This window comes from Syngnathoides biaculeatus, chromosome 6, assembly GCF_019802595.1.
Source record: "Syngnathoides biaculeatus isolate LvHL_M chromosome 6, ASM1980259v1, whole genome shotgun sequence".
Classification (NCBI taxonomy): Eukaryota; Metazoa; Chordata; class Actinopteri; order Syngnathiformes; family Syngnathidae; genus Syngnathoides; species Syngnathoides biaculeatus.
Window position 1 is genome coordinate 8083867 of NC_084645.1, and position 288358 is coordinate 8372224.

Genomic DNA, 288358 nt, shown 5'->3' on the forward strand with positions numbered 1-288358 from the left:
AAGAAACTTTTTGGGTTTTGCCTTCTGTGTGCTGTCAATACGATTTAAACAAAAAGCTTTGATTACTGTGATATGGTTGTTCATTTTCATCTATCCATCCAATCTACTGCTTTTCCAGGTCAGGTCGCAGGGGCAGTATCTTTTGGCAGGGATGCCCAGACTTCCCTTTCCCCAGCCTTTCCAGGGGGATCCTGAGGTCTCCCCAAGCCAGCCAAGAGATGTAGTCTCTCCAGCGCGTCCTGGGTTGTCCTCGGGGTCTTCTTCTGGTGGGACATGCCCAGAACACCCCACCAGGAAGGCATCTTCCATGTTTGACCAGCCTCTTCCCCCACCATTGGACCCAACTCATCACCAGGTGGGGATCAGTTGACATCCCTGTCCCTCTCTTCATCCGAGTGTCCAAGACATGCGGCTGAAAGTCCGATGACATGACCACAGAGTTGATCATCAAACTGTGACCTCTGGTGTTCTGGTGCCAAGTGCACATGTGGACACCCTTATGCCAGAGTATGCTGTTTGCTGTGGATAATCCGTGATGAGCGTATCAGAGCTCATGTGGTGTGTAGAGGCAAGTCTATTTAGTCGGAACTTCTCAACCTCACACACCTGTTCAGGCGGCTTCCTTGCCAGAGAGGTGACGTTGCAGGACCCTAGAGCAGGGGTTGTCAACCAATGGCTTGCGACCCATACCTGGTTCTTTTGATGGCTGCATATGGGTCACAGAACCCTCATATTGACATGCTGTACATGTGATTTCTGTCGTGCAGGCAATGCAAATGAAGCAGAGACGGTTTGTCCTAGTGGGGTCGCCGTAGTTTGGTGTGGCAGTCTGTGCGCAGGCGCAGTTGGGTCAAAATAATTAATTATGGAAACGCTTTAGACAAAGGTCGCTCAAAGAAAAAAAGACAAGTACTAAAGTTTTCAACAGAAATGGGCAGCCTTTGTGGAGAGACAGTTCTGCTGTCTAAATTTACAGAAGGGAAGTATGCCAAAGTATTTGTACTTGATGTTGCCAATAAGCATTTTGACAACTTTGCATAAAGACAACATAATTAAACGAATAAAAGACAAGCCTTTGTCAGCAAGAATTGTTCACCATTGTACCATCTTAATTGCAAATAAAATGGACCTTTCCGACCTGTCAATCACTTGTACAATAATAGCCAATCATATAGCCACATTGTCTTAACCCCTGGCTTGACCCGCCCCTCTTGTCTTCAAGTCCCACAAGCAATACTGGTTATCGGTCGCGTGCGGTTGGAAAAGTTAGTTTTGAAGAAAATGGTCCTCAGATGGGCTTGGAATGTGCAATTCTGATGCAAGATATACGCCTAGGTTAAAAGGGGCCAGGTTGATTTCATTTTTCAAAGCCTAAAACACAGTTGACAAAATGTCTACGATAGATTAAGTCTTGCAGAAGACTGCACGAACAACTAAATGTGGACAATATCGACAAACAAGGCTGTATGTTCGAAGGTAAGTGACCGAGAAGTATCTTCTCTGAGTTTGATTTCATTATTATCAGTGCTTTATTCATTGCAGGAGAACAACTTTCACTTTGTTTGTGTATCACTGACCTGCTGAATGAAGTGTGTAATGTTTTATGCCGACGAGTCGGGTTCGTGATACATACATGCGCGATGTCATACAAGAGAAATGTCTATTTGCCTATTTGTATCACATCGGACTTTTAAGACAGAGCACTGGGTTCCGTTACGAGCCAAGTCAAATTAATACACCCACTTACTTATAAAGACTACAATGATATTACTTGTGATCTTTCCAAGTAAAAAGTACTCACCCAGCATTACATGCGCAGTACAATTCCACTATTTTATACTGTTGGATTTCAATATGAAGTTTGTGAGGCGTCAAACCTTTTTGGATCGATTTGCCAATGTTTCGCTGTAACTCTGACATTGCGTCCTGCTTCGTCAAAACTCTTAATTCCATGTACATATGCTTGCGTGAAATAGTTGAGCACTCTCTGTAGAACTCTCTTGGACAAGTGTGACACATTTGGCAAAAAATATACCCCAATATTATCTGGAATACGCGATAGAGGATCCAGTTCAAACCCATTATGTTCAGTCGCCATTTTGGAAGATTGTGGGGCATGGAAATTGGAGCTAAGGGGTGCGGGGCTGAAGATTGCCAGTTGGAAAGGTCCATTGAATTACGGATTATGATTATCTGATGGAAGTCTCAATGCCTGCAAGAAGCTTAATCTAACGATGTATGAAATAAAGCCATCAGCAAAACCATGCAGCACCAGAAGTTGCATTAATGGTAAGTAATTTTGCCATCATTAGTCAGCAACAGCGTAACAATGTTATTTAAAATAATTCTGAGACTTATTGTACTTTAAAAGTGTTGGGCTTACATAAATGCGCAAATACACCTGTGCTAAATTTGTAAAATACTGGCTCGTTTGAAATTGCACTATAAAATATTTGGCATTTATGGCTCTCTCAGTCGAAAAGGTTCCCGACCCCTGCCCTAGAGTCAGTTTCAGATCGCCAAGGTCTCCACCTTCGGCCACTACCCAGCTCACATTGCATCTGACCCCTATGGCCTCTCTCACACATGGCGAGCCCATGGGAAGGGGGACCCATGTTACCCTTTCGAGGTGCAAGAGCGGCTACCAGGTACGTGCCGTCAAGCCCTACCTCAGGCCTTTCACCAGAGTGGAGCCCTAGTCTGGGCATGGGATACCTGATTCCATTTATGTATGCCATCATGGGGTTCTTTTGGCCACGCTTTGTCTGGTCCCTCACCTAGAACCTATTTGCAATGGGTGACACTGCCAGGGACGTGAACCCCCAGACAACTTAGCTCCTAGGTAGCACCATCGAGACACACAAACCCCTCCACCACAATAAGGTGACAGCTCAAGGAGGGGTGTTCATTTTCAGATAAAAGTAAAATTACTTTTGGCGACCTAAGTAGTGAAACTATGTGACATTGTGATGCCGATCGGAGATCATGTCCACTGTACTAATAACGAATTCCATTCATCCATTTTCTGAGCCCCAGGAGTGTTGGAGCCCATCCCAGCTATACATAATATCCACTGATGTCATAGTGTCGAGTGATCTTGCTAGCCAGCACCATTCTGTTGGTCAAACTTTCCATCCGTGCAGTGCGTTACTATTATCTTTTTGGACTTCAGTTTACATCATAAACAATATTGGTATCAAAGGGATATTGACATCCATATATACATTTGAAAATAGATGTCATGAAAACTACATATATTATTCACTTCAATGTCTATGGGGGGGGGGGGTGAGCGGAGAGCGTGTCATTCATGCGCAAAGTTGTGGAAGTCTCACTTGACATCACAGAGACAGCCATATTGCCTGCAACGTCATTCAGGGGTGCCCAGACAATGGTGGCCGATGGGAGGGAGAGGTCCTTTCTTCTCCCCCTCACCCCCCGTCACCGGTGTGACAGCACGGGCCAGCTAGCCTCCCGGTCCGACCCACCTCCGCGTCGGGTGAAACCGTGGCTAACTGCAGCGACCAGCAATATTACACAGATCTTTTGTCACGTTCTGAGAGAAGGGTTACGTCATTGGACACAGATGGAGCTTTTTATTATTGCTGCTTTCAGAGAAGTTGTTCGAGTTTGGTGACTATACATCTAGTTAGCTAGTGTTACACGCTACTGAACTGTCTTTCTACTTCTATTTTATTGTTTTGTATTGTATTGTATTGTATTGTATTGTGTGTGTGATTAAATTGTCTTGAATGCAATACAAGTGCTTTGTTATGTTTCCGGTTTGACCAAGGGGAATTATTCTAAATTCACACGTAACATCTGCTACTAACTGTGAGACAAATTAGTCCTTCACATGTTTTTTTAATTTTTTTTTTTAATAATAGCTCTATACACACCTACCTGTCATTTAGAACCCACAAAGCTCTCATCCTTTGCACCTGTGCCATCCATTTTTCACGAAGAATCGGGTGTTTTGGAAAACTGTGCCAAGTGAATCCATCCTCCCGAGTGTTTGAGCAAAATCCAGCAATGCGACATTTAGGCTAACACGGAAAAAACAAGTAACTTTCCGCTGGTACAATAGGTATAAACCAATATAAACACTCGGCACCGCTACTGCAAAAGACGTCACTTCCTTGTTCTTCTTCACACAAATGCCACAAGAGGATTTTCATGGTGGGAAATCCAAAAATCCATATACGACACCATCATGACGTGTGGTGGAAAAACGGATGGGTCCATTCCGGCGGATTTTTTTTTTATAAATTAAAAACATACATAAAATCAAGTTTTATATGTCAGTAGCCCTTTAAATATGTCAGACTCATCTACCAATAATGTTAGTTCTGTTAAGAGGACATATGCGGAAGGTTTGGAACAACAGTTTGTGGTGAGATGCTATGGAAGTAAATACATTATGTGCCACCAGGATTTGAATTAAAAATGCCACTGAAAATTTTATGTTGTAAAGTTCATATTTCAAAGTGATCACATTTCCAATAGCTGTATTTCAGTTTAACTTTCCGTTAACAAATTTTCCATATAAAAATAAAAAATAAATCAACCTTTAAAATTCAAACGCAATATTTTCAGTCTCCTGAGATTGAACTGGCTACAATTTGCGTTCGAAAATTCAACATCTGACACCCAGCCAATCCAGTTACGCTTTCTTAGTCACATGACATCACATACTAAGAAAGTGTAACTTCTTTGTCGTTTATCCTCACGAGCGTCACGGGGAGTGCTGGAGTCAATCCCAGCTGTCAACGGGCAGAAGGCGGGGTACACCTTCAACTGGTTGCCAGCCAATTGCAGGGCACATGGAGACAAACAGTTGCACTCACAATTACACCTAGGGGCCATTTAGAGTGTCCAATTAATGTTGGATGTTTTTGGGATGTGGGAGGAAACCGGAGTACCAAGAGGAAACCCACGCAGGCACGGGGAGAACATGCAAACTCCACATTAGGTGGGTCTGGGATTGAACCCGGGACCTCATTACTGTGAGGCCAACACTTTACCATCTGCTTCGCCGAGCCCCCACCGCTTTGGGTACTATTTCACGTGAAAGTTGACATCACATGAAAGTTGACATCCTTTGATATCCTTACAATTGTACATTGTGAAATGTAATATTGGAATACATTGGGTTTAGCTTTTTTGGTGTTAATATGGTTAATTCTTGTTGCGCTGTTAGCTGTCAAAACCGTGCATGCGGTCGCAAAGAAGTAACTTTTCACCGGTAACTGTGTTTCAGTTAAACCTTCATAATTAATTATAATAATTATGAATGTGGAAAATATATCATTACACTATTATGAAGGTCTGTACCTCATATTACATATGTGTCAATGTATCTTTTAAACCTTCATGAGCATGCTGCAAATGTTTAGATTATATTCATGTCTGTAGGGATCCAAAACATCCCAACTATATAGATTTATCGCATGGTTTTCCATAACAATGTATTGTTTACCATGCTTTTTGCCCTGACCGGAAGTCAGAGCCTGTTGACCATGCCGGAACCAACGTTGGATGCAGAGTGTGCATTCTAGTTTTTAATTCTACATCATTGGGTTCTGATTTGAAGTAACCCTGCCTTCTTAATCCAACCAATCCAGTTATGCTTTCTTAGTATGTGAGGTCACGTGAGTAAGAAAGCGTAACTGGATTGGCTGGGTGCTAGCCGGTGAATTACAGACAGTGAATCGATACTTTTTACGTGAGGTCAGGAGTCACATGACTTTTGTTTACGACGCCCACTGGAGGGCAAAACTACAGTACAACTCGCGTGTTTTCATTTTGCGAATATTGGCTCGTTTATAAGGGTTTTACGGCCTTTTCATCATGGTATTTCATTGTGTGGATTATGGTTGTAAGTACAGATAGAAAAAGGGGTCTGACACTTCAGACATCGTTTACCTTTTGCTGGGCATTCAGCTAATTTACTGTGGTATCCTCCACACTTGTTACATATCTTTATGGAGGTTTTGGGCTCTCAATATGCCTACTAACACCCGCAGTGAAACTTTGCTGTCCAGGTTTGCGGTGGATAACGTGAACCTCGTGGCTGTTGCTATCCAAAGCCTTTAGCTGCACTTTTGATAACTCGTGGCAGCGGGATATTCCGATCGCTTTTTTGAGCATGATTGAACCCGGGTCCTCAGAACTGTGAGGTCAACGCTTTACCATCTGAGCCACCGTGCCGCCCCTTGCTGAATATCATGTATCCCAATATTGTGAATTATGTAGTGAATACTGAAAGTGCCTACACATTAAAAGACATGAAACCTTACAAATCTCTTGAGTCCGAGAACTATTTCATGTGTCGATGGGTGAAAGATCCGCAACATCGCTCTGTCTGTCATGATCCTGCCGCTCCAGCCCGGGCTGTGCGGGTGCCCGCGCGGTTGCGCTAATTGGGAGGCACACACCTCCGCCTCATGCGGGCTGATTATCCCCTGTATATATAGGACCCCGTTGACGACTGGTCCTTGGCCAGATCGTTGAGGTTCATGCCCTGTTCCAGCACTCCCGTATGCCTGATCCTGTACCGACCTTCGCCTGTTCTCTGACTGACCCCGTAAGCCTGACTCCCTTGATACTCCTCCCTGCTTTGATCGTTCTCCCGTGTACCGACTCCTGCCTGCCTGCTGACCTGCTCTCTACGCCCGACGTCCCAACTACCGCTGCTATACCTGACTGCCTGCCTGATCCCCGACCTTGGATTCATAAACGTTTTTCCCGATTTACATCTGCGTCTCCCGTGTACTCCTGCATTTGGGTGCTACCTCCGTTCCAATGGGTCGTGACACTGTCAACGATCCAATTCTCATCGTGAAGGTAAGTAACTTAATTCCGTAGCCTGACAACAACATAATGATAATGTTCAAACAGTTTGATTTCTAAATCTTAATGCGAAGAAATGGACTCTATGTAAGGCTTGGTGCAATTTGCTTATTTTTTCAATTAATGTTATGTTCTACCAATCATGAAACCCCCCTTTTTAAAGATGGAAAATTTTCGATATAATCCTGATAGACAAGTTGATAAATTGGTGAACTATGATCATGAGGGGGCACGGTGAATTAGCTGGTCAAGCATTGGCCTCACAGTTCTGAGGACCTGGGTTCAATTACGGCCCCGCCTGTGTGGAGTTTGCATGTTCTTCCCGCGCCTGTGTGCATTTTCTTTGGGCACTCTGGTTTCCTCCCACATCCCTAAAATATGCATTAATTGGAGACTAAATTGTCTGTCTCCATGTGCCCTGCGATTGGCTGGCAACCAGTTCAGGGTGTATCCTGGCTCCTGCCTGTTCACAGCTGGGATAGGCTGCACCAGTCCTGCAACCCTCGTGAGGATAAGCAGCTCCAAAAATGGATGGATTAATTATGAACTGTCAATGGGTTTTGGCTATGCAACAACATCCGGCTCGGATAATGGAATGGGTTTGCCTCACTCGTGATAGTTCGCCGTTTTATTTATTTTTTATTTTTTGGGGAGGGTCTATTTAGTTAAACACAATAATAGCTCAAATTTACAGGGAAAAAAAAAAGTTCCTCCCCGTTGGGGAATCGAACCCCTGTCTTCCGCGTAACAGGGAGAGATACTGTCCACTATACTAACGCTTTAATGCTGGCATTGGGCGGTCCAAAAGTTGCCGACAAAACTTTCTAATATACACGGGGGTACCGGTAGAGCCAATTATCTTTGAATAATTCCTGTTGTCATAAGAGAGACAATTTATTACGGATTAATTGGTCACCTAAACGTTAAAGAGTCGTGAGTCGGTCAGGAGGGTCGAAACTCTATCGACTGGGAGACGTCTAACTACCTAATCCAGCCCAATCAGATCCAAAATTTAGAACATTTTGATATAGGTTTATGTTATAAAGACAAAAAAAGTCAGAAATTCAGGTTGCTATTATGACTTCGCCTCCACCCCTGACTTCCTATAGCTATTTTAATAAAGAACAAACGTTCCTCAATATGTGCTTACTGTGCTTTGCACCAAAATGGAAAAATGATAAGACTACACGAGTTTATTTTCGTTTCTTGACTATTTTTATTCGCTGATAAAACTAAAGGTAAATTTCTTTGGACAAATATGCCAACAAAAATAGTCATTTGGAATCAGTGATATTATCATGTCTGGGTAAGCAAATGCCACACAGCTTTGTTGGAAACCTCACAGGCAAGTGTCATTTAGTCTGATCTGGACAATAGCTTGCAATGCATTGTGTTTTTTCAGACTGGCTTGGTAGTTTATTCCGAACCCAAATAAAAATACAAAAATTAAAAAATAAAAATACAATCTTACCACAGTATCCCTCCTTGTCCATTGTTTTTCATACCTCGGCCTTACCATTTCCAAGAAAAGATCTCTCAAATTGCTGACCTACCTGTCCAGTAAGGAGTTTCTCATGTGTAGCTCTCTCAGTTAACCTGCATCTAATAATAACAATACTGATTTAAAACATCAGATCTGCAACTCCAGGAAATGTTTCGTTCGGGCCATTGCCGACTAAGGGTCAACCAGTTATTAAATCCAATTACTTTTGGCTCCTCTTTTGTGAATGCTAACAAGTTATGCTTGATTAAAGTATGAAAATTTACTATAATTTTTTGTATGGTATTTATTGTTGTGCTTTAGGAAAAAAAGTCAGATTACATGTTAAGACCACTTTATGCCGAATTGTAAGACAGTCCTCTCCCATTGTAGCTGTGAGCGGGACTTTGGTTATTTGAGTCTTTGCTCTTCAACCATCCTGGTATGCACGCTTTTGTAGCTCAGCAGTGGTGCCAAGTGGTTTCCTCAATTCATCACCTCCAACCTGCTTGTTGCTCAACATCCGTACGAAGACGAATGAAAGTCATCATTTTGCATAGTGCGGTGTTTTTCTATCAACACGTTCTGTACAATGTACACTTGTTCAATACAGCAATTAATGCATATTGTTAGTGCTTTCTGTTTATATGCGATGCCTGATAAACTGGGCAAAAGAGGATCTGCTGATGTCATCCCTTGTGACCTTGCTATTGGTTGGTAATGACTTCCTTTCCTCCCCCACTTTCCCGTCTGCCTTCTTTGAAGCATCCATTCTCATTCACCCATCCATTTACAACATCATCCATCCACTCTTTCTCTCTCCATCTCCCTTTTTATGGCTGGCGTTCTGTCTCTCCTCTCGGCTTTGCTCCTGCCAGGAAGATGATGGTGACGATGATGATGTGACAATGAGCCTGGCCAATGATCAAGCATAAAGGGAGCAGGATGGGTGTGTCCACAGTCTAATTTGGAGCTGATTCTGGAGTCAGAGGAGGAAAGAGGGAGTTCGGGGAGTCCAAGAACGTACACCGGTTTAAAAAGGGGGATCAGAGGGGAAGGAGGGAGGGTGGAGGCTGTCACCACTCCACGGGGGCTCAAAATCTGTGCTGTCATGGACAAAAATCGGCCAAAGAGACCCACAACCTTAGCTCTAATGCCACAGCGACCACAAGCCGGGACCCAGGTAGGGATTATAGTTCGTCCACCCTGGTGATTTGTATGTCATTGAAATGAGCTAAGGGAGTACGTGCCTGTATTTATTTGTTGTCTTCGAGAGAGTATAGATGGATAGTGTACTTAAAAGCATACATCATTAAACCATTCATTACATGTGTGAATGTGTGCGTGTCCTGGGATCCTTTCTTCAGCATGATACAGCAATGGGTGTGTGTTCGTGTCTGTCTTTGCAGTCAGGTGGCTGTGTGCACGTTTACTGAAAACAATTTCAAATTTACCAGCAGTGCCCGTTTAATAGGCCTTGGAGCTGTTTTGTGTCTGGTCGTGCTCACACAGATCTAAATTCATACACCGTCTTCTGTGTAGCAGATCAGCACACAATAGATGGTTGGTTTGACACTGAATATGCTGTTTTGATAGCTTCAACAGGAATGTATACAACACAGTACTGTACAAGATATATACATAAAAAAGCCAGATGAATAATTTATTTAATGAAAGCTATATAAACAAGCTCAGCATTTGTTAGTGTTCAGTAACTAGTCGTGTTCAGAGGCCAGACTTTGAAGGAGTGATATCGATAGGGATCCCTTTAAATGGGCTGCATCCTGTTTACGGCCGAGTCATCGCACAACAGCATCCCTTTAGCATCAACATTCAAGTCACTTTGCGCAAAAATAGCAATAATAGAATGACTTGTTTAAGTCATGTATTTACAAACATTTTTAGAGGGTGTATGGACACACACAAAAAATGTATAGGTTAACATCTTCATTTCAGATGTCAAAAAGTGTTTGTGGCTCCCAGTGTTGTCTTTTCCATGGAAACCAGGTCAAAGTGGCTCTTTGAATGTTAAAGGTTGCCGACCCCTGAGCTAGACATTTTCTTCTAGACTACTTTTACATCATTATTTGCATTGGAAGATATACATGGAAACAAACAAGTACAATGTGTAGGTGGTGTGATATGTTTGTTTCCTCAATTTGTAGATGGACAAATGGAGCTGTAAGTAAAAAAATTATACAACATTTGGAATGGTGGATGGAAACTATATTAAAAAAAAAAAAAAGTTCAACGGTCCCTCCCTCAACAAATACTCTAGGATGGAGACTGTAATTTGACTTCATTATTGCAGCGCTGTTGAGAAACTGAGATATATAGACTCCAAGGACATTAAGTGTTGTGCAAACTATTGATACAGTATTATCTGTCACAGAAAAAAAAAAAATACAGTAGTGACAAAATACTGTCGTACAACTCCACAACAATGGACTTTTAAAGGGAAAAGGTCAATGTGAACAATATGTGTGGACAATTGAGAGTGCAGCACAATACTTATTTTGACCCCCAGCTATTTCAAGATTCTTGGATTGAATGTCTTCAGTTGGGGTTTGTTTTTGCACTGCCATGCAATAATCACATTGTTTTTAAACCTTTGCTTGAAGAAAAAAAAAAAAGGAAAACCTGATTTACATATATTAAGTACAAATACTTGGATTTACATTTTAACAAATACATTTTTCACAACCTGCTTATTGTGAATGCCATTGCAGTTGTGTATAACTTCACTGCATTGTGGTGGCATGTGCTAATACCGCATTGTAATATACTACCCATTAATTTATTTTGTAATTTAATCATTGGTCTTTTTAAATGTAGAAATTCTTGACATCCATTAACAATTTTATTGCAGACATGTTTATGTGCAGCATTACAACCCAAGGGAATGGTATATTACAGTTACTTCAGCACTTTCTACTGTATAGAGTCCACTTTCAACTCGCTACTTGGCCAAAAGCTGACTGGCTGCTATCAACTTTTTCCTTTCTAACCAATCAGAATAGGTCACATCTGTTTTGATTTTTTTCTGGCCCCCATATTGGGAGATCTCATTTCGCTGGTTACGTTAGATTACATAAGACGCTTTTTGACTTCTGAGACGATGGTGCACACGTGTTGTTATTGGCTGCTATAACAAGCTCAGCAAAGAAGGGAACAGACGGTTTTTCCGATTTCCGAAAATAATTACGCACCAGGGACCCCAAACAGAAGAAATGTCGAGCAAATGGCAAGCGAAGTGGTTCAATAATATCTCGCGTGCAGATCTCACTTGTCCCACAGTTTCAAGTCGTGTGTGCAGCGATCACTTTATAAGTGGTAAGTTTAAGCCTAGTATTGCATTTTGACCATATCCTCCTACCGCTATTTTTACATGTATGTGTTGTTTGTTGTGTTTAATATTACAAGAGTAACGGTGTTTCATAGGTCCACATGTACATGTACATCCAACTCTGCCACCGATCGAAATCGGCCACCAGTGATAGGCTTTTCATCTACAGTTTAGGATACAAACGTATGAATATGTGTTGTGCGTTTGCTGTCTGTTTACTGTCTGTAAACGTCAAATTATTTTTAAGAAGGAAATATACCGTATATACATTAAAAACAACAAGGGTATGCATGTAGCACCTACCCACATAATAATCATGTTTTGTAGAACTGAGAACAATGGACTTTAGGTGAAATGCACTGTGCAGGTTACTATGCGTAAATAGTCCGACCAAATCTATCCGAGTCAGCCCATAAAATACCATTTTAGGTCTTTTTCCCTAATCGGTCCGATTTGTCGGACCTGAAAAGGCCATAATGGCTAAGCACAAACAACAACAGTGAGTTACGCACTCTGTCCCGGGTGATTACAAGTTACTTACTCGTGCAACAATTAAAACCTTTTCTTCAGACAACGTTTTGCAGAGGACACTCTGAATCTACCTGCTTACAAAGTAATTGTAAGCCTCCAAGGACTTGTAGGCCTTCATCTGTTGGTTAGTAAGGCTGTTGGTTGTAAGCACAAAGTAGTTCACAATGTCAGGGTATTCCACTCTCGGCCAACATTTTTCAGTTGCAAAATCAGCCTTCGTTAGACTATACAGGTCCAGATCCTCACATAAACTGATTTTATGCCTGTAGTAGGGTTTCAGATCAGCCGACAGATCCTCGAAATACTTGAAAAACGCCATAGAAAGTGCAGATACAATGAACGCGATGCTGGTATGTAGACAAACTTTAAGAACTGTTTACAACCTCCCAACATGGCCGACACACAAAAAATTCTTACCCACAATGCACTTGCTCTGCAGTTGTGCAAGTGACCTATTGCCTTTCTCTCTCTCTCTCTCTCTCTCTCTCTCTCTCTCTCTCCTTGTGTGTGTGTGTGGTGTGTGTGTGTGTGGTGTGTGTGTGTGGGCGGCTCGATGGATCAGCTTGAAAGTGTTGGTCTCATAGTTCTGAGGACCCAACTTCAATCCCAGCCCTCCCTCTGTGGAGTTTGCATGATGTTCTCCCTGTACCTGCGAGGGTTTTATATGGTCACTCCGGTTTTCTCCAACATCCCCAAAACATCCTATCTTAATTGGACGCTCTAAATTGCCCCTAGGTGTGATTGTGAGTCTATGTGCCCTGCGATTGGGTGGCAACCAGTTCAGGGTGTACCCCACCTTCTGCCCATTGACAGCTGGGATAGGCTCCAGCACTTCCTGCGACCCTTGTGAGGATAAGTGGCTAAGAAAATGGATGGATGCATGTATGTGTTTGTGTGTGCGTATATAGAGCTTGTGCACCTATGTCATAAAATCGCCATATTGCCGGTCAAACAAAGCATTGTTCAACGCTAAGTCCATTGAGACGAAACGAAAATGTCTTATAGCACGACGCTCAGAGTTTTGCCCGATACCGTTGGACTTTTAGAAGGTGATAATAAACGAAGGTACGTGGAAAAATGACAGACAGTTGGCATAGAGGACCCATATTTAATGCCGAAGTCGAGGTTTTTGGCGGTAAGAAAGATTGAGAAAAAAAAGACAACGGGAGACGGATCGTGAACGCGGAAGCGTATTCGGCCACACGTTAACCTTTACCGGAATTCATCGATCTTTTCAGCTAGTATTCAATACAAATACCAATATTTAAATAAATGATCCCTGATTTTAAACAAACCCCAATTCATTTACTATGATGGGGGGGGGGGGCGGAGTCATGTCCACTGAACGTACACAGAAGCGATTGCGGCCACACTTTAACCTCTCTTCTGCAACAGTTTTTTTTCTTTTCTTTTTAAATACACATTGTTCTCAATGAGCCAACTTGGCATTATAAATACGTTTTGGTAATTTGAGATTGAGAAGTATAATTCCTACCTGAAATGAAGCGATCGCTACACAGGTGTGTGTGTATTTTGGCTGGGCACCAGCCATCATGTTTAAAATCCAAAATCCAGTGATATTTTGTGCTCTTTTAAGATGGTGTTCCATAGAACAATCTCTTTGAATATCTGTCTCGACTGTTGTGACAACCAACAAGCACCTTGCAGCTTCTTTTTATTCAGTGAATCACATGATGATTACATCTGTTAGATTGATGACATCTGTTTCCAAGACAATGAGTTCAAAGGTAGAAGTTAGGTGGTGATGTGTAACCAACTACAGTATGTACAAAATGAGAACATATGAATGATTTCTTTAACATTTCCCTCCTGTTTATTATTTAAAAAATACGAGTGGGGACATCAGAAGGCTGCGTTTTCAGAAAGTTCTGTAGCTGCATATAATCATGGTCTACTTGTTGTAGAAGGGCATAGTTCATAAAAACATTTGACCTTGCTCGAACCATCATAGATTTCAAACGTGCAATTATACACATCATGAACAGGCAGAACAAACCCAGAACAGTAACTACAGATAAGAAACTTCATCATAACATTCAAAGGTCCAGAGGTAAACCAAGGACCAATAGTAATAATAATAATAACAACAATAATAATAATAATCATCATCATCATAAATAAATAAACAGTGGGTGAACATCGTTGCTCATTTCTGAACCCATTAAGTGCGGGTACACAGCAGCCCAAGCAAGTCTAGTGTAGATTTTCTTGGTACTGGAGTCGCAAAACATGTAAGGAGAAAGGCAACGGTTGATGTCGAGATAAACACATCCTCCACTGACAGTGGAAGCCGTGACTAGAGATGTAACTCTCGCTGGTGATTGGGACAGTCATGTAGTCTTTGGCGTCCCATGGCATATAAGGGCAAACACAGAAGAGATTCTTCAGCTCTGCTGGTGACAGTGCAGAGTCCTTGTCCATTTAAAGTCAGGCCATTGTCCTGCACTCCATCGCTCATATTTTTCTGAACAAGTCTTTACATTTTCATCACCATGCAAGTCAGGTTGCACACCCTCTCCAGGTCTTGGCAGAGGTGCGTGAATAGCTGCAGTCATCTCAGCAATACCTCGTGTTCACGTCTGGCCAGGGTGTCCTCCTCGTCCTTCTTAGGCATGAGCAGCAGCTGGTTGAAGTTAGCTTTGTGCTTCAGCTTCGAGTACTGGTACAGGAAGTCAACTGTCTTGGGTGTCATCTTGAGGTGACGCCCCACTTCCTTGGTCTCCACAAACTGGTAGAAGACCTCCTCCATCTCTTGCAATTTCATCTTGCGGACATTGACTCTCAATTTGCCCTTCTTCCTCCCAAAGCTTTCCTCATTTTCAACTTCAGTGGTGGAGTCCCACTCCTTCCTCCCCTTTACTCTCCTTTAAGGCGCACTGTGCTTGGGCCAGTAGTACTTGACCTTGACTTTGTCATTCTGAGTGATGATGGTCATCTCCAGGCCGGAGTGGAGGCTTTTGCTGGGAATGTGCGACACGTTGGTGACGTGCTCCATCTTCTCCAGGTTCCCATTACTCAACTTTGGGATCCACAAGGCACAGCTGACATGGACCCACTTGGTTCCACTGCGGGTGGGCTTCATAGCATTGCCCGTTTTCAGGCACAACTGGCACTTTGGGAGGATACTTCGTGGACGCTGATATTGCACTTGTTGCAAAACACCATCTCGTTGTCGTCCTCTCCGTTGGGGAATTGGCATGTCGCACACGACATTCTCATTGTACTCGATACCAAGGCCCTACTGTGTCTCGGTAGTGTGTGTCATGTTGTTATGACAACGGTGCTCAGCACTCTATGTCGAATTCATCCCGTGGCAGAAGGGCCAACCTTGCAAACTCCTCGTTGATGACCTGCAGCCAGGTGACGTCTTCCTCGTTGAGATTGTAGTGACACATGGCCTCCGCCAAAGTCCTGATGTCCACATAACTGAGGACCAGGGTGGCAGATGTGCAGATCATCTTTTTGGGCCTGATGAACATGACATCCTTGCTTTTGTCAGTTAGCACCCGGGCCACGGGCTCCGGGATGGACTGCGGGCTAACGGGCACATGGATACCCTTTTTCTCACTTCTGCTTCTATGCATCGGCCAGGACGTAGTAATCCTCTGCGTTGAGGTGGTACGAGCCATGCACCTTCATGGTGGTGATCAGGTCCGTCCTGAAGGCCTCAGATGGTTTCTGTCTGCATCCTCTCCTGGCCTGGCATGAAGTCTGGGACCAGCAGGTTGAATTTCTGGCATTGTCGGACTCGTCGCTGCTGCAGACGTCTTTTCATGGTGGGGCATCTGAGTAGTTCCAGCTTCACCACACTTGTTGATCTGTCACTGGTTGTCCACGGAGGGACACCATATTCACATAAGAGTACCAGGCGTTGGCGAGGATTGGAGAGGTGGGATTGTCCTTGCTCCATGATGATTCATGTCCATAGATCCAGTGATAAACACGTACAGTCCCAGACTGGCCAGTGCGGAGGAGCCATGGTCCGAACAGCACGAAGGCCAGTAGTCCCAATAGTGGCTCTCCTTTACCTAACATGCTCAAGCGCGGATCAGCTGAATTCTTCACCGGTTTGAGACCAGAGCAGCCTATTGCTACCCAACCCTTTGTAGCTGGACTTCCACCGCTACTCGTCGTTGAATGAAAAGGGAGCCACAGGCTTGCAGTGGGACAAGTGTATCCATGTGGGACGTTGTGCTATCTTTATCACTGTGGGAGTGGACCATCCCAGCGAGTTGAGGACCATTACTTCCTCCTGATAATTTTTCTCAGGACCCAATCACCAATGGACACCAACAGCACCTGTGAAGAAGGCATAGTAGGCGGCAGATCATTTGCTTCTTTTACAGTTTTATTTAGCAGCATCTCTTTCACCCAATCACTTAAAGTATTTTCTTCTGACTGCTGCACTGGCTGCTCTACCATGGGCAGTCTAATGTATCTAATCTACTAGATACTATTTCAAATTGGAACAATCCTTTATCCATTAGGGTTATTTTCATTTACAGTTTTACTAAATGTAGTTTTCCTTAATCAAGACTTCACTGTCCCATTGCTTCGTTCCACTAATTCTGCACAATGATTTTTTTTTTAATTATTTCTAGATTTGCAGATACTTGATTATTTTTTTTTTTATTAACAAAATGTGGCACATTGTTGCCATACAATTTTTCTGGGAGGCCATGAGAAGGAATAATATAGTTACACAAGAACTTTGCCACAATAATAGCATCAGCACTTGTACATGGAAAAATCTCCACCCATTTAGATAAGGGGAAGATCAATACTAAACTACATTTGTAATGCTGTTTAACTCAAATAAAATGAATGTGTAAAAACAGTTTTAAACAGATAATTTTTTTTTGTGGTAATACAGGTTTTCCCCTGATTGTGTATATCAGTGGTCTCAAAGGTCCATTCACCTCTGGGCCGCTGGAGGCACATTCTGGCTGAGGCTGGGACGCAGCCTCAGCGCACATGCACATAATTTGTCATAACATGTCATTATCCAAGCCCCTTATCCTCACAAGAGTTGCAGTAAAGCTGAAGCCGATTCCAGCTAAATTCGGGCGAAAGGTGGACTACACCCTGAATTTGTCGCCAGTCAGTCACAGGGCAGATATCGGCACCATCACTGAGCGGGAATCGATCCCACACTGCCCACACCAAAGGCAGACGTGTGTACCACTACCCCCTCAGAGATTCTAGTTGCACACAATTTAAAAGTCTTTTTTTTTTAAGCACAAAATAAGATAAGCAAGAAAGCTGGTGTAAACAGGTTGTGCGCAAAACAAATAAAACTCTCCATGGTAAAATCACTAACTTTCACTCAATGAAAAATGTTTCTCAGCTTGCATCAGGACTTGTCACTGTCACACCCCGAAAGCCACAAGCCCACCGTGATATGTAGGTTCACCAGCTCTGCACACATCACCGTAAAGTGCCATTCATATAAAACTTCAGGGCCACACCATCATTTGACTTTCATAGTAAGTAAGGTGGGGGCCACAAAACATCATCTTGGGGGGGGGGGGGCGGCACAAATGGCCCGCGGAACACCAGTTTGAGACCCCCTAATGTATATTATCTTCTAATTCAGTTTTTTCTGTAAGCCATCACTGAGTTTCACTTTGAGGAGAATGTTTTGCACATCTTTTAGAACTGTTAAATCAATAGGAGGCTTGGGGGCTTGTGATTGTGTTAATATGTGTGTGCCATATTTTCCTGTTGCTGCCTCCTTGTCGCTTTTATCAGCGAATGTATTTCCCAGGGAGACAGCATTTTTTTTTCTTTTTAATTTTTTTTCAAGATTTTCTTACAGCTCTCTTTCTGCCTTACTTTCTTTAGCCTGTTTTAAACTGTTGTAGCTGGTTTTAATATAGCCACTGCTTGCATTACTTCAGCTGACTCTCCTGCCTTTCTCTTTCTTGCCTATGCTAACCAACCTCTCGCCGTCCTAAGATGTAAGTCTTAATCTTGGCTTTTCCTTACTTCCCTGTAACACTTGCCGTCAATCTTTCTACCAACCTGCTGCATCCTTCAACTGTTAACTTGCCATTTAAGCCATGCTATTTTTCTCTTTTTTTTTTCCATTTCTTTAAGAAACATCATGCTGCCCGGTAAACATAATTTCATAAAGTTTAAGGCCAGACTTACTATTTCCGCTCACCATTATGCTTTTCTAAGTTTGTCCCTTAGAGACTACTTGTCCTTTTTAGGACCAAAGTCCTAGTCCACTACCTTGTGTACTTCACCGGAACACAGACTTCTGTTAGCAACATTAGGTTTCCATCCATGACCTATGATTCCACAAGTACGTAATGGCATTCACACTTGCATTCACCCACTCACACATTTATGGATCCTTATCAATACCCTCTTTAAAGGTGGAGTAACCCTGAAACCTCCTTCTAGCGGAGTAGCCTTGAAACCTCCTTCTGGCGGAGTAGCCTTCAACCTCCTCCTGGCGGAATAGCCTAAACTACTGGTTTACGCGTTGTCTGGACGCCACCTGTTCGTGATCCCGTCAACCTTCGTCGACCGAGGGGAGATTGGACTCTGGCACCGGTCTGGCCACAAATTCACGTCCCATCGGGGCTTTTCTTCAGGAACAGTTAAATGCTCCTGGCTGTCGACAGATTTCGGTGTGTCTTCTCCCTTCTCGATGGTCTATTGGGATTCGGCTCGAAGGACCAAATGTCAGGTTTAAAAAGCTTGACTCTCCATTAAAAGAAGGCAAACAGACAAGGCTTCACGTTTTACTTGCTGCAAGGGGAGCGACAGGACTTCTCCCTGCTTCCAACCAACTACAACTTGTGTCCCCTTGCAGCATCTTTTTATTCAGTGAGTCACATGATGAGTGTGTGTGTGAGTGTGTGTGACTGTTTGATTACATCTGTTAGATTGATGACATCTGTTTCCAAGACAATGAGTTCAAAGGTAGAAGTTAGGTGGTGATGTGTAACCAACTACAGTATGTACAAAATGAGAACATACGAATGATTTCATTAACAACTGCTTTGGTGAACCAGGGGTTGCGAGTTTGTATCTCACTGGAGCCTCTACTCCCCAAGAGGGGTTGCGTCAGGAAGGGCATCCAATATAAAAACTGTGCCAAACAAATATGAGCGTTAATCTGAGATGTCACACTGTGGCAACCCCTAACGGGACAAGACAAAAGAAACTTTACTGCTGTATTTGAACACCTGTGAAAATCAATATTATAATATATATATATATATATATATTATATATATATATATATATATATATATATATATATATATATATATATATTTGGAACACTAGCCTTTGTTTGTAATTACTGAGGTCACCAGTTTCCTGTAGTTTGTACACACAGCAGTAGGGATTTTGACCCATTCCTCCACACAGATCTTCTCGAGATCACCCAGGTTTCTGTGCTGTCGCTGAGAAACATGGAATTTGAGCTCCCTCCAAAGATTTTCATTCGGGTTTAGGTCTGGAGATTGGTTAGGCCACTCCAGAACCTTGATATGCTTCTTACGGAGTCAGTCCTTGGTAATCCTGGCTGTGTTTTAGGTCATTGTCATGTAAGAGGTTTTTGAAGGCAAGGAAATGAGAAGCAGGGATGCAAGGAGTCAGAATTCTAAAAAATGACATTTAATTCCAAATCAAGACATAGAAAGGATGATGGAAAAAACTAACTGAAGTCCCAATAGCGATAAAGAAAATCAAAGTAACAAACGCTTGAATTTTCCTGAAACTGGAAACATGCCTACTGAAACTACAGGACTCTATGACATGTGAGACTGACAGTTTCGACAAGGATTGAAAGAAAATACAGAACTAAATACACGCAAATTGATAAGAAAACGAGGAACAGGCGGACATAAAAATTTGATGACCACACAATACATGAAAAACATGGAACCTGGGGAAACATGCAACAAAACCACGACACAACCCAAACCACGACACAGACCTTGACAGGATTTCAGAAAAACAACATCATATCAACAGTAAAATAAGGTGGTGGGTATGTGAAGGTCTTAGGCTGCTTCTCTCATTCAGGGCTTGGACAACATGCTGTTATGACTGTAACAATAAATCTGCTCTTTAACAAAAGAAATTATGAAAGACGAAGTTTAGCCATCAGTTTCTGACTTCGATCTGAAATGCGCATTGGTTCTGCAGCAGGAAAACGAGCTAAAACACACCAGCAAGTCAACTTCTGAATGGTTTTGAAATACAAAATGAAGGTTTTGGTGTGGCCTATTAAATGTCCAGACTTGAATCCAATCAGTTTTTGCTGAATTCATTCAATTCTTCTTCTACTGATCCAAAATATCTCCACAGAGATAACGAGTATGGGGAGTCCTTGGGTTAGGACAGTCTCGACCAAAGATGTTTCGACTTTACAACGCCCGTCCCTCGTCCACCATTTTGTCTGGGGAATGATTGGCCGTGTTTGTGCTCCGGGAGTATCTTTGCATTTTTCGGCCTCCTTTTTAGACCCTATGGCCTCAAAGAAGATAGCTGTGTCTTTAGCAATGGTTCTGCAGCCAAAAGAAAATCCATTGCCATGGAAAGGAAGTTCAAGATCATATAAAGATTGGAGAAAGGAGAGACACCATCGCCACCAAGGCTTCAGTCGGTCAACCGTGGTGACAATTATTAAAGGTCAAGTGTCATTCCTATAAACATTCTAAAATAGATATTGTAATGAAAAATACATATAACATTATTCACTTCAATGTCTATACGAAAAAATACATGTGAGCGGAGAGCGCGTCATCCATGCGCAAAGTTGCAGAAATGTCTGTCTACGATATCCAAGTGGTCGGCATATTGGCTACATCCCCTGTCTGTGACGTCACCTGGACATTCGCCAATGAAAACACGTGGTGGACTCTACTATGGGAGAGGAACACGCCCCTTCTGACACGGAAGCTCTTTTCGAAGAAGAAAACATCACACAACTGAGTGAAGTTACAACATTACCCCATTGTTTCGAGCTATATTCAGATGATATGCATCACGGCCAAACTGCCTTCCTATTTGATCCACTTCCGCGGCGGAGATGAGCCATCGCGGCTCATTTTCGGCGCCGAGGTGGCTTATCAAGGAGCCGAGCCGTGCTTCTTTAGGGGGTTGTTCATAGCCGCCGCAGTACGCGATGAACAACTCCATCGAGCTGGGGTGCTTTACTGCGTTGTCTTTGCACACGGTTGAGTGAGGCATTGTCGACTGCGTTCTTCTGAGCTGCCGCCGCCCGCATGCCCGACGCACAGCCTTCGCCGAAGCCGTGACTGGCAAACGCGGCGCCTCAGCCAGTGTGGCTCATTTTCGGCACCCGCACAGCCTTCGCCGAAGCCGTGACCGGCAAACGCAGCGCCTCAGCCAGTGTGGCTCATTTTCGGCACCGAGGTGGCTTATCAAATAGCCGCACTGGGCTGCTTTAGGGCGTTGTTCATAGCCGCCGCCGTCCACGATGAACAACACGGTCAAGCTGGGGTGCTTTACGGCGTTGTCATCACACGCGGCTGAGTTCGGCATTGTCTGCAGCGTTGTTCAGAGCCGCCGCTGTCCGCGGCCCGACGCACAGCCTTCGCTGGCGAAGCAACGCAGCAGCCCGACGCCATCCAACGCGCACATCGACACAGTTAGCACACCTGTCTACGTACACGGATCTTTTGTTACGTTATGAGAGACCGATGAGTGGGGCGCCCCAAACTATTATTTTTTTTTAGTAGCTGTATACACACCTACCTGTCATTTGGAACCCACGAAGCTCTCGTCCTCTGCACCCGTGCAATCCATTTTTCACGACGAACCAGGTCTCTTGCAAACTTATGAAGGGTAAATCCATCCTCCCGAGTGTTCAAGCAATGTCCAGCAACGCAACGAGCCGCCATTTTGGCTAACACGAAGGAATAACGAGCTACCTTCCCGGAGGTAAAACTAATGGAAACAAACAAGTCCACTTGAGGGCGGTGCTGTCCTTTACGGCACTTCCTGCTTCTTCTCGAAAACAAATCCCTCGAGAGGATTTTCATGGCGGGAGTTACAAAAAGCTGTATACGTCAAAATCATGTTTCGTGGTGAAAAAACGCATGGGTCCATGTCGGCTGCCGTTTTTTCATTAATAACGTACTAAAAATCATGCATTTCATGACAGTGGCCCTTTAAAGACAAAGCCCACAATTTATCAAATGTGAAGGGTTCCTTTCCTATGTTGGATACAATGATCACAAAACAGGTTCTTTGATACTTGTCGAGATGGAGAAGATTGAGGACCAGGTTCCTTTGCAATAACTAAGCACAGACTCCCCTTCTTTATCTCCATCCACCTCTCAGCAGTAATGCAACGAACATCATTTTGTTTATTTAAATTTATTTGTTTTTATCACAAAGTATTTTTATGTAAATTCTGACTTTAATGGTGGAATCCCACTTAAGTCGAAATTTGAGTTAAGTCACTCCTGTAGGAACGGATCTCAGTCGTAGACCAAGGACTCCCTGAAATAGAAAATATTTTATTTCAGTTGTTGCTGCTCAGATTGCCCATCAATTTATTTTAAGTTAATTTAGGTTGTTTTTGTCTATTGACATTTGTATGATGATCTTAATAAATTGAGGAAAGTACATCATATTATAAGAATTTGAGAAAGGGCCAATACTTTTTCACTGAATTGTAAGCATCTTGGATTAGATGTATTTTTCATGTGGGAACACTAATTATCACTTCCTATATTACAGAATTTCCCTGACCTTATCCTTTTCTGACTGGAGTTTGGCAAAATGGTGGCAGTCTTTCACAGGCCACACAAAATCACAGGAATGGCTGTATTTGGCCCATGGGCCTTGAGTTTGACACATGCGCTTTAAAATTCCACAAACATTACAACAGTGTTGCTTTTGACAATGGGTCATTTACGCTTGATCTAGAGTGAAGAAAATAAATATTTGAACACCCTGCTATATTCCAAGTTCTCCCAGTTAGAAATTATGGAGGGGTCTGAAATTTTCATCGGAGGTGCATGTCAACTGTGAGAGATCATCTAAAAAGAAAAATCCAGCAATCACAATGTATGATTTTTTTTAACGATTTATTTGTGTGATACAGCTGCAAATAAGTATTTGAACACCTGTCTATCAGCTAGAATTCTGACTCTCCAAGACCTGTTAGTCCGCCTTTAAAAGTCCACCTCCACTCCATGTATTGTTCTGAATCAAATGCACGTGTGTGAGGTCGTTAGCTGCATAAAGACACCTGTCCACCCAATACAATGAGTAAGACTCAAACTTGGAACATGGCCAAGACCAAAGAGCTGTCCAAATACACCAGAGACAAAATTGAGCACGTGTGCGTATACTTATTGCCCCACCAGCTCGAGGTCTGTACATTGGGGTTTACTCCGGTGGATGAGAGGGTAGCCTCACTCCGCCTGCAGGTAGGGGGACAGGTCCTGACTGTTGTTTGTGCTTATGCACCAAACAGCAGTGCAGAGTACCCACCCTCTTGGTGTCCTTAGAGGGAGTGCTGGAGAGCAGCTTACGGCCATGCTTCCCTGAAACTGCCCGATCTCGTCAGATCTCTGAAGCTAAGCAGGTTTGGTTAGTACTTGGATGGGAGACCGCCTGGGAATACCAGGTGCTTTAAGCTTCTCTCTCCTGCTGAAAAGCAGAGGGGTTGCGTCAGGAAGGGTATCCGATGTAAAACTGGGCCAAACAAATGTGCGTTCATCTGAGATGACACACTGTGGCGACACCTATTGGAACAAGCCAAAAGGAAAAGAAGAAGGAGTGCTGGAGAGTGCCCCCTCTGGCGACCTCATCATTCTGCTGAGGGACTTCAATGCCCATGTGGGCAATGACAGTGAGACCTGGAAGGGGGTGATTGGGAAGAACGGGCCCCCACCGATCAGAACTCGAGTGGTGTTCTGTTACTGAACTTCTGTCCTCATCAAGGATTGACCATAACAAACACAATGTTCAGGCATAAGGGTGTTCACATGTCCACCTGGCACCAGGACACCCTAGGTCGCAGTTCAATGATCGACTTTGTGGTTGTGTCATCGGACTTGCGACCCCATGTCTTGGACACTCAGGTGAAGAGAGGGGCAGAACTGTAAACTGATCACCACCTGGTGGTGAGTTGGCACCAATTGTGGGGGAAGATGCCAGTCTGACGTGGCAGGCTCAAACATATTGTGAAGGTCTGCTGGGAACAGCTGGTAGATTCCCCTGTCAGAAGGAATTTCAACTCCCACCTCCGAAAAACTTTGCTCACGTTTTGGAAGAGGTGGGGGATATTGAGTCCGAGTGGACAATGTTCTGCGCCTCCATTGCTGAGGCGGCCGACTGGAGCTGAGGCTGTAATGTGGTCGGTGCCTGTCGTGGCGGCAACCCACGAACACGTTGGTGGACACCAACAGTGAAGGCTGCTGTCAAGCTAAGAAGGAGTCCTGTTGGGCATTTCTGGCCTGTGGGACTCCGGAGGCAGCTGATAGGTACTGGCTGGCCAAGTGGAATGCAGGTTCGGTGGTCGCTGAGGCAAAAACCTGGGTGTGGGAGGAGTTCAGTGAGGCCATGGAGAACGACTTCAGGACGGCTTCGAGGAAATTCTGGTCCAATGTCCGGTGTCTCAGGAGGGGGAAGCAGTGTACCATCAATGTATATGTATGTATAGTGGGGACAGGGCGCTGCTGACCTCAACTCTGGATGTTGTGAGTCGGTGGGGAGAATACGTCGAAGACCTCCTCAATTCCACCAACACGCCTTCCCACGAGGAAGCTGAGTCTGGGTGCTCTGAGGCGGGCTCTTCTATCTCTGGGGTTGAAGTCACCGAGGTGGTTAAACAGCTCCTTGGTGGCAGGGCTCCGGAGGTGAATAAGATCCGCCCGGAGTTCTTAGAGGCTCTGGATGTTGTGGGACTGTCCTGGTTGACATGCCTCTGCAATATCGCGTGGACATCGGGGACAGTGCCTCTGGATTGGCCGACGGGAGTGGTGGTCCCACTTTTTAACAAGGGTGACCGGAGGGTGTGTTCCAACTATAGAGGGATCACACTCCTCAGCCTCCCTGGTAAGGTTTACTCAGGGGTACTGGAGAGAGGGTCCGTCGGGAAGTCGAGTCTCGGATTCAGGAGGAGCAATGTGGTTTTCGTCCTGGCTGTGGATGGGAGTTCGCCTTACCAGTCTACATGTGTTTTGTGGACTTGGAGAACGCATTCCACCATGTGCCTTGGGGAGTACTGTGGGGGGTTCTTCGGGAATATGAGATACCGAACCCCGTGATACGAGCTGTTCGGTCCCTGTATGACCGCTGTCAGAGTTTGGTCCGCATTGCCAGCAATAAGTCGGACTCGTTTCTGGTGAGAGTTGGACTGCGCCAAGGCTGCCCTTTGTCACCGATTTTATTCATAATTTTTATGGACAGAATTTCCAGGCGCAGCTGAGGCATAGATTCTGTCCAGTTTGGTGGCCTCAGCATTGCATCTCTCCTCCTTGCAGATTATGTGGTTCGGTTGGCTTCATCAAGCCGTGATCTCCAGCTCTCACTGGAGCGATTCACAGCTGAGTGTGAAGTGGCTGGGATGATAATCAGCACCTCCAAATCTGAGACTATGGTCCTCAGTCGGAAAAGGGGTTGGCGTGCCCTCTCCAAGTAGGGGATGAGATCCTGCCCCAAGTGGAGGAGTTCAAGTATCTTGGGGTCTTGTTCAGGAGTGAGGGAAGAATGGAGCGGGAAATCGACAGACGGATCGGTGCAACGTCTGCAGTGATGCGGACTTTGTATCGGTCTGTTGTGGTGAAGAGGGAGCTAAGTCGAAAGGCAAAGCTCTCAATTTACCAGTCCATCTTCGTTCCTACCCTCACCTTTGGGCACGATCTGTGGGTCGTGACTGAAAGAACAAGATCCCGGATACAAGTGGCCGAAATGAGTTTCCTCCGCAGGGTGTCCGGGCTCTCCCTCCCTGTATCGGTCCATTTTGGTAAAGAGGGAGCTAAGTCAAAAGGTGACGTTCTCAATTTACCAGTCGATCTATGTTCCTACCCTCACCTACGGGCATGAGCTGAGGGTCGTGACTGAAAGAATAAGTTTCTGGATACAAGCGGACGAAATGAGTTTCCTCTGCAGGGTGACCCTTTGAGATAGGGTGAGAAGCTCGATCATCCGGGAGGGGCTCAGTGTCGAGCCGTTGCTCCTTCGCATTGAGAGGAGTCAGATGAGGTGGCTGGGCATCTTATTCGGTTGCCTCCGTGACGCCTCCCTAGTGAGGTGTTCCAGGCATGTCCCACCGGAAAGAGACCCTGAGGACGACCAAGGACACGCTGTTCATTTGACTGAAATTCGACCAGGCATTTAAGTTGTAGTTTTTTGCATTTTCCAGTTTGTTGCGTTGCATTTACTGCATGTTGGATTCTCCACTATTGTGCATAAGTCTATTATAGAGCAATCCTTGTCACAGCGAGTCTGTGCCCTTTTAGTTTGTCCACATCGCGTGTCTTAGTTTGTTGCACATTCATCGGACCTCGTTTCATGTTTTTGAATACTGCCTTTAATCGAGCGTTTTTGTGCCACTGCCTTGTCAGACTGCTACACCTTATTGACCTGTTTCTGGAATAAAGCCACTCTGATCATTATGTCTTTGTCCTGGAAGTCCTGCATTTTGGTCCGTCCTTTTGCTGCTGGTCTATGAGACTCTGCTGTTGCTCTAAATTGCTCATTTGTTAATGATGATGACATCATTCCGTAACTTGTGTGGCGTACACTACCAAGTCATGGGTAAGGTTAATCTAATGTTTTATTTTTTCTGTCAATGAGTTCTGTCCATTAGCTGAAAGTAACATAAAAATATTTTTTTCTAAGTTAGTGATTTTTTAAATCAAGTCGTTTTTCACAGTTAATTGTGACCAGAACCACCCGCGAAAAGTGAAAAATCGCAAAGAAACGGGGACTATGTTTATGTGGGTACCAGAACATTTAAAATATGTAAACAGTGGATGTACTTTTAAGATTTGCGACAAAAAGAGGCATTTTGTTAAATCTTTACTTAAATAAGCTTATAAATATAATATGTACAGTATTTATGTCCATCCATCCATTTTCTTAGCCGCTCATCCTCACGAGGGTCATGGGGAGTGATGGAGCCTATCCCAGCTCTCAATGGGCAGGAGGCGGGGTACACCCTGAACTGGTTGCCAGCTAATCCCAGGGCACACGGAGACAGACAACAGTCGCACACATAATCACAATAAGGGGCAATTCGGAGTGTCCAATTAATGTTGCATGTTTCTGGGATGTGGGAGGAAACCGGAGTGCCCAAAGAAAACCCACAAAGGTACGGGGAGAACATGCAAACTCCAAACGGGTATGGCCAGGAATGAACCATGGACCTCAGAACTGTGAGGCCAACGCTTTACAGCTGTGTCACCGTGCCGCCTCTAGTTAAACAATAACAATAAAACAATAAAATTTTTATTGCAGTACAAAAAGTGACAAAGCAAACACGTGATGTCTTCTCCTGTAGAGTGCAAACTGTTCTCAATGCACCGTTGTGACTTCCCCTCCGTCTCGCCGTTGTGACTTTCCCTCCGTCCCGCCAATGTGCCTTTCTTCGTTGCATCACATTGTTTTAGAGATAACTTTATGTACAATTAATCCAAGAGTGTTGACGGTATAACTGAGAAACCATGGTGTTGTCTGTGTTTTTCCTTCTTCTTCAAAATTCCCCTGTACAAGAACAAAACCCTATCAACACAATTGCTAAACTCGATAGCTCATACCATATTGTCGCACACAAATTTTTTCAAACCAACATTTGCTTGACGGAAAGCCCAGTCCTCGAGGGGGTGAATCCTTCATTGCAGCTTGAGGTTCATCGGCACTTTCTTCAGGCTCTTCATCATCACCACCAGGCCATTTTTCTACAATCCGCAGTCCACAAAGCAAACGCAGCTTTCATTTCCAACAATCCTCTTATTTCGTGAAGTCACCACGCTTGATGCTTCCTTATTAAAAGTTACTGAAGCGGTTTTATGGATGTTCACCACATCCCTCTTTATGTAGCATTCCGCAGATTCATTCACGCCATAATGGCCCCACAAAGCATAAATTCAGCCATCTTTGATCATATACAAAAGTTCAACTTTTTCGCTGATTGTCTTCTTGGGCGCTTTGGAAGAAGCTTTTGCATCAGCACAGCGCTTTGGGGCACTGTGGAATAGAGAGGTTATTGCGCACAGGCGCACACTGTCAACAGCGTAGAAAATAGCAGATGGGAAGGACAAAGGAGGGTGGAACGGAAGTTGCTGGGTGGGGCTTTGATGATGCGCAACCAATCAGCACACGAGATAAATCCACACATGCTCTCGTTGGTCGATGCTGCCCCGGGGACCAATCACTTGCCTTGTATCAATGGGTCTTCCCATTATACAGTACCTGTATGCCAATCTTTTTTTTTGGGGGGGGGGGTGAACACGATGCATTGAAGCCACCATACGTGAACCGGGAAGTAGTGAGGGATTACTGTAATTGCAAACCACTTTGTTTTCTATTTTTTTTTTGTTTGTTTAAAAGTGATCACAAACCTTGGAATTTGTCTCTCTCTAGCTGTCTATTCCAGTCGTGGTACCAAGTTCCCAGCTGGCTAGATTTGCCAGTGCGCTATATCTAGTTTTCGACTGATCTCACACACCTTCCGGTTAAAAGAACGGGCTCCATTTTGGATGGGTGAGTTCGAGTCAACAAACCGTAATTAAGCAGAAATCATTTCAGAAAGGCGCATGAATGGGCGGGTGCACTGCTATGTTTCTTTCGACTGCCAGCTGTGATCAAGAACCAGTGTGAAAAAAATTAGCAGTTATCAACGAAACGCCGACAACTGTGCCTGTCAAGCACTGAAGATGATATGTTGAAAATGTAGGGGGAGGGGGAGTAGTTAGGTCAGCAACCGTAACACATTCTGTGAGTACTTCACATGGAGGCTGGAATGTCACAAATGGATGAAAAATGGTAATTGGGACTGGAGAGATGATAGTCTCCTTCTTGAGCACTGACCTTAAGCAAGGCATTACTTCCCTTGAGTTAAAAGCGCTCTCTTAAAATCTTGCCTGTAGAAACTAAATTCTTTGTACATACAGTTTGTGGACTGGTTTTCCATGTGTTTAGTGGCGTTTCTACCTATCCTGGTCAGGGTCACAACCTGGGCTGGAACGTATTCCATCTTAATGAAAATGTGGCCTACACACTGGACTGGTCACCAATTAAGCACAGGGTGTTGGTGAAAAGTTGATTCAGTAGCATTTCACATATTGAGTTAGATTAGTGAGTAGAATGAATGCAGTGTAAAATGTAATTGTTCAAAATATTTCTCCGTATTTATTTTTACTAGTCAAACGACAACTGTCATTCCAGGGTAAAGTATCTGATCTTTTTGTCAGATTTTCCGGGAGAACTGTCATGAATCATTTTAGTTGAGAGGTGTGATGATATTAAGATTTTGTGAGGAAGACACACAAAAACTGTACAAAAATACTGTCCAGACACGACAGAATTGTAGTGCAAAAATAATCCCTTGCACTCTTGTGGTTTAGCACCTGCATATTCACCTATTCTCAGATTTTTTTTAATTTCTAATATTTCTGTTTTTTAAATAAAATTATTTTCATTTCTCATGAGGGTTGTGGGACTGCTATCAATGGGCAGGAGGCGGGATACATTTTGAACCAGTTGCCAGCCAATCACAGGGCACATAGGATCAAACAACTGTTGTAACTTTCTTCTTCTTCTTTTCCTTTCAGCTTGTCCCGGTAGAGCGTGTCATCTTTTTCCATCCAAGCCTATCTCATGTATCTTCCTCTTGAACACCCACTGTCATCATGTCATCCCTCACAACATCCATCAACCTTTTCTTTGGTCTTCCTCTCGCTCTTTTGCCTGGCAGCTCCATCCTCAGCACCCTTCCACCAATATACTCACTCTTTCGCCTCTGAACATGTCCAAACCATCGAAGTCTGCTCTCTCGAACCTTGTCTTCAAAGCATCCAACTTTGGCTTTCCCTCTAATGAGCTCATTTCCAAACCTATCCAACCTGTTCACACCAAGCAAGAACCTCAGCATCTTCATTTCTGCTAACTCCAGTTCTGCTTCCTGTTGTTTCTTCAGTGCCACCGTTTCTAATCCGTACATCATGGCCGGCCTCACCACTGTTTTATAAACTTTGCCCTTCATCTTAGCGGAGACTCTTCTGTCAGATAGAACACCAGACACCTTCCGCTATCTGTTCCACCCCGCTTGGACCCGTTTCTACACTTCCTTACCACACTCTCCATTGCTCTGGATTGTTGACCCAAAGTATTTGAAGTCATCCATCTTGACCTGATCTTCTCCCTGGAACTTCACTCTGCCTTTTCTGTCCCTTACATTCATGGACATATATTCTATTTTACTTCAGCTAATCTTCATCCCTCTCCTTTCCAGTGCGTGCCTCCATCTTTCTAATTGTTCCTCCGCCTGTTCCCTGCTTTCATTACAGAACACAATATCATCAGCAAACATGATAGTCCAAGGGGATTCCAGTCTAACCTCATCTGTCAGCCTATCCATTACTACGGCAAACTGGAAGGGTCTCAGCACGGATCCTTGATGCAGTCCCACCTGCACGTTAAATTCTTCTGACACACCTACGGCACATCTCACCGCTGTTCTGCTGCCTTCATACATGTCCTGTACTATTCTAACATATTTCTCCGCCACACCAGACTTATGTATGCAGTACCACAGTTCCTCTCTTGGTACTCTGTCATAGGCTTTCTCTATATCCACAAAGACACAATGCAGCTCCTTCTGACGTTCTCTGTACTTTCCCACTAGCATCCTCAAGGCAAATAATGCATCTGCCCTCTCTTTCTAGGCAAAAAAAAACCATACTGTTGCTTGCAGACACTTACTTCTGTCCTGAGTCTAGCCTCCACGACTCTTTCCCATAATTTCATTGTTTGGCTCATCATCTTGATTCCTCAATAGTTTCCACAAGCCTTTGTTCTTAAAAATGGGGACTAGCACACATTTCCTCCATTCTTCTGGCATCTTCTCTCCCGCTAGTATTCTATTGAATAAGTTGGTCAAAAACTTCACAGCCACCTCTCCAAATTGATTTCATACCTCCACTGGTATGTCATCAGGACCAACTGTCTTTCCATTTTTCATTCTGTTCAGTGCCTTTCTTACTTCACCCTTACTAATCATCGCCACTTCCTGGTCATTCATGCTTGCCTCTTCTACTCGACCTTCTCTCCCATTTTCTTCATCCATTAACTTCTCAAAGTACTCTTTCCATCTATTTAGCACACTACTGGCACCAGTCAACACATTTCCATCTCTATCCTTAATCACTCTTACCTGCTGCACACCCTTCCCATCTCTATCCCTCTGTCTGGCCAACTTGTAGAGATCCTTTTCTCCTTCTTTCATATCCAACCTGGTGTACATGTTGTCATATGCCTCTTGTTTAGCCTTTGCCACCTTTACTTGGGAGCTCTTCCTGTCCATCTAGAGCCTGTCTCACCTCTTTCCGGAAGGCCACACAACATTGTTCCTTTCTCAACGTCCACCACCTGATTCTCTGCTCTATCTTTGTCTTCTTAATCTTCCTATCCGCTACCAGAGTCATCCTACACACCACCATCCTATGGTATTGAGTTACACTCTCCCCCACCACTACCTTACAATCAGTAACCTCTTTCAGATTACATTGTCTGCACAAAATATAATCCACCTGCATGCTTCTACCTTCGCTCTTGTAGGTCACTCTATGTTCCTGTCTCGTCTGGAAATAATTGTTCACCACTGCCAATTCCATCCTTTTTGCGAAGTCCATCACCATCTGACCCTCAAAGTTCATTTGCTGAATACCGTACTTACCCATCACTTCTTCATCGCCCCTGTTTCCTTTGTCAACACGTCCTTTGAAATCTGCACCAATCACAACTCCCTCTCTGTGTGTGATGCTCAGAACAACTTTGTCTAGTTCCTTCCAGAATTTCTCTTTCAACTCGAGACTTGACAACAGCAGAGTGTCTTGTTCTTCTGCCTAGTAACCTGCTTTCCTCCTCTTTTTTGTCTTCAACCTACATTATCTGAATTTCTACCTATGCCTTGCAGATTAACAGTGCCGGGGGCGGGCGTAGTTAGCCCGGGCCACGACCTATCCGTTATGGAATTCGTTTGATGAATGCTCATATATGTTTGGCACAGTTTTACATTGAATGCCCTTCCTGCCGCAACCCTCTGCATTTATCTGGGCTTGGTACCGGCCTCCAGGACGCACAGGAATTGTGCCCCCCTTCAGGCTGCAGATAATAAAACAAGCAATCAAATAAACAAAGTCAGCACATAAGAAACACAATTGAAATATTACCTAATTTATGTTAAAGTTAAAGTCAAATAAAAGCAATGAAATAAACACAGCACATTAAGTACACAAATCAAATACTACCTGTGTGAAAATAGTAAGGATATGGTGATTTGAAGGATATGTGGATGGAAGTAATTCAAACCACAATGGCTCTCATTCTAGTAGTTGACGGTTGAGTCCATGTTCAATGTTTCTTCCACAGCAACGATTTGATCACAAAGACATCTCATTGTTATCAGGCTAAGCTAAGGTAGACTAGGCCGAGCAGCAAGTTTAAGTTGACGTTTCCACTTGCCCAACTTCTTATTAGTTCTCGTTGTATACGATACTTGGGTATTGCAGGTCATGTAGGTACTAGGTACGTTTGATGTTTTCCTCCTCACTCAATATTTGATTATATACGCGTCTTGTTGTTAGCAAGCTAGGCTAAATTGGGCTGAGCAGCTTCAACGCAAACGATACAGCTCCAATTTGGGTACTAAGATGTACTCAGAAAAGACTCGTTAAATTTCCTATAAGTCCTCACGGCCCTCGTTGTACAAGCTGTTTAGGTCGTCCAAGTTATGAAGTTAATCACGTTCGATGTTTCTTCAACACCACAAGATTATACAGATGATGTTTTAGTCCACTAAAGTCGTCACCAGGGGCGTCCCACGTCAAGTATTCACAACATTCGGTCCAAATTCAACAGGATTTATTTATTGTACGATCTTCGTGGTTGGAGCCTCCTCGAGTTGTTGTCACCAGTTCGGGAACCGGAAGCAGAGTCCCTTTATCTTTAACATACTGTATTTATTTATGTATTTATTTATTTATTTGGGGTGTGGGAGCAACCTTAAGAAACACTTATTCGCAGTTAATACCCACTTATTTAAAAAATGATGAGTTAGAAAATAAATAAACTATTCACTGTTATATTGCTGCTTATTTCTCGTCATCTCTCCCCAGGACACGATCAACAACAATTCTTTAGGGAAAAAGGACAGCTGGAAGGAATCACAATCTTCTTCTCCACACATTACAGGTATGGACACTACTTATGTGGAAAAATGGAAAGGGAATAGAAAGCAATAGTGCTTGATGTGTAACTCATTAATCATGGTGAGCAGAAAATTCTGTCTATTTCGTCAACTTTGAGACCATTATGAGTGTGATCCTTACATTACTTAATTATCCGTCCAATTATATATAAGTGATCATGAGGTTTCTTTAAAAAGTAAGCAAAAAATGTCGCGAGTTTCTCTATCTCAACATCAGGTGACCTAATTCATAATCTGACGTTTTTCTTTCTGTTTTTAGGGGATCAAACACAACCTGATATCCAACAAAAAGCAGAGGACAAAGTCCGACCCCTCACCCGCCGCCAAGCCCCTAAACCTCCAACTGCCAATGGGGCCAACAGCAGAGCTAGCACTCAAGCCTCTGTTGGCGACACCAGGGCTCGACCACGGGAACGACAGCTGCTCGGGGCCACGCACACTCAGTCCTTAAGCACGCCTAGGAGCCAACGGAGAGGGGTAGCGGTGCGAGGGGGAAGAGGAAGAGGGCGAGGCAGAGGAGCGGATGCGATGAGAGAGAGGCGATTGGGGGACAACAGAGTGAAGGATGGAGTGACATCAGCGAAGGAAGATCGAAGAGGTGGAAGATTGTGTGACGAGTCCAAGGGGAAGGAGAAAGAAAAAAACGTAAATCAAAGAGGAAAAGAAGCAAATGGATTTAAAAGCTTGGGCTCAGATGGGAGGGGAACACTGTGTACCAAAAAGGACAACCAGGGTGGAAGGGGGAAGCCCAGTTACTCACTTCCTAACCAGGTTTACCTGACAGCCATGGTGGTCCCACGCACACCTGTAGCACCCAGAAAAGAGGACAAGACCCAAGTCCAAGGTAATGAATCACTTTTGGCCTCAAATTGGAGATTGGCTCTACTCTTAAATCCTTATAGTGGGAGGGAAAGGTATGTGAACCCTTTGGGATTTTTTCCAATTTTTGCCTAAATTGGTCATTAACAAAACATGGAAAAGGGGTGATAAAATATGGACTCTGCTTCATCTAAATGACAATAAACAGGGTGTTTTAATTCTTCTTCTCCTTCTTTTCCTTTCGCGTTGTCCCGTTTGGGGTTGCCACAGCGTGTCATCTTTTCCATCTAAACTCATCTCCTGCATCTTCCTCTCTAACACTCACTGTCTTCATGTCTTCCCTCACAACATCCATCAACCTTTTCTTTGGCCTTCCTCTCGCTCATTTGCCTGGCAGCTCCATCCTGTGTAGACAGCAAGGACACCATCAGATGTTGCGACATTGTGCTGTATACAATGTCATACAATTATGACAAAGGAACCGGCAGCAATCTTTTCCCCCAAAATTTCGTGTTGATAGCACAATCTTTGGCATCGACAGAAATTAAACTTCATGAAAATCTGTTGACAAATAAACATGTTCCGAATTAATTTCGCTGTACATGCATTGCCTTTAATGGGAACATTGACCTCCCCAGCATGACTTACACAAGGGCACTTCGATGAAGTGAAACTACTACAGCATGCGGGCATATATAGTCTTCATATCCATGAATACTGCTGCCAAAGAAAAGTAAAGCCTTTATTAAGTCCAATGGTTCACTTGCTTTTTGTAAGGCATCAGTTTAAGCTGACTTGAAAAAATATTTAGATAAAAATCACACTACATTTGCTGACCAATTCATGCATAAATTTAAAACATTCCACAGGGTTCAAATACTTTTTCCATCCACTATATTCAAGAGGGGTGGCACAGTGGAACAGCTCTAGCGCGTTTCCTATTATTTTTATTTTTATGGGTAGAAAGAAAATAATCACACCATAAAAACTCATGTTAATGTCGATTCTATGATATCCCCATCACCTTGATCGGGGCTTATTGCCACCATAGCCACCTCCCACCTCAACAATGGAGTCATAGAACATGCCTCACTCGGACTCAGTGTCCACTGGGACGTGGTCCATGTTCTGGCAAGTACTCATATGGACACACTTGTGCTTGATATTGTGTTCTTTATGAACAATCTGTAAAAAGTGTAGAAGTCCAATAAGAAAGTACCACATATACTTGAACTAATTTTTGTTTGATTTCTTAGGCCAAAACCATGACAGGAAAAGTCAAAATTCCTCTGTTCGTTCCCAGTCTTGCCGTGAGGCAGCATCCAACAGAATGTCCCTCGGCTCAGACACTGAGGGACTGCCACCAGAACCTCGGCATCTTTCTGTGTCCCATTTGGCAAACCCTGACATCCATGAAGAAGAAGGAGATTGGACGTCTTCCATCCTGGAAGCCCATCCAAGTCAAGAATCCTGCCGTAAAAATAATGCAAAATCAGAGAAGACCAAGTCCAAAGTGAAAACAGTGCATGGAAAAGGTGATCATTTGACTGAAGATGAGAGCACCAAATCTGTCTCTCAGAGAGCTCTAGTTGGCACACAAACTGTCCCAAAGAGTAAAGCATCTGCAGGGATAAATCATGACTTCGTTAAAAAGACTCTGGAGGTTGATGAATACGCACAACTGGAACCAGTCAGCTTTAAGGACTGCTTGCACAGTAAGAGTGGACACAATGACGAGAGTGATGCAGAGACTGTCTATCAGTCAGCCAATGAAGAGGAAGACCCTGAGTATGAGGAGGAGAGGAAAAGGAAAGATGAAGAAGCAAGGAAGCAAGGTTTGACATTTTCAATTCAAACTCTCACGAAGGAGCGCTCATCAAGGAATTTTCATTCAACCTTCATGTTTTGGTTTAGGATGGTTGGGTTTGAATGATTTCTTGTGTGCCATCTCAGTTTTCTTGTGGTTCACACGACTGTCTTACGCTTTTGAAGTTTGGTGTTCATGTCTCTTTTCTAGCAAGTCTGTGTGGGATTTGCATGTTCTCGCTATGCTTTTCTTTGAGTATTATGGCTTCCTCACACATTCCAAAAATACATACGTGATAAGTTAATTGCCACCGTAGTGGTGAATGTTAGAGACATTCACACCGGAGGAAGTCAGCTGGGCTAGGTTCCAGCTCACTTTTAACACAAATAAAGACAAGCAGTAGAGAAAATGGTGGTTTTCATGCGATGTCAAAGCCAAATGTACCAACCAAGTTATTTCGAGTAGTACTGTCCTGGAGAATGTCGCATAAAGTCCAACTCAGTTCATCCAGATTCCCATTATGAGGATTTTTAAATCAACAGACAAAATGTGTTCAGTAGATCTGAAAAGTTATCTTTTGTGCTCCAAGGGGGAAGGAAAGAAGAAGAAATGAGAAGAAGGGAGGAGGAAAAAAGAAAGATGAGAGAAGAAGACTTGAGGCGGCGGCGGGAGGAGGAGGTGAAGAGGAGGAGGGAGGTCGTGGTGAGGGTTAGCAAGCAGCCTAAAATGATGTCAACCAAAACATTGGACCAAGAGGAATCTCATGGAGGGAGAGGAAGCGTTCCCAGAAGCAAGAAGTTCCTCAACCTGTTCTCTTCTGACCATGACTACAGTTCCACTGGTTTGTTCAGGCTTGTATTGTGCTATTTTTTTATCAGTAAATACAATATAGTAACCAGCCACGCAATTTGGGTATTAGGTCCATTAAGAAAGGTTACTTTACACATTAAGTGTAAAAAAAACAAAGTCACGGAGTGACCTGTTTGAATTAGGGACGGGCAACTTAAACGATGGCGAGGGCCAGTCTTTTCATCAGCCCTGTCAGGAGGCCATGTAGGACCAAATACAACATGATCTATGGCAAAAACACCATTTCAAATATGACAATGCAGAATGGTGGCTCTGTGTGCCTTATCAAGACCCCATTTGGTTTTTTTATAAAAAGTTAAATGGGGAGAAAGAGTGAGCATGGGTATGATACAGCTCCAAATTTTTCAGGCGCTGGCTCCTTTGGTGTGTTTTCATGTGTCATGGATGGAGTGGAGCAACAACAAAGCCACAGAGCTGTATACAGGTTAACACATTTAAATGTAGCTGTTGTAATTGCTGACTTGTGTCAATGAAGACATTGGACTGAAATGCATTGGCCTTTATTTGTGAATAGGTTTGTTCCCCGTCATTCTGATGAGCTGTACCTGGAGACAGATGACCCTGTTTTAATTCTCAACCAGTCCGAAGATCTGTGGTGTCAGGGTTACAACATGCGGACTGGAGCTACTGGAATCTTCCCTGCTTTCTATGCTGTCAGACTAACCAAAAATACAAACAAAGGTGAAAAATACAATAAAGATGCCAGTGCTGACATGAAAAAAGGATGACATTGCTGCAATCTGCAGTAATGTCCCCACCGGTTTGTACTGCAGCCTCAAAGCAAACAACTGGTTTGTTCAAAAAGTCAAAGTTCTGTGGGGAATTTATGTTCTCTCTATGCTGTTTGTGTTCTTCCTCCCACAGTGTAAAAATTTGCAGGCCTAATTTGGAACAGCCTTTACAGGGCCACAGGATATATTTTCGATTAAATAAATCTTAGTGTGGCAGCACGATGGAATAGCTGTGAAGCGTTGGCCTCACAGTTCTGAGGACTGGGGTTCAAATCCCGGCCCCTCCTGTGTGGAGTTTGCATGCTCTCCCCATGCCTGCGTGGGTTTTCTCTGGGCACTCAGGTTTCCTCCCACATCCCAAAAACACGCCACATTGATTGGACACTCTAAATTGCCCGTAGGTGTCACAGTGAGTGTCACTATTGTCTGGCTGTATGTGCCCTGCAATTGTCTGGCAACCAGGTCAGGGTGTACCCCGCCTTCTGCCCGAAGATAGCTGGGATAGGCGCCAGCATTCCAGCGACCCTTGTGAGCATAAGTGGCTAAGAAAATGGATGGATGGATAAATCTCAGAGCACCTCACTCAATCTTAATTAAAAGGTTGGAGATAGTACTCAAAGAAAGATGACCTCTACTCAGTATACTCAGAATTGTTCATACTCTTTGTGAAATTGAATTAAACTGTTTAGTTGAAGACAACGCTATTATTCTGTTTTATAAATGGAATGCTCAATGCCTAGTTCAATGACTTGAACCTTCAGCTATCTAGTGGAAAATTAATTAATTGTTCTACTAATAATACTGTACCCGTCACAGGAAAAGAAATCTGAAAAAGATACATTATTTGATGTAAATAATTAATAATTTTTGGACCAATAAAGTGAAATTCGATCATTTGCCCTGGCAGCCCTAATGATCTTTCACGGCATAGGGATCTCCTCCAGCACATTGCTTAGAAATCACTGTATTGGGAAAATAAAGTACATAGTTAATAGGTCTCAGAGATTCTTGCCACAGTTTTTTTCCCCCTAATTAAAATTTGCATTATATGTGTACGTAAATAGAGTGATGCAGAATGCCACACATGAAATGTAATTTTAAATTATACTGTGTTTTTTTTGACTCACTTCTACATTTCCAAACATGTCCATTAGAGGGACAAAAAGACTTAATACCAGACTGGTAGGAGATATCTTGTTAGTGGTCCATGGCAAGGGGTCACAAATGGCTGGGTGATGACAACTCACGCTTGATCATTGTTGTTCTCCTCAACTGACTAAAATGAATTGAGTTTATTCAACTCATCCTTGTGTTGAGCACCACCTTAACAATTTTATCTGCCTTCATCGATTGAATGACAGAATATGATTGTCTTTTTTCATCTGTCGCTTGCTCAGGACAAAAGGATGGTTTGATGGAACAGTTCTTGGTGCGATTCTTAGGTTCCGTTCAAGTCCCCATACACAAAGGCAGTGATGTGCTGTGTGCTGCCATGCGCAAGGTAAGCCAACACAAATATATTGCCACAAACTGTGTTAGTGTTGTGAATGTTGAGACTAAAGTAGAATTTCAAGCATGTATGAATACTCTATTTAAAATTAGGAGCAGCAGCATGAAAGGCACTATGCACATAATTGTTGATTTGTATTGACAAATTCGTCTTTAACCTGTTAAAAAGGCAGTCAAAACAGTGATTGTTTTCATACTTATTATTTAAGATAGGTGTCATGTAAAAAAAGAAATCCTCACCCTTTCATGACATTTTTTGATCTACACAGAAATTTCCATGAGGTTTGACATGTTCTTCTGGTTGTGTTCAATGATCACTGACAGTGATATGTGTAGGCTCTTCATTGGGAAAATTGTTTTAATTCAGCATGCAAGGAGCAGACAATTTGGGTCGTCTGCTGCAAATTTAAGGTATATTTGGACAGCAGTACTTGTACGCAAATCCTGAAAAAGGACATTGTGCAGCACTAGACACTTGGGGTTTTGTCCGCATCACATAATTAATTTTCCATTGTCTTGTGGCGATTTGGCTCCAGAGGAACAAGTGCACGCTCCCAGCATCTCTGCCAACGCTTCCACATTCCTGACATCTGCATTTTGTTGAAAAAAGAGAGAGTGGGTGCACAGGCGTTTTGTTGTTATAACTATTACTATTAGCCATTGTCTCCATTGTCTAAGAACAATCATAGAATGATATCGGTCATATATTCTGGTCAGATGAGACTAAACTTTAACTGTTGGGTTGCCATAGTCCTCACTACATTGTGAGGAGAAGTGGCACTACACATTACCCAAAGACACCGTCCCAACATTGAAGTTTTGAGGTGGGAAAATGGTACTGGTAAATTTCACATTCTTGAAGGAAATCTTTTGAGATTTTCCTGAAAAAATCTGCTCTCATATGGATAATGAAATTAAAACCATTGTGGGCATATCAGTGGGAAAATGAGACAAAATATACTGCCAAGGAAACTCCCTATTGGTCTTGAGAAAAATATAAAGCTGCTCGAATTGCCCAGTTAATCACCAGACTTGAATCCAATAGAAAATCTGTGGAAAGAACTGATACTCAAGGTCCATAAAAGAAGCCCACAGAACCTTCAAGACTTGAAGACTTCTTTTGTGAACGAACTGGGAAAAATCACAACACAGCAATGCAAGCGACGAGTTTCTCCATACAGGAGGCATAGTGAACCTTCCATCCATCCATTTTCTGAGCCGCTTATCCTCAAGAGGGTCGCGGGAGTACTTTAGCCTCTCCCAATTGCCATCGGGCAAGATGCAGGATACACCCTGAACTCTTTGCCAGCCAATTGCAGGGCACATGGAGACAGACAACAGTCGCACTCACAATCACACCTAGGGGCAATTTCGAGCCTAATTAATGTTGCATCTTTTTTGAGGGGATGTGGGAGGAAACCAGGATGCCCAGAGAAAACCCACATGTTGATCATTTCAACAAGTAATTAGAATAGGCTGTGCGGAATGGATATTGGGGGATTGTAGCATACTATTCTCAATAGTTATATCTAAATCCTACCCATCGATCAATTTTCTTTACTGGTTATCCTCTGCAGGAACATGGAAGCTGGAGTTTGTCTCTGCTGAGATTGGGTGAAAGGAGACTGGACATATGCCTAAATCCTGGAACACACAACTGCGTAATTCTTGTTGTCACTAAAAAGAGAGCATTGGCTCCACATAGTACCGGTACATTTAGCAGTAGTACGTTTAATGAGACTTATACTGTATTTCTCTCCCATACGGTACTTTAGTGAATGATCTGATCATTTTCTATATTTGATCTTTGAATGAATTTTGTTCCCATGAATCGAAGAAATTGTGGATCTGTTTGAAACTCAAACACTTAAACTCCTATATCGTAGCCGTGCACTTTACAAATTAGTGGGAATAAATGTTTCAGCGTGGATGAATCCTTTTATTTGTAAAGGGAAAATTTTAGTAGGTTGTGTTTTTGCAACATCACTAGTACTCCTCCTCAGATAAGTTCACTGACTGACCTCAGAACTTGTGTCGCAACAGGTTGCATATAACAGGCGATTAGCAGGGCAGCCTCCCTCGACCTGTGTGCTCGAAGTCAGTGTGAAGGGTGTGAAGATCAGCGTCCAGGACCAGTGTCAGTCTGCACACAGGGTACGTGTAGGACTACAACTACCCGCTCATGTTCACCGATTGTTGGTCTCAAGCCCACCGTTCGCCCAGGAGTATGAGGGCTGACAGATCTGATTTCATCACGTTGACAAATATGCTGGAACGATATATCTATAATTCCTGAGCCTTGGGGTACAAAAGTGTGTTGCGGGTGCATTGCCATCAGAAATTGTACTGTCAGAAAAATAGATGCCCTGTCCGACACAATGAAATTGCACACCAAATGTTCCGTCATTGGCCAGCTTTTCAGTCACTGTTCTTTCAATTGTTAATCACTACTCTACTGTACATGCCATTAAATTGTATGCAGCAGCACTGATTGGTCATTAAATCGCTTACATCAAAGATTACCCTTGACAAAGGATTAAGTGTTTACAGGTCAGGTTTTTAAGGAAACACATTGAATTGATTGATTGATTGAATTAATATTTGTATTGCTAACATTGGTCTGGATGAATTAATATTGGTTTTGGAGCCATTTGCACCCAAATCACAACGGAAAGGTTGCCAGGTGTAAGATGCATCTGCAGTAGGGCACAGAAATTACCAAGTGCACCACTACTTTGATAGGAGTTTCAATCGAAGGGCCGAAGTGCATTCACTTGCATCCTGTTTTTTTTGTTTTTTACATACTTTTCCTGCTCTCTCTTTAAGGGAGACCAGTGTTTCCATTTCTTCCAATTGAAGAACATCTCGTTCTGTGGCTGCCATCCAAAACATAGCAAGTAAGGAAACTAAGGAGTTACTTGTATGTGACAGAAGTCATCGATTTTAATGTTGTCTCCTCAGTGTTCAACGGTAGTGACTGTGATTATCACACCGCAGGTACTTCGGTTTCATCACCAAACATCCTGACCAACAGCGCTTTGCCTGTCATGTGATGATGGCAGATACAACTTTGCATCCTCTGGCCAAGTCAGTAGGGTAGGCTCTGTCTTGCACAAAATGCATTATCCACTTTCACATTTACATTAGCTCTCACAAAGTACTGACCATTTTCGGAGTACAATACAGCAGTCTATTTTTTTTTTAAAGAGTAAATAAAGGTAAGATGCTTATATAACTAAGAAAGCAAATGAAGTCTAATGTATTGCAATGCACTCCTTTTTTTTAAACCATGCTAATCCAAAATAACAGTGAATGCAACACTGACTGTAACATACTATTGACAAGCATATCATGATTTATAAAAATAGTAACTATTGGGTTTTTTTTGTCAGTTGTGTGTATATGCTTGTAAATTTTAGGCACGGGATCAGACTTTTCTTTAAATCTGTCATTGTCACATTTCTGAACTGTATTCCCTCATATTTCACAGGAAGGCCTTCCAACAATATTACAAGGAACACATTGGCTACTCTTGTCCCACTGAAGATATCTTCATTGAATAACACGTCACAGTATGTCCTAAATACTACTGATTACATTGCACATCTATTTTTGTAGCTTCTCAATCATCTACTGTAGCACAACCAGATACATGTTTTAGATAAAAGAGCCTCTAAAACTAATTCAAAGATTCATTTTTAAACACATTACACATGTTTGATAAGTGCTAAAAATGTGCAAAGACAGAGGACTATATAGTACTTACTTGTGGAAATATAGGATTCAACTTTTATTCTCCATCTCTTTTTCATGAATTTCTTGGATGTGGCTAAAAGAGGGGCCGGTGATGCACTTGGCCCTCAGCATAAGTGGCTCCTTCCCCAACATGTGGATCGGGGGTTTGGGCTAACATATCCACTTTAGACCCAGTTGTTGTCGTGGCTCGGAGAAGCCCTGCAACAGCCTGAAGGGATATATTCCAGTTGCCGGAGGTTTTTTTTATGGATATTTTCACAGCTCGTACATTTACTGTAGTTTGTGGGGGCATAAGAAATATATTAAGTGAAATAGCCACTATTTTTCCAGGGCATAGTGGTGGTATTTGACTGACAGTTGAACGGGGCATAATTACACTGCATTGGGCAGACACACCCATGATGTTTGAGAGTAAAGTGAAGCACTTGATTTTGCACAATTTAAAGCCTCATTTTATACGCCTGACATTTTTTAATCATTGAAATTTAGCAGGGTTATTAACACTTCACCATTGGGTCAAATTTAGAACATGGTCATTTTCACTTCACAGGGACTTTTAATTTTGCCATCAACAGTATGGTTTCATGCCTAGAAAGACTATCACAGAAGCATTATTTGCCTTAAGGACGCTAGTGGAAAAGTACAGAGAAGGTCAGAAGGAGCTACATTGTGTCTTTGTGGATCTAGAGAAAGCCCATGACAGAGTACCAAGGGAGGAACTGTGGTACTGCATACGTAAGTCTGGTGTGGCAGAGAAGTATGTTCAAATAGTACAGGACATGTATGATGGCAGCAGAACAATGGTGAGGTGTGGCTTAGGTGTGACAGAGGAATGTAAGGTGGAGGTGGGACTGCATCAGGGATCAGCTCTGAGCCCCTTCCTGTTTGCAGTGGTAATGGATAGGCTGATGGATGAGGTTAGACTGGAATCCCTTTGGACTATGATGTTCGCAGATGATATTGTGATATGCAGTGAAAGCAGGGATCATGCACAGGAATAATTAGAAAGATGGAGACATGCACTGGAAAGGAGAGGAATCAAGATTAGCCGAAGTAAAACAGAATATATGTGCGTGAATGAGAAAAGTGGAGGGGGAAGAGTGAGGCTACAGGGAGAAGAGATGGCGAGGGTGGACGACTTCAAATACTTGGGGTCAACAATACAGAGCAATGGAGAGTGTGGTCAGGAAGTGAAGAAGCGGGTCCAAGCAGGTTGGAACAGCTGGTGGAAGGTGACTGGTGTGTTATGTGACAGAAGAGTCTCTGCTAGGACGAAGGGCAAAGTTTACAAAACAGTGGTGAGGCCGGCCATGATGTACGGATTACAGACTGTGACACTGAAGAAACAACAGGAAGCAGAACTAGAGGTAGCAGAAATGAAGATGTTTAGGTTCTTGCTCGGAGTGAGCAGGTTGGATAGGATTAGAAATGAGCTCATTAGAGGGACAGCCAAAGTTGGATGTTTTGGAGACAAGATTCGAGAGAGCAGACTTCGATGGTTTGGACATGTTCAGATGCGAAAGAGTGAGTATATTGGTGGTAGGGTGCTGAGGATGGAGCTGCCAGGCAAAAGAGCGAGAGGAAGACCAAAGAGAAGGTTTATGGATGTGGTGAGGGAAGACATGAGGGCAGTTGGGGTTAGAGAGGAAGATGCAGGAGGAGGCTAAGATGGAAAAAGATGACACGCTGTGGCGACCCCTAACGGGGCAAGCCGAAAGGAAAAGAAGATTACATGCTAAAAACTGTGTCACCACTTGTCTGTCATCAGTTTACAAGTGTGTCTAAAGATATTTTCAATTTAGGGACTGCGAGACAGAGTGTGAACAGAAGAAGCCTTTAGGAAAACAGGGGAAGCGTCTTCAACCACAAAGAAGGAGTCCAGTTGCCTTTGAAGCAGTCTTCGCGAGGGGGCAGTGGGGGGTTATGCCACAAATTGGACCACCGCTACCACCTACGGTATTTGAGACTGCTTGCATGTTTGATTTGCTTTCTTGTCTGCATCCACATACAGACGACCACTCTCACCTGTAGCTGCGTTCAGAGGGGAAAGTTCTGCCAAATGCGAAGTATCTGTAACTGTAACATACAACTTATCTGCCCAGAACCACGAACACACTCCAAACAACTATAAGGTCAAAAAGACAACAAAATCATGTTTAGACGATCAATAGAGACAATTTAGCGACGAGAAATTAGAGCGAGATTCATCAACTTTAGGTCTATGCGTTCCTTCAGTCAGCCAGACAGATTTGACTCTTTAATCATGTATAAATAAGTATGACTAACAGTCACAATTAAAGCTCTATGAGCCACCTTATACTTGCCCATTTGTATACATATTAACACTTGTATGTCCTTGTCATGCAGTTGAACAAAACATATTCTATTTTTCTCACATAATATTTTTTTGCTTTTGACCAAAAATGTGTTTGCTTTTCGGTAATAGATTCTCGTAAGAACATAATCCCAATTGATCTTTGCTCAGAAAGTGGTCAAATTGCATTTCTATCCTCAGCAAAGTAAAGGCAGGTCAAAGGTAAAAGTTCCTCAAATCCTTGTGCCTCTCCTGTCATTAAATTGACTTCTTCGTGAACTCAGCACAGCAAACAAGGGCTTGTTATCAACAACCCCCATCCACCATTTAGCGCTTTAAAGTAGTGTATCATAAATTAATGGCCCTGCTTGTTTCTTTGCACACGCTTGTATGGAAAAGTGTAACTTTTTATCTTATAAGCTCAAGACAATCTACTGTTGTCCATCTGTTTCCAGAAGACTTAATTGTTCTTCCCCCCCAAACAACCACAAAAGTAATATTACTGACTAATGTGATGAAAGTCAGGTTGTCGTGGACTAGTGGTTGGTGACATCCTTGATATTTTTTTCAGTGCAGTTCTGTAATTTTAAAACAAAAATAACAGGAGTAGGGAATACTTTGCAATGTATATTCCCCAACAATGGATGGCTTCTGCGGCGTGCAGGGGTGGCTTTAAAAGTGGGGGGCATAGTAAATTTGGGGGCGGTGTTTACGATTGCGAGGGCATTTTTAGTCATTCGTACTACCCGGGGTGGGGAGTCAGGGCTAATTTAACATATTCATCCTGAGAGTCAATCAACAACTGTGGAGGATGCTGATGGCACATTTGCAGGCATAATCATGCCTTTCCACGCCACCGCACAACTCAAAACACTAAATTTATGCTAAAGACGTTTGTTACAACACAAAAACACTGAGGTGGGCTGGGCGAAGGGGCACCGTTGTCAGGTGGTGCCTTCAGGCAAAGAAAGAAAGAGAGAGAGTCCCTCTCTCATGGCCAGATACATTTTGCGCCACTTAGCCAAACGGGGAATTCTGTCCTTATTGTAGGCCCACTACAGCAGCAGGTTCTGCCTGGTGGGACTTTGGGGGTTTGCAAATAATGGCGGAGCTCTTTGTTTGATATGGAATCATTTCCCGCTCTTTTTCCAACTTAATAGTGGGAAAGAAAATCATTCAAAATCCTGTGTGAGCCTGTTTATCCCCCTTTTACCAGTTCTTACTGAGCAAAGCATATTAAAAAAATAATAATTTAAAACAACTAATTTTTGAATTCAGCATGCTCAACTCAAAGCAGCTCCGCCTCCTTCTCAAGCCAAAAATGCCATGAGCAAATAGTCGACGTCATGCCTCAAACGTCATTTGTGGAGTAGTTAAGTCAACAAATCAAGTAATCTGTACAAGCCCTACAAGACGTGTTATTTTCTTTCAACTCCGTGGAGTAACAAGGCCGAGGTGTTCTGTGCAATCTAATGTAAACATAAACTCTCCAGCCTGTTGTCTTATTATTACCTTCAACTCACATGATCTTAGTTTGTCGTTTCCTGCTGAAATCTGATCACATCAGTGTGGCACTGATTGAAGTAAATATGACAACATTTACCTCAACTGAATATATAAACCGATCTTTTTGAGCATTTCAGTGGATGGAAATCATCGGGCCTTCACACTGACCAGATCGGAACTGACCAATATGTAGTGCTGCCTTATCTACAGTGATGAAACCCACCACCACCACCACCACCCCCCAACCCATCAGAACATGAACTTTATCATCTCCTATCACTGAGAATACAAGCTGCTTTAATATCAGATTCAAGCAGGAAATGTACATTGATGTGTTTTATGCAAAAAGAGTGCCTATTTATTTTTTAGGACTATTTTAGTTCTATGTTTGAATTCACTGTTGTCTTCATATGATTATTTGTGCAGCTTTGTATTAATTCAATTCTATGGCTGACATGCCCGTGTCATGCGGAAAACATATAAATGGCTCACGAAGTCAGCAATCCTCAGGTCTTCAACTCAAGATGGAATTTTGGAGTCAAATGGAACAATTCAAATACCTAACAATAAAGTTACAGAACTGATGAATTCCAAACTTTTAAAAATCAATAATAATTGAGCTTTTTTAAAAAATCTTTTCCATGCTATGTCCGGCTGCTGTGAAGGTTGTTTTCTCTAACAGAAAGTCTTACTTCATCTCTTCAGTTAAACATATGAGGGATCGATTGTAAATAATTAACATTACACATAGAAGACTGTATGTTTGTATAGAAGTTATTATTCAATACCGGAAATTTTACTTTAACGGGGGAAAAAATGCATGATATTGATGTTGAATTATGCACAGACTGGTGCTGATGGTGGTTATTCTTGTCAATAAAATACATTCACAACTCCAAATTTGGGCTTGTAATTTTTATATGACATGCACCAAATGGACACAGCATTATGACCACTTGCACAAGCTAATTAGGTCCAATCCAAGAATTAGACCCCCCCCCCCCAAAAAAAAAACAACCTACAAAGATACAGACTGCGTTAGGAAGATTATAATTACAAGGAATGCAATCGTGGTGCAAGTATTTAATCAAGGGAGTGTCACAACTTACATGTTATTACATTTTGATTACTTTTCCTAATTTTGAATGCATCAACAGAACATGAGATATTTCCCCTAAAATAGTGGCTCAAAATCATGGATGGATCATTATTTTGGAATTAACCACATTTTTGTTCTTCACACAAATAAACTGATGGCAATGAATGTACATAATAAAAAAGGTTTGTTGCATGGGAAAAACCACCATACCATGTTGACCTAATGACAAATAATGCATGATTTAGACATAACCCAGATAAGTGAATATTCCATAAACAGTACAGTTATTAAAAATTCACTGATCAAATGTCAGTGTTCATTTATGTATTCAGCTTTTAAACAAAAAAAAAGCTAAAAATATGTAATGTTTGAGGCTACAGCAGAATGACCCAAGACTAGAGAGAGCCAATCACAAGCATCGACTTTAGGAGGAGGAAGTGATAGGAAAATAAAAATCTGAGTTTTCAAGCTATTTTTAAAATGTAACGGGAACTCTCTACTTCTTCTTCTTCTGCTTTCCCTTTCGGCTTGTCCCATTAGACACAGCGTGTCATCTTTTTCCATTTCTGCCACCTCCAGTTCTGCTTCCTGTTGTTTCGTCAGTGCCACCGTATGTAATCCATACATGTTGGCCGGCCTCACCACTGTTTTATGAACTTTGCCTTTCATCCTCACATAGACTCATCTGTCACATATCATACCGGACACCTTCCGGCAGCTGTTCCAACCTGCTTGGACCCATTTTTTCACTTCCTTACCACACTCACCATTGCTCCGTATTGTTGACCCCAAGTATTTGAAGTCATCCACCCTCGTTATCACTTCTCCCTGGAGCCTTACTCTTTCCCCTCCACCTTTCTCATTCACGCACATATATTCTGTTTTACTTCAGCTAATCTTCACTCCTCTCCTTTCCAGTGCATGTCTCCATCTTTCTAATTGTTCCTCTGCATGCTCCCTGCTTTCACTTCATATCACAATCTCATCTGCGAGCATCATAGTCCAAGGGGAATCCAGTCTAAACTCATCTGTCAGCCTATTCATTACCACAGCGAACAGGAAGCGGCTCGGAGCTTATCCCTGATGCAATCCCACCTTCACCTTAAATTCTTCTGTTACGCCTACGGCACACCTCACCACTTTTCTGCTATAGTTCTCCGCCACACCAGACTTCCGAATGCAGTACCACAGTTCCTCTCTTGGTACTCGGTCATGGGCTTTCTCTAGATCCACAAAAACACCATGAATCTCCTTCTGATCTTCTCTGTACTTTTCCACTAGCATCCTCAAGGCAAATAATGCATCTGTGGTACTCTTTGTAGGCATGAAACCGTACTGTTGCTTGCAGATACTGACTTCTGACCTGAGTCTACCCTCCACTACTCTTTCCCATAACTTCATTGTGTGGCGCATCAACTTTATTCCTCTATAATGTAATGATAATTATTATAATGATGGACTTTTCCAAAAGCAACTAGTTTAATTTGAAAGTTACTCCTTCCATCCATCCATTTCCCAAAACGCTTATCCTCACAATGGTCACAGCAGTGCTGGAACCTTTCTCAGCTATTCCTCACAGTATTATAATAGATTACAATTACATGCAATTTGTAATTAAAGTATATAATATTATTACATAAAGTTATTCCTCAACACTATTTCTAATACAATTTGGAGTGATAGCACCTGTTTTAGTGGTAAGAATTTATATTTTTTAATGTGTACTGAATTGAAATATTTGAAACAGCTTTGAGTATGACAGTGAAGTTCTACATCATTGCAAGGCACAACCACAATAATAAATACTGTAGACTAATTACCAAAAGTATTCCCTCAAGCTGTGTTGACTCCCACATGAATTCAAGTGACATCCCATTCTTAATCCGTAAGGTTCAAGATGTAGTTGGTCCACTCTTTTTAGCCATAACAGCTTCTGGGAAGATTGTCCACAAGGTTTATCGGGGTTTTTCCCCACTTTTCCAGAAACCCATGAGTGAGGTCACAATGTGATGTTGGACAAGAAGCCCTGGCTTTCAGTCTCCGTTCTTATTCATCCCAAAGGTGCTCTCGGGTTGAGCTCAGGACTCTGTGCAGACCAGTCCGGTTAATTCACGTTAGACTGTCATTCATGTCTTTATGGAACTTATTTGGTACGCAGGTGTAGTCATACTGGAAGATGGTTTTTATGCAGGTGGGAGCCTGGAGCTGTCCAAGAGCTTGTTAACATGACGCAGAGTTCCTTTCAGTGGATCTAAGGGGCCAAGCTCAGCTCCTGAAAAACAACGCCACACCATAATCCCCCCTCCAACGAACCTTTCACTTGGCACAATGCAATCAGACTAGTACCGCCAAAACGAGACTTGGCTATTACATTGCCAAATGGAGAAGCGTGATTCGTTACTCCTCTACAGTCCAGTGGCGACGCACTTTACCCCACTGCATCTGACGCTCTGCATTGCACTGTGTGATGTATGGCTTGGACGCAGCTCTTTGGCCATTGAAACGCATTGTGTGAAGCTCTCTGCGCACTGTTCTTCAATTGCACTGCAGGATACCTGAAGTTTGGTTTGTAGTGATGAACTTGGCAGAAAGTTGGCAACCTATGTACTTGAGTATCCGCTGACCCCACTCCATCAGATTTTGTTCTTCCGTGACATGACAGTCGACTGTGCAATATTTAGAAGCGAGGAATTTTCATGATTGGACTTTTTGCACAGGTGGCATCCCATCATAGTTCATCCATCAATCAATTTTCTTAGCCGCTTATCCTCACAAGGGTCGCAGGAATGCTGTAGCCTATTCCAGCTGTCAACGGGCATGAGGCGGGGTACACCCTGAACTGGTTGCCAGCAGGGCACAGAGACAAACAGCTGCACTCACAATCACACCTAGGGGCAATTTAGAGTGCCCACAACTGCGACCCTCGTAACTCGGCAAAAAACCCACGCAAGCATGGGGAGAACATGCAAACTCCACACAGGGAGGGCCGGGATTGAACCCATGTCCTCAGAACAGTGAGGCCTTTGCTTTCCAGCTGTCCCAACATCCCGCCCCTATCATATTTGTGCACTGGAATTCACTTGACCTACCCATTCTTTCACAAATGTTTGTAAAAACAGTTTGCATGCTGAGGTGCTCGATTTTATACTCAAGTGGCCATAAAAAATGATTGCAACACCTGTTTCTTATTGTTTGGATGGGTGAGTGAATACGTTTGGTTATATAATCCAACTGAGCCAGAATTGAACATTATCTGTGTCAACTACGAGACTGATTTGTGGCAAATGCGTTCTGCGCCATCTTAAAATCCACAAGCTTCTAACATTCCAAATTCTGTCTGATGAGAATAAAACAAACACGATAAGTGTAAATGTAGTTTATCAGCTTTCATGAGCTGGTTTTTATTTATTTTACATGAGCAAAGCATTGACTAAATGTTTTTTTTTTTTATTTTTCCATTTTCAGTACCATCTGTGAGAACTATTAAGTAAATAGACGAGAGAAGTTTTTTTTTCCTTCAACGTCAAGTGTCATCCAAGGATTGCGGAAGTCTCATTCGAAATCCAAGTGGTCGCCATATTGGCTGCATCTTCTGTCCGTGACGTCACACTGGGACATTCGCCATTAAAAACACCCTGTGCCACCTACTATGGGACATGGCCCTTCAGACACGGAAGCTCTTTTCAAAGAAGAGAACATCTCACAATCGAGTGAAATGTCCGGGGCAATATTACCCTACTGTTTCAAGTCATATTTAGATGATATCCAGATCACGGCCAAACCACCTCCTTGCCTGATCCACCTCCGCGTGGCGGTGATAAAAAAAAAAAAACCCGCCCGCGAGCAACGACGCCGCTGCGGCTAAACTGCCTCCCTGTCTGATCCACCTCCGAGCGGCGGAGATAAGCCATCGTGGCCCACCGCCACGACGAGTCATGAAGAAGATGTTGCTTGGATGACAGCATATGTTTCTCCAAAACCTGTACGTACATTTCAGCATTCGTGGTGCCTTCACAGATGTATACGTTCCCCTTTCCATTGGCACTAACACAGCCTCACACAATCACAGATGCTGGCTCTTGAATTTTGTGTCCATAACTGTCCAGATGGTTCTTCTCCTCTTTGGCCCAGAGGACACAACATCCACATTTCCAAAAACAATTTGAAATGTGGACTCGTCGGACCACAGAACACCTTTCCACTTTGCATGAGTCCACCTTAGATGAGTGTGAACCCAGAAAAGCCAGTGGTGTCTCTGGATTTTCTTGATAAATGGCTTTTGTATAGTAGAGATTAAAGTTGCACTTACAGATGTCGCAATGAGCTGCATTTACTGACATTGGTTTTCTGAAGTGTTCCTGAGCCCATGTGGTGATATCCTTTACACTGATGTCAGTTTTTGATGCAGTGCCGCCTGAGTAATCTAAAGTCATGGGCATTCAATGTTGGTTTTCGGTCTTGCCGATTGCATGCAGGGTTTCCTCCAGATTCTCTAAACCTTTTGATATTATGGACCGTAGATGGTGTGACCCCTAAATTTCTCGCAATTGTACATTGAGAGGTAGCATGTTGGTGTAGAGGGTTCAGAAAACACCTCTAGTTAAGTTTATAATAAACAGACACCTCACATTTTTTCAAGATTGTGAGAACTATTTACTGACAGTGACTGACACTTTTCATTGTGATTTTAGTTATTTGTCCAAAGTAGTCAATAGATGGCACTGCTGCGCCCCTTCTGAATTGAAGCGTGAGAAAACTGTAGCCTCTGCCCACGCATGCGCAGTTAATAAAACACTGCGAGAAGAGCAAGGCACACCAGTTAACGTGTCCGTTCCTCATCGTTCACAGATCCACAGTGTCTACAGTCTGTGTGTCGCTTGTGCCGACTCAGATTCACCTAGGTCTGAGGCTGGTAACAATTGGGGGCTCGTCCGGGATCCACCACTGCCATCTAGCGGAGAAAATGGAAATTGCTGTAGAGAGAACCTGTGCTCAAAGCTGCAGTGCTATCCGTCATCCAGAGAATAAGGACTAAAGGGGCTCAAGATGGCTACCACAACTCCACGAAGAATGCTGGTCTTCAAGATCCAAAAGAGACTCCTTGCATTGAGCATGAACAAGCTCCAGGCTGTTGCCAGTTTGACTAAAGATGAATCAGGAAAAGATGCTGAGAGCCTTGTGGCCCTGAGGCTGAGCGAACCAGAACTGTTTGATTTAATCATTGATTTCCTACAGAGTGGGAGGTTGACAGGCATGGAAGATGAAGGCATGTCTCAAATCCTTCACCTTGACAACATGCTCGATCAACTGAAAACGCCCCAGATGGAGAAGACGTCATGGGGGGAGCTGACCAGGGAGGAGTCCGCCAGGGAACAGTGAGAGAGACTGCTCCCCTTCAGGCAGAGGACACTAGAACTCGTCAACAGAGCACTTCCAGAAACCATGGACACCCAGCTGCAGTACCCACCCAGGGAAAGTGACATTCAACCTCAACCAGAAACAGAGACACTAATGCACCAGCCAGAACCATCACCAACAATGCCGTAGGTGCCCTTTCTGGCCGGGCCAACCAGTCTTCCAATGTTGGTGAACAGGTTGTAAAATTCACTGATGTAGCTCCTTTTTTTTCCATGCAGAGTTTAAAATTTATGGAGGTCAGATTTCTGACATCGGTTCTGAAATGTCATACAGTAGGCTTTGCAAGCAGATGGACCAAGGGATACTAAAAGCGTTTAGAGAATCAAAGGTTATTTGTACTGTTCTTAAAATAACTAAACCTGGTACATTTAGGAAGATGTTGACAAATAAAGATGAGCATACCGTGATTGAATTGAAAAGGTTTCTCCGCACCCACATTAAAGATAAAAACAGCTCTGAGTTCTTTCAAGAGCTTAGGACTGCCAGACAGCAAGACAAAGGGGGTCCACAGAAATTCTTTTACCGAATCATGGGTCTAAAACAGAGGGTTATTTTTGAGTCACAGCGACTGTGTGCAGAGTTTTGTTATGACAAAAGGCTTGTCCAAGGTACATTCCTCCACACTATTTACCAAGGGTTAAATGAGAAAAATAATCATGTAAGGTGTGATTTAAAACCTTTCCTGTCAGTCTTGCAGGTTAATGATGACCTTCTCCTAGAACAGAACAGCAAGTCAACTAATGAGGTGAATGACTGGTTGAAACGCTTCAGTACAGTGAGTAAAACAGTGTCCAGTGTCTGTAAATGCAGCTCAGACTAACCAAACTGAACACGTTTGGTCCAGTAACAAGCCTAGAGTACAGGTTAACTAACTCAGTCAAAGTAGTGAACCTTGTAAATCCAACTGGACCGTCCCAACCAACATCCAGAAAACGTGTAACACAAATAACTGGCAAGCGATGTATGGTCGCATGTACAATAAATGGGGGCAGCCTAACCAGATCCCAGGTAGAACACCGCAGTCAAATAAAAAGTCACAAAGTCTGCTCAACTCCAGCGTAATCCACCAGTCCAGTGGACTCCCGAACACAGTGTCGTCTGTTGCCTTGTAGACATGTTGACCATTCCACCCATTTTAGGCTTCCCAGATTTTAATTTGCCCTTAAATACTGATGCATCCAACAAAAGGTCTGGAGGCTCTGTTCTTTATCAACAGCACGAAGGTAATGTAAACGCCACATCATTACTTATGGGTCCAGAACACTCAGGCCTGCAGAAAATAATTATCATCTACATTCTGGCAAACATGTGTTTCTGGCATTGAAGTGGGCAATCTGCGAAACAATTTTGAGGTTTTCTTTACTATGCACCTCCGTTCACTGTATATACAGACAATAACCCCTTACATGTGTTTTAAGCACAGCCAAACTCAATGCTGTCGGACATTGCTTGGTAGGTAAGTTGGCAGATTTCCACTCCACTATAAAATATAGGCCAGGCAAGTTGAATGTTGATGCCGATACACTGTCATGTTGCCCTTGTCTAGCTGTAGGACCATATTTTGGAGTACACTGAAACTTTGACTCCAGAGACAATTTCCACTAAATGGTAAGGGAGCAAGGCAATGGCCGAGAATGATGTCCCATGGATTGCTGCACTCCCACCTCTCCTCCGGTGGTGATGACAATCCCCCTGTAACAGTTCAAATCATCACACCAGAAGACATCAGAGCTGCCCAGAAGGAGAATGAAGCAATTAACGAGGTAATACTGAAGATAAAGGGATGGAACCCTGATGACAAAGACAAAAGACAGATGAGTCAAGAGACAAGGAGACTTGTACATTCTATTGGCCATTCATGCAGAGTGAAATAGATTGTCATCCACCAGTGTTCCTGTGTTAAACAGAAAAAAAAAACACCATCCCTGAAAAAGCACCTATGATCGATCACAACCAGTGCCCCATTTGATCTTATTTCTATTGACCATCTTCACCTCGAGCCAAGTCAGGGAGGGTTTGTGTATATCTTAATTCTTGTATATCGCTTTCCTCGTTTTGCACAAGCCTACCCTATGACTAAGAACAAATCAGGCAAAACCGCAGCTGAGATAATCTTCAGTGACTTAATTCCGTGTTTCTTATGCCCCCAGATCTTCCACCATGACCAGGGCAGGGAATTTAAGAAAAATCTATTCCAGCAGCTGTCTGGCATTGCCCATTCTCAAACTCCCACAAAACACCTGCAGGGAAACCCTGTGGAACAGCTGAATAGAACACTGTTGCAGATGCTGCGGACTCTCCAGGAGGAAAGAAAAGATGAGTGGACTCCCAATTATGTTATTCTTATTTCCCACTTGTCCCAGCTTTTTGGAACATGTTGTAGCTATGAAATTCTAAAACAATGGTTATTTGCTAAAAACAGGTTTATAAGTTTGAACATGAAATATCTTTTCTTTGTAGTGTATTGAATTAAATATACATTGAACATGATTTGCAGATCATTGTATTCAGTTTTAATTTAACACAACATCCCAACTTTATTGGAATTGGGTGTGTATGTCAATACTGTAACCCTTTTTGTACGAATCAAAATCAGCCTCAGTTATTGTATATCTTTAATAGCTTGATCACCCCAATACCCCAAAATAAATAACATTATGTAATTCAGTGTATAGTTAAAGGACAGCAGGTTAGGGATAAAAACATTTCGGTCGCTGTCTTTAATACAAGCTGAACAAACATTGGTTCAGTGAGCTCTTCTTGTCATACTTCTTTCTTCAATAAGAGGTTCAAGTATTTGCATGCCACTACACTCCATCAACAAGAACTAAAACTAGAGTGTGAGTTCACATAGGAAGGGAAGCTTGTAGTGAATCATAACAGAACCATGATGGAAGGTGAATGCTCAGTTTTCAGAAGAGTCTGTCTCCTCTGTCGAGCCATCACTCTCAACCTCCATCTTCCTCCTGTGGTGGATGTTCCTTCTTGGGGAGGCCTTTCTCTGCACCTCCTTCAGCATCCCCACCGCACTGCTGCTGCTGTTGCTGCTGGGGCTGACAGAGATCTGGGCGATGCTGCAGGGAGAATTGGAAATTGTTTGGGGCATTTTAAGGAAACGGAGTAAGGAGAACAGAAGGGATAAGGCATGAGAGACAAATTCAAAAAGGAAAAGCAAGTTATGCGATAAAGTCATGACACAGAATATGGTCGATGTAGATCTCACAGTTTGTCCAGTTCCTGGTCCATCTCTGGATCATTCAGTACTTCTGTCTTACTGGGTAAGGCTCCTGTGACCAACAAGCAAAGACAAAAGATTTGAATTTTGAATGCTGTACGAATCCAACTAACTCCTTTTCAACCACCCATTGGAGTTACTGCTGTATGAAAGTGATGAATCTTATTCTGTTTGGTTAATTTCCATTTTTAGGATTTGTCACGAGACAGGATGAAATGACAGACTATCTGAATGATAATGAGTTAATTCTGGAGAGATAAAGAAATGAAAACTACAGCACTACTCTTCAATGATTGAGATTGAGGAGACTTTTTAATGATGGAAAAGCAAAAAGAGTTTTTGTTACAACGTTTTGTGGTTGTAATTTGCACTGCTGTAGAGATTAGGAGCAAACAACGGGCTGCATGCTAGTAGTGTGAAAGAGATGGAATTTAATACAATCTTTAATCTGTGGGAGTATAGTTTGGTGATGAATTTGTGAAATGCGTCAATGATCAGGCCGAGAATGTGTGCAATTTTTTATGAAAAACATAAGCAAGAGATTTACAGCAAACTGGAAAGCATTCTACGAGTCTCGCCAGGTGATCTGGTCCTCTGTCGGAATCAGTCTCATTTTATCTGTCTCACTCTGCCCAGAGTGTATGGAGGAATTTCCATGTCAAATGCATCAGACCTGATTTGCCCTCTTATAAAATGGTTCAAAATCTACTTGTGAGAAGATAGTTGAATCCTAAAATGAACATGCGGCATATACAACATTTGATCGTGCAAACTGTAACTATAAGTGCTCAAATGTTATATTTAATGAAGTCTCTGCACTATTTGCACAATGGTCACTGACCTCTACTACTACAATAAGACTACTGCTCTATTAGTAATTTGAAACTGCTCTAAATTGCTAGAAGACTACATCAATTTGCACAGTTGTCATGAAAAAACGTCTTGGCATTACCACATTACTAGTAATGTTTTACTACACAGTGACTCTGCATAGTGTTTTTTTGGTCTCAAATGTATTTTCTGTCAAATGGCTCAAATTCGTACTAGAGCGGCTCCAAGTATCAGAGACAAATTCCTCATGTGTTTTTGACATCCAAGGGAAATAAAGATGATTTTAATTGCTAAGCAATGCCTTTTCTTCTCAATGAGATATTTGGAATAAGTGTTGTGACATAAAGAGAATATTTACCAATAGTTTGGTTAATAAATTCATTTTTAGCCAGGGTCATCAGGAAGCTGTTATATGACACCTTGCAATTCTCTTCTAATGCTTCTTGTAAACAGGAGCTTGGCGGATGACTGCACAAAAGGAAAGCACAGAAATGAGCAGATTCTCTGAACACATCAACTATTTGCCTATTTGTATCGCATACGTCTTTTAAGACGAGGCACTGGGTTTCATTACGAGCGAAGTCAAATTAATACACCCACTCACTTACAAAGCCTACAATGATATTACTTGTGATCTTTCCAAGTAAAAAGTACTCATCCTGCTTTACATGTGAAGTACGATTACACTATTTTATCCTGTTGGATTTCAATATGAGGTTTGTGAGGCGCCAACCTTTTTAGCATCGATCGCCAACTGTATCTCTCACATTCCGTCCTGCTCCGTCCAAAATCTTAATTCTATGAACATATCCTTGCGTGAAATCGTTGAAACCTCTCTGTACAACCCTCTTGGACAAGTCTGGCGCGTTTGGCAAAAAACATACGATTCCACTATTTTATCCTGTTGGATTTCAATATGAAGTTTGTGAGGCCCCAACTTTTTTAGCATCAATCGCCAACTGTAACTCTCACATTGCGTCCTGCTCCATCCAAAATCTTAATTCTATAAACATATCCTTGCATGAAATAGCTGAAACCTCTTTGTAAAATCTTCTTGGACAAGTCTGGCGCGTATGGCAAAAAACATACTGCAATGTTACTGGGAATACGTGATAAAGAATCCGCTTCAAACATATACGGGGGCGGAGCTGAAGATCGCCAGTCGGAAAGGTCCATTATCAAAACAATTTTAATATCAGTCAAAGAATACTTAAGGAAATACAAAATGCAGTTTTCAAATGACAATTCAATTTAAAGTAAAAAGTAATTTTGAAGCCACAAAACCTTGGAAATGGCTTTGTAACCTTTTCCAGGCCCATGGATTTCAATCACTTTTTTTCTCTCATATCTTTTTTAATTTCTTTGGATTGTCTAAGGATGCATTGGTTCTGGAGATCCTGTAGCCTATTTCAAGTTCTCTGACAGATTATACTTAAGTGATTTGTTGATTCAACAAGAATGGTCATTATCATGTTTGGGTGTGGCTTGTGAAATGGAACTCACCTTTCCCAAATATATGGTTAGTCAAAGCGATTTTGTGATATAACAAAGGGGCAATTACTTTTTCACAGAGGGTCAGAAAGGTTTGGATTTTTTTGTGCCTTAAAAAGCCAAATTTTCTTTTAAAAATTGCATTTTGCATTTCCTTGGGTTGTTTCTGAGTGATAATAAAATTGGTTTGATGATTTGAAACCTTTGTGTGTGATAGATATGGAGAAAAAAAAACTGAATTCGGGAGGGGGCAAACAGGGCACTGTAATAGTTTGCCTTCAATAGGTTTGCTTGCTGTGACACAGTAAGTTGATGTTCTACAATTACAAACACTGCTCCTGGATACAAGAATTTCGTACCAAACCAATAAAGTATCTGCCTACCTCTCAAAATCCATGCTCATCAAGGTTTTTGTTTCACTATTGCACATTTCTGCGGATTTTTTGGGGTAACCTTGTAGCCTGTCTGTTTTAGTTCGATTCACTGGACTGCATGCCTTTACATGAACTAAGACTCTCATCTATAAGGACTTGCATAAACAAATGCATACTGCCAGGTACTTAACACACATATATGTGCAGGAGTGTCACAGCAATTGGTCTGAAGATTCCAAATTTTGGGTTGCTGATATATGCACAGAACAGTGAGGAAAATAAGTATTTGAACACTCCGATTTTGGAAGTTCTCCCAGTTTGAAATCATGGAGGGGTCTGAAATTTTCATCTTCGGTGCATGTCCACTGTGAAAGAGATAATCTAAATTTAAAAAACATCCATAAATCATAATGTATGTTTCTTTAATAATTGATTTGAATGTTACTGCTGCAAATAAGTATTTGAACACATACTAATCCACAAAATTCTGTTCCTTAAAGACCTCTTAGTCCACCTCTAAAAAGTCAACCTAGACTCCACTTCTACAGTGATTTGTGAAAGTATTCAGGCCCCTTGAACTTTTCTTCCTTTCGCCACATTTAAGGCTTCAAATGTAATGATATGAATGTTTCATTTTTTGTCTAGAATCAACAACAGGTGGGACACAATTGTGAAGTGGAACAAAATGTATTGGATATTTTAAACTTTAACAAATAAAAAACTGAAAAGTGGGACGTGGAATATTATTCTGCCCCTTTACTTTCAGTGCAGCAAACTCACTCCAGAAGCTCAGTGAGGATCTCTGAATGAACCAATGTTGCTGATGACGATGAATAGAATCTACCTGTGTGTAATCATGTATCTGTATAAATGCAACTGCTCTGTGATAGTCTCAGGGTTCTGTCTAAAGTCCAGAGACCACCATGAAGACCAAGGAACACACTTGGCAGGTCCGAGATACTGTTGTAGAGAGGTTTAAAGCTGGATTTGGATACAAAAAGATTTCCCAAGCTTTAAACATCTCAAGGAGCACAATCATATTGAAATGGAAGGAGTATCAGACTACTGCAAATCTACCAAGACCCAGCTGTCCCTCTAAACTTTCACTTCGAATAAGGAGAAGACTGATCACAGATGCAGCCAAGAAGCCCATGATCACTCTGGATGAACTGCAGAGGTCTACAGCTGAGGTGGGAGAGTCCGTCCATACGACAACAATCAGTCATACACTGCACAAATCTGGCCTTTATGGAAGAGTGGCAAGAAGAAAATCATTTGTCAAAGATATCCATAAAAAGTCTAATTTAGTTTGCCACAAGCCACGTGGGAGACACACCGAACGTGGAAGAAGGTGCTCTAGTCAGACGAAACCAAAATCAAACTTTTTGGCCGCAATGCAAAACAATATGTTTGGCGTAAAAACAACACAGCTCATCACCCTGAACACACGATCCCCCCTGTCAAACATGGCCATGAATGGAGCCAAATACAGGACCACTCTGGAAGAAAACCAGTCTCTCGATGTGCAAAACTGATAGAGACATACCCCAAGCGACTTGCAGCTGTAATTGCAGCAAAAGGTGGCGCTACAACGTATGAATGCGAGAGGGCCGAATAATATTGCACGCCCCACTTGTCAGGTTTTTATTTGTTAAAAAAGTTAAAAATATCCAATAAATTTTGTTCCACTTCACAATAGTGTCCCACTTGTTGATTCCTGATAAAAAAAAATGAAAATTTTATGTTTTTTATGTTTGAAGCCTGAAATGTGGCAAAAGGTTGAAAAGTTCAAAAAGGCTAAATACTTTCACAAGGCACTGTAAATTAGAAGTACCTGTTTGAGTTCCTTAGTTACATACAAAAAGCTGTCCAACCCACATAATCAGTGATACTCCAACTAGTAACAGGAGTTGTACAATGTTGTCTCTGGTGTCTTCGGACAGCTCTTTGGTATTGGCCACAGGTGTCTTTATGCAGCTAACGACCTCACAAAGATGCATCTGATTCAGGATAATACTTGGAGTGGAGGTGGACTTTTAAAGGCGGACTAACGGGTCTTCGAGGGTCAGAATTCTAGCTGATGGACAGGTGTTCAAATACAGATTTGCAGCTGTATCACACAAATCGTGAAAAAAAAAAAAAAAAATCATACATTGTGATTTCTGGATTTTTTTTTCAGATTATCCCTCTCACAGTGGCCATGCACCTATGATGACAAAATCAAAAATCCTTGTTGCAGTGCGTGCAATGCTGGTAAATAAAAAACAAAACAAAACAAAACACAGGAAACCTTTGATCAAAGTAATTGCAGACTAAGGATACTATACCGAATATTAACATAAATTTTCACAGGTGTCTAAATACTTATTTGCAGCCATAACATACAAATAAATTTTGAAAACATCATACATTGTGATTTCTGGATTTTTTTTTTTTTTTTCAAATTATGTCTCACAGTGGACATGGACCTATTATGAAAATTTCAAACCCCTCCATGATTTCAAAGTGGGAGAACTTGCAAAATTGCAGGGTGTTCAAATACTTATTTTCCTCACTGTTAATATAAAAGGCTACAACATAAACTAAAAATAAATGTAAAGAGAGGGTGAATAAATTGTTACCATAATGCATTTTCTAAGGTCTCTCGTAAGTACCCGTTTTTGGTGCAAAATGTTGGTGAATAGTCTAAAATGGGTCTACCTGTTTTTAATACGATCAATGAGTCCATCAATGCACTCAACCAGAGTGGAAGCTTCCACTTCTGTGTCTTGCTCCTTTTTATTTCCCTCTGTACCCAAGCAAGGAAGCTGCTCGACAGAATTTGATGTGGGCACAATGACTGTGTTTGGACCCTTTCCAGCTAACAGATCCTGGTAGATCACCAGCAGACTATCCAGAAATTCTACAAGCAAAATTGGAAGAAAGGCAATCGCTGTAAAATTGTGCTTGTGCTGGACACAGAGAAATGACATGCAGAGGAACAGGCCAGAGAGCAAAAATCTGGAAGTGACCCACATAATTTATAACTTGATTATAACTTTTTTTTAATAAATGGGGATAATCTTCTGATTTTCAGGGTTGGTTCTTCTGCTCCAAAAATTAAAAACGGAAAAGAAAACAAGAATCCAAACTTTCTTATGAGGATTGGCACCTCCAAATCTCATGACCTTCTGCCGGAAAAGAGTGACAAGCCCTCTCCAGGTCGTGGATAGGATCCTGCCCCAAGTAGAGGAGTTCAAGTATCTTTGGGTCTTGCTTCAAAAGTGAGGGAAGAATGGAACGGGAGATAGATGTGCAGATAGGTGTAGCATATGGAGTGATGCAGACTTTGTATCGATCTTTTGTGATGAAGGAGTGAGGCAAAAGGCGGAAGTCTCAATTTACCAATACACCTATATGTCCCTACCCTCAATTATTGTCACGACCTGTGGGTCGAGACCAAAAGAAAAAGGTACCGGATTCAATCATACGAAATTAATTTCCTGCCCAGGGTGTCTGGGCTCTCCCTTAGAGGTAGGCTGAGAAGTTCGGTCATCCGGGAGGGGCTCAGAGTAGCACCACTGCATCTCTGTATTGAGACAAGCCAGCTGAGGTGGCTTGGGCCTTGATAGGTACTGTCTATTTATCATTTATCACAGCAAAAAGGCCTAGTCTTGAGCCATCCAAACAACATGAAACGGTACCTTGGTAGTAGAATTGCAGCTGGAAGGCGTAAAGGAAGTCAGAGAAGGACATCAAAAAGTCTGAACCATCATCCATCAAAACAATTCTGTAGGGAAAAAAGAAGAGCAGTTTATCACCCTGTACTGTTAATGAGCCAAATGTACTGTCCATAAACTATGTTAAATGATTCATTCATTATCCATTATGTAGTAGGCTATCTTTAGGTGAGAGGTGGGTTACACAATGAACTGGTCGCAAGCCATTTGCAGGGCATATATAGACAAAACCATTCACCCTCACATGCACACCTAAGGGCAATTTAAAGTCTTCAATTGACCTACCATGCATGTTTCTGGGTTCTGGGAGGAAACTGGAGCACCTGGAGAAAACGAACACAGGCACGCAGAGAACATGCAAACTCCACACGCGTGAGTCCGGTATTGAACAAGGGTCCGCCAAATAGTGCATCCCAGTCACTCACCATGTTAAATAAAATTAGTATGAAAATACTGTAGTGTACACATTCCATATTCACAATAATCATGTTCTGTTAAAACCAGAGGTGTAACGATACACAAAGTGTAAAATTCTGCTTGATAATTTAGTGTCACAGTTGGATATTTTTTTGACACACAAAAAAAAAAAAAAAAGAGCATTTCATGAGTTTTGAGAATTTGGAAGTTTATTGACATTACCGAAATTTGGTTCAACTAAAAAGTGCAGTTTTTGATTTATATATATCTGGTGTAGCCAAGCCTGCCTCGTTTGCTGCACATTCTTACATGTTATAATCATATCAAACAAAATTGCTCTCCTTTTGTGGTGTATTGTCACAATTTGAGTAAATATATAAAAAATAAATTGTTCTCTAAAGATATTCTGAAACACCTACCCATGCATCTGTTTCCCATACCGTTTATCCTCACTGAGCAAATTCTAACACCACCAAATACAGACCAAATGCAGTACTATTTGGAGTTGTGAATTTTTTTAGATTGTTTGTAATTATTTTGCGAGCCTTGTGAGGATAAGTGGCTCAGAAAATGGATGGATGCATGTTTTATTTTGTAAGGTGTACACTTATTTGATGTAAAAAAAGATAACTGAAAAAATTGTTTTGGGTCCTGCTATTCGTCACACATTTTCTGTGCAGTTTATACTGTGAAGTGCACTGTTTTTTGTTTGCAGCAAGCATGTGTACCATCACTTTGGCATGAGATTTTGAAAATTTGTGGTCATGTTTAGCATTGTGATTCAATTTAACATACAGTTGTACATTTGTCATCAGGGTCATACTTACCACAAAAACTAAAGTAATTACAAAAGTCAAATCTTAAGGATGGTGGAAGAGCTTTGATTTCAGGTACATCTAAGACATTAGCCAGGTTGCAATGAGTACCTTACTACTCTCTGGAGCTAACCACCACTATAGTATGACTGTCAAATGAATGAATGAATGAATAAGAGTTTGTACTGTTGTAGAGCACCTTGAGCGCCTTGAAAAATGTTTTAACACCGGTAAGGGAAATAAATTATCCATCCATTTTCTCTACCGCTTATTCTCACAAGGAAAATAGATTGATACGGGCTAAGCAGTCAAGCAAGTTTTGACCACAGCTGGAGTCTCCCAAATACTGGTTCATGGTTATAAATGAGAATTGGCGTCTCACACTTCCAGTGTACATATCCAAAATGATGTTGATGATGAGGTTTCAAAATTCTGTGATTGTTAAAGATGCAATGAACAGACCTGGCTGCACTCTTTACTATCCCCATTGGGAAATCTGGACATAACAACTGGAGCAGAGAGCTGTACTCCGAAATTGACAGCAGATCTGGAAGCAACAAATGCAAGGAGACAATTGGCAAGAGAGCTGTCCAGTTCAGATGCTTGTTATGTCATGCATTTGCGTGTTTAGTATGATTGTTTAAAGTCCCACTGAAACAAAAAGCATGATTTTTAGTCTGTTTTTAGTAAAAAAAAAAAAAAAAAAAAAAAAAAAAAAAAAACAGCCAGCCAGATTGGACCCATCCGTTTTTTCACCACACAACATGATTTTGAGATATATGGCTTTTTGTAACCCCCGCCATGAAAATCCTCTCGGTGTGTATACAGCTATTAAAAAATACATATAGTGTGAGGGGGGGGCATTATCCATTTGTTGCCTCATTGCAGCCTGGCTGCGGTGGCTCATTGCGGCCCGGCCATGGCGTTGTCGTCACTCGCAGCTGAGTACGCTACATACTGTCAAACTGTCGGGGAGTCTGTTGTTAGTTAGAAGTGATCCGCATATCATCTAAATATGGCTCGAAACGATAGGGTAATATTGCCCCGGTCACTTCACTCGACTGTGAGATCTTCAAAAATGTTGTTCCTCTCCCATAGCAGGTGCCACTACGTGTTTTCAATGGCAAATGTCTTAGTGTGACGTCTGCTGATGACGTTGCAAGCAATATGGCTACCACTTGGATGTCGAGTGAGACTTACGCAACTTTGAGCATGGATGACACGCTCTCTGCTCATATTTATTTTTTCATATAGACATTGAAGTGAATAATGTTATATGTATTTTTCATTACAATATCTATTTTAGAATGTCTGTAGGCATGTCAGTGGGACTTTAAGTTTCAAATGTTTCTCTCACCTCCACTCTTGCCAATCTGTCGGTAGCATCTCCAGAAGACTCTGATGAATGAGGCTCTGTTATGAGGTGTTGCTTTGATGTAGTTAAACTCTCTGAAGAGGATGTGGTTACTATTCTTTACGCTGCTAAAACTATGGATACAATTAATCATTGAATGAAATTTCATATAGATACACCTTTCAATTCTGTCCTAGTGATATAAATTATATTAGATTTTAAGTGGAATACTAACAAATGTAACATACTATTCAGCGAAATACCGAATTATTCCAAAATTGGTGTATTCCTCTTTATGTTCCAACAGCTGGATCAGTGCATCACTCAGGTAGAACAACACGTTACTCTCAGCTGTGAAGCAAATAAAATACATTTAAATACAGGCCGAAACGGTGGTTGTATTTCCTTGCAGAAACTGCAATGTATGTTTGGCTGCCCGCAAATTTTCTAGCAATGGAAGCATGCAGTAGTCCCTACGAAACTGCTTACCGAGATATTCGTCGACCGTGAGAGTTCGGGAAAAGCGAACCTTTCCTGACGTCATATCAGCAGAGAAAGTCGAACATGACATGTAATCGTACTAAACGTACGCAGCAGCTATAGAACCAAAATTCTTTATGGGATGTTGTTTGGCAGAAGATAAACGTTTGCGGTCATCTAATTTTGCAAGGCCGTTTCTTCCTCTGGCAGGATGCATTAGCTTCCCGAATAAACCGGATGTTGTGTGTCACCGTGTAAATGGCGTTGAAAAACACGGCCAAAAAAATTCTTCCTCCCCTTTTTTTCTTGAGAAAAAAATAAGTAATTAGCATCGATACTGTTCTGAGGATTAATCATGAAGATAGGTTAGTGGTTAGTAAGGTATGAACCTGAAACTGTCATTTTTTTAAAAATACAAATCAAATGCGGTAATGATGAACTGTTGCTTGATGAAAATATGTATATATGAGCTCGTGTACTGCGGATGAGGGGGGAAACCGGAGTGCCCGGAGAAAATCCACGCAGAGTCAGGGAGAACATGCAAACTCCACATAGCGGGGGCTGGGATTTGAACCCCTATCCTCAGAATTGTGAGGTTAACACGTGCCACCAGGGATGGATAAATCAATGAAATATTGATTTCACAGGAAATGGGCTCCTATTATTACACTAATTAACGCATGTGGTTGCTCTACTTCTTCACCATCTGGCATTTTAGGAGAGGGATACAGTGCAAAGAGCTTGTACCCCTACGTCAAAAAATCACGTGATTTTTGTTTACGTCGCCATATTGCCGGTCAAACAGAGCATTGTTGCAAATTAATTCCATTGAGACGAAACAAAAATATGTTTTATAGCAAGATACACAGAGTTTTGTCCGATACCGTTAAACATTTAGAAGGCGATAATAAATGAAGGTACCTGGAAAAATTAGAGACACCTGGAACAGAGGATCCATATTGAATACAGAAGTTGATGTTTTCGCCAATAAGAAATATGACTAAATTATTAATTGATTATTAATTAATTAGTTAATTCGCTTCCGCTTGTTTTGGACAACTGGATCTACACCTGCATCTGGTGAATAAGTCGTTGAGATTTACACAGCACAGTTTGAAAGTGTATAAAAGTCTGGACACATACAAATACTTCGTTGCTGGATCTGTTCTCAATCAAGAATAAATCCCACTTACTGATGGACCCCCTCATATTTTTTTCAATACAAATACCCATATTTAAATAAATGACCCCTGGTTTTGCACAAACTTGCATTCATTAACTATGATTGGAAAAAAAATTAGGACAGATAGTCATCTCCTCCATACACGGAAGCATATTGCTGCCACACGCTTACATCCATAAACCTCTCTGTGACAGATGTTTTTTTTTTTTTTTTGAATACGCATTGTTCTCAAATGAGTCAACTTGGTGTTCTAAATACTTCCTAGTAATTTGAGATTGAGAAAAATAATTCCTACCTGAAATGGAATGATCGCTACACAGACGTGTGTATTTCGGTTGGGACGATTCATCCCGTTTAATTGCCGAAATCCATCGATCTTTCCTCGTCTTTTCTGCTGGTACTCCAGAGAATGATCTATTTAAAGAACTGTCTCATCTATTGTGACAACCAATAGCACAATAGGTCTCGGGCATTGTGAAAAATCCTGTACTGACGAGCAGCTTTGTTTGACTGGGAATTCATCGATCTTTTCTCATCCTTTCAGATGGTATTCTATAGAATCATATCTTTGAAGAACTCTCGTTTATTGTGAAAACCAACAGCACAACAGTTCTTGGCAATTTGAAAAATCTGATCTGGTTCAACGACTCGCACACTCCCGAGCAGCTAGGTTTGACCGGCAATATGGGACTATGCAAACTGTGACGTCACATGCACGAGCTCTATAGCAGGGCTCACCAACCTTGTTGAGGGCTACATCGTGACCACCGATCGTATGGAAGGGCTACATGACCTGTTTGCGGCAAACTTCAGTCAGAGTTCATTATATGTACATAAAATATCTATCTATCTATCTATCTATCTATCTATCTATCTATCTATCTATCTATCTATCTATCTATCTATCTATCTATCTATCTATCTATCTATCTATCTATCTATCTATCTATCTATCTATATCTATCTATCTATCTATCTATCTATCTATTTTCTGAGCCACTTATCCTCACGAGGGTCACAGGAGTGCTGGAGCCTATCCCAGCTGTCAATGGGCAGGAGGCAGGGTACATCTTGAACTGGTTGACAGCCACTCGCAGGGCACTAGAGACAAAAAGCCGCACTCACAATCATACCTAAGGTACAATTTAGAGTGTCCAATTAATGTTGCATGTTTTTGGGATGTGGGAGGAAACCGGAGTGCCCAGAGAAAACCCAGACAGGCATGATGAGAACATGGAACTTCCACACAGTCAGATGCGGGATCGAACCCGAGACCTCAGAACTGTGAGACCCACGCTTTCCAGCTGAACCCCCGTGCTGCTGTATATAAAATATTTTTGGTTTAATTTTTTATATTATACGCCATTACAAGTATTATAAAATGTAATTAATGTAAGCAAATCAGATTCAAAATTTAAAGCACAAATGTTAATTTGTGGCCTGTGGTATTTTTAGAAAATACCTCGTGGGCGCCTTAAATGGTCCTTGCGAGCTACCATGCGCCTGCGGGCACCGTGCTGGTGACACCTGGTGTATAGTAACTTCTATCCATCCATCCATTTTCTGAGCTGCTTATCCTCATGAGGGTCATGGGAGTGCTGGATCTATCCCAGCTATCATAAGACAGGAGGCATAGTACACTTTGGACTGGTTGGTAGCCGATCATAGGGCACAAAAAGACATACAACAGTAACGCTCCCAATCACAACAGAGGTAATTTAGACTCTCAAATTAATGCATGTTTTGGGGACATGGGATGAGACCAGATCAGTTTTCCTCGCCGACCAAGAGATGTGCTGTACTGTGTAACAAATCCCGAGAAAGCAGAAGATTTGTGCATGTCCGAGCACAGTGCCCCATCCTCCAAAGACAGGAAAGTTTACAAAACCTTGTCAAAAAATGTCAACATGTTTTTGAGAAAACCACCACCACCCCACAGCATTCCCCGTAGTCCTGAGTCTCTGTTGTCATGGCCAGAACATGAGGCTGAACCCAAAATGCACAACTCATAAGACCAGGTACAGTTCACCAAGAGTCTTTATTCAGTCCAAGGTTGAAACACATGCAGTCGATCCAAAGAAGCACCAGTACCAAGATCAGCAGGCGAGAAGGCAGGGTCGTTAACAAGGCAGGGTTCAGTACACAGAGTAGAAAGTACGTAGACAAAGGGTTGCAGGAACGTACCCCATGACACTACTCACCCCCGACAATGGCCGGCCCCGGACATCCCAGGAGCCTCAGCAAGTCCTAATTAGTACCATGAACCAGGAAGGGATCCACGACCGCTCCTTGGGACCATAGCCTTCCCAGTCCACCAGGTACTGCAACCCCCTCCCCCAACGGCGAGATGACAGGAGCCAGCGTACCGACCCCGTCCACCATACGGGCGGCAGAAGGAGGAGATCTGGCAAGTGGGACCAACAAGGACACTCGAGCAGGCTTGAGCAGGCTAACGTGAAAACCGGGTGGGGCTGCATAGACTTCGGGAGTTTTAACAGACTGACGAATTTGGGAGCGACCTTCCGCGATTCCACTCTGAGTGGGAGGCCTTTAGCAGACTGACAGATTCTCTGACCCACCCCGTAGATTGGAGCTGGCGCCCTCTGATGGTCCGCAGCGGCCTTATAGGAGCGTCCCTTGTGCAGAAGCATCTTACGGGCTCGCTCCCAGGTCCATTTACAGCGTGTCAACACGGCCAAAGCTTATGGCATGATGAGTCAGAAGCTATAGATGGGAAAAGAGAGGGGTGGATAGCCGTGGACAGCATGTAAGGGAGAGATACCGGTGGATGCGGAAGCAAGGAAGTTATGAGAGTATTCGACCCAACTTAACTGTTGACTCCACGAGGTTGGGTCACGAGAAGCCAGGAATCGGAGCCCTATTTCTAGGTCCTGGTTTACACGTTCAGTCTCGCCATTGAATTCTGGATGATGGCCCAAGGAAAGAGTCACGGTGGCCCCTATGAGTGAATAAAATTCTTTCCAGAAACGAGAGATGAAATGGGGGGCTCTGTCGGACACCATGTCGGTGGGCAAGCCATGAAACCTGAATATGTTGCTCATCATGAGCTCGGCCGTCTGCTTTGTGGAGGGGATTTTAGGTAGTGGAATGAAATTAACCATTTTGGAGAAGCGGTCAACCGCTGAAAGGACAGTGGTGTGACCTTGTGAAGCCGGAATCACCGTCACGAAGTCCAGAGAGATGTGTGATCACGGACATTGAGGAATGGGCAGAGGGTGTAGATCCCCTGAGGGGCATTGCCTGGAGGGTTTGTTTGTTGCGCGCATTAACATACTCCCTGATGTCCTTTTTTATATATACCAGAAATGTTGCACTCTTACAGAGGGCGTTTTGGCCATGCCTAGGTGACACAGTGCGATTGGTGTGGGCCCAGTGAATTACTCTTCCCCTTAGGGGGGGAACAACATATAACCTGTCATCGGGGCAGCCTTCAGGGCTGAGAGACTCAGTTAGTGCGTTTTTGACCTGGGTTTCAATTTCCCAGGTGAAGAATGAGACGAAACAAGCGTCAGGGAGGATAGGGGCGTGGTCGGACTCGGTTCTTTCCCCATCATGCACACGCAACAGCGCATCGGGTTTCCCGTTCTTTGTCCCCAGCTGATAGGTCATCACAAAGCGAAACCGCATAAAGTAGCGTGCCCACCTTACTTCCCTGGCGTTAAACCTTTTGGCTGACCAAATATATCCCATGTTTTTGTGGTCTGTTAATACCAAGAACGGGACCTGCTTCCCCTCTAATCAATGTCTCCATTCCAACATGGCTGTCTTGACTGCTAGCAGTTCACAGTCTCCGATATCATATCATATCATTTTCGGTCTGCCGGAGTTACTTTTTGGGATAAGAACATAACGTAATCTTCCGTCCTTGGGACTTCTCTGTAAGAGAACCCCCCCTACCCCTAAATCCCACGCATCAACCTCGACGACAAACTGCCTATCTGGTTCGGGCAGGATGAGGACCGGAGCTGAAGTAAAGCTGGCCTTGAGCTCACGGAAGGCTGCCTGGATTCCAAACAAAGGAACTTTGGGGTGAGGTTAGGGCATCAAATGGGGCTGCAACTGCACTTAAGTTTCGGATGAACTTGCGGTAGAAATTGGCAAACCCAATAAACCTCTGCACATCCTTTGAGGTAGTTGGAGTGGGCAAATGAAGAACGGCCTCAACCTTGCAGGGATCCATGCGTTTCTCCGCCTCCACCAAGACAAAGCCTAAGAATGACATGGAGGGTTGGTGGAACTCGCATTTTTCAGCCTTGACATACAGGTTGTGATGCAATAGCTGTTGTAACACCGCATGAACGTGCCTGACATGGGATTTTCATGGTGACATGGTGCGTTTTTGAGTCCGATGGCATCACCAAGTATTCATAACGTCCCGTAGGCATGTTGAAAGCAGTCTTCCAATCATCCCCTAATCTTCTCCGCACCAGGTGGTACGCATTCCTCAAGTCCAACTTGGTAAAAATCTTGACCCCCTTCAGAAGTTTGAAGGCCGTGGCAATGTGGGGGCTGGCTCGGTGATACAGAAGGCTCCTGTGGACATTGCCGGGTCCGGATTGGCGTTGGCTCCGCTGGGAATGGATGCGGGCTAGGAATCAAGCCAGGCCATTATCTACCGCAGCTGGCGAGCAATCGTTTGGAGAATGCCATCGTGTTCGGCGAGACACAGACCTTGAAACTGAAGGGCGTTGCGCACCAGATCAGAGTTGTCTGGGTCCATGTCTTGGCCATATCGTTCTGTCATGGCCAGAACACGAGGCTGAACCCAAAATGCACAATTCACGAGACCAGGTACAGTTCGAGAAGAGTCTTTATTCAGTCCAAGGTCAAAACACAGGCAGGCGGTCCAAAGAAGCAGCAGTACCAAAATCAGCAGCCAAGAAGGCAGGGTTGTTAACGAGGCAGGGTTCGGTACACAGAGTAGCAAGGACCTACACAAAGGGTTGTGGTAACGTGACATAGTAGCACAACGATCTGGCAGAGACCAGACCGCACGCGTGGCAATATAGATGTGAGCCGTAATCACTAAAATGAGACGCAGGTGCGTGCCGTATCGGGGACAGACACACCCATGACAGGTGTGCCCGAGAAACAGGTCGAGGAGCCAAGAAAGTGCAAGCAGGACAGAGGAAAGAGACAGTCAAGAAGGAGGGCAATGGAGTGTCTGGAAGGGGAAGCTGAAGAAATTGTACTGCTAAATAACAAGTTCATTAACATGCACACTTCTAAACAGCTGCCGGTATGACCGCTTTCAATTTAAAAGGCTCTTGTAAGCGCTTCTAAAACTTTTTACCCCAATAAAATAGACTTTCCCTTCTTACTTTACTCTCCAACTGCCACCACAATGAGCAACATTAAAATACAGAGGCATAAAATGAGGCACAAGTTTTATTGGTCATCCAGCCATTCATCATCTACCACTTTTCTAAGGTCGGGTTGCTGCACCAGCAGCTGAGGCAGGGAAGCCCAGACTTCCTTTTCCTAGCCACTTAGTCCAGCTATTCCTGGGGGATCCCTATGTCATGAGCACGGTTATTTCCCTGCCTCGTAAGCACCTGCTCCTGTGAACAGCCTCCCCACCTGTGCCTTGTCTGTGCTAATTACTCCATGGATATAAACCTTGTGTTTTGTTCTGTTTGTTGCCCATTCATTGTACCGTCCACCATTCCTTGTTCCATTTCCTTGACTCATAATAAGCTAGACCCTGCCTTGTTTTCTGACCTTGCCTTTTGAGTCACGATTTCAATACTGTTGCCTTTTCAGCTATCTGCCAGTCTACCGACCTCTGCCTGTTATTAAAATAGTCTTCTTGAACGGCACCTTGTCTCTGGAGTCATGCATTTGGGACCCATCCCGTTTTCTGCCCTTGACACCTTAAAACCTAGGGCCTAGGTGTTCCCAGGCCAGCCGGGAGACATAGTCTGTCCAGCCTGTTCTGCCGTCATTCCCAGGGTCTCCTCCCGGTGGGATGTGCCTGGTACACCTCCCCAGAGGCAACCAGGGGGCATCCTAACCATAAGCCAGAGTCACTTGATCTGACTACTCTCTATGTGGAGAAACAGCGGCTCAACTCTGAGCACCTTGTGGATGGGTGAGTTTTTCACCCTAGTTCTGAGGGAGAGCCATTCTTCAGAGGAAACTCATTTTGGGCGCTTGTATCTGCGATCTTGTTCTTTCGGTCACAACCGACAACTCGTGACCATAGGTGTGGGTAGGAATGTAGATGGACTGGTAAATTGAGAGCTTTACCATGACAGACCCATCCACTACTCATTCACTCGTTCCATTCTTCCCTCACTCATAAACATGACCCTGTTTCCTCTTGGAGCAGGATCTCTTCATCGACCCGGAGAGTATACTCAACCCTTTTCCTACTGAGGACCATGGTCTCAGATTTGAAGGTGAGGATGTTTATCCCAGCCACTTATCACTCGACTGCAAAGCACTCCATTAAAAGATCATTATCATGGCTTGACACAGTCATCAGAACCACATAATCTGTAAAAAGGAGAGACGCTAAACTGAAGTCACCAAACCAGACCCCTGAATTCCTTGGGTGCTAAAAATTCTGTCCATTAAGATAATGACCCGGATTGGTGACAAAGGGTAGCCTTGGCAGAGTCAACTAGAAATATGTTCAACTTAATGCTGGCAATGTGGACTGGAGGGATTTGTGTGTTTGGACCCTACGCGTGTTCATGAGTCGAGGAAGATATGACCAATGATTAGAAAAAGTTAACAGCAAATGGATTTATTACAAAGGAATGTGCAATACAGACGTCCGGGTCTTATCTACGTATCTGCCGCACACGAGACGTGTGTCTTCTGGCAGGACAGCCAAAGAAGAAGACAACAGCTGCCCGGTAACACAAGCTTTTTATATGTATGGGTCCATGGTAAAAGTGGCTAAAGTTACTAATGCACATCTGCCCGTACTGTTGTGCGGGAGGCGGTCGAAGAGACGGTACCCTCCGCACCACCACCACACATCAGCATGGCTGACAGGTTGGAAGAAAGGTGCTTCCTGGGTCTCGGCACACTGATCATCAGAGATATTGCCAATTGGGGCACCATTACCTTTAAGGAAAATACAGGTGAAGTTTTGGTGCACTCAATTAAACACAGGTTTGTTCTTTTGAGCCGGTGTTACCGGTTGGCAGTATCCCAAATTTTGCATTCATTTTTTGTGGGCACATAATTTTTCCCAAGATCTAGAACACAGGTGGAGTTGACAGAAGAGGAAACAACACGTAACAAAGGTCTAGGTCCCATGCATAGAACACAGTCACTCGGGGTTTTATTAGCCGCTTGTTCTCCCATTAGTAACCAATTATTGTTTACTGCGCTAATGCCTGTCAAAACCCTTAACCTCTCATCAACAGATAAGGCTTTGTTTATAATACAACTCTTCTCTGTGATAAATATTTTCCCGGTGGGTTGTGCTAACAGCTGGCACTGATGTGGGTGTGGGTATGGGGTATTTTTGAACCATTTCCCAGATCAAAATAACAAAGAACAACAATAACACCGATAGGAAAGCCAGAGATTCCTGCTCTCCCTCTCTTGGTCCGAAAAGCATCGGACTATCTGTAGGAATCAAGGTTAATGAAACAACAACAAACAATAAAATAAAAGTGCAATTAAGAGAATAGAATAATAAAAGAACTAATGACGTGACCAATGATTAGAAAAAGTTAACAGCAAATGGATTTATTACAAAGGAATGCGCAATACAGACGTCCGGGTCTTATCTCGGTATCTGCCGCACACAAGACGTGTCTTCTGGCAGGATAGCCAAAGAAGAAGACAAGAGCTGCCCAGTAACACAAGGTTTTTATATGTATGAGTCCATGGTAAAAGTGGCTGCCCCCCGCGCAATTTAGTCCTGGGCCGCGATGGTAACTTTCCGCTCCTTATCTGGTGTCGTTCGTCTCCACGGCAACGCCTGGGAGAGGAGGATCCCACCAGCCGATTTTCTGCGTACAAAGATCAAGGACAACCACCGGGTCCACAACACATCCGTGTCCGATTAGCAAATGGACAACACTTTATCTGTTGATTAAATGTATAAGGTCATATTTAAGCAAATAATGAAAGTGCAATAAAAGTAAAATAGTCTTCAGGACCAAATTCCTTTTTTTTTTGTCCAGAAATCAGGATTGGGGCAAATACTTTTTCATGGCACTCTATTTCCTGGGGTTGTAGCCCTACACCGTGTGAGGACAGGACCAGATCAGACAGGACAGGGACAGGAAAAGAAGCATGCAGGACAGGGGTCGTGAATGCAGCTACACAACAGAAATGTGTTAGGATGAAGTGAGTAAATTATAGAAGTCTATATAACTAAAGTAAAAGTGTGGGGATACACTAACAGTCCAGGTAATCAAGTCATTTGTTGTAACAAGTGAGTGGCTCCACACTTTGATTTATTCAAATTCATATGTTAATTCGTCCTCCAAACCTGGAGGGTGAGCAGGCGCATTAGCCATAAACAGAAGGCAGCGTAAGGGCAAGTTTTTCTCCTCCAAATACAGTAGGTCTTCACGGTCGGGGCAAACACCTCATGCACCCACTCTGTACAAAATTGTCGGGTCAGACAAGCCTTGGAGTTGGACCTCCACATAACAGGCATTGTATGCTTCATATTGTTGTTCTGCTTGAATGCAGGAGGATTCTCAGAATGGTACAACATTACCACATAAAAGAAGTTTGAACCTGACCTTCATAGGCTTGTGGCCTGGCATCGACTTTTCCTCCTCCGTGATATAGGTCCATTGTGGCATTTTGTTCCAGAATAAGCCTGTTTCCTTGGAGTTGAAAACTTACTGGGGAAGGTCTTGGTCTTGACAAAATGGGCAAACTCAACTTTGAACTTTTCCGGGGCAGCCTGGTCCGAACTTGCAGCCTCCCCATGGCGAACAATGGAGTATATCCCACTTCTTTTGCGGAATTTTTCAAACCATCCTCGACTTGTTTTGAATTTAAAGCCCTCGGAAACTAGACTAGGGTCTTTTCTTTTTAAATCTGTATAGAGATTTCTAGCTTTGGCGCAAATCCCTTCTTCGCCAACACTATCCCCAGTTAACCCCTGCTCGTTTACGAAAATAAGACGCAACTTTTTGACTTCCTCCAATATCTGTGGCCTCTGCTTGGTCAACACAATTGCTCCTTTAGCAACATCACTTGCTTTGAGGGCATCCTTGTGTTTTAGAATGGTGTTCATCGTCGATTTCGCCATGCCATAAGTCTTCGATAGCTCAGAAACACGCACACCCGATTCGTATTCGGCTAGCAAATCCTTCTTGAAGTCGACAGTTTTACACAGCACTTTCTTTTTTTCAGCACCAGCAGTTCCACTTGCCCTCTTTGGAGCCATGGTCAGGGGCTAATATTGCTCAATTGGAAGAAAAAAACCGGGACACGTCCACGTGGAGAAGAGTGTGTGGGTCAACTGGTTGCATCGCGTGTGGTCGTACGTGTTATGTCTTTTCCGTTTTTTTTCGGGGGTGCGTTCAAATTCACAAAAACAAATCGTCGTGGGTCATTTGGTCAGGGCGTTCGAATACCGATTTTCGTTCGAAACCCAAAGCAAAAAAATCTTGAAATTTTCGTTCGAAAAACGATTCGTATAAAAACAGAGACGTTCGAAAACGGAGGAATCACTGTACTGTTATGTACAGCACAATATACTTTACACATACATTGTGTTGTAGTTGTTCTTTGTTTTTAAACCCTTTTAATCATGTACACCACATTGATTTACCTTGTGTATGAAATCTCCAATATAAATAAATTTGCTTTCCTTTAAAACATCCATCCATCCATTTTCTGAGAGGAGATGAATTTATGAGTTGAAGTGTGAAATGCTTTTCACAACAGACAACAACATATTGTTGTGGTGTTGAGAAAGGTGACAGGCCCTGTCTGGCAGTGGAGTTTATGCCATGGCCAGAGGGAGCAGAAAGGTGTATGAGCGTTTGCGTGTGTGTGTGTGTGTGCGTGAGCAGTGGTCGGGCGTCATTTTGTGCTTTTTTTGTTGTTGTTTAGTGTGCTGTTCATAATGTGTGCGTCCCAGTCTCTTAGAAGCAGTGATGGGACATGCACACAGATTCATACATTTTCCAAGGTAAAAGTCGTAAATGAACTTCATTATCATGAATCTCGTTTGATGCATGACAACAGTTAAGGACAAATGAACCATATTGAATCTGCGTTTATAGACGCATGGTTTAAAACCTGCCAGCCTGTGTATGTTGGTGTCAAACTTCCATCCATCCATTTTCCTAGCCGCTTATCCTCACAAGGGTCACGGGAGTACTGAAGCCTATCCCACCTCTGATTGGGCAGGTGCCAGGATACACCCTGAACTGCCAATTGCAGGGCACATGGTGAGAGACAACAGTTGCACTCACAATCACACCTAGGGGCAATTTAGAGTTTCCAATTAATGTTGCATGTTTTTGTTTTGGGATATGGGAGGAAACTGGAGTTCCCAGAGAAAACCCACGCAGGCACAGGGAGAACAGGGGATGGCCAAGATTTGAACCCCAGTCCTCAGAACTGTGAGCCCAACGCTTTACAGCTGCCCCACCATGTCGATACAAAACATTTAGAATAAACCATCTATCCATCCATTTTCTACCGCTTCTTCATGTTGGATCACGGGAGAAGTAGCTTCAACAGGTATACCCAGACTTCCCTTTCCTCGGCCACTTCTTCCAGCTCTTCCGGAGGGATCCCAAGGCGTTCCCAGACCGAGAGACAGTCTCTCCAACGTGTCCTGGATCGTCCCTGGGGTCTCTTTTTGGTGAGACATGCCCGGAACACCTCACGAGGGAGGCATACGGAAGGCATACGGATCATATACCCCAGCCACCTCATCTGGCTCCTCTCAATGCGGAGGAGTAGCGGCTTGACACTGTGTCCCTCCCGGATGACCGAGCTTCTCACCCTTTCTTTAAGGGAGAGCCCGGACACCCTGCGGAGGAAACTCATTTCGGCCACTTGTATCCGGGATCTTGTTCTTTCAGTCACGACCCACAGATCGTGCCCAAAGGTGAGGGTAGGAACGAAGATGGACTGGTAAATTGAGAGCTTTGCCTTTCGACTTAGCTCCCTCTTCACCACAACAGACCGATACAAAGCCCGCATCACTGCAGATACTGCATCGATCCGTTTGTCAATATCCCCCTCCATTCTTCCCTCACTCGTGAACAAGACCCCAAGATACTTGAACTCCTCCACTTGGGGCAGGATCTCATCCCCGACCTGGAGAGGGCATGCCACCCTTTTCTGACTGAGGACCATGGTCTCTGATTTGCAGGTGCTGATTCTCATCCCAGCCGCTTCACACTCGGCTACGACCCACTTCAGTGAGTGTTGGAGATCACGGCTTGATGAAGTCAACAGAACCACATCATCTGCAAAGAGCAGTGATGCAATGCTGAGGCCACCAAACCAGACACCCTCTACGCCTCGGCTGCGCCTGGAAATTCTGTACATCAAAGTTGTGAAAAAAGGTGACAAAGGGCAGCCTTGGCGGAGTCCAACTCTCACCGGAAAGGAGTCTGACTTATTGCCGGCAATGCATACCAAACTCTGATAGCGGTTGTACAGGGACCGAACAGCCAGTATCAGGGGCCTCAGTACCCCATACTCCCGAAGACCCCCCTACAGGACTCCCCGACTGACACTCAAACTCCTTCTCCAAGTCCACAAAGCACATGTCGACTGGTTGGGTGAACTCCCACGCACCCTTGAGGATCCTGGTGTGGGTGTAAAGCTGGTCCACTGTTTCACGGCCAGGGCGAAAACCACATTGCTCCTCCTGGATCTGAGATTCGAATTCCCGATGGACCCTCCTCTCGAGCTCCTGAATAGACCTTACCTTGGAGGCTGAGGAGTGTGAGCCCCCTGTAGTTGGAACACACCCTATGGTCCCCCTTCTTCAAAAGGGGGGGCCACCACCCCAGTTTGCCAATCCAGAGGCGCTGTCCCTGATGTCCATGCGATGTTTCTGAGGCGTGTCAACCAGGACAGCCCCACAACATCCAGAGCCTTTAGGAACTCTAGGCGAATATCATCCACCCCCGGGGCCCTGCCACCAAGGAGATCTCACGCACCAACTCAGGCTCCTTCCCTGCCAAAGAGGTGACATTCCATGTCCCTAGAGCTAGTTTCTGTAGCCGGGGATCGGATCACCAAGGTCCCCCACCTTTGGCCACCACCCAGCTCACATTGCACCCGACCCCTATGGCCGCTCTTACAGGTGGTGAGCCCATGGGAAGTGAGACCCATGTTACCCTTTCGGGCTGTGCCCGGCCAGGCCCCATGCATGGGGCCCCAGCCACCAGGCACTTGACTTCGAGCCCCACCTTCAAGCCTTGCTCCAGAAGGGGCCCCAGTGACCCGCGCCCGGGCAAGGGAAAACAAGAGCCAATTTTTGGATTCATCATAGGGGTTTTGGAGTCATACTTTGTCTGGTCCCTCACCTAGGACCTTTTGCCATGGGTGACTCTACCAGGGGCATGAAGCCCCAGACAACTTAGCTCCTAGGATCATTGGGACACACAAACCCCTCCACAACGATAAGGTGATGGCTCAAGGAGGGGTAAAATATAACAGTGGATTAAAAATAAAATGTGCTTGTGGCCGAAATGTATGCAGGTACATATGTACCTCACTGGCTATTGAAATAAGCAAGTTTCTTTTAAAATACTGTATCACACTCACCAACTGGGCATTTACTTACTTATTACTGAATATACTGAAAAATACAAACTGATGTTAGTGTGTCACATCTCTCGTTGTGAGTTGGGTGAAAATGACTTTTTATCAACAAAAAATAGTTACAGTATATACTGCAGGTTTACATATTATATTATATTGTTGATAATAATGAAATCCAGTTAAGGGGTTAGGAATAGGAACAGATACTTATTCCTACTCCTGTTTGAACATTTAAATGATCAGGTATGTTCAAGCGAAAAATTCACGTTTTTTCTTGTTTTCTTTTTGCATTACTTCATCATATTTTTCAAGTATTGTACTACTTTATTGTCCATAGATGTTTAAAAAATACATTAAACCCCCTAACGTCATATAGCGACATGTCAACACATAAAGTTCTTCAATTCAAATTTGCACTTTCGGGTGGGGTTTCGGTTCAAATCCGACCAATCAGTGTTCGCTTCTGGTCACTTCAAAGAAACACGTCACTACACAAACATGGATAATATAATACTGTTATTAGGATAAGCGATAGCTTGTATCCCTTTGATTAAAACTTTGAAATAAACGTGAGTAAGTAATAATAATTATAATAAAAATAATAAAAACTCCGCCTCAGACTTTTTTTTCCCTCCGTCATTGGAACCGTTTCAAATTATTTGAACAAGTTTGATTTACTCAACAGTGACAAAGCGGAAGTTGTGCCCATTTTGACGCTAAATACAGTAATACGAAATCTCTTACCCCCCAAAATCCACATTATATTCGAAAATATTGTATAATATCGTAAGAAAAAAAAGGTACTCTACAAAGAACAGAACTTAGTTCACCAGCAGTGGCAGGTACTGTGTATAATTTTATTTTATACCGGATGTTGTATTTTGAGTATTGGCTGCACCAATGACTATTCAATAAAGCTTGTTAGAGGTGATTGCATTTTCACCTCCGCCTCTCCACCGGACATCTCGCATCATATTTTCTTCAAGAGCCCCGAATAGGTATTTTATCAACAGAATTGCCGTCTCATCTTGAATCTAATGTGTATTCGGTCTCCATCCCTCGTGATATGCTACCGTGTTTCAGTTAGAGGCCGATGTGCATTTTGTTGTAGGCCTGTTTGTGTTGGCGCCGATGGTTAGCTGGCAGAGCAGCTAAAGGCGGGGAGCCTCCGCCGTGAGCAAAAAAAGAGTTGACCGTGGCAGCCATCCGTTTGGCATACCAGTCAAGAGTTGTTGACTTTAGAACATACATTGGTAATCAAATGAAATGTACATACCACGTTCTTTGCCTCTGGAAATGTCTTTAACCTACACTAATGATGGAACGTGCTAGCTTGTCACTCTTGCTGCACAGCGTAAGCCGTCAACCCGCCTCACCATAATTTGTTCAGCTTTCTTACCAAAGAGCTTTTATCAATATCCAACCAGGATTAGTTATTTATAAAGGATTCAGACTGACCTTCGAGGTTCGACGGAATACACAATCTTAAATGTATTTCTCAGCGTGTTGTTTGGCGTCTGACTTCTACTAATAACAAGGTCCATCCATCCATTTTCCTTACCTGTGCTGAGCCTATCGTATTGCTCAAAGAGTTGTATTGTTTACGTCCATCCATCCATCCATTTTTTTAGCTGCTTATCCTCATAAGGGTCGCGGGAGTGCTGGGCCCTATTACAGCTGTCAACGGGCAGCAGGCAGGGTACACCCTGAACTGGTTGCCAGCCTATCACAGAGCACATAGAGACAAACAGCAGCTCTAACAATCACACTTAGGGGCAATTTAGACTGTCCAATTAATGGTGCATGATTTTGAGATGTGGGAGGAGACCGGAGTGCCCGTAGAAAACCCATGCAGGCATGGGGAGAACATGGAAACTCCACACATGGAGGGCCCGGATTGAACCCGGGTACTCAGAACTGTGAGGCCAACGCTTTCCAGTTGCCCCACCGTGCTGCCCTGTTTGCATTCATGTAGTGAAGTAGTGTCCTCCTGAATTTGTATAATGTAATCTATGACCTTACTCTTCTAACATGAAACACTTATATGATCCCATTCAGAGGTTTGTGCTGTCTTAAATGTGATGTTGTTTGGTTCTCTGTTCATAATTCCACAGACATCTGAAGATAGACGGGACCTGAAAAATCCGCTATGTATGTCTGTTTTGACATCCAAATGATGCACGACCAAAGTATTGGAACTGTAGTACACTGTATATTCAGTCTTCAGCACTCTTATTCTTCTACTGTTGAGACTGATCTTTATAATTCATTCCAAACTATTTTTTTACTGGCTGAACTAAGCTCCAAAATGGCATCTATGATGGCAGGCAAATAATTTTTCTATAAAGGTTGCAAAAGAGCCACAGGAGGCCAGGAAAAAGGTGAATGCATGTTCCAAAATAATCATTTGATATTGCTCTGCTAAATTCCTGTATGGTTTGCTGAGGTCTCACGTGATCAAACTTAGTTTTGTGTGATTTCTGAAGAAACTTACTTTTGAAATCCAAGCAAAATCTGGATATGTGCCAACTTTCACAGCCAGACCCGGAAGAAACATCCTTGACCCCGCCCCTGATGTTGCTGGTACTTAGCATTACAGACATTCGTTCTAGTTAAGCCAAGATGCCGATGTGTTGTTAACCAAACTGCAACAAAACTGAGAAAACATACGCTCCTATTACTTTGGATAAAGTGTTCCTTTATTGTCAGTGAATCTTTAGACTGGTAACAACATAAGAAAGTAAATTTCATTATGATTCTCTCATCTAGTAAAATTAAGCCATGAACAAGTTTGCATTCTGTACCTACTATCCAAATATTCTTAAAAGCGTTATTTTTAAGCCAAATCATGTGAGATCATTGATAGAAATAAAGCAACTATTAAAGCCATTAAAAAAAAAAAAAACTTTTGCAAAGGTAACGAATTTTGTGGTGTGTGAGTGGGGTCTTCTGAGTTTAAGAACACAAAATGGAGAGGTAATCTTGAAAGACAGCCAAAACCTATCCAAATGTAATATGCCTTCTTAAACAATAAATGTACATTGGAACCTTAATTTACAAAGTTAATTGGGTCTTCAACACTGTTTGTAAATTGAAAACTGGTTTATTTTAGGATGAAGATAATTTTCACCAAAAGAAATAATGTAAACATGTATTATTGGTGGGGGCACGGTGGATCAGCTGGTAAATTGTTGGCCTCACAGTTCTGAGCTCCCGGGTTTGATCCTGGCCCCGCCTGTGTGGAGTTTGCATGTTCTCCGCGTGCCTGTGTGGGTCTTCTCCGGGCACTCTGGTTTCGTCCCACAACCCAAAAACATGCAACATTAATTGGACACTCTAAATGGCCCCTAGGTGTAATTGTGAGTGCGACTGTTGTCTGTCTCCATGTGTCCTACGATTGGTTGATAACCAGTTCAGGGTGTACCCCGCCTCCTGCCGTTGACAGCTGGGATAGGCTCCAGCCCTCCCCGTGACCCTCGTGAGGATAAGCGGCAAAGAAAATGGATGTATAATTGGTTGCAGCCTCAACATGGGTGTCCATTTTAGTAAGGTATGTAGCCTTTGAATTAATGATGCACTGAATGAATTGCATTTTTGGTTTTAGACAAAGATTTTCCTCAACGAAATAAAACTGCTGTAACAGGAAAATTTTATGACTAAAGCAAAAACCTTTTTTATTTAATGTCCAGAGACAAAATACTGTAACCCACTAACACCAGAAATTAGTCACCAGATGTCACTTGAGTCAGGGACATTGTGAGTTCAAAAAGTAAATTTTTAAAAGTTTGACGTAGTATATCATTTATAAAATAAACCATTACTACCACAACAGGAACATTTTCGTCATATCAGCTACAATAGTAGATGTAGGAATTTCAAAACTAGCATGTAAGAATTGACATTTGGCTGTAGTTGCGGCCACCATTATAGGGTTGATGCCATTAATACATTAAAATAACATTGAAGCTATAATTTATTAACACGTTTAATTAGAGTAATTGATGTGCAATTTTTAGCAGGATTTGGAAAAAAAAATCCCATTGCATAATATACTGCAATAGTTGTCCCATGGTCATATTCTTGACAATTTTTTAAATACAGGGATTCAAACAAACAGTGATGCAGCCAAATTTTTACCACCTAAATGTTTCACCCCAAAATGGCCCATTAATGCATTTTTGGTTTTGGACAGAAAGACCATCATTGAAATAAAACTGCTGAAAGAGGATGTTATGAAGCAAACAATAATTGCACCTAATGTGCTTGTCTACACTAGATGTCAAATGTCTGTCTGTGAGGTTTCTTTTGCTTTTCAGGTCATGTTTTAGTTTATACAGAAACATGAATTCATATTTTGTGGATTTCTGTCTAAATTCTGTTTCCCCTTGCCATGAGGAATTTCTCAATCTTACCCATGTCAGTGAATACCTCCACCATCCCTTTTTGCTCCTGAGGTGGGGTGGTCTTAGCAAAATATGGACAAAGAAGATACAAAACTAGGTTGAACAGAATACTGTGGCTTTTCTGGACACTTATATAACAAAGTTCACACATTTATACTAAGTCTATGGGAGAGCGTCACTCTGTGAAGGTCTCATCAAACATCTGAAAAAGTTGCTCGCAGTCGGTTTGTTTTGCTTGCCACAGAGTCACATGGCTGAATCATGTCCGCGGCTTCTGGGATTTTTGTTTGCCATTGGTTGTTGCGGACAAACTTCTTATCCTTCCATGTATTATCTTAGCTGCTTATCCATACGAGGGTTGCGGGAGTACTGGAGCCTATTCTAGCTATCAACGGGCAGGAGGCAGGGTACACCCTGAACTTTTTGTCAGCCTGTCGCAAGGCATATAGAGACAAACGGCCACACTTACAATCACACCTAGGGGTAATTTAGAGTGTCCAATTGTTGCATGTTTTTGGAATGTGGGAGGAAACCGGATTCCCTGGAGAAAACCCATGCATGCATGGGGAGAACATGCAAACTTCACACTATTGGGTCTGAGATTGAACCTAGGACCTCAGAACTGTGAGGCCAACTCTTTCCAGGTGCTCCACCTTGCCGCCCAAACTTCTTATTCATAGTAAAATATTTTGCAAATATCATATCTGGAGACTATCTTAACATTATACTATTGTATGTCTTGGCCATGTTGGACCTAAAAATATAGTGCAACCAAATCATGTTTAGATGGTTGCACCAGCTACTAGTGCAAAAGTTAGTGTCGATCTCTGATTATTAACAAGGTAACCTTATCTGATGTCAGTTGGTTAATGCTATTTGTACAAATCCCTTTACACACATCTGCTGCTGCTTTGATCACCACAGAACCTCAAGTAAGATGTGGTAATCATATTAAGTCCCAAAAACTCTGTAAGAACTTCTTTATATTTGAGTTCTGTAAGTAGTTTTGAGTAGATAAAATTAAATTTTGTGTAATGTCATGATTTTAGCCACGTGCTTAAATTTAAGTCATTAATTTTTTGGGGGCCGAAACACCCCATTGACAGAATTTTAAATTTTGCTTTTGTCCACTTTTTTTGTACAAATATAACTGTGCTAAATATTAATTTCTTTTTATCTCCCCCCCAGTTGAGAACCTTTGGGGAACCTTGCCGCTGCAAGTGGCAAGATGGGGGACGATAGTGAGTGGATGAAGCTTCCCATCGACCAGAAATGTGAACATAAGGTACTTGTACTCTTGTAATAATCTGGTATCTTGATATGATTTAAAAAAAAAAAGAAGTGTACGGGTGATCAGACTTCAATGGTTGAAAATTGAGCTTTTAGCATTTAGATTCTGTGGACGTGCCACTAAAAGCTCTGAAAATCACGCTTCCCTTGTAGTTTTTTTTTTTTAGTTGTCAATCAAAGATGTGTGAAGTGGCAAATGAAGAACTGCGTAATTGCGTAGACAAGTTCACGGCCAGTAGAAAAATTCTGTGGCTGCCACTCCTTTGCTTCCTATGAAATTCTGTGGACCATATATTGACAGCGAAAAGGGGTTGGCAACCGAGAAACGTGGCGACCGTGGTGCAAAGGATTTAATATGACATCGAGTCAGAATCTTGTTAATAATAAGCTTAAACTCTTCTGGGAATGTTTCCCACAATGTTTCGGACTGTGTTTATTGGAATTTATGACCATTTTTCCAGAAATTCATTTGTGATGTTACACACAATAATGTCTGTGAGAGAAGAAGCCCTGGCTCTATGTTTGGCCTGCACAACCCTTACCTCAACCTATATAACTCTTTTGGGTGACTTATGCCACTCAAGTTTATCCATATCAAACACTCTCATCTGTCTTTTTTTCTTTTTTTAACCTTGATTTGTGTACTGATGTTCATTCATGCTGGAACAGGAAGCGGCCATCTCCAGAATGTTTCCACAAAGTAGGAACTTTCCAAAACTCCAGTGAAAGGATGACCTCTTCTGTTCCAACATTTCTGTGCACAAAGCAAGATCCATAAACACATGGTTGTGAGAAATTAGGGATCATATTTGTACATCAATATTTGGCCTCACAAAATATGCTACTTTGAATAATGGGTGGGGAAGTCCCATAAACTCACTCTTAAAGCTTGTTGAAAACCTTCCACAATTTGTTGGAGCTGCGAAGGGTAGATTAACATAGTCTTAAACCATTTATTTTACATTTATATATTTTAGAATGAGCTTTATTTTACTTTTATATATTTAAAAATGGGACATCACTTAAACATGCAAACAAAGGAGTTGACTGAATACTTTGGGCAGTCTAGTGTATACCTCAACGATTCAGTATGACAGTCACGAGCGTGTTGACGAGCGTGATCGTGCTCCCATGACTTTATGCTCGCAAATCTGCACAGTTGACCACGAAAAGTCACGCGTGTAAAATTTGTTACGAGTCGAAAAAATAGATATTGAAAGACGTTGCTTATTTTGTGTAGTCTTGACATTAATTTATGTTTATTTCATAAGCGTTGTTAACTAAACAAGCCTACTTCTAAACAATCAGTATTCACCCGGAAACAAGAAATGCAAGTTAACCGTACGGACCGTGTTAGGAAGTTACAGGGCCTTCGCCATATGTGAACACACACTGAGTCTGGTGAGTAATGTTTTTAAAAATGTCCCAAAAAAAATGGCTGGTTATCCTAGCATCCGATTCTATACTGTTATAGACTTATGTATATGACAAGAGTTCGTATTTGATTCCTGGCTTTAGCGTGACGAAAGTTTTGTCAGAAGCAATGCCGTAATTGAGCGAATTGGAGACAACTGCGTCCGGGTTCCTGTTTCATGCCATTGGTTCATGCTACCTGTGGATGCTATGAAAAATTTATAAATGTTTAGGATTATCTTCCAAAAAAACAAAGGATGGCAGTGTCTGTCTGCCTGTCAGCTGCCAACTTTGACGGATGCCCATTACGCAGAAATTTGCCCATCACAACTTTGTCTGCTATCGGAAAATACTCCCCGTGCAGGGCAGAGGCAAAAGATTCGCCAGGAATGGTTTTCTGAATTCAAGTGGCTCAAATTGAGGGATTCAATTTTTTTTCTGCCAATGGTGTATTGACAGTGGAATAAAAAAATATTTCTGACACGCTGAAAATCATCGGTGGTGCCAAAGTTGAATGACTTCGTGAAGCATCAGCAGACAGCTGATCACAAGTTTGCTGCCACTGCAAAGACGTAGTTCATGTAGAACGTAGATGATGATGATGTAGAACTTCAGCAGGCATAACATTGCAAAGACGTCCTTAAGGAACTATCTCAAAACAGAAAGTGTAAATGTAAATCCTTAAATTTGAAAGCCCTGAAGACGAATTGTTTGATTTTGATGCAAGTTTCTGTAAATGGGTGAGGAGTAAAATCTTTATTTGTAAGAATCTTTACGGTAGGAATCATGCAAAAACTTAGTGTTGAACAGTGATGTTATTTTCTACAGTCAGGACTATTGAAGAAGATTGAGAAACGTTTTTTATGACACATCTCTGTCATTCTTAATGTTTATTAGATTCAGATACATATAAAAATATAATTCCTTGTATCACATTTATGTCTGAAAGTTACTTGTATGCATTTAACCTGAAGAACAAGAAAGAGGATTAAGTCATGTTAGTAGACCGCAGTTTGACCGGCATGTAATTGGCTATGATTATAGAAAAGTGGCTAATGAAAATTTATTTTGGTCAAAAAGAAAAAGGTTAACGATGAAAAAAGGCGAGCCAGGGCCCGGAGTTATGCCGAAAGCGCATGTTCAGAGCTTGTTCACATGTGCCGAGAGCATTTGCATTGAAAGTCACCGACATCATGAGCCATGTCAAAGGAAATTCAGTTAAACTGAAAACATTTTTGTGATATAACACAGGTATTGTTTTAGTATCTAATGATAAGTATGAGATTGTGATTTACTTTGACTTGATCTAAGTTTCCCCGTGGTACGTGTTATCTTGAAATGGAAAACCTTTCCCCGCTACATGCTTTGGGAAGCTATAGATCATGTACTGCTAGCTTTCATCAATGGATTGACAATCGATAGTGCTGTAAATTACGTTAAATTATAACAATACATCACAATTTCTGACAGGAATGTTTGTTACAATATACCGCTAGCTTGTTGCCACCAACGGCGATTATGTTGAACTAAACTTTCACCATTTTCAAAACATTGAGGGTATAGACCGTTGATGGTTATTCCTTGACAGGCCAGTGCATTGAACTTTTCTTCAGATAAACTTTGTTAGATCAAGAATTTTTATTGATTACAAATTTTAAGTTGAAATCGAAAATGAACATTTCTGAGTTTGACATTTTTTTTCTATTTTAGTTATGCATTTGTTTATTTTATTTTTCATTTACAGTTATGTTATATTAATCCAGTAAATTATTTTAAGGTCTTGAGATTCCATCCCTAATAACGCCCGCAACTTTATTTACGGGCATGACTGGTGGACCACACGCGTAACTATAACTGCGAGCATGGCTGACCACACGCGTAATCAAATGTTAGGGACTGCAGTACGATAATGTTCTCAGTATTTTGTTTTCAGCACTGACAGTGAAGAAAATAAGTATTTGAACACCCTGGTATTTTGCAAGTTTCTCCCACTTAGAAATCATGGAGGGGTCTGAAATTTTCATCGTAGGTGCATGTCCACTGTGAGAGAGATAATCTGAAAAATAAAATCTAGAAATCATAATGTTTCATTTTTTTAATGATTTATTTGTGTGATACAGCTGCAAATAAGTATTTGAACACCTGAGAAATCCAGTGTTGATATTTGGTACAGTAGCCTTTGTTTCCAAAATAAGACTTGAGTCATCTCCAATATACACAAAAGCGTCTTGCGGTCACACGTTAAACTTCGGTAAACCTCTCTGTGGTAGACGACTTTTTTTTTTTTTTTTAAAATATGCATTATTCTCAAATGAGTCAAATGCGTATTTAAAAAAAGACAACAAACCCCTGGGATAGACTTGAGCTTCCGTACACGGAAGCGTGTTCCGGCCATACGTTAACCTATGTAAACCTCTCTGTGACAGACTTTTTTTTTTTTTTTTTTTTTTTTAAAACTCATTGTTCTCAAATGAGCCAACTTGGCATTATAAATACTTTTTGGGAATTTGAGATTGAGAAGAATAATTCCTACCTGAAATGAAGTGATCGCTACACAGTCATGTATATTAGGTTGGGCACCATCCATCACGTTTAATTCCCGAAATCCATCAATCTTGTCTTTTCAGATGGTATTCCATAGAATGACCTCTTTGAATATCTGTCTTGTCTGTTCTAAAAACAACAGCACAACAGGTCTCAGGCATTGTGAATATTCTGCTCTGGTTCAATGTCCCCCGCACTGTTGTGCGGCTCTTTTTGACGGGCAATATGGCACCATGAAAATGGTGACGTCACGTGCACAAGCTCTATTAGACTTGCCGACTAAGTGGGCCGGTTTCACATCCCTCGACTACTGCACAGCTTCACCCCTTACACTGCGTGTTGATTGAAACTAACAGTTTGTAACCTTCGCTGGCCTGTGAGCTTGCTTGACCACTACGGCGTCATCCCAAATGTCAGTGTCTCCCTCTTGTTGTTGTTGTTGTTGTTGTTGTTGGGAGTCCCCACATAAGACACTTAACCTTAACCCTCTGTTTTCCAGGTCTGGAAAGCCCGTTTGAATGGTTACGAAGAAGCTCTGCAATTGTTCCATAGGATAGATGATGAGAAGAGTCCAGAGTGGGGGAAGTACCTTGGACTGATTAAGAAATTTGTCACAGAATCAAATACGGTTGCTCAACTTAAAGGCCTCGAGGCAGCCTTGGCCTATGTTGAAAATGCTCACGTTGCTGTAAAGTAAGTCATGGAAATTTAAATCAATTATAAAAAAATGATTAGAATCATTGAATAAATTGACAAAAACAGTTGAAAAAAACTATTGCACTGACTAAATTGATTAATTTATCAACATTGAATAGAAATCTACGAAATTGTTTTACAATATATATACAAAGTCTCAAATATAATTATACCAACAGAACTCATCATACCTTTTTAGCTCTGTCGTTTGCAAATGAAGTGCCATTATTGTTCACATATAATCCATCTTTATTATTATTTTTTAAACTGCATATCCGAGGTTGGATTGCGGAGGCAGAAGCAGCTTTAACAGGGACGCCCAGACTTCCCTCTCTCCAGCAACTTCATCCATCTCTTCCGAAGAGTTCTCGAGCTGTTCCCAGCCCAGTTGAGCGATGTAGTCCCTCCAATGTGTCCTAGGTCATTCCTGGGGTCTCCTCCCAGTGGGAGATGCCTGGAACACTTCACCAAGGAGGCATCCAAATTAGATGCCACAGCCATATCTGGCTCCTCTTAATGTGGAGGAGCAGCGGCTCTCCTCTGTGCTCTTCCCAGATGAACGAACTTGCGAACTGTATAGCTAAGGGAGGGCCTGGAAAGCCTGTGGAGGAAACTCATCGACCACTTGTATCAGATTTCTAGTTCTTTTGGTCACGACCCACAGTTTGTAACCATAGGTCCTCACCTAGAAGGAGGGGAGGAAGATAGATTGACCCGGACACCCTCTATGCCTCGGCTGTGCCGAGAAATTCTCTCCGTATAAAAGATATGAACATAATCGGTGATAAACGGCAGTCTTGGTGGAGTCCAAACCTCACCGGAGAGGAGTCCAACTTACTGCCGGCAATGTGGATCAAACGCTGACACCGGTCGTACAGGGACCGAACATCCCATATCAGGCGGTTTGGCACCTCATACTCCCAAAGCAGCCCCCACAGGACTCCCTGAGGGAGATGGTTGAAAGCCTTTTCCAACTCCACATAACACATGTAGACTGGTTGTGCAAACTTCCATGCACCCTGGAGAACCTTCTGAGGGTGTAGAGCTGGTCCACTGTTACATGGCCAGGACGAAAACCACACCACTCGTCCTGAATCTAAGGTTTGACTTGAACGCTGTGGATAGTGAGGCTGGGGCGCCGCAGACCTCGACGAAGGAAGGCGTGAGTTGGTGGGTAGACTACTTCTTTGAAGACCTTCTCAGTTCCACTGACACTGCTTCCCATGGGCAAGCACAGTCTGGGTTACCTGAGGCGAGGTTTCCTATCTGTCAGAGATGTTCCTAGAAAAACAGCTAAGACAAGCCTGAAGACTGTAGAAAGTGAACTCAAACCAACCAAGATTGTCTTTCTCGCGAGGGACAAATGAAGCAAAACACTGTGTGAGTGCCCTCCCTCAGACTGCCAAAGTGGTAGTCCCTGTCTGCTCTTTTTATTGCATTCTCAGGTCAAAGGGTTACATGGTTACAGAGTGAAAATGCTGACACAGATGGCTACACCAACAGCACATAAATACTAAGGTACATGTTTCTTCAAGGCTGCAAGAGTGTCCTGATAAACCCACAAGAGAAAAAGCATGGCAATGTTTAAAGACATGTTTATGGCATTTGGGGGTATCCTCTTGCGGTAGAAGGGCATTATCTCATCCCAGTGTTGAGGAGTATCTGCTCAAGATCAGAAGCGAAACATGCTGAGGTCAGGATGGAGACATCGATTCCCAGTGTTCAGGAGTATCAGCTTGAGGTCGGCAGGGGGGCATCGCCTCCCAGGTGTCACTGGGTCACTCTTCAAGACACGCACACAGCTCACAAAGAGAACAATTCAGACTAAGACTAACAGAAACTGACACGATAAAACAATCCTAACAGCAACTATAGTAGTAATGATATACTTTTATCATGATAACTAACATAGTAATAAATTCCTTAACACTATCTCTGGGGCTGACGTCACCGAGGTGGTTAAAAATGTCCTTGGGAGCAAAGCCCTGATTTCGTCCAGATTTCCTAAAGGCTCAATACTGTATGTTGTGAGGCTGTCCTGGTTGACACTCCTCTGCAACATCGAGTGGACATCGGGGTCAGTACCTCTGAATTAGGAGACTGGGGTGGTGGTCCCCCTTAAGGATGTCTTCTAACTACAGGGGATTACACTACTCGGCCTCCCTATTCAGGGGTGCTGGAGTGGAGGGTCCGTCGGGGAGTCCAATCTCAGATTCAGGAGGAGCAATGTACATTTCGTTCTGGCCGTGGAACAGTGGACCAGTTCTAGTTCCAGCTTGTATGGTATAAAAAGGATACAGATCCTCCCTTCCGCTTGACCTAACAGCTGAACAGGACCCAAAAAAAGCTGCAGCACCATTCACCTTTCTGCTCAGTCTGAACCCACACTGTCTTTTGTCACATTTATCTTTTCTGACGTCGGCGCGGTCTTCTCTGAAGTTGCAATCTTCTCCTTTCACGCCAGTTTAAGTATTGCGTAGTTGCCTTTTTGCGCTCCTTGACCTAAATAAGTGTACGCTAATTCTGCTCGGTTGTGTTCATGATGTAACCACGTTACCATAGTCCTGCTTCTTTTTGCTGTCATTAATAGGCAGATACTCAGAATACCAATTGCATCAAACTGGGAGAACTAGCAGTGAATTAAATTGGATCCCATGTCAGGAAAAAAAATTAGTTTTTCTTTTTTTCTTTTTATTGTCCTTGAAATTCTCAAAACATTTGATTACTCCTCGCAGCCAATTATAGTGTAATGCGCTCTTTCAACTTTTGACGAATTTTGGGGAAACAATCCACAATATGGACAAGAAATTATGGTAATCATAAATTTGTATAAAAATGCTGTCATGTCAAAAAAAAAAAATCACTTTTTGCAGAATTATTCTATCTTTACTGTTCTCATATGGGACATTTACAGGGATGAGAATTTTCCGCCGATCGCCGGATTTCCGACTTTTTCAGACCAAAATGACCATTCTCGAGATAAGTGCAAATCCGTTGAGAAAATTTCAGGGGGGGTGGGGGAGTATCGTATCATATGCCGTTCTAACTTGCTCAGTCGTGTAAATATTTGCATTTTGCGACGTAAACATTAAAACTTGTTTGCGGCAGATTACTCGATTGGACAACAGAGTTATACAGTATAACGATCCAATCGTGTTAGTGGTTAATCGAGTTTCACCATTGCCATGTACATGTGTTCTCGGTTCTCAGAAATCGCAGTGTAACTTGTTAGTTAGCCAGATAATGGCGCGTGGGACTTAGCGCGAACTGAGCGACGGTGTGTTCAGTTTTACGATGGCGAAAGTGTTAGGGAAAAAAAAAAAGGATCAAGATTGAGCGAGGGCAATTGACAAGGATGCTGGAATCAAAAACTGTTTCAGACAGGCATGGCTTGAAAAAAGTGTAACCATGCCGATAGGACTGAAAACGGTATCAACATGTCTAACCGAACACATACAAAAAGTGGACGTTCCCGGCAAAGTGCTGTGCACTCTGTGTTCCGATAGGAGCAAAAAATATCCTGGAGGAAACCCCCCCCCCCCCCCCACCACACATCAACAGACATTTTCAATGTTTTTCAAAATTGGTCATTCTCATCCCTGCATTTGTTTTTTTTCCACAGAACAACAGGTGATGTTGTGTCTGGTGTGGTGACCAAAGTGTTTAACCAGCCAAAGGCTCGGGCCAAGGAGCTGGGAACAGACATCTGTCTGATGTACATTGAAATAGAAAAAGTCGAAGTGGTGCAGGATGAGCTTCTTAAGGGACTGGACAACAAGAACCCCAAAATAGTTGTGGCCTGTCTTGAGACTCTCAGGAGGGCTCTCAGGTCAGTGCTATTTTCTCCTAATAGAGAAAATTGCTTATGTAAATACATTTAATAAAATTCACAGACAATATTAATTTCATCATGGTCACTGCAAGAAAAAAAACAAGATACTCTGTAAATTAGATAAACTATCTACTAAGATTGACTTCTACAGTCATCTCTTTGAAACAAAAATCATAATTATCATAACTTGCATACATGAATCATTTTCATTTGTGGTCTGCAGTGAGTTTGGATCCAAGATCATAACATTGAAGCCAGTCGTGAAGATTCTGCCCAAGCAGTTTGAGTCCAGAGAGAAGGCAGTGAGAGATGAGGCCAAGATGCTTGCAATAGAAATCTATAAATGGATCAGAGATGCTCTGCGACCTTCACTGCAGAATATCAACTCTGTCCTGGTGGGACATGGTCATCTCTGGAAACATTTATACTTGTGGAACTACTTCTTTAACAAGTGCATTAATTGACAGAGTTTGTAATTCCTTTCAGCTAAAGGAACTTGAAGAGGAGTGGGTGAAGCTTCCTTCGTCACCACCTAAGCAAAGCAGGTTCTTGCGCTCTCAGCAAGACCTGAAAACAAAGTTTCAACAACAACAACAAGCACAAGGACAAGAGTCTGGTATTAAAACAACACAAACAAACACACATTGCTAAATTGTCCTGTACTGAAAGGGGAAATCCACTGCTTTGCATTAACAATGTATCCAATAGGTCATTGAATAACGTACTCTATTTTGACAATGTAATGCCACTGTCATGGAATGCATGATTTTTAGTACGTTATTAATGAAAAAACTGCACCCGGTATGGACCCATGCCTTTTTTCACCACTAAACATGATTTTGACATATGGCTTTTTGTTAATCACGCCATGAAAATCCTCTCAAGGGATTTGCTTTCGAGAAAAAGCAGGAAGTGACATACGGGGCAGGATTGCCCTCAAGCGGACTTGTTTGTTTCTATTTATTTTACCTGCATGAAGGTAGCTCGTAATCCATACGTTAGAGATGCAAAATGCATCGATGTGCCCATCGGAAGGCTTCCGTGCAACAGCCACTGTAGGACGGCCTCCGCAGGCCTTGTCAGCGGCCAGCCTTGCGAGCCGGTGTGGCTCGCCGCGGCGCCGGGCCGCGGTTGCTCATCTCCGCCGATGAAGTATGCGTTTTTCAGGTGGATCGGGCAGGGAGGTTTTTTGGCCATGATCCGCATATCTAAATATGGCTTGAAACAATAGGGTAATTTTACCCCGGTAACTTCCTCGGTAGTGAGATGTTCTCTTCGAAAAAAGCTTCCGTGTCAGAAGGGTCGTGTTCGTCTCTCACAGTAGGGGCCACAGCGTGGTTTCAGAGGCGAATATCCGGAATGACGTCACGGGCAGGAGATGCAATCAACATGGCGACCACTTGGATGTCGAATGACACTTCTGCAACTTTGCGCATGGATGACGCGCTCACCGCTCATATTTATTTCTTCGCATAGACATTGAAGTGAATGTTATATTTATTTTTCATTACAATGTCTATTTTAGAATGTTTATAGGATTACACTTGACATTTAAATCCTCTCATTTAATTGTGTTTTGAGAAGATTATCGACAATTACGAATTTTCAGGGGCGCTGCCATTTTCGTGAGTCACGTGACCTACATGCGCGGATGTGATGTGTTATGTGCCGCAACAAAGGCTCGATTACATGGGACACCATTTATGCCCAGCGCTGATTTCTCAGCTTTATCCTCATCTGATGAATAAATAGCAGTATCAATAGAGTATACTCAGCCGTGAGTAGCTCCACCGCTCGGTTGATCGGGAAGACGGAGGATTACTTCCATGCACAGCCGTGAGCCCGGCCGTGGCCGGCGAGCGAGCTCATTGCTCCCCGAGCCCTGCAGCTCACTCGCACGCCTCGGGGCGCGAGCTCACGGCTCTCCGGAGTCCCGGAGCTGTGCCACTAACGGTTGTGTATGGAAGTATTCCTCCGTCTTCCCAATTAACTGATACTGCTATTTATTCATCAGATGAGGATAAATTCAAGAAATCAGCGTTGGGAGTAAATGGTCTCCCATGTAATCGAGCCTTTGTTGTGGCACATAAAAAGTCACATCCGCGCACTTAGGTAATGTGACTCGCGAAAATGGCAGCGCCCCTGAAAATCCGTAATTGTCGATTATTTAAAAAAAAAAAAAAAAAAAAAATCTTCTGAAAACACTTAAATAACAGGGTTCGCACGCGGCCCTAAAAGTCCCTAAAAACCCCTAAATTTTTGAAGGTGCATTTAGGGGCTCCTAAAAGTCCTTAAAATACGCGAAAACTGGTCAAGCCCCTAAAAAAGCCTTACATTAAAAAAAATCATAGGGAGAACCTCTACCGCCAAAATTCTCCCTAAAAAATAAATTAATCTTTTATTAAAAAAAAAAAAAAAAAAAGCGATCCGTCTGGCATCCAAAACAGCTGGAAATTGTCAACGGTAGTCACTGTGTTGACAACTAGTCGCCATCTTGTCGATATTCCATTATTTATTCCCGTGAGTAGGCATTTCACTTCGTCTTCGTTACGACTTTGTGTAGTTCTTTCATCGATCCAACTTGTATCACGGGGAAGTGCATTTTTCAAGAAGCTTGGGTTGAAAGTAAGGAGTTTGGGAGCTGGGTTCGTCGAGATCCAAAAGATCGGCACATGTTTTACTCCCATCTGTGCAAGCAGAGTTACCAGCTTGAAAAGATGGGCGTCAAAGCGCAGGAGTCGCACCGGGAAAAATAGGAGACACGCTGATTTGGCGAAGACTCTCATCTTCTGTTGGTATGAATCTGTTTCTAAAATATCAAGATAATGAAGCATCAACTTCAGGCAGTGGTACTAGCAGTGCATGCGCACTAGGGATCGCAAGAAAACGCTTACTTTCATAACCGGTTTTAACACAACAGGTGTAGCAAAAAACGATTAACCGGTTTTAAAACCGGTACCATTGTGGTGTTTTACATAATTCACCCGCGGTACCTCGAGTTGCGATGCGCGGTTCCGCATGGAGTGTTTTTGTTGTTGCTCTTCCGGAGTGACGAGTTCAGAGTTCCCCCCGTTATGCGAGTAGTGTTTTGATGTCTGCCAATAAAACAAGTTTACTCCCATACTTTGGAGCGTTTCCTCGATGCCATGTTTGATGTTTCTATGATTTAACTGAATGTTCTTTTGAGTCCAACTTTACTCTAACGGCGAAACTTGAAAAAAGTGGAAATGATGTTGAAAAAATAGCGCAATGTGGAGTACCGGATCCGGAAGAAATGATTGGAAATTTCAACCGATTTCGAAAATCCGATTACGGTTTCGGTTTTAAAAAAAAAACGAAAACCGGTTATAACCGGTTATTTGTTGCCGGTTGCGATCCCTAATGCGCACCTACAGTTGTCCAGCCAGAAGTCAGGCTTTATGAACGTAGTTCAATACACGAAGACGGACTCGTTAAAGGCAGAGATTGTGTGGACTTTAAAAGTGATCTGCAGCCATTACAGTTACAAATCTTGTGAAAATAATTCAAAAGTGTTTGCAGTCATGTTCCCAGACAGTGACATTGCTAAAAACTACCACTGTGGGGAAAGGAAGACTCCGTACCTGGCTCCATTTGGCATAGCTGCCCACTTTTCATCTCTACTGCCTCAAAGCCAAAAAAGCCAGAATAGAGACTGACATATCAATGCTTATTGAGAAGGCTGACAGGCTGTGTGAGGAGGCAGAAGAAAAGAGGAATCTGAGGTTTATCACCGAGGCCAATGCACTCAGAGGCAGAGCAAAGGACAAGAGAGCCACTTTGGCACCTCTGCAGCAACAAATAGAGGAGGCACTGGGTAGGCTCAAGGAGCAAGAGTAGGGGTGCTGAAACAGACATCAGTAGAAGACATTTGTGTATATAGTTGCAATTGTAGTTAGAATCTGTTTTTCTGTATACTGTTATGTGAAGACGTTGACAATGGTCATATCAATGAGAACTACCACAAGGGGCGACAGGTGATCACTGTCACAGGTACTGAGGTACTGGAACATTTGATGAACCAAGAACGGTTGATGGCACCATTGGGTGAGTCTTTTTTCCTTACTCTTGATTTCCCATGATGGCCCTAAATTTTTCGTGTCTGCCCTGAATTTTTTCTGTGTCAGCCCTAAATTTTTCGTGTCAGCCCCTAAGAATGCTCCTAAAAAGCCCTTAAATTTTTTTGGTCAGACTGAGTATGAACCCTGTATGAGAAGATTTAACATCACAGTCAAAATAGATTACATATTACATGACCTATTGGATACATTGTTAATTCAAACTTTCCCCCTTAAATTCGTATTTCCTGATTTATTCATATGTTTTTTTTTTTTTTTTTTTAACTTATTAGTGTTAGATTTGTAAGGAATTTCATTTTTCTTTCTTTACACCGTTCATCGGCAGGGTGACAATCCTTTGCCTTATTGAGATAAAAGTCTCCTAACAGGCCACAATCAAGGAAATAACACTTCTTTTTTGTTTATGGTTAAGTTATATGATAACTTTACGAATTTATAATCTCGTCCCAAAATTCTAACTGCTAACTTTGACCAATGAGTTATCCTCTCCTGATACCAAATTATGGTTTCGGATTTAAAAACCTAAATATTTTGATATACTGCAGAATATAATGTGTGAAAATCATGATATCCCCAAAATGGGACGCTGCCCACTAATGGGTTAAAGACAAATATTCTATCAAGAAAACTTGTCCATCCTCCAAAAGTCTTTGCCTCACTATGCATGCACACACCTGCTTGCTGCCATTAATGAGCAAGCTCAGCACTGGTGGTGACCCGATCCTGCTGAATGAACTTAAGGAAATGGTCCTGTTGTTTGCTGGACTTTCTTAGGTGGCCTGAAGACTTCACAGAAATTGAACCTCTCACGAAGTTCTTGAGCATCCGACAAATGGTTGATTTAGGTGTAGTGTTACTAGCAGCAATATCTTTATCTGTGAAGCCCTTTTTGTGCATTGCAATGTTGACTGCTTGTTTCCTTGCCGGTAACAATCATTAACATAGGAAGAACAATGATTTCAAATACCACCCTCCCTTTAAAGCTGTTATTCTTACTCAATCAGCATGACAAAGTGATCTCAAGCCTTGTCCTCATTAACACTCTTAACTTGTTCATGAGATGATCACTCACTTGTCAGATGGCCCTTCTGTCTCAGGACTGAATTAGAGTTGAAGTGTGTGTGTGTGTGTGTGTGTGTGTGTGCATCAGTCTGTTTGGGAAGTAGATGTATGCGTGTGGGAGAGATGACGTTAATTTTCATGGCAAATAGAGACTTTGCAATTAAATTCAACTCATCTGATCACTTTTCATAACATTCTGAAGTACCTTTAATTTGCCGTCATAAAAAATGAGGCCATTTCGTGAAAATTAGTCATGTTATTTTCTTTCTCCGGCACTCTAGTTTCCTCCCACATCCCGAAAACATGCATTCATTGGAGACTCTAAATTCCCCCTCGGTGTGATTGTGAGTGCGACTGTTGTCTGTCTCCATGTGTCATGCGGTTGGCAGGCAACCCCTTCAGGGAGTACCCTGCCTTCTGCCCGATGACAGCTGGGATTGGCTCCAGCACTCATGCGACCGTTTTTAGGATAAACGGCTCAGGAAATGTATGGGTGGATTGCTAATTTGTCATGCTAAAAAACATTTGGCCATGGCAGCTAATGTAGCTAATGCTAAAAAAAAAAAAAAGGGTCAAACTTGGCATTTCCCCTTTTGACATCACAATCCAGCTACGCAAACAATGGCAATTTTTTTTATATATAAACCTGTAAGGGCTACTCAAAAGTTGTATCAGATTGTCATGTCAGGGGTGAGGTGGGCTGAATGTGTGGTAGAAAAGTTTATGCTGGAGGTGAGACTACATCAGAGCTCTGCCTTAAGATCCTTCCTGTCCACAGTGGTGATGGATAGGCTGACATATGAGGTTAAACTTAGTTCCTATGACCATGATATGCTTAGATGACATTGTGATCTGCAGTGAAAGTAGGAAGCAGGTAAACGAACAGTTAGAAAGATGGAGGTGTGGAGTTATAAGGAGAGTAATGAAGATTCACCAAAGACAATATATGTGCATGAATCAGGAGTGGAGAGGTTAGGATTCATGGAGAAGAGACAGCAAGGGAGGAGGGGTTTTAAATACTTGGAGTCAACAGTCCAAAGCAATGGTGAATGTGGTCAGGAAGTGAAGAAATTAGTCCTACGAGGTTGGATTTGGTAGTGAAAGGTGTCAGGTGTGTTATGTGACAGAAGAGTCTTTGGTAGGATGAATGGCAAAGTTTATGACAGCCGTGATTTGTAGATTAGAAACAGCGACACTGAAAACACAACGGGAATCAGAGCTGGAGGTGGCGGGAAATAATGATGAGGGTCTCTAGATGTGACGAAATTGGATCAAATTAGAAATGAGCTCATAAGAGGAACGGCTAAGGTTGGATGCTTTGGAGACAACATTTGAGAGAGCAGACAAATTCAGAGTTGAGAGACTCGGTATATTGATAGAAGGGTGACGAGGATGGCTCTGCCAGGCAAAAGAAGTACAGTAAGACCAAAGAGAACGTTGTTGATAGATATAGTGAGGAAAACATGAGGGCAGTTAGTGTGAAAGAGGGGGATCCAGGAGGTAGGGTTACATGGAGAAGGATGACTAGCTGCCATAACCCCTAACGGGACAAGCCGAAAGAAAGTTTGTCATTTGTCATGCTTGCATCGAAAGAGATCATGTAAGCCAAGTGTCATTGATAACTGAGTTCTTTTTAAACTAGTCCAATTCGGTTTCCTCTTTTACCTACATTTTGCAGGAGAGGAAGAGGAGGACACAGTGGAAGCAGTGGATCCTTATGAGCTCTTGGAAGCTGTGGATATTCTTACCAAGTTGCCCAAAGACTTTTATGATAAAATTGTGAGTGTAATAAGCTAGTGTGTCGGGTTGATACACTTACTGAAATGATCAAGATTGTAGTTTATTCTGTAACCAATTTTAATTTTGAGCCTTTTTTACAGGAAGCTAAAAAGTGGCAGGAGAGGAAAGAAGCTCTGGAAGCAGTTGAATCTCTATCTAAGAACCCAAAACTGGAGGGTGGGGACTATGGAGATCTTGTTAGAGCACTCAAGAAGGTACATCAATTTGCCAACTTCAATTTGTTTGTGTAATTCATTGAGTTATTTTATCAGTGTGTTCCTGGTGACCACTTGTGCAGTAAGCTGAAGGCTTGAGAGACCCTGATGGGTTCTAGTCACTTTAAATTATTACAATTTTTTTTTAAATTAGCTTTTCTTTGTTTTTTTTTTTCACTGAGGAAACATTCCATGCAGTTCCCTCCAACATTATTAGAACGGTAAGGTCACCCGCCACCGGGGCACAACGCAAAATGTCGCTGGGCCTGCCGGGGATCCATGTGCAGCGGGTTCGATACTTATGGTAGTTGACAATGGTCCAACAATCCCATAGCCAATCGGCATCCAACACACGCTGCGGGTTTCCTTTAGCGAATAAGGATACAGAACACAATGCGCGTACACTTTAAAAATAAAAAAGCCTCCTACAATTTAAAGAAACTAAACGCATACAAAATTCTGCGTAACAGCAAGGCAGCGTAAAGTGAACAGTGTTGAAGCGACGAACATGTCGAAATACAATTGATTTTCACATCTAGATGAATGAGACAAAAGTTTTGAATAAAAGCTTTTATTTCCTGTTTTTTTTCATCCACACTGCTGTGGAAATGTATTGGCCTCTTTTTTTTTTACATCTTTCACTCAGGTTTGAAATCATTAGACCAATTTTAATATCAGGAATAACCCAAAGAAGTGCAGTTTTGAAATGACAATTCAATTAGCGTGAAAAAAAAATCCAAACTTTTCTGACACTCTGTGAAAAAGTAGTCATTCCCCCCACTCCCCACCTTGTTAAATCAGTCACTGTGACTAACCACAAATTTGCGAAACGTGAGTTAAATTTTGCAAGCCACACCCAAACCATTACCACCATAGTTGTTGAATCATGAAATAGCTTAAATAGAATGCCAGCAAATATAAAGTATTCTACAAGATCCAAAGAAATTAAAGAAACAAAAATGAGGGGGGAAAAAAAGTGATACTCACCAGTCTGGAAAAACTTACAAAGCCATTTCCAAAGCCTTGGGGCTCCAGCAAACCACTGTCAGAGCCATTATCCACAAATGGAGAAAACTGGGAACAGTGGCAAACCTTCCCAGGCCGGGGTGATGGACCGACTAAAAATATTCAGTGTGTGACGGCTTATCTAGGAGGTCACAGAAGAACATCCAACAGCATCTAAAGACCTGCAGGCCTTGCTGGCCACAGTGTTCATGTCTTTACCATAAGAAAGACACTGGCCAAAAATGGTATCCATGAGTGAGTTCCCAGTCGAAAACCCCCATTGTCTGCAAACAGGAGAAATGCTCATCTCACATTTGCCAAAAAACGTCTTGATAATCCTCAATACTTTTCGAGAAACATTCTGTGGACTGACTAGTGAAAAATTTTACTTTTTCGAAGATGTGCGGCCATTTACACCCGGTGTAAAAATGGCACAGCGTTTGATAAGGCCATTATACCAACAGTAAAGCACGGTGGTGGCATTGTGATGGTCTGGGCTGCTTTACTGGCTCAGGACCAGGACAACTTGCTGAGATTGATGGAACAATGAATTCTGCTGTGTACCAGCAAATGTTGGAGAACGTCCAGCCATCAGTTCGTGCCCTCACACTCAAGCGCTCTTGGATCATGGAGAAGGACAAGGTTCCAAAATACACCAGCAAGCCACCTCTGAAAGACTCTTAAAAACAAAATTAAGGTTTTGGAGTGGCCAAGTCGAAGTCCAGATTTAAATCCCATTTGTGATGATGATGTGTGACCTTAAAAGGCCAGTTCATGCTAGAAAACACTCCAATATGGGAGCGTTTAAAAAATTCGGCAAAGAACAGTGGAACAAAATTATTCCAGAGCACTGTGAAAGGCTCCTCACCAATTATCGCAAACGGTTGATTTCACTTATTGCTGCACAACCCTTTATTAGGTTCAGGGGGCAATTTTCAGTGGGTCAGAAATGTTATGATTTTTTCTCTTTTGTGCCTTAAAACATTGAATTGTCATTTGAAAACTACATTTTGTATTTCCTTGGGTTGTCTCTTGAGTGATATTAAAATTGGTTTGATGCATTTGAAACCTGTGTGAGACAGATCTCCCCCCCAACAAACCAAAATCAAGAAGGGGGTGAATACTTTTTCACAGCACTATAAATTAGTTAAATAACTGTACGGATGACCTTTTCTTTAAAGTGACGCAACTTAGAGGGAGCAAAAGTATTGGAACAGGCATTAAATGAACTTTGTATGTAATACTCGTAATAACTATATCAAGCCAGTGCCCCATTGACTTCACTAGACATTTGCATTTGCACAGGACATTTTTACCAGAGCTTGGAGAGCTCATATTTTTTGGGTGTGAGCGCAACCACCAGTCTCTGCCTTTTATTTTAGATGTCTATCACATTTCACCGATTTAATTCTTCACTTGAGCTCACTATCCATATCCAAAAAGGACTGAACTTCCCTCACAATTGCGTCACGTTGGGGAAAAAAAAAAACAGACAGAAAAGCAGATGCAGTTTAAAAAAACAGCTTCCAGTGACAAATAATTTGCATCAAATCAAGTCATTGGAGCATTGGAAGGGCAGGGCAAAGGGCAAAAAGCCATTGAAAGGGTAATTTATTAAAAACAATACCTCAGTGATGTCGCTGAAATCTTGGTGTCCTGAAAACAAAAATCTTAAACAAATGGTATCAGACCTTCAACTGTCCCACCACATTGTTAAACAGAGAATATCAGACATTAGCATACCTACTGATTTATACAGTGAAGAAAATAAGTATTTGAACACCCTGCTATACTGCAAGTTCTCCCACTTAGAAATCACGGAAGGGTCTGAAAATTTCTGTGTGTGTGTGTGTGTGTGTGTGTGTGTGTGTGTGTGGTGTGTGTGTGTGGTGGTGTGTGTGTGTGTTGTGTGTGTGTGTGTGTGTGTGTGTGTGTGTGTGTGTGTGTGTGTGAGAGAGAGAGACTAAAAAGAAAAATCCAGAAATCACAGTGTATGACTTTTTTTTTTTAACGATTTATTTGCGTTACACCTGAAAATAAGTATTTGAACCCCTGTCTATCAGCCAGAATTCTGACCCTCAAAGACCCGTTAGTCTGCCTTTAAAAGTCCACCTCCACTCCATGTATATTATCCTGAATCAGATGCAGTCACACATTTGAAAAATGCACAGGTGTGGTCAGTTATCCTCGCAGATATAGTTACGGGTGTAGTCCACCAGTCATACCCGCAGATAAAGTTGAGGGTGTGATTAGGGATGGAGTCTCTAGACCTTAAAATAACTTGCTGGACTAATATAACATAAATGTAAATTAAAAATAAAATAAACAAATATATAACTAAAATAGAAAACAAAATTCAAACTCAGAAATGTTAATTTCCAATTTCAACTGATATTAATAGAACATGATGTAAAATGGTATTTAAAAATTTTCAGCAATAAAAATTCTTGATCTGACAAACTTTATCTGAAGAAAAGTTAAATGCAGTGACCTGTCAAGGAATAAACAACGGACTATACCCACAATGTTTTGAAAATGCTGAAAGTTTAGTTCAACATAATTGGCGTTAGTGGCAACAAGCTAGCGATACATTGGAACAAACATTCCTGTAGGCAATCGTGATTTATTGTGAAATCTAGCGTAATTTACAGTGGTATCTATTGTCGAAAAGCTAGCAATAGATGATCTATATGATCTAAAGCATGTAGAGGGGAAACGTTTTCAATTCCAAGGTAACGCGTACCACGGGGAAAATAACTTTGCGTTTGGATATATGGACAGACTAGTCTAACGTTAGAATTTAGATCAAGTCAAAGTAAATCACAATCTCATACTTATTATAGTTGGATACTAAAACATTACCTGTGTTATCCCAAAACTTTTTTCAGTGTAACTGAATTTCCTTTGACATGCCTCATGATGTTGATGACTTTCAATGCAAATGCACTCGCTGCATGTGAACAAGCTCTGAACATGCGCTTTTGGCAGAACTCAGGGCCCTGGCTCGCCTTTTTTCATCGTTAGCCATCTCTTTTTACCCAAAATAAATTTTCATTAGCCACTTTTCCATAATCATAGCCAAAAAATAGCCAATCACATGCCAGTCAAACTGCGCTCTACTAACATGACTAATACTCTTTCTTGTTCTTCAGGTTACATGCATACAAATAACTTTCAGACATAAATGTGATACAACGAATTGTATTTTTAAAAAACAGGGTTCGTACGGCTCAGGGAATATCTGGAATATATTGGAAAGATATCTGGAATATATTGGAAAGAAACGTTGCCTTTTCCAGGTCTTGGAACATCCGTTAAATAGAAAATATTTGGCTTGGGTCAGGGAATGTCATGGAATTTTCAGTCACTGTGACTTGACTGGCGCGATCACGTTCTCAAATCTGCGCAGTCGAGCACGAAGAATCACTCGCGTAAAATTTGTTACGAGTAGAAATACATAGGAGTGAACCACAGCGCGATTATTTATTTATTTTTTTTCTTCAACACAGAAGCACAGTCTCCTGATAGTTTACCTGACTCTCCCCACCTTCGGCTCTTAAAGGGATACACTCATAATTACAAACACCGTCCACCCACACAGTCTGGGCAGCGTAGAGCAAAGTTAGACGTGCTGCTTGTGTTTACCCTCGATAATAATGGTCAAAGTAAAAAAAAAAAAAAAGTGCTGTTGCTTTAATGAATGTCGGGTTATGTGAATAATAACTAAGCAATATTATAGTCTTTATAAGTGAGTGGGTGTATTCGTTCGACTTGGCTCGTAATGGAACCCAATTTTCCATCTTAAAAGTCCGATGTGATACAAATAGGCAAATAGACATTTCTCTTGCATGACATCGTGCATTTACGTATCACTCACCGACACTTCGGCATTAAACATTGCACACTTCATTCATCAGGTCAGTGATACACTAACAAAGTGAAAGTTGTTCTCCTGCAATGTGTAAAGCACTGACAATAATTCAATCAAACTCAGGGAAGATACTTCTCCCTCATTACCTTCGAACATACAAGCCTTGTGTTTGTTATTGTCCACACTTAGTTGTGCACACGCTCTTCTGCAAGCCTTAATCCATTGTAGACACGTCGTCAACTGTGTTTTAGCCTTTGGAAAATGAATCAAGTGGACCCCTTGTAACCTAGAAGGATTCATCAGAATTGCACGTTCAGCAAGTGCATCTGAGGACCATTTTGTTCCTAACATTAAGTTTTCTAAGCGCACACGACCGATAACCAGCATTGCTTGTGGGACATGATGACAAGAGGGACGGGTCAAGCTAGGGGTTAAGACAATGTGGCTATCTGATTGGCTATTATTATACGAGTCGAGTGATTGACAGGTCGGAAAGGTCCATTATACGGAGCTGGTCATGGCTTTGTGATGAAGGTGGTAGCCTTTTAGCCATAGGCCACATGAAGAGGGGGTTCAAACCCATTCTCTGACAAGTAGTGTATGTAATGTAAATTTTGGAGCACAAATGATATTATATAGATGAAAATATATGTTCAACATGTAATTATAGTTTATATTTTTAATAACCATAAATTTCACAGTCATTAGGATGCGGCGACTACATAGATACGCTTTGGCACTTATTATTTAAGCGAAAACACACAATCATATAGCTAAAATATTGCTGTCGAGCACAATCAGTCAATTCAATATTAGTCATGGACTTTCATATTTAATACTTGGAAAGTCATGGAAATTCATTGAATTTTGATTCTCTGGAAGTGTATGAAGCCTGAAAAAATTTCTCAATCCTCTTCTATACTCCTGGGGGTAGAAAATAACATCACTGTTCAACACTAAGTTTTGGCATGATTCCTGCCATAAAGATTCTCCTCTTTTTACTGCTCACCCATTTATAGAAACTTGTATCTTTAGGGCCTTCAATTTTAACGATTAAGAGTCCATTTACACTTTCTGTTTTGAGACATTTCCTTATGTATGCCTTTACAATGTTATACCTGCTGAAGCCACGTTCTACGTCAACTACGTCTTTACAGTTACAGCAAAATTGGGATCAGCTGTCTGCTGATGCTTCACAAAGCCATCCAACTTCTGCGCTACGGATGATCTTCAGTGTGTCAGAAGATTTTTCTTTTTCCACCGTCAACACACCATTGGCAGAAAAAATTTGAGTCCCTCATTTTGAGTCACTTGAATTTAGAAAACCATCCCGGACCCTGGCGAATCTTTTGCTCCAGCCTTGCACAAGATGTAGAATTTCCGACAGCAGACGAAGTTGTGTTGGGCATCCTTCAAAGTTGGCAGCTGACAAGCTGGACTTATACCATTGCCATCCTTTGTTTTTCGGAAGGAAATCCTAAAAATGTAGACATTTTCCATAGCATCCGATGGCGACAAAGCGTGGATTTGACCCGGAACCCGGATGCAGTTGTCTCCGATATAAACAATTATTCGCTCAACTTCCGGTATAGCTTCCGACGAAACTTTCGCCACGCTAAAGCCAGGATTCAAATATGAATTCTTGTAATAGACATAAGTCTAACAGTACAGAATCATTTGCTAGGATAAACAGCCATTTTTTTTTCGCCATTTTAATACTACTCGCCAGATTCAGTATGTGTTCGCACATGTGAAATGAGGGCCCTATAACTTCCTAACATGCTCCGTACGGTTAACTTGCATTTCCTGTTTCCGGGTGAATACTGATTGTTTGGGAGCAGACTGGTTTAGTTAACAATGCTTATAAAATAAACACGTAAATTAATGTCGAGACGACACAAAATATGTGACATCATTCAAGAGCTATTTTTTTCCACTTGTAACAAATTTTACGCGCGTGATTTTTCGTGTTCAACTGTGCAGAGTTACAAGCATGAGCGCGCAGAGTCGCGCTCGTCAAATGTGAATCACTGGAGACGGACCTGTGTGAGGTGGTCATTAGCTGCATAAAAACACCTGTTCACCCCATACAATCAGTAAGACTCAAACTTGTAACATGGGCAAGACCAAAGAACTCTCCAAAGACACCAGAAACAAAATTGTACAACTCCACATGGCAGGAAAGGGCTACGGAGAAATTGCCAAGCAGCTTGGTGAAAAATGGTCTGCTGTTGGAGCAATCATTAGAAAATGGAAGAAGCTAAATAGTCAGTCACATTTGAAAAGTGTTCGGGTGTGATCAGTCATGCCCGCAGATTTAAACTTATGGGTGTGGTCCACCAGTCATGCCCGCAGATATAAAGTTACGGGTGTGATTAGGGATGGAATCTCAACACCTTAAAATAACTTTGAGTTGTTATACCGGAGTATGTAGTTCTTACCTAATACCATAATCCTAATTTATTGACACTGCACAGACTGAGACAGACATTTTTAAAGAGGTCAATAGACATTCAGTTTCAAAACTAAATATTCATATAATTAAATAATTTTATTTCATCATGATGTATTGTTATAATCTCCCATAATTTGCGGCGCTATCTATTGTCAATCCATTGATGAAAGCTAGCACTAGATTATCTACAGATATAGCTTCCTAAAGCATGAAGAGGGGAAAGGTTTTCAACTTCAAGATAACGTGGTACCACAGTGCAAAATGACCGCATTTAGATATCTTGACGGACTAGTCTAACATTAGAACCAATGTTCCCTCTAATTTTTTACGTGTCTGAACAAACAGCCTGTCTCCTGGCCTCAACCCAATAGAAAATCTTTGGAGGGAGCTGAAAATCCGTGTTTCTCAGCAACAGCCCAGAAACCTGTCTGATCTAGAGATCTGTGTGGAGGAGTAGGCCAAAATCCCTCTTGCACTGTGTGCAAACCTGGTGAAAAACTACAGGAAACGTTTGACCTCTTTAATTGCAAACAAAAGCTACTGTAACAAATATTAACACTGCTTTTCTCAGGTGTTCAAATACTTATTTGCAGTAGCATCACCCAAATATTAAAAAAAAAATCATACATTGTGAATGCTGGATTATCTCTCTCACAGTGGACATGCACCTGCGATGAAAATTTCAGACCCCTCCATGATTTGTAAGTGGGAGAACTTGAAATGTAGCAGGGTCTTCAAATACTTATTTTCTTCACTGTAGTCGGACTCAGACCTCCAATCATGAGTATTTTAGTGCATTATATGAGAATTGTGCCATCCAAGACAAGACTTCGTTGAACTGGTAGTTTCTGTGAGAGAGAGCACACAATTTTTATTTTTAAAAATTACTCCGCTGTGTTCTTTACTCTGTAGGAGTCGATTTTTTGATCATGTTGGTGTGTAACATTTACAATAAATCTGGCTGAGTAAAGGTGTGTGTTTGGGGTGAATGATATCCATGTGTATGATATGGATCTTTGGATCTTTGTGTATGAGTTGGATCCTTGTCATAAAACAGTAAAAAATGTGGCTCATCTCCGACTGGTCGACCTCCTCTTGACTAGTCTATGTTCAACTATATTCCAATTGGTCCTTACAATTCTTTTTGGTATGGCGTGTTTTGGTCTTGTGGTATGGCCTTTCTGTTTTTATTTATTTTTTCCTTTCAAACAGTGGCTAGTGATATTTTTACCTGCCCTATGACCGTTGGCAGGGATGTCACTGACTGTTGTCTTTGGGTGTTTCTACACAACTCTCATGTTTCTGTCATCAACCAATAATAGTACTGGTTCCCAAACCTTTCTTGGTGTGCCTCCTTTTTTGGAGATAAAGTTTTCGGCCCCCATAGCTTGCAATTTTTTCTGCTGACACCCCCTCTTTTAAAACTGCTGTGCAATTGCTGTCTTTGGCTGACCATTTCTGTTGCTCAGTGGACTAATAGTTTCATTATTTTTCACAAGATTCCAAATTGTTGTATTGGCTTTGCCCCATACTTTGGTAATAGATGTGTTCGAATTTACCCCCCCCCCGCTCTCAGCTTCAAAATGGTTTACCTTCCTCCCATGACGGCTCTCTGTTCGTCGTTTGCTTAACAGCTGATGCCTTTTTTTCATAGGTGATACTCTAAAAAACCTCATCTAATCACTCCAAAAGGCAAGAAACACCCTTCAATCACATTCCACTTATTTTGCTCACTTGAAAAGTGGGTGGGTTCAAATAAAAGGTGCCCTGTCCTGAGTCTTTATGGCATCAAGTTGTATATACTATGAAATAAAAGATGAAGTACTGAACTTTGATGTTCTTGATATTTTATATATTCATATCAGTTATATTTTGATTGGATATGAAACTCAAATATCTTCAGTATACAACTAAAACAAAGGCTTTAGGAGGGGACTGTCAACCATAGATGCAAAATTAGGCCACATCCTCAAAAAAAGCCTTTTGTTAAAGGGTATAGGTGATTGTCATTCTCCTTGATATATTATTCATTGATTGTCATCCGTTGGGATGAAACTAGATTTCTCAAGAATAGGATTATTAATGTGTGGTTACTCGTGAAAAAGTAATAACCAGAAACAAATCTGAATAATTATCTTGGCCAGTTTCTGCCTAGCTTGGAGTATTGTGACACTGGAGTTTATAGGTTGACAACACACTACTTTCTTGCATGTGTCTTAGGTTGTCGGGAAAGATGCCAATGTCATGCTGGTTTCAATGGCAGCTAAATGTCTGGCCGGACTGGCCTTCGGTCTCAGGAAGAAGTTTGGATCATATGCAGGACTGGTAAGTTGTAAGAATATATTAATTGAATGTAACTTTTTGGGGACCCTTTTCAGCACACACACTTTTATATTGTTGACATTCAAAGGCCACTGGATTTTTCTTTTTCTTTTTTTTTTTTTATTGGGACATTTTCGAGCTTAGTTTGCATTTCTTTGGAGTGTCACTGTACTGCCATATTTATTTTATTTAAAATGTGAAACCGGAGTCTCTTGACAGACATACAGGGTTCGCACGCAGCCGTAAAAGTCCCTAAAAACCCCTAAATTTTTGAAGGTGCATTTAGGGGCTCCTAAAAGTCCTTAAAATCCGCGAAAACCGGTCAAGCCCCTAAAAAAGCCTTAAATTAAAAAAAATCAAAGGGAGAACCTCTACCGCCAAAATTCTCCCTAAAAAATAAATTAATCTTATGTAAAAAAAAAAAAAAAATAGCGATCCATCTGGCCTCCAAATCAGCCAGAAATTGTCAACGGAAGTCACCGTGTTGACAACTAGTCGCCATCTTGTCGATATTCCATTGTTTGTTTCCGCATTTCACTTCGTCTTCGTTACGACGTAGTGTAGTTCTTTCATCGATCCAACTTGTATCACAGGGAAGTTCATTTTTCAAGAAGCTTGGGTTGAAAGTAAGGAGTTTGGGAACTGGGTTTGTCGAGATCCAAAAGATCAGCACATGTTTTACTGCCATCTGTGCAAGCAGAGTTACCAGCTTGAAAAGATGGGCGTCAAAGCGCTGGAGTTGCACCGGAAAAAGAGGAGACACGCTGATTTGGCGAAGACTCTCTCATCTTCCGTTGGTATGAATCTGTTTCTAAAATATCAAGATAGTGAAGCATCAACTTCAGGCAGTGGTACGAGCAGTGCATGCGCACTAGGGATCGCAAAAAACCGCTTACTTTCATAACCGGTTTTAACCAAACATTTGTAGCAAAAAAACGATTAACCGGTTTTAAAACCATTACCATTGTGGTGTTTACAGAATTCACCCGCGGGACCTTGAGTTGGGGTGCGCGGTTCAGCATGGACTGTTTTTGTTGTTGCTCTTCCGGAGTGACGAGTTCACAGAGTTCCCCCCGTTATGCGAGTAGTGTTTTGATGTCTGCCAATAAAACAAGTTTTTTTCCCGTGTCCGACACTCCGCCTCCTTTTCTCCGGCGCTACGCCATCGATCGTTAATTTACTTCGCTGTCATGGGGTAGATTGTATACAATATTGACAAACAAGCTTGTTGAATGTTGCTTTCAAGAATGCACTCGTGTAAGTTAAATTTTTATTTTTTTTGTAAAAATGTTTTGTTTACATTCTTCTTTCGGACTTTCAGAAAGGGCATGAAAGTATACCGAGCGTTTCCTCGATGCCATGTTTGATGTTTCTTTGATTTAACTGAATGTACTTTTGAGTCCAACTTTACTCTTAACAGCGAAACTTGAAAAAAGTGGAAAAGATGTTGAAAAAATAGCGCAATGTGGAGTACCGGAACCGGAAGAAATGATTGGAAATTTTAACCGATTTCGAAAGTCCGATTACGGTTTCGGTTTTTAAAAAAACCCGAAAACCGGTTATAACCGGTTATTTGTAGCCGGTTGCGATCCCTAATGCGCACATACAGTTGTCCAGCCATCGACTTCAACCAGCCAGAAGTCACGCTTTATGAACGTAGTTCAATACACAAAGACAGACTCGTTAAAGGCAGAGATCGTGTGGACTTTAAAAGTGATCTGCAGCCATTACAGTTACAAATCTTGTAAAAATCGAAATTTTTTGCAGTCATGTTCCCAGACAGTGACATTGCTAAAAACTACCACTGTGGGGAAAGAAAGACTTCGTACCTGGCTACATTTGGCATCGCTGCCCACTTTTCATCTCTACTGCCTCAAAGCCAAAAAAGCCAGAATAGAGACTGACATATCAATGCTTATTGAGAAGGCTGACAGGCTGTGTGAGGAGGCAGAAGAAAAGAGGAATCTGAGGTTTATCACCGAGGCCAATGCACTCAGAGGCAGAGCAAAGGACAAGAGAGCCACTTTGGCACCTCTGCAGCAACAAATAGAGGAGGCACTGGGTAGGCTCAAGGAGCTAGAGTAGGGGTGCTGAGACAGACATCAGTAGAAGACATTTGTGTATATAGTTGCAATCAGTTTTTAGAATCAGTTTTTCTGTATACTGTTATGTGAAGACATTGACAATAGTCATATCAATGAGAACTACCACAAGGGGCGACAGGTGATCACTCTCACAGGTACTGAGATACTGGAACATTTGATAAACCAAGAACGGTTGATGGCACCATTGGGTGAGTCTTTTTTCCTTACTCTTGATTTCCCACGATGGCCCTAAATTTTTTTTGTCTGCCCTAAATTTTTTTCGTGTCAGCCCTAAATTTTTCGTGTCATCCCCTAAGAATGCCCCTAAAAAGCCCTTAATTTTTTTGGGTCAGACTGAGTATGAACCCTGACATACCATTTTACTAATTTAGGTTTGGAACAAAATCTATTTTAAAGTCAACTATCTAAATTAATTAGCACTGCATCAAAATATCTGAATCATTAAACATTACAGTTTTTAGTTGTGACTGAATTATATTACATTTGATATTTGTTGACTCTGCTATGGAATCAGAAAATAAACCAGCAAAAATCAGGTGGATTTTCTTCTTTCGGCTTGTCCCTTTTGGGTTCGCCGCATCGTGTGTCATCTCAGATGAACGCATATATGTTTGGCACAATTTTTACTAACTGGTGGAAAATTCCTCGCTCCCCAGGTTGTTCCAACTATTCTGGAAAAGTTCAAAGAGAAGAAGCCTCAGGTTGTCCAAGCCCTGCAAGAGGCTATTGATGCTATTTTTCTGACTGTAAGTATTCTAAGCATAGAATTTCTCATTTAATCGCCAGAGGAAAAATAAGTATAAGTAAAGGTACGAAAAAAATGCTTAGTACAATAGAGACTTCTCTTTTTTTGACCTGTATTGAATTCCTCTGGCAGTTTTTTTTTTTTTTTTTTTAAATAAAGGAGACACACTATGGTCAAATGCTTCTGATTTATTTAAAAAAAAAATCTGATCAGATATTTGTCTACCTAATTCAAATGAAAGCATTTCCTCACTATATTAAACTTATGCAGTACTATTTATGTAAGTGCTGACCAGTTTCACTCATTTCCTCAAGGTGTGGCTCAAAGGGGAGTACTTGGTGGCTAAGCCAACACTGATGTGGCCCAGCTGGGCAAAGCCCAAAGGGGCAGCATGGGTGCCCTTTCCCATGGACTCCCCACCTGTGGGAGTGGCCAAGATAGACGGTGAAGCAATGAGTTGGGTGGTGGTTAAAGCCACCAACCTCGGCAGTCTGATCCGCAGTTAAAAAAGATAGCTCTTTGTGTTTTCTTTTTTTTTGGCTTGTCCCGTTAGGGGTCGCCACAGTGCATTATCTTTTTCCATCCAAGCCTATCTCATGCATCCTCTCTAACTCCCACGGTCCTCATGTCCTCCCTCACAACATACATCAACCCTTTCTTTGGTCTTCCTCTCACTCTTTTGCAGAGCAGCTCCATCCTCAGGACCCTTCTATGAATATACTCACTCTCTCGCCTCTGAACATGTCCAAACCATCTAAGTCTGCTCTCTCTAACCTTGTCTCTGTAACATCTAACTTTGGATGTCCCTCGAATGAACTCATTTCTCATCCTATCCAACCCGTTTGCTCCGAGCGAGAACCTCAGCATCTTCATTTCTGCTACCTCCAGTTCCGCTTCCTGTTGTTTCTTCAGAGCAACAGTCTCTAATCTGTACATCATGGCCGGCCTCACCACTGTTTTAGAAACTTTGCCCTTCATCTTTGCGGATACTCTTCTGTATTGTAGAACACCAGACATCTTCCACCAGCTGTTCCATCTCGCTTGGACCCGTTTCTTCACGTCCTTACTGCACTCACCATTGGTCTATATTGTTGACCCCAAGTATTTGAAGTTGTGCACCCTCGCTATCACTTCTGCGTGTAGCCTCACACTTCCCCCTCCACCTCTCTCATTCACGCACATGTATTCCGTTTTACTTTGGCCAATCCTCATTCCTCTCCTTTCCAGTGCGTACCTCCATCTTTCAAATTGTTCCTCAGCCTGCTCCCTCCTTTCACTGCAGATCACAATATCATCTGCGAACATCATGGTCCAAGGGGATTCCAGTCTAACCTCGTCTGTCAGTCTATCCATTACTACCGCAAATGGGAAGGGGCTTAGCACGGTACCCTGATGCAGTCCCACCTCCACCTTAAATTCTCCTGACACATCAACGGCACATCTCAGCGCTGTTCAGATGCCCTCAAATGTCCTGTACTGTTCTAACATATTTCTCCGCCACACCAGACTTGCGCATGCAGTAGTACCACAGTTCCTTTCTTGGAACTCTGTCATATGCTTTTTCTAGGTCTACAAATACACAATGTAGCTCCTTCTGACCTTCTCTGTACTTTTCCATGAGCATCCTCAAGGCAAATAATGCACCTGTGGTACTCTTTCTAGACATGAAACCATACTGTTTCTTGCAGATACTGGCTTCTGACCTGAGTCTACCCTCCACTACTCCTTCCCATAACTTCATTGTGTTGCTCATCAACTTTATTCCTCTTTATTTGGCACAGCTCTACAAGTCCCCTTTATTCTTAAAATGGGAACTAGCACACTTTTTCTCCATTCTTCAGGCATCTTCTTGCCTGCTAGTATTGTAACCTCTTTCTAGGCATGAAACCATACTGTTGGAGTCACTCACATTTAACGAGCGTAACTGTGCTCGCATATCTGCACAGTCAAGCATGAAAAATCACGCGCGTAAAATTTAAGAGTAGGCTAAAATAGCTATTGATTTATTTCATAAACGTTGTTAACTCAACAAGCCTGCTCCAAAACATCCAGTATTCACCCGGAAACAGGAAATGCAAGATTACTGTACTGAGCATGTGTGGAAGTTAGGCCGAAACCGCATGTCCAGAGCTGCTTTACGTACTGTGAGCGCATTTACGTCACAACAGACATACTGATCTACATAATGAGTCTTGTCAAAGGAAATTCAGTTACACCAGGGATGCTCATTGCGTCGATCGCGAGGCAGTGTGACTGCGAATATATCGAGCCCACGCACATCAAGGCGCGTTCTAGCAAGCTGGCCTAATATTTACGGCAGTCCCGCGATGCATGCTACCCCTCCCCCTCCCCCAGCCCACAACAATACTTCACGATTGCTGACAGGAATGTTTGTTACAATGTATCACAACCTTGTTGCCACAAAGGCCGATTATGTTGAACTAAAGTTTCAACATCTTCATCACATTGCGGTATAGACCGTTCATGTTTATTCCTTGACAGGACAGTGCATTGAACTTTTCTTCAGATAGTTTGTCCTATCAAGAATTTTTATTGATGAAAATTTTTAAATACCTCATATCATGTTTTACTAATCAGTTGAAATTGGAAATGATCATTTCATAGTTTTCATTTTTTTTCTATTTTTGTTTTGTATTTGTTTATTTTTAATTTACAGTTATGTTATATTAATCCAGTAAATTATTTTAAGGTCTTGAGATTCCATCCCTAAGCACACCCGCAACTTTATCTGTGAGCATGAATGACCATGCCCGTACATTTTTCAAATATGAGTGACTGCTGTTGGACGCAGATACTGACTTCTGTCCTGAGTCTAGCTTCCACTACTCTTTCCCATTACTTCGTGCGGCTCATCATCTTTACAGGGATAAGAATATTCCGCCGATTGGCGGATTTCCGACATTTTCAGAACAAAATGACCATTCTCGAGATAAGTGCAAATCCATTGAGAAAATTTCAGGGGTAGGGTATCGTGCGCCTGCCTCTCGGTGGTGGGCTCCGAGCTTTAAGTTCAGCTTAGTGCTAGCACAATCACTACTAACATAAGTATACCAACAGCTGTTTGTCACCACTCACTGTGGGTAACTCCAGAGTAGAAGAGTGCAATCCCTCTCAAAACTATGAGTACCAGAACCCAAGATGTGCGTGGAAGTCAGCTCAGTGACAGAGCTCGTGCACCTAAGTCATCGAAATCACTTGATTGGCCATATTGCTGGTAAAGCTCAGTATTGTTCAATGCTAAGGCGGTTGGAGACGACACGAAAACATGTAACTTCTCACTTGCTCGGTAGTGTAAATATTTGCATTTTACGACATAAACATGAAAACTTGTTTGCAGCAGATTATTCGATTGGACAACAGAGTTATACATATAACAATCTAATCGTGTTAGTGGTTAATTGAGTTTCACCATTGCCATGTACATGTTCTCGGTTCTCAGAAATCGTAGTGTAACTTGTTAGTTAGGCAAGTAATGGCGCGTGGGACTGAGCGACAGTGTGTTCAAAGTTTTATGATGGTGAAAGTGTTAGAAAAAAAAAAGGATGAAGATTGAGTGAAGGCAATTGACAAGGATGCTGGAATCAAAAACTGTTTTAGATGGGCATGGCTGGAAAGATCAGTGACTGTGGAGATCGACATTCAAACCGTCAAGACGAATGTGGGCGACCACAGGAAAGTAGACGTCGCGGAAAAAGTTTTTTGCACTTTATGTTCTGATATGATAAATGATATGATAAAGAGAGACTGACTGTGCGAGAGATGCTGGTGGAAAAAAAGGAAGAAAAGTGATTGAATATATTTTGCCTGATAAAGCAGCCTACAGCACATATGTGGTAAGGTAATTTTTATTCATATTGTTCTAAAAACTTTCGCTTCATCTCTACACTATACTAATTCTATAAATAACTGCATATCAAAAAGAAAATATAATGGTGTATCCATTAAATGGTGAAAGAGATTGAAAATTCATTCTGAAGTTTGGCAAATGGTGAATCTCTTATATGTAATGTGCGTCAAATAAGTACAATAATTCAAGCATTGAAGAAATGAAACTGATATTTCAAATTTTGCTGTACTGGTAGAGCACCAAACAAGGGACATTTTTTTCCACAAATAGTTAAATTCAGTGTTGAAATTAATTTTTTGTTCTAACAAATTGCTAAAATTGCCTAGCTTCCGGGAGCTTCGCGGCCCCCAGATACCTGGCTAATTTTCAGACTTTATTCTCATTTGGCATTCTCATCCCTGTCTTTATTCCTTTTGTAGTTTCCACAGTTCTGAACATCGCCTTTGTTCTTAAAAATGGGGACTAGCACACTTTTCCTCCATTCTTCTGGCATCTTCTCTCCCGCTAGTATTCTGTTGAATAAGTTGGTCAAAAATTCCACACCCACCTCTCTGCATTGCGTCCATACCTCGACTGGTATGTAATCGGGACCAACTGCCTTTCCATTTTTCATCCTTTGTAGTGCCTTTTGAACATTCTTCTTGCCACAATCATGCCACAATCATTGCCACTTCCCGGTCATTCGCGCTTGCCTCTTCTACTGTTCCTTCTCTCCCATTTTCCTCTTTCATTAACTTCTCAAAGTACTCTTTCCATCTACTTAGATCACTACTGGCACCAGTCAGCACATTTCCATTGCTATCCTTAATCACCTTTTACTTGGTGCACATCCTTCCCATCTCTATCCCTCTGTCTGGCCAGCCTGTAGGGATCCTTTTCTCCCTACCAGCTGAAAAGACCAAAAAAGATTGGATTTCGGCAGTTAAACGTGATGGATGGTGCCCAACCAAATACGTGACTGTGTAGTGATCACTTTATTTCAGGTTGGAATTATTCTTCTCAATCTCAAATTCTCAAGAAGTATTTATAATGCCAAGTTGGCTCTTGTGAAAGCAATGCGTTAAAAAAAAAAAAAACGACAGGGCGTCGTCTCTGACGGACATGGAAGCATGTGGCGGCCACACGTTAAAGTTCGGTAAACCTCTTCCCAACAGACTTTTTTTTTTTTTTTTTTAAATATCCATTGTTCTCAAATGAGTCCAATGTGTATTTAAAAAAAAAAAAAGAAAAACAGTTGGTCACAGAGAGGTTTACTTAGGTTAACGTATGGCCGCGACCCATTTCCGTGTACGGGAGCTGAAGCCTATCCCAGCGTTTTTTGTTTTTTTTTTCTCTTTTTATAAATACACATTGGTCTCATTTGAGGACAATGCATATTTAAAAAATAAAATAAAAAAAAAAAAGTCTGTCACAGAGAAGTTTCCCAAAGTTTAACATGTGGCTATAACTGTAATAACCTTGGGGGAATCACACTCCTCAGCCTCCCTAGTAATGTTTATAGAGCTCATGCACCTACGTCATAAAATCACGTGACTTGGCACAAACAAAGCATTATTGCAAGTTAATTCTGCTGTGACGAAATGAAAATATGTCTTATAGCATGATGTCTGATACTGTTAATCATTTAGGTAATAATAAATGAAGATACGTGTAAAAATTAGAGACACTGTCATAGAGGACCCTGAAGTTGATGTTTTCACTAATAAGAAAGTGGACTGTTAATTCGCTTCCGCTTGTCTTGGACAACAGGATCTACATATGTATCTGGTGAGTAAATCATCGAGATTTACACAGAAGAGTTTGAAACCGTAGAAAAGTTTGGACACATGCAAATACTTCATTGCTGGATCTGTTCTCAATCAGGAATAAATCCCACATAGTGATGGACCCACTCAGATTTTTTTCAATACAAATAGCAATATTTAAATAATTGACCCCTGATTTTACACCAACTCCCATTCATTAACTATGATTGGGGGGAAAAAAAGAAGACGGCTCCTCCGTACATGAAACATGCCATACGTAAACCTCTCTGCGACAGACGGTGAATTTTCTTTTTATAAATATGCATGGTTCTCAAATGAGTCAATTTGACATTATAGATACTTCTTTGTAATTTGAGATTAAGAATAATTCATACCTGAAATGAAGTGATCGCGACAGCTGTGTATTTCATTGGGCACCATCCATCACGTTTAATTGCCGCAATCCATCGAACTTTTTTGGTCTTTACAGTTGGTATTCCATAGAATGATCTCTTTGAATGTCAGTCTCGTCTGTCGTGACAACCAACAGCACAACAGGTCCGGATTTTGTAAATATTCTCCTCGGGTCGAGCAGCTCTGTTTGACCGGCAGTATGGTGCCGTGAAAAATGTGATGTCATGTGCACGAGCTCTATTTAGGGGTTCTGGAAAGGTGGGTCCATCGGGAAGTCTAATCTCAGATTCAGGAGTAGCATATTGGGTTGCTGTGGAACACTGGACCAGCTAAACATGCTTGACAAGGTCCTTGGGAGTCATCATAGTTCGCCCAATTAGTATACAGCTTTTGTAGATTCTGAGGGTTTTGACTGTCCCTCAAGGACTCCTGTGTAGGATGCTCCATGAATAAGGGGAACAGGACCGTGTGGTCCAGGCTGTTCTGGCTACACTCCCATGCAACACCAATATTTGTTTCATTGCTTTAGATATAGAGATTTACTTTTCTCATCTTGTTAACAATTAGTGCTTTGTCTTTTCTTTGTTTTCCTCTCTTCTCTAGAAAGTTTAGTCTGTTCGACCGATTGACTCATTTTCCTTTTATTTTAATACTAAGAAACCACATCAGAAGCTTAAAAACCCCTGTGATGCACAAACTATTTTGGCATTAAGGGAATACAGATCATTCTCCTTGATGTAAAAGCGGAACAGGACAAAAAAAATGGAGTCTTCGGGGATTCATGGTAGTTCATGAGTCTTCATGTCCTTTGTGGACTTAATGAACACGTGGTCCTGATGGCTTCATCAAGAGATGATCTTTAACTCTCACTGGTGTGCCATACAGTGGAATGTGAAGCACCAGGTCTGAAAATCAGCACCTCCAAATCTGAGGCCACAGCGTTCTGTTGGAAAAGGCTTGAGTGACCTCTCCAGGTCTGCACATGAGCTCCTGCCCCAGATGAAGGAATTCAAGTACCTCAGGGTTCATGAGTTGAGGAAAAGAATGGAGAAGGGAGATCAACAGGCAGATTGATGCAGCACCTGCAGTAATGAGCATGTTGTATCTGATCTGTTATCGCTAAGTCCGAAAGGCAAAGCTGTTGATCTACTAGTCCATTTATGTTCCAACTCACCCATTTTCACAAGTTGTGGGTCATGATACAAAAACGTTTGTTTACAAGTGGGCTAAATGAGTTTCATCCACAGGGCTAGATGCTTGTTTAACCGGGACTGACTTAGCCGATCTGCTGCTCCTCTGCATAGAGAGGAGCCAGACAAGGTAGCTCAGGCATCTGGTTAGAAAGCCCCGCTAGATGCCTCCCTGGTGAAGTCACACTGAGAGCAGGCCCTGGGGACAACCCAGGACATGGAGGAGAGACTGTCTCTTGGCTGGTCTGCAAACGCCTAGGGATCCCCCTGGAAGAGCTGAACGAAGTGACAAGGGAGAGGGAAGTCTATGCTTGGCAGACTATGCCTGGCATATCAGTTCACCAGAATTATGCAGAAACCTGCAATGTCTATTGCGCACATGTACATTGCGATAATCTAACGATAAAATGTTGAGTCCTAATCCAAGTTCAAATGAGTTCATGAGAATTATTGGTGCATTGCTTATGTTTTTAGTGCAATACTCTATTTAATAATTTTATTTTTTTGCGCCCAGTTTAATGTAATATGTAACTGTCGTCTAGACTACTCTGCAAAATTTGTCGGAGGACATCCTCGCTGTGATGGATAATAAAAACCCTTCCATAAAGCAGCAAGCCTCTCTGTTTTTGGCCCGCTCCTTCAGACACTGCACACAGGCTACGCTGCCCAAGAGTGTTCTCAAACCCTTCTGTGCTGCCCTAGTAAAGGTACACGTGTGCACATTGCATGATGAAAGAAAACAAGTCTGAACTACTCATCATCTGTACGTGTTGTACTCAATCAGCAAGTGAATGACTCTGCTCCAGAAGTGCGTGATGCTGCCTTTGAAGCTGTGGCAACATCTATGAAAGTGGTGGGGGAGAAAGCTGTGAACCCTTACCTTGCTGATTTGGATAAACTAAAAGTTGACAAGGTGAAATATGATCAGTGAGATTGTTCGAAAGCTCCCTGTTCAGTTGTCTGAGCCCATAGTTTGTCACTTACTGCTGTTCTGGATTTTTTTGTGAATAGATAAAAGAGTGTGCTGATAAAGTTGAACTCCCAGGAGGGAAGAAGGGTGCAGGAGGGGGAGGAGCTGTAGAGAAGAAACCAGCAGCTAAAGGACCTTCTGCTGCTGAATCTCAATCTAAATCCCATGGCCCACCCAAGAAAACCCCAAGTGCAGCCTCCAGCAAGGTAGGAGTTTAATGGTTTTATCATTAAATTAATTTCTGGATCATGTAATATGGCTTCATCTTAAATCAATACGTTATTACTGACAAACTACATTTAACATTGTAGTTTGTTGATGGATAAATTACACCATAGTCTGAAAAGTGTTTGACATTTTATTAAAATTTTGGGTTTACATTTATATGATTTTAGCCATGAATGCATTTATTTTTCAAGTTATTTTTTTCTTCAATTTCAATTACTGTATTTTCCACACCAAAAAAAAAACGCACGGGATTGAGAAAATATGGGAACCAAATCAATCCAGATTATATCCCTGTTGATCTGAATGAAACATAGCTGTCTGTAAATTGTGAATATCTTTTTCTAGCCGTCTGTTGGTCCACCAAAGAGAAGCAAAACGGTCTCTTCTGCCAGTGGGAAACCCAAAAAGAACACAGACAAAGACATAACAGAAAGCGAACTGTCGGTAAGTTTACCAACGCTATTCGGGCATTATTAGAGTGCATGACCATAATAGCTTTTATTGTGTTTGTCAATTGTTTGAATTGTAATGTTTCTGTATTCTTGTGGCTAAATATCCCATGACAACATTGTCTTGCTATTATGGTACTCTTTGAAAACTGTCAAAACTGTTCAGTTAAACTATTTTGGTTCAAGATGGTGGTGTGTATGACTGTTGTGGTACACACACCCACAAGCTCCCCCAATTTTTAGGCATTACACAATCGGGATTTTAGTGACCGATCAGCGAGTTTGAATAACCGATTCGATCACAAGATAGTGCAATGAGTCTGAATGTAGGTACTTGCCTACTTAAATGTTCCAAAAATATATATTGACAATAAAAATCTTCCTGTCTGCCACTGAGGATGGCAGCAGACAGAACAAAGCAATGGTCTTCTACTAGATGACAGTAAATACATATACTAATCTCTTTATGTGACTTTTTTTTATGTTTGTGTTCCGTACGATTTTTCAATTATAAAATGGTTGCTACTCTGGTCAGATAAGCGGTTCAACACAGCACCATGTATATACAGAATCACGAGTGGTAGCAAAGGCTTGGTAGGCTATATAACGTTTTGTTGATTACTTGCAAGTCGTCTTAAAAGTATGTGAACATGCCTCAAGCAAGCCTTAAAACGAACGTCCTTCCGTCCTGAGCACTGGTGACTACCAAACCCCCCCCACCCATTTTTTTCTGATAATGCAGTCAGTGCGATCCACTTGCATTGTCGTCCCCACAGTAACAAGATTTTACAATTGCATTTGAGTTGACCAGACTAAAGCCCACCGATTGTTAAAAAAATAGGATGCGGTGATTTCTGACTACAAGAAGTAATCTGACATAGTGCACTCATGAGAGCAAATTTGTCTTGTCTGATCTGCATATTGTCTTGTCTCAGCCATCTTTTTTTAAATAACTGTATTGACTGTCAAATCTTTACAATTATACATCAAATGACACAAAAATATTTAAATACATCTGTGTAAAAATAAAGTAGCTTTTGGATTCACATACTGTGCACAACAGCGGCGTGGAGTAAATGTCTTTCTCAGAGCCGATCAATGACATCACTAATCGGATTGGTGAATTATGACATTATAACAAATCACCAGACATTTCCAATTATCAGTTGATCCAATCAGGACAATTAAAGCTACTCAGGAAAGGGTTGCATCGAGCACTCTGCCATAAAGTCTCATTTGGTGGAGGGCAGCAGTGATGGTTGACTTTATAGAACTTTCTCCCGTCTGGATCTCTGTTTGGGTAATTCTTTATATCCAATGCTCTTCTCCCCTGATTGCTCTGTTTGGCCAGACAGGCAGCTCTCAGAAGGGTTCTGGTTGTTCCAAATGTCCGTTTAAGGATTATGGAGGTCATTGTGTTAGGAATCTGAATTGCCGCAGATTTTTTTGTTGTTGTTGTTGTTATTTTGGAGTTCCATGTCTTGCCACAATTCTGTTTTTGAGTATGGCATTTCCTTTCATAACATGATTCTCATTTGCTGTGATGTGCACTGAGAGCCGTAAGGTCTTTTATAGACATGAGTGGGACTTTTGTAAACAAGTCCATCCATTTTCCAAGCTGCTTATCGTCACAAAGGTTTCGGGAGAACTGGAGCTTACGGAGCAAGAGTAACGCCCCTCCCCTCGCATTCTCTCAAGACGTCGCTTATTTTGTGTGGTCTTGACATTAATTTACGGGTTTATTTCATAAACGTTGTTAACCAAACAAGTCTGCTCCAACCGGTATTCATCCGGAAACAGGAAATGCAAGTGAACCGTACTGAGCACGTACTGTACGGAGCAAGTACGAAAGTGCATGTTCAGAACTGCTTCACGTAATGCCTAGCGCATTTACGTCGACAGTCATCAACATCATGAGGCATGCCAAAGGAAATTCAGGTACACCAAGGGTGCTCATTGTGTCCATCGCGAGGCATTATGACCGCAAAAAAAAAAAACAGACTATCATCCACCTCGTCACTTGATTCAGGTGTGGCCAATACGTCGAGCACATGCACATAAAGGCGCGTTCTAGCAAGCCGGCCTCCTATTTACGGCAGTCGCGTGGTGCGTGCCCCCCCCACCCCCCCCTCTCCCCAAACAATACGTCACTATGTTTGTTCCAATGTATCGTGATCTTGTTGCCACGAACGCCGATTGTGTTGAACTAAACTTTCAGCATTTTTTAAACATTCCGGGTATAGACCGTTCGTGTTTATTCCTTGACAGACCAGTGCATTTAACTTTTCTTCACATAGTTTGTCAGATCAAGAATTTTTATTGATGAAAAATTTTAAATACAGTTTTATATCATGTTCTACTAATAGTTGAAATTGGAAATTATCATTTCTGAATTTTATATTTTAATTTTCTATTTTAGTTATGTATTTGTTTATTTTGTTTTTAATTCACAGGTTATATTAATCTAGGAAGTTATTTTAAGGCCATCCCTAATCACACCCGCAACTTTATCTGTGAGCATGACTGACCACATCCGCACATTTTTCAAGTGTGTGTGTGTGTGTGTGTGTGTGTGTGTGTGTGTATATATATATATATATATATAAAAGGCAGCTGATTATACTATTAGTATGACTAGATCTATATCTAAGATGGTGAGCAATGTGGTCGAGTGTATCAATACAACGCGACGTCACAAGTTTAAGACTTAAACGTTAATAGTAATTACTACAGATCAACTTCTTGAACATGTTTTGCTGTACGATGTAGAAATTAAAGGATATTTTCGTGTATATTCTATATCGATAGTATAATATGTTTAATTACTCAATAGTTCACTTAATTTATTTGTCTTGAGATAAGATGGCATATTTTAAGCATATTTTAATGCCAACTGTGATTTTGTGATATGCAATGATAGGGGCATGCGGGGCAAAAAAAATCTGGGCTTGGCCCTTGGGGAACTTCTGCCCAATTTTTTTTTAGGTCGGGACTTAGAAATTTTACTTTCAATTTTTGTCTGAATTTTGAATGCCCCACAGCGCGATCAAGAATTTTATTAATTGAAAATTTTAAATACCGTCTTATATCATATTCTACTATGATCAGTTGCATTTGGAAATGATCATTTCCGAGTTTTTAAATTTTTGTTTTCTATTTATCTAGCAGGACTTCACACCTTCAGTGCTCACATTTGTATTTTCAGGAATTTTCACTTTCATCTCTATCTGAAGAAATTGGACAGCACCTGAGTTAAATTTCACAGCAAAGGGTCTGAATAATGTTGTTGTTGTTTTTCTTTGATTTGCAAAAATTTCAACAATTCAATTCTTTCCTGTCAATAAGGGGTGCTAGGTACATTGATTCTGAGGCGCATTAAATGATTTTTGCAAATTGTTGTGATATCACAAAGTGAAAAGGTAAAGGGGCTCTGAATACTTTTCATACCCACTGTTTTTTTAAACAGCAGCGAGTTCATTTCAATGCTCCACGCAATTTTAGAGACAGTGTCACACAACAGGTGGGAATTCACAGAGTAGAGGGCTGGATGCCTCTGCTGCTGGGACGAGGATGGGCCAGCGGCATCTGTGGGAGGACGGCTGAGTTGGGATCTCTATTACTCTGGGGCGGGCTAGCTGAGGATTCGCGATTTCTGTTACACTCCTACAACTTTTCAAACTGATTTGGAGCAGGAAAAGGACAACTCTGTTCGCCTGTTGACATGAAATATGCACACAGCTGATCACTGAAATTGACAGGAAATGTATTTTTCATAATTTATAGGTCGTCATCAGTCAACTTTCAGGGGGGTGGTAAATATTGAAGAACCAGTGTACTGTTGTGCTAACCACAGGGTAATTAAGGATCCTACAGCAACATGATTCCGAGGGCAAATAACAGAGGCTTTTATCTTCAAAATCACTGCTTAATCTGTCATAAAATCGTAACTAGTGGTGTCACAAGAATTCTTGGAAGACATATTTTACAAATTAAGTTGTTTCATAAACACCTACACAAAATAAGGTCTGGTAAATCGCTAAAGAGTTATTGCTGAAGTGAACCCTCAATGGTTTGCACAGAAGAAATTGCCTAGTTCAGTTTTTCAAGGAAGGTTTTTTTCCTTATACATAATATGATGGCTTACAATATTCTGTTTTGACATTCTTGTACTTTGACCCTCATAAGTGGCATATTGCCTTTTGCATTTGTATTTCAGATTGAGATATGTGAAGAGCAAGCGGCCGATGTACTGCCTGCATCCTGTCTTCAACAGCTGGATTCTCCAAATTGGAAGGAGAGACTTGCCAGTATGGAGGAATTTCAGAGGGTAGTGTCTGTCTTTTTTTAAATTTAAGAATCCTCACATTTTTAAATTTAAAAATGATTTTTGATAGAATTTAAAACCATCTTCAAAGCATCATGTATTTATTTTTTTGAAGCCTTTTGTAGCATTTTGTTAAAAGGTGAAAAAACACAATAGTGGAAGAAATACTGATTTAGTAGATTCATATTTCCTTCTAGGCTGTTGAGACAATGGATAAAATGACGATTCCATGCCAGGCCTTAGTCAAGATGTTGGCCAAGAAACCAGGCTGGAAGGAGACAAACTTCCAGGTAATCTTTGAATCCATGATGCTGACTTTTGAATGCAAATTAAGTTTTTTTTTGTTCTTTCGGCTTGTCCCTTTTTTTGCGGTTGCCACAGCGTGTCATCTCAGATGAACGCACATATATGTTTGGCACAATTTTTACGCCGGATGCCCTTCCTGACGCAACACTTCTCAGGGAGTGGAGGCCCCAGTGGGATAACGAACCGACAACCCCTGGTTTACCAAGCCAGTGCTCGAACCACTGAGCTATGGGGCCTCCAATTGCAATTTGAATGCAAATTAATAAGTAACTTTTTAAAATGATTCACAATTTATATGATATTGTCTTTTGTGATTTGAATTCATCACAATGTTTTGCACTGTTCTTTCCTAAGGTCATGCAGATAAAGCTCCACATTGTGTCCCTTATCGCCCAGAGGGGGCAGTTTTCAAAGATGTCAGCCTCAGTGGTTTTGGATGGTTTGGTGGATAAGGTTGGCGACATCAAATGTGGTGGAAATGCCAAGGAGGGAATGACTGCTATTGGGGAGGCGTGCTCGCTACCATGGACTGCAGAGCAGGTTTTTACCTTTTAAGTTCTCTAATGGTCTTTTCTCATGTAGCGCTGTCCAGGTAAGGCAAGGCAAGGTTACCTCAGCAAAATATTTGCAGCAAAGAAGCACATGTACCTTAGCCCTTCTTCTTTTCCTTTCGGCTTGTCCCGTTACGGGTCGCCAGAGCATGTCATCTTTTTCCAGCTAAGCCCATCTTGTGCATCTTCCTCTTTTACACCCACTGTCCTCATGTCTTCCCTCAGAACATTCATCAACCTTTTCTTTGGTATTCCTCTCCCTCTTTTGCCTGGCAGCTCAATCCTCAGCACCCTATACCAATATACTCAATCTCTCGTCTCTGGACATGTCCAAACCATCAAAGTCTGCTCTCTTGAGCCTTGTCTCCAAAACAAAATTTCTTTGGCTGTGCATCTAATTAGCTCATTTCTAATCCTATCCACTCTCCTCACTCTGAGCGAGAACCTCAACATCTTTATTTCTGCCACCTCCAGTTCTGTTTCCTGTTCCTTCAGTGCCACAGTCTATAATCTGTACATCATGGCTGCCCTCACCACTGTTTGATAAACTTTGCCCTTCATCCTAGCGGATACTCTTCTGTATTATAGAAGACTAGACACCTTCCGTCAACTGTTCCATCTCGCTTAGACCCATTTCTTCACATCCTTACTGCACTCACCATTGCTCTGTATTGTGGACTCCAAGTATTTGAAGTTGTGCACCATCGCTATCACTTCTCCCTGTAGCCTCACACTTCCCCCTCCACCCCTCTCCTTCATGCACATATATTCATTTTTACTTTGACTAATCTTCATTCCTCTCCTTTCCAGTGCATGCCTCCATCTTTCTAATTGTTCCTCCACCTGCTCCGTGGTTTCACTGCATATCACAATATCATCTGCGAACATCATGGACCATGGGGATTCCAGTCTAACCTCATCTGTCAGCCTATCCATTACCACAGCAAACAGGAAATTCTTCTGTCACACCTACGGCACACCTCACCACTGTTTTGCTGCCCTCATATATGTCCTGTGCTATTCTAACATTTCTCCGCCACACCAGACTTCCGCATGCAGTACCACAGTTCCTCTCTTGATACTCTGTCATAGTCTTTCTCTAGAGCCACAAAGAGACAATGTAGCTCCTTCTGACCTTCTCTGTACTTTTCCATGAGCATCCTCAAGGCAAATAATGCATCTGTGGCACTCTTTCTTGGCATGAAACCATACTGTTTCTTGCAGATACTGGCTTCTGACCTGAGTCTACCCTCCACTACTCCTTCCCATAACGTCATTGTGTTGCTCATCAACTTTATTCCTCTATAGTGGCCACAGCTCTGCAAGTCCCCTTTGTTCTTAAAAATGGGAAGTAGCACACTTTTCCTCCATTCTTCAGGCATCTTTTCGCCTGCTAGTGTTCTGTTGAATAAGTTGGTCAAAAACTCCACAGCCACCTCTCCAAATTGCTTCCATATCTCCACCGGTATGTTATCAGGACCAACTGCCTTTCCATTTTTCATCCTTTGTAGTGCCTTTCTGACTTCCCCCTGACTAATCATTGCCACTTCCTGGTCCTTCACACTTGCCTCTTCTACTCTTCCTTCTCTCTCATTTCTTCATTCATCAACTTCTCAAATATTTTTTACATCTATTCAGCACACTACTGGCACCAGTTAACACATTTCCATCTCTATCTTTAATCACCCTTACCTGTTGCACATCTTTCCCATCTCTATCCCTCTGTCTGACCAACCTATAGAGATCCTTTTCGCTTTTTCGTGTCCAATCTGGTGTAAGTCATCATATGCCTCTTGTGTACCCTTCGCCACCTCTACTTTTGCCCTACGACGCATCTAAATGTATTTCTTTTGCCTCTCCTCAGTCAGCTCCGTGTCCCACTTCTTCTTTGCTAATCTCCTTCTTTGGATGACTTCCTGTATTTTGGGGTTCCACCACCAAGTCTCCTTCTCCTCTTTCCTACGAGAAAACACCAAGTACTCTCCTGCCTACCTCTCTGAATACCTTCGCAATAGTATTCCAGTCTTCTGGGAGCTCTTCCTGTCCATCTAGAGAGCCTGTCTCTTTCTGAAAGGCTACACAACATTCTTCCTTTCTCAACTTTCATCACCCGATTCTCTGCTCTACCTTTGTATTCTATGTATTGCACTTGCGTCAAATACTTATCTGATTTATATCCACATCCACATATGAAAGAGGCCTGGGTTGGCTATTAAAAAAAAAAACAAAAAAAAAACTGAATTGTACTGTTCACTTAAACATTTTAGGAGAAAAATCTGAATTGACCTGCAATGTGTACATAGCCTTAATTTAGTGGACTTTGGAAAAGTCACTAAATCTATCAACCAAATTGCTAAATTGGATTAAAAAAAAAACTTTATGAAATAGCTTCTATTTATTTTCAGCCTTTGTTAGTATAAGCATGGTGGTATTAATCTGTATTTTGTATTTTTGTTTGTGTTTCATCTTGGGTGATTTGTTCTTCTTTTCAGATATCCATTATTAAAAGAGTTAGGGTAAAAAAAAAAAGCTGAATTTTTGTCTTAGAAAATCATTACAAGGGCACTGTTTTTTTGGATTGAAACATACGATTTTAACAATCAAAGCTGTTTTTTTTTTTTTTTTTACATGTTTAAGATAAAAATGTCCATCTCTTTTTCTAAAACAGGACATTTTAAATTGGCAGTGCAGCCAAGTGCTCAAAATGGTTGCTTCATCCCACAAACATAACATACATACAAACAAACATTCCAACAGCTCAAATAATTTTCCATTATATTGAGCTGCATATCCTCACAATGGTTGCTGAAGCCTATCCCAGCTATCATTAAAAAAAACCCAACTAAATATTGAGGTCAAATAGTTTTACAATAGTCCATGGTCCTACCACACAAAAACATACAAATATATGGTGTACAGTATCTGTGTAATTTATGGGGTCATCCTCTGTCAGTGCAGTGTCTGTCTCCTTGGTGTCAAATACCACAAGATTTTTCACACATGACTCTAACCTCACCACTGTACTTCTATGAATCTAGCAGCAAAACAATAACATTTTCTTGAGTGCTTACACATTCTATTCCGATCTAAAAAGTAAAAACAATTTCAAGTAGACCCCTTATGGTGTCGTTTTTTATTTTATTTTATTTTATTATTTTTTTTTTTTTTACTTAGTCAAGTCCAGATAACTCTCCCTTAACCAAATGTTTTCAGAAGTATTTAAATTTTATTCACAAGAACATTAAGTACAGACCTTACAATTTTAGAATTGTGAGCAAATAAATGGTGAGATCATGCTTTTGAAAAATTCTTTTATACACTCAGAATAAAGAGAATAAACTGAGTACTGTTACCCTACCTTTCCATGGATGCAACTTTGCGTGGGGGGGTGTTGGCTCTAAGTTTTGTGTTTTCAAAATAAATTTAAATGGAACTTGTCAGACTCAAATTCATACAGAGAGAAGTTAATTTGGTTAACATGGGCATAAATGTTTTTTATGAAAAATGAGCACTTACATTAACTTGGAATACAAGACACCATTGTCTTTCCAGTCTGCCTCTGCTCCATTTAAAGTCTCAGGACGTCATTGTAATTGATTACTCCTGATCAAATCATGACTCAGAGATGCAAATACCGGTATATGACTTGGCACTTTGAGTCCCTTGCTCTGTGCAACAGAGTGGGTGACTTAAAGTGGGACTGTCATCCCTATAGATATTGTAATGAAAAATACATATAACCGTATTCACTTCAATGTCTATACGAAAAAATAAATGTGAGCGGATCGTGCGTCATCCATGCGCAAAGTTGCGCAATTAAGTGTCCCTCGATATTCAAGTGGTCGCCATATTGGTCGTGTCCTCTGTCCTTGACGTCATTGTCACTTCTGCTGTTGAAAATGCTCAGTGCCTGCGACTACGGAAGCCAAACAACAGAGATATTCGGATTTTTCCGACGCCCCTTCTGAGACCGAAGCTCTTTTCGAAAAGGACATCACCACACAACCGAGTGAAGTTACCGGGGCAATATTACACTATTGTTTCGAGCCCTCAGGGCAATATTACACTATTACTTCGAGCCATATTCAGATGATAGGCGATCACGGCCAAACCGCATCCCCGTCCAATCCACTTCCGCGGCGGAGATGAGCCGTTGCGGCTCATCGTAGCCGGCCGGTGTGGCTTATGACAGAGCCGAGCGGTGCTGCTATAGAGGGGTGTTCACAGACGCCGCAGTGATGAGCAACACGGTCGAGCCGGGGGGCTTTATGCCTGCACGCAACTGAATAACGCATTCTCGGCTGGGTTCTTCAGAGCCGCCCCCGTTGTAAAGCCCGACGCGCAGCCTTTGCAGAAGCTGTGACCGCATCAGCCGGTGTGGCTGATTTTCGGCGCCATGGTGGCATATAATTGAACCGAGGCGTACTGCTTTTAGAGGTTTGTTCACAGCCACCGTAGTACGCGATGAACATCATTGAGACGAGGCTGAGTGAGACATTGTTGGCTGGGCGACGCGCACATCGACACATTTCATACACGGATCTTTTGTTACGTTATAAGAGACCGATTACGTGGTCCGCCCCAAACTATTATTTTTTTTTTAGTAGCTGTATACACACCTATATATTTGGAACCCACGAAGCTCTCGTCCTCTGCACCCGTGCAATCCATTTTTTCCAACGAACAGGGTCTCTTTCAAACTTATGAAGGGTAAATCCATTCTCCCGAGTGTTCAAGCAATGTCCAGCATTGCAACGAGTCGGCATTTTGGCTAACGCGAAGGAACAACGAGCTACCTTCCCGGAGGTAAAACTAATGGAAACAAACGAGTCCACTAGGGGGCGCCGGTATCCTTTACGTCACTTCCTGCTTCTTCTCGAAAACAAATCCCTCGAGAGGATTTTCATGGCGGGAGTTCCAAAAAGCCGTATACGTCAAAATCATGTTTTGTGGTGAAAAACACATGGGACCATATTGGCTGTGGGTTTTCATGAATAACATACCAAAATTCATCCATTTCATGACAGTCGCACTTTAACTTCACAAGGGCGCAATGTAGTCGGTGTCTGGCGTCATAATCACGTGATAGAATGAATCAACAATAAAATTTGTTGCCATCACTCTTAATGATCGACTTCTTGATTAATCACTAGCTTTCGGGGATATGGGTAGAGTGAGATATTTAATTCTTTTCTTTTCGGCTAGTCCCGTTAGGAATCGCCACAGTGCGTTATCTCTGATGAATGCACATTTGTTTGGCACAGTTTTTTTTAACGCCGGATGCCCTTCCTGACATAACCCCTCTGCATTTTAGCCGGGGAGAGAAACTTACACCACCTGGTATTCCCAGGTGGTCTCCCATCCAAGTATGAACCAGGGCCAAACCCACTTAGTTTGACGAGATCGGGCATTCTCAGAGTAGCGTGGCCGTAAAATGAGATATTTCGCTCTAATCCCAAGTAAATGCCATTGCAATAATGTTTAGATTCATTTTTATTTAAGGAGAAAGTGAAAGCCTTTGGTATAATAAATTCCCAGTAACCAGGACAAATTATACAGTTCGAGGGAATTCCAGCGCTCACTCCTGTTGTACTTAATATCCTTGTGTTGGGGGCTTTTGCTGAGGCGTTTGCAACTGTTGTCCTTTTAGATGGACCGAAATGAAAATTCTGGACCGAAATTGAAAATGGGGAAATTGTGGCTGAAAGTTGGAACTCAAGTTTATTTCTAAGTGCTTGTCGTACCAAAAAAAAAAAATGCAGCACGAAGCGCAATGGCGTTCTGATTGGTTGACCACCAATCTTGATTGGCCTTCCATTGCCAATTATATCATATAACACATAATTGGTGTTTCTAAACTCTGCCAACTCTCTCTCATACATTCATTCTACATATAAAGATTGCTTGCCGAAGTATCACTTATCCTCCCAAAAATTTCCAGGAAATTATTGTGCAACATAATGACATATAACGTATCAGAATGATATACAATTTACTCAAATGTCACAAATTTGATTTTTACTGAACTGTCTATAAATTCGGGTCTGGAAAGTATGAAATTTTGTCGGAGTTGTAGTGTAGTTAAATGCGAAGGAAGCCTGTGTTCAGGTTTTTGTTGAAAGGATTTTGGTAACATAAAACGTTTCCTCTCATATAGGTTCATGAATGCTGTGCTGCATTTACATTGGTTATTAATTTTAATTATGCATTTACTTTTTTTTTACAGGTTGTCTCTTTGGCATTTGCACAAAAGAACCCCAAGAACCAGGCAGAGACTCTCAACTGGCTGGCAAATGCCATGAAGGAGTTTGGCTTTGCTGGGTAATTAACATTTATCATTTTTGTATACCCAATTGTTGTAGTAAATAGCACCCTAGACCATTGAGTATAAAATTTACAGTACAATAAACACTGAAGAGGCCTTTCACAAGGTGAGTGAGGGGAAAAAAACTAATTACATTGAACCTCTCCTCAGTATCAACGTGAAGGGTTTTATCAACAACGTCAAGACGGCCCTTGGTGCTACTAACCCAGCTGTTAGGACAGCAGCAATTACTCTGCTAGGTGTTATGTATCTCTACATGGGAGCTCCTCTACGCACTTTCTTTGAGGATGAGAAACCAGCTCTCCTGTCACAAATAGATGCAACTTTTGAGAAGGTAATAGCTTTTTGTTATGCTCACAATGGTAACTATCCTTTTCTGTTCCTCTTAAAAAGCAAACCATGCAACCTATCATCATCATTTCTTTGTGCTTGTGCATTATAGATACAAGGTCGGTCACCTCCAGCTCCAACAAGATTTACCAAGAAGACCGGGAATGAGGATGAGTGTGACAACGGAGAGGACCAAGAAGAGGATGTAGTAGGACAGGACATAATGGACTTACTCCCCAGAATGGATATTAGGTGACTAGTACTGAAAGTTAAAACTTGAAGTAGCAAATGTTTGGCGATGCATAGTAAAGACATACATACACACATAGTATAGACACTCTAGATTTGAAATGCAGATTGAGGTTTTGAAATTAACCCATCCATCCTACATTTCCATATCCTCAATCGGTCTTTCCCCAGTTATTACAGTCCTGGTATTTGACAGAAGTCAATCTGCAAACTTGTATGTTTGTTTTCAGCTGCCAAAAGGATTTTGACTAGGCTGAAATATTTCTGAACAAAAGTCACTAGCTTGGGTTTTGGATTCCTTTATTTGTAGAGAAACATGGTTTATTTTGCCATCCAAAATTAATATTAGGAATGAGTAACGGATGTGTCCCCCCCCCCCCCCACCCCTTTTATTGATTCATTCTGCTATTTCTAGGCCTTCACTGTGCTACATTTACCTCCAAAAGTGTAGGAGTAGCAGTGAAACCATTTTGATTTACAATAGATGGAAAGCATTTAAGTTTAACGTAAAAAGATGACATAATGAGAAACTAGCATTTCAGGTTTAATCAAGAATTTACACAAGTGAAGAATATCGTGGGTACACTTCATTTAATGAATCGAAAAACCCAGTGGTCACAAATAATTTGAATATAACCGAAGAAAAAAGTAATGTTTTGAAGATTGCTATGAAAAAACAATCATTGCTTTTGAATTGTGTTTCAGCAAAATTAAAAAATACCAAAAAAAAACCTCATGAAACAGGCCTTGAAAAAAAATGGTGGCGATCACTGCAATCTTACGATGTCTGTAACTTTCTGAGACTTCTGCACTACTCCTCTGGTATTTTAGCCTGCTCTTCTTGTGCAAACAGCTCAAGTTGTCTGAGTTTGAAGGCTTATTTCTCCGATTTTCAGATCCTGAAACGTAACAAACACAGCAAACGTGATAAATAAAGCAACTGTGAGTCGATAAAGCAACCATAAGCAAATGCAAGTCAATGTAAACATATTGAGCACGGCAAAAGAGCATTAAAAGCGAAACATGAGACCAAATATGAGAACCTTATGGATAATTAATCCATTTAATCCACACCCTCTTCATGGACATAATCCCGTCAACACAATTGGTAAACTCGACAGCTCGTTTCATAGTCGCATGCTTTTGAAATTTTTCAAACCGTTTGCTTGCCGAAAAGCCTCATCCCCGAGGGGGTGAATTCCTCATTACCGCTTGAGGTTCATCATCACACATTACGCTTCATTATTAAAAGTTATTGAAGCGGTTTTACGGGTGTTTACCACGTCACTCTTTATGTAGCACGCCACTGATTCATTCACGCCACAATGGCACCACAAAAATGTAATTCCTGCCATCTTTGATCATGTTCATATTCACCGTGTTTGCGGGTTGCCACCATGACAGGCACCGACCACAGTACGGCCACTGCTCCGGTCCGCCTCCTCAGCAATGGAGGCACAGAACGTCGTCCACTCGGACACAATGACCCCCACGTCCTCTGGGACGTGAGCAAAGTTATTTCAGAGGTGGGAGTTGAAATTCCTTCTGGCAGGGGAATCTGCCTGCCATTCCCAGCAGACCCTCACACATGTTTGGGCCTGCCACGTCGAACCGGCATCTTCCCCCACCATCAAAGCCAACTCAACACCAGGTGGTGATCATTTGAGAGCTTCCACTCCTCTCTTCACCCCATTGTTGAAGACATGCAGTCGCAAGTTCGATGACACAACCACAAAGTTGATCATCGAACTGCGACCTAGGGCGTCCTGGTGCCAGGTGGACATATGGGCACCCTTATGCCTGAACATGGTGTTCGTAATGGACAATCCGTGATTAGCACAGGAGTCCAGGAACAGAACACCAATCAGGTTGGGATCAGTGGGGCCGTTCGTCCCAATCACGCCCTTCCAGGTCTCAATGTCATTGCTCACGTGGGCATTGAAGTCCTCCAGCAGAATGTAGTCCCCAGAGGGGGTGCTCTCCAGCACTCCCTGTAAGGACTCCAAAAAGTGTGTGTACTCTGAACTCCTGTTTGATACATAAGGACAAACAACAGTCAGGACCCATCCACCTACTTGAAGGCGGAAGGAGGCTACCCTCTCATCCACCGGGGTAAAGCCCAACGCACAGGATCGTCGCTGGGGGGCTATAAGTATACCCACACCTGCTCAGCGTCTCAACGTGGGCAACTCCAAAGTGGAACAGAGTCCAAGCCCTCTCAAGAGGAGTGGTGCTAGAGCCCAAGCGGTGCATAGAGGCGAGTCAGTCTTTATCTAGTCGGAACTTCTCAATCTCACACACCAGTTCGGGCTCCTTCCCTGCCAAAGAGGTGACATTCCGTGTCCCTAGGGCTAGTTTCTGTAGCCGGAGATCGGATTGCCAATGTCCTCGCCTTTGGCCACCGCCCAGCTCAGATCGCACCCGACCCCTATGACCTCTCTCACAGGTGGTGAGCCCATTGGAAGGGGTACCCATGTTCTCTTTTGGGCTGTGCCCAGCCAAGCCCCATGGATGCAGACCCGGCCACCAGGCGCTCTACTTTGAGCCCCACCTCCAGGCCTGGTTCCAGAGGGCGGCCACGATAACCCGCGTCCGGGCAAGGGAAACCAAGATCCAATTTTTGTACTTGTCATAGAGGTTTTGGATTCGTACTTTGTCTGGTCCCTCACCTAAGACCTTTTTGACATGGGTGACCCTACCAGGGACATGAAGCCCCAGATAACTTAGCTCCTAGGTTCATCAGGACACACAAACCCCTCCACTAAGATAAGGTGACTGCTCGAGGAGGGGGGAAACATGATCTCTTCAAGTATTTTGACATATGGAAACCGATCCATGATCCCTGTTATGTGATAAATAGGCCCAACACCATAGTAGGGGAAACATGCCAGTATCATGACGCTTGCACCTCCATGCTTCACTGGCTTCACTATGTATGATGCCTTTAATTCAGAGTTTGGCGCTCGTTTCACAAAGTCTGCGCCCCCTGTACCCAAAATGAGCAATTTTCCTTTTTATCACCTCTCATATCTCTTTATGATTGAGAGCATCAAGTAACATCATTCTGCAGATATATTGTGTGCCAATTTAAAGATAAATTCAAACTGATTGGAAGTTCATCACAGGAAAGAACTGAAATGTATTAGAACTGGCGAATCGGTCTCCAAACCTAAATGTGAAAGTACTTGCATTTAGCATGCTATTGAAGGACTTGAGAGCAAACCTCAAAACAAACCACTATCGACCAAAGCTGAGGTTATAGCCCGGATTCACAAAAAGTTGGTCATGTTAGTGGGTCAAATGCGTGATACAATTATTGTTACCCAAGAATTTGCATCTAAATTAGAAGTCTTGTTTACGTTTTAGTTTCTGTGGTATTACTTTTGCCACCTAAATATCTGATGGATTTTGAATAATTGTAATCGAAATCAAATATAAATGCCTAAAAAAGATGGATCATTGAGCTTTTTTTTTTATATATTTTGATGGCAAACCAAATTGGTCCAACCCTTGGCTCAAACTTTTTAAAGCCAGTGGCTGCACTAAGAAAACACTAATTCTGTCTTGTCCCACCTTTTAGTGACAAAGTCACTTCTGAATTAGTTTCTAAAATCGGAGATAAGAACTGGAAGATGAGAAAGGAAGGTCTGGATGAAGTTGCTGCCATCATCTCAGAAGCTAAATTCATCACGGCCAACATTGGGGAGCTTTCGTTGGCCTTGAAAGGACGACTCAGTGATTCTAACAAGATACTGGTAGGTCGATGGCTTTACAATGACAGTATTTTGTGTGTCAGACTACAGCTTTGACTTCCACATCAAAATCAAAAGCCTTTATTGTCACTATGACAGTGTGTACGAGATAATTAACACATCTCCACAAGGTGTTTGAACCAATAAAATACAAGATCTGAAAGATGAAGTTAAGTAACTCAGATAAAACATATTTACAAACAAAGCACACTTATTGCTAAAAACCTTTTGAATAAATAATTACTCTTTTTAAGTGGAAGAAGTTGCAAGATTGGATGACTAAATACTTTTTTCCCCTCCTGGAGATATCATACATGGAAATTAGTCACCTTTTTCCTAAACTCTGTTTTTAACTATCCATCCATCCATTTTCTGAGTCCCTTATCCTCACCACGGTTGTGGGTGTGCTGGAGCCAATCCCAGCTGTCATTGGGCAGAAGGTGGGTTACACCCTGAACTGGTTGCTAGCCAATCAAAGGGCACATGGAGACAGACAGCAGTCGCACTCACAATCACACCGATGGGGCAATTTAGTGTCTCCAATTACGGCATGTTTTTGGGACATGAAGGAAACTGGAGTGCCTGGAAATAATAATAAATAATTTTCCTGGAATTCCGGATTTTTAAATTTTCATGAAAGTAGCTCCGGAATATTGACAAAAATTTGCCTATAATTAATCCGTATATTAGTTGACAGCATTGGACGAACATGAGTTTGAGTTCGTTGTTTTGCTTTTACGAGCGTAGCCATGTTGAGGCACTAACACTAGTAAGAGTAACACCCCCCCCCCCCCCCTTGCATTCTCTTTAGACGTCGTTTATTTTGTGTGGTCTTGACATTAATTTACGGGTTTATTTCATAAACGTTAACCAAAAAATTTTTTTTTTTTTGTAAAAATGTTTTAATGTTAACATTCTTCTTTCGGACTTTCAGAAAGGGCATGAAAGTATCCCGAGCGTTTCCTCAATGCCATGTTTGATGTTTCTTTGATTTAACTGAATGTTCTTTTGAGTCCAGCTTTACTCTAACAGCGAAACTTGAAAAAAAGTGGAAATGATGTTGAAAAAATAGCGCAATGTGGAGTACCGGAACCGGAAGAAATGACTGGAAATTTTAACCGATTTCGAAAGTCCGATGACGGTTTCGGTTTTAAAAAAATCGACCGGTTGTTTGTCACCGGTTGCGATCCCTAATGTGCACCTACAGTTGTCAGGCTTTATGAACGTAGTTCAATACACGAAGACGGACTCGTTAAAGGCAGAGATCATGTGGACTTTAAAAGTGATCTACAGCCATTACAAATCTTGTGAAAATAATTAGAAAGTGTTTGCAGTCATTTTCCCAGACAGTGACATTGCTAAAAACTACCACTGTGGGAAAAAGAAGACTTCGTACCTGGCTACATTTGGCATCGCTGCCCACTTTTCATCTCTACTGCCTCAAAGCCAAAAAAGCCAGAATAGAGACTGACATATCTACGCTTATTGAGAAAGCTGACAGGCTCTGTGAGGAGGCAGAAGAAAAGAGGAATCTTAGGTTTTTCACCGAGGCCACTGCACTCAAAGGACAAGAGAGCCACTTTGGCACCTCTGCAGGAACAAATAGAGGAGGCACTGGGTAGGCTCAAGGAGCTAGAGTAGGGGTGCTGAAGACATTTGTGTATATAGTCGCAATTGTAGTTAGAATCTGTTTTTCTGTATACTGTTATGTGAAGACGTTGACAATGGTCATATTAATGACAACTACCACAAGGGGCGACAGGTGATCACTGTCACAGGTACTCGGATACTGGAACATTTTTTCCGTGTCAGCCCTAAATTTTTCGTGTCAGCCCCTAAAAGTGCCCCTAAAAAGCCCTTAAATTTTTTTGGTCAGACTGAGTATGAACCCTGCCTTACAAATGTGTGTTGTCTGATTGTTTTAATTGAACATAAGCGTCTTTCTCCTTCATGGTCATTAACATGCATTCTGCATTACAGTTGTGTGACTACATGGCTGGATATGAATTAGTTTTTCCTTAGTATTGATCATTTGAATGTTGGAATTTAATTATTTTAAATTTCACTTGCATGTGTGTGTTCTAGGTCCAGCAAAGCTTGACTATTCTACAGCAGCTGGCCACAGCCATGGGGCCTGGACTCAAACAGCATGTTAAAACACTAGGATTCCCCATCATCACTGTGCTTGGCGACAGTAAGGTACATAAATTCAGGATGCCAAATATTTATGTGCATTGTCATAATGCATAAATCAAGCTTAACGGGCTTCTGCTTAAGATTGGACTAGGTCTCTGTGTGTGAACAATATTCTTCTGTAGCCCAATGTAAGGGCAGCTGCAATGGCCACTCTGCAGGCCTGGGTGGAACAGACTGGGATGAAGGAATGGCTGGAAGGAGAGGAGCTATCAGAGGAATTGAAGAAAGAGAATCCCTTTCTACGTCAAGAGGTACATAGATAGACACATGGCGGGCTAAACATTCATAAGAAACAATGGGGAAGGAAAAAAAAATCAGCTCATTGTAAAAATTCACTTCAGATCCTGGCCCAAGAGGATGTGTTTCAAGTATCTCCAGGTCTTGTTCACTCGTGAAGGAAAAATGCAATCAACGGGCGCATCTCTTCTGCAGGACCAAATTTGGCCCGCATTACCATATCAAATATCTTTTAGAGCTGGCATGTTGCATTTATATCACTCATACTACATATCCCAGAATGCTTTACAAGTATTTGCCAGTCAGTCTAGACCAGCAAGCGCCGCTTCCCTGTGTGTTGCAGTGTTTAGCCACTACGTCCCTAGTCTCCTTGGGCAAATTTACACTTCCTCTTCCCAAAAATGGCCAAACGAATGATGGAAAATGGTTAATGTCCAAGCTAGGGGGCCAGATTATCTTTTCACTAAAACAAAGTACAGACTTGTTCGTCGTGTGTGGAGCAACATGGCTGGCTGTAACAAAGAATATAACATAATTGAATTTTTTTAAATGCCTTTTATCAACTCCTAGGCAGGGACTGTCAGTAGTTTGAAGTTCAGATTTTTATTAGACATTCTTACATTTTTTTGGGGACTTTTGAAAAAAGATATAACTAAAACAGAGAGGTAGTTGGCAATAAATACATGTAAATACAAAACAAACAGGTACTACTAATGTTTTATGGCAAATTTGATTTCTCATTTATAGTATTGAAATCTGTTTATTCCAGATTCAATGTTTAAGCAAAATATTAAGTTTGTCATCTGCTAATCCTTAACACTACATCTCTACAAATAAGGGAAACATGCACATCGCCATGATTTTTCATGAAATATTGCGTATGGTCCGCAACATTTTCCCAATTTGAGTTTGATACCCCTTAGACATAGGGTTAGAGGGCAGGATGTTAGTGTTGATGCGCTCCTCCTCCACTTTGAGAGGACCCAGATGAGGTGGTTCAGGTATCTGGTTAGGATGCCTCTTGGACGCAGCTCGAGTGAGGTGTTTCCGGCATTTCCAATGGGAGGAGGTCCCGGGCATGACCCAGGAGACATTTCAGAGACTGTATCACAGTCTGCTTCGGATGTCCTCTTGGATATCCTGGAAAGTGCTGCCTGAAGCGGCTAGGGGAAGGGGATTCCCTGCTAAAGCTTACTGCCCCGCCACCCGACCTTGAATACGTGGTAGTTAAATGGATGGATAGATGTAAAACAAGGGTTATATAGTTTGTCAGACATTTTAGATGTTGAGTGATACACACGTTCAAAAACAATCCTCTCCTCTCTCAGTTGTTAGGCTGGCTATCAGAGAAGTTACCCACCCTAAGGACTGTGCCAGGGGATCTAACTGCTTGCGTCCCCAATCTCTACGCCTGCTTAGAAGACAGAAATGGTGATGTGAGGAAGAAAGCTCAGGATGCTCTACCCACATTCATGATGCACCTTGGCTATGACAAGATGAACAAGGCTGCTGGCAAACTGAAGGTACTGGAAAATGTTTGTGTGAATTAAATCGCTAAATTATAAAAATTGTTTTGAGTCTCTCAACAGTATTCATTACACTCTTTTCTATAATACTGCATTTGTTGATTCTTTTTTTCGATTAGCTGTCTTCTAAAGACCAGGTCATACCTATGTTGGAAAAGGCCAGAGCAGTGATGCCACCGAAACCCGCTGCTCCTCCCAAACCTGGAGGGGCAAAATGCCCCTCTGAGACAACCGGAGCAGGTTAGTATTCTTCTGTAACTATAAAATATATAAAATAATGAGGGATGGAAAGGTAGAAATCCTAAGTTCGTATCACATGCTAAGTTACCAAAATAATTTCTAAATGTACGTATACGTGATATTGCACTACTTCTTCTTTTCCTTTCAGCTTGTCCCGTCACAGCGTGTCATATTTTTCCATCTTAGCCTATCTCCTCCATCTTTCTCTCTTACACCCACTGTCCTCATGTTCTCCCTCACCACATCCATCAACCTCCTCTCGCTCTTTTGCCTGGCAGCTCCATCCTCAGCACCCTTCTACCAATATATTCACTCTCTCCTCTGGACATGTCCAAACCATCGAAGTCTGCTCTCTCGAACCTTGTCTCCAAAACATCCAACTTTGGCTGTCCCTCCAATAAGCTCATTTCTAATCCTATCCAACCTGCTCACTCCGAGCGAAAACCTCTACATATTTATTTCTGCTATCTCCAGTTCTGCTTCCTGTTGTTTCTTCAGTGCCACCGTCTCAAATCTGTACATCATGGCTGGCCTCACCCCTGTTTAATAAACTTTGCCCTTCATCCTAGCAGACTCTTCTGTCACTTGACACACCAGACACCTTCCGCCAGCTGTTCCAACCTGCTTGGACCCATTGCTTCACTTCCTTACCACACTCACCATTGCTCTTGATTGTTGACCCTAAATATTTGAAGTTGTCTACCGGTGCTCTCTCTTCTCCCTGTAGCCTCACGCTCCCCCCCGCCACCCCTCTCATTCACGCACATATATTCTGTTTTACTTCGGCCAATCTTCATCCCTCTCCTTTCCAGTGTGTGCCTCCATTTTTCTGATTTGTTCCTTTGCGTGCTCCCTGCTTTCACTGCATATGACAATATCATCTGCGAACATCATGGTCCAAGGGGATTCCAGTCTAACCTCATCTGTCAGCCTATCCATTACCACTGCAAACAGGAAGGGGCTCAGAGCTGATCCCTGATGCAGTCCCACCTCCACCTTAAATTCCTCTGTCACACCTAAGGCACACCTCACCATTGTTCTGCTGCCATCATACATGTCCTGTACTATTTTAACGTACTTCTCTGGCACACCAGACTTACGCATGCAGTACCACAGTTCTTCTCTTGGTACTCTGTCATAGGCTTTCTCTAGATCCACAAAGACACAATGTAGCTCCTTCTGACCTTCTCTGTACTTTTCCACGAGCATCCTCAAGGCAAATAATGCATCTGTGGTACTCTTTCTAGGTATGAAACCATACTGTTGCTCGCAGATACTTACTTCTGTCCTGAGTCTAGCCTCCACTACTCTTTCCCATAACTTCATTGTGTGGCTCATCAACTTTATTCCTCTATAGTTCCCACAGCTCTGAACATCCCCTTTGTTCTTAAAAATGGGAACTAGAACACTTTTCCTCCATTCTTCAGGCATCTTTTCGCCCGCTAGTATTCTGTTGAATAAGTTGGTCAAAAACTCCACAGCCATCTCTCCAAATTGCTTCCATACCTCTACCGGTATGTCAACAGGACCAACTGCCTTCCCATTTTTCATCCTTTGTAATGCCTTTCTGACTTCCCCCTTAGTAATCATTTCCACTTCCTGGTCCTTCACTCTTGCCTCTTCAACTCTTCCTTCTCTCTCATTTTCTTCATTCATCAACTTCTCAAAGTATTCTTTCCATCTATTTAGCACACTACCGGCACCAGTCAACACATTTCCATCTCTATCCTTAATCACCCTAACCTTCTGCACATCCTTCCCATCTCTATCCCTCTGTCTGGCCAACCTGTAGAGATCCTTTTCTCCTTCTTTCGTGTCCAACCTGGTGTACATGTCTTCATATGCCTCTTGTTTAGCCTTTGCCACCTCTACCTTTGCCCTACGTCGCATCTCGATGTACTCCTTTCGCCTCTCCTCAGTCCTCTCAGTATCCCACTTCTTCTTCGCTAATCTCTTTCCTTGTATGACTCCCTGTATTTTGGGGTTCCACCACCAAGTCTCCTTCTCCCCTTTCCTACCAGATGACACACCAAGTACTCTCCTGCCTATCTCTCTGATCACCTTGGCTGTCGTCGTCCAGTCTTCCGGGAGCTTTGGTTGTCCATCGAGAGCCTGTCTCACCTCTTTCCGGAAGGCCGCACAACATTCTTCCTTTCTCAGCTTCCACCACATGGTTCTCTGCTCTACCTTTGTCTTCTTAATCATCCTACCCACCACCAGAATCATCCTACATACTACCATCCTATGCTGTCGAGCTACACTCTCCCCTACCACTACTTTACAGTCAGTAACCTCCTTCAGATTACATCGTCTGCACAAAATATAATCCACCTCTGTGCTTCTACCTCCGCTCTTTTAGGTCACTATATGTTCCTCCCTCTTTTGAAAATAAGTGTTCACTACAGGCATCTACATCGTTTGTGCAAAGTCCACCACCATCTGTCCCTCAAAGTTGCTTTCCTGGATGCCGTACTTACCCATCAGTTCTTCATCGCCCCTGTTTCCTTCGCCATTATGTCCATTACAATCTGCACCAATCAAAACTCTCTCTCTGTCTGGGATGCTCAGAACTACTTCATCTAGTTTCTTCCAGAATTTCTCTTTCAACTCTAGGCCACATCCTACCTGTGGGGCATAGCTGCTGTGGTTACATTATACATAACACCCTCAATTTCAAATTTTAGTCTCATCACTCGTTCTGATACTCTCTTCACCTCCAAGACATTCTTGGCCAGCTCTTCCTTTAAAATAACCCCTACTCCATTTCTCTTCCCATTTACTCCATGGCTGAATAATTTAAACCCTGCTCCTAAACTTCTAAAATGCAAATAAAAAAAGTGAAAATACAGATGCAGGCACCTTAAGTGCTACCAAATGTTTTCATGACATTGAGGTAGTCTCTTATTGGTTACAGTAATTCATACCAGAAGTTACAAGTACTGCTTACACCAGTACAATTAATGTGAACAAAGCAGCACAAATAAGCTAAAAAAAAATGGGAAAACAGGTCTTTTTTTAAACAATACCTGCTATTTCTGTCTAGATGATCTAGAGCAGATGTCTCAGGTGTGTTTAGTCACAGGCCAAATTGTAGTTATGGATTACCTCAGAGGGCCATTATAAAACTGTATTGTACGAGTGCCTCATCATATTACATATCTAGTCGATAAAGTATTCAGTCTTAACCTTTTCAGTTATTTTACAAGCCATTTTTATTTTTTTTCTGTGTACGTAGAGCACCCCAAATTGACTAAAAAAACTGAATTGTTGAAATTTTTGCAGATTTATAGAACAAAAACAAATTTCACACAGCCACAAGTTTTCAGAACCTTTGCTCAGTATTTAGTACAAACACTTTTTTGAGCTGAAACAGCCATACGTCTTGCATAGAAGTATACTAGAATAGTACAGGACATGTATGAGGGCAGCAGAACAGTGGTGAGGTGTGATGTAGGTGTGACAGAAGAGTTCAAGATGGAGGTGAGACTGCATCAGGGATCCACTCTGAGCCACTTCCTGTTTGCTCTGGTAATGGATACAGACAGATGAGGTTAGACTGGACTCCCCTTGAACCATGATGTTCGCAGATGACATTGTGATCTACAGTGAAAGCAGGGAGCAGGTTGGCAAACAATTAGAAAGATGGAGGCATGCACTGGAAAAGAGAGGAATGAAGATTGGCCAAAGTAAAAATGAATATACACTGTATGTGCGTGAATGAGAGGGGTGGAGGGGGAAGTGTGAGGCTACAGGGAGAAGTGATAGCAAGGGTGGACGACTTCAAATACTTGGAGTCCACAATACAGAGCAATGGTGAGTGCAGTAAGGATGTGAAGAAATGGGTCTAAGCGAGATGGAACAGTTGACGGAAGGTGTCTAGTGTTCTATGATACAGAAGAGTATCTGCTAGGATGAAGTTTATAAAACAGTGGTGAGGGTGGCCATGATGTATGGATTAGAGACTGTGCTCTGAAGGAACTACAGGAAGCAGAGCTTGAGGTAGCGGAAATTAAGATGTTGAGGTTCTCGTTAGGAGTGAGCAGGTTGGATAGGATTAGAAATGAGCTCCTTAGAGGAACAGCCAAAGTTTGTTTTTGAGACAAGGTTAGAGAGAGCAGACTTTGATGGTTTGGACATGTCCAGAGGCGAGAGAATGAGTATATTGGCAGAAGGGTGCTGAGGATGGTGCTGCCAGGCAAAAGAGCGACAGGAAGACCAAAGTGAAGGTTGATGGATGTTGTGAGAGAAGACGTGAGGTGAGTGGATGCAGGATATAGGCTTACATGGAAAAAGATGACACGCTGTGGTGACCCCTCTTGGGACAAGCTATAAGGAAAAGAAGAAGAAAAAGAGATTGCACAGCATTCCAGCACATAAATGTCTATTGCACAGTGGTGTTCCAGAAGTGTCCTGTGAGATGGTCATGGGCAGTTGGTCTTAGCATTCTGCACACATTGGATCCTGCCTAATACAGCATGAAAGGGTAACGTAGGTCCTCATTCGCATGGTCTCAACACCTCTAGGAGGGGCCCATAGGGGTTAGGTGTAGTGCATGCAGGGTGGTGGCAAAGGCAGCGACCTTGGTGATCTAATCTCAAGCTGCAGAAACTGCCTCTATGGACGTGGAATGTCATCTCTCTGGCAGGGAAAGATTTAAGCTGGTGTATGAGGTTGAGAAGTTCTAGATATAGTTGGGCTCACTGCCACAAATGGGTTGAGTACTGGTACCATTCCTCTTGAGAGAGTTTGAACTCTCTTCCACTCTTGTTTTAATAAGACAGCCCAAAACTAAATGCAGTAGGCTACATTTTTATTTTACATTTCAGATATTTTTCTGTATGTCTTCTTGAAATATGTTGTCCGTAAGATTCAGAGTTAATAGCTTTGCCCAAGAGAGTGGCTGTTATAATTTGGTGCTGTAAGAGTCTCTTTGTGTAATTTACAAATGTTTTCAAATTTTCTCCAGCCTACAGGTCTCAGGCAGTTTATGAGGAAGTTGCCGATAAATCTGAAGCTAAAAAAGTCAGACCGGGAGTAGCTCCTAAGAAGGTATGTTTGCATCCACACCTGTTAAAAAACAATAGGAGTCTGTATTATTTTTATGGGATTGTTTTTGTAATAGGCATTTGTTTGCGATTAAAACATGAATATTTAATAAGTCTATTTGAGTCCAACCATATTTTCCAGTTCTATCAGTGTTGACGCTCAGGTAGTTATTGTAATACACTATTGTGTAGTTAAATGGGGAACAAATACGAGTACTTGTATTAGTGAAATTTGAAATCTCAATAATTACTTTGTCCACACTCTTGAAGAGTATTTAAATATTTTGCAATCAATAGTTTGTATCACAGCAAATCCAGTATTTTTGGTTGTCACACATATCCTGTCTGAATTTTTGTTCAGACATTTCCTAGTGTTGATGTAATATGTCACCCCTCAGTTCCTGACTGATTTGGCACTATTATTTGGTTTTTCTGTTCGCCCAGCAACCGTCTCCCCCTGAGGAACCAGACCTTACCCCTCCCTCAAAGGACAAGGACAGTAATGCTAATAAAAAGCCCCTCAACAAAGGGAAGACTGCTCCTGGCAGTCAACAGGTAGATGTGGAACAGATGTGCTCCTGATGAGACAATTGTTACACAACTACCACTAATCAAACACTGCTGTGTGCTCTAAAAGTCAAAAGATAAAGTCCAGCCAATGTAGACAAGTGCATGAAGCTTTAATGTTCTTCGTGACACATGGGCCTGGTGTTTATAGTAGACACTCCAATCCTCAGCCCATAATCCTTCACGGTGGTGTAACCATTTAAATGTATAATCAAAATAATGCACTCTTCTTTCTTAAGTAAAAGCTTACTAACCTATCCACGCAAGTTTTGATTAAATTATTTTCCTTTTGACAAAATATTCTTCAAATTGCTTGCATGCTTTTCACTGCATGAATTGAGTTGTTGCATGTGTAGGAACGTCAGCAGTTTCCAGCTGTTCTGTCTGCCACTTCCAAATTTCTTTTTCAGTGTGATATGTTTTGTTAAACAGTAAATGGATTTATAAAAATGTGTGACATTTAGACCTTGCCTCACTTTCAGAGTGCACCTAATAAGAAGCCTACAGCTAAAGGCATGAAAGATGACGAGGATAGGTCTGGACCCCTCTTCATCCTTATCCCCAATGCTAAGGAGCAGAGGATCAAAGAGGAAAAGCAACTGAAGGTACCTGACTGCAATGATATCTAAATAGAAAGTACTTAACTGTTAGCCCTTTTTATTCAGTATTCTGCAAGGTGTTAAGTGAATAAATGGCAAAAATATGCTCCTGCAGCAATGTTATATTCTTATTTCTTGTACAAAATCTCAAATAAAAGTATTGTGTAATGTGACCAGTATCACTGAATCATAATTTCTGCAACATTGTAATAGAACGAGACACAGGCATTTGGCATTGGACTTGCTTGTTCTGTCCTCATAGATTTTGAAGTGGAACTTCATCACTCCTCGAGATGAATATTTGGAACAGCTTAAAGCTCAGATGTCTCCCTGCTTTGCCAAGTGGCTCCAAGATGAACTATTCCATCCTGATTTCCAGAGACATGTAAAGGCCATTAGCATTATGATTGAGGTGAGGACTCATGTAAAGGTGCTGGTCATTTAACAATATGATTAAAATTTGATTTCAGTAATTTTATTCAAAAGGGAAACTTGTATATTATATTCAATCCAGAGAATTATATATTTCAAGGCTCTTTTAATTTTGATTATACAGTACAGTGAATGAACATTCTAAATTCTGACTCTCAGAAAATTTGAGTATTACCTCAGATACAAAAAAACATTTCTGTTGGCCAAATGAAAACCATAAACATGAAAAGTGTGAGCATGTACAACACTTACTTATTTGGGATCCTTTGGCCTGAATTACTGCAGCAATATGGCCTGGCATGGAGTTGATCAGTCTGTGGATGATTGGATGATTTTCATTGAATTTGTATCTTCATTACTTTGTCAATCAAGTTGTTTGTGTAACCACCTTTTCTCTCATTTATAGAAAGGTACAAACAATTTTGTCCATGTGTGTACTTGTGCATCTTTGTTATGGATGGACAAATTAAAGTGTGAATTATCAAAACAGTCACTGTACTTGTGTTGTCAGAGGCTGGAGAATGAGAGTGATGCCACCATCAGTTGTCTGGATTTAATTCTTAAATGGTTCACTCTGCGCTTCTTTGACACCAACACAACAGTCCTGATGAAGGTGCTGGAGTATTTGAAGCTGCTCTTTGCCATGCTTGATAGGGAGAACTATAATCTCACAGAGTATGAGGCAAACTCCTTTGTCCCTTACCTTCTACTCAAGGTCAGCACACACCACACTTTGCAAGACAAGCTTCTTCTCTGTGAATGAATTCTTGTTTTCTACATTCTCTAAGGTTGGAGAGTCAAAAGACGTGGTTCGCAAAGATGTTCGGGCAATACTAACCGTGCTATGTAAGGTTTACCCTGCATCTAAGGTCTTTCCTTACCTAATGGATGGTACCAAGTCTAAAAACTCGAAACAAAGAGCTGGTAGGTCACTATAATCTTCTAGTTTGCTATTGTTGGATGAAATTGCTCAAATTTTATTTCTGTTATGCGTGCATGTTTTCTTACAATGTTTCTTTGGTTTCATATGTTAAGAATGTCTGGAGGAGTTGGGATGTTTGATAGAAGGCTATGGAATGATTGTATGCCAACCAACTCCAGCCAAGTCTCTGAAAGAGATTGCTGTTCATATTGGTGATCGAGATACTTCTGTCCGAAATGCTGCCCTGAACACAGTAGTGGCTGTCTACAACGTCTGTGGAGACCAAGTCTATAAACTCATTGGAAATGTAAGTTTGAGGATTGGCGTAGTCTGGTCTTAAATAAAACTCAACTCCAAATTGAACCTTGCTCTCTGCCTTATATCTTGCCCAGTTGTCAGAGAAGGACATGAGCATGTTGGAGGAGAGGATAAAACGTTCTTCAGCGAAGAAAACAGCTGCCACTCCAGCCAGGCAGAGTGCAAATGAACGGTCTCAAAGAGATCACCCAGCTAACCCCAATGGCACATTCCTTCGCAAGTCTGCACAGGAAGACCCCAACAAACTCAAGTAGGTCACTATAGCGTGTGTGGAGAGGAACATTTGCACCATGAATAGTTGTTAAATGAAGCAAGGAATGGACATTTGAGAATATGGCTGGGTCTGATTTGGATTCTAATCTTTTTTGGGCTGTTTTTAAATGCTAATTTTAAAGTGTATGTAAATGAAAGTAAATCAGGAAAAAAAAAATTACCCAAAAAAAAAAAAAAATATATATATATATATATATATATATATATATATATATATATACACACACACACACACACATAATAAGATCAACAATTTGAATTTTTACTGACCTGTACAAAATATATAGGAAAATAAATAAATTGAACTAGACTGAGTGCTTTTGCATGTGTGCAAGACCCAAATTAAAAAAAAAAAATTGTCCCGCTCATGGAAGATTAAGAAGTTTTTAGTTGTGAATAATATAATTGTCAGGTTCTAATGCTACATACAGCATTAACATTTTTGCTACTTGCTTGCTTACTTATATCAAATATGCATGATTATAGCAAAAGTAGCAGTTATTTTCATAAATATTTTAATCATGATTATTAATTGATATTATTCATTATGTGAGGGGAAATTTTATTTTTATTGGACTACTTTTCGGTCCAGTCTCTAAGATATAATTATAAAAACAAAATGAAAAAAAAAAAACTTCAAGGCTAACCCTAACACTATTAAAATTGCTATCACAAATGGCAATTTCTTAAACAAATACGGTTTATCCATAAAAGGCAATAATATTAGGCTGCATCTACCGAATTCTCATTATGATTCCCCATCACTAAAGTGCATTCTCAGTTGCAGTTCAAGGCATAAATTTACATACACTGGAAAAACACTTTAGTTACACCACAAAAGCACAACTTCTGCCGTCTTTGCTCATCCAAAATGTTACCTTTTCGCTGATCGTAATTCTTCCTCTTCTTATTGGGCATTTCGGAAGAAGGTTTCGCATCAACACAGCGCTTTGGCGCTATTGTGAACACGAGAGGTTAGACAGTCAACAGCATAGCCGGAAAGGAAGGACAAGGGAAAGGGTGGAATGGAAGTTGCAAGGTGAGGCTTCGATGATCTGCAGTCAATCAGCTCATGAGATAAATCCACACATGCTCTCATTGGTTGAAATAATATAATAATCCACAGGTGTCTCTTGGATCGGATTACTAGATGTTTGGTTTTTAACAATTGCTCTTTGTTACTCTACTGCTGTAAAATCCCGCTCTATCTCGGTCACACAGTCGTAACAGTATGCGATGTATATTCCAAGACCACCGTATCATCTCCATTATGATTATTGGCTTTTATTTTGTCAAACACTATCGGCGACCAGAAAATATCCCAGCAACATTATGGAGCCTAGCAAACCAATGATAGCACAAATTTTTGTACGTAAATATCGCAGCGTTGTTGAATCATGTGCTAACGATTAGGTAAGCATTGGTTTGTGCACGTGGATAAATGTTGACAACGGGATACGATCATGCTGGTCACAATGTTTAATCGAATTGCTCGATGAGGTCTGCTGTTGGAGAGCTGTTTTTGTCACAGTAACATGGAAGATATTCCAAAACATCAAACATGCTAGACTTAATTTTTGCCCCATAAGGCTAACGGAAGACCAAATGGTTGGTTGGCCATGGATTGTCACACTACAAGAGGTTGTCATTTCTCATCTGAGAAATGCCTGCACTAGTTAATTGGGCAAATATGGGGGCTACAATCCCGGAGGCTGTTAATTGTTGTTAGTAAACATAAACTCATCAGAAACGTCCAATGAAATTACATATGGTTTTTCCAAAATGGTTTAAAATCATAATCTCACTGTATGTAAATGTTTGACTTTGAAGAACATTAAAAAAATCCCCAAATAATATTTTATGATTTTGGAATATATCAAACAATTTTAATAATGCATTTGACCTGAAACACAAGTTTAGTCTGATTTCATGAGGAGGGGGGGATATTTTTATTAAGTGTATGTAAAGGTGGTTTCAACTGTACAGCATATGGAATAAGTATTTTGAGACAATCACTTCATGATATTTACATTTTTTTCTTCCTTTTAAATGCTTTTCATCGTGTGACGCACATTGAGTTAGTGTATGAAATGTACAAAACAGATCTAATGTCTATCTTATGTGGACAATTTTGAATTTTCTTGTTGCCAAAAGAAATAGGTGGTTGAATGAAGTTAGAATTTAGAGCCCTGATTTTAACCAAGTCCAGAAACTTTAAGATATGAACTATTGTTGTATGGGAGTTGTGACTTATCCAATGCTGTTCTGAAAAAATAGACAAGATTTCTGTCACGCTTTCCAAAATCCTCTGTTGTCTTCTCAAAAGATTTAAATCTCCCAAGGGGAGACAGATATATTTTTCTGTTTGAATTCCTGTCTGTGTCTTGGCCCCTGTCAGTGTCTTAACCCCATAACTATATTTTTGTCCATATACTGCACTTACTTAGCAGACTCTGAGAGTGAAAAGCAAGCATTGTGTGCCTTTTGGCTGGAAGGTGGGTCTCCTGCCAGCATCCCTCTTAACTCATCTTTTTTTCCTGTGATTTCCTCCTTTTTCTTTTTGCCTTCCTTTCCGGAACAGAATTATGTATCGCACTTATAGAATGTGAGTACCTCTTCCTCCTCCTCTTGTGTCTGTGTCCTTAGAAAACAAGATAAAATACAATGTTATCATCTTAATGTAAATGGACCATCTTTCTGACTTGGATTTTCTTCATTCAATAGATGGTGCACTGTGTAGTATGATTCAATGTAACATTTGGAATTACAGTGTCAATTCAGTAATTCATTTTATTTGTACTACAAAGAAATAAATCAAAATTACCGTTTTGAACAGAAGTTCATTTTTGCTTTTGATACCTCATGTTTACACTTCTAATATCAAAGCTTATTCCCATTTGGTCACTGGCTATCAGGGGTCAGCGGTGTCCACATGGTGTCTTAAAAACTATGGTTCAGGAACCTCCAAGTACTTTAGTCCTTCATTGGCAGCATTTAACACGTGCACTGACCGGGCATGTATGGAAGCATCTAGGAGATGTGACTGTGGACTCTGGGACAAGGTTGTTAAACAGAATTGAAGCGGGGAAGAACATACCTAAGGAATGAAAGTGTGTTGTTGCAAATTTTTAACCCTAGAGAACCCAAGACATCCAAATACTCTGTTAAAATTTCATGTACTAACTAAATTATTCAATAAGCATCAAATGAATACAAAAACATCACATTTGGAAAAATTTACTAAATAACTTCCGGTTTAGATAATGGGTCAAATATGACCCAGTGGGCCTTAACTACCAACTACTGTACAGTACAGTAGTAACCACATGTAAGACGTTGGGCTTTAAGGGTAAAAAGAGTAACTGTGGTGCAAATTTTTAAGAACAAGGGTGATGTTCGGAGGTTTGGGAACTGTGGAGAAATAATTGATGAGCCAGGCAATTAAGGTAACCTCTGAGACTGTATTTTCAAAGAACGTATGTCTCGACGGTTGACAAAAGACAGTTGGACAGCGTGAGGGAGATTCTGCGGTGAAGAATGCCTCCTGAAGTCTACAATCAATTTCTACAGTCTTAACAGTGTTCAACGCCAGGTTGTGTTGGCCAGATCAAAGCTCCAGTCTCGCCACTTCCTGTCAATACGCAGACTCGTCACCGTCTTTGATGAGGCCGATGACTGGTGTCATCTGCGAACTTCAGTAGTTTGACAGTCGGGTGCCTTGTGGTGCAGTCGTTTGTGTAGAGTGAGAAGAGCAGAGTGTCTGGTGCCTTGTGGTGCAGTCGTTTGTGTAGAGCGAGAAGAGCAGAGGGGAGAGGACACAACTGTGGGGTTCCCTGGTGCTAATAGTGCACATGGATGAGGTGGTGTCCCCCCGCCTCATCTGCTGTATCCTGCCTGTCAAGAAGTTGTAGATCCACTGGCAGATGGCAGGCTCGATGTTGATCTGGAAAACCTGAAAGAGGAGTTCAGGGATGATAGTGTTCAACACAGAGCTTAAGTCCACGAACAGGATCCTAACATAGGTTCCCTCGCTGCCGAGATGTTCAAGAATAAAGTGCAGACCCATGTTAACGGGATAATCCGCAGACCTGTTAGCATGAGCTGCAAACTTCAGTGGTCCAGCTGGGGACCTTTGACGCTTTTGAGGTGGTCCAGCACAAGGCATACAAACGACTTCATGACCACAAGACACTTACCAACATCCAGTCAAATCAACCACGTAGTCGAAAAAGCCCAATTGGCATTGCTTGTTGATAGAAAATTCTTGTGTACAAGCTCGTGGGCAACTCTGTGACTTAGGTACAAAATGTATATATATTGTTATAATGTCCTAAGCCTAAAATGCACTTTTGGGCTTTTTCTTTTTATGCCAAAATTTCTGTGCATCACTACTATTTATCATAAAGCAATCTGTAGAGCTGGATGACTCAGCTGCTCCATATGACCTTTGTAATACGCCATCTCTTCTAGCTCTGTCATTTAGAGTTGTTAAGGCAACGTTGGCTAAATATTTCAAAGTGCATACCTCTGGTCAAAAGTTAAGAAAATGTTGCTAAATCCATGTTTTGCAATGTATAAATAGGCATGTCTTTGTCAGTGATCAGTGCCATTGACTCAGTGGTAGGCTGTATTATGCTACTGTGTTCTATTGTTGTTCATTAGGCCAAACAAAAAAAATGTTCAGATTTCTTATATTTCAGAACTAAGATCAGTAACTGTTTTTTTTTTTTTTTTTACAAAATATTTTTACTCAGTCTCCAGCACATGGTGCCGCCAATTTCTTGTCAATTCTTGTTAATTCGGTCTCTTTCCTGCATAACAAAATCAGACTTCATGATGATGTGGTCCAAAAAATATGAAACAAAAATCGGACATGGCAAAACGTGAAAATGTAACTTGACTTGATATGGCTCTGTCACGCTATGACAGGAAATTAGGCAGTTACACTAGCTGACGCTCGTGAACACACATGCTTATACACACACCAAACAATCTGGCAACAAGTGGCATGAAAAAACAGGCTTAAATGCACAATGTAATCAATGCGCACAAGGAAATGGCACATGGCCATGCCGCCACCTGCTGTGGCTCCTGTCAAACACCCAGCATAACTCAGTGCTTCCGTATATGCACGTGTGGCGTGGCCGTGGAGAACCATGCCCCTCCCATTTATTACACGGTGTAAAAATGTTGGTCAGCAGGAATTTTTAGACTCTGTCGGAAAATTGGAACCACAAGGTTTTTTTTTTTTTTTTTTTTAACTCCTTATGGTGATACTTAACAGCTAAGTATTTCTTGAGGTAGTACTTAGTGTAAACTTTGAGAACCACCTCAACACGGTGTTAGACATGACTCACGAATCTTAAAATTTTACTTAAATCATCCCTTGTACAGTTATATTTATGAGCCTGGAATGAATGACTTTATTACACGAGTTCCTAGTGTGTGTGTGTGTGTGTGTGTGGGGGGGGGGTGTTATAGAACAATATGGAATCAAAACATTCAATTTTTAGAGGTTCCACTGTCTCTACAGGAGAGCCACACAGCCTCATGTGCATCTTTTACAATCAGATGGTTGCTGGTATGTTAAGTCTGCTTCTTTTCATGCCATGAACAAAGGAACATGGTGGTCTGGGGTTATTTCCTATCTCACAAAAATGAGAATTATTCTGCTCGTTGTGCGTTTCTTAGCAGGAACTATAGCAGGTATGGAAAGTTTTTAGACCCCCTTTAATTTATATTTATATTGCAGCCATTTGTTCAAATCATTTTATTTTTTTCCTCATGTACATACGCTACTCCATATTTACAGAAAAAACGAATTGCTGAAATTTTTCCTGATTTAATAAGAAACTGAAATATCATGAAGCCATAACTATTTAAACCCTTTCTTGTGACTCATATATTAACTCAGGTGCTATCAATTTCTAATAATCATCCTTAAAAGGCTTTTACATCTTCACTGGAGTACAGCTGTTTGATCATACTAATAGGACTTGATTAGGAAAGCCACACCCCTGTCTATATAAGACCTGACAGCTCACATTGCATGTCAGCAAATGAGAATCATGACGTTAAAGGAACTGCCTGAACAGCTCAGACAAAATTGTGGCAAAGCACAGATCTGACCAAGTTTATAAAAAAAATTCTAATGCACTTAAGGCTCCTTACAGCACAGTGGCCTCTGTAATCCTTAAATGGAATATGTTTGGGACAAGTCGAACCCTTCTAAGAGCTGGATGTTTGGCCAAACAACAATTGGGGGAGAAGAGCCTTTGTGAGAGAGGTCAAAAAGAACTGAATGATCATTCTCTATGAACTCCAGCAATGCACTCGGGGGCTTGGCCAAAGTTCTCAAAAATCAACCATCACTGCAGCCCTCCACCAGTCGGGGCTTTATGGCTGAGAAGCTGGAAGATGGAAGCATCTCCTCAGTGACACATGAAAGCCCATATGGTGTTTGCGAACTCAACACCTGAAGGACTCCAAGATAATAAGAAATAAGATACTCTGGTCTAATGAGAACAAGAGAAATTTCTGGTCTTACTGTATTTTCATATTAAGGCACACTTAAAAATCTTATATCTTCTCAAATGGACGGGGCAGTGTATAATACTGCGCACCTTATGTATGTGCAGAGTTCCAAAATCTTTAAATGTTGATTGACTACGTCAATAAAGTACAACCAAACACACTGATCACATAACATTTATGGATCCATGATACAGCATGATGGCATTCACAAGGCAGTGATGAACAATTGCACTTTTATTTTTGTAAGTAGAAGAACAAGCTCACGCTACCCATACAATGACACATGGAGGCAAGTCATTTGTCAACATGTCGTTCGCACTCACAGTACCATATTGAATAGGATAATAGCAGAATAGCGTAACTAGCAGATAATAAAACAATGGGTGAAGAAATAATTGACTAAAAACATGCTTTAAACGCTATTTACATCCTTCGTGCTGCAAAGTATGCTGGTCATGCTGGAAGCATCCCCCGGCATGCTACTTTGTGGCACTAAGGATGTAAATAGTGTTTAGAGTGCATGTTTTGCCAATTTTTTTTTTTTATTTGCTAGTTATGCTATTCTGTTTGCTGTGGTGATCATTTTTAGTTTCAACGTGACTGTTTGAATGACACTGACTTACTTGACTTCACCTGTCATTTTGTAGGAAGTTGCACTTTGTTTACAAAAGTAAAAGTGCAATTGTTCCCCACTGCCTCCTAAATACCACTGTATGTAGCATGGTAGGTAGCATGTTTTACCGTGCCCTCGTCCAGTAACACAGTGCGCTTTTATGTGTTAAATACAAAAACTGTGAAAAACTACCTTTTATTATGGTGTACCTTATGGTCGCGAAAATACGTTAATCCAAAGTGGAACGTGTGGGCAAAACCAGGCAATACTCATCACATGACGAATGCAGTCCCAACAGCGAAGCATGGTGGTGGCAGGATCATGTTGTGAGGGGTTTTCAGCTGCAGGGAGAGGAAGACTGGTTGCAATTGAAGAAAAGATGATGAATTCAAGTCCAGGGTCATCCTGGACAAAAACCTTCTTCAGAGTACTCAGAACTTCAGACTGAGCCGAGGTTTCACCTTCAATCAAGAAAATGGCCCTAAACACAGAGCTAAAATATTGAAGGAGTGGCTGTTCTTGAATAACCCAGCCACAGCCATGATCTAAACCCAAATGAATATTTCTGGGAAGACTTGAAAATGGCTCTCCAATGTTCACCATCAAACCTGGCAGAACTGGAATGGATCTGCCAGGAAGAATGGCAGAGGATCCCCAAATCCAGGTGGAAAAACCTGTTTCAGCATTCCCCAAAAGATTCAAGGCTGCATTAGCACAAAAGGGTGCTTGTACTAAACATTGATCAAAGGGTCTGAATAGTTATGGCTGTGATATTTTAGTTTTTCTATTTTAATCAGCAAAAAATTCTGCTGTTTTTTTCTGTCAATACGGGGTACTTTGTAGACATTTATTCCCACCCACCCCTCAATATCGTTTTTGCAAATAGCTGCAATATAAAAGAGAAATTTAAGAGGGTCTTGAATACTTTGTGTACCCACTGTATAGTCACAACTCGCTAGTCTCTTTTATGGAGACTGTTTAAAACTACTAATGCTGCAAAAAATATGCATTAAAAGTTAAATGAAAAGTAGACCCATGTAATAAACTAATAAATTAAATTATTCACTCTGCTTTACTGATGAGTAACACAATTAACCTGACATAGCGTTCTCTTCCCAGCCAAGCCCGTCAGAATGCCCAGCAAAGCGAGTCCTCTCACATGCCCATTCCCAAGGAGTTCCAGTTAGATCTGGACATGATTGAGATGGACCGGAGCAGAGTAAATGAGCTGCCTGACCTTGTTCAGCACAAGCTTGATGAACTTTTGGAACCTATTGTAATCCCTGAGCCCAAGTAAGTCTGACTCACGTCCATTACAATATATCTGGAATAGGTCTTGAGCATGAACCTGATGTTGATTTCAATGCTGCTATGTTTTGTCACACAAGGATGTGTACAGTTTCCCCACAATTTGATGACCTCCATAACAGCACTGCGTCCACAATAAACTTTGTCATCTCTCAGGTGGCTAGTGGGGACATCAACACCAGCATACAGGCACTTGCACAGGTAATGATCACTGCTTGACCTTGATTTTATGGGATTTTTCAAGCGCTATGACTGCAAATGTTTCTTTTTAATAGGCTAATTTAATTCTGTGGAGATCCAATTTGCATCACCCATGGAAAGTGTTATTTACAGCATGCTTCCCATTGATCGTTTCTAAGTAAATGAAGAGCTACACGACAGTGGATGCTCAGACCCAGAAAACAATAATTCACAGAATTTTCCCAGAGCAGACTGCTGCATATAATCAGATGGTATATTAGTCTTAGTACATTTGGTAATAATTTATTTTGGGCCTAGTTAGAGCAGAAGTCAAGAAATTCTGGCAAGATTTCATGGATCACAAGTTTTACCCAAGAATACTATGCAAGGCTTGTTCCTACTAGCTGAATACATTTATGATAAGAAGGATGTTCTTTTTTTTTTTTTTTTAGTAAATGTCGGCCAGCACCTATCTCGCCAGAATAAAGATTGCCTTGTGGGTCTCCATTTTCTCCTCTTTTATCCTTGAAATAAACTAATATACTGTACGTTGGCCTTTTCTCCACTCCCTGAGAAGGGTTGCGTCAGGAAGGGCATCCGGCATAAAAATTGTGCCAAACATATGTGCGTTCATCTGAGATGACACGCTGTGGCGACCCCGAAAGGGACAAGCCGAAAGAAACTTACTTACTGTACGTTGGCCTTTTACCTGTAGTTACTGGTACATAGAAAATAATGCCATAAGTGTCCTTAGTTGTCATGCAAGCAGAAATAGAACAAACCAAACAAATGATAAAACTAAAAGAAACAAAATGTTGCTTTACTTTACTCTGACTTTTTAGTGCAAAGTTTCTGTTCAAGTCCTATCGTTACTATTTTTTCATTTGATTCATCATAATCATGGAAACCCAATGCTATCTGTTCATAAAAACACAGAGAACATCGGGAGACGTGAGAGTGAGAAAAATAAAATATTTTTTTTTTCTATCACCTTGTCTGTTTGAATATTTCGTTGAAATATTCTACATAAATTTGAATCGTTAGACGACTCCAGACCGTTCCATTTTTGCATTCTATTCTGTGATATCTTATAAAATTAGCAGCACGGCGGGATACAATGTCTCTCAGCTGAGAGAGCTTTAGTTTGCTTTTCGTAATGGTAATTTTTAGCAGCGTAATTCTAAATGCAAAGGTCCTGACTTGTGTACATAGTCTTTGTTTCAAAGCAAAAATACACACAAATACAACAACAATAGGAGGACAGCGTGTGCTGTGATGAGACTACCATTACACCAGTGGCAGTGGCATGGGGAATGATCGATACTATATGAAATCTCGATGCTTACCAGATACCAGAAGATTGACTAAAAATTAAATGCTGATACGCTTGATATTTCAAGTCATAAGAGGACTATATATCAGATGGAAATTCTATCGCTTACGAGCAGGAATACTGAAGAAGCATAATATCCATGCTGCAAAAGCCATACAAAGAAAATCACTCTGTCCCTTTCACTGGCCAGGAACTGAATTGAAACAAAACAGTCACATCAACCACCGGGTTGCGTCACCTTTACACCTATCAATCAATGACTCGTTGATGTACACATCTCGCTAACCGAAACGCAGCTACTGGCCACCAGTTCACGAGTGTCATGTGCCAGTAGAGAGCTGAATCTCTCGACACGGCTGCGAAGAGCTTTGTGTTCTCTCCATTGCGTTAGTGTTGCTCTCATTCTCGTATTCATATGCAGATGCCTGCTCCTCCTCCTAGCATAAAAAATAAATGGCCATTATTTCCATCCAGTTTTAGACTGAATGTTGTGTTGCTTGTTGTTCGCGCCCAATTTTCTAGCCATCACCTCAACGTGTGTCCTTCTTTGCAATAAAACTGAATTTTACTCTTACAAAACACTTCTTACTTTTCCCAATTTCCCTATTATTATATATACTAGCAGGCATATTTCAAATGGTTAAACCTCTCCCCAGAATCACCGTTATGGTTGACATGGCAAATTAGCAGCCAGCTAGGTGTTAGCTTTGAGCTAAAGACTTCACATTGTCCACTAGCAGGAGTTAGTTCAAGGCACCGGCAGCATTACATATACAGTGCATTTAATACATAAGGTCACTGAATGTGCTTACATGATTGAAAGTACATTTGCTGACAAATTCACACGATTAACACGAACAGGCACGTCTGCAGGGACTGTGAGGAAGCTGAGCTGCCATGCATTTATATTTTTATATTATATTGTATATTATTAAATGCGCATTATCGGCTGAGATTTTTAGATTTTTAAATTTATTTCATTTAAGAGGTAGGCACTGGTGGATATGACTAGTGCTTCATTTGCAACTTACCCAGCCTTCCACCAGGTGGCGAAGGTATGGTGACTGCTTCATGCAGGGCCAGCACTCCACTCTGTTGCCAACTTCAAAATAAAAGCTTAAAAAGGAATTGATGTCCAATGTAGTAATGTATGAAGCTTTGAATTTGAAGTTGGTCCTCTCAGCATGTTGGCGAGGAGGTACAATCCCTGTACCGGCTGGCTTGATTTCAACTTTGTCTGGCTTGGCTGCAGTCAGAAATGAATGAATGAATAAATAAAATAAAGCTAGTAGTGAGTAGAAATGGAATTCTCAACTGCTGAGTTCTTCAAAGTTTGTGATTGTGCATGACTGACCAATGTGAGTGGGATTTCTTCAGGGTTAGTTATCTTTTCACCAATAAAGCACTGTAATTCTGTATTCAAAGGGATTTTCAAATGAATAGTCAGTGCTTACAGCCAATTGCTAATGTTTTATGGAACTGGATTTGTTTCCATTAAGTTACAATTTCAAACTGTACTTTTTAATAGCATATTTATTTAGCCCGTGATAAAGTAGAATTTTTGGGAGTAAATTTTTTATGATGGTCCATTTGTTTTGTAAAGAGGGTTTAGCTTCTTTACATTTTAATTTTCACTAAGATTAATTTTGCACTTAAGCTGTTCCATATCGTTTGTTGGAAAGTAGTGCAGTAAAAATATTTTCCCAAACATGAATAGTCTGGATTATTAATTACAATATTGAATAAAATAATGAATAAAATATTCTATTTTGGCAATAATCATGCAACTCTACCGGAGAGAATTGTCATAGTGAGAGAGAGAGAGAGAGAGAGAGAGAGAGAGACTCACAGCAGGTCCATCATAGCCAAAATATCCATCCATCCATAGATCTATTTTCTTCGCCTGAGGCCAGGTCACAGGGGCACCAGCCAGTTTCTCCAGCCGTTCTGAGGGATCCGAAGGCGTTCCCAGGCAAGCCGAGAGACGTAATCTCACCTAAGACACCCGATGGTGTGCCAGAATTTCCTCAAAGCTGTCCATTTTCTCCATGGCCTCAACAAACTCCTCCCGTGTCTTGAGTTTTTTCCTCAATGACCAACAAAGCTGCATTTTGCTTGGGGAGAGGGTACCCATCAGCTCCCTCGGGAATTCCACTGGCCAAAAAGGCAAACTATGACTTCTGGTTAACAATGTCCATTTGTACTCAAACCATTTTTGTGATACAGCTGCAAATAAGTATTTGAACACCTGTCTATCAGCTAGAATTCTGACCCTCAAAGACCTGTTAGTCCGCCTTTAAGAGTCCAACTCCACTCCATCTATTATCCTGAATCAGATGCACCTGTGTGAGGTCGTTAGCTGCATAAAGACATCTGTCCACCCCATACAATCAGTAAGACTCAAACTTGTAACATGGCCAAGACCAAAAAGCTGTCCAAGGACACCAGAGACAAAATTGTACAAATCCACATGGCTGGAAAGGGCTACGGAGAATTTGCCAAGCAGCTTGGTGGGGAAAAAAGGTCTACTATTGGCGCAATCACTAGAAAGTAGAAGAAGCTAAACATGACGGTCAATCTCAGAGTGGAGCCCCATGCAAGATATCACCTCGCGGGGTCTCAATGATCCTTAGAAAGGGAAGGAACCATCCCAGGACTACATGGCAGGACTTGGTCAATGACCTGAAAAGAGCTGGGACCACCGTTTCCAAGGTGGCTGTTAGTAATACACTAAGACATCATGGTTTGAAATCATGCATGGCACGGAAGGTACCCCTGCTTAAACCAGTACATGTCAAGGCCCCTGTTAAGTTTGCCAAAGACCAATTGGATGATACACGGAAGTCATGGAAGAAGGTTTTATGGTCAGATGAGACCAAAATGGAATTTTTGGCTCATAATTCCACTAACACATGTTTGGAGGAAGACAAATGATGAGTTCCATCCCAAGAACACCATCACTACTGTGAAGCATGGGGGTGGTAGCATCATGCTTTGGGGTGTTTTTCTGCACATGGGATAGGATGACTGCACTGTATTAAGGAGAGGAAGACCGCGTATATATTGAGATTTTGGGGAACAACCTCTTTCCCTCAGTCAGAGCATTGAAGATGGGTCGTGGCTTGGTCTTTCAACATGACAATGACCCAAAGCACACAGCCAGGAAAACAAAGGAGTGGCTCCGTAAGAAGCATATCAAGGGTCTGGAGTGGCCTAGCCAGTCTCCAGACCTAAACCCAATAGAAAATCTTTGGAGGGCGCTGAAACTCCGTTTCTCAGTGACGGCCCAGAAACCTGTCAGATCTGTGTGGAGGAGTGGACCAAAATCACTCCTGCAGTGTATGCAAACCTGGTGAACAACTACAGGAAACGTTTGTCTTCTGTAATTGCAAGCAAAGGCTACTCTACAAAATATTGTTTTTCTCAGCTGTTCAAATACTTATTTGCAGCTGTCACAAATTCTTAAAAAATCATACATTTTGATTTCTGGATTTTTCTTTTGATTATCTCTCTCACAGAGGGCATGCACTTACGATAAAAAATTCAGACCTCTCCATGATTTCTAAGTTGGAGAACTTTCAATATAGCAGAGTGTTCAAATAGTTATTTTCTTCACTGTGTGTGGAGGCAAACCTGACTATATATCTAGTTGGAATTTCATAATTGAATTGGGCTCCTTCCCTGCCAGTGAGGTGACGTGCCTGGAGCCAGCTTCTGTAGCCGTGGATCAGGTCGGCAATGTCCCCTTTGGCCACCCTCCAGCTCATACTGCACCTGACCTGACCCCTGTGGGCCCCTCATACTGGTGGTTTGAACCTAATGTTACCCTTTCCGGGTGTGCCAGGCAGGATCCCATAAGTGCAGGCCTGAGTTCCAGGCGCTTGCCTTTGAGCCCTGGTGGCCTTGGTGACTCACGTCTATCCTTTTTGTTCATCACAGGGGTTATTGGAGTCAATCTTAGTCTTGTCCCTCCCTTCGGACTTATTTGCCATGGATGACCCAAATGGGCATGAAGCCTAAGGCAAGTTACCTCCTAGGATCATTCCCCTGCCATAATAATGTCACTGCTCAAGGTTGGGCCCGAAAATAACCCAGTACCAATTTCACTGGTGATTAAAAAAGACTTAATGTTAATAAGACAAAATGCCATTTATTGGCCCACATAATTAGCCCAGATGTTAACTGGTTAATCAGTACTCCTGCCTACGGGGGCTCTAGTCAGGTGAACATTTCACACAAATTCCGACTCATTAATTAAATGAAGTGTTACGTACGTAAGGTTCAGTAGCTTTACTTGTATTACTCAAAGTTGGCTGTTTTCAACTATGTACAGATTTGTAAAGGTGGCGACTTGTGTGTATTCATGTTTGTTGTAATTACATATTGTGGTTGGAGTATCTTTTGTCCGTTTTTGGGTTCCGGTTTACAGGGGAATTCAAAATGACCCCAGATCTCAGATTTATAAGTTGAAGTTCACTTGACACTTCTGCTTTTGCGGTCACTGTTTGATTGAAGTATCCATTGTGTTTGGCTCCTGTCTATAAAACGGGTACCACTTGCAAAGTCCCTGTGGCCAGGAGGTGAATAAATTTAGCAGGTATGTACAATTGATATTACATTTTGGAAAGAGAAAATGCAGTGCATTGCCGAATTGATATTTTTAGCCACCCTTAATAAAACTATAAATACTGAAAAAAAAAAAAAAAAAAAAATTTTGTCCTCACAGATTGATGAAGTATTATGGCAGGAGAACAAGGCAGAGGTCATGTCAGGACACATTGACCAGTTCCTCATTGCCACCTTCATGCAGCTGAGACTCATTTATAATACCCACATGGCTGATGACCGGCAGGACAAGAAGGAAATATTTAAACTCTACAGCTGCATCCTTGGCAACATGCTGTCTGTGAGTCCCTTCCTCATTAATATTAGAATATGAGGTGGATACAATGGATGCATTCACAACCTGCATTTTCTCATCCTCAGTTATTCTCTTTGGAGTCTTTGGCAAGAGAGGCATCTATGGGTGTGTTAAAGGACCTAATGCACGGCTTAATAACATTGATACTTGACAGCAGAGTGGAAGAAACCGAGGAGGGGCAGCAGGTCATCAGATCTGTAAACATGCTTGTTGTCAAAGTCCTGGAAAAGTCTGACCAGACCAACATAATAAGGTAAATGAGCTGTGGATGTTATTAAGCAGATGCATGTAAACATCAAGTTGAACCTGTCTTCTTCTCAACCTTTATTTAAATCTCATGATTTAAATATATACTTTTTTAGGTGAGCAAAAATAAAAAAAGGGGGAGGGGGGACTGGGACAATTGCAATGCAAAACATTTTATTTGTTGTAAAGAGTTTCAGGTTGATGCAGCAGAGAAACTAATAGCCATTTAGCCTTTGCTGGAAAGGGGAAGTAAATTCAGCCTAAAATTTATGCCCCCACTCATCTAAACATGCTATTGTGATTTATTTATTTATTTCAATTTAAAAAAAAAAAAAAAAAAACATAAATTGCCATGTTGGCCAATATTGCCCTCTTCTGTTAACAGAAATTAACATCACAAGTGCTTTTGTGGCCTTCATGTAACCAAAGTCGCATAGCAGGATATTGGGTCGCTACAGCTATTTTTTTTTTTTTTTTTTTTTTTTTTTTTTTGAGCACTATTCTATCACAATTGGGTCAAACCATCATGTATTCAACCTCTGCCTCCAGTCAAGAAGCCTACGTCAAGCCAGCCGCTGCACTTATTGTTCATAAGCATCACTACTCCTTCAAAATAAAAGCGGCATCTGTAGTAGTAGTGTGAAAATGTTTGCCCACCTGATTTTATTTATTTTTTTATTTTTTAAATATTTTTTTTTTTGGGAGTCACACTGAAATATTTCCTCTTCAAACTAAATCGAACAAAGACAACACAAGTAAACACAAACAAAGTTTTTTGAATTATTTTTATTACTTACGGGAAAAAATACAAATCTTTCGTGGCCCTGTGTGGGGGAAAAAGGAATTACCCTCCAAACCTAATGGACCTTTCCGACTGGCCATCTTCAGCTCCGCCCCCCTTAGTGACAGTTGCCATGCCCCACAATTTTCCGAAATGGCGACTGAACATAACAGGTTTGAACTGGATTCTCTATCGCGTATTCCAGATAATATTGGGGTATGTTTTTTACCAAATTCGTCGGAAGTCTCAACTATTTCACGCAAGGATATGTACACGGCATTAAGATTTTGGATGGAGCAGGATGCAAAGTCAGCGTTACAGCGAAACGATCGATGCAAAAAAAAAAAAAAAAAAGTTTGACGCCTCACAAACTTCACATTGAAATCCAACAGGATAAAATTGTGGAATCGTACTGCACATGTAAAGCAGGATGAGTACTTTTTACTTGGAAAGATCACGAGTAATATCATAGGTGTATTCATTTGACTTTGGTCAGAAAGGAACCCAGTTTTGTCATAAAAGTCCGATGTGCTATAAATAGGCAAATAGACATTTCTCTTGCATGACAACACGCATTTACTGTATGTACCACGAACCCGACTTGTCGTCATAAAACATTACAGACTTCATTCAGCAGATCAGTGATACACTAACAAAGTGAAAGTTGCTCTCCTGCAATGTACTGTATAAAGCACTGATAGTAATGAAATCAATCTCCGAGAAGATACTTCTCCCTCACTTACCTTCGAACATACAGTCTTGCATTTGCTGGTATTGTCCACACTTGGTTGTACGCGCGCTCTTCCACGAGCCTTAATCCATCGTAGACACTTGAACTGTGCTTTAGGCTTTGGTAAATGAATCAACTGGGCCCCTTGTAACCCAGCAGGATATCTTTCATCAGAATTGAGAGTTCCTCAAGCGCATCTGAGGAAAATTTTGTTTGTAACATTAACTTTTCCAAGCGCAAGCGACCGATAATCAGAATTGCTTGTGGGACATGATGACAAGAGAGGCGTGTCAAGCCAGGGGTTAAGAGAATGCGGCTATGTGATTGGCTATTATTGTACGAGTGATTGACAGGTTGGAAAGGTCCATTGGTCGGGCGTGCTAGATCGTACTGCAGCTGTCAACAGGCAAGAGGTGGTGGGGTACATCCTGAACTGGTTGCCAGCCAGTTGCAGGGCACATCGAGACACTCACAATCACACCTAGGGACATTTTAGAGTGTCCAATTAATGTTGGATGTTCTGGGGATGTGGGAGGTAACTGGAGTGCCCGGAGAAAACCCATGCAGGTACGGGGAGACCATCCAAACTCCACACGGCCGGGGCCGGGATTGAACCCGAGTCCTCAGAACTGGGATGCGAACGCTTTAGCAGCTGCTCCACCGTGCCGCTGAAATTTAACTAATTTATGATCAATCATGGGCAGTGGGTGGCAGTGTGTGCAATTACTTTTCCACACAGGACTATTTAGGGTTGAATGTTTTTTCTGCCTTAAAAAAAACATTTTAAAGTTGCATTTTGTGTTTCATTGTCTTTGACTAATATTTAAATTCACTTGATAATAGGACAACATGAATACAGTAAAAAATCAGGAAGGGGTCAAACACTTTTTGATATCGATCTTCATTGAACATCAAAGCTGTGTTAGGCTTTCATAAACACAAAAACTTTGGTACGCCTCTGTTAATGAGAGAAAAACCCACAATGGTCACGGAAATAACTTTAATTTGGCAAAAGTAATAATACAACTATCCAATGAATTTCAAACATTGCTTTTTAATTGAAAACAAACTAGACCCATTTTTAAAACAATTGTTTTAAAAACAAACTCAAACAGCCTTTGAAAAAAATTCCCTAATATTTTGTTGTGTAACCTATTAAGGCAATCTAATGATTTTTGTAGCTTTCGGTGAAACTTGTGCATCTGTCAGCAGGTACTTTTTTGCTCGTTGTCTAAGGTTTGAAGGACACTTTCTCTAGACGTCTGGTTTTAAATCATTCCACATATAATCATTAGGCTTTAGATTAGGGCTCATAGAAGGACTCTTCAGAATAGTCCAATGTTTTGCGCAGTTATTCTTTGGAATTTTTAGTGGTTTGTGGGTCATTATCCTATTGGAAGACCCATGGCCTGCAACTGAGGCAGTTTTTTTTTTTTTAAACACTTGGCGGAACATTTATCAATACAATATCTTGATAGCCTTCAGATTCCATTCTACCCTGCACAGGTTCAACACACCCTTTTCTAGATGCAGCAAAACAGTCCCTAACCCTAACACAACAGAGCCTCCTCAATTTTTTACAGTAGAGGGCAGTATTCCTTTCTTGGTATCCTTCATTTTTCAGTCTGTGAACATAGAGCTGATAAACATTGCAAAAAAAAAAAAAAAGGTCCAATTTTGTCTCGACTGTCCATAGGACATTCTCCCAAAGGCTTTTGGGTTCGTTGTCATCCAGTGTGCAAAATTTCAATGTCACTTTTTTCATTAATTTACTTTTAACAGAGATGGGCAGGACATTAAGAACCTCACGATTTGATTTTAATTTCTTTTGATTGTGATTTGATAGATTATTCAGGGTTGCAATTGAATCCAATAGCTTGGTCCTATTGAGTCAGTAAGAAGTAGAAAAATACTAATCGCTCAGTTTTAAATGAGTGTTAATGCCATGCAAACGTCACATGTAAACATTTCTCTTGAAGCCCTTACATGTGGAAAATATTTTATAGTGAATCAGTTTCCTCAAATGTTTTATGTCTGAACAAACGCAGGCAGCTTTGACCACTGTCAGCAACAGACGTGTCTCATCCATTTATATTACATGGCTTATTAAAAGAATCAGATTACAGCAGGGGACGACCTTTTCGACTGAAAGAGCCATAAAGGCAAAACATTTTAAAATGTAATTTCAAAAGAGCCATACAGTGTTTTAAAAACTAAGTACAAGTGTATTATTTGTGCATTTATGTAAGACCAACACTTTGAAGAGTATAATAAATTAACATTTTTTTAAATAACATTGTTACGCTGTTGCTCACCAATGATGACAAAAGTACTTTTTACCATTAATGCGACAGCTAGTGCTGCAGGGTTTTGCTGATGGCTTTGGAGTTCATACATCGTCTGATTAAGCTTCACGCAGGCGTTAAGACTTCCATCCGTTCGTGAACGTAATTCAATTTGATTTACCATCATGCTGGTACGATGATGAACAGTTCTTGCCGACAAAGGCGTGTCTTTTATTTGTTTGATTATCTTGTCTTTATGCGAAGTTGGCAAAATGTTTATAGCCAACGTCGAATACAAATGTTTTGGCATACTCCCCATCTGTGAATTTAAACACACAGCAGAACCCTCCATCTCCATAAAGGTTGTCCATTCTTGTTGAAAACTTCGGTACTCCACTTTTTTTTTTTTTTTTCTTTGAGCGACCTTTGTCAAAAGCCTTTCCATAGTTATTTGTTCTGACACGATCCATCTTCTGCATCTGTGGACTTCGACTAGCACGCAAAAACTAAGGCAACCCCATTAGGCCAAACTCTTTGCATCATTTGCGTTGCCGCCAATGTTTGCCTCCCACACCAAACTACAGCAATTCCACCAGGACAAACCTCTATCTGACATGTACCTGAAATCACATGTACAATATGTCGTTATGAGGGATCAGCGAGCCCTATGCAACCACCAAAAGAGGCAGGTATGGCTCGCGAGCCATAGGTTCCCGATATTACAGCATTTACATTCCATTCAGAACTCTGGAGAACAATTTCTTTTTTTTTTTTTTTTTTTTTTTTTGACAAATTAACATTTTTTTAACTCCACAAAATATACATTGTTAACCAAGCCAACTATCAGCTATAAATTTGAAAGCCCGCTTCCAAATTATTTTTAACCGTACAATGAAATCCCAATCTTTTTTTTTTATGTGCAAAACTTAATAATTGCTTGCATAATATTCTTTTACAGTGCATGCTGACAGCTGAATCATGCTCCTGATCAATTTTATGATTATTTTGCTCCCTGTATTTAAAATATAGAACTAGCTTTTTGTGCACCGTATTGTCTGTGCCTTCATCGTTGATGGTGTGCCAGTGTCAAATTTTAAGATTACACACCATCACATTGTGGACTATTTGATTGAATGAATTTTAAAAAAATTCACAGGTATAACTTTTGTATCATCTTTCTGGTGTACTCAGGAGCTTTGCCATGTGATTGGGAATTTGTTGAATTGATAGCAGAAATTAATTCCTGTTGATGGATAGAAGAATATTGTCGGCGGATTGGAACTTGCTTTGCATTCTATTTGTTTACCAATATCAGCGAACATCATGGTCCGGGGGGATTCCAGTCTAACATCATCTGTCAGCCTATCCATTACCACAGCAAACAGGAAGTGGCTCAGAGCTTATCCCTGATGCAGTCCCACTTACATCTTAAATTATTCTATCACACCTACGGCACACCTCACCTATGTTCTGCTGCCGTCATACATGTCCTGCAGTACTCTAACATATTTCTCCACCAGACTTATGCAAGGAGTACCCCAGTTCCTCTCTTGGTACTCTGTCATAGGCTTTCTCTAGATCCACAGAGACACAAAATAGCTTCATCTAACCTCATCCATAATTTTCCACTAGCATCCTCAAGGCAAATAATACATCTGTGGTACTCCTTCTAGGCATGAAACCATACTGTTGCTCGCTGATACTTCTGTCCTCAGTCTAGGCTCCACTACTCTTTCTTATAACTTCATTATGTGGCTCATCAAATTTATTCTTTGATAGTTCCCACAGCTCTGCACATCGCCTTTGTTCTTGAAAATGGGAACTAGTACACTTCTCCATTCTACGGGCATCTTCTCACCTGCCAGAATTCTGTTGAATAAGTTGGTCAAAAACTCCACAGCGACCTCTCCTAACTGCTTCCATCCATCATCCATCATTAGGACCAACTGCCTTTCCATTTTTCATCCTCTTTAGTGCCTTTCTAACTTCCCCTTACTAATCATTACCTCTTCCTGGTCCTTCACACTTGGCTCTTCAACTCTTCCTTCTCTCTCATTTTCTTCATCTATCAACTTCTCAAACTTCTCAATGTGCGTTCATCTGAGATGACACGCTGTGGCGACCCCGAAAGGGACAAGCCAAAAGAAACTTACTTACATCAACTTCTCAAAGTATTCTTTCCATCTATTTAGCACACTACTGGCACCAGTCAACACATTTCCATCTCTATCCTTAATCACCCATACCTTCTGCACATCCCTCCCATCTCTATCCCTCTGTCTCACCAACCTTTTCTCCTTCTTTCGTGTCCAACCTGGTGTGCATGTCATCATGTGCTTCTTGTGTAGCCTTGCCCACCTCAAACTTTGCCCTACGTCGCATCTCAACATATTCATTTTGCCTCTCCTCAGTTCTCCCAGTGTCCCACTTCTTCTTTGCTAATGTCTTTCCTAGTATGACTTCGTGTATTTTGGGGTACCACCACCAAGTCTCCTTCGCCCCTTTCCGGCCAGAAGACACACCAAGTACTCTCCTGCTTGTCTCTCAAATCACCTTGACTGTAGTAGTCCAGTCTTCAGGGAGCTCCTCCTGTCCATCGAGAGCCTGTCTTACCTCTTTCTGGAAGGCCGCACAACATTCATCCTTTCACAACTTCCACCACATGGTTCTCTGCTCTACCTTTGTCTTTATAATCCTCCTGCCCACCACCAGTCATCTGACACACCACCATCCTATGCTGTCGAGCAACACTCTCCCTTACCACTACCAGTCAGTAACCTCCTTCAGATTACATCGTCTGCAGAAAATATAATCCACCGGTGTGCTTCTACCGGTGCTCTTGTAGGTCACTCTATGTTCCTGCCTCTTTTGGAAATAGGTTTTCACTACTGCCATTTCCATACTTTTTCCAAAATCCACCACCATCTGTCCCTCAAAGTTCCTTTCCTGGATGCCGTACTTACCCATCACGTCTTCATCGCCGCAGTTTCCTTCACCAACATGTCCATTACAATCTGCACCAATCACAACTTTCTCTCTATCTGGAATGCTTCATCAAGTTCCTTCCAGAATTTCTCTTTCAACTCTTGGCCACATCCCATAGCTGCTAACCACATTATACATAACAACCTCAATTTCAAATTTTAGTCTCATCACTCGATCTGATACTCTCTTCACCTCCAAGACATTCTTGGCCAGCTCTTCCTTTAAAGTAACCCCTACTCCATTTCTCTTCCCATTTACTCCGTGGCTGAATAATTTAAACCCTGCTCCTAAACATCTAAAATGCAAATTAAAAAAAGTGAAAAAACAGATGCAGGCACCTTAAGTGCTACCAAATGTTTTCATGACATTAAGGTAGTCTCTTATTGGTTACAGTAGTTAATACCAGAAGTTACGAGTACTGCTTACACCGGTACAATTAATCTGAACAAAGCAGCACAAATAAGCTAAAAAAATTAGCAAAACAGGTCTTTGTTGAAATAATACCTGCTATTTCTGTCTGGATGATCTTGAGCAGAGGTCTCAGGTGTGTTTAGTCACAGGCCAAATTGTAGTTATGGATTAACTCATAGGGCCATTATAAAACTGTATTCAACTCTAGGTCACATCCTACCTGTGGGGCATAGCTGCTAATCACATTATTAATAGCACCCTCAATTTCCAATTTTCAGCCTCATCACTTGATCTGATGCTCTTTTCACCTCTAAGACGTTCTTAGCCAGCTCTTCCTTTAAAATAACCCCTCCTCAATTCTTCCCATCTACTCTACGATAAAATAATTTAAACCCTGATCCTAAACTTCTAACCGTATTACCTTTCTACCTGCTCTCTTTGCACAATATATCAACCTTTCTCCTAATCATTATGTGGCTCATCAAATTTATTTTTGTTTTAAAGGTCGTCATCCCTATAAACATTCTAAAATAGATATTGTAATGAAAAATCCATATAACATTATTCACTTCAATGTCTGTACGAAAAAATAAATGTGAGCGGAGAGCGCGTCATCCATGCGCAAAGTTGCAGAAGTGTCATTCTTCGATATCCAAGTGGTCGCCGTATTGGCTGCAATCACTGTCCGTGACATCACCCGGACATTCGGCAATGAAAACATGGTGCACCCTACTATGGGAGACGAACAGACTCCTTCTGACACTGAAGCTCTTTTCGAAAAGGAGAACACCACACAACCGAGTAAAGTTACCACAGCAATATTAAACTATTGTATCAAGCCATATTCAGATGATATGCATTCACGGCTAAACCACCTCCCCGTCTGATCCATCGCGACTCATCGCAGCCGGCCTGTGTGGCTCATTTTCGAGGTGGCTTATCACAGAGCTGAGCAGTGCTGTTTTAGTTGGTTGTTCATAGCTGCCGCAGTACACGATGAACAACACCGTCGAGCCAGGGCGCTTTACTGCGTTGTCGCTGCACGCGGCTGAGTGAGACACTGTCGGCTGCGTTCTTAAAAGCCGCCATCGTCCGCGAGCCCCACGCATAGCCTCTGCCGAAGCCGCACCGCCTCAGCTGGTGAGGCTCATTTTCGACGCCGTGGTGGCTTATCATGGAGCCAAGCCGTGCTGCCTTAGGGGGTGGTTCATCGACGTCGCAGTATGCGATGAACAACACCGTCGAGCCGAGGCGCTTTATTGCGTGCATGCAGCTGAGTGAGGCATTGTTGGCTGGGTTCTTCAGAGCCACCGCCATCCGCGAGCCTGAAGCGCAGCCTTCATTGGCGAAGCGACGCAGCCGTCCGACGCGCACATCGACATATTTCGTATGCAGATCTTTTGTTACTTTATGAGAGACCGATTACGTGGTCCGCCCAAACTTATTTTTTTTAGTAGCTGTATACACACCTACCTGTTATTTGGAACCCACGAAGCTCTCTTTCCTCTGCACCCTGTTTAGTGTTGGGACAGCCCCTCCTCAGATGAGGAACTTCTGTTCGAGAGGAGAATGCGGGCTGTGTCTGTCTCACTATCTACAATCCCTTCTGGCCACATCTCCACAAATCCTTTATTTATTTATTTATTTTTTAAATTTAAATTTCCTTAGGGTAGTCCAAACTTAAAGAGCGGTTCGTGCGACTAGTTTCTTCATACAGGATGCATCTTGATCCTGTCATTGCGAACAAAGGCTTTTTTTTTTTCTTTTTTCTTTTTTTTTTTACACAGTATTAAATACTAATTGGTGTGTTCAATACCTTTTCCTTGTCATTTCACATTGTTACACACAACCTAATTTGTAGCATTATTTTTGTGCATATAGATTACTTTGGTTGTTCCCAACATCTGGTGAAATTTTCATGTCAATAGCACCTTTGAAAGTATATTTAGTGAGAAAATGTTGAGGTGTTAAATACTTTTCATCTGCTATACAGTGAAGAAAGTAAGTATTTGACCACCCTGCTACATTGCAAGTCCTTCTGAGAAAACAATGGAGGGGTCTGAAATGTTCTTCGTCGGTGCATGTCCACTGAGAGAGAGATAATCTAAAAAGAAAAATCCAGAAATCACAATGTATGACTTTTTAGCGATTTGTGTGATATAGCTGCAATAAGTATTTAAACCAGCGCATGTCAAAGCCTGTCTTAAGTTTGCCAATGGCCATTTGGATGATACAGAGGAGTCATATGAGAGGGTTTTGTGGTCAGATGAGACCAAAATGGAACTTTTTGGTCATAATTCCAGCAACCATGTTTGGAGGAAGATGATGAGTTCCATCCCAAGAACACCATCCCTACTGTGAACTATGGTAGTGGCAGCATCATGCTTTGTTTTATTTTTTTTTCTGCATATGGGACAGGATGACTCCACTGTATTAAGGAGAGGATGATTGCAGCTGTGTATTGTAATTTTGGTGAACGACCTCTTTCCCTCAGTCAGAACATTGAAGATGGGTTGTGGCTGGGGCTTTCAACATGACATTGATCCGAAGCGCACAGCCAGGAAAACCGAGGAATGGCTCCGTACAAAGCATATCAAGGTTCTGCGTGGCCTAGCCAATCTCTAGACCTAAACCCAATAGAAAAGCTGAAGAGCTGAAACTCCACAAGATCTGTGTGGAGGATTCGGCCAAAATCCCTCCTGCAGTGTTTGCAAACCTGGTGAACAACTACAGGAAATGTTTGACCTCCGTAATTGCAAGCAAAGGCTACTGTACAATATATTAAAATTATTTTTCTCAGGTGTTCAAATATTTATTTGCAGCTGTATCACACAAATAAATGTTTAAAAAAATCATACATTGTGATTTCTGGATTTTTTTTTTTTGGGGGGGGGGGGATTATCTCTCACAGTGGACAAGCACCTATGATGAAAATTTCAGACCCCTCCATGATTTCTAAGTGGGAGAACTTCCAATACAGCAGGGTGTTCAAATGCCGTAGTTTCCGAACTATAAGGCGCACCAGATTATAAGGCCCACTGTCGTCTTTTGAGAAAATTAAAGGCTTTTAGGTGCGCCTATAGTGCGGAAAATACAGTACTTATTTTCTTCACTGTATGTTAGGCCATAGAACCAGACTATTCATGGATTTAACTCTTTCTACTGGTGTTGCTCTCTCAAATATTGTGGCCAGAAACAAATGCTACCACCTTTTTAATGACTTCTTCTCAACTGACTTAAAGGTGCAAATTGTCAATGCTGTGTATACAGTAAATGTGTGAGTGTGTGTTTGTGTGTATTTATGTATGTCTTAATTTATAATCATTTTAAGAATTTTGGTCTTTCATCATTCACGCACATGGCAGTTTTTGGTCTAATTCCATTTAAAGGCAGAAATCAAGTGTCATCAAAGCCACATCCACACTGGCTTCAAGGCACATTCATGGCATAGAGGGAAAACAGAAGAGCTTGATTTATTTGCCTGTCCTTTCAGACAGAATTCAACAAAGTAAACAGTGTCTGAAACGTACATTTATAGCAGATAATTAGATGTGTTCACATCAGTGTAACTGGGAAGATAACATTCAACTTAATGGCATCTGGGCAGTGAGTCTTTAATGTTGAACTTCAACTTCTCTATTTTATTTGCCTCTTTTAAAGCTCTAATACACCATAGTGCATACAGTACATTGGCAGTGTGAAAGTGCCTTAAAAAAGGATGGGAACATTCTCTCAATCTGACTTTTTGCAGTGCCTTGCTGGTGATGCTCCAAGACACTTTGGTCCCAGCAGCCGTGTCTCCCATGTTCTCTGAACTGGTCATGAAGGCAAGTCTCGTGATTTTACAAACCTGAAGTCTAATTGGAACTAATGAGACATGTCTATTTACTTAGTGCCTGTGGAGGCTGATCCGCCACCTACCGGAGAACATCAACACCATTAACCTTGATCGGATTTTATTCGATGTCCACAATATCATGAAGGTTTTCACCACAGAGAATCTTCAGCAGCTCAAGAGTGACATTCCATACAGGACCCTCAAGACTTTACTACACACCCTTTGCAAGCTTACTGGGGCTAAGGTAAAAAGCCTTTATCGCCTTGAATCAATGTTTTTTTTTTCTTCCAGACTCCTCTGTTTTAAGTAAAATTTATTTTAGCACTGAAGTGGACAAAGAATAAATATGAACCGCAGTAGCTAAGGGACATCGGCGAGAAAATGCCACAGTGAAGTACATAAGAGTTGTTCAGACTGGTTTCCAAACAAAAGACTGTTCCCATAACTTCTCATGTATAATACACTGAATGTAATGTGCACCTCCAAATCAACCCTAAAAATCAGGAAAACCCTTCTATGTATGAAGTTGTTTGCTTTTGCTAAATTGTTGAACTGTAATTTATTTTCAGGTCATCTTGGTATTGATTTGTTTTTGTAAATGGAGATCTTGATCTTTTGCTTAATCACCAGATCCTGGAGCACCTTTCAATGATCGAGAACCGTAATGAGTCTGAATTAGAGGCCTACTTAAGGCGGGTTGTCAAACACAGTAACCTGTTTGGTAGCAAGAGTGACCGAGGTAACGAAAAGGGTGGTCTGCTCATGGTGAGTAACACTAAACACAAATGATTTGCATGCATTAAGTGGTGCATTGTTTACAAGCAATAAATTCATTCAAAGAGAGTAGAGTTCAGTTGAACTATAAATGAAACTGATTTTATATATATATATATATATATATATATATATATATATATATTTTTTTTTTTTTTTTTTTTTTTTTTTGTGTGTGTGCTGTGTTTCTTGAGGTTCAGGGGAATATTTTCCAGATTTGAACTGAAAATAGGTCATCTACGTGAATTGTATAGCTGCATAAGGTGCAGGTGGATGTGGCTCAAGTTCTCGGCCAAAACAAAAATGCAAAGACATTTTTATCTTAAATTTGTACATGTACTTGAGCGGTCTGGTTTTTTTTTTTCTGCATGAATAAAATGTATTTTGCCTCTTTGTGCTCTTCAAAGTTTTCCATCTTATATAATTTGTTAAAAAAAATTATTTGCCTGGGGATCCCCCCACGCACTTTTTTTTTTGGTCACCTTTTTCATGATTTTAGTGTTTGCATGTCTGAGTAAAACATAGCAGTCAACAGTTCAATACACCACATTTTTCTCGTCTTTCGGTTTGCTACTGTTAAAAAAAATGTATAAAGATTGAGGTAGAAAAAAAAATGCTGGTTGATTTATGTTATTCTTCATAGACTTTCAGTTTCAGACATTTAAAACGTTATTTGTTCCTAGGAGGATGGGATGTCAAAGGCAAAGGTCCGTGACATTCTGGCTGAAATTTTTAAGAAGATTGGCTCCAAGGAAAACACTAAAGAGGTCAGTTTGATCATTTTAGCAAATCTTAAAAGTCTTTGGAATGTCTAATTTCTTAGGCATATTATCTTATCTAGACAAAAATATATGTTCAAGTGTACCATAAAATCCATATCCTCTTCAATGTTTTTACCAAAAAATGTTTATGAATTAAAGTCTGCAAACTTTGACCTAGTTTCCCTTACCTGGAAAAACTACTAATTCAGGGGGAGTAGCCTCTGACGTCACTGCAGGGATGAGGATTAGCATGGAGCCTCGCTGGTTTACACCTAAAAAAAAAAAAAAAACACTCATTTTGTGAATTCCCCGGTCAGCCTTCTGTCATATGCAGTGAACATTTCACCCCGGACTCTTTTACTGGTGGAGTTTTCAATGTTAAAACTCGGATCAGTGTCTACGATACAGCCAGTTGCGACACCTGAACAGATCTGTGTTGCTAAAATCACGAAATGGGAACTTGGATCAGGCGCTGAACTTGGACACGCTTCGACAAAATCAGCCCCTCTCCCATAGAAAGTAACAAAACTGCGAAGAGCTTTTGTTAAAAGACAAGTTGCAAAGGTATGTTTGTTTTATTTCCTGAAAACTTTGAACACTGTTGACATGGTTGAACGAAATATGCACGTCTAAGTGAAAAATATTTTATTACCACAAATTGTTTGACCATTCACAACTAGTAAAACAGGATAATATTGTGTACAAATGGTGACACGGTGGTGCTGGAAAATGTTAGCCTCACAGTGCTGAGGACCCATGTTCAATCCCAGCCCTCCCTATGTGGAGTTTGCATGTTCTCCCGTGCCTGCGTGGGTTTTCTCCGGGCATTCCGATTTCCTCCCACATCCCAAAAACATGCAACATTAATTGGACACTCTAAGTTGCCCCTAGGTGTGATTTGAGTGTGGCTGTTTGTCTCTGTGCCCTGTAATTGCCTGGCAACCAGTTCAGGGTGTACCCCGCCTCCTGCCCGTTGACAGCTGGGATAGGCTCCAGCACTTGCGACCCTTGTGTGGATAAGCGGCTTAGAAAATGGATGGATGTATACAAACCTTTTATTTGTTTGTGCAGGGTTTTTAATTTTCAGAAAATACTACATAGTATTATAACAAGCTGTATTACAAATGAGTCACTCACAGGAGACCTGTTTGCAATTTATCAAAAATAATTTGTGCACATGAAATGGATTGAAATGAAACTGCTTTTTCTACACATTTTTTTTTCTTTTATAAACTTTGAACGTTATTTTTCTAGATTAATTACAGATGTTGCAGGAAGCATCGTCTGCGCAAGAGGTTGACATCAAACCAGCAGATGCTGAATCTCCATCTTTGGTCCATTCCAAAAGTTGCCAGACTGATGAAGTACCTATTCGTGAAAATGGGAGACATCTTTCCGACAGTAGAAAGAATACTGCAACATGTATTTCTACCTCAGGTGTTCTCAAAAAAATCTTATTGAAGACCAAATAATAATTCTGTGCAAATTTTATGTAAAATATTATATAATATAAGCATACCGTTCAATAAAAACGCTGATTGTAGTTCTGTGGTGTAAGTTTACTTCATATACAAACATATACATCAGCATTTACACACAAAAAAAATCATTATGTAGACCAATTAAATCGCGTGTACTCTTGTCCCTTTGGATTAGGAAAGGTGTCACGACTCTTTGACACAGCAGGATGGAAGTGGCACGTGGTTATTTCTGCCAAAAATTCCCCAACACCATGTCACAAGCTATCTATAAGCAGTATGTCTCATTAACCTGAAAATATATAAACTTTCAGAATGGGACTTTGTTTGAACAAGCATTGATTGGACAAATGCTGCTTTTAGCAGGGCGACAGAGGCGCAGCTGCAAAGCGTTGGTCTCACAATTATGTGGACCCAGGTTCAATGCTGGCCCCACCTTTGTGGAGTTTGCATGTTCTCCCTTTGCATGTGAGTTTTCTCCACGATGTCCAGGTCCTTCTACATTATGACAGCTGGGATAGGCTCAGCACTCCCGTGACCCCTGTGAGGATAAGTGATGAAGAAAATGGATGGATGGATAAATGTACAGTGAAGAAAATAAGTATTTCAACACCCTGCTATATTGCAGTTTCTCCCACTAAGAAATCATGGAGGCGTCTGAAATTTTCATCGTTGGTGCATGTCCACTGTTAGAGGAAAAAGAAAAATCCAGAAATCACAATGAATTTTTTTTTTCACAATTTGTTTTATACAGTTGCAAATTAGTATTTGAACACCTATCAGCTAGAATTCTAACCCTCAAAGACCTGTTAGTCCGCCTTTAAAAGTCCACCTCCACTCCATGTGTTATACTGAATCAGATGCACCTGTGTCAGGTCGTTAGCTGCATTAAGACACCTGTCCACCCTATACAATCAGTAAGACTCAAACTTGTAACATGGCTAAGACCAAAGAGCTGTCCAAAGACACCAGAAACAAAATTGTACAACTCCACATGGCAGGAAAGGGTTTCGGAGATATTGCCAAGCAGCTTGGTGAAAAAAGGTCCACTGTTGGAGCAATCATTAGAAAATGGAAGAAGCTAAACATGACTCAATCTCAGAGTGGAGCCCCATGCAAGTTATCACCTCGTGGGGGTCTCAATGATCCTTAGGAAGGTGATGAATCAGCCCAGGACTACACGACAGGACTTGGTCAATGACCTGAAAAGAGCTGGGACCACCGTTTCCAAGGTGACTGTTGGTAATACACTTCAGACATGGTTTGAAATCATACATGGCACGGTAGGTTGCACTGCTTAAACCAGCACATGTCAAGGCCCCTCTTAAGTTTGCCAATGAGCATTTGGATGATACAGAGTCACGTGAGAGAGTTTTGTAGTCAGATGAGACCAAAATGGAACTTTTTGGTCATAATTCCACTAACCGTGTTTGGAGGAAGAGGAATGATGCGTTCCATCCCAAGAACACCATCCCTACTGTGAAGCATGGGGGTGGTAGCATCATGCTTTGGGGGTGTTTTTCTGCACATTGGACAGGACGACTGCTCTATATGAAGGAGAGGATGACCACAGCCATGTATTGTGAGATTTTGGGAAACAATCTTTCCCTCAGTCAGAGCATTAAAGATGGGTCTTGGCTGGCTCTTTCAACATGACATTGACCCAAAGCACACAGCCGGGAAAACAAAGGCGTGGCAGCCGTACGAAGCATATCAAGGTTCTTGCGTGGCCTTGCCAGTCTCCAGACTTAAACCCAAACGAAAATATTTGGAGGGAGCTGAAACTCCAAAATCCCTCCTGCTGTGTGCAAACCTGGTGAACAACTACAGGAAACGTTTGACCTCTGAAATTGCAAACAAAAGCTACTGTACCAAATATTTACATTGGTTTTCTCAGGTGTTCAAATACTTATTTGCAGCTATATCACACAAATTGTAAAAAAAAATCATACATTGTGATTTCCTGATTTTTGTTTTTAGATTATCTCTCTCACAGTGGACATGCTGTTCTTCTTCTTTGCCTTTCAGCTTGTCCCGTTAGGGGTCGCCACAGCGCGTCATCTTAGATGAATGCATATTTATTTGACAGTTTTACGCCAGATGCCCTTCCTAACGCAACCGCACTGCATTTAGCCGGGGAGAGAATCCTACAGCACCTGGTATTCCCAGGCAGACCCTTCCATAATTTCGAAGTGGGAGAACTTGCAATGTAGCAGTGTGTTCAAATACTTATTTTCTTCACTGTAAATGTCAAAAAGCTGGGCTGATTAGGAAAAATCACAATTTTTAAATGAGCTCTCACTCATGCTGTGGAAAATCCAGTCGCTGCCGATACTGTTGCCTGAGTTGTAAAAAGGCAACCTCCAGTACCCATGTGTTCAGACAGCTACCAATAAATCCTGGGTGCTCCGTCATGCACTGTAGATGGTCTGGATAATCACCCATTTTCTGTTCACATTTCCAAACTTCTACAGCTCAAAGACCCATATCAGTCCACTAAACAGAACCATGCACCCCTTTTATATTTGTATTTTAAGCATTTAGTGCCCAAACAAAACCACAAGATACTGGTTTACAGCTTTCAGTATAAAGTTTTGCGGTTTTGCTCATGACATCTTGGGAAAATTTTGATTAAAATGAGGTTTGGACGGCTCTGGGTACTGTCTGGTTATGGCATCAGTTTACAACAAATTATATTCACGGTGAAGCAAGGTATCACCGGCTATTGCTTTCAAATTAACGTGGCAACATTTTAAACGAATTTTGTTCATTAAAATCCTTGTGAAAATATACCAAATTAGACTGTGGACTACGTTAAATGTTTTTTGGTGCGATAATAAACGGGCCTTGTACACTCAAATTAGTGACCCACATCATACTCCAGATAGTTTGTCATACAAGCACAGGCAGATCCATCGGGCTGTACAATGAACGGCCGGGTGGTCGCAAACCTATTTGCGAAATACACAGTGTTTGCATAATTTTAAAACAAGACCGAAAACTTTATGTACATTCAGGATATCGAAGCCTTTACTATTTATCAGTTTATGACTAACTAAACCAAACAGAAACTTCACAAATGCTTACCAGTCTTTGTTTCCAACAAGAGGCATGTCCTGCTCCTTGCATGCTCAGCTCTTTCTTCATGGGCAGCCATTTTGTAAGCATTTGAACGTGTATGCTGTCTAACTGGCTCAAATTGCTAACCTTTAATGCCTTTATAAAGTTCGTATTCTTCACCGTCTCCGTGGGACCCTTCAGAATAGTGTTCATCACTCGAAACATTACAGTGCATTCCAATGCTCGCCATTGTTGTCATTGGTTCTGAAGTCACGTTCCTACTAGACTGTTTCCGCATCATTTCCATCCTTTCCAGATGTGCGATCATTTTTTACCAGTAATCGAAAAATAAAAATGTTTCCTTCGTAACTGATTTCAGATTTGAATTCCAGATGAAAAAATGTATAATACTAGCAAAAGCTGCATTGAGTACCTTCCATACACTTCAGTATTTCAGTTCAGAAATTCAAACTTGTATTCATTTCGCACAGATTTCACACTGACTGACATTTATGTTTCTTTTAATGTTGATTCTCACGGAATTTATGAAAAACCCAAATTGAGTATCTCAGAAAATTTGAGTATTGTGGAGGGGAACAATATTGAATTACACCTGGTGCCACACTCAAATCAGCTACTTAACTCAAAGCACCTGCAAAGGTCTTTAAAGTTCTGTAGGTTACACAATCACGGGGGAAGACTGCTGACCTGATAATTGTCCAAAAAACAATAATTGACATTATACACAAGGAGGGCAAGATACCTCAGGTTGTTGCACCATAGTCTGGCTGTTTACAGAGCTCTGTTTCAAGCACGTTAATAGGGAGGTGAAGGAAATAAAAAGATGTGGTGGGTAAAAAAAACTTTACAAGCAGTTTGGGTAGCTACACCCTGGAGAGAATTGCAAAACTAACTCATTCAAAAATGTGGGGGAAATTGACGAGAATGAACTGAAGCTGGTGTCAGTGCTTCAGAAACCACCATGCACGGACATGAAAGACTCGGCTTCAGCTGTAGCATTCCCTATGTCAAGCCACTCCTGAAGAAGACGACAGTGTGTGACGCGTCTCACCTGGGCTGCTGCTGAGAGGTCCAAAGTTCTGTTCTTTGAAACTAAATATTGCAAGTCTTTTGGAAATTAAGGTCCCACAGTAATCCCCGCAAATAAGGTAACACTGTATATGGAGAAACCACACGGATGTGGAGAGAACATGGAAAACTCCACACAGGTGGCCGATTTGAACCCCAGTCCTCAGAGTTGTAAGGCAGATGTGCTATCGTTTGCTGTGTTTGTGAATGGTTTTTAAATATCTTCTAAATATCCCTAGGGTTTAACAGAGCTGTATGAGTACAAACAGAAGTGTTCCGATGTGGACCTTGAGCCCTTCCTCAAGACCGCATCCCCATTCTTCCAGAGTTACGTGGAGCGAGGCCTTCGCATGATCGAATCGGAACGAGAAGGCAAACCTCGCATCCAAAACCCAACAGGTGGAAAGTGCAGACAAAAATTGTCACTGAGCTTTACGGGCAGATTGAAGTGTAAAGTAACGTGGTTTTTGCAGTGATTGCACAGCATGTTGCCGACAGGAGTCTGAGCAGTAATGACGACGATCTGAAGCCAGCGGTCTACTACGAGAGACTCAAGATCCTACGACAGAGACAAGGCCTGGAGAACACTCGGGTGAGTTTCTCCTCCCGTCACTCCTACCAATCTTCATTTTATAACTGTTTAACATGAGAGAAGTGCATTGTGAAATGTAAGTTTTCTGTCAGTTTATAATCGCCGATTTTTAAAAAATATGGTTGCAAAATGGGACTCAAATCTTTTCATCGTTTTTAAACAAAGTTCACTGTCATATTTTACATTTTTTTATTTTACATATTTTACACTCCTTGAACGCTGGCAGCTCGATCAATCGCACATAGCCACCATCAACATCCAGATGCATTTGGGAATCTTACTCTGCGGCAGACGAATAAGTGGCAGGACAGATACAGGTTGCAGGTTCCGCCTGTGTGCTCAAAGTCACAGGACTTGACGAAATGTCTTCCATTGGGCTTCCCTTCCTGGACAGATATTCACACTAGATATGCCTGCCCCACTAATTGTTCTGCATATATGGTGGCCATGTTGGGAAGGTCATCACTACCATGAAGGCAATGACACGCTACTCTTGATTACATATACAAGAAACAAAAATAACAGTATTGTAGTAGTTGTCTGGCACTCTCTGCCCTAATGTCGATGTTTCAGCTCACTTGTAACTTGAATACACTGTGCATATACACACAGCAACATCAGTGTACTTTTTTTTTTTTATATATATATATATAAATTGCTGCTCATGCTATGGTGGGGAAACAAATATCAGAAGTTACTCACTATTAAAGGGCTACTGTCATGAAATGGATGATTTTTAGTATGTTATTAATGAAAAAACGTCAGCTAATATGGGTCCTAGTGTTTTTTCACCACAAAACATGATTTTGACGTATACAGCTTTTTGTAACTCCCGCCATGAAAATCCTCTTGAGGGATTTGTTTTCGAGAAGAAGCAGGAAGTGACGTAAAGGATACCGGGGCCCCCTAGTGGACTCGTTTGTTTCCATTAGTTTTACCTCCGGGAAGGTAGCTCGTTGTTCCTTCGTGTTAGCCAAAATGCCGACTCGTTGCAATGCTGGACATTGCTTGAACACTCGGGAGAATGGATTTACCCTTCATAAGTTTGCAAGAGACCCGGTTCGTCGTGAAAAATGGATTGCACGGGTGCAGAGGACGAGAGCTTCGTGGGTTCCAAATAACAGGTAGGTGTGTATACAGCTACTAAAAAAAAAAATAATAGTTTGGGGCGGACCACGTAATCGGTCTCTCATAACGTAACAAAAGATCCGCGTACGAAATATGTCGATGTGCGCGTCGGGCTGCTATGCGGACGGCGGCGACTCTGAAGAACCCAGCCAAGAATGCCTCACTCAGCCGCGTGCGCGCAGTAATGTGGCTCGACTGTGTTCCTCCGACTACTGCGGCAGCTACGAACATCCCCCTAAAAGCAGCACGGCTCGGCTCCATTGTATGGCACCACGGCGCCGATTGGCTGAGGCGTCGCATTCGGAGTTCACGGCTTTTGCGAAGGCTGTGTGTTGGGCTTTGCGGACGGGGCCGGCTCTGAAGAACCCAGCCGAGAATGTTTCACTTAGCCGCGTGCGCGCAGTAAAGCGCCCCGGGGCGACTGTGTTGTTCATCGCGTACTGCGCCGTCTATGAACAACCCCCTAAAGCAGCACCGCTCGGCTCCATCATAAGCCACACTGGCCGGCTGCGAAGAGGCGCGATGGCTCATCTCCACCGCAGAAGTGGATCGGATGGCGATGCGGTTTGGCCGTGATCGCATATCATCTGAATATGGCTAGGAACAATAGTGTAATATTACCCCGAGGGCTCGAAGCAATACTATAATATTCACCCGGTAACTTCACTCGGTTGTGTGGTGTTCTCCTTTTCGAAAAGAGCTTCCTTGTCAGAAGGGGCGTGTTTTGTCCGGGTGACGTCACGGACGGAGCATGCACCCATTATGGTGACCACTTGGATATCGTAGAATGACACTTCTGCAACTTTGCGCATGGATGACGCGCTCTCCGCTCACATGTATTTTTTCGTATAGACATTGAAGTGAATGTTATATGGATTTTTCATTACAATATCTATTTTAGAATGTTTATAGGGATGACACCTGGGCTTTATGTATGTGAGTATTTTCAGTGTGGTATTTGTTGATTTTTTTTTTTTTTTTTTTTTTTTTTATTTTTGTGATAAATTACTGAGGGTCGTGGCCCTGGTTTTGGTCCTCAGTGGAACAGTGAAGCAACTGTAACATTGTTGACGAGTTAATACAGTAGTACACAGAATTAACTAACTTAAATTTCAGAAAGGGTCAATTAAAACAGAAAAAAATATATTGTACTAGATATTTTCCTGGTTTATGCATTGGGATTAGCCTTTGAAGTTAATCATGAAAAATGAAGTGTCACAGGCAATGATTTTAGTCTGGGTTTTTTTCCCAGAATGTGATTACTGAGAGGAAGATGTGATTCATGTAGCACAGCTTGAAGCAAGCATGAGATGCAGGTGGAGATGGGCCAGGCTCATTTATTGCCGTCACGTTTTAATGCCTTTGCTGTTTGCATGTCTGAATTTACTTGTACATGGAAGCCCACCTGAAGAATAGGCCATATAGTTCGTGTTTAGACTCAAACACTTGTCTTTTGCACATCTGTTGCAGAGTATGAGTGGGAGTGATGATGAACAACAGCGACCCCCAATCTCCTCTTTGCTCTCATCCAAGCCATCAGTGGCGTCCTCCACTGACATGCTCCATAGCAAGCTATCACAGCTCAAAGAATCCAGAGAGCTCTATCAGCAGGAACACAACGTTAAGCCCCGCTCATCGTCAAACGTACACACTCGGTCAACCTCTCCAGCGGCCAATCTGGGTGACCTGAAGAAACGTCTGGAGCGTATCAAGAATAACCGGGAATAGAAACGCGGCAATTCAATCATCTGTTGGTAGAAACCAGTTGCATCTTTGTTTTATGGCACATTGTGTTTCTCTTCCTACTCCAATAGATGGACGTAAGCATTTGGAACCTAAAAGCCACTCTTCTCATGTATAAAACGTCTTCTAAATTCAGTACATAATTCATTTTTTTTTTTTTTTTTAAATTCTCATCTGTCTGCTTAAAGCTACATTTACTTACGTTTTATGCAAATTGCACAGCTGTCTCAACTGAAGGGAGCCATTGTTTTTATCCAATTAAAAAGTTGATACTTTCTCTTGGCGTTTTCAGGCTGTTTTGACTGTGAATGACAAGTTGCACAGTCACCCCCTGGCCTTCGATTGTTGCCCTTCATGATGTGCCGAGCCATAATGGCATGTGTTGATGTCGACTGTGCTGTGTGTGGGCCAGAGGTGAAACAATATGAAAGCTCGTATCACAGTCTTTGGTATTATCATGAGATCCAACCATCCATCTGAGTGGGGTCACAAGTGAGCTGTCTCCTATACAGGCTGACTTTGGGCAAGAGGCAGACTACACTGAACTGGTTGACAGCATCATATTACTAAGAACACGATCACAAGTGCACACTCGGAAAACCTTGAAAAAGTTTAATTTTGGATACAAAGAAAAATAAATAAAAATACCAAATTGGCAACGTAATGTACTTTTGGTCAGTTATTGTAAACTGCAGCAACCAATGTAAATTACCATACGTGCAAAATCCTTGAGATTCTAGTGGTCTTTATTTGAGGTGGGACTCTAAACATTTCTGTAACAAATTAGCGGCTGTGTTCTCAAATTAAAATTTGTTTTACACTTCAATTAGCTTTTGGTCTATGAATACATATTAGTAAACAAATTGCAAAATTCAATTGAAGCATTTTCCATCCGGCTGCTACATTCTGATTTTGACAGCTATAGGAACAAGACCAATCTGAATTTTGACAATGCAGCAATTACAAGGCTACAACTCTATATTAGTCAAGCTAATATAATGGGTTTTGGTTAGCTCAAGACATTTTGTTCTTCAGTCTCCAAGACTGCGTTGTCTACTACCTGAGGGCTAAAGTCGCATATAGCTGCACTTGAGGGATTACAGTATCGATAGTTCTCCCTAAACTACACAAAGACTATTCTGGTTTTCTCCATGGATCCACATTTGCCGTTCATGTGAAATACGTAGCCCACTCGTTGCTCCTCACCCGTTCTCGCCATTGTAGCGGCCAAGCACATCTTGGCATATTAACTATGACAAGGATAATACAATTTTTACTGTTCATCTTTAGCGTGGACACTGTGAGTGCCTGTAAATAATGTTTGTATGTACTAATGTTTTCGTTTCACACTCGGTTCTTTGGAGCACGACTCCAAAGCTAATATTGGCGTCACAAAAAGTGCTTCAAAACAACTCTTATGTTCCGCTCTTCATCCCACTGAAGGAAATTCTCGCTGCCCGGGGTGGAAAGAGCATGGCATTACATGTGGTTGTTTTGATTTTTGTCATGTAAATAAAGTTTGCATTGCATAAACAAGATGCTGAATCAGACAATTTTTTTCCCTAGGGTTTTTTCAAGTATTTGTATTGTCTGATTTAGAACTTCTTACTGGTTTTTGGACAGGGAGTATGTGTTTCAAAATGGATTTCAATGTAATTTTAAATGAATGGATGCATAATGTGTGAGGAAAAAGTGGATCCTTTAATTTTAAGAGTTGGTTAAATGTCTTAACTAAATCACAAGAATGGGAACTACATAACTACCACAAATGTTTTTGTACATTTGAAAATAAAACTTTCACAGGAAATCAAGGACAAACATTTGAAAAGAGACAAAGTGAACCCTTGTTTTAGTAACTGGTTGACCTTCTGGCAGCATGAAGCTCAATCAAATGTTTTCTGTAGTTGCAGAGCCAATGTGCACAAATAAAATTTGGACTGTTCCGCTTTACAAAAATTGCAATTACCATAAAACTTCAAACATTCAACAAGAACGGGTTTCATGGCAAAACAATGAGGAAGCTGCTGTTGTCAAAACAAAAAATTAAAAATAATGTATGTTTTTACATTTGCTGAAGAGCAGTTAGATGTTCCACTGCACTACATTGAAAATGTTATGTGGACAGATGACACCCAAGTTGAATTGGGTGGGAGGAACACAATGCCATGTGAGGAGGAAAAAATGCACCACACATCCAACCAATCAATGTTTTACACTGCTTATTCTCATGAGTTGGGGGGCCTCCTGGAGCCTATCCTATCTGACTCGGGGTGAGAGGCTAAGTACACCCTGTGCTGGTCGTTGACTAATAGTGGGTATTGACCCACATTGCACCTACAGGCTTATTTTAAACTATGAGGACTGATTAGGGAATGTGGAATGAAACGAGTGCCAGAGTATTAGGAAAGCGTGAAGTAATGGGCAAATTTACTGTGCTAGTAAAAACCTGAGATGAAGTAATTCATGACATTTATTTTGAGTTTTTCCAGATTTTTTCGTTAAAATAAAGATTACAAATATATAGTCTGATGGAAAAATTGTACTGTATACGTTTGACTTGAAAAAATACAATATTCTACAAATAGTCAATCTAAAATTGTTCAGGATGTATTTTACATGTAGACAATATATTGTTCTAAATATAACATTACTAATACAAAATACTGTACAGAAATAGGAATTAGCTGCAGAGAGAATACATCCTTTCACAAGGCAAACAGAAGCCATTGTGGTCATTTTTAATCATCATCCCTCCTAATTGATATTGTAAATCAACTGTACTCCAAGGAATTCTTCTTTCTCAATTATGAAACCGTGATTTCCTCACTTTCTGATTCTGATTGTTTACTGCACTCTGAATTGGAGGAGCCATGATGGTGGTGATGACCATAAATGGGCAGATGTCCCTCCAACTGTCCTTGACTGGTGGCTGCAGTCCTCTCCAGCCCACTGTGGCAGTAGGTGCTGCCCACATCCGTAAGGTCTGGATGGGGGTTGGTTTTGGTGGGGAGGGTCTGCTGACGGCATCCACCCGTCGACAGCAGCTCCCTTTCTTTTGAGTTTCTCCATTTCATCCTGCGGTTCTGAAACCAAATCTTCACCTAGCAGAGAGAAAAATACAAGTCCAGATGATCATACTGCTTGCTCTACATATGACAGCAGGGGCTTTTTCATGACTGACTGCAAATCAGCTTGGTGTAACTCGTTGCTACTTTTGTGAAATGGAGTAGCCCAGCGCATTGAAAGTTGGACGTCGACACTGCTGTGGGTGTCATCGCAGTCAACTTCAATTCTATCAAATTTTAGCAGCTCCTCTAATTCCCTTTAAATGCAGCATTTGAGTAGCACATTGACAGTCTTCGACATGGCGGATGAAGATAATGATTTTCTCCAACCAGGAGGTTGAAGCGCGTGAGGTATATGCAAAGTATAAGGAATTCCAAGCAGACCTCCACAAGCGGAAGTTGCCTTGGGAGGAGGTCACAGACCTGAGCTGTGAAGTCCGCACTCGCACTCTTCATGTCCGAGTGACCCCCCCCCCAAGGTACTGTGGCTTAAGCTTTTGGCATTGTCTCATCTGCATTAACGTTTTACAGTTAAAATTTTTGTAGTTACTGCAGACACTTCAATGTCTGTCGCATTAGCTAATAATAATAATAATAATAACATTATGTCCTGAATCATTAAACTAATTGTTTAAAGGGCACTCCATAATTAGTCAAAATCCTTTCAACCTGAAATTAAATTTTAACCCCAGAAAATGATTATACTTTAGTACATTGTAAATATAATAATGAAATATAAAAAATAATGGGATTTAATTTTTTTTTTTTTTGCATTTTACTTCCATGTCCGTGACAGACGCTGTCCTCATTAGGAACACAGCTGAGCTTGGAGCCTATCCCAGCTGACTTTGGGCAAGATGACAGAACACAAGAGACAAACGTGGAACTGCTCACACTCTTAATCATACCTTTGGACAATTTAGAGTCTCGAATAACCTCATATGCATAGTTTGGATTACGGGAGGAAGCTGGAGTACCCACTGTAAACCCCGCACAAGAAAGGGGTAAAAGTGAATTCCACACAGGAAGAGGAAGAGCAGAGCCCAGATTTGAAATCGGAACTGCACAACTGTGAGATAGACGTGTTCACCACAGGTAAACTGTGCTGCCTTTCTTTTATTGTACTGTATATAATTACACATTTTCCCATTGCTTTCATTTTCTTTTCTTCCTTTGAACTCCCTGAAAGTTATGAGTAAGGCATCCATTTTGACTTCACATATTTGGTGTTTATGTGACCTAATAATACAATTGGTGTGAGTCACATGCTACGAATCATATTCTGAAGTGAGAAATTACCTTATTTAATTGACCAATGACAAAACCGATATGGAATATGTCTATTTGAGTTCATTTAGGAATGTTTTCATTCATCTACATTGAAAAAACTAAACAAAATACACAAGGTTGGCTTTGATACTGTATCTACTACCTGTGAGTCTTTGAGTCCCAGTTTACTGGCCAACTTCTTCCTGTCTGGCTTGCTGATGTACTTCTGCTTCTGGAAAGTTCTCTCTAGCGCCTTTCTCTGGAGGTCTGAGAAAACGGCTCGTCGCAGCATGCCCCGTCTAGGCTTCCCTCTGGGGGCCAATGGCCATGAAAAGGTTCCTGGGACAGGGACCACAGAGGAGGAGGAAGCTGCAGCGACAAAATGCAACATGTGATAAAAAAGAATTTTAGGAAAATTATGTAACATTAACATCTATGTATGCCCGTCAGTATGCATATGCCAATAATAATGATATACAACCCGTTGAGAGTTCATAAAACATCAGGAGCATTATTTCGTCAGACTAGTAGAATAATCCAAGCTATTTATGAACATTTTCGGACAAAAAGAAACACTTTGTCCCATTCAACCTTTGCAAATTACCATGACAAGCAACGCTTACAAAAAAATTTTGAAATCAAGAGTATAGACATTTTTTTAATTGATACATTAACATTGAGTCAAAAATAACCATTGCCTGCTAGCAATTATGCCAGTACACTAACTGTTTCTTAAACTGAGAGACTTGAGGAAAAAGGTTCATTTAGGTTAACAATGATTTTCATTATGAGTAATTAATCATCGTATTCCAAAGAGACTGTGACTTGGTTTATTGTTTGCTCATAGGTGACCAGTACAATCTATCACTGACAACGTTCTAAAAGAGAAAAAACAAAAACAAAAACCCAAACAAAAACAAACAAACCAAAAAATATTTTTTTTCCTCTTCCAAAACCATTTTGAGCTCAAGTCAGAAGTCATCTGGATTCAATCTGATCCAGATTTATCCTTTTGAAGCAGGGAAAATGTAATTTACACATGATAGTATCTCAGTTCATGTAATGTTGTGAGTACTCTTATTGTGATATAATTCACTCTAGAGCAGTGATTTTCAAAGTGTGGTATGAGTGCCACTCGTCAGTATGCCCGTCGGTATGTACCAAACTACAATGACTTGTAAATCCCGGTAAACATATATTTTATTGAATATACTACAAAGACAAGATATTTAATGTTCAAATGTATTTTTTTAGCAAATAATCATAAACTTAGAATTTTCTGGCTACAACACATTCCCAAAAAGCTGGGACAGATGGAAAAAACGTAAAACAAAAAAGGAAAGTTGAAGAATGCTCACCAAACACATGTTTGGAACATCCCACAGGTAAACAGGCTAATTGTGTCATGAGCAAGGCTGGACCACAGCCAAGACAGGCGTGGCCTGTCCACCGCTCCGAGCAGTTTCATGTCTGACACCTCTTGCCGATCACAACTGTGTCACATGAGGCACTGTGATTAGACAATGTATTTAAATTGGAGTTTTGTCACTGTTTTTTGCCAGTTCGTTGAGTATGCTTTCCTGCATCCAGGTTTACTCCACCACTGCGCCATTATAGCCCAGTCACGCTTTTGGTTCAGCTCTTTAGTTGACTCGTAGTTATTGGACATTGTTTCTTGTGTTTTGGATCCTGACTTCTTGGACTGTGTTGTCGTGCACAACTATTCGTTTTTAATAAAACCCACTGAATATCATGTCCTCGTTTTGGAGTCCTGCAATTGGTCCGCCCGTGCACCGTTGCCACGTGACAAATTGGGAAGAGGTCCCTAAATTGGGGCGAAGTTCACCATTTTGTGAACAAATGCATGAGCAAAATTGTCGAACAGTTAAACGACAATGTTCCTCAACATACAATTGCAACCAATTCAGGGATTTCCTAATCTACAATCCATGATATCATTAAAAGGTTCAGTGAATCTGGAGAAATCAGCGGCAAGGCCGAAAACTAACAAGGAATTCCCTTGACCTTGGATCCCTTCAGCAGGCATCAAAAACCGACATCAATGTGTAAAGGATACGATCATATGGCCTCAGGAACACTTCAGAAAACCAATTTCAGTAAATACTGATTGGTTGTATATCCCTAAGTGCAACTTAAAACTCAACTATGCAAAACAAAAGCCATTCATCAAAAACACCCAGAAACGTTGTTGGCTTCTCTGGACCCAAGCTCATCTAAGATGGACAGGTGCAAAGTTGAAAAGTGTTCAGTGGTTCGATGAGTCCATATTTCAAATTGTTTTTGGAAATTGTGGGCATTGCAACCTCTGGGCCAAAGAGGAAGGACTGTTATGGATGCAAAGCCAGCAAGCATGCAATGCTATGGTGGTGTGTTAGTGCCAAGGGCATGGGTAACTTACACATCTTTGAAGGCACCATTAATGCTGAAAGATACATTCAGGTTTTGGAGAAACACATTCTGCTATCTGAGAAAGGATGCCCCTTCTCATTTCAGCAAGACAATGCCAAGCACATTCTGGATGTGATACAACAGTGTGGCATCACAGTTAAGAGTGTGAATACTAAACTGCCCTGCCTGCTGTCCGGACCTGTCTCCCATTGAAAATCTGTGAGGCATGATGAAGCAAAAACGGAGACCCTGGACTGTTGAACAGCTGAAGCTGTCCGTCAATCAACAATGGAAAAGAATTCCACCGACAAAGTTTCAACAATTAGTGTCCTCAGTTCCCAAACCTTTATTGAATGATATTAAAAGATAAGGTGACGTAACACATGACCCTGTCCCATCTTTTTTTAAAACATATAGCAGCCATACAATTCTAATTTAAAGATTATTTGCTAAAAACAGCAAAGTTGATCAGTTTGTATATTAAATATCTTCTCTTTGTCAGGCATTCAATTAAATATAGGTTTAAAATCATTTGCAAATTATTGTACTGTATCATATTTATTTTTGTTTAACATAATGTTCCAACTTCATTGGAATTAAGTTTGTACATTGTAGGTGAATTATTATTTAAGTGCGGTTCCACCCTACCTAATATTTAAGCGCAGTATCAATGTCCAAGCTATTCATGGTGCTTGGAAAGTATTTTTTCTACTACTTGGTGTAAAAATTTTGAAAACCATTGCTCTTGAAGGTACATCACAGCACCTTAAGTGAAAATAGTACTTTTTTTTTTTTTTTTTACCCATTTGCTTTCAAAACTACTAAACCCAAAGTGATATTTTCCATTAAAATCACTTCACAGACTGTTAATTGTTTCTGTTTTTCCTTTGTGGCAGCTCAATCAGCGCTCCTGCTGTCAAGTAGTAGCAAGTCAGGACTTTCATCGTCTTGACTCTGCCTTAAATAGAATTGTCCTCCCTGAGATGTGATGTTTAAAACTCCAATTTGTCAAGTGGCGCAAACAGAGCCAATGCTAATGAGACCGGCTCTCCAAAGCTCAACTCACACTAGCTCTAATCAAGCATGAAGGGGGATTGTATAGGCTGCAAATACAGAGAGAAAGCTGATTGTGTTCCAAAGTATTGAGTGGAGAAAGTTTTCGACATGCCAGTATATTACAGGCCCATTAAAGGCAGCTCCGTATAATGTGCTACTGTTATTCTGTTATCCTTTAGCTGCTGGGATGTTGCCAGTTATGGTATGTACCTGGCTTCAGGAGCGAATACAGATGTGATATGTGTTGTGTCACGTCATCCAGTCATTTTGAGCGTTTGTTTTTAAAGAGCTGAAGCCATACTAGGTAAAGTGAAGCCTATATGCGGAGCATCTATGTGAAACTAGTAGTGTGACACGTACTGTAGCTTTAGATCTATCTACAAAGTGCATGGGTTAGCGTGCGTGGGTGTTTTGGCTCTTATTGGTCACGGTACTACCAGTTTTGTGAGCAGGAAGAAGAGCTTGGTGGGAAAACGACAGCGCGTGAACAGGCCCCTGAGTTCTCGAGCTGGGAAGATACCCGCCTCACATTTAAACCATGACAAATGGCACTAATATATATGGAGCGTGACAAACTAGACTAATTTCTAGATGACGACAACTGGTCCTAATGTCAGCAGTCAGTCCCCTAAATGGCTCTTCAAATTGGTGGAGCTGTTCAGGGGGAAATTTCTATGCTAAAAGCCTAACAATCTCTTGGGAAAAAAGAGGACTCACCATTGAAGGTATTTGACCAAGTGTGTGAGTTTTTTTTTTTAAACTCCTATAACTATAAACTTTGAGCCTTAAGGTGTATAAAAATGTTTTTATTAATGTTATTATTGTAAACTTTCCTTGAGTTTCATCAAAATTATTGTCTTGGGTAGCCTGCACACATGTTAATCGGTTCCAGTCCAAATGCTCCCTTTCCAAAGACAATAATCATCATTTCGAATTGACACTTTCAGAAAAAAAGGACTTCATGTTTTAGTTACACATGATTAAAATTTGCTACACTGATATAATTGTCCTCTCTTTCTTACAAAAAAAAAAAAATCAAGGAAATATGTCGAATTTTCTGGAAAGGATTCGAAATTGTGTAAAACTGCATTGCATCATACTGAAGGATTTTAAAAAATATTTTGGTTACCTCTTTAGCTAAATGACCAAACTATTTGACATATCCATTACGGTTAGGGTGTCAAAGGGAGTGCCAGTAGCAACAGTGGTATGCGAAAAACTAAAGATCACCACCTAAATGCATTTCAGTTGAATTTAACATTCTAGCACAATACACAGTATACCTTTAATTTTTAGCAGCTGTTTGTTTTTCAAAATTTTATGCAGGCACAATTTGTATTGTATGTGCAATACATTTTAATTAAATCATTATCTATTTTAATGTAGGTCCTGACTCTGGCACTTGGTAAGTAAAGTATTTTTTCAGAGACTTGGTGTATGAAAAGTTGGAGAAGTGTTTGTCTTATATACGTGGATGACACCATGCAATAAATCTACAATAATGAACAGTAGTAAACATGTAATTCTCTTCCACACTCTGGAACTGCCATTTAGATTGTGCGGGTGTACCTAAAATTGGTTATTAAAAAAAAAAAAAAAGTCAGTTGTGTGTATTGCTACACTATCATTGACTTCTCATCATAGTATGTCATAAACCATTGTCACTATTAATGGTATTGATTTCAGTGATTACTTTGTGCAGAGTCTTTTGAGTTTTAGCAGGGACAAAATGCCCAGTTTATGGCGAATTCACAAAATTCCATAACAATGATAATCATGTATTTAAAGAAAAAGTGAGAACGGAGACATTGGCTCAATCTAGCATTATAAATGTAATATCACAATAGTGCAGTTCTTAACTATTTGTGTCGGTTTGGAGGGATGGTTAAGTCCTACCTGTGAAATAAGATGCTCTGATGAAAGGATGGAGACTTGCATCCAAGAATGGTACAGGAAACGATTTAGTCTGCAAACCGTGGACTGGTGGAGAAGCGCAACCTGGAAAACATATTCAGAACTCTGCATGAAAACTACAGAAATAGTGATACCCAGGTTGTTGTGGTATAATTATACCACGGCCACTCCAGCCGATTTTTTTTCAAAAGTAATATATGCATTTGTTAATAAATATCAGTGATCATTATGCCAAATTAATTATATCAAATATCAATAGCACCAGAGACGCTAATAATTAGTAGGTCCTAATGAATAATTATGTATTTTTACTTGAATTCCTTTTCAAAAAGTTGACTGGGAGGAGATTTTGATAGTATTGTAAACATGAACAAATAAAGACGTAATTGTGTTGTATAACCTATTTTAAACAAATATGTTATATGACAAGTGGCTGCAGATATACTAGTAGATTGATACATTTTGCAAGTAAAAAATAAATACATAAAAAAAAAGAACACGTGTACAAAGATGTGTAGGTAAACAATATGCTGTACTGTACAGTTTGGAGCATTGCAAATCCATCAATCCAACAAGTTTCTCACCGCTCCTGGTGGACGGTGCCAGTATGGCACTGACGCCAAACTTGAGGCAATTGGAGGCCGGACATGCGGACTGCGGGGAGACGGAGCTGTGGTTCGGCTGCCCGGAGCGCACTGTGCAGGGTGCCGACGGCCGCGACGAGAGAACGTCCCCGGGGTTTGCGGCCGGGAATGTCCGCTCTATGTAGCTACACGCTGGTTGGCTGATTCGGAGGAGATCCTCCACACGGTAGCCCGACGGCAGGGACCGGGGGAGAGGGCTGCTCAGAGCGCCCGGAGGACGCAGCAGGTGCGGGTAGAGCGGATGCGGCAAAGCGCTGCACGGAAACATCATAGTTTGTCTCTGCTGACAACAAACCTCTTTGGACTCTTGTTGGCGTCGTTGCCACCTGGCGAGCACTTCTAGTAGCAACTTCTTGGGTGGGTGTTACCAAGTTTTATAGAAGCGACTTTGGTTCCCACGTTGAACGGCCAGCCCCTCATCCCAAATGGATGAGGCTGCCACGATGTCCATGAACAGGGATTGGTCAACACCTCTCTGCTCCTGGCCTGATTGGACTTGAGACCAACAAGTACAGGACTTTTTTCCCCTTTCCATATTTAAACTTCATGGACTCCACCAATAGTTTTCCCGAGTGGATTTTATATGCTCAATATGAAGATAGACATCCTTTCAGAAGTAACTGATTCTAGGACCAATATTTTTATTTATTTATTTGGGGGGGGGGAATCTTTTAACATGTTTTTTTTTTGTTTAAAAAAAAGAAAATGGTAATAAACCATCATTTTATATGACACAAGTTTAACCATCAATAATGCTTATGATGAGATGTGATACGGCATATCAAATATTGTGCTGTGTTTTGCCACAACTCTATTACAGATACCAAGGCACCTGAAAATAATAATAAAAAATTATTTTAAAAATATTTCTTTCAACCCTTCACCAAGCCACCTTGTATTTGAATACTAATAACATTTTACTCATTACATTACTCTGACTGTATTAAGAGGGTTGCAAATCAATGCCCATGTTAAATTTTTGCTGGAGAGTACAGGTAAATGCTATTGAACAACAAACTTAGCTATATAATTGAAAAAAGAACAACTTTATCCTAAAGGTGGGTTTGTGGTTGTCATATGTGGTTAAAACTGTTTATATGACCTGACAGTAGAATATTAAAGTTTTGGAACATTATTTTGGTAGATTGTTTAGTGCATTTGTTCTGCATTCTCATTTCAAAGTAACATTAAAAAATGAACTGCATACTTTTCAATGCAACAAACAAATAAACAAAAATTGTGATTGTCATTAGTTGTACTTGTCACACAATTTGAAAGTGACTGGTCTCGCCATTAAAAGAGCAATTAGCTTAGTAGTTTCTGGCAGGTCATGTACAAAAGCTGCCTTTTTTTCTCCGCTAAGTCTAGATGGCTAAAAAGGTTTTAGAACAGGCTTGTGTGTTAAGGCAAACAAATTCAGAGCATAGTTATTGCTATTAAAAACATCGATGATAAAATAAAATGTTTCACTCATTTATTTTATCTGTTAATAATGAACAACACGTTTGAAGTTTAAGAGGTGTTAGACAGGTGGACAAAGAGCTTTTTAAAAGAGTTGATGTGGGCTTTGAGGCCTGAGTCCCAGACAACACGCGTGACTAATGTTGTTTCACTTTGTCTAGAAATTCTATCATTGAAACACAATTGTGCATTTTCTATGCCCCTTATCCTCACAAGGGTTGTGGGCATGCTGGAGCCTGTCCCAGATAACTCTGGGTACGAGGGGGGGGGGTACACCCTGAACTGGTCGCCAGCCTATACATTTCACAAGCTGGAAATCTCAATTGTTCAAATTTTTGGTTTATGATTTAGATTACTGTTCACGCCAACTCGCCTGAATTCACAAACTCATGTTTTGGGTATTACTGAAGTAATCACAATAAATATACATTTTAGGACTATTTACTGTTAACGTCAGTCACTGATGTTGTAGTGGTACACACACCTGCCTTTGGTGCAGACAGCGTGGGATCGATTCCTTCTCACTGATGGTGTCGATATCTGCCCTGCCACTGGCTGGCGACCAGTTTGGGGTGCAGTCTGCCTTCATCCGAAGTTATCTGGAATAGGCTCCAGCTCGCTCCCCGGATAAATTGTGAGGAGTTGCGTCAGGAAGGGCATCCGGCGTAAAAACTGTGCCAAACAAATATGAGCGTTCGTCTGAGATGACACGCTGTGGCGACCCCTAACGCGACAAGCCGAACGAAATACATACTGGCAACTTCATGAACACTTGAAGCTTGTGCATCACATTATTTTTAAACAAATACTTTAGCTTACTGTTGGCTTTCAGTGCCTGCAATGAGTTTAACCTGGGAATGTTTTCTTCATTAATTTTTGATATTTAAAAAAAAAATCATACAAATACAAAATCATCCGAGTTTAAACAAATTGTGGGGCCTCCACTCCCTGAGAAGGGTTACGTCAGGAAGGGCATCCGGCGTAAAAAATTGTGCCAAACATATATGTGCGTTCATCTGAGATGACACGCTGTGGCGACCCCGAAAGGGACAAGCCGAAAGTTTAATTATATTAAAATCTGAAACAAGTAAGAGCAAAAAAAAAAAAGAATTGATGATCAATGATCATGTGCATTGTATCCTTAAAGTGCCACTGTCATGAAATACATGATTTTTAGTATGTTATTAATGGAAAAAAAAAGCAGCCGGAATGGACCCATCCGTTTTTTCACCACACTACATGATTTTGACGTATATGGCTTTTTGCCACTCCCGCCATGAAAATCCTCCCGAGGGATTTGTTTTCGAGAAGAAGCAGGAAGTGAAGTTAGTAGCAGATGCCTACTCAAGCGGTCTTGTGGGTTTCTACTAGTTTTACCTCCTGGAAGGTAACGCTTTGTTCCTTCATGTTAGCCAAAATGCTGGCTCGTTGTATTGGTGGATCTTGTTCGAACACTCGGGATTGGATTCATTCTTCATACTTTTCAAAAAGACCCGTACAGACAGGTACGTGTGTATACAGCTACTAAAAAATAATAATAGTTTGGGGAGGGGGGGCGTAATCCTCTCAGAATGTATCAAAAGATCCGTGCACCTAAGTCAGGGTGCTAAATGTGTCGATGTACCCGTCACCGCCGAGCACGGCTTCGTGGACGAGGCACGGCTTCGGCCGGGCTTTCTCATACATACAGTCTGGGAGTCTGTTGTTACTTAGAAGTGATGTGCCTATCATCTAAATATGGCTCAAAACAATAGGGTAATATTGCCCCGGTCACTTTACTCGATTGTGAGATGTTCTCTTGTTTGAAAGGAGCTTCCGTGTCCCATAGTAGGTGGCACAGCGTGTTTTCAATGGAGAATGTCCCGGTGTCACATAATGAACAGAGGATACAGGCAATATGGCTACCACTTTGATGTCGAATGAAACTTTACTTTAAAATACGGTTAAAAAGGATATTCTGATATTGTTGCAAATAGCTAAATAAACACAAGTAACAAAGCACAACACCAGGGTTACGTTACGGTTATGTGATAAAATATGTTTTAGAATACAGGGAAATTAGTGACCGAGAGAAATCCCTTTTAGTTTCTAAATTCAAGTGTAATGTAAGTTCTACACATTGCTCATGATGAGGGCATTATGATGAAAGGATTCATTCTTCAACAAAAGGAGGCGATCATTAAATGTGCAGCTGATTCGCTGAGCACCTGACCTGCTCGGAAATGCGACACTTTAACCAAAACTTTTTTCAAAGACAGAGAACAAGAAATTATTATGTTCAAAGCATTTTATTCCTTCACAAAATCCCTCTTTTGTATTGAAGTAGAGCAGATGGTTCTCTGGGAGGGAAAATGGACATTAGCAGAACTAATTTCTCCTCCTGGGTCGAAAAAACAGACCAGCCTGCTCCTGGATTCTTAACAAACGTAACAGCTGTGAGTGAATTAAACACCAGTCAAGAGTAATTTTAAAGCTCTTAGCTTGTAGTCATTCTCCAACGTTGACCCTCCCCAGAGACTCCTTTAATTGATAACGCATGCAAATGCGGTGACACAACTGAGGTTGCGTATGGGGAGGTCATTAATGGCTGGTTAAGACTCATGCCAAATACATTGCCACTTGTTTGCTGTTCACAGACAAATGCATTGAGTGCCACTGTTCCGGCGTAATGTCAAGGCAAGGCACACAATTCAGCAACAAGGTGATTCAAAGTGCTTTACAAAAACATCAAAACATAAATACAAACATAATTTAAGATTAACACAAAAAGAGATTAGAACAATAGATAAAAACACTAGTGAAAATATGATTACATTTAGAAAAGACTTGGATCTTTATCAAACAACAGCCAAAAACAGGTGTCTTCATCTGGATTATAATAGACTAAGTGTTTCAGAAGATCTAAAGCTTTCTGGGAGTTTCTTCCAGACTTCTGGGGCATAGAAGGTGAATGTAGCTTCTCCATGTCTGGTTCTGACTCCGGAAACTGATTTAAAAAAAATAAAATAAAATAAAAAAAAAGATCCAGATGACCCATGGAGTCTGAAGGGTTCATACTGGGTGAGGAGGTCATTGATGTATTTTCGTCCAAGACCATGCTACGCTTTATAGATCAGCATCAAAACTTTGAAGTGTATCCTCTGACAGATGGGCAGCCAGTGCAAAGACCTCAGAGCAGGACTGATGTGGTCCATTTGCTTGGTCTGAGTGTGGTGTCGAGCAGCAGAGTTCTGATTGAGCTGCAGTTTAATTGAATTTTTTAGGTAGATCTCTAAGAATTTTGTTACAGTAATTAAGCCTACTGAAAATGAATCCATGGACTAGTTTTTCCAGGTCCTGCTGAGACATCAAGCCTTTTAACCTTGATATGTTCTTAATGTGGTAGTAGGCTGACTTTATGATAGCTTTGATGTGTTTTTTTCAAATTTAGGTCTGGGCCTATCACTACACCCAGATTTCTGGGTGTTCTATTGTCGTGTATTTAGTTGTTCTTTATAATCTGTGCCAGTGGGAGCATGTAGATGTTAAACAGAAGAGGTCCCAGAATGCAACCTTGGTGAACTCCACACGCCATTCTTGTTTGCTCAGATGTGAAGTTACCTATTGTCACAAAGTACTTCCTCTTCCCATGTATGTTATGTACAAGTTTAGTACAGTTCCAGAAAGACCTGCCCAGTTCTCCAGTCGTTTGAGGAGTATGTTGTGGTCATCTGTATCAAATGCAGCCCTGGGATCTAGTAAAACCAAGACTGACAATTTCCCATCGTCTGTATTTAGACACATGTCATTGAACATTTTGGTCAAAGCACTCTCATTGCTGTGTTGCTCTCTAAAACCTGCCTGGAAGGGATCGTAACAGTCATTTTGGGTTAAAAAATAATTTGTTGAAAAATAACACTTTAATAATCTAACTTAAAAATGGGAGATTTCAGACTGGCCCGTAGTTGTTCATTTGCATCTTGTCAAGGTTGGTCTTTTTCAGCAGAGGTTTTATTACAGCTGTTTTTAATGGCTCTGGGAACACACCTGACATTAAGGACATGTTCATGATTGGTAACAAGTCTGACTAAAATCTTTGACGCGATTTTGAAAAAATCTGTCGACAGGATGTCGAGAGAGCAAGAGGAGGACTTCAATTGACATAAGGTGGGCTGAAAGTATGTCATGGCCTTTAAACACAGTAAATACTGTATGTATAAGCAGCTGCTGGTGTACCAACTGCTTGTCTAATATTTGGATTTTGTCTGTGAGGAATTTGGCAAAGTCATTGCAGGCCTTGGTGGAATGAAGTTCAATCGCCACTGACACACGAGGGTTTGTTAGCCTGTCAATTGTTGCAAATAAGGCTCGAGTGTTATGATTGTTTTTGGTGATGATATCAAAGAAGTAGGGCTTCCTTGCATTTCTCAGTTGTAATTTATAAGAGTGAAGTTATTCTTTATAGATATCATAATGAATCTGAAGATTTGTTTTCCTCCATCTGCTTTCAGCCTGGCGGAACAGTGGATCAGCTGGTAAAGCGTTAGCCTCACAGTTCTGAGCTCCCGGGTTCAATCCCGGACCCGCCTGTGTAGAGTTTGCATGTTCTCCCCATGCCTGTGTGGGTTTTCTCTGGGCACTCTGGTTTCCTCCCACATCCCAAAAACATTCAACATTAATTAGACACTCTAAATTGCCCCGAGATGTGATTGTGAGTGTGGCTGTTTGTCACTATGTGCCCTGCGATTGGCTGGCAACCAGTTCAGGGTGTACCCAGCCTCCTTCCCGTTGACAGCTGGGATAGGCTCCCGCACTCCTGTGACCCTCGTGTGGATAAGTGGCTATAAAAATGGATGGATGCTTTCAGCTTTCCTTTTTTCGCCAGTGTAGAATTTCGCCATGGAGACTTCTTCCTTCCAGAGATAATCTTCACCTTAATGGGAGCAATAGTGCCCATAATATTTAACATGCCAGTATTGACTGAACTCCTGTAGAGGGCAGGTGTTTAAGAGAAGATGTGAGAAAAGATCTCGCTAGTCTTTTCAGTTCAACACCATTTTATGATCACTTCTGTTGAGATGTTTGTGTGCGCTGACATTGTACTCTCAAATCAAACACAGGAGTGATCAGACAGGCCTACATCGGACACAGTAACATTTAAAATGCTTAGACCCTTAGCGATATAGTGTGTGATCCCTATTGTGCGTAGATCTTGAGTTCCTTTGTCATGAGGGTTGTTCACATGGATGTTAAAATCACAGACACGGACAAAATGGATGGATGGATTCTGGATGAGGCCTTCAAGATTCTTGATGAGGCCTTCTGTATAGCCACTTATTCAAAAGACTGAAAATTTCCAGGAGATAATTGGTCACATTGTAATGAGTCATTAAATAAGACTGTGACCCTGCCCCCTCTTTGGCTCACTCTGGTCTGACTCATAAAAGTATAACTAGGAGGAGCTCATCTATTTATTTGTCACATTGGATTTGTACAGTATAAAATGAAAGAGAGTGAGGTGAAAAAATGGTGAAATGAAAATCCAAAACAGCAATCTTTTAAAGACAGATTCAGAGCCGCATGCTGTACGCATTCCAACACAAAAGTGAAGTCATGATCCATCCATCCATCCATCCATCCATCCATCCATCCATTTTCTGAGTCACTTCTTTTCACAAGGGTCATGGTAGTGCTTTAGCCAATCCCAGCTGTCATCGGGCAGGATGGGGGGTACACCCTGAACTGGTTGCCAGACAATCACAGTGTACATGGAGACAGACAACCGTTACACTCACAATCACACCCAGGGGCAATTTAGAGTCTTCAATTAATGTTGCATGTATTTTGGATGTGGGAGGAAACCGGAGTGCCCATGGAGGCATGGGGAATACATGCAGAGTCCACACAGGCGAGACCATTATTTGAACCCCGGTCCTCAGAACTGTGAGGCCAACACTCTACAGATGTGGCGTCGTGGCACCTGATACTCTACAGTATTATTTAAAATTGCTATCATTATTAAAGCTATACAGTAAATCAAACCAAAATGAACTTGGGTCTCTTAAGGAGACAACAGCTCTTGATTTTTTTGTAAGCTGTGATTCTTTTTTAGTCCATACTCAAATGTTTTGGAATGTTTTACCTTGCCCAAAATTTCTGATTTTCAGATGTCCTGTCTGTTGTGCTTGCATTAATGGCGTCAAGTTATTGTTGTATGGGGGAAAAATTGTTAATTCAACTAGGGAAGACACCAACAGATTTTGTAAAACTTGAAATGACATGAGTATCATAACATCTTAATATTAAAGCAGCCAAAAAAAAGGTAAAAAAATAATGGACCTTAGAAAAGGCACACAATATGACAATGTTGATGGACAAAAGCACCAGTCAATTAGGCAATAAATATATTGAACTGAATAATACTGTATTATTATTTACTGTTCCACTTCACTAAGTAGACTTTCAAATTAATAAAAGCCCCTCTAATGAAAGGTTCTTCCTTGTACACTCTTGCGCTCTCTCTCTCTCTCTCTCTCTCTCTCTCTCTCTCTCTCTCGCCGCCACCAGAGCATCTGTTTCCAGGCGGTGTGGAACAGAGTGGATTAGTGGGGCCCTGGGTGTCGAAGTGCAGCGACAAGCATTAAAACCATATTAACTTTCCATTAAACATCACCTCACTGTGTAGTGGGTGAGAGAGACAAGCCTGTGAACAAAGCTGCTTAGAGAGCAAGAGACAGACAGACAGAAAGAGAGACAGAGCGAGAGATGGAGAGAATAGTCCTCCTCAGTGCACCTGTTCCCTCAATTTAATGTGCACTGAAAAAGAAAACCAAGTTCAATGCCTTTGTCAGACACTGGAATGTACATACTGTAAGAGTGGGCTTAGTTAAAAAGACTCATCATTTTACTGAATGGAAATTAATGTAATTTTTCCGCAGACCATAAATTTCCTTCAGACTTGGTGAGATTTAATGCATCATGCCACTAAATGATGTGAGGTAAATAGATTCAAGCTATGTTTCAGTGAAAAAAAGCCACCAAAGTCTCATTGTCCCTACAGTCATGGTATTACTCCATTTTTTAAAGCAATATTTTTGTCATCCATTGGTCTTGTCAATGTCACATCAATATATGTTTTTTTGTGTTGTTTTAAAAGTATTAAACCTAAAAATAATTAAAGGGCAGTAAATTGGAAAATAAAGATGGCCAGGTTTTATTTAAATAGTTTATCGCTACATGGTGAATTTCACTTATTGCGAGGGTGGTCTGGAACGTAACCCCAGCTATGGAGGGGTGAATAATGTGTACATTTTAAAATGGTAGACAGGGGGTGCACACACATGTGACACCCCGGCCCCTATTTTCATGACCAGAGTAAATCTGGCATCATGGGTGGCCCAACCGTGACTCTAGACCAGCACAGCTCGGCAGAGCTTCAGATGGATCGGCTGCATCACTGTGGGTTTGTTTACCGATGACTTAATTTGCTGCCAATCAAAGCGGGTCCTCTCATTCCCTTGACACAACGTATAGATGGTGACATCTCTGCGCAGAAGAGGGCAATGCATAATCACGATGATCTGTGTGTGGGTGGAGCATTGTCACTGCTATTGGCCAGTTAGGCAACAGACTGTGTGAGCTAGTACCATTATTGAATATAGAATTAGCTGGTGATAACTGATCCTGACTTAACATCTATTTGCTTGCAAATTCACCAAAGACCCGTAGGACCAGCTGTCCACTTTGTGCCAGCAATTAAACGTAGTCTGAGTAGGAATAGGCTTTAATTGACTTTATGCCACCAAATTGTCACTTCGTCAGGCCCTTGTACAAGGACACTTGTTCTCCCGCATAACTCCCAGCTTGGTGCAGACTGGTTTGCCACATTGGCAAACACAAGCAATGCGCTTTGCACTTGCACAAAAATGAGGATGCACCAGCATTTGTGCGCCACCTAACAATTATAAATATAGAGTCCCAAAAATTAGATTTCTTGATTGGTCGTAAGCCTTGCGCAAGGGTAAGTATACTTCCCTGGCCCCAGCACAGTTAGAAGCGGTGGGATCCAAAACCATGTGTGGACATGTTGTCATGTCGATTTCTAATGATAATCACGTTTGCAATGATAGAAATAAACAACTAAAAATCGTTGTCTAAGCCAAAGCCCACAGTATTGCGGCTTTCTCATGCATGAAAATATTCATCCCCAATGCAACATACAGCAGCTGCAATAAGTATTTAACATATCATCATTTTTCTTACATTCTGCGATCTTTATTTTGTTACTTGAAACTAATTGAGAGTTTCCTTGGAAATAGTTTTTGGATGACTATTCTGCTAAAACATCCACCCTTCTTTTACCTTCATCATCCTCAAAGATGGCAGCAGATTTTGTCAGGAATATCTCGGTAGATTTTCCAAATCATCATTCCTCCAGTAATGTGAGGTTTACGAGTACCATTTACTTCAAAGTAGCCCCACACCATCATGTTCCCACCTCTGAACTTCCCTGTTGGTATGGTGTTTTAAGGCTATGCCATTTCTCCTCCAAACGCAGTGTGCATTATGGCATCCAAAGAGTTACATTTTACTCTCAGCAGACCAGACTAATATTTAACTGGCTTGTCAAAATGGTCTTCAGCAAATTTTAAACGAGCTATGATGTGTTTTTTTTTTTTCAGCAATAGGGTCTTGCTTGCTGAATGCACAGTACATTTAGGCCATGGCACTGGAGTACACTTCTTACCGTTGTCCTTGTGACAACAGTACCTGCTAATTCCAGCTATTTTTAAGGTCTCCACAGGTGATCCTTGATGCCTCTAATCATTCTGCGCACTCCATCAGAAATCTTGGGAGGAACACCTGATCGAGGCAAATTTATGGTAGTTTTGTTGGCTTTCTCAAATCTTTCATCACAATAAAAATGGCAAGGAAGTGAGTGCAACCGCTGTGTACTGTAGTTTTCGACCTAACTGTAGGAAGGTAATCTGGATTAAAACTTTGCCAAAAATAGCTGTTCATTTAAATAATTTCATACTGGATTGGTCATTACTTGGATTAGCAATGTCTGCCATCTAGATGAAAGCGGGTTCTTAGGCAGAGCAAGAAGAGAAAAGCACCGATACTAGACCTGGATGACGGGACTTTCAATGTTAAGACCATGATAGGAAAAACTCTGGAGTTGGTTAACATGAAGGTTAGGAGAAATGTTGATGTAGTGTGTGTCCTGGACAACAGGTGGAACGGCAGTAAGGTTAGAAGTCCAGGGTAGCTTTAAAATTATTTGACCATGGTGAAGGTAGGAAGCTCTTACGGCTGGAGAACTCTGAGCATCCTAGCTAGAGAGAGAGAGAGAGAGAGAGAGGAGAGAGAGAGAGAGAGAGAGAGAGAGAGAGAGAGAAGAGAGAGAGAGAGAGAGAGAGAGAGAGATCGAGAGAGAGAGAGAGAGAGAGATAGAGAGAGAGAGATAGAGAGAGAGAGAGAGAGAGAGAGAGAGAAACAGGGGTGATGAAGAAGTGATGGATATGTTCAGCATCCAGGAAAGGAAACTGAAGTGACAGGTGGTGGTAGATCTGGCAAAAAGGGTGGAAATGGCTAAAGCGAACTCTTTCTTGCAGAAGACAGAGGAACATAGGATGACCAACAAGAGCGGAAGTGGAAGCGTGCAGGTGGATTACATCTTGTGCAGATGATGTCATCTACCAGGTGACTGACGATAATATAGTTGTAGGGGAGAGTGTGGATGAACAGCATAGGATAATCATGTGTATGATGACTCTCTGGTGGTGGGGAAGAAGATAAAGAAGACAAAGGTAGAGCAGAGAACCATGCGGCGTAAGCTGATAAAGGAGGAGTCTGGTGCAGCTTTTCAAGAAAGAGTTGAGACACTCTTTCAGTGGACTGGAGGAGCTTCCAGAAGCCTGGACCACTGACCTCCCAGGGTAATCAGAAAAACAGGGACAAGAGTAATTTATGTATCTTCTGATAGGAAAGGAGAGAGGAAGACTTGGTGGTGGAACATCACTGTACAGGAAACCATGCAAGCAAACAGGTTAGCTAAAAAGAAGTGGGAGATTGAGAGGACTGAGAAGAGGAGACAAGAATGCATGGAGATGTGACGTAGGGCAAAGGTATAGGTGACAAAGGCCAAACAAAAGCCATATAATGACATGCATGTCAGGTTGGACACTGAACAAGGAGAAAAGCACTGATACAGATTGGATGGACAGAGGAATAGAGATGGGAAGAATGCACAGCAGGTTACAGTGATTAAGGATAGAGATGGACATGTGTTGACTGGTCCCAGTAGTGTGCAGGATCGATGGAAAGAATAGTTTGAGGAGGTGATCGAGAAGGAAGAGTAGAAGAGACAAATGTCATGGACCAGAAAATGGGAATGATTTCTTCTTCTTCTTTTCCTTTCGGCTTGTCCCGTTTGGGGTCGCCACAGCGTGTCATCTTTTTCCATCTTAGCCTATCTCCTGCATCTTCCTCTCTAACCCCAACTGCCCTCATGTCTTCCTTCACCACATCCATCAACCTTCTCTTTGGTCTTCCTCTCATTCTTTTGCCTGGCAGCTCCATCCTCAGTGCCCTTCCACCAATATACTCGCTCTCTCGCCTCTGAACATTTCCAAACCATCGAAGTCTGCTCTCTCGAATCTTGTCTCCAAAACATAAAATTTTGGCTGTCCCTCTAATGAGCTCATTTCTAATCCTATCCAACCTGCTCACTCTGAGCGAGAACCTCAACATCTTCATTTCTGCTACCTCTAGTTCTGCTTCCTGTTGTTTCTTCAGTGTCACCGTCTGTAATCCGTACATCATGGCCGGCCTCACCACTGTTTTATAAACTTTGCCTTTCATCCTAGCAGAGACTCTTCTGTCACATAACACACCAGACACCTTTCGCCAGCTTTTCCAACCTGCATGGACCCGTTTCTTCACTTCCTGACCACACTCTCCATTGCTCTGTATTGTTGACCCCAAGTATTTGAAGTCGTCCACCCTCGCTATCTCTTCTCCCTGTAGCTTCACTCTTCCCCCTCCACCTTTCTCATTCACGCACATATATTCTGTTTTACTTCAGCTAATCTTCATTCCTCTCTTTTCCACTGCATGTCTCCATCCTTCTAATTGTTCCCCCACCTGCTTCCTGCTTTCACTGCATATCACAATATCATCTGCGAACATCATTGCCCAAGGAAATTTCAGTCTCACCTCATCTGTCAGCCTATCCATTACCACTGCAAACAGGAAGGGGCTCAGAGCTGATCCCTGGTGCAGTCCCACCTCCACCTTAAATTCTTCTGTCACACCTCACCATTGTTCTGCTGCCATCATACATGTCCTGTAGTATTCTAACATACTTCTCTGCCACACCAGACTTACGCATGCAGTACCATAGTTCCTCTCTTAGTACTCCGTCATAGGCTTTCTCTAGATTGACAAAGACACAATGTAGCTCCTTCTGACCTTCTCTGTACTTTTCCACAAGTATCCTCAAGGCAAATAATGAAACTGTGGTACTGTTTCTAGGCATGAAACCACGCTGTTGCTCGCAGATACTTAATTCTGTCCTGAGTCTAGCCTCCTCTACTCTTTCCGATAACTTCATTGTGTGGCTCATCAACTTTATTCCTCTATAATTCCCACAGCTCTGAACATTGCCTTTGTTCTTAAAAATGGGAACTAGTACACTTTTCCTCCGTTCTTCAGGCATCAAGTTGGTAAAAAACTCAAAAGCCACCTCTCCAAATTGCTTCAATACCTCCACAGGTATGTCATCAGGACCAACTGCCTTTCCATTTTTCATCCTTTGTAGTGCCTTTCTGACTTCCCCTTTACTAATCATTGCCACTTCTTGGTCCTTCACACTTGGCTCTTCAACTCTTCCTTCTCTCTCATTTTCTTCATTCATCAACTTCTCAAACTTCTCAATGTGCGTTCATCTGAGATGACACACTGTGGCGACCCCGAAAGGGACAAGCCAAAAGAAACTTACTTACATCAACTTCTCAAAGTATTCTTTCCATCTATTTAGCACACTACTGGCACCAGTCAACACATTTCCATCTCTATCCTTAATCACCCATACCTTCTGCACATCCCTCCCATCTCTATCCCTCTGTCTCACCAACCTGTAGAGATCCTTTTCTCCTTCTTTCGTGTCCAACCTGGTGTACATGTCTTCATATACCTCTTGTTTAGCCTTTGCCACCTCTACCTTTGCCCTACGTTGCGTCTCAATGTACTCCTTTCGCCTCTCCTCAGTCCTCTCAGTGTCCCACTTCTTCTTCGCTAATCTCTTTCCTGGTATGACTCCCTGTATTTTGGGGTTCCACAACCAAGTCTCCTTCTCCCCTTTCCTACCAGAAGACACACCAAGTACTCTCCTGCCTGTCTCTCTGATTACCTTGGCTGTCGTAGTCCAGTCTTCCGGGAGCTTCTGCTGTCCATCGAGAGCCTGTCTCACCTCTTTCTGAAAGGCCGCACAACATTCTTCCTTTCTCAGCTTCCACCACATGGTTCTCTGCTCTACCTTTGTCTTCTTAATCTTCCTACCCACCACCAGAGTCATCCTACACACCACCATCCTATGCTGTCGAGCTACACTCTCCCCTACCACTACTTTACAGTTAGTCATCTCCTTCAGATTACATCGTCTGCACAAAATATAATCCACCTCCGTGCTTCTACCTCTGCTCACTATATGTTCCCCCCTCTTCTGGAAATAAGTGTTCACTACAGCCATCTCCATCCTTTTTAAAAAGTCCACTACCATCTGTCCCTCAAAGTTCCTTTCCTGGATGCCGTACTTAACCATCACTTCTTCATCGCCCCTGTTTCCTTCACCAATATGTCCATTACAATCTACACCAATCACAACTCTCTCGCTGTCTGGGATGCTCAGAACTACTTCATCTAGTTCCTTCCAGAATTTATCTTTCAACTCTAGGTCACATCCTACCTGTGGGGCATAGCCGCTAACCACATTATACATCACTCGATCTGATACTCTTTTCACCTCCAAGACATTCTTATCCAGCTCTTCCTTTAAAATAACCCCTACTCCATTTCTCTTCCCATCTACTCCATGGTAAAATAATTTAAACTCTGCCCCTAAACTTCTAGCCTTACTACCTTTCCACCTGCTCTCTTGGATGCACAGAATATCAACCTTTCTCCTAATCATCATGTCAACCAACTCCTGAGCTTTTACTGTCATAGTCCCAACATTCAAAGTCCCTACACTCAGTTGTAGGCTCTGTGCATTCCTGTTTTTCTTCTGACGACAAATACAGTTTCCACCTCTTCTTTGTCTTTGACCCACAGTAGCTGAATTTCCACCGACACTCTCCAGGTTAGCAGTGCCGGGGGCGGGCGTTGTTAACCCGAGCCAGGACCGATCCCATATGGAATTCTTTAGATGAACGCTCATATTTGTTTAGCACAGTTTTTAATGCCGGATGCCCTTCCTGACGCAACCATCTGCATTTATCCGGGCTTGTGACCGGCCTACAGATTGCACTGGTTTGTGCCCCCATAGGGCTGCATTAAAAATGGGAATGATTTGTAAGGGGGAAAGTAAAAAGGCACAAAAGAGGATGAAAAATAGACAGGCAGTTGGTCCTGATGACATACCATCAAGGTATGGAAGCATCTCGGAGAGCTGGCTCTGGTGTTTTTGACCAACTTATTCAACAGAATACTAGCGGGTGAAAATATGCCTGAAGAATGGGGAAAAAGTGTGCTCGTGCTGATTGTTATGAACAAGAGTGATGTGCAGCCATGCCATGGGAAAGTGTAGTGAATGTGAGACTCAGGACAGATGTATTAGTGAGCAACAGTATGGTTTCATGCCTAGAAAGAGTACCACAGATGCATTATTTGCTTTGAGGATGTTAATGGAAAAGTCCGGAGAAGGTCAGAAGACGCTGCACTGTCTCTTCGTGGATTTAGAGAAACTCTGTGACACAGTACCAAATGAAGAACTGTAGCACTGGATGCATAGGTCCGGTGTGACAGAAGTATGTTAGAATACTAGGGGACAAGTATGAGGGCAGCAGATCAGTGGTGAGGTGTGCTGTAGGTGTGACAGAAGAGTTTAAGGTATAGGTGGGACTGCATAAGGGATCAGCCCTTTCTTCTTGCAGTTCTGATGACTGGGCTGACAGATGAGGTTAGACTGGAATCCCCACGGACAAAGATGTTCCCAGATGATATTGTGATCTGCAGTCAAAGCAGGGGGCAGTTAAAAGTTTGAAGGCTCTACAAAAGGAATGGAATGAAAATTATACAAAGTAAGACAAAATATATTGTGTGGGCTGTGTTGGAAGATGCTTTTTTCCTCCGGGTGTTTGTTTAATTTCGGGTAGTGAGAATGTAGGTTATCCAAAAAAAGGCTGGAGATGATGAACAGTTTCTTCGAAGAATTTACTTACAGAATATTACAGGCACTTATGAGTTACAGACAATGGCTGTCGAGAGCAGATCACAAGTGCGAAAGTACAGAGAAAGCACACATCCTTTATCTTGTCAGAAGGGCGGACCATAAGTGATATCAAACCTGTGGCATGACATCGGGGCTTTCCATTTAGACAAATGGTTTCTGTTTCAACCGGTTCTAGCTGGAAATGGATTATTACAAAGTGTCCAGTATGCTAGAATGGGCAGTATGGAAAATCGATTGTTGGATGGGTGTAAATTTCCAAAAGCAACTCTGACTTAGTTGTAACTCTCCCAGTCATATAGCAGATTACAATTATATACAGTTTAATTAAATCAATTACATTTCATTCCATGTAATTACAAATAAAATTCCAATGAAGTTGTGACATTGTGTCAAACAATTAATACCATACAATGATTTGCAAATCATGTTCAATCTATATTTAATCGAATACACTGAAAAGACAAGATATTGAATGTTCAAATTGTTTTTAGCAAATATTCATTAACTTTGAATTTTATGGCTGCACCATGTTCCAAAGAAGCTGGGACTTGGCCAGATTTACCACTCTGTTGATTCAGAATCAGAATCAGAATTAGCTTTGTTGGCCAAGTGTGTTAAAAACACACAATGAATTTTTCTTTGGCAGTCGGTGCTGCCCTGGTATGACATTCAGAACAGGGAACAACAAAGTAACATGAAAATGAAATGAGGTGAACCTCGCCCCATCATTGCTTGTGAACGAATTCCCAATTAGCCTGTGTGATGTTCAAACTAAGTGTTTCATGAGCATTCCTCAACTTTCTTTTTTTGCCACCTGTCTCAGCTTTTTTGGAACATTTTGCAGCCATAAAATTCCAAGGTATTGATTATTTGTGAAAAACTAAAAATTGTATTAGTTTGAACATTAAATGTCTGTAATGTGTTCAATTAAATATAAATTGAGCGTCTATATTCTGTAGTATTCTGTTCTTATTTATGTTTAACACAACCTCCCAACTTCATCAGTATTGAGTTAGTAGTTACAGTACTCATCCACATTGGTTTTGGTGAGTTGTGAGGTGTTGGCCATCTCTTATAAACCACACATCAGAGTGATAAGCACGTGTAGTGAAATGAGTGCTGTTGTGTTAAAAGTTCGTTTTTTCTTTTCATCTTTTATGTGAAGCTTAAGTATCGCAAAGTACAAGTTCTTTTTCCTGATCTTTATCATTTTCTGTTATGCCAAAGAGGTGGAAAGGAATGTTGTTTCTCGTTGATCGGCGAATCGGATGTCGATTGGTGTGACTGAGTACTCGATAATCGATTGGTGCTGTCTCAGTCCTAGACAGAGAGTTGCAAGCATGTTCTCTCCTCAGCGCTCATTGTGTCCTGAAGAGGAAGACACCGCGTTGTGAATGAATTTCTCTTCACTTTGCTCCTTCCGCAGAGGAGCGCTACATTTTCGGGGCTCGTCTGTAATCCGTGCAGCTTGGATGTACTTCTTCCTGTTAAAGAAGTCACCAGGTGTCACGTGTCTCTTTTAAACTCTACCATCGTCAGCAGGGTGGCGAACCAACAACAGTGGTGTCCTGACTTTCAATAAACATGGAGAAGCGAGTTCAGGTATTTCTACATACCAAGGTAGCTGCTCTCACATTATAAAGGTGAAAAGGCATCACACCGCACCATTAACCACCACACAACACAACTCCCATACATTCCACACCCGTCACAGCCCCAATACATCGCTCCACCACACGTCTCTCAACCTCAGTACACTCCTCAGCAATCACCAATGCAACAACTCCAAGATCAACAGATGCAGAACTTCCCCCAGAGATACTGGCCCTCACCTGGCCCGGGAAAGCAAGAAGGAGCCATCCAATATCACCAAAGGTTTGTCCCACAACGTAGCTTTCCACCACCAAATCATGGACGAATGAAGGAGTGTCTTAACTGCCAAAAATGAGGAACAGATGAATTCTGCACACACTGTTTCCGCTGTGGTAGCGATAAACACTACCTGGCAGGATGTCGCATGAGGGCACAGAAGAAACAGTTTGGAGGTGAATCGTTAAACGAAACGAGGCCACTTGCGCGGGACAGGGAATGACCAGTAATCAGGTAATGTCCCAACACTGTCTACACTGCCGAAAACAGACCCAAACATTGAAGCAATGAGCTAAATGTAAAATGCCTCTTTACTGTTCTAAATTTAAACCCCCAAGTAGCTCCCCTGGTTGGTAAGAAGTGCCTGATTTATTATCTATTCGGCAATTCAAGGTCAAGAGGTTCAAGCTTTGTGGGACTCTGGCTCGCAAGTGACAATTATTGATAAGGTATGGAAAGGAACGCACCTGCCAGACACAAAACTCAGAGACATTTCTGAAATTTTGGACAGAGTTTAGACTTCAGACATAGTAGCAGCCAATGGGGAGAACATGCCGTATGTGGGCTAGGTAGAAGCTCCCACGGCTTCAGTGAAAGTCCCTACTCTCGTAATGAAAGGTGACAAGCTTGGCCGACCAATCATTGGATCTAATGTTTTTGAGCTGATTATAGACAACGAACTAAAACAATCTAATGCCACAGACAGAGAATGCCCGGGACAAATGGTGAGAATAGCATTTCCCAAGCTTGAACCAGAGCAAGCAAAAGCCTTTGTGCAGCGAGTAAGTGTGGAAGAGAGAAACCAGTACACTTAGAAGAAAGAAAGAACATGTCTATCCATGTAGAGTGCCATGTTCAGATGAGGGAAGATACCACGCTAATCTTTGAGCCCGACGTGAACCCCCAGCGGACAGAGATACTCGAAATCTGTGACATTGTCGTTAAAGTAAATAAAGACACCAGGCCCTCTAATCCCACAGCTCACAGCATAGTGTTCACTGGAAGAACTGTCATTGGTAGCGTCCAAAACGTTCAAGCTCTGTATACTGCCTCCATATTAGAGGGTGCTCTACCTCCACCTCCTGTTTGCTTGAGCCACGTCCGAGTCGAAGAAAACAAAACAACTGACCAATGGGACCCACCAGTGAATTTGAGTTACCTCAGTAAGCCTGAGAGAGAGAGATTGTTCACCAGATGTTGAGAGAAGAATCTGCTTCATTTTAAAAAACAGATGACGATATTGGGTGCATTGAAAAGCTACAACTTAGCATTTCTTTGAAAGACACTGAACCTGTGGGAAAAATGTACCTGTCTGTACCTAAACCGCTGTACAGAGGAATGACCTCATTGCACAGGGCTGGGTCCAGAAGTCCAATTGACCATATGCCTCACCAGTTGTTTTTGGATGGAAAAAAGATGGGAGTCTACGATTGTGAATTGACTTTCGCGAAGTAAACAAGGAAACTCTCTCCGACAGGCAACCTATCCACCGTGTGCAAGATATAATGAATGGTCTTGGTGGAAACAGCTGCTTCTCACTGTTAGATAAGGGAAAGGCATACCATCAGGGCTTCATGGCCAAAGAGAGCAGACCGGTGACAGCTTTTGTTACACCTTGGGGTCAATATGAATGAATCCGAATCCCGTTTGGCCTGATGAATGCTCCAGCAGCTTTTCAGCGGTGCATGAAGGAATGCCTAGTAGGGCTGAGGGATGAAATTTGCATCCCATATTTTGATGACACCCTGGTCTTTAGTAGGTCAATCCCGGACTATGTGGAAGATGTGAGAGCTGTGCTGCAACGTCTGCGACAACACAGCATCAAGCTGAAGTCCAGTAAATGCGAAATATTTAAACGCGGAAGTTCGCTACATGGGTCGAATTGTCTCCGTTGATGGCAGTAAAAAGGACCCTGCTGATACAATGGCTGTGAGGGCCCTGAAGGAGAAGGAACCAAAAGCTGTGGGCGAGTGTAGAGCAGAAATGGGCCTTCTCAGTTATTACTGTCAATACATGGGAAATTTTTTCCGTATTGATGGGCCTCTGTATGCACTCCTCGAAGCTGAGCCTGTAACATAGGAAAGTACCAACACAAGGAGTGACAAAAAAAAAAAAAAAGGAAGCGCAGAGGAATTCCTTCAAACTAGCCGATCACTTGGACTGATCCTCACCAGCAAGTTTTGGAAAGATTGATTGACTGTCTGGTTGAGCCCCCTTTCCTCGGATTCCCAGACTTCAACAAACCATTTATCCTGCACACAGACGCTTCCAACCAGGGCCTTGGTTAAGTATTGTAGCAGGAAAAAGAGGGAAAGCTACATGTCATAGCCTATGCAACTCAAACGTTTACAAGCGCAGAAAAGAATTACCATCCTCACTCTGGAAAATTAGAGTTTCTGGCCTTGAAGTAGGCTGTGACTGAGCGATTCCGTGATTATTTAATGAATTCCACTTGCAGAGTATACGCCGATAACAACCCACTCACCTATGTATTATCCACAGCTAAGCTGAACGCCACACCGAGTAGGTGTGTTGCTGAGCTGGCAGACTTCCATCTGACTATTAAATATCGCCCAGGCAAAGAGAATGGTGATGCTGATGGTCTGTCAAGAATGCCTTGTAAGATAGAGGAAATGATGGAGGACTATACAGAGGAACTCCCTTCCCCTTTAGTCCAAGCTACTGTGCAAGCCGTAGAAAGAAAAGACTAAAACAATATGGTGCATGAGGGCTCTTGAATGTGTGAGAACAGATGAAGAACCACTTATGGCAGGCACAAAGGGAGGATCCAGAAATTGGCCCTGTACTAAACCACAAACAGTCAGATCAAAGACCTGCTGGACAACAGCTCAAGTCACTCAGCACAAAGAGCCAACGTTTACTCATAGAGTGGGACAAACTGAGTTTGGATGTAGGGGGCATACTGTACCGAAAGACTGTCACCAGGACTCAACTCGTCCTGCCAGTAAAATATATAATAACAGTTCTGAGACAACTTCATGACGACATGGGCCATCAAGGGGTGGAACGCACATCACTCATTCATAATCGTTTCTTCTGGCCATACATGCAGCAAGAGGTTGAGATCTATATGTCTCGATGCAATGCCTGCATTAAACAGAAAAAGCCCTGCAGAGAAACAAGAGCTCCCCTCACTCCCATTGTCATGACACATCCATTTGAACTAGTCTCCATTGACTTCATGCATCATGATAAGTGTGCAGGTTGCTATGAGTACATACTGGCGATAGTTGATCACTACACTCGCTTCTGCTTCTGTGTTGCGGATAAGATCGTCAATGATTATGCTTTGAAGTGGGGTTTTACCAATGCAAAAATCAGTTGTTTGCACAGTTACAGAAGATCTGTGGGTTGATGGGTTCAAGAACAACACCGTATCACCCCCAATGAAATGGGCAGAGTCCTTGTAAGAAATTTAACCCCCAGAGGAGGAACTGGGAAACTGCAAAACCAAAGGGAAGATTGTATATACAAAGTCATCCGCCAAGTAGGAGAGAACATGCTGATATATGAAGTACTGCCAGAGCAAGGTAAAGGGAGAACAAGTAGGGTTCTACACCGTAATCTTCTGTTGCCATGCGATAACTTACCCTTGGAAACCCAGTTAACCCCGACTAAACTGAATAGGAAAACTAAGGCTCAGGGCAGTAGTGATACGACTGTAGCAAATCAAGAGGATGAGGAGAGCGATGATGACAACTATGGATACCATTGTGTGTCAAAAGACCAGTTGCTTCGTGTGGTGCAACCTGTCGACCTAGACGAACAGAATGTCAATGATGCTGAACCTCAACAGCAATACCTACCTCAGCAGCAGGAGATGGAGGGTCGAGAACTGGTGCTCAATGGAGGCATGACACCAGATCAGGAGGAGATGCAACTTAAAGATGAGCCAGTCAACGAACAAAGAATGCCAGCAATGCCATCATCTATTTCAAGCGACCACAACGAAGCAGCACAGCACTACCAGCGACCAGTTAGAGAGAGACTGCCTACAAGGGTTTTCACATACGATAGGCTGTGCCACCCGACCTGTTATAACACTGGACCTCCAAGTAACATGTAGTTGTACCCTCCAGTGCCCCTTATGCCCTATGGAGTGATGCCAACAGCGAGTACGTGGATGCCTGCACAGCATTCCTTCAACTACTAGTCTGCCATCCCCGAGTCCTGAATGCAGAACACCCCAAACTCCTTGACACCAATGCCCTTATTCCCCTGTACAGATACACACTATTTACATACACACACTACACAAAACATTCATGGACTGTGGCTAATACATACACACACTCTCCACATACAGACACTTCCCACTCATGGACTCTATGATGAGCTGAGTACAAACCTACACTTCTGTACTCTTGGACTTTACATTGAGCTGAGTACGACACACAGCATTCATGGACTGTTATGATGCACGCATGCACAATACACAGACACTGCACGATGCTGGACTCCGTGATGAGTCCAATGCCACAACATGCTTCTGTACTCTGGGACTTTCTGTCAAGCTGAGGGACTATGCAGAACATGTATGGACTTTTCAACAAGTTGACTTGTTTCATACATAAACACCTTGCGTCTAATCTCCACTGTTAATGAAACAATTGAGTGCTTTAGCCTTGATTGTATGTTGTTATGGGCCGTATGATATATGTATATGTAAAAAAAAATTGTTAATGATTTAAGGATATATTTTAGTTCAATGTCGGGATGACATCTGTTTTGAAGGGGTGTGTGGAGTGAAATGAGTGTTTCTTTGTGTTAAAAGTTTTTCTGTGAAGCTTAAGTATTGCAAAGAACCTTTTCTTTTTCGTGATCTTTATTATTTTCTGTTATGCCAACGAAGTGGAAAGGAATGTTGTTTCGGCAAATCGGATGTTGATTGGTGTGACTGAGTACTCGATGATCGATTGGTGCTGCCTCAGTCCTAGACACAGAGTGCGCGAGTGTTCTCTCCTCAGCGCTCATTGTGTCCTGAAGAGGAAGACACCGCTTTGTGAATTAGAGCATTGCAAAATTTCAATGACGTTGTTATGAGCCACTTTAGGAAGGTGCTCAAAAGACGGCAGAAACAGTCTACATTAGATTCTTTCTTTGTTAAAAGGGGTGAGTCACCCCAACGAAGACATTTGAAACAGCTGTTTTCCCTTGTTTTTTCTTTTGTTCCACTAACCCTACCTCTAGTTGCAAGTAAAAGATTTTGTACGTTACGTACTTTCTGTGCAAATAAAAAAAAATTATGTTTCTTTTCCCCCATCGCACTTTTGTTAATAAAAAAAAAAGGTTTACAAGGCTGCCGAGTCGCTACAGATACGGCAATGCACTCCAAACCTAGCATACATTTGAAGCAAAAAATAAATATATTTCTTAAATGATTTAATTGTATAAAGTAAACTATACATGTATTTCTATTATGCAGTTTATTATCAGGAAAAGCTAAAAAAACACTTTAAAAACAATTTGTTAGGCTTGGAACGCATAATTTCATTTACCATTCACTATACATGGGAAAACGTGCTTCGGTTTTCGAACCGACCTATACGGAAGACACTGCTTTGTGAATTCATTTCTCTTCACTTTGCTCCTTCCGCAGAGGAGAGCTATACACATATATTTTTCATGTTTTGTGTAGCTTGTCTCACAGTGTGTCCCTTGCTTTAGCAAAAACAACAACAAACACTATTCTAAGACTGTTTTATTCGTTAACTAGGATAAGCCGGATTTTGCCAATTAAGTGTTCTTTCTAAAAAATAAGTACTGTAGACGTTGACTCAGAAGCAACTAAGACCATAATAGTGGTTTAACAAAATTGACAAACATCTTCACTCAAACCGTCAATGCATGAAATGATGAAAAATCTTTCACCCTGAATTCACCGTTTCACTGGCTGTCTTTAAGACATTCACACTACAACTAGAGTAATTGACAAAAAGAATAATAAATCATGCATTTTCTAGGTTTATTCACAGCAGCCAATTGGGTATTCATACTCAATGGTTCAATAATTCAGTCCCTTGTAAAACGCTCATTGGCCAACCCCATGAATTTATATCAGCGTCGGAGTGTGAGAACGTCCCCAGCCACATTTCACGCATTCAACAAAAAGTGAATGTTCACCAAAGCAACAAGACTGAGTTGCAGACAAATATGAGAAGTAGCGTGCCTCAGTGTCTCCATAATTGTGGTTCTTGTGACACATAGCATGCTCATTAGTTGCAGATTGGTCATGGGAGCTAAGAGCATCACATCACTGTTCCATCTTTGCCGTTATAAGAGCATCCATTCTTCAATTCAAAGCCCATTCTGCTCTAATCTCATTGGAGTCTCATAATGTTCTACGGCCTTTTAGTGAGGGGTTTAAAGCACCTGGCAGGTTGTTTAGAAGAGAGCTTGTAAATGTCTGTGGTTAAAATTGGCCCTCGGGTTCAAACACAAGCCAATTGCTGCCCAGGCAGAAGGAGGGGTACCAATGTGGTTGTCAAGTTTGCCTTTGGTTTCTCAATGGAACACACTTCTTGTAACAACTTGCTCCTTTACGTCTCTCAGTTGTGTTTCCTTCTGATGCTTTGGGAAAACCTGTGAATGTTTTGCACCACTGTAAGACAGCACATTTACTCCAATCCCCGAAAGCCCTTTTTCAGAAAACATTTGTCACTATGAAGCACGACAGCAAATTGTTACTGTTGTATTCTAAGTTTTATATTCTGATCGTGTCCAAGTAATTCTGCCAAACAACCAGTGACCTACTGTATGAACAATAAAATACGTTCGGAATGCTTTTTTTCCTTGAAAAAAATGTTGAAATAGAAAAAACATTAAGTCAGTGTGATCAATGGATAACCAATGTTATTAAAAAGAGACATAATTCAGGCTTAATATTAAATTTTGTGTGAAATCACTAGTTTATTAAAGGGGGGGGGGGGCGGTCACCGGTTCAACAGAGTTCAAAATCTCTTTATTTCTAGATTCCAAAAGACAGTTAAAGTCATCAGACCAATGACCCATTATTACAAAAAACATTTCTGAGGTTTGATACAGCGATTAGATATACTCACTGAGCACTTAATTGGGTCAACCTGCACAGCTCAAGCATTGTGGGCAACATAAGGTGTGTGGGCCCATCATGTAATTCTAAAAAGAAAAATCAAAAGCATTTCAGCAAACGATTCACCATAATACATAACATAAATGTTAATATAGCCATCAAATCATCCATCAATTTTCTTAGCTGCTTATCCTCACAAGGGTCATGGGGGTGCTGGAGCCAATCACAGCTATCATCAGGCAGGAGGTGGGGTACACCCTGAACTGGATAGCTGGCATAGGCTCCAGCACTCCCCATGACCATTGTGAGGAAAAGCGGCTAAGAAAATGGATGGATGGATAGTCTTAAGATGGGGAATTTAGGGGTTTCGTTATCGTTAAAGTTATTTAAAAAATACTTTGGATTAATCTCACTGTTTTGAGTGTAATTTTCAAGCCACACTGATCATGTTTCCAACAGATTTTGAAAGAAGCATCTCGCCAATGACAGCGCCCACATTCACGATCTCTGATGAGTCGGCATACTGAATTTTGGCCTCCCTGACTGACACATGCCAGTACAGTTTTCAGCAAGACATCAGCCATGCAGAAAGGAGCCATGCACCAAAGTTGAGAGCACTCAGGGTCACACAACAGAAATCAGAGAACAGATTTTGAGCGTAACTTTGAATTTCTAGACGTAGAGGTTTCCTTTCTCCTTTCCTTTATCTACTTTCTGTGCTCTGCACGTATTATTATGCCAATTGCTCTTTATTTTGAGGGCAGAGTAGCACTTTTGCTTACTTTAGAGAAGACTTTCTTTCACTTTTGGAGTTTGAGTGAGCCAGTGAAATCTACTGTCCCAAAAGGGTTTTATAAGGCTGAGTTGAGCTGAGAGTTGAGGGTAGAGACTGGGAGCGAGCTGAGGTGAAGAGACAGAAAGGTTAGCAAGAGGCTTGACGCTGAATGAAAAACGCAGTCTCATTTCTTCGGCTGAATACAAGGACGCCAGTGCAACTCTGCATGACTACCAGGTATTGAAGCAGACCACGCCACATAATTGGATTGAACACTGGCTACGGTATTTATGTCACTTCGTGTCTTGTCAATCCCATAACAGGCATGGCAACGGCGTGGGGATCTCCCATGGTGATGGAGCTTTGCCTTATTCACATAGAATGGGGAGAAAAGAGCCAAGCCTCATTTAATTCACGTTTAATTCTCACTCAAAACATTTTAAGGCCTGACGTTATTTGCATAACAGGGAGAAGGGACTCTGCCTTTTCAGTGTCCCTGTGTGCCTGTATGTGTGTGTATGTGGGGGGGGGGGGGGGGGGGGGGGAGAGTGCAGGAATAGTCTTGTAACTGAAAGTGTATAGCAGGCTTACATATGCATACGCTTTCTCACACAGCTCAGCAGACAGAGAGTTTCTGTTGCAATCATTGTTGTGATGGCATTTCAAGTAAGCGTTTCTTAGTTACTCTGACCAAATCACATCAAAGGTCTTGTTGAAATGTATTTATGCCAAATTGAACACCGGAGTAGCCACTGATGGTGTAGTGGTACACACAGCTGCCTTTGTGTACGGGCAGCATGGGATCGATTCCCGCCCAGTGATGGTGTCGATATCTGCCCTGCAACTGACTGGCGACCAGTTTAGGGTGTACTACAGTGATGTCATGTTGAAAGACCCAGCCACGACCCATCTTCAATGAGGGAAAGAGGTTGTTCCCCAAAATCTCACAATACATACGCGGTCATCCTCTCCTTAATACAGTGCAGTCATCCTATCCCATGTGGAGAAACCACCCCCCAAAGCATGATGCTACTACCCCCACAGTAGGGATGGTGTTCTTGGGATAGAACTCATCATTCGTCTTCCTCCAAACATGGTTAGTGGAATTATGACCCAAAAATTCCATGTTGGTCTCATCTGACCACAAAACATTCTCCCATGACTCCCGTGTATCATCCAATTGGTCATTGACAAACTTAAGAGGGGCCTTGACATGTACTGGTTTAAGCAGGGGTACCTTCCGTGCCATGCATGATTTCAAACCATGACGTCTTAGTGTATTACTAACAGTCACCTTGGAAACGGTGGTCCCAGCTCTTTTCAGGTCATTGACCAAGTCCTGCCATGTAGTCCTGGGCTGGTTCCTCCCCTTTCTAAGGATCATTGAGACCCCGCGAGGTGATATCTTGCATTGGGCTCCACTCCAATTGAGATTGACCGTCATGTTTAGCTTCTTCCATTTTCTAATGATTGCTCCAACAGTGGACCTTTTTTCACCAAGCTCCTTGGCAATTTCTCCGTAGCCCTTTCCAGCCGTGTGGAGTTTTTCAATTTTGTCTCTGGTGTCTTTGGATAGCTCTTTGGTCTTGGCCATGTTACAAGTTTGAGTCCGAGTGATTGTATGGGGTCGACAGGTGTCTTTATGCAGCTCACGACCTCACACAGGTGCATCTGATTCAGGATAATACATGGAGTGGAGGTGGACTTTAAAAGACGGACTAAAAGTTAACTTTGAGGGTCAGAATTCTAGCTGATAGACAGGTGTTGAAATACTTATTTGCAGCTGTATCACATAAATAAATCGTTAAAAAAAAATCATACTTTGTGATTTCTGGATTTTTCTTTTTAGATTCTCTCACACAGTGGACATGCACCTATGATGAAAATTTCAGACCCCTCTATAACTTCAACTACGCCTCTGAGTTCCATATTCTAACAGCCAAAACTCAGTGGAACAACAGAGCACGCCTACACGCCTTCTTTCAAGGGCTGTCTCCAACCATAGAGGATCATCTGATCCTTCTGGACTTGACCTGAACTTCCTCATTGCTCTCGCTCTGAAAATCGGCAAATGGCTCATGGAGTGTTAGTAGGACAACAACCGATGGAGGAATACGCTCTCACCCACCAGGGACACAGACACTGCCTCCATCTGCCACCCGAAGTACATCTCTGCCGGCAAAGAGAGGGGCTGTGCTTCTACTGCAGGCTTTTGGGGCACACCGTGGCCTACTGCCAGGTCAAACCAGCCTGTACATCACCGACTACTGTGAGTGTCAACCTCATTCAAGACAGGTCTGGGCCGGTGCCGCTTCTGGTCACCCTATGTTCAGGAGGCCAGTCACTCCAGACGACAGCTTTCATTGACTCAAGTTCGGATGACAATCTTTTAAACTCACTCCTTGTTAGGAGCATGGGTCTGAAGACTTTTGAGGTACAGAGCCCCCGCAATGCATTAGCAGCTGTTGGCAGTTTTCTTGGCAAAATAGCCCACCATATTCAGGCTCTCATGCTAATGTTCCCAGACTCACACTCAGAGTGCATTAGTTTTCATGTCTTTGATGCAATGAACCATACCATAATCTTAGGGGGTCCATGGCTGAGACTGCACAACCGTTATATAGACTGGTCAACTGGAAAAATCAGGTCTTTGGGCATGAACTGCGCCCTAATGTGCTTCGCATCAGAGAGTATGGGGCGGAAGATGCTGCTCAGGAAAACCCTTAGATCTCGCTTGACGATCCAGACTTGCCTTTAGTGCCCTCCTTTTACCATGATCTGAAGGAAGTATTCTCTAAACGCAAGGCCAAATCGCTACCTCCGCACAGACCATATAATTGCACAATTGATTTACTGCCCAGCTCCTTACCCCTTTGTGGGAGACTTTTTTTTTTAATCTTTCTTGTGCGGAACATGAAGTCATGAAAGAATACGTGAAGGAATGGCTGGCTGTCGGATTTATCCAGCTCTTGTCATCACCTCCAGGGGCGGGCTTCTTTTTTGTCTAAAAGAACTGTCAGACTGCAGCTCTGTATAGAGTATCAAGGACTGAACAGCATTACAGGAAAAAACAGGTACCTCTCCCTCATTGCCACAGCCTTTGAGCTCCTGAAGGGGGCCAATGTTTTTTCCAAGCTAGACTTCAAGAACGCATACCACCTCATCAGGATACGAGAGGGGGAAGAGTGGAAAACGTCATTAAACACACACATTGGTCATTAGGAATACAGTGGTACCTTGGTTTTCGAACATCTGTTTTCGTACAAATTGGGTTTCGAGCAAAAATTTCGAGATTTTTTGCTTTGGTTTTTGAACGAAAATCGGTATTCGAACGCCCCGACCAGCTGACCAACGACGATTTGTTATTGTGCTTTCAAACTCACCCCCGAAAAAAATGGAAAAGACATAATGCGCGCGACCGTGCGCGACGCAACCAGTTGACCACACACTCCTCTGTAAGCGGACGTGTCCAGTAGTGACTTTTTTCCTTCCAACTGAGCAGTATTAACCCCCAATCATGGCTCCAAAGAAGGGAAGTGGAACTGCTGGTGCTGAAGAAAGGAAAGTGGTGCGTAAAACTGGTGACTTCACGAAGGATTTGATAACCGAATACGAATCTTGTGTGTCTAGTCTGAGCTATCGAAGAAGTATGGCATGGCGAAATAGATGATCAGCACCATTCTGAAACACAAGGATGCCCTAAAAGCAAGTGATGTTGCTAAAGGAGCAACTGTGTTGACCAAGCAAAAGTCAGATCTTGGAGGAAGTGGAAAAGTTGCTTCTTATTTTCGTGAATGAACAGCAGTTAGCTGGGGATAGTGTTGGCGAGGAAGGGAGGAGATGGAGGCTGAAAGCAGGAAGGATGTCTCAAGTGCCGAAGTAAGAGCTATCTGCGCCAAATGGAATGACATCCATAATTTTGTAGAACTCCATCACCCTAACAAAGCAGAATGTTCCAGAGCACTGCAAAATTTCAATGACGCCGTTATGAGCCACTTCACAAAGGTGCTCAAAAGACGGCAGAAACAGTCTACATTAGATTCTTTCTTATTTAAAAGGGGTGAGTCACCACCAACGAAGATATTTGAAACAACTGTTTTGCATTGCTTTTTTCTTTTGTTCCATTAACCCTACCTCTAGTTGCAAGTAAAAGATTTTGTACGTTACATACTTTCTGTGGAAATAAAAAAAAAAAATCTGTTTCTTTTCCCCCATCGTTATTGCTTGTTTAATATCATAAACATATCTGTTTTCAACCGGCCTTCTGGAACATATTGTGTTTGAGAACGGAGGCCCCACTGCAATTGGTAAGGCCTTTTGGACTCACAAACGCCCCTGCGGTGTTTCGGAGCTTTGCCAGTGATGTTTTATGTGACATGCTCAATATAAGCGTCTTTATGTAGATGATATTCTGATTTTCTCCCCAGATGAAAAATCACGTGTCGGGCATGTTCGAGCAGTACTACAGTGGTTACTGCTTCATGACCGATACATTAAGGCGGAAAAGTGCCAGTCCCACCAGTAATCGGTATCATTGCTGGGCTTCTCTACATTGGCCCACTACTACTACTTGCAAGGAAGTGCAGGGGTCCTTTGGGTTTGTCAACCTCTACCGAAAATTCATCCGGAACTTTAGTGCAGTCGCAGCACCATTACATTAACTAACCTCACCACACAGTTCCTTCGATTTGAACACAGCATGTCACGTGGCCTTCAGGAAACTCAAGGCTAGCTTTAACTCCGCTCCAATTCTTGCCTTGCCGGATCCCGATCAGCAGTTTGTTGCAGAGGTAGATGCATCGGATTTGGGGATAGGGGGGGAGCCCTCTCACAGAGGAATCCCAAGGACGGAAGATTGCACCCCTGCATGTTTTTGCCCCCCCCCCTAAAAAAAAAAAAGGAAAAAAAAAAGAAAACTGAGCTCTGTGGAACAGAATTACAATATTGAGGACCGGGAGTGTTCAACAGTCAGAGCATTGTCTGAGTGGAGAACCTGGCTAGAAGGAGCTCAGGTTCTGTTCTTGGTGTTAACTGACCATAAGAACTTGGAATATCTTAAGTCAGCCAAAAGGCTAATTGCCAGACAAGCCAGATGGTCAATCTTCTTTACACGGTTCAACTTTCTGCTGTCCTATCGCCCGGGTACCAAAAATAGGAAACCCAATGTGCTGTCACGGATTCATGATATGGAAAAAAGAGAATCCAGCCCCGCGTTTATCCTCCCCAACGCTTGTTTTGTCTTGGTATTCACATGGGAAATTGAGACTCAGGTTAAGGACGCGACAAAGGATTCTCGCAGCCCTGAAGGGTGCCCACATGACAGGCTGTATGTTGTCCCCCCGCTGAGGGGTAGGGTAGTTAAATGGGCCCATACCAATCGAATAGTTTGCCACCCGGGGATGGCCAAAACGCAGTAAGTGGCCGAGCAACGCTTTTGGTGGCCAAAAAGGACATCAGGGAGAATGTCAACACATGTCCAGTTTGTTCGGCAAATAAACCCTCCCAGCAACGTCCCTCAGGAGAGTAACGACCTCTGTCCATCCCTTGACGGACGTGATCACATATTTCACTAGACTGTGTGACCAGGTTGCCGCTTCGTAGGGTCACACCACTGTTCTCACAGTGGTTGGCCATTCTTCCGAAATTGTACACTTCATTTAACTGCCTCAAGTCCCATCTGAAAAACAGATGGTGGAGCTTATGATGACTAATATGTCTTGGTTGGATGGACTCCCAATCGACATAGTTTATCACAGTTCTGGAAGGAGTTTTGTTTCCTAATAGAGACCACCATTAGTCTTTCCTCAAGGCGTCACCCGGAAACCAACAGCCAGACCCAACGTTTAAACCAAGACAGGGCTCCAGTGTCTCACATGATCCGCGCTCTTGGAGCACAGTGACGCAGCTCTAAAGTGTTCGCCTCACAGTTCTGAGGTCCCGGGTTCAATCCCAGACTCTGTGTGGAGTTTGGATGTTGTCCGCGTGCCTGCTTGGGATTTCTCCGGGCACTCCAGTTTCGGCCCACATCCCAAAAACATGTAACATTAATTGGACACTCTAAATTACCCCTAGGTGTGATTGTGAGTCCGACGGTTGTCTGTGTCCATGTGCTCTGCAATTGGCTGGCAATCAGGTCAGGGTGTCCCCGCCTCCTGATGTAAAAATACAACTGCCATGTTTTTGATGAGTACTTTAGCCTTGCACACGTCTATATTTTAATGGTGGTCACGGAGAGTAAGTATTTTTATGGGTGGTAATTGGTTTAAAATGTTTGGAAGCATTAAAATGAAATATTCGACTGACGTCATGCGATGGTTGAACTACAGAGTTCAAAGCATATACTTAAAAAATTGAGCACTAACGATGCCTTCAGATATGGATAGAAGAAGCTTGTGGCTTCTTGCGGCTGCTGGATTCAGTCTCACAGTGGTTTACATTACTTCCTTACCACTTTGTCGTTTGGTTCTTTGTCAGAACAAAATGGTCCTTGATTATGATGGAAATGTTTTGTCAATAAAATTAACATTGGTGGTAATAATGGGATGGGTGTTTCCAGACCCTTTAAAAAGTTAGAATACAGTAATGTTATTCACAATAACAGCTCAATTTCTGGGGTGCATATTTACATGATATCTGACGGATTGCTTTTAGATGTTTGGATGTATTTACCATTTCTTAATTTATTTGAGCTCCGTGACTCATCTTGGGGCATTTAAGATGCAGTGAAGGAGATACACTTTCTATTTATGCACAGTGATACAGTTTGTGGTTCCTTCAGTCCGATTTCAAGACAGCGAAACGGTGAATCCGACAGATAGACAATCTAATCTCGTTTTCACTGAAAGTCATCTCTTTGTGCCAATACGACTCTCTTTAAACCCGAACCTCCCTTCAGATACACCCACCCCCTCTCCACCCAAGGCTAAATCCCTGGTTTAGCCTTTGATTTTTAACTTCAACTTTCTCCCTTCATCCTACCGTCTGCTTTAGTATGGAGAGCCGGCTGGGATAGAGTGACTAGTCAGTTTCCTGCTGCTTCTCTTTTCTTGATCTTTGTTGCCTTTTGGCCCTTTTTAGCCTGCTTCTTTGCTCCTGGCCCGCACACACACACACAAATCCACGCAGGCACACGTTACGTATGCAGAGTCTTAATGTGTATATGAGTGTGTGTGGATTGATCTGGTTTCCTAGAGGACCCTTTTGTGTCTGGGCAGGAAACAGCTAATCCAGTCGGATCTAACCCAGTCAGAGGCCCGATGCTCTTATTATTATCAATGTCTTGGTTTTGCCACCGCTATTTTACCAAAGGAAAAAATACAAATCTAATTTCTACAGCCTTTCTGTATCTTGAGTAGAAAATTCCACTTGTGACCCAAATTGATGGAGTTTGAAAGGCTGTAAAATTTGCAACTTGGATTGAATACCGTCAACTGTTGGACTAAAGTACAGTAAGATCACTAATAAGTAATAGAGTAAAGATAGTAATATGGATTCCGTTTATTTAAATATTGCAATTCTGCTTCAAAGCACATGATAAAAGAGAAACAATTACAAGCAGAGGTGGGACCAAGTCACTGCTTTCCAAGTCACAAGCAGGAGGGCAAAAACCTCAAGTCCTACAGTTTTGAGCTCTTTTGAGTCATTTTAACAGCAAAGTGACGATATATTTTAATTTTCGACTAATATTTATATTTAATAGCATATTAGCATAGGTGGCGTGGTGGCGCATCTGGAAAACGTTGGCCTCATAGTTCTAAGGACCTGGGTTCAATCCCAGCCCTGCCTGTGTGGAGTTTGCATGTTCTCCCTGTGCCTGCATGGGTTTTCTCCGGTCACTCTGGTTTCCTCCCACATTCCATAAACATACATTAAGTGTAGACTCTAAATTGCCCCGATAGGTGTGATGGTGACTGTGACTGTTTGTCTCGATGTGCCCTCCGATTGGCTGGGAACCAGTTCAGGCTGCCCGTTGACAGCTGGGATAGACTCCTGTGACTCTCGTGAGGATAAGTGGCTAAGAAAATGGATGGATATTTAGCATATATTATTTTTAAAATTCATCAAAATAAATTTGCTAAACAACTTCACTGAACATTTATAAGAAAATGTGGGAGCTCATTAAGATTTTTGCACCTTTAAAGCCGATCATCAAGGGTTGGGTGGAAGCTTTGTTTTTGCCGCTTCGTACCAAATTATTAAAATTTCAGTTTTTCTATGAAAATCCTATGCTTTGACTTAATATTTCTCACTCCCCAATCACCCAAAGTGATATTAATCAAATTAGTCACAAGTGAGAATTTGCAACCAGTCGTGCCACAATTAGTGAGTATCCTGCTGACATTGTCAAAAATTCAAGTACACTGTATGAGGATTTTTTTTGGGAGGGGGGGGGCATGGGAGGCACATTTTTTTAAAATATAAATTCACGCTATGCAAACAGCCATAATCTATTATTTTTGTATACAAACCTTTCTGGTGAGGCAGTTTACTTCCATCCATGTTCTGAACTGGTTATCTTTACAAGGGTTGCAGGAGTGCTGGAACCAATCCCAGGTATCTTCAGGCAGGAAGCGGGGTACACCCTGAACTAGTTGCCAACCAATTACAGGGCACACATAAACAGCCATTTGCACTCACATTCACACCTCTGGCCAATTTAGTCTAGTCTTAGTTTTTTGGATGTGGGAGAAAACCCGAGTGCCTGAAGAAATCCCACGCAGGCTTGGGGAGAACATGCAAATCTAGGGCTCCTCTGCAGAAGGAGTAAAGTGACGAGACATGAAGTCATCACGCGATGTCTTCCTTTTCCGGACACAAAGTGCACTGACGAGAAGATACCCGCGAGCGCTCTCTCAAGGACTAAGACAGCAAGAATCGATCATCGAGCACTCACTCACAAGAGTCGACATCCGATTAGCCCTTCAAAGAGAAACAACATTCCTTTCCACATCTTTGGCATAACAGAAAATGACAAAGACCATCAAAAGGTAAAGGGTATTTTGTAATATGTAATCTTCACAGAAAAGATGACCAAAAAAAAAAAACCTCTTAACACAAAGAAACATTCTTTTCACTACACAAACTCCGCACAGGCGAGACTGGGATTTGAACCCCAGACCTCAAAACTGTGTGGCAGACTCTCTAACCCATTGTACATAGTGCTGCCTTTGTGAGGCAGTTCAACCCACAGAAAAAAAGACCAACACATACATCTCAGTTTAAACTTGGTATAGCGTAACAAGGCATTAATGAAAAAAGGAATAGAAGTATATCATCTTGTTGGAAAAGCATTTTTTCGCCCCTAAATTGTAGTACCTCAGCCAGGACACTAAGTAATCCATGCATTTTCTGAGCTGCTTATTCTCACAAAGGTTGCGAGACTGCTGCAACATATTCCATCTGTCATCAAGCAGGAGGTAGGGTACACCCTAAACTGGTTGCCAGGGAATCGAAGCAAACAGTTACACTCACAATCACACCTAGGGGCAATTTAGAGTCTCCAATTAATGTTGCATATTTTTGGGAAGTGGGAGGCACGGGGGGTACATGTAAACTCCACACACGCAGGGCTGGGAACCCCAGTCCTCAGAACTGTGAGGCCAACGCTCTAACCCAGTTGTGCTCAATGCGTCGATCGCAAGACGATGTGCCCCCCCCCCCAAAAAAAAAAAAAAAAGCCAGCCAATGTTCCCTCTAAACTTCGCGCGTGCGCCATTCTGCACCGCTGATGCAGTCTTATGGCAGAAATTCTGCATTGCACGCAAAAAAAAAAATCCAAAGCAAATTGAAAGTATAACGTACAGCTATGCAGTTTGTGGCATTTTGCAATGTTATTCAATGAGTGAGGGATGACTGGTTTTTACATCCAATGGCACAATTCACACACGTACTGTAAAAAATGAAAAGAGTATGCCACCGGTTTCTTTAGGCAGCACACTGAACTTTCTCTAACGACGACTGCTGCTCCGTCACAGTCGGTTTTCCACTTTACAGGACTTACGCAACCCATCAGCGAGCAAAGACGAGCTAGACATGCTGCTTATGTTTACTTTTGATATTAATGAGGAAAGTTAAAAAAGAAATGCTATTGTTTTAAGATGCAATGACTGTTGGAGTATGTGAATAATCGAAGAAAAAGTGGTTAAACTGGACGAGATTTTCTCTTTTCTGAGTGGGAAAGGTCTGGTCTGAAGCCAAAGTAGAAAGTGCAGGATGAGATGGTGTGCAATTTTAAAATTCCACCTATGCACAACTTTATCCAGGATGAAAGCACAGACAATATACTGCACAAAAAGCTAATTCTGTATTTTAAACATAGGAGGCAACATAAAATTAACCTTGAAACAGTTTGGGAGCATCGTCATCACCGTCGTCACCCCCGGTAGCTCGCGAGAGGCTGGGTGCTTGAAAAGAAGCTCTTGAGGTAATAAAGTCTGAGCACCCCTGCTCTAACCAGTTGCTCCACCGTGCCACATTAGGGAGTGTCAAAATGATATTTAATTTTCAAGAAAAACTTACCTACAACTGGAAACACAATATGACTAGTGATATAATTTCTGTAACACCGACACAACCAAACAATGGAGCAACAAGGAGTAAACGAAACCAGGGAGGTAAATACAGAGAGTGACGAGAAAACGAGGAACACTTGTACAAGACACGAGTGGCTGGAGGGAGCTGATTGATCAACACGAGGTCGGACGTTCACGAGAACAGGTGGACATTTAACAGAACGAGCACACAAGACATGGAAAACAAGGGGAAAAAAACTATACAGACCATGGCATGAAGAAGAAAAGGCCACAAAGAAGCAGAATACAGCTTCATGTCAAATTGATGCTACCTCTGTGTGATCGCTAAATCAAGTGAATTCAAAAATAAATCCAAGCACACTACAGTGACTAAACACTTGATTGATTAAACCAGACTGTAATGAACAGCAAACCGGGACAGCTGATATACAGTATCTCTGTCAATGGCCAACACGCTTCTTTGTGAATTCAAAGTAAATGGAGCAGTCCTTACCTTTCTGAGCTTTGCACTCTCTGAGTGCGGCGAGAGAATCCGATTGAATTTCAAAACGCACCATTACTAGTTGCGTGATTTTCTAACAACCTAGCTGCAAATGCAAACAAAAATTATACGTGAATGTGGATTTTTTGTTTGTTTGTAATTAGTTGTTGTATTCTTGTGGACTTGTGGAATGTGTAAGTTAATTAACTATCATTTATTATTGATTTATGTTCCACTGTTTTTTTTTTTTTAATGGGATTGGTGAATTCTTCCTTATGAATGTGCCCATCAGGGCATTAACTATTCAAGGAAAATAATCCTGAAGAAAGTAGTAGTGTTAATGTGACAACATAGAGAACCGCACCTCACTGTGTTCAGGGCAAAGCCTAATTGATATCACCTATAGCCAATCACAAGGTACAAAGGAAAAAATAGAGTGATCTCCCGCTTGCCCATTCTGTTTGTATTCATGACCACTGATTCCTTCACTGTGCCAGAAGCTTTCTTCATTAGGAGTGGCTGTACCCGATGCGATTAAGTTTTCACGGTTTGTGCTACCGGCTCCTTCTTCCTTCGCTCCTGCATGTGATATATGTCAGTGGTCCTATTTCTGGGCCATGTATAGTGTGTGTGTGGTCCTTTTCTTCCTGTCCAACATGCTTGGATAGGACCTGACTTCATCTGGTGGGATACGAGTAGCATCATGCGACGCTTACAAGACCACCCGTACAACACCCGTAGCACAGGAACCATCCATCCCTCCATTTTCTTTTGCCGCTTATCCTCAAAAGGGTCATGGGAGTGCTGAAGCCTATCTCAGCTGTCAACGCGCAGGTGGCAGGGTACACCCTGAACTGGTTGCCAGCCAATCGCAGGGCATATAGAGACAAACACCTGCACTCGCAATCACACCTAGGGGCAATTTATTGTGTCCAATTAATGTTGCATGTTTTTGGGATGTGGGATGAAACCGGAGTGAAAGAAGAAAACAAATAGATGGATTGGATGGATGAAATTCCTGGGTAGCGTTGTCAGGCAACTTGTCAGGCGCATTGTCCAGTATCCTGGTTTGCCACATTAACATTGTGGGAGATTTCAGAATCAGAATCAGAATCAGAATCAGAATTAGAATAGCTTTTTTGGCCAATTGTGTAAAAACACAAAGAATTTTTCTCTGGTAGTCGGTGCTGCCCTGGTACGACATTCATTCTGAACAAAGAATAATGAACAACATAGCAACAAGAACAAAGAACAAGAGAGATTTCTGTTTATAGCAAGTATTCCTTATAAAATGTAAAATCTTCTTCATTTAGAACAGGTAGAGCAGAGCTAAGTGTGTTAATGTCCCACATTGTGTTAAGCTTGTACAGAGTGCCTTACCCGTTTGTGATTCCCATTATAAACCGGTCCAATGTCAATGGTGTAAAGGGAGCAGTTTAAAGTGACGATCTACAAAATATTAAAAAGAAAAAAATAATAAAATAAAAAATACATATATCTCCATCCATCCATTCATTTTCTTTGTTGCGTATCCTCATGAGGGTCGCGGGGAGTGCTGGAGGCTATACCAGCTATTAATCGGCGGAGGCGGGGTACACCCTGAACTGGTGGCCAGCCAATTGCATAGAGACAAACAGTCGCACTCTTAATCACACCTAGTGGCAATTTAGAATGTCCAATTAATGTTGCATGTTTTTGGGATGTGGGAGGAAACTGGAGTGCCCAGAGAAAACTAACGCAGGCACGGGGAGAACATGTAAACTCCACACAGGGGAGGTGGGGGGGGGGGGTGGGATTGAACCACAGGTCCTTAGAACTGTGAGGCCAACGCTTTACCAACTGATCCACCTTGTTGCCATATGTTTCAGGGAAGGCTGAACCAACTTGGGAGACTCGTGCCGCGACTGGCTGAGAGGGACAAGGCTCTTTGGGACCTCCTGTCAAAAAGGAACTGCTGGGTGTGGGGCATCGACCAGATGCGCGCCTTTTAAGACTTGAAGGCGGCACTGACGTCTTCACCGGTGCTGGCCATGCATGATCCCAACAGAGTCCAAGGTCTTAGCAAATGTGTCGTCGTACGGACTGGGAGGAGTAGTGCTCCAAAAATGGGATGAGGGATGGAGGACAGTATCCTACATGTCTTGGGCTCTCACACCTACAGAGTAGAGTTTTACGCAAGTGGAGAAGGAAGCTCTGGGACTGATGTGGGCTTACAAAAGGTTCTGCAACTTCCTCATAAGGAAACATTTCCAGATGGAGACAGACCACAAAACCCTCCTGAGTCTCCTGGGTACACAGCCATTGGATGCTCTACCTCCTCGGATCAAACACTTCAGGATGCGACTCATGCGCTATTCTTACTCCATCTCTCACGTGCCAGGGAAGTGCCTGTGTACAGCTGATACACTGTCTCTAGCTCCTGTGTATAGGGACGAGATACCTACAGAGAAGGAGCTGTTTGAAGATACCAATATCTACGTGGACATGGTGATGAAGAGCCTGTCAGCCAGTGTTGACTAGGGCGAGGAGACAACAGTCAGTGTGGTGGCCCGGGCTGAGCCAGCAGCTGAATGAGTTGGTTCTGAATTGCCGAACATTCTGCAAGGAGAGGCAAAACCACTGAGAGCCATTGATGCCATCATCGTACCCAAGCCGACCATGGGAAAAGTTGGGAGCGGACTCCCGAGCATTTTTGCTCGGGAGTAAGACCTACCTGCTGGTTCGTGGACTACATGTCAAGGTATGTACGTTGTCATCTCACGCCCATGAGAGCCTCGCCGGAACAGAGTTGCCCCATTCCGGTGGAGCCTTCCCAGAGGGGCGGTTCAGATCAACTCACAGAGGAACCACCACCCCAGAACCTTCCAGACCCACCACCTACTCCAACTCTCAGAACAAGGTCCAGGAAGCCTGTTAGGATGCTAGCGAGGTTGGATTTAGGATTTTGTTTAGAGACAGAGACAATGCAGGAACTCCAAAAAAAAAAAAAAAAAAAAGAGAGAAATGTTGAGATGTGGCTCTTTCTAAAACAATTGTTTTGGAAGTAATACTGTTAGTGATAATACTAGCATTAGGGTTTGTATATAAAAATTTTAACCATTTAAGAAAATTATTGCCAAATCCAAACCGCGGTAGAACATTAAATAAAAATGACCATTCAATTCTGTCAAAGGCCTGACGTGCATCCAACGACAGCAGTTCTGTGTCTTTACACTCTGGCTTTTCATGTACTATATTAAAAACTCTTCGAATATTGTGAAATCCTTGATGTTTTTTAACAAAACCGTTTAGATCATTATGTATTAAACTAGGTATATAGTGATCCAATCGTATTGCCAGGGCTTTGCAAAGTATTTTTGTATCGTATCCCATCAGGCTTATTGGTCCTTATGAGGAACATTCTGTGGAAGGCTTATTAGGTTTGAGGATCAGAGTAATCAACGCAAGTCTCAATGTAGGAGGAAGAGTCTCCTTATTATATGATTCTTTATACATGTCCATCAATGGAGTCAATAATTGTTTTTGAAATGCTTTATAAATTTCTATAGTCAGTCCATCGGGCCCAGGAGCACGATTAGTGTTAATACTTTGAATGGCAGCAGAAATTTCTTCTTCTGTCAGATGGTTATCTAAGTTTTGCTTTGCCTCCTCTGAGAGGACTGGAAATACAAGTGAATCAAGAAATGCATCCCTCTCAAACGAAGTCTGTTGTATCTCGGATTTATACAATTGTTCATAGAAATCCCTGAAAGTACTATTAATTTCTTGACGGTCAACAGTCAAATCTCCGTTAGATGTCCTTATGCTATTAATTGCCCGTTCTGTTTGTAATTTCCGAATCCTCCAAGTCAAAAAATTACCCGCTTTTTCACCTTGATCGTAATAACGCTGGTTAAGCCCTAATAAACTTTTGCCGCTTTATCTGTAGATAATTTATTATATTTACTTCTTAAAAATAGCAATTCTTTATGTTTAAGTGGATCATCTACCTGATCTAAATCATTTTCTAACTCCTTTATTTGCTTCTCTAAATCACACATCTCTCCTTTTTGTTGTTTAGATTTAGAACTTGTATAACTAATAATTTCTCCTTGAATGTAAGCTTTGTACGCTTCCCATATTGTACAGGCTCCCGTTTGATCTGTATTAATTTCAAACAATAAATAAATTTTACTTTTGATGAAGGAAACAAAGTTCTCATTCTGCAGCCATATAGATTTAAATCGCCAATTGCAGGGGCAGTGATAAAGTTCGTCTATTTGAATATTCATAGATATTGGTGCATGGTCGCTAATCACTATACTGTCATACCAGCAGTTTTTAACCTTTCACAGAAGGTTTTGAGAGACAAACAAGTAATCAATGCACGATTGAGAATTCTGGGAGCCTGAATAACATGAAAATTCCATTTTAGAAGGATTAAAATATCTCTAAATTTCAACTAAATTTAGATCAACACTTGTTTTAAAATTTTCCTCGTTTTCACTTTACTTGGATCTAAACCTGTAGTACGATCCAACACAGGATTTAATGTGCAATTAAAGTCACCGCCAATTATAACTGACCCATGTAAAGCAGAGATTGTGAGAAAAACGTCTTCAAAAAATTTAGGATTGTCCTCATTTGGACCATATGCACATACCAAATTTAATGCGAGAGAGAAAATAGTACCCTGGACTATCACATACCGCCCTGCTGGATCCTGAATTATATTAGTGATTTGTAATGGTATAGTTTTGTTAATAAGAATTAAAACACCCCGTGCATAATTATTATATGATGCATATAGTACACTCCCAGGCCACCTGTTTCTAACGTTTTTGATTTCTGAATCAGTCAAATGACTCTCCTGAAGGAGTACTATTTTAGCTTTCAATAATTTAATTTTATTAATAACCTGTTTCAATGTATTAAGATTTTGAAGACGCCTGACATTCCAACTTGTAATCTTTAAATCAACAATTTTATGACTTGCACTTTCCATAAGCATACAAAATGCAATATTATCGAAACAGTGTCTTGGATTAATATAATCTCTGTGCAATTTAAACTAAACAGCACAACATGAACCTTTATAAACAAAAATCTATAAAACATCCCCATCACTTATTGTAAATAAAACAGATATGGGGACTAACCCCAATCCACCTTAAGGAGCAGTGGTAAAACTAATCAAGCAAATGAAAAACAGAAAGAAACATAAATGGTGGCATCCACCCAACCCGCCAATAAATAAAAAAATAAATAATACGATAGCAAATCTAGCATACCCGAAACTTATTACTCTTTTACCCCCTCCACAAAAATAAATAAATAATTATAATCAAAAGAAAAAGTAATAGGTCAAACTAAATAAAAATGACCAATTTTGACCAAGCACACATTGAGCAATAACTATATAAGCTAAACCAAAAACCGGTCGAGAGGCACAACTTATAAAGGTCTGACATAAGAGTGTATCATGAATCTCACCATAACGTTCAAGTGATTGTCTGATAAAAGTCCTCAGCTTCTCTAGGCGTGGCAAACAGCTGTATTCGTCCTTCATGTAGGACTCTCAATTTGCAGGGGTAAATCTCGAATCCACGGTAAAACCCTTTCTCCACAAACTTCTTTCTTACCACGTTGAACTCGTTGTGTTGGCGCATGGTTTCAACCAACAAATCTGGTGCAAATGTGAGCTTGTTTTCTTCATGGGTAATGTTGAGCTGCCTAGCAGTGCGTAGAACAAATTCTCTGTCTTGAAACTTCAGAAATCGAATGATCACAGCTCTACATTGCCCTGGTTTTGGCTGCGCCAGAGTCTCGTGTACACGCCCAAGAGTAAAGCTCCTGCCACGCCTAGTTCCAACCATGTTGGTAACTCGTGCTCCACAAACTCCAACAAGGACCGATTCATTTCAGCATTTTCACATAGGCCAAACAGACGAAGATTTTTGCGGCGCTCCCGGTTCTCTAAATCATCAGCCTTGGTTTCCAAAAGAGCGATACGTTTAGCAGCAGTAGCTAGCTCCGCTTTAGCCACCTCCAAATCATCTTCCAGGGATGATATACGCTCCTCAGCTTCAGTTACACGCGTTGTGTTGGGGGCTGTTCCTGACCTCAACCATGCTTTGCTCCAAAGCGTTGATAGAGTTGTTCATATCTTTCAAATGGCAGTTTGTGGTGTCCAACTTAGAAACAAAATCCGAGCGGAGGGCTTTTAGCTCTGTTAGCACAGCCACCATGTCTGCCACGCTTTAACAGGCCTCATCGTGCTCTTCTCCGTGCTGCTGATTAGATTTTAGCTTTTGCGTGCCACGAGTCTGGCCATCGCTTTTACCACTGGTCGTTGATGTGGTCTCAGACGTTTTTCAAAGTCACTCTTACACTTTTATTCGGGTAGTTAAATGTTTTTATGCGGAGTTGAGTGGAGCCTCAGTATTATGCTGCCCTCTTGTCTCGCTGCTCGACAGCGCCTCGGTTCACTTGTTATTTTTAGTCCAAGTTAATTTGTCTCACCTCTCCTCGTCTTTGACTGTGACCCCCATGTGTGTAAGCCGAAGTCCACTTCCTCCGACTTTATCTGGGGCACCCGTTTGGCCATTTATCCGGGCAGTGGTAGAGCTCAGTTTTTTGGGTCCCGCTTCACATGCCCAAGCCACGCCAAGGAAAATCTGCCCTTGAGTCAACTCGTTCTATAAAACCCATGTTTCCCAGTTCGCCTTCCCGAGTCCTTGTGCACTCTGCCCTCTCATATCCACTCCTATCAAGCCTCATTGGCAGCAGGTTGGGGAGGCCCCTGCAGACCCGAAGTTGCCTCTCACTCATGTTTCGGCGATGCCTGACCAGCCGACGCCTCTTACTCGTGTTTCGGCAGTGCCTGACCAGCAGCCCCCTCTCGTTCATGGCTCGGCAGTGCCTGACCCTGAGTCGCCTTCTGCTCATGTCTCGGAAGAGCCTGACCCCCAGCCACCTCTCACCCATGTCTCGGCGGAGCCTGACCTCCAGCCCACTCTTACCCATGTCTCGTCAGAGCTTGACCCCCCGCCACCTCTTGCTCCTGTCTCGGCAATGCATAACACCAAGCCACCTCTCGCTCCTCCCTTGGTTGTGCTTATGACTCCAAGGCGCCTCTCGCTCCTGCCTTGGTAATGCATGACCCCCAGCCGTCTCTCGACCATGCCTCGCTGATGCTCAACAAGTAGGAACAGCAGTTGCCGCTTCTCAACCATGCCTCGGCGGTGCTTGACTAGCAGCAGTGGCCACCACCTCTGGGCCACGCCTCAGTGGTTCTCGACCACCAGCATCTGCCACCTCTCGCTCCTGCCTTGTGGAGGATTGTCTGCAGTTGTAACCTGCTCCTGTTTTGTTCATGCTTTGCCACTGGGACCCTCATCGCGGATGTTTACCTGAGTGGCTTGTAGCGACCCTGGTGCTTGGCGTCCTAACTGACCTCCTGAATTGCTCAGCCAAGGTCCTTACTTTTGGTGGCCTGGATGGCCACCAGACAGGCTGGTTGGGGGTTTGTGCCCTCCTCCTGTGGCCACAACCCTATGCACGGCTGCTTCCAGCAGCAGATCCTTACCTGCGCCTCATTGTCGCTAACTATGCCATGTATTTAAGCCCTGTGTGTTGTTTTGCTGGTTGCCAGTTCCTTGTACAGGACTGCCCTAATCTGCGTGAGTATACAAACTACTTGTAGTGTATTTGACTCGTTGCCACGGCCTAGTGTTCCTGTGGCACCATAGCCAGGTATAGTGAAGTCTTGTTTTTGCCTAGTAGTTATCCAAACTCATTTTCAGGTTTTTGGATCTTGCGTTTTGCCACATGTTTTTGTGCCTTAGACATTTTTTGGGAGTGCTTTGGAGTCCTGCATTCGGGTCCAAACCCATATACCATATTCATGACAGTTGTCCCTACTAAAGCTACTGCCCCTGTGGCCTGACCTGCATAAGAGGTAGAAGATGGATGGATAACAATAATACATAAAGGTTATATCGCATTTTTCAAGACTCAAAGCCACTTTCAATTAATCAGTTTACAATAACAGTAAAGTGAGTGAGCAGCAATTCCAGGTGGCAGATGCTGGTGTCAATATTTCACTCTGTATTCTAAATTTACAACATACGAATGTCACATTGAATTACTGAAATCAATTTATTTTCCACAAAATTCAAATTGACTGAAAAGCACCTGCACAACTTTAGACATGGAAAGCTTGTCATGATGTCTTTGTTAACTTTCTCATTTGTATCAGTTCCTGATATACCATCACAAAATACAGCCAAAGAATGTTAGTGGCTCACAAGATACTGTACATTAAGACAAGTGATTTGTCACTTTTATCATGTGATGTCTTCTGGCTCTATTGAATTCCTTTTCTTTGATCTCATCTCATGAGCCATTTGAAAATCAGTATCCTGGATTTTAAATGTGGGCTCCCTTTTGTTACTGATCCAAGCCGATCCAATCCTTCAAAAGACGTGAAGTAGCACTTGAGGACCACACACCCTGCCCTCTGTTCACAGACACAATTGAAAATCTATAAACACCTCGCAAAGCCGCAGATTTTTTTTTTCAATTCTCCCATCAATTTTGTGTTTTCCAAATCTTCTAATCAAATGTGCTGAAGGCTTCGCCACGAATTACCAATGGTTGAAATTTAGCATCAAAAGAATGGGGTCATTAAGAGGCTCTGATTTGTAGTGGGCTGCATTATGGTAGAGTACTTGCACTGAATGGTCGTCAGTGAATGACTTCTCAAAGCGTTTGAAAAGATAAACACAATTCCAGAGCTTGTGGACAAGCGAAAGACTTCAAGTGTTATTACAAAAGATTAATGTAGGGCTTATGAAATGGAACTAAAGGAAGGGCCGTGCACTGTGTGCCACTGCTGGGAATTCACAGCAGTCCTTCCAACACTTCACGCTCCGACATATACATTCTGTAAATTTACACTAGTAACGACAACTGGGGACAGAGGTCTTAATTCTTTCATTTAATTGGATTCTTTTCATGCAACAACATACAAAAAATATATATATTTACAATTCCTTCAAAAATTGCATCTGAATAGTGAATAACGATACCTCTTGCCTTTGTGTGAAATGCTCAAGACAGGATGTGGCAGGTCGGGCATTTGGTACCTGGTTCCTCAATAGTTAAGCATGTACATTAACAATGGCCTCAGGCCACCACTTATGTATAGAACCTCACCTGCTCAGACCAATACAAATTTCTAAGTCACTGAAAAAAACAGCATTTTTGGTATTTGTCTGAAATTCTTTTATAACCAAAACACGACGTTGTGATGACACAGCAAGAAACCGGGACCGGCACCATCTGACTGGATAAATTGGCACTAATTAGCCTCAAGATGATTCCCCAAGTCAACGAAGTAACACCGCTAACCATAATACATTTATACAATTGGTAGAGGCACCATGGAATTGTGGAGAGGTATTAAGGGCTCTGACACAAAGTCAACCTTCTTCTCCAGATCATCATCTCCAAATATACAATTGTGTTCACGAGGACTTTATTCCCCAATCAACACCACGTCACTATACGGCACTGTCGTGGCACAATATGGCAAGCAAGCGGGCATGTGTGAAGCATGCAGCATTTTCATTCCCACAAATTTTCTAAGCAGGACACACCCCAGTGCAACATGATTGGCTCATGCGTCGCGGAAGGTCAGGCTACGCATATGTAACGAGATGACCATCCTAAACACGGATCAAATTTGCATGAAATATAAACAAAAATGTGGTTAGGTTTAATGTTGGGGTTGGGTTTAAGGTGCTTTATAAAAGTTTAAGGTTAGGATTGAGGTGGTTTAAGGTTAGTGCGAGACATTAAGTTCAAGTCACATACTTCTTTTCCTGTCTGGAAGCAGTAGGGCATGTTCTATGGGTATACAATTGCCAATTATAGTGTCTTGGAGCCAGTGATATTGGAGCACGGCATTTCTTGCCTAGAAACTATGTGGCAAGCCTTATAACGCGTGAAGAAGGCCTAAATATGGTAAAAAAGGGGTTATTTCTATTGTCATAAAGGTGTAAATATCCTCTGTCTCTGTCTTCCCATGAAAATGGTCAAAGGCGGTTAAATGTTTGGGGAACACTGCCTTCATATGAAAAAAAAAATATCTTGGTTATTATTTGTTTATGTACCATTATTTATCCATCCATATTTTTCTGTACCACTTCTTACTAGGGTCACGGGCTTGCTGGAGCTGTGCTGGTCACGTAAGAACTGAAACCTATACCAGCTCGCTTAGGGTGACCAGTTGCCAGATAATTCCAGCTTCAGCAGTTGTTTTTTCATTGTACAGGAGACCACTGAGTATCTCACACATTTAACAAGATTAGACGCGAAAATGTTCATGGGCCCTAAACCAGAAGTTACGTCATCGAATGAGACAATTCAATACAAACGCTTAGATTTGACTCATTATATGAACGGGATAACTGGCTTGGAAAATGGATGGATGAATATTTATCCTACTAATGTAACGATATAAGATGTATGATATGTAATATTTTTTCTTTAATATTTTGTTTTGTTTTTTCACTTTTGTTGTTTTCAAGGTGGGCTGCAAGATGGAGCAGCTGTAAAGCGTTGGCCTCACAGTTGGCCCTCCCTGTGTGGAGTTTCCATGTTCTCCCTGTGCCTGTGTGGGTTTTTCCCAGGCACTCCAGTTTCCTCCTACATGCCAAAAAGATGCATTAATTGGAGACTCAAAATTGCCTATAGGTGTGATTGTGCATGCGACTGTTGTCTGTCTCCATGTGCTCTGCGATTGGGTGGAAACCAGTTCAAGGTGTACCCTGCCTGATGACAGCTGGGATTGACTCAGAGACTGTTGTGAGGATAAGTGGCTCAGAAAATGGATAAATGTTTTTAAGATGACTCGGCAGCAATGGGGCATTACCCTAGCGCTCTTTACTAACCATACGACACTGCAACAAGGTTTGAGTTGCAGTATAGTAGGTAGAATCATCAGTCAAACACAGACAACCATTCACACTCAAATTTACTCCCACAATTGCAATTTAGGATAATATTCATTTATATTTGTGAACATGGAGTATCTGGTGAGTACCTATACATTGTCACGACCAGAAGGCGTGGTTGGACCCAAATGCACGACTCGGAGACGCAAAGGCAGTTCAAGAAAAGTGTTTATTTGGTCCAGTGTCAGGGATCAGGCAGGCAGTCAACGGGAGCAGCAGTAACAAGAACGCCAGCCGTAGGAGGCAGGTCAGTGGGGAGGCAGGAGTTACATGGGAGATCAGGAACGGGATTACGAGAGTGCGGGAACGAGGCATGAAGCAACGATCGTGCAAAAGCCAGACAAGTCAAGTCAGTTCTATATAATTGTGACATAATTACTAGAGATGAGGCGCAGGTGTGCGGCTCCGCCGATTGCAGCAGGTGCGTGCTGCCTCGGAGAATGGTACGGCCAGGACAGGGACTGGCAGAGCCATAACAGTACCCCCCCCCCATTCTCCGCCTTAACAGACAGCCCAGGCGCCTTGGGGTGAGAAGCGGGAAAGGCTCTGATGAGGGAGAGATCAACCACAAACAGGGAAGGGATCCATGATCGTTCTTCGGGACCGTAGCCCTCCCAGTCCACCAGGTACTGGACACCCCTTCCCTGATGGCAAGACGACAGGAGCCGGCGCACAGTGTAGACTGGACTCCCATAAACCGTGCGGGGGGGAGGAGGGTTCTTGGCAGGCGAGACCAGCAGAGACGACCGAGCTGGCTTGCCTCTCGCCGACAGCCAGACTCACTATCCAACTTTATAGGTTGGAGCCCCCAACCTCTTGTGGTCCGCTGCGGCCTTGTACGTGCGCCCCATACGTAGGAGCATTCGTCTGGCTCGCTCCCAGGTCTGCTTACAGTGCCTTACCATGGCCAATGCCGACGGAACCAGTGGGTCAGTGTCTAGAGACGGGAAAAGAGAGGGTAGCCGTGCACCACATGGAAGGGCAATATACCTGTCGAAGCCGAGGGAAGGGAGTTGTGGGAGTATTTCACCCAGCCGAGCTGCCGACTCCATGAGGCGTGGTCATGGGAGGACAGGCAACGGAGACCGGTTTCCATGTCCTGATTGACCCGTTTGGTCTGGCCATTGAACTCTGGGTGCTGACACGTGGACAGAATCGCCGTGGCTCCAATCAGCTAGCAAAACTCCCTCCAAAATCATGAAACACACTCGGGTCCCCTGTCCGACACCACGTCGGTAGGCAAGCCGTGGTACCGGAACACTTCATCCAAAAGAAGCTCAGCGGTCTGCTTGGTGTAGGGGATTTTCGGCAGTGGGATGAAGTGAACCATTTTTGAGAACCGATCCACTATTGAAAGCATGGTGGTGTGAGCTTGTGAAGGTGGAAGACCGGTCATGATATCTAGGGAGATGTGGGACCATGGACGTCGAGGAACGAGCAGCGGATGAAGCCGGGAGGGTTTGTTGGCAGCGCAATCTGAGCATGCATTGACATATTCTCGTACGTCTTTTTTGATGTTCGGCCATCAAAAGCGCTGTTAAACCACCGGCTCCGTCTTTGCCATGCCCAGGTGATACACGGTGCGGTTTGTGTGGGCCCAGTCAATCATCTTCCCTCTCAGAGGAGGCACCACATACAGTCTGTTGACAGGCCACCCTGCCGGACTGGAGGAGTCTTTAAGTGCTTCTTTCACTTGGACCTAGATCTCCCAAGTGAAGGATGACACGAAGCAGGTGTCCGGAAGAATCAGGGCGTGATCGGGTTCGCGCCTCTCCCCCTCGTGTATGTTTGACAGCGCATCAGGTTTCCCATTTCTGGACCCCAGCTGGTAGGACATAGTGAAGCTGGTAGGACAGTGAAAAAGAGGGAACAACTAGCTTGCCGGCTGTTCAGCCTCATGGCGGTTTTTAGATATTCAAGGTTTTTATGGTCTATCAGCACTAGGAAAGCAACCTGAGTCCCCTCCAAGCACTGTCTCCACTCCGCTATGGTTGTCTTGACGGCAAGAAACTCCTGGTCTCCGATATCACAGTTCCGTTCTGCCGGAGTCAGCCTATTGGAGAGGAAAGCGCAGGGGTGTAGTCTCCCATCCCTGGAACTCTTCTGAGAGAGGACCGCCCCTATTCCGGAATCTGATGTATCCACCTCGACAATAAACTGCCTATCAGGGTCAGGCAGGATGAGGACGGGGCTGACGTGAAGCCGGCCTTGAGCTTGCTGAAAGCCGCCTGGCAGGCCGGATCCCAGTCAAAGGCACTGTGGGGAGAGGTGAGTGCATGCAAGGGGGCAGCTATGGTGCTAAAATTCATAATAAACTTGCGATAAAAGTTTCAAGCCCAATGAATCTCTGTACATCTTTGCGATTCATGGGAGTGGGCCACTGAAGGACTGCCTCGACCTTGCTGGGATCCATATGGATTTCCCCCTCCGATAGGATAAAACCCAGGAACGAGACAGAGGGTTGGTGGAATTCGTACTTATCTGCCTTCACGTACAGATCCATGCTGCAGCAGCTATTGCAGCATGGACCGGACGTGCCTGATATGAGAATGTTCGTCCGGGGAAAAAATCAGTATGTCGTCAAGATACATGAAAACGTGCCTATTGAGCATCTCGCGCATTGACGAAGTTCTGGAACACCACTGGTGCATTCGTTAGTCCAAAAGTCATCACCAGGTGCTCATAATGCCCCGTGGGTGTGTTAAAGGCAGTTTTCTATTTGTCTCCCTCCCTAATGCGCCCCAGGTGGTACGCATCCCTCAGGTCCAGCTTAGTAAATATCCTGGCTCCCTTCAGCAGCTTGAAGGCCGTGGCGATGAGGGGAAGAGGGTACTTGTTTTTTTATGGTGATGTCATTCAGACCTTGGTAGTCAACGCAGGGACGCAGGGATTTAGCCTTTTTCGTTACGAAGAAGAAGCCCACTCCGGCAGGTGATAACAAGTGTCTGATGAGACCCACCGCCAGCGACTCCTCCACATAGTCCCTCATTGCTTGGTGTTCAGGGCTTGAAAGAGAGAAGAGTCTCCCCCGTGGGGGTGTGGTGCCGGGCAGTAAATTAACAGCACAGTCATGCGGCCGGTGAGGCGGAAGGGACTTAGCCTTAGCTTCAGAAAACACCTCCTCCAGATCAGAGTAGCAGTCAGGGACAAAGGTTAAATCTGGCTCCTGTGGAAAGTCCCACAGAGGTTCCGAAGCGACCTGTGAGCCCTCCTTATCAGGGAATGTGAAGCATGCGCCTCCGCATTTTGAACCCGACAACTTCATTTGTCCGGATGGCCAGTCACTGAGAGGGTTACGTTGCCTGAGCCAGGGACTTTCCAAGATGATGTCACTGCTTCGTGAATTGAACACGTGAAAACTCAAGCGTTTAGTGTGTGCGTCTGGGAACGTCATGTTTAAAGTCTGAGTTTGGTGAGTAATCTGGCACAAAAACTTGCCATTGGCTGCATAAGCACGTCGGAGACGCTGTGTTCTAAAAGTCTGTAAACCCAATAAATCAATAACTTGCAGGTTCAGGAGATTGGCGTCAGACCTGGAGTCAATGAATGCCGTAGCTGTGTATGAACGTTCTCCTGCACTTAAAGTCACTTGAAGCAAGGACCGTGTCGGGCAGTCCGCGGTGTACTTCAGACTCACCATCCCTGAGTGTGGGTTGTCCGGGTGTGACTGAGCAGCGAGCCACGGGGTGGCCCAGCCATCCACAGTAGTAACAGAGACCCTCTCGCCGGCATCGTTGTTTTTCCTCAGGGTAGGCGTGAACCCCCTCAACTTGCATGGGCTCCGTTTCAACAGCCTGAACTCGTTGATGCGCAGTCTGTGATGTGAAGCTCCGTTGGACATCCCCCTGTAGCGCATTGACCCGCACCTCCATTGCGAGCCTCTGGTCGACCCTCAGGGCAAGAGCGATGAGCGTGTCCAGGTCTGTTGGCAGTTCCACTGCGACAAAGTATTTTTGGATTCCGGGCGAGAGATGCTGAAAGAATGTGTCTAGGAGTGCTCCCTCCTTTCCCTTTCACCGGCTCTACGCCGCTCGGATGTTTCCCCTGCTGGAGCGAGATCAAGGAAGCCGCCGCCTCACATTCCGGAGAAGCGTATTTGAACACATGCGTCATTGCACACACAAAGGAGGCTAAGGAGTGGCAGATTTCAGAACCGCGGCTCTATTCGGCTGTGGCCCAGGCCTCTGCTCTCCCTATCAGGTGGGATATCATGAATGCTATCCGAGAGCGGTCAGTGGGGAAGGCAGAGGGCTGCAACTCAAAATGGAGATCACATTTGGTGAAGAAGGGTTTAATGTTACCCGTGTCTCAAGAGAACCGCTTGGGTCGGGAGAGTGGCGTACACACGGTCCGCTGGACTTCAGCAACCAGCAGGGGAGTGAACGCGGACAGAATTGGGCTTGGGGTGGCGGCGGCTGTCAACGGACTGGTGTCGGCTGCGCTGGACATGGACCCAAGCCACACGTCCAGCCGAGCACACATCTCCCGTAACTGGTTATAGGTTGCCTGGAGAGTGGCTTCCTGCTCTGCAATACGTCTGCCCTGGATGTGCAGGGACCAGCGGAATGCAGTTGAGTTGACTGGGTCCATGTTTTGGCCAGATCGTTCTGTCATGACCAGAACACACGGTTGGAACCAAATGCATGACTCGGGAGACACAGAGGCAGTTTGGGAAAAGTGTTTATCCAGTCCAGTGTCAGGGATCAGGCAGGCAGTCAACGGGAGCAGCAGTAACAAGAACGTCAGGCGTTGGAGGCAAGTCAGTGGGCAGGCAGCAGTCGGTCCACGGGAGATCAGGAACGGGATTAGGTGAGTGCGGGAATGAGGCATGAAGCAACGATCATGCAAAAGTCAGACCGTACGTGTGGTTCTATATAATTGGGACATAATTACTAGAGATGAGGCGCAGGTGTGCGCCTCCGCCGATTGCAACAGGTGCGTGCAGCCTCAGGGACCGGTACGGCCAGGACAGTGACCTGCAGGGCCATGTCATACATGTACATTCCACAGAAAAAACGCCCAAAACAACACTACCCTGCATGTTCACTTTAGATTAGATATATTAGAAATAAGATTTGTTTTGTTTATTTTTCATTAAACGATGATTGCTATCATGTGAATCTTTCATGCTTTGGAAATTGAGTAATCAGTGTTTACATGTGTGCATATGTAAATGTGAATGAGTGTGTGCGCAAGCGTGCAAGTGTGGCTCTGTGTCGGCTCGGGGTGACCCTTTTCCATTGTTGCCGGAGGTCGGTTTGATTGGCAGCTGGACACCCCCTCTGGCCAGCTACTGGAGCTGAATGTCCAGCACAATGTGGACGCCTTTATCCCTGCATGCTGGCCAGGATACACACTGCTGCTTCTGGACACTACACTTTAACCCATTTAACACACTTATACAAAGGCAGGGAATTCCCATGTATAAATGTTCCGGCCACAAAGAACAGTGTGGAATTCACTCAGCACCTGGTTTTATAAGTTAGGCCTGGTTAGCAACGACGTGAGAATGTCATGGTGCATTTGAAACACGGAAAAATGAGTGAGTTTATTGGTCTGAGATCCCACTCAGCAATGGTGTCAATGTGAGTGTCAGTGGTTGTCAATTTCTTTAAGTGCCCTATGATTGACTGGCAACCAGTCCAGGGTCTGCCTTTCACCAGAAGTCACTTGGGATTGGCGCCAGGTCCATGCAAGCGTCTATAGAGCTCGTGCACCTACGCCATCAAATCACGTCACTGGCCGGAAGTGCTGGTCAAACAAACCATTGTTCAATGCTAAGTCTGTTGGACACGACACGAAAATACGTCTTATAGCACGACAGCCAGTTTTGTCCGATACCGTTAAACATTTTGAAGGTGATAATAAACAAAGGTACGTGGAAAACTGACAGACACTTGGCATAGAGAAGTCGATGTTTTCGCTGATAAGAAAGTGAACTGTTCACCCGCTTCCGCTTGTCTTGGACAACTGGATCTACACATGTATCTGGTGAGTAAGTTGTCGAGATTTACATGGAAGAGTTTGAAAGCATAGAAAAGTCTGGACGCATAAAAATACTTCTTTGCTGGATCTGTTCTCAATCAAGAATAAATCCCACATAGTGATGGAGCCACTCAGATTTTTTCAATACAAATACCAATATTTTAATAAATGACCCCTGGTTTTACACAAACTTGCATTCATTAACTATTATTGGAAAAAAAATACATAACGAGTCGGCTCCTCGTTCACGGAAGCGCGTTGTGGCCACACGAACTTCGAAAAACCTCTCCATGACAGACTTTTTAAAAAAAATACCTATTGTCCTCAAATGCGTCCCATGCGTATTTAAAAAAAGAAAATAAACTGCTCGGCTAGGCTTCAGCACCCGTACACGGAAGTGTGTTACAGCCACATGTTAACCTACGCAAACATCACTGTGACTGATGGTTTATTTTCTTTTTTTTAAATATGCATTGGACTCATTTGAGAACAATACACATATAAAAAAAAAAACGTCTGTTGGTGAGTGGTTTACCGAAGTTTAACGTGTAGCCTCAACGCGCTTCTGAGCTCCTTGCGCTCCTTGTCGTTTGTTTGTTTTGTTTTTTTTAACGCATTGTTCTCAAATGAGCCAACTTGGCATTATAAATACTTCTTGGGAATTTGAGATTGAGAAGAATAATTCCTACCTGAAATGAAGTGATCGCTACATAGGCATTTGTGTATTTTGGTTGGGCACCATCCATCATGTTTAATTAATGAAATCCATTGATATTTTCTGGTCTTTTCAGCTGGTATTCTATAGAATGACCTCTTTGAATATCTGTCTTGTCTGTTGTAACAACCAACAGCACAACAAGTCTCAGGCATTGTGAATATTTTGCTCCAGTTCAATGTCTCCCACGCTCTCAAGCAGCTTTTTGACCGGCAATATGGCGCAGTGAAAATGGTGATGCCACGTGTACAAGCTCTATAAGTAATATAAGTATATAAGTAAAACTGTATAAGTAAGTGGGTTATAAAATGGATGAATGGATGGATTAAAGTGTTCCAAAGTCAAATTGTCTCCATCATATGAGTCAATTTAATATTATTTGAGCAATTAGAGTAAAGACATGGCCCACCGAATTTCCTTTTGAAAATGAATTAATTTTACTGATGTATTTGAATTAATGGTGAAAAAGGTCGCAATTGTTTCTCAGGGAAAAAAAACTCTAAAGCAATGTTTTTCAAACTTAAAACCCAAAATGCTTGTCTGTATGTATGTGCACAAAGTTAAGTTTTCTGCAACATATTTTCTGAAGATGCCAATTACATTTTGGGATACTATGTCGAATTTCTCTCCTATTGCCAGCGCCCAATTCAGGGTGTAAAATAAAAGGCATTTTTCCTGTGATATGGATGAATATTTCTAGATTTGTAAAATCATCTTAATTGTAATTACAATTGTGTAAAGACAAGAGGGGAATGAGTTAAATGAGTAGTTTCTAACATTAATGAAGGGAAACACATAACTTGTGCAACTCACCATTTATATGATGCTGTTTGTCTTCACCGTTTTGCAAAAAGTGTGTTCCAGTGGGGCACCCCAATTTGTTCTGTCGAAAAGGATGGCTTTTAATGATCGCTGAGAATTTCATGTCATCAATAACTTTTTGAAAGTAGGAGTTTAAGAGTGGCAGTTTCAATATGGGAGCAATTTAACCATATACAATAAAATCAAAGTGGCTTGAAAAAAATGCTGAATTAGATTTTTTTTTCCTTACATTTTGACTGTTATTGATCAAATGTTATGAAAGAGCTCTTAATTGATCCTTATACATTTCCACCTCTCCTTTCTTACCTTCCAATGTCATCTTTTCCCAGTTCCATTCCCTAACTCCTTGCTCTCCCTGTCAGCCGAGCTGAATAACCACTAAAGGTAAATCAGATCATAATGAGCCAGCAGTCGCCACACAAAACCTGATTTGACACGCAACTCTCTGCCTAATGAGCTGAAAAACTTGTCTCTCTCTGTGTATCTGTGTGTATGTGTGTGAAATTTCTGTATTTTGCTCCTTTCATCACAGCTCTGTGTGGTATCTCCTGACACACAAACACACGTGCGAACACCCACTTGCACGGATAACCATATGTGGGCATTATTCAGTTAATGTGTTGTCCCCCAAAGTTAATTGGATTCTGTGAAGAACCCTGCAATCTGAGGTACATTTAGCTTCCAATGCAGTAAAAGAACAGAAAACATGAGTAAAATGAAAAGTTTAAAAAACAATTGCTGAAAATGTAAAGTAGGAGTGTATAACTGCAAATAAACACCAAAACAATCAAGTATTCATGGCCGTCCTGTACCGGTGGAATGGTGGGTGGATGGTGAGCACATCTGTTTCACAATTCTGATGACTGGGGTTCAAATCCTGGCCTCACCTGGCCTTGTGGAGTTTACATGTTCTTATCTTGCCTGCATGGTGTCACGACCCATCGGAACGGAGGGTGGACAGGTCAGGAGGACGACCCGGATGGCAAGCACCAGGATCCCCATGGGGAGATTCGGGTGGACGACCTCGGTGAGGAACCAAACGGCGAAGCAGGAACCAGACCAAGGCAGGCAACTGCTCCGGACTAGGACCTCCCACGCTGTGGTTGCGAGACGACCAGGGATTGGTCGCCGCCGAGGCTTGTCCAGGATGCAGCTGTGGACTGGTCACCAATGAGGCCAGGTCATGAAGTGGCTGGGAGCCAACAGGAGCGAAGAGGATGACGGAGAGAAGGACGGGAACGTGAGAAGGCGGCGGTAGCGGCATCACCACCTCCTCCTGGACAGCAACGTGAGAAGTCGGCGGCAGCGGCATCACCACCTTCTCCTGCACAGCAATGTGAGAAGGTGGCGGCAGCGTCCTCGCCACCTCCTCCTGGACGGGAACGTGAGAAGGCGGCGTCGGCGTCCTCGCCACCTCCTCCTGGACGGGAACGTGAGAAGGCGGCGTCGGTGTCCTCGCCACCTCCTCCTGTACGGGAACGTGAGAAGGCGGCATCGGCGTCCTCGCCACCTCCTCCTGGACGGGAATGTATGGGCGTGCCAGTCACCGTCGGAGCAGGAACGGGGGGCGACCGCGGACCAGTCGCGGACGAAGCAGGAGCGTGGAGCGACCGTGGACCGGTCGCCACCGGTACTCCTGGGCACGGACAAGAAGCAGCTGCGGAGACGTCACGACCTCCTGGACTGCAAGGTGAGGCGGCGGCGGATCGGTCTCCACTGCCACGTAAGCTCTGCTCGGAACCGGCAAAACTACGACGTGGGAATGGCGAGGAGGCGGATCCATTCCCACAGCGACGTGCGCTTGGCTTGGTAGTTGCCACTGCCGCGTGAGCAAAAGTCCATAACGAGTCAGTTGAAACTGCAACGTGGGCGTGTCTCGGCAGCAGATACGTTGCGACAGCGACGTGAGCCTTGCTTGGTAGAGGATCCGTTGCCACTGCCACGCAAGCAAAAGTCAGTGACGAGTCTGTCGCATTTGCGACGTCAGCATAGCTCGGCTAGTTCGCCAATCCTTGCCGGACCTGGGCCGAGAGAGCCGCCAATTCGGTGCTCTGCCACACTATCTCTGCCCGCATTTCGTGGCAGAACACCTCGTGATTTGGCGGCCCCTCCTCCCCCTGGGCTAGGAGCTTCGCCACCAGCTGCGGGTCTGCTGGTTTCACCGTTGCCGGCGAAGAGTGGGAGCACGAAGACGGTGTCTTATTTGCTACGCAGTGGAAGGCACAAGAGAGCAATTGGGCGTCTCCTCTGGCCGCCGCGCGTAGGACCCGGATAGATGGCCAAGCGGGTTCCCTCAAACGGATTGTACTTGTACCCACTGGGCGAAGACGTTCGGGTGCTGGAAACGCGGGGAGGTGAAGCAAACTGACTGGGATTGAAGATCGGGTGAAGAGACTCATAGTCGAAGTAATCTGAGTTGTAGTCACGCAGCTGGTCATACAAATCAAGGTCCTCCTCATAGTCCGAAAAATCAGAGTCCAGAAGAATATGTGATGCTGGATGGGTCGTTGTCCCAGCACTATGGTTTCCTTGCACAACCCAAAAATGTGCGTGGTAGGTTGACTGAATCAGAATCAGGTTTATTAGCAAAGTGTGTCAAAACACACAAGGAATTTTTCTCCGGGAGTTGGTGCTGCCTTGGTACGACATTTAGAAAGAACAACAAAGCAACAAGAGGAAAGAACAAGAGACATTTCTGTTTATAGGAACTATTCCATATAAGAGTCGTGCAAGATGTAAAATTTTCTTCATTTAGAAAAGGTTAGAAATAAGTGTGTCAATGTCCCACATTGTGTTAAGCTGGTACAGAGTGCCTTTACCCGTTTGCAGTGAGTGGGAATAGTTCTTTGTTTGTATGTGCGATTGGCTGGCAAACAGTTCATGGTGTACCCCACCTCTTGCCTCAAGATAGCTGGGATCGGCTCCAGCACGCCCGTGACCCTTGTGAGAATAAGCGGTTAAGAAACTGGATGGATGGATGGATGGATGGAAGGCTCCTGTACCACTCGTGATCTGCAAGTGGCCAATACCCCACTTGATCATAATACCAGTAGACCAGGGGTGCCCAGACTTTTTCACCCCAAGATCTACTTTTCAAGCAGCCAGCCTCTCTTTATCTTCGGGGGGTGGTTGGGGGTGTGACGTCTTTTTGTTTTGTTTTGTTTTTTAAGAAAGACCAATGATTAAATAGAATAACCAAGTCACAAAGATCAACCCACTACAAAAATGCAAAACATATTTATTTTAAAGTATATTGAGGATTCTTTTTGTGTAAATGTAAGTTTGTTTGCCTTGCAAAACAGCATGAGCCAATATTGCACAACACAACATAATTAACTATAAACATTTTTTGTAACTATCTGAGTTCACCTTGTTGATCACTATACGCCATATGAATGAAAATGCACACCTGAGCTGTGTCACTCATGTCAGAGGATTGTTGGATATTATTTTTAGATCAATACAAAAGTCCGTTAATCATCTGACTCCAAATTGTGACCTTACCCGACCACCACTCATCCAACAATTTGCGCGCTCGTTCTGCAAAGAAAGGACCAGGAAGCCGGTGTTTTCACACACGAGTGGATTTATTCCTTCAACAAACACCTGGGTCTCGGGTCCCTCTCAATACAACCCTGTACGTCTCTGTTCCCTCCAGCCGACGTACTCCACATCCGAGTTGCCCAGGACAATTCAAAAGTACAATCTACTAATTCACTATTAGTTATGTGTCTCCTGCAGTTATCCTTAGCGCTCTCTCATTGGTCTTTCTTGGTCTGCAGGATGTTGGGCCGACTCCTCCCGCCTGCGGTTGTTGACGTTTTGTTGCTCCCGCCTCCCTCTAGGTCTGGGTCAAGCGTCGTCGCCTGGGTTAAGCGTCGCGTCGCATCACACCTGCTGATTGTGGTCATCACCACCCAACCGTCGAGAACATTCCGTTCTAGCACGCTATCTGCTGTAATCATTTTCTTGTCACATTCTCACACTGCTATTTTTCATCCACAGACTTTCACACATTAAGCAGTACTGCACATACATCGCCTTGTTGATTAACTTTTATACATTTCATTTCCTTTAGGATTCATCCAACTGGAGTGAGAAACACAATCTCCGATGTCCTTCCACACATCAGCCATGGCTTCACAGTGCCGTGTAAATGTACTCCTTTACAGCTGCAGAGATTTTATTGAGGATAATATTCCTGCCTTATTTTTAAAGATTGGAACGAGTCATCTATGCCTCTTTTACCATCTCTCCGTCTTGGATGGACTTCTTGTTATTAATGATGGTGTGACAAACCCAGAATGATGCTTCGGGGACGGCTTTCGGTGTTGAACTATGTGTAAAAAGTGACTGCTGTGCGGCCAATTGGATATTAGTTCGTTCACTTTTCTCATTCTCAGCTTGCTTTTCGGCGGAATGTCGGCATCGTATTTTCCATAAACAGTTCGAAAATGCTGCTACACATTTCACTCCACTGGCAGATGAGGCAAACGCACTTCAAAAATGACATCGGGAAAATAAGTCCGCCTCCCATCCTGTATGAAAGTGATATGTTTTTGTTTTCTTCTTTACGCCAGCATCCATACTCGTGTTTGATAAGATTTCTTAAGGGAGGGCTTAAAATAGGGGGGAACTCGACTGGTCAATCGCAATCGACGCATTGATCACCCCTTCAGTAGAGTGTAACTATGAAAAGTGAAACTAAATCATCATCTCTGCATCTTTATCCAAATGGTCACCAAAATGACATTGGTCCTTGCACGTCACATCTGGTAATTTCATTTGTTCCATTGGTTGTGTACTATACTTTTATTTGTGTGTGTGTGTTAAAATACAGTCATGCATACAGTGTAGAAATATACAGAAACACAACATTTTACATTTTTACAGTTATCATAATAAATTGAATAGAAATCAAATCTATCCATGCGACCAATTTCTATATGACTTGTTCTTATTAGGCTGAGGGGCATCCATCACTTTTCCTGTTCAAGATCATAAATAACTCTATCTCAGCTGGTAGGAGGAGTACATCTGGGACTGGTCGTCAGCCATTCACAGGGCACATAGACATAAACAAAGACAAACAGCCATTTGCAAACCTACAGACAATTTAGACTTCAGTTAACCCAACCTGCATGTTTTTAGATTGTTTGAGGAATAAGACATCAAAACAAAAACCATTGAGTCTGACTAAATAGGTAAGTTTCTTTCGGCTTGTCCCTTTCGGGGTCGCCACAGCGTGTCATCTCAGATGAACGCACATATGTTTGGCACAATTTTTACGCCGGATGCCCTTCCTGACGCAACCCTTCTCAGGGAGTGGAGGCCCCAGTGGGATACGAACCCACAACCCCTGGTTTATCAAACCAGTGCTCTAACCACTGAGAACTTGTCTAAACAAATGTGTTTGAGTATGAGTGGAATTTGAATAAATGCATTCAATTACATTGTTTCATTAGATCTGACAGCTTTTTGTCCATACAAAAAAATAAACATGAGTGGAGAGCATGTCATTCATGCGCAAAGTTGCGGAAGTCTCACTCAACATCCAAGTGGTAGCCATATTGCCTGCTAGGTCATTTACAGCTGTCACACTGGAACAGTCGCCTTTGAGAAGACGCTGTGCCACCTGCTATGGGAGACAAACAACAGAGATTTTTGGATTTTCCGACGCCCCTTCTAACACGGAAGCTCTTTTCGAAGAAGAGAACATCTCCCAATCGAGTGAAGTGACTGGGGCCTATCATTTCGAGCCATATTTAGATCCTATGCGGATCACTTCTAACTAACAGACTACCCGACAATATGTATGACAGTATGCAGCGTACTCAGGAGGACCCATGCCGGGCAAAACACCGTTGGCCGGTGAGCTCCTTTCTCCTCCCACACGCGCCAAACCACCTCTCCACCCGATACACCTCCGCGTCGGTGATGAACAACGCCGCCGGGGATCAACGACAACGAACGAACGCTCGCAGCTGCGAGCGCCAACAACGAATGCTCTCGGGTGTGAGCGATAACAACGAATGCCACGGCCGTGGAGCCGTGATGAGCCATCCCGGCCCGGCGCCGCAATGAGCCACTGCGGCCCGGCCGCGAACGTTGTCTTCGCTCACTGAAAGAAGAATTACGTCGGCTCCCCCAAAGTATTTTTTTTTAATTGCTCTATTCACACCTACCTGTCATTTGGAACCCACGAAGCTCTTGTCCTTTGCACCTGTGCATTCCATTTTTCATGATGACGGGTCTTTTGGAAAAGTATGAAGAGTGAATCCATCCTCCCAAATGTTTGAGCAATATCCAGCAATACAATGAGCCAGCATTTTGGCTAACATGAAGGAACAAAGAGCTACCTTCCTGCAGGTAAAACTGGTATAAACACCTGCTTGGGTGGGCGTCTGCAAATAATGTAACTTCCTGCTTCCTCTCCATAACAAATCCCTCGAGATGATTTTCATGGCAGGAGTTACAAAAAGCCATATACGTCAAAATCATGTGTGGTGAAAAAATGGATGGGTCCATTCTGGCTGTCTTTTCTTTAATCAAAAACATACTAAAAATCATGCTTTTGGTGTCAGTTGGACTTTTAGGTGATGCAGCAATATGCAGATCAACTACACAAGGAAAAATCATTATTTGCTCCCCTGAGAAATTCAAAAAGAAGTCTTTCATTTCAATGCTTGTTTATTGATCAAAGTAGAAATGACCAGAATATTGGTCAGACATATATAAAACAAAACACACACTGCATACAAATTATAAAATTGTGGCCCAGTGATTTAGTACATTCACAACGTTTACAGAATATCTAAACACAATTTGTGAAATGGCGAAGTTCTACTTCGAGAGTGTCAAGTCAGAGGTCAAATGTTTTAAAGAGGAGTCCTTTGCGGTCTTAAACACTGTGGTCTCGAAAGGCCTGACCTTTGCTCTCCAAACTTGTGTGTGATTAGGTCACACTGATTTTAATATGTATACGCTAACAGAAGGATTTTCCCCCCTTCTCTTCTTCTTCACTGTCCTTCCTATTTTTCTTGTGTCTACTCCTGCTAAATGAACTCTTTTTTTTTTCCCTTTTGAATTTGTGTGTGTGAGTGTGTTTGCGTGGGTGGGTGTGCGTGTGCGCGTGTGCGTGTGTGTGTGTGTGTGTGTGTGTGTGGTGTGTGTGTGTGTGTGTGGTGTGTGTGTGTGTGTGTGTGTGTGTGATTGTGCGTGGTGGTCTGAGCATGTGAATGATAGACTAGTCCCATTCGGAATTATAGACTCCAAGGGGTCACCCAGTAACCCCATGAGCCAATTGTTACTGCCTCTCTCACAGCCTCCCTAAGCTGCACTTGACAGCACTTGCCTTTAGTGTATGTGTGTCTGCGTGTGTGTGCATGTGTGTCCTCTCAGGTAGAGAAAACCGTGTAGGTCCACATTGTCCAAGCATGCCTCAGTGCCTCTTTTATGTAGTCTCTGACTGAACGGAGTCTGGATGCTCACACCCACAAATGTAATTTCTCACTGGAGAAGACGAATACAGTGTTTCTCAATTGCTAAAACACAAAAAGCTGTTGTTTGAACCAAATCCTCAGTCGGCTGAACCTACTTAATGAATTGGTCACTCTTTTGGTAAATTCTGCTTACTCTTTTAGTGAACTCTTTCACAACTTGCCAATATAGTTTGGCCCACTAACACATATTGTGAAGTCTGATGCACTTGTGTTGCATAATGGTAACGGCAAAAGTAGCAACTCAAATGAAGCACAAGTATCTTAAATCAAAACACAGCAACTCAAAATTGATCCCACTTGTGGGTAATGATGTGAGAAAAAAAAACATAACACAAATATAACAGCACATGTATTTGAAGTTTCACTATCAATAGAGAGACAGAAATCGTAATAGGGGAAAGAGAGGGGCTGCAGTCTTAGAAAAGGGACAATTATATATTGTAGATAAAATACAGGCAAATTATTTCCCAGACCATGCTCTTTATCCTGGTTTTACATTAAAGGAAGTGGAAATGCACTTGTAGCCTAACCTGAGCAGATTTTACTGCGTGCACCATAGTCTGAAGATTGAGATATGAACAAGGGCTCTTTTCACTTATGTACATTTACAGTGTGCCCACAGAGCTTTACACAAAAGGGTGTGTGAAAGTATTCAGATATTGCAGCCATTTGTTAAAATTATTTAAGTTAATTTTTTCCTCATTAATGTACACACCGAACCCCATATAGACAGAAAAAAAAAATTGTTGGAATTTTTGCAGATTTATTGAAAAGAAAAACTGAAATATCACACAGCCATAAATATTCAGACCGTTTGTGCAGTATTTAGTGGATGCCCCCTTTTCAGCAAATATAGCCATGAGGCTTTTGATGAACGATGCAACAATATTTTCAGATCGGATAGTGAATGTTGGTAGGCAGCCATTTTCTGATCTCTCCAGAGATGCTCAATTTGGTTTAAGTTGGGGCTCTGGCTGGGCTATTCAAATACAGTCACTGAGTTGTTCTGAAGGTTTGAAGGTGAACCTTTAGCCTAGTCTGAGGTCCTAATCACTCTAGAGAAGGATTTTGTCCAGGATATCCCTCTACTTGTCTGCATTCATCTTTCCTCCGATTGCAACCAGTCACCCTGTCCCTGCAGATGAAAAACACCCTCACACCATGATGCTGGCACCACCATACATCACTGTTGGGACTGAATTGAACATGTAATGAGCAGTGCCTGGTTTTCTCTACACATGCCTCTGAGAATTAAGGCCAACAATTTCTATCTTGGTCTCACCAGACCAGAGAATCTCATTTCTCACCATCTTGGGCTCCTTTGGATGTGTTTTAGAAAACTACATGCAGCCTTTCATGTACTTTGCACTCAATAGGGGCTTCCATCAGGCTACTCTGCCATAAAGCCACGACTGGCGGAGGGCTACAGTGGTGGTTGACTTTCTAGAACTTTCTCCCATCTCCTGACTGCATCTCTGGAGCTAAACCACAGTGATCTTTGAGTGCTTCTTTACCTCTCTCACCAAGGCTCTTCCCCCCCAAGAGCTCAGAACCATTTCAAGGATGATCAGAATAAATGGACAGCACCTGAGTTAAACCCGAGTCCTTCTCAGTAGTTTTTCATACTTTCTATATGTTTTCACCCACATTTTTGTGAAAAACACATCTTCAAATCATATATTACCATGTACTTCTATTCCTGTCCATCAAAGATTTACATTCGTATATACAATAGCAAAACTGCCCAGTGAGAAATTGTACGTTCACTAATTTAACCTTATTTATTGTCATTGCTTTCAATTGTCCATAACATTTATCCTAAATAGGGTCATGGGCGTGCTGGACCCCATCCTAGCTGACGGAGGAGAGGTGAGGTACTCCCTAAACAGATCGACAGCCAATCGCAAGCCATATACAGTATGGCACACGCATTCACACCTATGGACAGTTTAGAGTTTTCAATTTAACCTACCATACATTTTATGGGGATGTGGGAGGAAACTAGAGTATCAGGAGAAAACCCACAGAGACACGGGGAGAACATCCAAACTCCCCACAAGGAAGGCCGAATTTTGAACCAGTACTCTGAGGCAGACGTGCAAAGCAGTCATCCACTGTGATGCCTAAAATTCAAACTTGTATAATACTGTATATTCTCAAACATGTCTGCAATAGCTTTACAGGGTCTTTAAAGTATTGTCACTAACACGTTTATTACATTTTAATAAGAAGGTTATAAAAGAATTACATTGGTTATTCAAAAATTTTGGCTTTCTTGTTAACTTGTAGAACTTTACTAATTGCAAAACAATTTTGATTCACAAACCTCTCTTGGCCTTTAACCGAAAGTTAATGAGACTTTTCATTAACTTTGAATAAGCTAATTGATTAACGATTCCATCTCTGCACAACCTCTCATTTCCTTTCAACTGCTCTCTCATCCCTCTTCCATTGTAGCCCAAACAACCTTTCCAACACATTCAGCTGTGCACTCACAGAAAGAAAGAAGAGAGTTGTTTGGAATTCCTCTGGTGATTTTAATGAAAATCCAAGACTAAACACCCCACTCTCTGGCTCTCTTTCTTTTGGTCTTGCTCCACGATTGCCACCCTAACCTTTCTTTTTTCATGGTCACCTCTTATCCCTTCATCCTCTTGCCAGAGTGGCATACGGAATCCGCCAATCCAGCCTTTCAGTGTCTTTGTGGCCTGACAGCGCTTGCAATATGAGCCATTACACAGAGTGAGAGCGAGAGAGATGGTGTTCCCATTAAAATGGCTTCCTCTTATGTCATTTTTTTTTTTTTGGGGACACAAACTCTGAAAAGTAAGAGAATGGGTGGTAGAGTCTGATGAATGTTGGATATTGAAAGTACAATTGAATAGGAGCATTGAAGAAAAGAACTAGCCATTATTTAAAACACAGGTGTCAAACGCAAGGCCCAGGGGCCAGATCTGGCCCACCGCATGATTTTATGTCCATAAAGACAAATCATGTATATCAACATCCATGATTTATGTGACAATCTGAAACAAAATTTTCCAACTGTCCTATCATAAATGATGAAGTTGAGATATTGCAAGCATTTTTGTGTTACCAAAAAACCCGTTATGCTTGATTTCTGCTTCCAAAACTAGTTCATAAAATTCATGTGTAAATATGATGAGGAGAAAGATTTTCATGGCTTCACAGTCATAACGGCCATCTGAGGGAAATCGTAACTATATTGTGGCCCACGACAAAAATTTGTTTGACACCCCTAATTTAACGGATGGAGCTGCCTTTGTACTGGTTTGGCATGGCTTGTACAGAATGAGCTGTAGTAAAGACACAAGCAAAACAAGACCGCAAATGAGACTCTGGGGTAAATCCCCCAGTTTTTTGTATGAACGCTATAATTATAATACTTGTTTTATTTTGTCCCTTCTGTCAAAGAGTGCTTGAACGCTGCAAAGTTTCCTTGATGGAAATGCTATGTCACGTGTTCACTGGTACATATGTGCACCAAATTGTTAGTAGCCTTCTGTTACAGAAAGAAAAACCCACACTGGTCAATGACAAACTGTAATTTATATGGCGACTGTAAATTACAAATATAAATACCAAAGTACAACAAAATTATTTCAAAACAGAAAACTAACAAAAGCTCTTTTTTCTCATCTGTCCAAAGCGCATTCTCCCAGAAGGTTTTTGGCTTGTCATTATGCGTGTTGGTAAATCAGTTTCAAGAGAATCAAACAAATTTAAGTGTGTCTAATTGTCATGTTTTTGGGAAACCTCATATACAAGGTGCTGGTCTACCCTACAAAAAAATATAGGTTAGTCTTATTTGACAATAATTGTAATGGTGCAAACGCACAAGTTCCAGCTAAATGAAAAATTAAAAGGCAAGATGGACAACTCTTCAAATTAGTTCTTTGTTATGGATTAAATGAGAAATTTAGCAACACTTGCACGCAATTGCTAAGTCTTTGTCTCAAATGCAGACGACTACATACTCATGCACGTATGGTTGGCCCTCGTTCCTTGCACCTTTTACAAGCTGAAAAGCAACAATTATCTTGACACAAAAAGATGTGGGTGGACAAGAGAAAAGGAGAATCAAGTCTTTTTTTGGGAAGAAATGCGAAGGAGAAATTGCCTTTAGCAGCCTTATTTATTGCACATATGGTGAAGTGGACCAGTCTATGAAGACTTGAGGGCAATTCATGATCTCCTCTCAATTAAAGGGATTAAGAATGCTGGGAGAGTAGGCACACGCACACGCACACGCACCCCCCCACACACACACATATATCCTCTTGGCTCTCCTACAGCTATATGGAGAAACACATCCATAATTGATTCAAACAGTTCCGCAGTTATTATCTTAACAAGGGAAAAAGTGTTTTTAAAGTAAAACTCTTTCTTTGTGTTCCCATAAGACACTGTAAGGGTCATTTTATGTCATATATCATATAACAAGACAAAAAAAAAAATCAAAAGCAGCAAACAATAAATGACTGCAGACTCGACTTTAACTCGCTAAATGTCTACCATTATCAGATTGCTATGCTTAAAGTCCCATTTTGAAAAAGTTATTGGGGATTTGAAATTTTACGCCTTAAAAGTAAAGGCAGTCCTCACTGACAGAGGAAACTGTCTTGGCCCATTAAAATATGTCTCTCTATATCATAGAAAAGAAAAAAAATCACAACAGTAAAGACATAAACAGATCATAAAAATAGTGCGAGTTCCACAACATTCAAAACATAAATAACACAATTTATTTTGCTCTCGGTTGTTGTGTGACTACAAAATCGCTGCCTCTACCTGTGGCTTCAGCTCATATTTTGTAACGACATAATGATGTTCTCTCCAGTGGCATTAGCATTCATGACAGTTTGAGTGACAAAGGTGAACTGTTTGTAAATGAGCCAAAAAAAAAAAAAAATGGAACGCTAAAGACACTTGGATGCATTTGTATTTGTTTTCCTGGCAAAGGCATTGTCATGACCCATTAGGATGGAGGTAGGACCCAAATGCAGGAATACACGGAAGACGCAGAGGTAATTTGGGAAAAACGTTTATTATTCCACGGTTGAGGATCGGGCAGGCAGTCAGGTACAGCAGCGGTAGTTGGGACGTCGGGCGTAGAGAGCAGGTCCGCGGGCAGGCAGGGGTCGGTACACGGGAGATCGATCAAAGCAGGCAGGAGTATCAAAGGAGTCAGGCTTACAGGGTCGGTTGGAGAACAGGCGGTGGTCGGTACACACGGTTGACGATCAGGGATACGGGAGTGCTGGAATGGGGCATGACATGCGACGTCCCCATGCTCCTCTATACACCGAGGCTAATCAGCCAGCATGAGGCGCAGGTGTGCGCCTCCCAATCAGGGCGCACAGCCAGGGCTGGACCATGACAGGCATAGTAAACAATAGGAGAAATGTCCTCTATCCCAAAAATGACATCTTCAGAAAAACACATTGCAATTAATTTGGGCATTTTCAAGTTTAAAAGATATTACTGTAGAATATGGATGCACAATTAATCTAATTTTTAACGTGATCAGGATTTTGGCTGCTACAATTAAATGAGCTGGATGGTCAGTTTACATTTAAAATGCAGGCACTGCTTTCTTTCTTTCTTTCTTTCTTTCTTTCTTTGCTACATATCAATTTTCATGATTTTAAGTATTTTTGTGATTTTTCATTTTTTTATTCTTAAATACTTAAAAGATACAAAATAATTAGCTTATTGTTACATAGAACATACTTTATTATCATAACTTTTAACGAGAAATAAACAATTTGCACTAAGTCCATCTATCCATCCATTTTCTGAGCCGTTTATCCTCACGAGAGTTGCGAAATGTGCACAAAGTTAAAAATTAAAAAGTATCCCTTCTGCGCACTTTTATGTGGGGGGAGGTGGGGTGGACAATTGGCTTTTTCTACAATAACCAGCCCTGTGCAGAATTTTGTTTTGTTTTCAATTTTTTTAAGAACATTATTTTTTATATTTTCTGTTTTGTTAAGCTCGAGCCCTGATACAAATTACATTTCTATGAAGATATCGACTATAGTACCCAGAAGTTAGTTTGGTTTGGTATAGCATCAAGTTAACCATTTTCAACTACTATTTTGAAATGCAGCTGTCAACGCACCCATTATTAGTTAGAAAAAGACATAATAACATTGAGACCAGAAATGCATCAAATAAACAAAGAGAAATATTACATGACGACATGGTTCAGGATTACAAACTAAATGAAATAAGGTCACCCAATTCTCCCACAGGAATACTGTGCAAAAGGTGAGAAGTGGGGGTGCAGAAACCATGCGGGACCACAGAAAAAGAAATGAAAGAGAAGGAGCAATGCTCCAAGCTGAGACAAAAACTACAGGTCTGGCATCGCCTGTTTGATGAAAGCAGTGAGTGCATCCAAGGTTGAAACTGCAACTAAACTATCGATATTGTCATGCTAGTATTGATCCGATTCAATAAAGATTTGGAATTGATACAACTGATATTTTGGATCAATTGGCCCACAACCGCCAGCTCCCTGGAGTTGAACTTTTCATTTCAAATTATAAAAGTGTTTTTAAAAAATCTAATCAAGTTCATTGATTACAGTCAATACAAAAGTTCTACACACTCGTGTTCAAATGCCAGGTTTTTGTGATATTTAAAAAAAGTAAAAACTTTTTCTACCGATAATGTGCCTTATAATATTATAAAGCCAAAATGCCATGTTTAGATGTTTTTCTTCGGACAATACTGGCTTCAGTCTTGCCACCGAGATGTACAATATGAAGACATACATTGTTGTCACATGTATAAAACAGCCAGTAATTGCCAGAAATTCCTTCAGCCCCTTCAATGTTGCTGTTGGCCCATTGATGGCCTCTCTTCATCAATTTTGGAGGGATATCTCATTCTTGGTCATGTCCCTGTTGTCCCAAATTCTCTCCTCTTGATGATCAGTGTCTTCACTGTATTCCGTGTCATACTTAATGTAGTGGAAATACTTTGGGAGCCTTCTCCATAATGATAGCCTTGAACAATGAGCTGCCTCTAATGCTGTGGAGTCGCCCTAATGGCCTTGGCTTGTGCTGTAAAATAGCACTACAAAAATATCAGAAAAAGAACAGCTGTACTTTATTTGAAGTGAATCACAGGCACTTGAAATGAAGGTTGGCGTGTGCTGACCCCATTTAACATGATTTCCTGTACTGTACATAAAAATGCAATACGTGTCAAAGAGCGTAAAAACACATTTGCCCTTTTGACACAACTACCCCCTCCTTTTTTTTTTTGTTGCTGCCAAATAATCACTTACTGTGTGTTACAAAAAGTATACGCTGATAATGCGCATCGTAAATTGATATGAATTAGTCAGTTGAGTTTTGCTTTCCTATTCTTATTTGTCTTTTCTCTCTCTGTTCTGGTTCTTTCCATCTGTCCCGTTCCCTTGCCGCTAGCTCTGAAAGGCCCAGCCGTGTATCACAGATACGGTCGATTGTGAGTGGATCAGAGCTGATCATTGAGGTGAATGGCTTCAGTGAAACCTTTCATTCAGCTCGGAGTCAAAGCTTTCAAAGGAGCCCTGATATGGAAGAAATGAGGATATCCTTCCTCGCTGTTCCTTTCTTCTCCAGGGGGGCAGTCAATGTGTGCTAGCGTGCACGTGCCGGATGTTTTGTGTGGGCTGCTGACTTTGGTCCTTGTGAAATTATCGAACAAAGCTGAAGTAGGAAGTCAAATGAATGGTGTCCTGCTGGGCACCATGACCGTAACATAATGCGGGGTGTGTGCATGCGTGTCTGTACACATTTGCTGTATGAGAATGTCTCGACACAATTCCTCAGGAAATGAAAATGTATTTTTTCATTTTTCTTTCTACTATTTCTTTGTGTGCATTCTTGAATAATCTTTTTGCACTTCCATTGAAAAAAAATATAATTTTTTCTGTGAAGTTCTTTTATGCTTGTGAATTGAAAAGACTTTCTTTTTCCAGAATTGACGTTCAAATTTGGCGTTTCAGCTGTTAACATATCACTTTTCAACTGACAATTTATCCCAGGGAAGAAAACAAATAGCAGAAAAATCGCATTTTTCATGACAAACTAGGACTGCAACGGACATTCAAAACTGGTGAAAGGATTGTTGGTATCCCGCTACCCACCCCTGAGGAATTAAACGCTACCTGAACTAAGACAAGATCCTCATGGGCCCTCCACATCCTGATCACCACCTCTTCCAGCTCCTTCCCTCAGGTAGGCGCTATTGATCAATGCAAGCTAAAATAAACAGATACAGTGTTCCACCAGCTTCCTCCCTCTCACCATTAACTTCTGACACAGTTACTGTAACTTACAATTTTCTTGAAGTCTCTGCACCCTGAGCACAATGGTCATTGCACCGAAACATAGTTCCAAGTCATTTCAAACCGCTTCAATTTCTAAAGGACTCTGCATCTTTTTGTCCAATTGTCCCCCCAAAAAAAACCAAAATTAAAAAAAGGTACCAGCATTACCACATTACCTGTAACCTTTTATTGGTTAGTGCCTTTTTTTTTGTCTTTATGTCTCAAAAGTGTTCTCTGCCAATTCACTGTCTGTGATCAGACTACACGAGACAAATTCCTGTGTTTTTAACATTCTTGGCAAATATGGATGACTGATTCTGATTATTTTTTTCATACATTCACGTATTTTCTGTATTGTTTATCGTCACAAGGATTGCGCACATGCTGTAGCCTATCCTAGCTTTCTTTGGACAAGAGGCAGAGTACAGTATACCCTAAAGCAGTGATTCCCAACCTTTATTGGGCCAAGGCACGTATTTCACATTTGAAAATTTTCACGGCACACCACCAAACAAAAATGTCACAAAAAGTGGATACACAAGTCAATTATGCACTTTCTTTTATGTGTTATATCTGTCTTCAAATGCTGATGCCATAGATAGGTACATAATTTGTTGTGAATAATATTTTGACCTTCTTCTACTTTTCCTTTCGGTTCGCTCTTTTGCCTGGAAGCTCCATCCTCAGCACCCTTCTACCAATATACTCACTCTCTCGCCTCTGGACATGTCCAAACCATCGAAGTCTGCTCTCTCAAACCTTGTCTCCAAAACATCCAAGTTTGGCTGTCCCTCTAATGAGCTCATTTCCAATCCTATCTAACCTGTTCACACCGAGCGTGAACCTCAGCATCTTCATTTCTGCTACCTCAAGTTCTGCTTCCTGTTGTTTTGTCAGAGCCACAGTCTCTAATCAGTACACCCTGAACTGGTTGCCAGCCAATAGCAGGGCACATAGAGACAAACAGCCACACTCACAATCACACTAATTTAGAGTGTCCAATTAATGTTGCATGATTTTGGGATGTGGGATGAAACCGGAGTGCCCTGAGAAAATCCATGCAGGCACGGGGAGAACATGCAAACTCCACACAGGCGGGTCTGGGATTTAACCCAGGACCTCAGAACTGTGAGGCCAACACTTTCGAGCTGTTCCACTGTGCAATCTGTTGTAAAATTCACATTGTTATTCCAAAGTGGTCACATTTTCAATAGCTGTATTTCAGTTTAACTTTTCAAAGTTAACAAATTCGCCATCTAAAAAAATTCAACCTTTAAATTTCAGACTCAACATTATCAGTCTCCTGAGATTCAACTGGGTACAATTCGTTGTCTAAAATCCAGTGTAAATGCAGTGTTAAGAACGTAGGGTAACTTCAGGTCCGAACCCAACACCTAGTAGCCAGCCAATCCAGTTACGCTTTCTTAGGATGTGACGACACATGACTAAGAAAGCGTATCTGGATTGGCTGGGTGTTGGGTTCTGACCTGAAGTAATCCTGCCTGAATTTAAGATAGCGTATTGTTGTCAGTTGAATCCTGGGAGACTGAAAATATTGCATTTGAATTTTTTTCACATGACGAATTTGTTAACATTGAAAAGTTAAACTGAAATACAGCTATTGAAAATCACAATGTGAATTTAAAACATAACATTTTCAGTGGCATTTTTAATTCAAAACCTGTTGGCACATATTTATTTTCATAACCAGTCCAAGGTGAACAGGAGTCCCCCTTTCGCATGCTACACAAAATTATTTATCGTTCTGTCACAAGTGAAATTTGAACATTCCTTGAGAGATTAAAAATGGAGTAAAAAGGAAGGAAAGACACTCAGTTAAATGTCAAAAATAGTTACTTTATTTTGTGCTTTTGTCTGTGTGTACCATATTTATAATGCATATTCTTCAACAGTTTTCAGTTGCCACTATTCTATGAAGTCTGAATGTAACAAAACCATAATATCAGATGAAACATGAAAGTATAAAAACGGTGTGAAACAATTGAAGCATGTAATCACTGTTTAAAATCTTTATGCAGCAATATATACAGCTAAGGAATTTCATAAATGAAATAGGATGATCTGAGGTCTTCGGTGCAGCCTCAGTGGAACCAAGGGTGCTGTTGAAGCTGGGACAGAGCAACACGGGCGTCGGGGTCTCTTGTCAGGCATGCGCTCAGAAGTTCTTGACAGGCTATGAGGACAGATGGGAGGAAAAGTTGAGATGGCACCTTCACTGGTCTATGAACTACTAAACGCTGCTGACAGTATCACGGCCAGTACTGACTGAATTTTCAACTTACTATGAGAGCCTTGCATCAATTTGTCTATGCAGGAAGAATTCCTCCGGTTCAAAATGACCCCAATGGAGGATTTCGTGAAGCACAGTCCCGAGCTGCCAAACTGTGGTGGGGTCGGCCTTGTACTCCCCACGTGCAGCAAGTTCTGGAGGAGCAAGTTCAGTGGTTCCTACAAGACATGCAGAGAAGAAAAAAAATGATGAGACTCAGCCTGAGAACAACAACAGACGTGAATGAAGAGCAGGAGGTGGACACTGTACCAAAGAAGTTCTTGTACACCGAGGAGGTCTTAAGGCAGCCGTTTCCGAGACCGATGATCCACACTCGAGGGACCTTGGAGCTGGTCTCAATGAGGACGTTTTCCATCTTGATGTCACGATGGAAGACATTTGCAGCGTGCATCGTGACTGCTGCGTCCACAAGCTGCTTAAAGACGTTCTGAGGTGAAGACAAACAGATGAGGTCAAGGACAAAACCTTTAAAGGGGACACATTATAAAAAAAATATCTTTTTCACTTGTATGCCACTGCCTGTTCACTCATCCATGCGTTGGTGACCAAAGCATCCTTAAATTTGTGTGTCCGCTGCTTGCTCCACATGCATGTATCTACACACAAAATAACTTGAATGCGCCTGCTTATTTATAAAATGCACGGATGTAAAATAAAAATGATGCTTTTATACGCAGCCACTTGTCTTTAATAATGGCTAAACTAACCTAAGGAAACTAAAAGGGGCGTTCAAAGGAAATGAGGCCTGTTAAATTTAAGGTAGTAATCAAAAATTTAGGGCTGACACGGAAAAAATTTAGGGCCGACACGAAAAATTTAGGGCCATCGTGGGAAATCAAGTGTAAGAAAAAAGACTCACCCAATGGTGCCATCAACCGTTCTTGTTTCATCAAATGTTTCAGTACATGTGACAGTGATCACCTGTCGCCCCTTGTGGTAGTTCTCATTGATATGACCATTGTCAACGTCTTCACATAACAGTATACAGAAAAACAGATTCTAACTACAATTGCAACTATATACACAAATGTCTTCAGCACCCCTACTCTAGCTCCTTGAGCCTACCCAGTGCCTCCTCTATTTGTTGCTGCAGAGGTGCCAAAGTGGCTCTCTTGTCCTTTGCTCTGCCTCTGAGTGCATTGGCCTCGGTGATAAACCTCAGATTCCTCTTTTCTTCTGCCTCCTCACACAGCCTGTCAGCCTTCTCAATAAGCGTTGATATGTCAGTCTCTATTCTGGCTTTTTTGGCTTTGAGTCAGTAGAGATGAAAAGTGGACAGCGATGCCAAATGTAGCCAGGTACAAAGTCGTCCTTTACCCACAGTGGTAGTTTTTAGCAATGTCACTGTCTGGGAACATGAGTGCAAACACTTTCGAATTATTTTCACAAGATTTGTAACTGTAATGGCTGCAGATCATTTTTAAAGTCCACACAATCTCTGCCTTTAACGAGTCCGTCTTTGTTCTGCCCCAAGTGTTTAATATGTTAAGAAGATCGATTTTATTAGAAAAGATCAGTTTGTGTTGTTAATTTTGAGAGTGCATTGCTGAGCTTTTATTTTGAAACTGTAGAATACAGGAATAGGAAGCGCTGAGCAGAGCGAAAAACGGTAAAAAGCATGTCAACAGTTGAAAGATGTAGCACGTTGAAATCAGCTTATTCCTGTGCATGAATCTGTCAGAAAGCAATGGCTGTGAGTAATTTATGTTCTTTACATGTTTCAGAAGTATTGTTAGTAACTTTAACAGTATCTTCGTGCATATTTGTGAGCTGCACTGATTTAGTAACTTTACATGTTGTGTTCATTCTCATGAGATAGCTAGCAGCAGCATGTGTATCTGCTACTCACTTCACTAGAATGCTGTTGCTGTTTGTGCTTAGACTTACTGAATGTGAATGTTTAATTGATATACTAATGGAAGATGTTTATACTCCATACTGATTTGACATTGCAGTCTATTTAGTATGTTTTGTATTTCTTTTTCTAGTTTCACTCCATTTTCATTGTGTCACCCGACGTGACCTGTTAAGAAGTAATTAAAGGAGCAAGCACGCTCACTTCCTGGCTCTTGAAAAGGAGTTTGGATGGCTGTTTATTCATGTTAGCACTTTGGAAGTAAAACACATGAAGAGAACAGTACAGTGAAAAGCCAGTGAATCAGAAGGATTCGTCTGCCACAGTTATGGAAGCACAAGCAATAGAAAGGGAGGAGAAAGCGGCATCAGTGTTCAGCTCCAACTCCAAAGCCACTTCCAAGTCTTCAGTAGTTAGTGCTGCTGCTAGAGCTAGAGCTAAAGCCGAAGCTGAACGCACCAGAGCCATATTCGCTCAGAAGGAGTTAGAACTGAAAAGACAGAGAGCTAGATTGGATTTGGAAAAGGCTACACTAGAAGCGGATTTAGAAGCTCTAGGACTGGAAAAGGCAGCTGCTGCTGCTATTGTAGAGGTTGAAGTTTTAGAAGCTGCAGCAGGACCAGAAAATGAGGATAGGTGCAGTGCCAGGAGTCGCATCTCATCGCAGATAACATGTCAGCGTACAAAGGCATATGTGGACCATCAGGCTCGAGCCAGCTTTGAAACTGCATTGTCTGTGGATATAACTCCTCATTGTTTTAAAGAAGCGTCGGCACCAAGACATCAGGAAGCTCCTGAAGTAACCCCTGCACACAACTGTGATGCCACGCCTACAAGGAACACACAGCAAAGTGAGTACTTATCAGCACCTCAGCCTCAGACAAGCCTGTTTAAGCGCTCCAACCCGCACTCTCAGCCTCTCAGCTTACAACCTCAGAACCCCCAGTCCTCCTTTAAAGCCCACCAGGAGCAGAGCTCTCCCTCATTCAGTCATGCTAGCCAATCAAACCACTTCATACAGAGCAACCCACAGCATTCTTCTTCTGCTCCAGCCACTAACATGATAGACTTCGCTAGGTACCTCGCCAGCAGAGAGTTGGTAACCACGGGGCTCACTAAATTCGATGACCAGCCCGAGAGCTACAGAGCATGGGAGTCCTCTTTCCTTAACGCCATTCAGGGCTTAGGGTTGACAGCCAGTGAAGAGCTGGACCTCCTGGTAAAATGGCTGGGAAAGGAGTCATCTGAACATGTTAAAAGAATACGTGCTGTCCACATCACCAATCCTCACGCTGCTCTCGAATTAGCCTGGACAAGACTCCAAGAATGCTATGCTACCCCTGAAGTGATTGAGAATGCTTTATTCAAACGATTGGACAATTTTCCTCGGCTAACCTCCAAAGATAAAATCAAGCTAAGAGAACTTAGCGATCTGCTCTTGGAACTATTCTCAGCCAAGCAGGATGGCTATCTACCAGGACTGAGCTACCTTGACACTCCTCGAGGGATTAAGCCAATCGTGGAAAAGCTGCCACCAAACTTACAGGAAAAATGGCTGTTTGCTGGCTCAAACTACAAAGAACGGTACAGAGTGTGTTTCCCTCCTTTCTCGTTTTTTGTTGACTTTGTCAGATGTCAGGCAAAGGCCAGAAATGACCCCAGCTTTGTGTTGGTGAGCAGTAACCGCAGCCATTACCATAGTGAAAGATCCAGAACCAAGCATGATAGTGCTCGGACAGCTGTGTTTGTGCATAGAACAGATGTGTCAACAACAGATTCAAGCTTGTTACACAAAACATCTACTGACAAGAAAGGTAGTGATGACCCAACCAAGTACTGTCCAGTGCACAATAAGCCACATCCTCTGGAAAAATGTAGAGCTTTTAGAATAAAGCGGCTAATGGAACGCAAAAGGCTGCTAAAAGAATACAGACGTTGTTTCAAGTGCTGTTCTGGTACTCATGTGGCTAGAGAATGTCCTGCAGAGCTGAAATGCAATGAGTGTGAAAGCAATCAACATTGCACTGTCATGCACCCAGACACTGCTGTCTCCCCTGCACCATCTCCTCCGACAGAATCAGACGTAGAACAGCAAAACAGCTCTCCTCCAGAAGTGACCTCCAGGTGCACCAAGGTCTGCGGCGAAGGTCTCCCACCAAGGTCCTGCGCCAAGATATGTTTAGTCCGGGTTTTTCCCCAAGGACAGCGAGAACGCTCAATCAAGATGTATGCCATCCTCGACGACCAAAGCAATCGATCACTGGCCAGGTCTGAGTTTTTTAAGCTGTTTGACATCCAAGGGGACCATACACCTTACCTGATGAGGACCTGTGCTGGAACCACGGAAATGACTGGGAGAAAGGCTGTTGGTTTTCAGATCGAAGCATTGAATGGTGAAGTGTGTTTGGACTTTCCTCCGCTCATTGAATGTAATGAAGTTACGAGCAACAGATCGGAAATCCTTTTTTCAGAGATCAGAAATCCCATGCTCACTTGAGATCCATGGCACCTCACATCCCAAAGATCGATCCTAAAGCACAGATCTTAATCCTACTGGGGAGAGACCTCATACAAGTTCACAAGGTGAGAGATCAAATCAATGGACCCCACAACGCTCCCTTTGCCCAGCGTTTGGATTTAGGATGGGTTATAGTAGGGGAGGTTTGCATCGATAGTACATACAAGTCCACTGTATTAGTCCTTAAAACCCATATCCGACAGAATGGACGCCCATCTTTTCTGATGCCCTGCCAGAATCACATCAGTGTGAGAGAGAGAGGCCAGAATTCCTTCACAAACCACACCAACCAGAAACACCCAGATCCTTTAAGCTGGTGGATCCTGAGGAAGACGTGGATGTGAGGCCTCAGCTGACCACTCTTGCTACTTCGCTCAGAGAAAGTGAACTCACCTCAGAACGATTCCAACGGTTTTCGACCTGGGAGTCCTTGCTGAGAGCAGTTTCCTTCTTGATCCATCAGATTCGCTCACAGAGGACAAACTCCACAGTTACATGTAAAGGATGGCATCAGTGCAACCAACCTCGCACTCCAGAAGAGTTAGAAGTGGCAAAGATCGTCATAATCAAAGCTGCCCAGAGAGATGCTTATCCAGAAGAGTGTGTCGCACTACTAGAGAACAGGGCCATACCAAAATCCAGCACGATTCTGAATCTCGACCCTTTTGTGTGTGATGGTCTACTGCGAATAGGAGGACGTCTGAGACATGCTTCAGTCAATCCTGAGGTCAAAAACCCAATCATTCTCCCGAAACAAAGTCACGTCACAAGATTGCTCGTGAGTCATCACGATGCGAAGGTGAAACACCAAGGACGGCAGTTCACAGAGGGAGCAATCAGGGCTGCTGGTCTGTGGATTGTTGCTGGCAAAAGATTAATAGGCTCAGTTCTTCATCGCTGTGTCACATGCTGCAAGCTCAGAGGAAAACTTGAAACACAAAAGATGGCTGACCTCCCTTCAGAACGTCTGAGCTCGTCTCCACCATCCACGTATGTAGAGTTAGATGTTTTTGGACCCTGGAATGTGATCAGTCGACGCACAAGAGGCGGAATGGCTCAAAGTAAGCGATGGGCTATACTTTTTACATATATGAGCACCAGGGCTGTACATGTGGAAGTTATAGAGTCCATGGATACTGCCAGTTGTATCAATGCCCTGCGAAGTTCTTCGCCTTAAGAGGGCCAGCTAAGCAGCTGAGATTGGACAGAGGCACGAACTTTGTGGGAGCCAGCTCTGAGCTGTGTATGGAACGAGCTGATCCAGGTCAAGCCTCCACTCTTAAGTTCCTCCACGAGAATGGTTGTACCTGGGAATTCAATCCCCCATACGCATCCCATATGGGAGGAGTCTGGGAGCGCATGATCGGCATAACCCGAAGAATTCTTGACTCCATGTTGCTGCAAACCAGACATACTCACCTGACCCATGAAGTGCTTTGGACCCTCTTGGCAGAGGTATCTGGTATCATCAACGCAAGGCCTTTGATCCCAGTCTCTTCTGATCCCACTTCTCCAATGATGTTGACCCCTGCTATGCTCTTGACCCAAAAACCGGGGATACCTGCTCCACCTGGAGGCTTCAATGAAAAGGATCTCTTCAAGTGTCAGTGGAAACAAGTGCAAGCATTGGGAAACGAATTCTGGTCTCGATGGAGGGATGAATATCTCCACACCCTTCAGCCAAGACGCAAATGGCACACACCACGTCGTAACCTGCAGGTTGGAGACATAGTGCTGCTGAACCAGAGCCAGACACATCGCAATGAGGGGCCGATGGGGCTTGTCGTCTCCACCTTCCCAAGCAGTGATGGACAGGTCTGCAAAATTGAAGTCAGGACATCGCAAGACAAAATAAAGACTTTCTTGAGGCCTATCTCTGATGTTGTCTTGCTCCTGGCAAAAGAAAATCAAAGTTAAAGTACAGATGCTTTAGTGGCATTAGTGCCAGACGGGGAGTGTTCTGCCCCAAGTGTTTAATATGTTAAGAAGATCGATTTTATTAGAAAAGATCTGTTTGTGTTGTTAATTTTGAGAGTGCATTGCTGAGCTTTTATTTTGAAACTGTAGAATACAGGAAGTAGGAAGCGCTGAGCAGAGCGAAAAACGGTAAAAAGCATGTCAACAGTTGAAAGATGTAGCACGTTGAAATCAGCTTATTCCTGTGCATGAATCCGTCAGAAAGCAATGGCTGTGAGTAATTTATGTTCTTTACATGTTTCAGAAGTATGGTTAGTAACTTTAACAGTATCTTCGTGCATATTTGTGAGCTGCACTGATTTAGTAACTTTACATGTTGTGTTCATTCTAATGCAGCCCTATGGGGGGCACAAACCAGTGCAATCTGTAGGCCGGTCCCAAGCCCGGATAAATGCAGAGGGTTGCGTCAGGAAGGGCATCCGGCGTAAAAACTGTGCCAAACAAATATGAGCGTTCATCTAAAGAATCCCATACCGGATCGGTCGTGGCCCGGGTTAAAAACGCCCGCCCCCGGCACTGCTAACCTGCAGGGCGTCGGTTGAAATTCAGCTACTGTGGGTCGAAGACAAAGAAGAGGAGGAAACCGGATCCAGCGTCAGAAGAAAAAGAGGAATGCACAGAGCCTACAACTGAGTGTAGGGACTTTGAATGTTGGGACTATGACAGGAAAAGCTCAGGAGTTGGTTGACATGATGATTAGGAGAAAGGTTGATATTCTGTGCATCCAAGAGAGCAGGTGGAAAGGTAGTAAGGCTAGAAGTTTGGGAGCAGGGTTTAAATTATTCTACCATGGAGTAGATGGGTAGAGAAATGGAGTAGGGGTCATTTTAAAGGAAGAGCTGGCTAAGAATGTCTTGGAGGTGAAAAGAGTATCAGATCGAGTGATGAGACTAAAATTTGAAATTGAGGGTGTTATGTACAATGTGGTTAGCGGCTATGCACCACAGGTAGGATGTGACCTAGAGTTGAAAGAGAAATTCTGGAAGGAACTAGATGAAGTACTTCTGAGCATCCCAGACAGCGAGAGAGTTGTGATTGGTGCAGATTGTAATGGACATATTGGTAAAGGAAACAGGGGCGATGAAGAAGTGATGGTTAAGTACGGCATCCAGGAAAGGAACTTTGAGGGACAGATGGTGGTGGACTTTGCAAAAAGGATGGAGATGGCTGTAGTGAACACTTATTTCCAGAAGAGGGAGGAACATATAGTGACCTACAAGAGCGGAGGTAGAACCACGCAGGTAGATTATATTTTGTGCAGACGATGTAATCTGAAGGAGGTTACTGACTGTAAAGTAGTGGTAGGGGAGAGTGTAGCTCGACAGCATAGGATGGTAGTATGTAGGATTATTCTGGTGGTGGGTAGGAAGATTAAGAAGACAAAGGTAGAGCAGAGAACCATGTGGTGGAAGCTGAGAAAGGAAGAATGTTGTGCGGCCTTCCGGAAAGAAGTGAGACAGGCTCTTGATGGACAACCGAAGCTCCCGGAAGACTGGACGACGACAGCCAAGGTGATCAGAGAGACAGGCAGGAGAGTACTTGGTGTGTCATCTGGTAGGAAAGGGGAGAAGGAGACTTGGTGGTGGAACCCCAAAATACAGGGAGTCATACAAGGAAAGAGATTAGCGAAGAAGAAGTGGGATACTGAGAGGACTGAGGAGAGGCGAAAGGAGTACATCGAGATGCGACGTAGGGCAAAGGTAGAGGTGGCAAAGGCTAAACAAGAGGCATATGAAGACATGTACACCAGGTTGGACACGAAAGAAAGAGAAAAGGATCTCTACAGGTTGGCCAGACAGAGGGATAGAGATGGGAAGGATGTGCAGAAGGTTAGGGTGATTAAGGATAGAGATGGAAATGTGTTGACTGGTGCCGGTAGTGTGCTAAATAGATGGAAAGAATACTTTGAGAAGTTGATGAATGAAGAAAATGAGAGAGAAGGAAGAGTTGAAGAGGCAAGAGTGAAGGACCAGGAAGTGGAAATGATTACTGAGGGGAAGTCAGAAAGGCACTACAAAGGATGAAAAATGGAAAGGCAGTTGGTCCTGATGACATACCGGTAGAGGTATGGAAGCAATTTGGAGAGATGGCTGTGGAGTTTTTGACCAACTTATTCAACAGAATACGAGCGGGCGAAAAGATGCCTGAAGAATGGAGGAAAAGTGTTCTAGTTCCCATTTTTAAGAACAAAGGGGATGTTCAGAGCTGTGGGAACTATAGAGGAATAAAGTTGATGAGCCACACAATGAAGTTATGGGAAAGAGTAGTGGAGGCTAGACTCAGGACAGAAGTAAGTATCTGCGAGCAACAGTATGGTTTCATGCCTAGAAAGAGTACCACAGATGCATTATTTGCCTTGAGGATGCTCGTGGAAAAGTACAGAGAAGGTCAGAAGGAGCTACATTGTGTCTTTGTGGATCTAGAGAAAGCCTATGACAGAGTACCAAGAGAGGAACTGTGGTACTGCATGCGTAAGTCTGGTGTGGCAGAGAAGTATGTTAAAATAGTACAGGACATGTATGATGGCAGCAGAACAATGGTGAGGTGTGCCTTAGGTGTGACAGAGGAATTTAAGGTGGAGGTGGGACTGCATCAGGGATCAGCTCTGAGCCCCTTCCTGTTTGCAGTGGTAATGGATAGGCTGACAGATGAGGTTAGACTGGAATCCCCTTGGACCATGATGTTCGCAGATGATATTGTCATATGCAGTGAAAGCAGGGAGCATGCAGAGGAACCTCAACATCTTCATTTCTGCCACCTCCAGTTCAGCTTCCTGTTGTTTCTTCAGTGCCACCGTCTCTAATCCGTACATCATGGCCGGCCTCACCACTGTTTTGTAAACTTTGCCCTTCATCCTAGCAGAGACTCTTCTGTCACATAACACACCAGACACCTTTCGCCAGCTGTTCCAACCTGCTTGGATCCGTTTCTTCACTTCCTGACCACACTCTCCATTGCTCTGTATTGTTGACCCCAAGTATTTGAAGTCGTCCACCCTCGCTATCTCTTCTCCCTGTAGCCTCACTCTTCCCCCTCCACTTTTCTCATTCACGCACATATATTCTGTTTTACTTCGGCTAATCTTCATTCCTCTCCTTTCCAGTGCATGTCTCCATCTTTCTAATTGTTCCTCTGCATGCTCCCTGCTTTCACTGCATATCACAACATCATCTGCGAACATCATGGTCCAAGGGGATTCCAGTCTAATCTCATCTGTCAGCCTATCCATTACCACTGCAAACAGGAAGGGGCTCAGAGCTGATCCCTGATGCAGTCCCACCTCGACCTTAAATTCCTCTGTCACACCTAAGGCACATCTCACCATTGTTCTGCTGCCATCATACATGTCCTGTACTATTTTAACATACTTCTCTGCCACACCAGACTTACGCATGCAGTACCACAGTTCCTCTCTTGGTACTCTGTCATAGGCTTTCTCTAGATCCACAAAGACACAATGTAGCTCCTTCTGACCTTCTCTGTACTTTTCCACGAGCATCCTCAAGGCAAATAATGCATCTGTGGTACTCTTTCCTGGGATGAAACCATACTGTTGCTCGCAGATACTTACTTCTGTCCTGAGTCTAGCCTCCACTACTCTTTCCCATAACTTCATTGTGTGGCTCATCAACTTTATCCCTCTATAGTTACCACAGCTCTGAACATCCCCTTTGTTCTTAAAAATGGGAACCAGAACACTTTTCCTCCATTCTTCAGGCATCTTTTCGCCCGCTCGTATTCTGTTGAATAAGTTGGTCAAAAACTCCACAGCCATCTCTCCAAATTGCTTCCATACCTCTACCGGTATGTCATCAGGACCAACTGCCTTTCCATTTTTCATCCTTTGTAGTGCCTTCTGACTTCCCCCTCAGTAATCATTTCCACTTCCTGGTCCTTCACTCTTGCCTCTTCAACTCTTCCTTCTCTCTCATTTTCTTCATTCATCAACTTCTCAAAGTATTCTTTCCATCTATTTAGCACACTACCGGCACCAGTCAACACATTTCCATCTCTATCCTTAATCACCCTAACCTTCTGCACATCCTTCCCATCTCTATCCCTCTGTCTGGCCAACCTGTAGAGATCCTTTTCTCTATCTTTCGTGTCCAACCTGGTGTACATGTCTTCATATGCCTCTTGTTTAGCCTTTGCCACCTCTACCTTTGCCCTACGTCGCATCTCGATGTACTCCTTTCGCCTCTCCTCAGTCCTCTCAGTATCCCACTTCTTCTTCGCTAATCTCTTTCCTTGTATGACTCCCTGTATTTTGGGGTTCCACCACCAAGTCTCCTTCTCCCCTTTCCTACCAGATGACACACCAAGTACTCTCCTGCCTGTCTCTCTGATCACCTTGGCTGTCGTCGTCCAGTCTTCCGGGAGCTTTGGTTGTCCATCGAGAGCCTGTCTCACCTCTTTCCGGAAGGCCGCACAACATTCTTCCTTTCTCAGCTTCCACCACATGGTTCCCTGCTCTACCTTTGTCTTCTTAATCTTCCTACCCACCACCAGAATCATCCTACATACTACCATCCTATGCTGTCGAGCTACACTCTCCCCTACCACTACTTTACAGTCAGTAACCTCCTTCAGATTACATCGTCTGCACAAAATATAATCTACCTGCGTGGTTCTACCTCCGCTCTTGTAGGTCACTATATGTTCCTCCCTCTTCTGGAAATAAGTGTTCACTACAGCCATCTCCATCCTTTTTGCAAAGTCCACCACCATCTGCCCTTCAAAGTTCCTTTCCTGGATGCCGTACTTCCCCATCACTTCTTCATCGCCCCTGTTTCCTTTACCAATATGTCCATTACAATCTGCACCAATCACAACCCTCTCGCTGTCTGGGATGCTCAGAACTACTTCATCTAATTCCTTCCAGAATTTCTCTTTCAACTCTAGGTCATATCCTACCTGTGGTGCATAGCCGCTAACCACATTGTACATAACACCCTCAATTTCAAATTTTAGTCTCATCACTCGATCTGATACTCTTTTCACCTCCAAGACATTCTTAGCCAGCTCTTCCTTTAAAATAACCCCTACTCCATTTATCGTCCCATCTACTCCGTGGTAGAATAATTTGAACTCTGCTCCCAAACTTCTAGCCTTACTACCTTTCCACCTGCTCTCTTGGATGCACAGAAAATCAACCTTTCTCCTAATCATCATGTCAACTAACTCCTGAGCTTTTCCTGTCATAGTCCCAACATTCAAAGTCCCTACACTCAGTTGTAGGCTCTGTGCATTCCTCTTTTTCTTCTGACGATGGATACGGTTTCCTCCTCTTCTTTGTCTTCGACCCACAGTAGCTGAATTTCCACAGATGCCCTGCAGGTTAGCAGTGCCGGGGGCGGGCGTTGTTAACCCGGGCCACGACCGATCCGGTATGGGATTCTTTAGATGAACGCTCATATTTGTTTGGCACAGTTTTTACGCCGGATGCCCTTCCTGACGCAACCCTCTGCATTTATCCGGGCTTGGGACCGGCCTACAGATTGCACTGGTTTGTGCCCCCAGAGGACTGCATTCAAAAATGACCACAAATAAGTTATGCTAATCGGCGAACAAGATGCCCAAATGTGCTGTATCAATATTAGCCCGCAACACTTGACAGGTAAGTTGCTTTCTGAGTCATTTTGTACATAAAACAACGAATCATTGACAAAATGGTTATCAGAAACCCCAATTGATACAATAATGTCCAATACCAAATTACCTGGCAAAGTTTGAAACAAGAACGATAACAGTAACTCAACTCAACTTGTGTTAGCTTGTACTGTGTAGCATCAGGGCTAACATTAGCATCGGTAATTATTAGCATCGGTAAGCAGACAATACATTTCCATTCATTTCTACCATTATTGTCTCTGCCAACATTTGAGTGTGAAAGAGCAGGTACATTTGTGGAATTTTACAATGAATTTCACTTTCCGAAAGTGGTCCCAGCAGCTGGACCAAATGCAAGCATCTTGTCTTCTCAGTGAGGGTCTCAAGAGGATAAAGCCGAAAGATGCTAATACTGTATGTAGACAAAGTGTGCATTTCAATTTATGTGCTCCTAGCCTGTTGAAGAGCCCTTCCCGGGTTGGTGGCTGAGGTGTGTGTGAGGAGGGAATGATGATCATGTGGATGGTGTTCCTCTTTGGCTCTCTGGTGAGTGTGATGTGGCTCTTTGCTGCAGCAGCAAACTATGTGGCTCTTTATTTTCTAATTGGTTTGTCCTCATGTTTCCGGTGTGAGCAGAGGTAAAAGAACGGCATGCAAGTTGTGATGTTGATGGTGTGATTTTCATGGCAAAATCTTTCACTCTAATTTCAAGTTTGTGTGACTGGTTAAATGAGACATGATATACTAACATTGTAATGGTGCTTTGAGTATGTTGAAAATCGTGCTTCACCATAAGTGAAGCTCATTAGTGTGTAAAAATGCTTTCTCTTCAGTTTTTCTCAGTTGCTTTGGTACTTTTCTAAGATCAGAATATAAATTCTTAAAATTACTTGTTCACTATCCACCTCATAGTGTCCTTTAAAAGCAGTAAAGCAGTTTGTCATTTATTTCAACAAGTTATAAATGCTTTGGCGTATCCATGCAAATGATTTAGGCATTTATTCACTCTTTAAATCTTTCAATTTGAAATGGTTGAACAAGTTGTCGTGATCTATTGGTCAAAGCTTTTTTTTTTTTTTTCCTTTGGCTAAACACCTGTCACCATGGTTGGACAATGTATTGTTTTCCAGTGGGTGCGTTTTAACCTGCTTGTTGTGACTTTGATATCCAGCTGGCTCAAGGCTCTGTTACAGTATATGTGAGTACTCATCAACATCATTAACTTTGCTTTCATTGCAAAAGATGTCACTACCATTCTTCATTATGAGAATGGCTGAATGAGAGATTGTACACTAACATCGTGAATGTGTTTTGGGTATTTTGACAGTTATGGCCCTACTTAGGTGAATTCCAGAATTGCGTAGCTGAGCAAACACAGTTTGGTTTTGAATGGCTAGATTAATAAATGGATAGACACTGTATTGGTCCCATGAGGGAAATTAAATGGGAAATGTTCATCTCATCTCAAGTGGCTTTGTCTTTGTTCCCGAAGAAAAGATCCCGCAAAAGTACCAGACGTTGTCACTGATCCAGAAAGGAGGCAATGGAGCAGTCTTTGGCGGGATCCAAAAAACGGATGGTTTGATGGTAAGTGTTTTGCGTGTTTTCTTGCATTGTAAAGTAACGTGCCACATACATTAGTCTTCACAGGTCATTGTTCCATCTGCACTGACCAAATGTTTGTAATTTGTGTCCAACAGGTGGAAATCAAACACATCCCAAAGACAAAGGTGCGGATGTGTCACTTTATCAGGGTTCGCACGCGGCCCTAAAAGTCCCTAAAAACCCCTAAATTTTTGAAGGTGCATTTAGGGGCTCCTAAAAGTCCTTAAAATCCACAAAAACCGGTCAAGCCCCTAAAAAGGCCTTAAATTAAAAAAAATCACAGGGAGGACCTCTACCGCCAAAATTTTCCCTAAAAAATAAATTAATCTTTTATTTAAAAAAAAAAAAATAGCGATCCGTCTGGCGTCAACGGAAGTCACCGTGGTGACAACTAGTCGCCATCTTGTCAATATTCCATTGTTTGTTTCCGTGAGTAGGCATTACACTTGGTCTTCGTTACGACGTAGCGTAGTTCTTTCATTGATCCAACTTGTATCACGGGGAAATGCATTTTTCAAGAAGCTTGGGTTGAAAGTCAGGAGTTTGGGAGCTGGGTTCGTCGAGATCCAAAAGATCGGGACATGTTTTACTGCCATCTGTGCAAGCAGAGTTACCAGCTTGAAAAGATGGGCGTCAAAGCACTGGAGTCGCACCGGAAAAACAGGAGACACGCTGATTTGGCGAAGACTCTCTTATCTTCCGTTGGTATGAATCTGTTTCTAAAATATCAAGATAGTGAAGCATCAACTTCAGGAAGTGGTACTAGCAGTGCATGCGCACTCGGGATCGCAAAAAAAACGCTTACTTTCATAACCGGTTTTAACCGAACAGCTGTAGCAAAAAAACAGTACCATAGTGGTGTTTACATAATTCACCCGCGGGACCTCGAGTTGGGGTGCGGGGTTCCGCACGGACTGTTTTTGTTGTTGCTCTTCCGGAGTGACGAGTTCACAGAGTCCCCCCCGTTATGCGAATAGTGTTTTGATGTCTGCCAATAAAACAAGTTTACTCCCATACTTTGGAGCGTTTCCTTGATGCCATGTTTGACGTTTCTTTGATTTAACTGAATGTTCTTTTGAGTCCAACTTTACTCTAACAGCGAAACCTGAAAAAAGTGGAAATGATGTTGAAAAAATAGCGCAATGTGGAGTACCGGAACCGGAAGAAATGATTGGAAATTTTAACCGATTTCGAAAGTCCGATTACGGTTTTGGTTTTAAAAAAAAAACGAAAACCGGTTATTTGTAACGGGTTTTGATCCCTAATGCGCACCTATAGTTGTCCAGCCAGAAGTCAGGCTTTATGAACGTAGTTCAATACATGAAGACGGACTTGTTAAAGGCAGAGATTGTGTGGACTTTAAAAGTGATCTGCAGCCATTACAGTTACAAATCTTGTGAAAATAATTCGAAAGTGTTTGCACTCATGTTCCCAGACAGTGACATTGCTAAAAACTACCACTGTGGGTAAAGGACGACTTTGTACCTGGCTACATTTGGCATCGCTGTCCACTTTTCATCTCTACTGACTCAAAGCCAAAAAAGCCAGAATAGAGACTGACATATCAACGCTTATTGAGAAGGCTGACAGGCTGTGTGAGGAGGCAGAAGAAAAGAGGAATCTGAGGTTTATCACCGAGGCCAATGCACTCAGAGGCAGAGCAAAGGACAAGAGAGCCACTTTGGCACCTCTGCAGCAACAAATAGAGGAGGCACTGGGTAGGCTCAAGGAGCTAGAGTAGGGGTGCTGAAGACATTTGTGTATATAGTTGCAATTGTAGTTAGAATCTGTTTTTCTGTATACTGTTATGTGAAGACGTTGACAATGGTCATATCAATGAGAACTACCACAAGGGGCGACAGGTGATCACTGTCACATGTACTGAAACATTTGATGAAACAAGAACGGTTGATGGCACCATTGGGTGAGTCTTTTTTCCTTACACTTGATTTCCCACGATGGCCCTAAATTTTTCGTGTCGGCCCTAAATTTTTTCCGTGTCAGCCCTAAATTTTTGATTACTACCTTAAATTTAACAGGCCTCATTTCCTTTGAACGCCCCTTTTAGTTTCCTTAGGTTAGTTTAGCCATTATTAAAGACAAGTGGCTGCGTATAAAAGCATCATTTTTATTTTACATCCGTGCATTTTATAAATAAGCAGGCGCATTCAAGTTATTTTGTGTGTAGATACATGCATGTGGAGCAAGCAGCGGACACACAAATTTAAGGATGCTTTGGTCACCAACGCATGGATGAGTGAACAGGCAGTGGCATACAAGTGAAAAAGATATTTTTTTTATAATGTGTCCCCTTTAAAGGTTTTGTCCTTGACCTCATCTGTTTGTCTTCACCTCAGAACGTCTTTAAGCAGCTTGTGGACGCAGCAGTCACGATGCACGCTGCAAATGTCTTCCATCGTGACATCAAGATGGAAAACGTCCTCATTGAGACCAGCTCCAAGGTTCCACGAGTGTGGATCATCGATCTCGGAAACGGCTGCCTTAAGACCTCCTCAGTGTACAAGAACTTCTTTGGTACAGTGTCCACCTCCTGCTCTTCATTCACGTCTGTTGTTGTTCTCAGGCTGAGTCTCATCATTTTTTTTCTTCTCTGCATGTCTTGTAGGAACCACTGAACTTGCTCCTCCAGAACTTGCTGCACGTGGGGAGTACAAGGCCGACCCCACCACAGTTTGGCAGCTCGGGACTGTGCTTTACGAAATTGTGGTCATTTTGAACCGTAGGAATTCTTCCTGCATAGACAAATTGATGCAAGGCTCTCTCATAGTAAGTTGAAAATTCAGTCAGTACTGGCCGTGATACTGTCAGCAGCGTTTAGTAGTTCATAGACCAGTGAAGGTGCCATCTCAACTTTTCCTCCCATCTGTCCTCGTAGCCTGTCAAGAACTTCTGAGCGCATGCCTGACAAGAGACCCCGACGCCCGTGTTGCTCTGTCCCAGCTTCAACAGCACCCTTGGTTCTACTGAGGCTGCACCGAAGACCTCAGATCATCCTATTTCATTTATGAAATTCATTAACTAGATATTGTTGTATAAAGATTTTAAACGGTGACTACATGCTTCAATATTTCACACCGTTTTTATACTGTCATGTTTCATCTGATGTTTTGGTTTTGTTACATTCAGACTTCATAGAATAGTGGCAACTGAAAACTGTTGAAGAATATGCATTGGAAATATTGTATTAAATATGGTATATAGAGACAAAAGCATAAAATAAAATAACTATTTTTGACATTTAGCTTAGTGTCTTTGCTTCATTTTTACTCCATTTTT

At 42.1% G+C, this 288358-nt stretch overlaps 5 protein-coding genes, 1 long non-coding RNA gene and 1 pseudogene across 11 annotated transcripts; 4 read left to right on the forward strand and 3 right to left on the reverse strand.

The window, feature by feature from the left end:
• Positions 1–9318: 9318 nt before the first annotated feature.
• Positions 9319–47871, forward strand: LOC133502289 (C-Jun-amino-terminal kinase-interacting protein 1-like). 2 transcript variants are annotated; one of them, XM_061822934.1, is made up of 13 exons: positions 9321–9515; positions 33581–33656; positions 33932–34516; positions 35748–36326; positions 36888–37139; positions 37517–37592; positions 37683–37849; positions 39297–39400; positions 41452–41562; positions 42235–42305; positions 42406–42504; positions 42899–42980; positions 44967–45106. In XM_061822934.1, the coding sequence occupies exons 1-12, from the start codon at positions 9444–9446 to the stop codon at positions 42969–42971; spliced, it is 2265 nt and encodes a 754-aa protein (XP_061678918.1). In that variant the 5' UTR covers positions 9321–9443; the 3' UTR covers positions 42972–42980; positions 44967–45106. The 2 variants fall into 2 exon arrangements, with proteins under 2 accessions (XP_061678917.1, XP_061678918.1); XM_061822933.1 differs by lacking the exon at positions 42899–42980 and having other exon boundaries at positions 9319–9515; positions 44967–47871.
• Positions 47872–56077: 8206 nt separating this feature from the next.
• On the reverse strand, positions 56078–66498 carry cstpp1 (centriolar satellite-associated tubulin polyglutamylase complex regulator 1). 3 transcript variants are annotated; one of them, XM_061823363.1, is made up of 9 exons: positions 66227–66498; positions 65973–66088; positions 65741–65871; positions 64846–64930; positions 63116–63201; positions 62133–62334; positions 57926–58035; positions 56725–56788; positions 56078–56575 (listed from the first exon to the last, which is right to left on the reverse strand). In XM_061823363.1, exons 2-9 carry the CDS (start codon positions 65981–65983, stop codon positions 56407–56409), a joined length of 858 nt encoding a protein of 285 aa, XP_061679347.1. In that variant the 5' UTR covers positions 65984–66088; positions 66227–66498; the 3' UTR covers positions 56078–56406. The 3 variants fall into 3 exon arrangements, with proteins under 3 accessions (XP_061679347.1, XP_061679346.1, XP_061679345.1); XM_061823362.1 differs by having other exon boundaries at positions 56079–56575; positions 66001–66088; positions 66227–66497; XM_061823361.1 differs by having other exon boundaries at positions 56080–56575; positions 65986–66088; positions 66227–66497.
• A 14568-nt stretch (positions 66499–81066) lies between these two features.
• ckap5 (cytoskeleton associated protein 5) lies at positions 81067–189366 on the forward strand. 3 transcript variants are annotated; one of them, XM_061821761.1, is made up of 44 exons: positions 81067–81148; positions 85742–85838; positions 90300–90493; positions 94119–94325; positions 94552–94723; positions 94815–94944; positions 101166–101266; positions 101368–101481; positions 111033–111137; positions 113896–113985; positions 121744–121908; positions 121986–122114; positions 122213–122377; positions 122745–122843; positions 127065–127175; positions 127370–127462; positions 127833–128018; positions 134256–134350; positions 134505–134688; positions 134797–134936; positions 138514–138688; positions 140771–140884; positions 141004–141132; positions 142447–142641; positions 142764–142884; positions 147851–147933; positions 148374–148484; positions 148979–149101; positions 149358–149507; positions 150039–150242; positions 150316–150451; positions 150563–150756; positions 150842–151017; positions 159307–159480; positions 159576–159696; positions 165735–165914; positions 165995–166182; positions 177119–177194; positions 177261–177449; positions 177836–177970; positions 178663–178746; positions 184607–184766; positions 184841–184959; positions 187558–189366. In XM_061821761.1, exons 2-44 carry the CDS (start codon positions 85782–85784, stop codon positions 187813–187815), a joined length of 6132 nt encoding a protein of 2043 aa, XP_061677745.1. In that variant the 5' UTR covers positions 81067–81148; positions 85742–85781; the 3' UTR covers positions 187816–189366. The 3 variants fall into 3 exon arrangements, with proteins under 3 accessions (XP_061677745.1, XP_061677746.1, XP_061677747.1); XM_061821762.1 differs by lacking the exon at positions 148374–148484; XM_061821763.1 differs by lacking the exons at positions 184607–184766; positions 184841–184959; positions 187558–189366 and adding an exon at positions 179995–180268.
• Positions 189367–190520: 1154 nt separating this feature from the next.
• On the reverse strand, positions 190521–198638 carry LOC133502270 (homeobox protein DBX1-B-like; annotated as a pseudogene).
• Positions 198639–222506: 23868 nt separating this feature from the next.
• On the reverse strand, positions 222507–234393 carry LOC133502271 (uncharacterized). The gene is made up of 3 exons (XR_009795421.1): positions 234136–234393; positions 223034–223109; positions 222507–222554 (listed from the first exon to the last, which is right to left on the reverse strand). It is a non-coding gene; the product is annotated as an uncharacterized LOC133502271 (long non-coding RNA).
• Positions 234394–273116: 38723 nt separating this feature from the next.
• LOC133502197 (uncharacterized) lies at positions 273117–277050 on the forward strand. Its single transcript, XM_061822715.1, has 2 exons — positions 273117–273189; positions 273485–277050. Exon 2 carries the CDS (start codon positions 273680–273682, stop codon positions 275846–275848), a length of 2169 nt encoding a protein of 722 aa, XP_061678699.1. The 5' UTR covers positions 273117–273189; positions 273485–273679; the 3' UTR covers positions 275849–277050.
• A 997-nt stretch (positions 277051–278047) lies between these two features.
• LOC133501667 (serine/threonine-protein kinase pim-2-like) lies at positions 278048–288036 on the forward strand. The gene is made up of 7 exons (XM_061821494.1): positions 278048–278059; positions 284587–284654; positions 284949–285043; positions 285157–285186; positions 287419–287596; positions 287688–287848; positions 287958–288036. The coding sequence occupies exons 3-7, from the start codon at positions 285041–285043 to the stop codon at positions 287973–287975; spliced, it is 390 nt and encodes a 129-aa protein (XP_061677478.1). The 5' UTR covers positions 278048–278059; positions 284587–284654; positions 284949–285040; the 3' UTR covers positions 287976–288036.
• Positions 288037–288358: the final 322 nt, after the last annotated feature.

What these genes read in the sequence shown, in the direction of transcription:
- LOC133502289 (XM_061822933.1), top strand. Translation starts at nt 9,444, where the DNA reads ATGGACAAAAATCGGCCAAAGAGACCCACAACCTTAGCTCTAATGCCA. An exon ending in TTCTTCTCCACACATTACAG is followed by an intron (nt 33,657 to 33,931) that starts GTATGGACACTA and finishes TTCTGTTTTTAG; the next exon opens with GGGATCAAACACAACCTGAT. An exon ending in AGTGTCAGTCTGCACACAGG is followed by an intron (nt 41,563 to 42,234) that starts GTACGTGTAGGA and finishes TCTCTCTTTAAG; the next exon opens with GGAGACCAGTGTTTCCATTT.
- cstpp1 (XM_061823361.1), bottom strand. Translation starts at nt 66,308, where the DNA reads ATGTCATGTTCGACTTTCTCTGCTGATATGACGTCAGGAAAGGTTCGC. An exon ending in ACAGATTGGCAAGAGTGGAG is followed by an intron (nt 64,931 to 65,740) that starts GTGAGAGAAACA and finishes TGTTGCTTCCAG; the next exon opens with ATCTGCTGTCAATTTCGGAG. An exon ending in GACCAGGAACTGGACAAACT is followed by an intron (nt 56,576 to 56,724) that starts GTGAGATCTACA and finishes TTCTCCCTGCAG; the next exon opens with CATCGCCCAGATCTCTGTCA.
- ckap5 (XM_061821761.1), top strand. Translation starts at nt 85,782, where the DNA reads ATGGGGGACGATAGTGAGTGGATGAAGCTTCCCATCGACCAGAAATGT. An exon ending in AAGACTTTTATGATAAAATT is followed by an intron (nt 101,267 to 101,367) that starts GTGAGTGTAATA and finishes CCTTTTTTACAG; the next exon opens with GAAGCTAAAAAGTGGCAGGA. An exon ending in TACCATGGACTGCAGAGCAG is followed by an intron (nt 128,019 to 134,255) that starts GTTTTTACCTTT and finishes TTTTTTTTACAG; the next exon opens with GTTGTCTCTTTGGCATTTGC.
- LOC133502197 (XM_061822715.1), top strand. Translation starts at nt 273,680, where the DNA reads ATGGAAGCACAAGCAATAGAAAGGGAGGAGAAAGCGGCATCAGTGTTC.
- LOC133501667 (XM_061821494.1), top strand. An exon ending in AACACATCCCAAAGACAAAG is followed by an intron (nt 285,187 to 287,418) that starts GTGCGGATGTGT and finishes TCTTCACCTCAG; the next exon opens with AACGTCTTTAAGCAGCTTGT. An exon ending in AGTGTACAAGAACTTCTTTG is followed by an intron (nt 287,597 to 287,687) that starts GTACAGTGTCCA and finishes CATGTCTTGTAG; the next exon opens with GAACCACTGAACTTGCTCCT.